Genomic DNA, 268407 nt, shown 5'->3' on the forward strand with positions numbered 1-268407 from the left:
TCAGCCTGGCCTCTAATGGACGTCTGAGGATTGAAGAGTGCGATGAACTGAAGGTTTTTGTCCCCCCAAACTCATAGGTTAAAATCCTAACCCCCAAGGTGAGGGTGTTAAGGAGTGCAGCCTTAGGGAGATGATTAGGTCACAAGGGTGGAGGCCCTGTGGGTGGGATTAGTGCCCTTATAAAAGGGACCCGCAGAGAATGAGCTCTCTCGTCCTCATTTTGCCAAGTGAGGACACAGGGAGAAAGTGGGCCCTCATCAGACACCGATGTGTTAGGACCTTAATCTTGGACTCCCCAGCCTCCAGAACTATGAGAAATAAATGTTTCTTTGTTTAAACCACCCAGGGTGTGACATGTTACAGCAGCTTGCACAGACTCAGACGAGGGGTCATCCCTCGACACTCACAGGCACTGCCCTCCACTCTGGGACCTGATGTTTAATCCTTATGATGAACTACAAGGATGACAAACATTTCGGAGGACATATATACGTGCCTGGCTCTGTACTGAGAACCTCATATAAATCATTTCAATCAATCTCACGGTGAAATTATGAGGCAGGTGTGATTATTAGCTCCTTGACAGAGGAGAAAAATTGAGTTCAGTCAGGTTAAGTAACTTGCTCTTAGTCACACAGCTGAGAACTAGAGGAGCCAGGGTTTGAACCTGTATTATCTACCACCAGAGCCCATAGGACTAGCCTTTATGCTTTAGCAGGGCATGTCAATCAAAGTGAAAGAGAAGCTACGGCTCACAGAAAGGCTTTTTGCTTTAAGTCAGGGGAGGAGGGATGTTTCTGCCACTCAGTTGCTGGGGAAGGTTTGGCAGAGGGGGAGGCAGAGTGAGGGATCAAGAAGGGAGGGGGAATCGAGGTGAGAGGCAGCCTTGGAGGAGACTCTGGAGGCAAAGAAGAGGGAGCTCATCCTGGATGTCCTCAAACTCTTCCACTATTGGAGGAGAAAAGCTATTTTCAGTGAAAGGAAAGGAATTTGGGGCCTGGGTGGAACGGAGGGGCACCATCTTCTTGCTGTAGGGACAGGCCTGGGGCATCTCTTGAGCTGAGGCACAGGCTTGCAGAATAAAATAGAAGGCCCAGTCAAGTTCTGTTGCCGCCCTCCATCTGCACACCTCAGTGCTATTAATGAGAACAGCTTTTGGAAAGAGCTTCATCTCTCTGTTGATTCCTATTTAGCCTCTGGCTGTCGGGTCACACACGGTTACACCAAAAGCATCCTGCAGGATGAATGGAGGCGGGAACCCATTTTCCTTCCTTCATCCCAGGAATGGGTGAAGCTCCACTGTTGAAGCTGCTTTGTCTTCCAGAGGGAAGGACCCACCACCCCCTCACCAATGGTAGCCCTTCGCCCCAGTACTGTGGCTGGCCCAGGGAAGGCTCCGCTCTTGGAGGATGGAATTTCTTGGAGGGCCATCCAGCTAGCCATCTCTAGGGGCACTCACCACTCCTTGCTGTATCTGGACAGTGAGTTATTGCAGCCCGTTATCTTCAGTAGCAGGTGCAGGCATTCTGGGATGCTCCTTCCTGCAGAGTGAGGCCAGGTAATATTTACTGGCTCAGATGAATAAGGTAACCAGCCCTGTCACAGCACAGAAGATGCGTCTCTCAGCCAAGATTTTTTTTTTCTCCTTCTTTCTTTCTTCATTATGTTTGTAATTTTGTTTTATTATTTCCCATTGGAAAGCTGTGAAATGAAAATGATGCAATCTACTGCTGTGAAATAATGTCGTGCTCAAGTCCTTTTCCAATAAGCCCTGAGGTTTGCACTGTGACGGCTTCATTAAATTAGTCGGCTCCATGGCAAATGGAAAAGTGCTCAGAGCTTTGGAGTCTGCTAATCCGAGTTGGGCTGCCAGAGTCCACAGACCACGAGGGAGCTCAGGTGGTTAGCTCTGGATGGTGCAGGAGAAGAGGCTTCTATCTGTCGCGTGGGGCATCGCAGAGGCCACATCTGCACAGCTGCTAGACTTTTCATATAACCCACAAACCTTCTCCATACCCTTGTGTGCCAGATGCTGTCCTGGGTACTAAGAGAATGGATGGATTAGGGCAGGATGATGGCTCAGCGTGTGGAGTCGGGGAAAACAGGGTACTTAACTCTACTATGGGTAAACTATGGTGGACCGCAGGTACAAGGTGGACCCCTCTTTGAAGGCCAGCCAGGACTTGGTTGCCAGATGTGAGTGAATCTGCCTGAGATTCATGCAGATGAAATACAGGGCTTCCCCTCAACCCTTCCATCACCATCCCCCAGAGTTTATAAGAACAAATTCTCTCTTTTTGGGCTCTACTGAAGTGTTAAAGACTTCCATTACTGATAGTTCTTTCCAGTTAGCATTTTCAGTATTAAACTCTGTCATTATGAAGTAAAATATGCATGATCCCTAAATCTATGTGTATTATAACAAGATTTTTATTGTTATAAATTTGTCTTCTCGGTCCTCTGTTTCTGCTTTTGCTGTCTTTTTAAAACTCTAACGTTTGATAACTGTAGCCAGGAGGTAATTAGAAAGTGGTACTAAAGAATCACAGGCTTATTCTCTCACTCATTCATAGAAATTTATTGAGTGTCTACAATAAGATATGGTCCCACAGTCAGTGGGAAAGACAGTGGTGACAGCTAATTACAGCACTAAGGGACTTTGGTCTGAGCTGGCGCGGGGAGCTCCCTTTCCCCCACATATGTAAATATTGGATAAAACAATTTGAAATCACAGCTGCATTTGAAAGGAAAAAGGGAGAAATTCCAGATTCTAAAAACAAATGGGAATTCAGAGTCAGTCATGAATGAGCACTGAAGGGGAACTGAAGCCAGGTGCATATCAACAGGGCTGGGGCTTTAACACCCAGGCAGGGGCAGATGTGAAAACCACAGCCTCTTGGGTGGCAGAGGCCAGAAATGGGGCCCTACTATTGTTGTATGCTTAGAGAGGCTAGACACACCCCACCCACCAGCTGGATGAGCGGTGATGGCATGGAGCAGGACTACGATTTTGGGTAGAAAAATGACAATCTGGGAAAGATCAAAATCCAAGCTTGTGCCAAGTAATAGAGGTGGGGTCCAAATTCTCATCACTCACAGTGTGGAAACCACCAACAGAGAAATCAATGTACAAGTCCATTTGGAGTCTATGAAACCCGGTAGGACCCCAGCAGAGGCCAAGGCAAACCTTCCCTGAGGCATGCCTCCACAAGTGGGGCACCTGGGATACCTAGAGGCAGAAACTCCTGCTGAAAATGAGCTCACAGGGAGGAATTACAAAGCACAGAAGAAAACTGTGAGTGAGTCTCAGATCACTCAAGAGAGTGAGTCTCAGATGCAATATGGCACCAGGCTCAGCCACCCATACTGAGCGCAGATTGACCTAAAAACTCCCATTTCTCCCCATTCACTCAACACCATCATGACTTCAACTCTAATCCAAATAGCAGAGCATGCCTGCTATGCCCATATGTGTACACACACACACACACGAAAACATATATATATGCCCACATGTGTATACACACACATACAACATATATATAATATATATTCATATATATGTATAAATTCCCTGTCCTTTAATATGTATAATATGTAATATATATTCAAATAATAAATATTTTATATATATATAAAAATTCAATTTCCTTTAATACACACATCACACCAATAAAATCCTCAGATGTCCATACTGTTTCCACTACCAGATACAACCTCGGGGGAAGGGGTTTCTGCCACACCTGGCCACTTCGTCACCTGGCAGTATGGTGAGACCGCTCTAAGGTGATGACTCTCCAAGCGTGGTTTGAGGTCTAAATCTTGTGAACGCTTAAGATCCTTTGAGTGTCGGTCTTTTTTATTGACACAGGCTGATATCATTTGACAAACTTTCACCTTCACTCACAGCTACTGGTGACCTACTAAGTGGGCTAGTCCCGGTTACTACATTTTGGCATTCAAACTCAATATTCGGAGTTGACTGAGGGCTCTCATTCAGCATCTACCAAAACACCAGCCAGCCAGGGAAAGCTTGGCCATGCACATTCTCTGCTGCACACTTGCAGGCAAAGGCATCCCTGGGACTGGAGAATGTTACTGTCCCATACAGTGATTGTCAGCTTTGCCTTGAATTGGTAGAGGTTCAGAATGGCTGCTTTGCTTGCCTTTAAATCCCCAACTCGTCTTGCTTTGGCTGCATCACCTTCAGGTTAGTGGCTGGAGAGCATTTGGATATCTCTGCACAGTTGTAGAGATTCCTATTTGCACCATCAGAGTTTTGAACCTCCGTTTTCCACTAAGGAGGCTTTTTAAGATGCAGGCATGGCAGCTCACGTGAGAGCCATCCTACCTCCTTTAGCAGATTACCCTCCACATCCTTTAAGGTGACTCTTCATTATCATCCCAAGGGCTTTGGCTGTAAGAGGGAGGCCAGGGAGCCAACTGAGCCACATCAAAATAGGCTGAGATAAGGTGCATTTGCCCCTCTGAGGCCGAGGCCTTTATTCCTCTGCCCCCATTCCTTTGGGTGTTTGAGAAACACCCGATGCCACCTGCATTCTGTGACTTTATAGGGGTAGTAAAACGTAAATAATGTCACTTGTCTCAGACAAGGAGTAGTTTTTCTTTTTTTTTTTTTTTTGTGAGACGGAGTCTCGCTCTGTCGCCCAGGCTGGAGTGCAGTGGCGCGATCTCGGCTCACTGCAAGCTCTGCCTCCCGGGTTCATGCCATTCTCCTGCCTCAGCCTCCCAAGTAGCTGGGACTACAGGCGCCCGCCACCTCGCCCGGCTAGTTTTTTGTTATTTTTAGTAGAGACGGGGTTTCACTGTGTTAGCCAGGATGGTCTCGATCTCCTGACCTTGTGATCCGCCCGTCTCGGCCTCCCAAAGTAGGAATAGTTTTTCGATCATCCATTTAGGAGAACACCCACTGAGAGGCTGAAGTGCCCAGCCCAGCGGCGGGGATAAAGAAGAGATAACTTTCTTGCCACCAGGGAGCTCAAAGACAGGCACATACACTGAGGGCAACAGAGGACAGATGAGGACAATCCTAGGCTCTCTTATATTTATTCCAGTGCAGTACCTGTTTCACTACATAGGGGAGAGGTTGCTGGTGAATGTGTCTGTTCTCATTCTTCTCTGCAGGCCTGGTTTCAACTATGTGGACACAGAGCTTAGGAGTCATCAGAATGTCTTCTATAGATAGCTGTATTTACCCATGACCTCTCTTCCTTTTCCCTGTGTGGAGCGAAACTGCTTCAACAAAAGAGCCACATCTTAACTACGGGAGGCCACCAGGGCATTGCAGAAACAAACAGATCCAACACCGAAGGAGCTTCTGGGGCTGCACACACTCGACTCTTTACTTTCCAAGTCTATAGCAGTCTGCAGTAATGGATTTTATAATGATGAGCTTGAACTAATTCCCATCACTGAAGGGCTTTCTGGATGAAGGGGAAACGGATACCTGCTTAGAATATAATAGTTCCTGTGGTTGGCAGATTCTAAAATGGCTCCCAGCAATCGCTGCCTCCTGACATTAATTCTTTCTTTTGAGTGCGGGCTACACCTGATACCTTGCTTCTCTAAAATAAAATATGCCAAAAGCAAGGGCAAGTAACTTCTAACTGAGATGAGTTTATAAAAGACCATCTTGGTGACACGCTTGCCATCCTGGCTTGCTTACCTGGGTGAAGCAAGCGGTGATGCTGGAGAGGCCCACATGGCAGAGGACTGAGGGCAGCCTCTGGCCGACAGCCTGTGAGGAACCAAATCCTGCCAACAACTGCTGAGTGAGCTTGGAACAGATCCAGCTCCATCCAGTTGAACCTTGAGATGACGGTGGCCCTGGCCAACACTTTAATGGCAGCCCTGTAAGACGCCCGGAAGCAGAGGATCTCACTAAGATACGCCTGTATCCTTGACCCACAAAAGCCATGTGAGAATAGATGTGTGTTGCTTTAGGCTGCTAAAGTTCGGGGTCATTTGTTATGCAGCAGTGGATAACAAAGTCAGTTACCAAACATCAGGTAGGAAACTCACCTGGGCAGAGAAGGGATGGGCGTATTTTGGGAACTTCATATGGATTGGTTCTTCTCTTAAACCCTAGTTAATAATAATGGACAACAACCATAACCCATTTCCAGGGCACACCAGTAAGCTGGGGATTTATTAGAGTAAGAAACTTCTATGCCAAAGGCCATAGGCCATAAAGCCCTAGCAGCCAGAGAGACCATCTAGGTAGGGTAGTGTTTTCAACCAAGGAGTGGTGTCAGAATCAGCTGAGATGTCTGGACCCTACCCCACACCTACTGAACCAGGATCTCCACAGGGGAGCCTAGAGCCTCCAAGTTAGACAATTCCCCAGAATGAGGCAGGTGTGTGTGCATCATCAATAGAAACCCCTGATCTGGTCCCACTCTCCCACTTTGACATAACAGGAAATGGTGGGCCAAAGAAGTTACATGTCATTTTAAGATCCCACAGCTAGTTGGTGGCAGCCCAGGATAAGGGCACAGGTCTCCTGTCTCCCTATCTTTGTCTACTCTGCCACAGGTGCTCCCCACCCCCTACCCCTATTCCGTGAAGAGCTCAGCTTAGCCCTGAGCCAACATAAGAAGAAAAGAGCAAGAGATGTCCAGAGACAACTTCTAAGGTTTTCTTTATTTGTTTTGAAAACAACCTCCATTCTTCATCTCTCAATGTAGTCCTGGCCTAGTGACAAAGAAGGCTTTTCTCTCTGGCCTCCAGAGAGTGCTTCCTTTGTAAGAAAAGGAACAACAAACACTTCCCATTAGGTTTCTGTCTCCAGATACCAATCAGGAAAAGACTGGCCAGGACTGGAACTTAACGGCCTTGAGAACATGTGGGATTTGTCTCTGAGCCCCATTGGCTTGTGGTATTTTCCTCTGTCCTCCCTGAGACAGTTACTCCTATCCTGGCGGGGCTCTGCCTCCACCTCCCAGTCCAGGATGTCCGAGGTGGTTGTGGGCTGCTTGCTGCCCAGTTTCCAGTCTGTTCTGGTCGAGGGAAGCACCACCCCGTGGCCCTTGCTGCTTCTGGCAGGGGTCCTCAAGAGCTCACCATGTCCCAGTGCTGGCTCATGAGTGAAGACTCACATGGGTTGACGACGACTTCCTTGCCGTTCTCGGTGCCATCACCAAACATATCTGTATCGAGGCAGAGGTGGGATGCTATGTGCTCGATGTGGGAACCAGTTCTGGTCCATTGCTGGTAAGATAGACAGGAGAGTGAATGAATGAGTTCTGGCATTATCAGAAAGGTAGGTACCTCATGTCTAGGGTCACTCAGAGACTTGATTTCATGGTTTCATAAGCACTAAAACTGTAACTAATTGCTCTGCCAGGTATTATTGTTGGTTTCTTTTTTTAAATTGGATTAAAAAAAGTTAAAAGCAAAATCAATATGTTTACTAGGAAAACTCATTAGGAGGCAGTAACTTTCCAAGCAGTAGCCCAGAAAATGTGAAGCGAGTTAGTCACAGGAGCAACCTAAGAAATGGTCTACATTCAGCATCTGCATGACGGCAGGGAAGTGGGGAAGAGCTGGGGTGGTAGGAGCAGCGAGTGTGATGGCAGGAGGGGCTGGGGGCTTCTTCAAAATGTGTCAGCACACGAGGGGCCAGAGCAGAGAGGCGGGTCTCATGCAGCAGGTTCTCACACTTGACCTCGCACGACAAAGGAGGGACTGGACACATCAGGGGAAGCACCCCGGAGCAGGCACTAAGCACATTACTGCCAAGAGACAGTCACAGCTGCCCTGCATAGTGGACCTCCTCAACCCCATTTCAGAGAGGAGGAAATGGACACCCAGAGAGGTCCAGTAACCTGCCATGGGTCACACAGCCAGTAAACCATAAAACAGGCATTTTAATCTTGTTCTCTCTAACACCAATACCCAGTTGGCAAGAAACTGAATGGAGACATCACTTTGCTGCTAGAGGAACTGGGCATTTGATGTGCCCAGAAACCTAGGAAGTTTGGGGGACACACTGCCAGAGCCCAGGGCCCTGAAGGCAAGGGTCAAGTCTTGCTCATCCTTGTGACCCTGAGATCCTTGTTTGGGATCCCAGGTGGGGAACAGAGCAATGACAGGAAAGTAGAAGATGAACGGGCATGGTGTGGTCAGTGGAAATCAATAGGCTTTCATGGGGCAGGCTGACCAGTGAGGGTGGATGTTGCCATTGCTGCTAGCAACACAGAAGGGGTCCTAGGTAGCACTTTTCCTCCCTCTCCTGACCTCTCTTATCAACTCTTCCTCTTCTAACAATTTCTCTCTTTTCCTGCTCACGATACTAAGCCCTAAACAGGCAGTCACATTACGGAGATGGCCACATCCCAGGGACCTGCTGAGCACTTACCTGTCTGTCATCTCCATTCTTGCAAAGGACAAGAACCACTGGGGCGCCAGGGAACAAGGTGATGACTGACAGGCACAGCTCCTCCTGGAGGATCTGCTGGGTGTATGTGAAGGCCCACACCTGGGGAGAAAGAGACCAGGAAGGTTTGTTCAGGATCTAGGAAGCCACCACTCAAGGGATACAACCACACCTATGGGTGTGATTAGCACAGGTTGATAAGAAGCACCAAGGGTCCCAGTAGGCAATGATCACCAAGGTTACATTGGAAAATGCTACTCAAGTGCCACAGACTCAGAGGTCATATCTCCATGGAAATCTCCCTCCCGTACCCCACGAAGGGGCCTGGGCCTGGGCCATTCAGGCTGCCTCTGGGAGTCCTGAACAATTCTGGCCTTTGGGCAGGAGCCTGAACAACAACCCCAGTTGAGCTGTGTGCTCCACAGTTTCTGTCTGGAGAAAACGTCTTGAGGGGGTATGTTCCTAGCACTTGGCATTTCAAGCAGCCACCTAGCAGGTCAACTCCCAACCCCTCCATACCAGATACCTTTAGGCTGTCCCCTGTTCTTTGAAAGGGAGTCTGAGTCAGTGTCTAGAGCACATGAGAGTTACGACAAGAGGCAGATGGAAGGACAAATGGAACAAGTGTTCCAAGGGAATGAATGAAGAAGGGTTGAGGGAATGAAGAATGTTATGAGGATTAAAATTGTTTCAGGAGAGTGCATGTGCCAGAATAATAGATCTTTTGGACCCTGAGCTCTTGCAGGGAGAAAAACTGAGAAATCGGATTGACAAGCAGAGTTCTGTTGGCATCAGGAAGAAGGGCATGCTGTGTCGTTCATTATGAGAAATGATTCCAACATTTTCCCTCCAAAGTCCAGAGATCACAGAGTAACTGTGGCTTATGAAGCCACAAGCACTTCCCAGTTCTTAAGTCAGTGGGGCAGAAAGTGCTGGTGGAAGCAGTTTTATTCCCAGGTTGTAAATAAGGATGACATTTACCCCTTGCCTCCATCTGGGGGCAAGGAAGATGATTCCTGAATTGGGTCCCCTGGGGAAACTGCAGAGGATCCTTTGAGGGCTGTATCTATTTTCACTACATCCCTGAAACACGTTGACCCTGAACCTCTGGACCAGGTTACTCATTGGCTACTTCCCCTTGGCCCAAGAATGAAAAAAGTCCACTTAGCAGGCCAGCCCCCTACTCTAGGACAAGGTGTCTCCCAGGCAGACGTGGTGGTCATCTGCCTCTTGTTCTGCACCTTCCCTCCTGGTCCCCGGTCCTCTCCTGACCTCCACAGGCTGCTGAAAGACTTTATTGTTTTCTGGGACCTGGGTGGTTCAGAGGAACCACTCCCATAGGCTCAGGACCTTCTGCTGTCCTGAATACGTCCACCTTGAGTCAACCTGACTTGCTGGACAATGACGCCTGGCTCTCTTGATCTGTGACTCACCAGCCTAGCGGGAGAATGGCTCCTGTGTAAGGATTCTTTTATCCCTTTTCAAACTGCTGGTGTTGGGAGAAGACCTAGATCAGAAAGTACTCGCTGGGGAGGGATGCAAATATAGATGAAACAAGACTGTCCATGAGTCTTGTTCTTACAGCAGGGCAAGGGGTGTCCATGTCTAGAAGGTGGGCCCCTGGGTGTGGGCCTAGAATATTCCTTGGCTTGTGGGGAGGAGAGAGAAGGGCGTTCTTTATACTATTATATAGTTCTTTATACTATTCGACTTCTGTATCTATAGATACTTGAAATTTTCTATAATAAAGTCATGAGATACATTCCTTGGGACATATCAAGAAGTTCTTCTCTGGCCCTGTGAACATCACATTCTACACATCCCATTTGCCTTTCTCCAAGATAAGCTGAAAGGGGAAGGAAGTCTGTCCACACAGAGGTGGTGCAATGACCAGGCTGCTGCTGCTGCTGCTAATAAGAGCTGACATTTATTGAGTGCTTGTGATGTGCCCAGTATTATCCTGACAACTTTACACAGATTGATTAATTTTCATAAGAATCCTATTAAGTAGGTATTACTATTATCCTCATTTTATAGATGATGAAACCAAGGTTCGGAGAGGCTATCCAACGTCATACACCAGCCAGTGGCCCCCACACCAACTTTCTCCAGCAGCTCTGCTCTTGCTGATGCTGGAGAGTCAGGGCTGGCTCTGAGCTCTTTGAGACAACTTAAACTGGGGAGAAGACACCTGCCCCTGAGATTCTTCTTCCAGGTTGTAAACATTAAAACCAAAGATCAGCTCCACCTTGACAGGGGAGAGTGGCAAGAGATTCTTCTTCTTGGCCAGTTTCCAGTGACAACCTTTATGAAAAGATGAACAAAGGTTGTACACCCTTGCCAAGGTCTGGGGTGGGGCAGGCCAGAGAATAGTACCCTCTCTAGTAGAGTAATTGGGCCATGAGTATGAATGGAGGCCCACACTCCTGATTCTACACCAGACCATAGGATACACACAGTGCTGGCTTCTAGCCTGAGTAGCCCCCCTTGTCTTCCCGCATCTTGGCTGCATATCCAAGCTGAGTCTTCCCCTCTAAATGGTCTCCCTTGGACCTGGGGATGTGTACTGAGACACAGTCCACCCTCAGAGACCCACGCAGGGCTTTGAATTAGGCTGGGGCCATTTGAGTGGGGGGATTCTGAAGTCCTAAATATCCAGAATGTGATCTAGAAGGTGGGCACCTGGGTGTGGGCCTAGAATATTCCTTGGCCTGTGGGGAGGAGAGAGAAGGGCCAAAAAGTCAAATGCAACAGTTGGACTACCAGGAAGCCATATGCCCTGAGGTCAGTACAACTGACCTCAGATTTAGACTTCTCACCATTCTCTGGAATGAGGCTAAAGAAACAGTCACTGACAGGGGAAGACGAAGGTTATTCCTTCTGACCCATTACCTGACTGTAGAGTCTGTAAGGAACCACAGATTAGTATTTCAAAAATAAATCCTGCCATTATCTTACAGTCACCATCATACAATGACATTGTGTTTTTTGTGTTAAAAGCATTAACTGATTAAATATAAAAGCCTCTTGTGAGAGCTCACTTTGCAGTTCTTCTTTTTTAATATCCTAGGGGTCTCAAAACTGGAAGTGCTGGATGGGTGGGCGGGTGGGCAGTTCTTTTGACATCCTCGACCCTTGTTGTCCACAGATGCCTTTCAGGAAGAAATGCATTTGGGCAGCTGGTGCATCTCCAGGCTAAGGCCTGATGAAAACATCTCAAAGACCCCCAAGGAGAATGTGTGAACATGCACAGATAATGAAGCCCTCATGTTAAGTGGACTTTCCATTAGCTGGTATTTCCTGGCATTTCAATAATTTAGCCTCTTCATGTCCCAGAGGAAGGCTGATGTCTGGCCACATCTGAAAGAGGAGAGGAGGGAGGAGAAGCAAGAGACAGGAGCACGCAGGCGGGAAGCAAGGAGAGCATTTTCAGATTTCCATTCTGCAGCCTGTCAGACTTCCCAGAAGGGCCGTGATGAATGGGTTTATTAAGAGAATCCTGCAGTCAGAAATGGACTCCAGGAAGGCAGCAGAGGTTGCTCAGCAGGTCTGGCCTGGATCGCTGAGTGCTGGGCCCTCTGCCGGTGGCTTCGTTTGGGGGCCTGGCAAAAGCCTAGCCCATGATGGAGGTCCTGTGGCAGGCCAGGTCTCCCTAACAGCTGAACAGGCAGGCCTCCACGACCACCGTTTCAGCTCTGAGTGGGCAGGTTAAATGTTAAAGGCTGATCAGGCCAGTGCCCTTACACAGGCTGGAATGTCACAAAAGCCCACCAAGAGTTTGTCTCGGCTTTTCCTGGGCCTTGAAGCTTGACAAGATAATGAAGGGATTCTTCACAGGACCCGTTTAGGATTAAACAAATTTTATTGGGGGTCTGAAGAAACTCCCCAGACCTCCACAAACAAGTTTTATTGGGGTCTGAAGGAACTCCCCAAACCTCCATGATTTAGCAGGAGACAAGATAATCACCCCTGGCATCGGGACCCATCTAGATTAAGTAAATTTACTGAGGCTCCAGGAGAAGGTCTTCAGGACTCAGGCCTTAGTTATATTAAAAGAAGTTAATCACTTATGTCTTTAGATGAATGTAAACTTACGCTTAGACAAATAGCTTAGAAGGCATATAAGCTCTGAAAAACTTTGTAATTTTGAGTTGGTCTGGCGATAATTTCCAGGTCTTCTCTCTGTACCCGGTTACAGAAATAAACTCTCTTCTTTCCCAGTTCATCTGCATCTCATTATTGGGCCATGAGAATAAGCAGCCCAACCCTCGGTTTGGTCCAGGAACTGTCCCTCTTATCCCAAAGCTGTAGCCATAGAAGGGCAACCCAGAGACTGTCCTGGGGGTTGGTGTGGGTGGCCCTGCCCCCTCTACTGGGATAGGCCAGCTGGGGGCTGAGGAGGAGGGGAGTCACCAGTGAATGAGGAGGGGATCGACTGGGCCAGACAGTCTTAAAACCTTCTGTGCTTGGAGGACATCTCTGGAGACAGCCACTGCTGGTGGGAGCAGGGACGGGATGGGCAGGGGGTCAGAAACCTTCTCTCTCTAGCAGACGCCAGTCTGGCCACAGCTGTGGAAGCTGGGATGCAGAGGGCCACAGCACCCAGCCTGGGGCTTGTGGTCTTGCACAAGATAGCGAAGCAGGGATGAAAGATTGTCTTAAGAGGTAACTAAAAGAGGGCTGGGTGCGGTGGCTCTTGTCTGTAATCCCAGCACTTTGGGAGGCTGAGGTGGGTAGATCATGAGGTCAGGAGTTCGAGACCAGCCTGGCTCACATGGTGAAACCCCATCTCTACTAAAGATACAAAAATTAGCCAGGTGTGGTGGCCTGTGCCTGTAATCCCAGCTACTCGGGAGGCTGAAGAAGAATTGCTGGAGCCCGGGAGACAGAGGTTGCAGTGAGCTGAGATCATACCATTGTACTCCAGCCTGGGCAAAAGAGCAAGACTCCTTCTCAAAAAAAAAAAAAAAAAAAAAAAAAAAAAAAAAAAAAAATGCAGGAGTGAGGACGAGGGGCCCCAGTAGAGCAGCTGGTCTTGGAATGGCCCAGGGTCCCCACCTCTGGTAGGCCAGAAGCAATCAGCCTGGAGCAGCAGCTCTCAACTCTCCCCACTCAGTGGACCTCTGGCAGTGCCTGCAGACATTTTTTGGTTCTATGGCTGGGTGAAGGGGTGTTACTAGCTGCCAGCGGGTGGGGTCAGGGATGCTGCTAAACATCCTATGCTGCACAGGACAGCCTCTCAACAAAGAAGGATCTGGCCCTAATACCAGTAGTGCTGAGGGTTAGAAGCCCTAGTGTCACCTTAAGGGCTTGGACTCTGCAGGTGGCAGGCCTGTATCTGAACCATGCCCTGGCATTACTCACATACCACCTGGGCAGTCTCTCCAAGCCTCCCTTAGCCCATCTGTCAATACTCTCTCCAGGAGGGTTGACACTACCAGGCATGCGCAGGGCAGCACTGCTGGTTTTGTTGTAGTTAGACAGCCAAAGTGACGCCTGCTTGTAAGAGACTCTTTCAAGGGCCAGGCCTGGTGCTAGGTGCTTCACATTCATTGTCTGTTTAATGCTCATAATCACAATGGTTCCCATTTTGTAGAAGGGGAGACTGAGGATCAAAGGGGCCAGTGGTTACTCTGGGCAAGGCCAGAAGCAGACCCCAGGGTTGATTCTGAACTTGGTCTCTCCTTAGTGAGGTAGGACCTGACCCACGTATCCAGGGCCTTGAACCTCTTAGTTCATACTGGGTACCTCCACGGTCCCTGAAACATAGCCTTGAAGCTCTCCCTTCAAACAAGGCATATAGAATGGATGAGCCTGCATTCAAATGAACTGACCTCACGATGCCTCTGGCTCTCTGAAGCATCAGCCGTAGTGACTGTACCAACTGTGACAACAGCACAAGTGTACCTATGGTCATGCTGGGGTCTGCCTCCGCCCCTCCCTGGTGGAGGCTTTCTCTCCAGAGGCAGCAGGATGACCTGGTGGGGTCCTAGACACACCTCCTTCCACTGGAAACTTTGATGGACCCACTTCTGGGGTCTTTATTTCCAGCCCATTCTGTCCTTTCCTCCCATGTGGCAAGATTACACTTATATGTGTGATTAAAGCCCACACTCAGTACATTTTTGTTGGGTCATGTTGTTGGACCCTGGGGTGATACCAGGGCTAGAATCCCCACAGAGCTGCCTATTAACCTGTGAGTTTGAGCGAGTTGCTCAACTCTGTACCACAGTTCCCTTGTATGTAAAATGAGGATGACATCAGTCTCTAAGAGGGTCACTGCAAGAAACAAATGGGTTAATACCTATCCCAGAGTGGTGCTTTCCATTAGCAAATGCTCAATTGCTGTCTGCTGTGTTGACGATGGTGACCAGGGGGAGCCAAGAGGAAGAGAGACGACCTTACAGGCCTTCCTTTGGAATCCTGCCCAGGAGCTATGCTGGAGGCAGGGATGGAGCCATTCCCAAGGCTGTGTTGAGAAAGCACAGGAAGGAAGGGTGGCATCAGGCAGGGGTGGTGGCATCGGGCAGGGAGGGTGGCATCTGGCAGGGAGGGTGGCATCAGGCAGGGAGGGTGGCATCGGGCAGGGAGGGTGGCATCGGGCAGGGAGGGTGGTGTGTGGGCAGGGAGGGTGGCATTGGGCAGGGAGGGTGGTATCGGGCAGGAAGGGTGGTATGCGGGCAGCCTGTCCCGCCAGCAGACTCAGGTTCACACACCTCAAGGCACCAGTGCCAGTCCAGGTTAGGAGGAGACTTTATCTTCACCTGCCCACCCAGGGTACCCACCTTGCATGCTCCACAACCAGTAGCCCACACACTGGGAGACAGGTAAAATGACGAGCTAAAAATATGTTTTATGTTTTTCCCCTTTTTTTAAATTGGGATGGAAACTAGATTCGTGCACCTATATTCTTTCTACCTTTCACAAATATTTTTCTGGATCCAATAAAGTTAAGAGGAAACTTGTTAACCTGGAGACTTCTCGGGCTTCACATGTTTACAAACGGATGATGTATTTCTCTCGCATTTCACCTAAGGCATCAGTTTTCCGACATCTTCAATACACACTCAGATTAAACATTTTGCTCCCAAGGTTGACAAGCCAGCCAAGAGAGGGAGGGAAGGCAGGGTGAGGAATGGATAGGGCTGGAGGTGGAGCAGCATCGGGAGCCAGTGTCAGAACCAGAGGACAAAACAGTCTCCTTTCAACAATAAGGATGCCCCAGAGCCTGGGGCTCACCGGCCTGCAGAGAGTGTGGGCAGCTAAAGCTGAACTCAGCCCTTGGTTCCCATTCTCTGGTGCTTTTACTCCACAATTGAGGACCCTGGAGTCTCCAGGCCAAAAGGACCAAGTCTTATTAAAAAAAACCTATGTAGATTTCATCCCTGGGTTCGTACATGGTCCTGTATCCCCAGCCAGTTACTTTATCTGGGACTTCGCTTCTTCACCTTTGACCTTGTCCTCTGAGGGTAGACTATATTCCTAGTACACACCCCTAGGCCCAAGGGGGACCATTTAGTGGGGAGTGACCCAGCTTGGATATGTAGCCAGGGTGTGAAGAAATGGGGGCAGGCAAGACAGGAAGCCAGCACGGTGTGTGTCCCACATTCTGGTGTGGAATCGGGAGTAGGAGCCTCCATTCATGCTCTTCCCAGTGCCCACAACATCAGGGAGGGGACTACTCTCTGGCATGGTCCTCCAGCCTACACTCTGACATGGGGGTACAACCTTCGTTCATCTTTTCATAAAGGTTGTCATTGGAAACTGGCCAAGAAGAAGAATCTCTTGCCACTCTCCCCTGTCAAGGTGGAGCTGATTTATGGTTTTAATGTTTACAACCTAGAAGAGGAATTTCAGGGGCAGGTGTCTTCTGCCCTGATTAAACCTGTCTAAAAGAGCTCAGAGCCAGCCCTGACTCTCCAGCATCAGCAAGAGCAGAGCTATGACATGTGGCCAGATTCTCCAAATCCACCTTCACCCTTATTGGTAGGATATGACTTTGGGTAACCTCTCCAAACCTTGGTTTCATCATTTTGACCTTGGCCCCTATCTGTACGATGGGATAATAGCAACATCTACTTAATAGGCTTTTATGTCACTTCCCTGATATGGCCTCTCAGAGACAAAAGAAGTGGGAGCAGAGAAGACTGAACAAACCATGTTTAGGGGTTTAAGGGGCAGATGTGACTCCCACTGGACAGGCCAGCAGGCAGGACAAGTAGGAGGACAGAGGTGGGAAGAGGTGATGGGGGCAAAGCAGCTGTAAGAGGAGAGAATGCAACAAAGTCCAGTGTTAGCAGAAGGGGTTGGGAAGCGGGAAGACAGGAATAGTAGTTTATATGGGAAGGAGGAGTGGACACTGAAAAGAAGAGAAAGGCCATATAAGTCAGTGTATACTACACACACATACACACAGGCACACATACTCAGGGAGATTATCTTAGCTGGCCTGGTCATGTGGATTTCTATCAGTCCCATGTGAGTTTAATACCTCCAGATTACTTGGAAATGTATCTGAGTCATGCTGTGAGCCCTGGAGGGCAGAGGCTGTGTCTCACCCAGCATCAGGCCACCTTGCATCTCAGCAGGAGTGGTCCCTGGACCGTGGTACACTCTGTGAAGTGGACTGAGCATTGTCCTGTCATGGAGTATTCCCCTAGCACCTCACATTCACACTGTGGTGACACCAACCCAGTTGTTCTCGCCAAGGCAGAGAGGAGGGGCAGCTCAATACCATCTTCCAGAGAAGATGCTTTGCTCACGCGTAGGCCATGCCCCGGATGAGTGTGAGTTGCCCAAAGATGACTGTTGTCCCTCCCCTTTTTCACATGACAGGAGGGTCATCTGGGATGGGCACTATTACCCTCTGGTCAAATAATGGCCTGACAACTCTCCTTGGGGCCAGGGCATTGCAGGGCCCCTCTCTGAGGCCCATAGAGACCTGGCTCCTTTCCTCCCACTTCCTTATGCAGCCAAAGGCGTCACGTACCAGAAAAACCCCCTATTCTGCTGGAAACAGACCAAGCATACTCCTGCCCCAGGGAAAGGAGGAAGACAACACTCTGGCTGCTGCCTACCAGCACTGCCCACACACAGATTCAGAAGAGAGGGATGTGTGTCACCTACTCACAACGTTTTGCAAAATGCCACTTGGGCAAATTATGTCATTCTCAGCCAAGCAGTCACGCCTAAAGCAAAATCAACACCTCAGTTTCCTTCCCCTTTTCCTGTCTGACTCAAGCAGCTCCCTCCCCTGCCCTACTGAAGCAGAGATATGGGTCCTGGAAAAGCCACCGCAAGTTGGAGCTGGGTTGAGATGCCTCAAGTACCAAGGCCAAGAGTCTGGCTTTTGTGGTAGACACTAGGAGCCATCGATGTCTGTGCTGAGACTGAAAACAATGGATTAGTGACCACATGCAACGTCAGGGTGGGGGCAGGGCTGCAGCCAGGGCAGGAGAAGCAAGTGGAGGCTGTTGCCATAATCTAACCCAGTGGCTCCCAACTGGGGTGGTTTTTCCCTCAGGGGGCATTGGGTCATGTCTGAGACACTTTTGATGGCCGTGACTTGTGTTGACTTGCATTGGGGGAGGTGCTGCTGGCAAGAGTGGGCAGAGGCTAGGGATGCTGCTAGACCACCCACAACACACAGGGCAGCCCCTACAACAAAGAAATGTCCAGCTCAAATGTCAGGAGTGCTGAGATTGAGCAATGCTGATCTAGCATAAAGAAGTGAACATGGGATCTAAGAGCAGCCCTTCTGAGAAACGAGACAATGAAGGGTGCAGGAGAAAGAAGAGTTGCAGGAGCTGGACCAGGCTGGAACTGGGGGTCCTGGGAGAAGGGGGTCACGTGGAGAGAGCTAGTGGGACAAAGGAGGCAGCCAGGGTGCCTGACAGGTGCTCATGGCCATCTGTTGACTTGAGTCACAAGTGAGTTCAGTGTGGCCGTGGACTCATTCAATCAGCCAGTGTTGAGAGAGAGTCCAGGTGGGAGATCTACACCTGCAGATCTGCAATTCCCAACCCTCTCCTGAGATCTCATAGCATCCTGTTCCCCAGCACAAAATGCAACCTCTTCAGCACCTGCAAATCTGCAATTCCCAACCCTCTCCTGAGATCTGATAGCATCCTGTTCCCCAGAACAAAACATAACCTCTTCAGCATGGGAAGAGAGACCAGGATTTGGCTCCTGCTTCCTCTCCAGCCACACCGTCTGCTGCTCCCTCCCCTCACATCCCATTCTCCAACCCTACTCTCCCACAGCCCTGCAAAGGCAGCATCCTCGCCAGCGTCCTTGCTCAGCTCCAGATCTTTCCTGGGCCACCCTTTCTTCCCTTCCCAACCTGGCCTATTTCTACTCATCTCTGAGAATACAACTCATTTCCAAGTCCGGTTGGAAACCTTCGCTGAGCCTCACACCTAACTTGGATGCCACCTCTTGCAACTTCTATGGTACCCCGGACAAAACTCCATCCAGGACAGAGATTACATCATAATGGCTACTTTCTAGCTTATTTTTACTTTAGGCCCTTTGAGGGGTCCTTCAGGCCTGCAACCTAGTCTTTCATCTCTGCATCTTCATAGTTAACAGGCAAGTAGCTGTTGAATAAATAAATGAATTCATGGATAGATAAAGATATGGAATTTGTGAATCAACAAACAGGAAACTGTCGAAGCTGGAAGCATGAAAAAAGTCTCCAAGAAATGGTTTGTAGAGAAAAGAAGAGTGAGCTGAGAATCTTGGTGAATACCCGCCAGAAGGGTATGAGAGTGGGGGTGAGGAGTTAGCAAGGAAAACAGATGAAAGGAACAGGAATGTAGGAGAAGGGGGATCGCACTGAGCCACAGAGCCAGGTGAGAAGCCATAGACAAATGCGCTTTTTTTTTTTTTGAGGAGTTTCACTATTGTTGCCTGGGCTGGAGTGCAATGGTGTGATCTCAGCTCACTGCAACCTCCGCCTCCAGGGTTCAAGCGATTCTACTGCCTCAGCCCCCCAAGTAGCTGGGATTACAGGTGCATGCCACCCTGCCCGGCTAATTTTTTGTATTTTTAGTAGAAACGGGGTTTCGTCATGTTGGCCAGGCTGGTTGTGAACTCCTGGCTTTAGGTGATCCACCTGCCTTGACCTCCCAAAGTGCTGGGATTACAGGTGTGTGCCACTGTGCTTTAATGCAGTCAACAGGCCGAGTGCTACAAGATAGGCTGTGAATTTGTCCGTGACCTTTAAAATAACAGTTCTAGCCTCAGATGGGAGAAGACTGTCCGGAAAAACATGGCAGGGAGGGGAAGGTACTCTGTCGATGAATCAAGTAAAGCACAGGAAACCTTTCAGAGAAGGGACCACAAATGGTCCTGCAGACTGAGGGGAGGCAGGAGATGCAAAGGTGAAGCTGGGGATGAAGAAGGATGCTGCCCAGAGACAGGGTGACGGACAGTGATGGTTTTACGAAATCTGATGTGATTACCTGCCAGTCAGAGCTAAATCAGCTGGGAGACTCACAGAGCAGGCATTCCGTCCTGTCCCAGGAGGCAGTGTCACCCAGCGGCAACCTTCTCCCCCTTTGCATTTCACACTTGCGAACTAGCTGTGCCATTGGCCTTGCCTGACCCTGCCCACGGTTGCTGCCAGCAGGTAGGACACCAACTACAACAAACTCATTAAGCTCCTGCTAACTTAATGGGCAATTTCCTGCAGGCAGGATGCTGCCTGTTAAGCTGTCTTTCAGAGGAACTCTATGCACTTGGAAAGCAAGCAGTGTAAGCACAGTGGCAGAGTCGGGGGACGACACCTCTCATGCTCCACTACTGATCTCTGGGAATAAATGGGCATCTGATGTCATGTAAGAGCAGGTGATGGAGGCAGAGTCATCTGGCCACCTCCCTCTACCGTGACACACGGTCCTGTATGCCCAGCCAGTTACTTTACCTGGGACTTTGCATCTTCGCCTTTGACCTTGGCACAGGGGCTCAACTTTAGGTTTGGGGTTTCTTGGTTGTTCTGCCTTTGAGATTCCAGGCACTTCTGTCTCTGTCGGATATTGCCCTTCTGGATGGAGGACTCCTTGGGGATGCTAGAGGAGAGTCACAGGGAGAGAGGAGAGTCCACTGCTCATTGGATTAGCAAGACTACCAGCTGGAGAGGGTGGGCAGCGTTCTGAGAATGGCAGGGCTGGGTTGTTACAAAAGATATGCACAGCTCAGAGAAGGGCAGGGTGCCACTAAGAATGAGGTGGCAAGGAAAGACCCAGGAGCCACAGATGGGGATGAGTGCCTGCAATGGAGCTAGTGTCAGTGAGTCCATAAGCCAGGGCTCAAACGCAAGCAGGTGAGAAATACTGCTACTGGCTAACAGCAACCCCTCATGCTACTGATTCAGTATAAGGTCCCTCCTGGTTTTAGGGGTGAAGGGAGCCAACTGGTCTTCTTAGACCTCTGATATACATAAAAACCCTCATCTAGTTGGTCACTGTCTGCCTCTTCTCCAGACCAAGCCAGCTGAGGGCCTCTCCTTTCAGCCAGCCAAAGCTCCACAGGTAGGACGGATACCTGAGTTCAGGGTAGACATTCTCCAGGTACCACTTGAAGCTCTGGCAGCGCAGATTCTTCCTCAGGTCCAATCTGCTCTCAACACTGGGGGCAACGGGGTTGTGGACACACACAAAGACAAAACACAGCTGTCAGAGGCAGGCGCCAGCAACGCCAGTCCAGACTGAGAGCACAAAGCGCAACTCATAGCCATGGTCTGTGCTCACATCTCTCTGGAGGGTGCTGGGGAAATTAAGCAAGAACAGATTTCTATAACTGCAGACAGAGCTATGGAAACACTTAGCAATATCTCACAATGGTGCGGTAATGACAGCGAGGACTGGTGCTTTTACTTGAAGATGGAATTTGGGGGTGTTTTTCCTTTTCATTCGAAACAAAGCTGCAAGAACATTCAGTGTGTTGTCAATAATTCACCGCTGGGGCTCTGGGCCTGCTTAGTCACAATTTCTCTTTGGATTCTGCAGCCAAAACACCACTCCCCGCTGCCCCAGCCTCAAAAAACCCTTTTATTTCACTGTTTCTGGGGCCTGGTCATGTGTTTGTTCATCAGATATTCATTGAGCACCTACTGTGTGTCAGGCATTATACCCAATGTGGGATACTATGGAAAGCTTTTGAACAATAGGCAAAGATAATGAAATAACCCATCACAGCCCAGGTGACATAGGATGAGCAGGAGGGATCTATGGGAACAACTCAGAGGGGGTCCCTTGCTTGTCGGGTCCATGGTGGTCAAGGTAGTAATGGTGATGCTGGTATCTGGAAGGAAAAGGGGACATTATCTAGACAAACCAGAGGTAGGGGCCCCTGCTAGAGGCAGTGGGGAGAGTGAGATGAGCACATGTGAAGACACGAAAGAAGCTCTGCGGGCAGGAAGAGTGCTGCAGGGTCTTAAAATAGATGTGTATGTGAATGTAGGGGTGGTGATTTGGAAGAGCAGAAATGGGTGAGTTGAAAGCAAAGACAGACCATAAAGGGTCCTGTGAGGCACTGCCAAGGAGTTTGGACTTGTTTAAAGGGCACTGGGATGAAACTGATGGGTTCTAAGCAGGGCAATAGGTAGGTTTGTACTTTGACAGCGTCTCACTGCTGGTCCACAAATAGGTCTGATTGGAAAAGCTGGGGCCAGGGAGGGTAGTGAGGAGGCAGCTGTGGAAACTCAGGTGCTGATCATGCTTTCAAATAGGGAAGTGGGGGGTGGGAATGAAGAACGACAGGCTGAGTGCCTCCACACCTCTCGGCACCCACCTAAGTTACATCCATGTCTTGTTCTTCCTGGGCAGACACATAGAGCTGGCCTTGCTTCTTGTCCAGCTCACTTCCTTCCACTCCCCACCTCAAGATTGCACTAGAACTTCTTCTCATAGAGCACCAACCACAGCTCATCACCAGACTCTAAGCTCCATCGGGATGGGAAGGATGTCAGGTTTTTAAAATGCTGAATATTGGGTGTTTAGCAAGGGCCTGTGTGCTCACTCTATGATGGTGCAGTGTTACCAAGACTTGGTGATCATTTGGATGGGAAAGAGAAGGAGAGGGATTCAAGGTTGACACCTAGATTTCTGACCTGGGCAACAGGTGCAAGGAAAACTCTTCACGGGGATGGGAAATATCGGATGAGGAGTAAGTTTAGGAGCAAACGTCATGAGTTCAGTTTAGGACTTGTTGCGTTGTAGGCACCAGGGAGATATCCTGGTGGAGGTGTCCAGTGGATAATTGGATAGAAGGGATTGGAGCTCAAAGGATAGGTTTAGCTGACAAATAGAGATGCAAATATTAGCAGCATAGATATAGTGCTTAATGCCAGGGAGAATATGTAGTCAGAAGAGGCTTTCTAATGGACCTTCCAGCAAGACCACCATACAAGGAGTAGGAAGAGGAAACAGCCTGCAAATGGGACCAAGCAAGCAGTGCCTAGCAGCAGAAGAAACGCCATGCCTGCAGAGTTCTGGAAGCCTAGGGACCGGGGGACACCAGAGGGGCCGGGGGAGGGAGAAGATTGATGCTGCTGGGGCAGCGTAAGAGGACAGTACAGGGTGCAAGGAAGTCACGAGGGAGCCAGGTGGGAGCAGTCTCAGGGCTTGTGGGCCAGGAGCGAGGAGGGGAGTAGAGAGAGGAAAGCAGACCACTGCTTCATGAAGCTGGGCACTGGAGGAGTGGAAAAGACAGAGCGTGGATGACGAGCAATGTTGGACTGAAGGAGGGTTTTTGTAGTTTGCTTTCTTTCCTTCCCCTCCTATTTTTTTTTTAAGATGTTAGACATTTAAGAAGTTTAAATGGTGACGGGCATAATACAGCAGAGGAGAGACCAGGGATCAGGGAGAGAGTGGAGGCACCCAGAGGGCAAAGCCCCCTAGGAGCATGGTTCCCAAACTTGTCCCCATGTTAGAATCACCTGGTGTGGGGTCTTTAGAAAAATTCTACATCCCAGGCCACACCCCAGAGCAAGTAAACCAACTCTCTGGAGGAGAGGCACAGACTGCAGTCAGTTTGAAACTCCCCAGGGGACTCCCATATGCAGACTAGTTTGGGAACCTCCTTGGTAGAACCTTGCTTCTCGAATTGTGGCACTCAGGCCGGGAGCATTGCATCACCCGCAGCTTATTAGAAATACAGACCTCCAAAGTCAGAATTTTCATTTTAACAAGATCCCCAGGAAATGTGCTTGCCCATTAATGTTTGAGAGGCCCTGTGCCAGGAGGCAAGAGGAGATGAATCCAGGCAGTGGGAACTCGATAAATGTTGATTTATGAATGAATGCAGCGATGAATGGTGCATCCGGAGTACAGGTGGAGGGATGGAGACCACAGCAGGAAGCACAGCCTGTCCTTTGAGACAAGAGACAGAGAAGGATGCTGCAGATGCAGTGAAGTTAATGGGTTGGTTTGTTTTGGGAAGTTGATGTCATCTATTTCATCTGTAAAACAGAAGGTGTCATCTGCTGCTAGCGAAAGAGGGGGGTGGACTAGGGGCTGGGAAGAGTGGAGATTTAATGAAGATCGAGGGAGAATGCTAGCTAGGAGAGGCAGCAGGGCCAGTGGGCAGACTGCAGGCCTTGCTGAGACTGACGACCATGGTGTATTATTAGTAGCACCAGCTGGCATTCCCAGTTCTGTTCAGCAGCCTGTGTGTACTGGAGGACAGGGTGCAAAGTCAGATTCATCCAAGGTTGAACCTGGAAGAACTGTGGGGATGGTGTTGCTGGATGGACAATAGCACAGAAGGTCTGAGGACAAGACCTTTTAGTTCAGTTTTTAAAAGAGTAGAATCCAAGCTAGAGAGGGAAGGCAGTGAGGGGGATGTGGTTGATATGGCCAACAGATTGGAAGTTCCGATGAGGACTGAAAATGAATGCCTTGGAGGTTTGGAGTGAGAGAACCTGAGGGGCGGCATGGATTTATGGTTTCAGAGGTGCAAACCATTTTGGTGGGTTCTGATTTAATCCTCCCACTCAGTGATGGGTTCAACCTATGAAGTTTAGGCTGCAAAAAAACCCATCTGCTCAACAGCCTTCATATGATGAGTGGGTGATGTTAGCATGACAAAAAGCCGTTGGTTGCCCCCAAAGAAACATAAATGATAGCATTAGTGAAGGTGCTATTTTTCTCTAATCAGCCCCGGGCTGGGGAATGCAAGGTCATTCCAAGTTTTGAAATCAGACAGGTGTGGTTTGAGCCACCATCCCCCTCTGCCATGGTGTCATCTAGGGCAAGAAGCTTAACCTGTAGAAGCCTCAGTCTCCTCATCTGTAAACCAGAAGTCATTATGCCCATTCCTCAGAGTTGGGAGGATTAATGAGATGCCTTATGTAATGGTATCTAGCTTTTATTTATTTATTTATTTTTAATTAATTAATTAATTTTTTTGAGATGGGGTCTCACTTTGTCGCCCAGGCTGGAGTGCAGTGGCATGATCTCAGCTCACTGCAACCTCCGTCTCCCAGGTTCAAGCGATTCTCCTGCCTCAGCCTCCCAAATAGTTGGGACTACAAGTACCCACCACCATGTCTGGCTAATTTTTGTATTTTTAGTAGAGACGGGGTTTCACCATATTGGCCAGGCTCATCTCGAACTCCTGACCTTGTGATTCACCCACCTCAGCCTCCCAAAGTGCTGGGATTACAGGCGTGAGCCATCGCGCCCAGCCTGGTATCTAGCTTTTAATAAACATTCCTTCCTCTGTCCTCTCCTCCCATGAAACTTGAGCACTGCTGTAGAGGACATCTGTACACACGCTGTTCCTCCAAAGAAGGAGAGAACTTAGGCTTGGATGATGTAGAACTTGGAGGGAGGAAGTCCCACCTAGAGGGACTAAGGCTGTCTAGTCCTGCCTCCTTCCTCTCTGCAAAAAGCAGGAAAAATTGGTTCATTGCACAAGGCACAGCTCAGCTCCCCTAGAGCTGGCAGTCCAGGTTGCCAGGAGTCATTCCACAAGAGCTGCCTAAAGCCCTGCACATCCAGAGCTGGGCAGAAGCTCTGAGGAACAGGAACGAAGCCACAGCCTTGGGCCCTGTGGGAGCACAGGGCAGCTAAGCTGACTGGCCTATCAGCACCCATTTACATCGGTTCTATGAGCTGGGCTCTTTTGCACCCTCTGCCCTCCTCAACCTGAAGGAACACTTACTTCCCGAAGGGCCTCTCCAGGGCGAATGGCCGGGCAGCGTAATAGTATTGCTTGTATTCATCCATCCACACTTCAGCTGTCCGCTTGGTGTTCCTGGGAAGACAAGGAGTGACAAGGAGTGTCAGTAAGGGGCTGTCTGAGAGGCCCTGTGAGTGTCAGTTAAAATACACATGTGTGGGCTGAGGTGGCAGCACCACCTAGGTTCCACCATGGTCAACCCACTATCATTCCTGTTCCCAGGGCACTGAGCCTAGCCAAGCCCCACCCAATCTCCAAAGGGGTCTTTACCCCAAGACACAAGATTTTAGTACAGGTTGAGTATCTTTTACAAGAAATGCTTGGAACCAGAAGTGTTTTGGATTCGGGTGTTTTTGTTTTGTTTTGTTTTGCTTTTGGAATATTTGCATACACATAATGAGATATCTTGGGGACGGGATTCACATCTAATCTAAACATGAAATTAATTCATGTTTCACATACACCTTATACACATAGCCTGAAGGTAATTATATTTTTCCCTTGGGGATGCTGAATAAACTGTGGGTTGTCTGCCTGCATTTTGACTGCCACCCATCACATGAGGTCAGGTGTGGAATTTTCCACCTGCTGCATCATGTGGGTGCTCAGAAAGTTTCAGATCTTTGAGCATTTTGGATTTTAGATTTTTGGATTAGGGATGCTCACCTTTAATAACAACAAACCTTTCCCCCAAAAGATACAGACCAGGGAAATCATGCCAGAAACTGAACTTCTGTGGCTCTCAAAGAAATCGGGAGAAAAGGCTCAGGAACCCGACACATCCCTTCACTGCCAGTAACCAAGAGTGCAAAGGCAAGGCCTGTGCGGGCATCTAGCCTCTGGCTGTCCTCAGGCTCTTGTCCCGGGTTCTGTCCTTTACCATAGTGGAAGTGCTCAGGTCCCAGCTCTCCAAGGGGAAAGTCGGCACACACAGGTCTTCCTGCAGGCTGTGCAGTTAGCCTGCTGCAGGTGTAAATAACTAAGTAATCAGGCTTCTCTTTCCAGACTTTTTGCTAGCACTCTAGTTTTTAAAATCAGGTTATCTGCCCTGACTCTGACCCCACAAATCACAGAAAAGGAGACAGAGAGACAGACACTAAGGATGACATCCCTCAGCCATCAGGGGCACTAGAAAGAGCCCCAGAAAAGAGAGAAAAGATGTCAGAAAACAGTCAGGTGGCTGGTGGCCTGGGCAGCAGTGGTATCTGCTGAGGTCAAGTAAGGGAACTTGGGGCCTAACTGAAAAGGGGGTGCTCTTTCAGATGCTAATTCTAGCGCACAAGCATTCAAGAGAAGAGGGTGGCAAGCCCTTCTAAGCTGGGACCTGCAATGACAGTTTATGCACACACAGCCTTGTCCATGGGGCACCAGAGGCAGTTAACAGCACCTCCCTGGCCCCTTCCACTGCCGAGCCATCAGCACATTGGAAGCTGCTTTTCAGACATCCGTGCCACAATCCTGTAGAAACTGAATGACCTACCAGTGGCATGCAGGATGTCCATTGGCCAGGACCCAGTCTCAAAGACAATGACTGTCTGGAGCCCCAGGCTCTGCCCCTCATTCCCAGGCCGGCCCCCCTCCAGGCAGCCACATGGCTCCTGCACAGCCACCACCTCCCTGTGCCAGACGTCCCCAGCTCACCTTTACTTTTTAAAACCTGAGAGCTGAGGCAACCCTGCCTTTGTTCCCCAGTGCTTCCTGGCCTGCTGATTTTCTCATTGCCCTACCCTTGCCCTTCACGTTTTTGCAAAAGGTGTGGCCAATTTTCCCATTGCTCAAACCCATGTCTCCTCCAGGACAGCTGTGTTGGGGTGGCTGTGTCAGGACGTAATGACACAGCTCCCCCTACCCCAATGGATCAAATGACAGAAAAAAAAGAAGAGGGGACCAAGTGGAGGAGTGAAGCTATCAGATGACAAGAGACAGAAGGTGGGGGAAAGAGAGAGAATCAAGAGGAAAAGAGGCAAAGATGGAACAAATTATTCTGAAAGGAGAAGAGAAAGATCGAAAGAGGAGAAATCGAGGAAAAAAGAGTGGATTAAGGGAGGAAGCAGGGAACAGCTAAGTGGGCACCCTTGGGTCTCTGAGTCCCGGTAAGAACCACCCCCTAGACAGGAGAAGAGAGTGTAACAGCAGACAGGAGCCCAGGGTCTCAGGCCCTGCTCCAGCCTGGACCCTTTGACTGTGCTGGCCAGGCCCTGGAGCAGGCACCTAAGCTACATCCCTTGGGCCTTCCCATTCCCCTGCATCTGCCCAAAGACCTCTCCCCTAGTGACCCAGCCTGAAGGTGGGGCAGCGGGTCTTCTAGAACTCCAAGGTAAAAAGGGCTGCCTTCTTCCATCCTACATAACCCCAAATATCGGGAGCCCATGCCCTGTAGAAGGGCACTGATGGGTGACTTGAAGCCCACGAGGCCTCATGTGGGGCCTTCCAAAGCCTCAGAAGTATTAGGGAAGTCTCTGGCCCTAATGCTGGATATGACAGGCCTGCCCTCCCTACCCAAGCAGAGTCTGGGTAGTACGAGGTGCAGCCCCAGCCAGTCCAAATCACATAGGCAGCCTAACAGAGCACCAGGGACGGCTGCAACCCTTACCAGCAGCCGCCCAGCCATGGCTGCCTGTGCTGCTGCCCACCCGCACTGAGCCCCTGGGCACTTACTTTATATACGTGTTGGCATTTCCATCAGGGAAAACATACGGGTGCTTCTTCCGGAAGACGTGCCCCACTCGGCTGCAGGGGACGATCTCTAGGCTGCCCCCGCACATCCACACTCGGAAGGAGATTTCTGCAAGACAGTCACGCCCCTCCTATGACCTCTTATTACTGCTGCTCCAGCTTTGAGGCCCCAGGTCTAATGAAACGGTGAGGGCCCCACAGAGGCCAAAGAACAGACTCTGCAGCCAGTCTGTAGGTTCTACTGGCTGAGAGACCTCAGTTTCTCCATCCATGAATGGGAATAATCCTACCACTTCGGAGGGTGGTATAAGTGAGCAGGGAAACAGTACCAACCAGCACGCTGGCCTCTGGAGCATATTCAGGGGCCAGCATGGCGGGGCAGGGGCTCTGCTGCAATGTCTTAGCCTGGAAAGGAGGAGCCTTGGGGCACCAAGAGAATTACCTTCTAACTTGCAAAAGAATTCACTGTGGAAGTCTGGTTAGATGCACTCCCTGTGATCCCAGAGGGTTAGAGTCAGGACCAAAGAGAAAGAAATTTCAGTCGAGAATACAGGAGAATTTTCTAACAATCAGGGACCAGGTGACCATTGTGAGAAGACTGGGGACAGGCTAGAAAACCATGGCAAGGATGCAACAGAGGGGACTGAGTCCCCAGAAGGCCTCAGGGCAAGGTGTCCACAAAAGTTCCTTCCACAGTGAATGCAATTCTACCACTGGGGAAGAGCCACCTGAATCATAACCCAGGAGGAGAAAGTCTGTGCAGTTAATTAGAGCTGAAAGCAGCTCTAGAAAATGCTGGAAGCCTCAAAGCTGTTGTTGCTGGTGTCCCCTAGGTTTGTACACACACCCGTTTCTTCCTGGTTGGCTGCTGCTATGGGCCCTCAGGGAGGTGGGTGGGATGGAGTTAGCAGAGGCAGTTGTGATGAGTGTATTTCTCCCTGGGACTACACCCGAGCTGGCTTGAAGTAGTGCTTCTGCCCTGAGAAGGAAGCAGTGGCATACCAAGGAGGGAGGGAGGGGATTTTATCACTGCCATTGGTTAAAATTGCCAGTGCATGGTGACATTCAAAAGCAGAATGACTGTTAGTGTTAATATTGCTCTTAAATTTTCTACAGATAATGTACCCCCTAACTGACCGCGGCGAGGGCAGCCTGCTTCCTGCATCCCACTGGGCCTGTCGCTGGTAGAAAAGGCAGCCCCTGATCTGTAGGTATTCTGGTCTGGCCAATGCTTCTGAAGTCAAGCCCAGGTGTGTGGCTGCCCATGTGAGGGGCTATGGGGAAGCAGGCTGGGTGTTTAGGGGCAGGAACAAGAAGGCAGGTATTCTGGGGCCTTCATATCACATGTGCGTCCTGCACCCTGCTCTCATTCACCTGTCCCCAGCCACTCTTACCTGTCATCTACCTGTCTCCTCCCACGTTTCCTTGGAAAGGCCCCTGGACTGAGGTAAGACTTCCTTCACTAGCCCTACTCTATCACCTTCTCTGCACCGGCCCCTCTGCCTACTGCTGTTCACTCCCGGGAAGCCTGGATTCTCCTAAGGGTGGGGACCATGTAGACTCAAGGAGGAAGAGAGGACTTCTCGTGACTGCTACTGAATCATGGCAATAACATGGGGGAAAGGAATAGGAAGAACTTAGCTTCACAGTCAGCAGGCCCAGGTCTGCAGTAACTGGCTAGCTGCAACCTTGGGTAACCTGCTTAAGCTCGCGGAGGCCTGATTTACTCTTACGTCAAACAAATGTCATAAAAACACTCCCCTGGACTGCCATCAGCATCAAATGAAACAGAATTTTGAGAACAACTGTGTAAACGCTAAGTGTGATTGAAAGATCAGCAGCAGTTATTATGAGACATCCCTCTGAAGCCAATCTCGTTAAAACATGGACATCACCCACCTGTGCCCCCTTTTAATTTCTTAGATGACTTACAGATGCTTCTTCCCATCTTCTGCCACACTGCACGAGATACCTGAAATGTCTGCACTTCACATTTGAGATTTCGACTCTCCATAAAGTCCCATGGTATAGCGGGAGTTGGCATTTGGCTGGGGCACTATTTGAATCGTTTTTCACATGAGTCATTGAGCAAAGAGTGAGCTCAGCCAACTGCCTGGCACCCACATCCCCATCTTGCAGTAGCACATAGAGGAACCTGGAGGTCGGTGCGTGGAGTTGTGTCAGCACGTGTGAATTTCAGTCTCATGTCTGTGCTCCAATCAACTCCTCTCCAGAGACTCAAAACAGGGCCTGCTCCAGTTCCCAAAATGGAAAACCCTCCAATTCCTCAACACTAGAGATGGAGTCCTTGCTCGCTAGATTTAACTTACACATCTTGTGCCAGCTTTCTTCTAAAGATATGTATGGGTTTCATCTACAGTCTCTTCCTTTCCTTGTATTCAAATGAGACATATGTCCCTTTGCCTTTGCAAAGTGAATCCCTCCAACCTGTGCCTCCACCCCATGCCCCACCCCCATTCCCCACTAGCTGTTTCTTTTCCTGTGATCCCTTGTCCCAGCTCTTTCTTTCTCTCTGAATCTACTGACCCCTCCCTTCTGCCACAGGCATGCACAGGTCCCCAGCTAGGCCAGCACCTGGCCCTGACCCTTCTCTACCTTCCTTCTGGTCTCCCTATGTTCTTCTCCTACATGCCCTCAACGCTCTGCCTCCAAGCATTTTCCTGACACTGCTGTTGCCTCTGCTCCCAGAGTTTGCCCTATGCTGAGGACTCACCTCCATCCTACCAGCCCCAACTCTGCCCCAGGCTCTGGCACCAACTTCCCATGATTGGCTGAGGCATCTATTGAGGTGCACGGGACATTATCACACCCAAGACATCTCCTATGCCCTCGGCATCTTCCCACAGCCCACTGCAGCCCTGCCTCCTCTAAAGACATTCCTCCTCCTTCTAATTTTCTTATGTCTGTTGCCTTAGTACAAAAATTGAGTATTGCAATTCTGCAAGCATTAGCCATGGGAGGAAAATGACCCCTTCATTTACTTCTGGGCCAGGCAGGCAGTAGCTGATTAGTCCTAACAACCCTGCTCCATTGTTATTAATGTTCCTATTTTGCGATGCAGAAGCAGCTCTGATAGGACAACTGAGAGCGAGGAGCTGGTGACATTCAAAAGCATGGAAGCACATCTCCCCAGCTCCAAAATCCATGCTCTTCCCCCAACACCACCCTGCCTCCATACTGAACATCTTCCACCAGCCAGTACAGCTGTGGATGCAAAGATACCGACTTCAAGGCACTCACAAATTAACAAGAGTGACAAATACATAGTTAGCTGTCACATGCCTACCCTGTCAACTCACTCATCCAGTCCTGAAGGATGTCCATCTCAGGTCTCCTTCGGGCCAGCTGCTGCCGCCCACAGGAACTTGCAGCCGAGATGAGTTAAGAGTGTCTCTACTCTGGAGTTCAGATTGTTATGCCTGGAATTATTGGAGGCACGTGTCTTGACATGGATCGCTGTGCTGCTGCCAGAGTCAAGAGGCAGTCTGAGGGATGCGGCTTGGAGTTTTCAGATTAGTGTGATGATTTATAGGGATGACAATGCGGGATGTTTAAAACCTAGGCTATACAGGTGCTCTACCCTTATGTACATCACTGACTTAAAGGAAATGATGTGTATCCTCTCAGGACTGCAGGCCAGGCCTGGTGGTTCACAGATATCTGCTGAGACCTTTGGGACAGTCTTGCAGTCCTGAGGTCTTGTGAAGGGGCTCGCACAAGTGCTATCAGAAATGCTGTAGATTCATGTGTGAGGCGGCGGACCTTCCAGGTACAGCTTAGGGCCTCTGATCTTTGAGGCTGCAGCACCTGCAGAGTCATCATTTCTGAAGTGAGGGAGAAGGGAACAAAAAAAAAATTTGTGTAGGGAGTTTGCAGGGGGGTTCTTGCTGAGTCAGCGCCCACATAATCTCCCTGGTGATGAATGCCGCCTCACGGAGATCCAAATCCACTTTGAATTCCAGGCATGGAGATGTGTAATTATTCCATCCTCATCGGGGGCACTGTTATAATCTTACTTTCTTTAAGCGTCAGGTAAATATTTGAGAGCAAATTGCCCTCCCGCCCTTCATTCCCCCCTCTTTCCTTCTGTCTCTCCATCAGCTGATCAGTAGTTCTTACCACTCCTCCCAGGGTCCTAGCCCTTCACCAGAACCAACTTCTACCTGGCAAGCCCATGAATGGTAGACAGGAATTCAGGGGAGAAGGGGCAGCTTTCTCTCCAGGAAGCAAACCACGACTATTCACATGCCACTGCTTGGCCATACTGGTCAAGGTTCTAATTTCGTTTTATAGCCTGGTTTCTAAACAAAGGCAAAGAGAATTATTACACGTGGGTACCACATTTTAAATGGAGCCTCATATAATGTATATGTGTGTGTATTGTATATACAATAGCATTGTCCATTCTACTTTTGGCCAAGTTTAAACTTCTGTCTGAGAAACAGACACTCACCTGGCTATTGTCATTCATAAGTCCACACATATTTATGTACAATGGGGAACCTTACCTTTCAGTAATTTTTAAGTTCCCAGCTTCTGCTGGGCTAGAAAGCAAGCTCTGTTATTACTCTTTAATGAACGAATGGACTTGAGTAGAGATAATCTTATTGGCCCACAAAACATCGCCTTGAATCTTTGAGCAAAATTGCATTTCATCCATGACTGGGACAATCAAGCCTCCATCCACACCTCTTACTCTAGACAAATATTGACCACAGGCATGCCACGATCTGCAATGGCCATACGATTGCAAATGCCAGGTGACACCTTTATCTTTCCATATTCTCTATTCAAACAGAGCAACCAGTGTCTGATGGGACTCAATTACACTTAGGGAAGTTGAGAAGCAGCAGGAAAGGACAGCTTCAAGGGGTCTCCCTTGGGCATGCGGCTTTAGCCAGTAGCCCAGACAAGGAACAGAGTGCTGGCTGCATTAGCTTTACTCTCCATCTGGGGGAAAAGCTGACTTTCTATCACACTTGGGTGCTCTTCTCAAATGAGACCATGCCCCTAATCTTGAGCCACCAATCATGGAAAGGGTGAGGCTGAAAGTCAAGGAATAAACTACTCCAGCAGGTCACACATAGTCCTCGTTTAACAAACCTTGCTCTCTGAAAGAGAAGGCAGCTCACCCTGGTGGAGCACAGGCACTTTCATTAACTAGTTAATCTTTGCAACAGCCCTGTGACGTGGGGCCTACTACCATTTTCCACTGCTGCAATAACAAATCCCCACAGACTTAGTGGGTGGGTTTGGTAGAGCCCTCTGCTTAGGGTCTCAGGCTGAGATCAAGGTGTCAACAGGATGGCTTCTTTCTGAAGGCTCTGAAGGCGAATCCACTTTCAAGCTCATTCAGGTTGTTTGCAGAACTCAGTTTTCCTTGGGGTTGCAGGACTGAGGTTCCCTTTTCCACGTGGCTGTCACCCTTGGGGCCTCTCTCGGCTACTTCCATGGTGCCCCCTCCAGCAGCTGTGGTTGGTCCCTCTTGGGCATCACATCTCTCTAGTTTCATCTGCTACTTCTCTTCTGCCTCCAGCCTGAGAAAGTTCTCTGCTTTGAAGGGCTCAAGTGTTTAAATTGGGTCCACTCAGAAACGCCAGGATAATCTCCTACCTTCAGGTCACTGATTAATGACCCCAAACACATCTGGGAAATCTCTTTGCTATGTAAGGTAACATCCTGACAGGTTCCAGGGATTAGGGTGTGGATATCTTTGGAGGCGGCTGTTGTCCCCATTATAGGGATCAATCTCCACTTTAAAGACTTAGAAACAGGCTCAGTGAGGTGAAGTAACTTTCCCAAGGATGCCTAGCAATGGTTACAGGATTTAAACTCAGGCCTACGAATGCTTAATGATGTTTATAGGATTTAAACTGAGGCCTACCTGGTTCTACAGCCCACATTCTTCCCATAACACTCACCCACCCACCCACTCCCCACCACACACATACTCACACACTCAGGAGAGCCGAGCCTGACATAGCCTGGTGTCCCTGACTACATTTTGGGACAGCAGGTGGTGGTAGTTCCTCTCTGGGCCCCAACTCACCCTCTCTTCTCAGCAGTCTTTTGTGCCTGCTGTGCTTTGGAAATCCCCCATTCTAAATTCAGGAATCCCATATTTGCCCTTCATACATGTGCCAAGGGCTCCTTTTTGGAAATATGTACCGCTTACATACCTACACACACACACCCCTACACACACACATACACACACCCCTACACACACACACACACAGACTTTACACTAGGGCAACAGATTCCTTGTACACACACACACACACACACACACACGCACACACGTACTCTCTCTCTAACAGATTCCTTTTATCTCTAAAGACCAAAAGCTAAAAGTAGGATGCAGCTCAAAGTAGATACATTACATGTACACTGTGTTATGTAAATTGCAGTTTAAGCATCCAATTTTAATGCAAATCAACTTCTGAAAAAAAAAAATCTAAAAGCCACATTTCCCTAACATCTGCTCATAGGCTGAAATGCACATGTAATGATCAAAACTATTCAGCTCACCTTAGAAATACTTTGGAAATGGTGGCACTGAGGTCAGGGCATGTTAGTGTGTGAGACACACGGCTTTCACATGGCCATGGCAGCCAATCCATCAGTGGCTGCTTGTAACTCATGAAAACCAAGATGGGGTAGGGCGGGGGCAACATGCTATTTAGTAGGTCACAGTCACTCTGGTCAGAGCCTGTCCCAATCATCTCATGCATCTTTGTGCTGTGAAATAAAGACAACACGACATATGCAAACATGTCTGGAACACACAGAAATTCTATTACTTAGAAAGGAAAGAGGTCTCTACCAGCTGCTATTGTGTTTAAAGGGAATCCTTAAACATGTCTCTGTAGGGTTCCATTTAATCCAGTGAAACTTATTTTAAAAGGAGCCTCATATATATTGCCCTTCCCATCTTGAAGCCCCTTCCCATTCAGTCTCTGGTTTTTTGCACCCACATTTAGTGAGCAGTTTCTACTATTGCTGGCTCCAGAATGAGAAGTTAGGTGGATGATCTTGCCTGTAAGGAGCCCCAGGTTTGGTAGAAGGCTGGGCGGCAGGCACAGACGAAGAAAGAGACAAACACATACAAGGGCTCTGTGCAGTGACGGAGAAGAGAACCCGGTGCTGAAGGGTGCACAGTGAGGGAGGGTGGGCTAGAGGTAGGGCAGGGAAAGCTTCCTGGTTCTAGAGGAGGTGGCCCCAGGGCTGAGTCCTGCAGAAGGTCAGCTTCTGCAGCAGAGTGAGTTTGGTAGAAAAGGGAAGCTAGGTCCTAATAGCGGGTTGGGCTCACTCTGGGAAGGGTGGGAGGTTCTGTTGGTACCTCTGGACCTAAGGCTGAGGCAGGAGCAGGCTGATGAGGCTGGAGAGGCAGGTGAGGTCATGGGAGGGAGGGATCCAGCTGAGGAGTGTGGGTGTCCCCTTAGCACAAGAGGGAGCCACTGAGAATGCCAGGCAGGAAGGGGCGGGGAGGTTTACATTTCAAAACAAGCACTTTGGCCGGGGTGTGAGAGCTCAGATTCCATAGTACAATAGAGATGGAGGACCACTGGGGAGAGTATTGGGGCAGATGGAGAGAAAGCAATGGATGTGAGTGATGCTGAGGTCAGCTGATCTGTAGGACTTGGTGACTTGGTGGGTAGGAGGCCCCTCCTGCCACACTCTGGAGCCGGGACTCCTTTCTTCACCCCTTAGTGCCACCTCCCCTTCGCAGCTGGAGTATCACTCGCACACCCCATCCAAATCCCTGATCTTCACGGAGACCCTCTTTCAAATTCCCCCTTCACGTACTCAGGTGCCTTGTTAACCCCACCTGCAGATGTAACACTGTCCACGTGATACAGCCACCACTGGAAAAGCACTGCATTTTCTGGCATATAAAATGCCAAAAACAAAATCCAGAAATGGCTTTCAAAGTGCTGTTAGCTGGCTATAACATAATGGAATGTTGGGGTGGGGAAAAATGAAGTGTTTCCTGTGATAGCTGTTGGCAGTGCTTTTTTTGTGGTTTAAAAATTTTGTGATGGATTGTAAATGTCTCTCCCACACCTCCCCGCACCCTTTCCAACTTCTCTATTCCAATCAGCCCTTGTTGATGCCAAAAGAGTCGGAAGCCAGCTAGATGAGATTGCTACTTGATTTGAGCAGATGTGTGTTAACATTGCTATAAGGAAAGGTATTGCTACCGATACCAAAATGGACCACACTGTGCCATCCTTGAAATTCATGCTGCCTGAATCCAAATAGAACTTCCATGTGGAAGAAGAATCATACTCACTTTGTGCAGTTCAAGAGGGCAGAGCAAGCCCCGACAGACAGAAGATGGCGCAGCTGGGCTTGACTTAGAAGAATTCTCTAATAGTTCAACAAAAAATTTATCTACAACAGAATATGCCAAACTGTGAAGTAGTGAATGCATCACTATAAGAAGCATTTCAGCAGAGATTGGATGGCTGCGGTCTATAAGAAATGCTGTAGAGAAGATTCATCTGATGGCTGAGAGAAAGGCTGGAACAAATCACTAACTATAAGAAATACCGAGGTCGTCAAGACATAAAAATGGGCTCCGCCCCATAAGAGAGAAATCCCTGCCCCACTGAGAACACCAAAGGTCCACCTGCTCCAAGTTCTCCTGGGCTGGTGCAGGCAGACCCAGCCTCGAACCCCACACCGACAGCACCCTATCACACTCCCGAAGGCCTTCGTGGGCTGGGTCCCAGGGAAGGGATTCGATTTTGTGCGGGTGTTGGGGAGTTTTTCTGTTTTGTTTGCTGGGCATCCAGTCTGGACCCTGTATGGCAGGAGACTGACTTTTCTGATGCATTTCACTACACTGCCCAGTTTGGGAGAACAGATGCTGTGGGTCAGGCCAGAAGCCATAAATTTCCAGGAAATAACTCTCAGTGACTGAGGGAGAAAGCCATAAAACACCCTGGAGGCAGAAACAGGAGAAAACAATGGCAGCGGACAATGCATGGATTACTGCTAAATGTTGGGATGTGCCCCATGGATCATTCTCTTGGCCTGCACCCCTGCTCAGAGAGCCCGTGCCAGACATGTGCCGCCGTGCCCAGACAGGGGACGGTCCCGATACTTTGGGATGCTTCCTTTTACTCTACCATGATGTGTTCATTCAACAAATAGTTACAGAGGGCCTCCTACCTGGCAGCCACTATGCTAAACACTGGAGACAGCCAGGAACAAAATGGACCCCAACCCCTGCCCTCCTGCAGCTTCTATCCTAGTGATCTCCTAGGTCTCACCTGCTGGAGGGAACTGACTGACATGTATTATGCCTGCATGGTGTCAAGATTTTACACACTTACTTCAAGGGTTTTTAACAACCCCAAGAAGTAGAGGTAGTATCCTGAAGTCACACCTTTAATACCAAGGGAAATGAGGTATTAAGTATCACTAGCTAGATGGAATGGGTCTTTCTGACTGTGCTGTTTCTCCTGTGGCTGCAAGCCTCAGCTCTATACCACCATGACCGGACTCAACCATCTGTTTGTACAGTTTTGGCTCCTGTAACCCAGCCCCCTTCCTCACCCCTTCCTCTCCTACTATAAGATAAGGGCGAAATATCCCCAGACCCTCCTCATTATCCAAAACTGAGTGCTGCAATCAAAGAAGCCAACAGACTTTAATGGATGTTAATGGATGTCACTGTTGTTCCTGTTCCTCATTCTTTCTCCTCAAGCTCCTCCTTCCAACTCCAAATTTTCAAGTGTATCACTCCTAGCTCAAGCCGGTACTTGACCCCTCACACTTGGTGTTCTTCCTTGGTCTTCCTGGCTGTTGCATCTCAGCTTTCCCCTAACAGTCTGTCAGAGCGTGTTTCCCGGTCCTCAACATCCATGCAGCCCCATGGAGAGATTCCCTTGTTATCAACGCCCTCCAACAACTATTCCTTTGGCACCCTACTGGCTTTACCCCAAAAGAGTAACTCACCATCTCCCAAGACCTCATCCCAAGCACGTGTGACTCTCTGACAGTTTGGTGCTGGATCCAAAACCACAGAGGTCCCCGCCCCAGCCCCCGGGGTGTATAGAACAGCATAGGTCAGGATGCAGAGGCAGGGACTCACCAAAGTTCTCCCCACCCCAGATGTCCATGTCCATATCATATTTCCCCAGGTAATCAAACCAAGCTTTGTCGATCACGAAGAGCCCTCCAGCTATGATAGGAGTCCTGTGCATTTGGGAGAAAAAGAGAGGGGATCAGTTCTAGTGGGGGGATCACTCTCAAACTCTTCGGCCCCTTGAGTCTGAAATACCCATTTCCCATTTGGGGAAAGAAAACCCCACTGAGGGAAGAAAACTCTCATTTCCTTCCCATTTCTGTTCCTCTCGAGAAGGGCCAGTACATTTTCCAGTTACCTAAAATGAGAACAAGCTCCAGGGTTTTTCCCTGTGATTATCAATCTCCTGACCTTGCAGATCGGCAAATTCACTCATTAGCATACCTCCCATGGGGACACAGGGCTCACTCCGGACCCCAGCTATTCCAATGACCCGGGGAGCTTCCCCCAGCCTCTTCCACAGGATCTGCACAGCAGGGCTCTCTTGGGACCTCTGTTACTGGGAGAAGGGACAGTGGGCTACCGACCATGCAGAGGAGAAGGGCTGAGGCAGCACTTGGTAGCAGCACATCTGCTTCCTGAAACTGGGCTATCTCTCCTTTTCTTTCCTCTTTATGCCTCTGTTATGGGTTGAATTCCTTCTTAAAAAGTTATGCTGGAGTCCTAACTCCCAGTATCTTAGAATGTGACTGTAATTGGAGACAAGGTCTTTACAGAGGTAATCAAGTTAAAATGAGGTGACGAGCCCAATATAACTGGTGTCCTTATATAAAGGGGAAATTTGGACTCAGAGACAGACACACAGAAGGAAGAGGATGTGAAGAGATACAGGGAAGACGCGGCCATCTATTGGCCAAGGAGAGAGGCTTAGAACAGCCCTTAGAAGGAAGCAACCCTGTGGACACCTGATCTCAGACCTCTCCTCCAGAACTGTGGGACGATACATTTCAGGTGTTTAAGGAGCCCCCTGTGTGGTATGCTGTTACAGTAGCCCTAGCAAACTCACACACCCTCATATTTTTTTTCCTTTTCTTGGCCCCAGTTCCCAACCTTCCCTGGAGAGATGCCAGAGAAATGCCTGAAAAGGGGCTACCAAGGAAGGCAGGAGGGGAACAGATTCCAAGCTAATAATCAGTGGCTGGGTAGGTGGGCAAGCCCTCAAAGACCTGGCCCCCGTTCAGTGGATCCAGAGGGTGAAGGGAGTTTTCTTCCATATCAAACAAGGAATTGATGGACAGCTGGTCAGAAGCCCAGGTCTCCTGATGCTGCCACATCCTGCTGTTCCTTGAGAACTGGCTTCATCCTGGGAAACAAGTGCCCTCTGATGAGCAGAGCTGTCCCACAAGAAGAGAACCTGTCCTGAGAACGACACCCCTGGGATAGAGGCAGGAAAACCCCATGGGAGCTGCACAGCATCACCTTGACCCTTTGCTCTTCCCACGCCCACACCATGCACTGCCCCTGGTGAGGAGCTGATATGAGCTGTGTGATGCTCAGCATAAGAAGAAGCTCCTCGTCCCTCTCCCTTTAGAAATGAAGGACTTTGTCCCGGGTGCCATCTGGCTCCAATCTCCCTCTTGGTATCTGTCCAAATAGAGAAGCCTGGAGGAGCAAGGAGGGGCCGTCACGTAGATGAGACCAAGGTCCTGCCCCACAGTAGAATTCTCAGAGTCCCCACCCCCATCTGGAAGGTCACCATTCATATTCTCACTTTTGGCTCTTGCTAGTCCCTTTGTCCTCAATTTGACTTAAGCCAATGCACCGAAACTGATTAAATATTTACTATGTGCCAACACCAGAGACACAGAGATGCCTTTGGTTAGTCCTGGGCATCCCTAATCTGGACTGAGAAATCCACTGGCCTCTGTTTCTATCCCTGCACTTCTTATTCTCCTGCTGCTCCGCCTGAGGCAGGTTTGTTTTAGCTTAAGTATTCCCAAGAGGCCTGGGACGGGTTTACTGTCCAGTAGGTAGGACACCAAGACCATCACTCTTGATGCTGAGACCACAGGCTCCCCTGTGTGGTGGCCACTTGCTGAGACCACAGGCTCCCCTGTGTAGTGGCCAATTGCTCTATTCTACCTCAAGCCCTCAGCTGGCCCCCGGGCCCCAGGCAAAGCCCTAGCCACCCTATGCTGTGGGTCACAGTGGGGCCTGGAAAAGAGAATGTGGGTCAGGACAAAGCCATCCACAGCCCAGCAAAGCTTCCAGAGTTCAAGCCACTGTCATGTTCCTGCAGAGAACAGGGCAGCTGTGCTTATGAACACGTCACAGTGGCCTTCATATTGCCCTCCACTTATAGCAGCGGCTGACTCAATCTTCCTAGGCTGAATCCTGACATCCAAGACCCTGGGACTTTGCTCTTGACCCTAAAGGACCATCTTTCCCCTCATTAGAGGCCCAATGGGACCATTCAACCAATGTTGGGCTCCGACATTAGCAGGAGGCACAAGGACATCACGGCATGTGTGAAAGTGGGCAGCACACCTCAGCACCGGCCTCTGGCAGCCCCCATCCCCTTAACGAGAAGTCCCCAAGAGGATAGAAACCTCCTAAAATAAAGGCAAAAGTGGAGATGGCCTGGCAAAGGGCTCCCTTTGTCTGCTTGATGCTTTGACATCTGATATTGAGCACCTCCCTACACTCGACAGGATTCAGTGGCGATGGTCCACCCACCCCCGCACAGACCCTTCCCACTTACCTGATGGGCTCTGTGGGGTCCAGGCGCCGAGCCTTCTGCTCTGGGGAGAGCTGCTCCCACTGGAAGTGGAGGCTCCAGTCAAACCCTACAACACAGCACCAACCCACTTGTTTTGGTCTCTCAAAAGCACTTGCTCATTCTGCACCTTCTCCAGAAGGTCATGAATGTACCCAGGCCCTGGAGAGGCAGGTCTCAAAGAGGCCAGTCCCTGGATTATAGGTTTCCTTAGGCTGACCAGCAGCATGGCTGTCAAAGCTCCGTTCACAGCTTCCTGCTCTTCCTTTACCCACTACTGCCTCTCTGAGCCTTCCCTGCTGTGTAGGGTTAGAAATAAAGGGCAGAGGATAAAGAGCTAGGGGTGGGGCCTGAGGATGACAGGATGGATAGTCATGGAATGTGGGCCTCGGCACTGAGTCTCAGGAAGGTGTGAGCAGGAGGTTGGCGAGAGGCTCCTAGCCTACCTGAGCCACCTAAAAGTCATTCTTGCAGTGGGGGCAACAGTGGGCCCTGTGTGGAGAGCTGGGGTGGGTCTCCCCAAACATGCTCCCCTCCCTAAGGTCCCTACTCCTGTTAACAGAATAATCACATGTCTCTAGGAGAGGGTGGTACTCGCTGCTGGCATCAGAACAATGCAGGCCGCATGTAGCTGGGAAATCCTTGCTCCCATCACGTTCTTGAGCCCTGAGGTGAGCCCAGTCTTAGAGCTGGAGCTCCGGGTGCTGGGAGCATCCTGCCCACTCCCTAGCCCTTCCATCCACAGTCCTGGTGGTAAGGGCCAAGCTAAGGTAATTATAGTGCAGGTTGCAGGCTGAGCTTTCTCGACAAGCCACTAAGCTTTTCCTTCACTCTCCCCACTTAAAAGCAGTGACTGGGAGGAAAAGAAAATCCTTACTGGGGAGGAGGTGTCAGCCCGACTCACCCCCTCTGAGCTCCGAGGCAGACTCGATGTAGGTGAAGGTGTCCAGGTTAATGATATCGATCACAGGGCACACCACCCGCGTGTAGTCCTGTAAGACAACAGACCCGCACTCAGCTTATAGAGAGGAGCCCAGCTGGGAGTCAGGGAGCTTGGGATGGCCTCGGGAGGGTAGTGCCAGAGATGAGTTTTGTGGCCTTCATAGAGTCCTTTCATCTCTGGATCTTAATTTTTCCATCTATAAAAGGGAGTACTGGGCACTGGGACCTCTTCAGTTCTGATGCCTAAAATGCTAAGACGTTTTCCTTGACCACTGGGACCTCCCTGCCACAGTGGCCATCTAAGAAAGGTGGACATGATGGAGGCTGGCTGGGGAGTATTGCACACCCAGAAAGGGGAAATCGAGCAGAAGGGGGTCCAGAAGGCCTTCACCATGAGTGGGGCTCTAGGAGGCAGAGGACATAGTCAGGTGGTGATACGGTTTGGATCTGCGTCCCCAGTCAAATCTCATGTTAAACTGCAGTCCCCAGTGTTGGACATGGGGCCTGGTGGGAGGTGACTGGATCATGGCGGTGGATTTCTCATCAATGGTTTAGCACCATCCTCTTGGTGCTGTTCTGGTGATAGAGAGTGTGTTCTTGTGAGATCTGGTTGTTTAGAAGTGTGTGGCACCTCCCCACTCATTTGCTCTGTTGCTCCTGCTCTGGCCATGTGACCAGCCTGCTCCCCCTTCACCTTCTGCCATGATTGTAAGTTTCCTGAGGTCTCCCCCAAAGCTGAACAGATGCCAGCATCATGCTTCCTGTATAGCTTATGGAACCATGAGCCAATTAAACCTCATTTCTTTTATAAATTACCCAGTCTCCGGTATTTCTTTATAGCAGTGTGAGAATGGACTAATACAGCTGGGAAGGTGACCCCAAGACTGCAGCCCCAAGAAGCAAAACCGTACACCCATGGTGCTTCATTCTAGGCCTGTGGTTCATGGATAAGTTGATGAACAGCATCTCCCAGAGTCCTAACTTTAATTGTCCCCTGCAGATGAATAGTCACAAATTTGTACCAGGCCCCGACTTTCCTCTTAGCTTCCAGACTCAGATACAATATGCCATTGGCCACCTCCATGTGAATTCCACCCACCCTTCAAAGGTTGGCTTCATTGTCTTCTCCCCAAACATGCTCCCTTCCTTAAGTTCCCCTATTTCTGTTAACAGAATCATCACCTGTCTCCCCTCCCCGCAGCACTAAATGAAGAAGCTTCACCCAACCCATCAACCAGACCAAATCCTGCTGGTTCTAACTCCAAAACTGCTCTTTGAGTTCAGCCTGCTTCTCCTCCATCCGCTCAAGCCTGGAGTACTACAGTGGACTCCTAAACCCAACCCCACTCTATCTCCTGCTCTTCCCCTTTTATTCCACATATGGCTGCCAAAGTTGTCTTTCTGATTTGCAAATCTGACTCTGCCACTCAGCTGCTAAAAACTTTAACTGCCTCTAAGATAAGTACAAACTCCTTAGCATAGCATCCCAGACCATCAAGAACAGGCCTGTCTCTAGCTTTCCAGCCTCATTACTTGCTATGTCCCTCAGGCCACCCCATCTATAGCATCAAAATCATATAGTGGGAAACATTTTCAAAATATGCAAGCCTAAGTCACCAGCTTCTTGGAGCCATCAAGCCACTGTATATGTATTTTTCAAAATTCTCACTTCTGGGTGAGTAGCCCTGTACCTGATGTGCAGTGAGGAAAACTCCCCACATTGCTCAGAGAGGTGTCAACGAGCTGTGAAAACCGAAACTTTTGGACAGCTAAATGGGAATCAGACAGCCCATCAAAACCAGCAGGTCCCCGGGAACCAGGCAGGACTGCTTTTCCAATCCTCCGCACCAACAACCCTTTGGCCAGCACAGGCAGGAACCTCTGTTTCTCCTTGAAGCCATTTAATTTCCTGGTTCAATTTTTCCCCCAAATGAGGTTGTCTTCTTATTTTAAACTCTAGATTCACTGAGTGCCTGATTTTAAGTTCACAGACTTAATCTGGCCCTCAGCCTCCCACATGTGACTCATTCTGACAGTAATAAGGTGCCTCTGAAAACCAATTGGCCCACATGGAAAGAAATGCTCATTTTCAATGCATTACTTCTACCTCTGGGATGTCACAGATGGTTCATTCACAGTCAGCACTGCACCTGCCCAGCTGCCACAGTTCCTCTGGGGCTCTTGGGCCACTGTCATTGTGTGTCTGTGGATACGTCCACAGGATCCATATGGATACACACTGCAGGCACACACACCACCATCCACACAAATACCTGTACATGCACACACAAATACACACACAATTGTTCCTTGAATTCTGAAATGACCTCAGAAGTTCAGAGATATCTTCTGTATGTCTGCCAAAGTCTTGATTTTGCCTTTGCTTTGAGCTTTGGGGCCTCTGCAGCTGTACTAGGTCCTTCTGTGACTCTTATGCAATAAAGAATTAATCATGCCCAAAGATATGTTTGGCCCTTACCCAGCTCCTGGGAGGTAACCTCTAACCCCTTGGAATGTCCTGCCTAGAAGAGTGTCTTTGTTTACTTGGGGCTGTGGGTTACACCAGATAATCTATGCTAATAATGTGGTTTATAGTGAAGACCTTGGGCCATCTGGTACCAAGTCAACTTGACCTCTGGAAAGGCATGGAGACCATGAGGTAGTCAGCCATGTCTATTTACTGACCCCCAATAAAAACCCTGGATATCAAGGCTTGGGGGAGCTTTCCCCTTTGGCAATACTCTGTGATGTTGCCTCACAACCTTGCTAGGAGAAGTAAGTGGTATCTGTACAACCTACTGGGAAAGGACAACTGGAAGCTTGTGCCTGGACTCTTCCTGTGCACCTTTACCCATTGCTGGTTTTAATCTGTATCCTTTCACTATAGTTAAGCCATAACCATGATTCTAACAGTTTTTCTGAGTCCTCAGTCCTTGTAGCAAATTATTAAACCTGAGGGTAGTCTTGGGGACCCCCAGATTGCAATCCTGTTTTGCTTTGACTTAAAAAAAAATCTTTCCCCAGTATTTAAAAACTGCAATGGAAAATAAAATGCTGGTTGCTTACTTTGGTCACAGACTTCCCCAGAAGCCATGCATGGGCTCTGCCTCCAGGGCTGCAACAGGCTCTGGTACACTCCTCCTATAAGCTCTGAGGGTTTCTGTCCTTCTATTATTCTTGTCATAGCTCAGTTGTGGCATCTGCTTGGCTGAGAGTCTTGGAGGCCAGATAGGTACTGAGGGATATTTGGGGCTAAGTACACATAAAGCTATGACCTTGAATAGGCCTGCAAGAGCCTTTTTAAATGAGTCACCAAAGCCAGGACACGACTTCTCTGAGTGCCCTGGGAGGTCAGTACCTGCTCTGCTTTTGTATCCCTCAGCCCCGGCCCAAAGCCTGGTGGGCAGCAGGTGTTCAATCTGTGCTGGCTAAAAGAGGGCATCTATTAGCTCCCTGTAAGGACACTGTGTCAGTGCTGCCAGCAAGCAGGTGGGTCAATTACAGCTGAACAAGATGGCTTCTCCTCCTGTAGGCTGGGTGATGGAGGGACTCTCAATTAAAGCACCAAGCACACTGAGCTCTCTGTGTGCATGCCCCAGCAGGATGTATCTTTAAAGCAAGGTCCATGTTTAGGCTCAAGCAGGCAGCTGGTGGAACCCTCGCAGAACCTGGACCACACTCCCTCCTCCCCCCCTCCTCCAAGCAAATTCAAGCCCCTACTCTCCACCCGACTCCTATCCAACCCTCACCAGGAGTGACTACAAGAGGCTGAATGCATCAGCCCATGGCCATCTATCACCCCTGCCATCAGGCCTCTCATTTCTCCACTGAGTCATGTAATTAAAACCATATTGTGAATGGGCAATCAAAAAGCTCCTAGAGACGTCCACTCTTGTGATCAACCAGCACTCCTGAGCACCTACTGTGGTTTAGGAATCGTGGCAGGTACAAGGATGAGTAAGACCTCACAGTCTAGGGAAGGTGAGGACAGGTGAGTAGATGGTTCTGATGTGGGTATAGACACACAGCCTGGGGGCCTCTAACCTGACCTGAAGGGAGAGGTGGGGAACACAGGGAGGAGTCCTGGGTTGACAGGACACTTGGGTTCCCATTCTGATTCTGCCATCTAGAATATGTGTGACCTTAAGTAAATCAGCCAGTTCTGGGGATTCTTTTTCTTCATCTATAAAAGAAAGACAAACTATTATTTGCAAAACCATCCTGCCTCTCTAACTGAGCTTTTGTGAGGAAACAAGAGAGAAAGGCATGTGAGAAGGCTTTGAAGAATATGTAAGCTATGATTTATATAAATTTACCAAATGCTTTGCAGAGATTGGAGTTTCTTAAAATCTTTTTTTCCTACTAAAGAACTATGTGGATAAGGAGAGTGAAAAAAAAATAAGCTTATGTTTAAAAAAAACCCCAACTTGGTACTTCTTTCAAGTATCATCATGTAATTGAAAGGAAAAGAAGGAAAATTGGGGAGGTTTTCAATGTGGAAAACACCAGCTGAGGACAGCGGATGACAGCTGAAGCCCAGCCTCTTTCTTATCTCTTTCTATTTTTGAAAATCCCAAACTCCAATTACAGCTTAAAATTTCCACTTCCACTCACAGGATCAAATCATGTCCTACTCTGAGACAAGACACATCCAAAGACACCAGGAAACACAGGCTGACGCATGCCCGCCCTCCCTGTCCCCAAAGGGCTGGCCCAGCGGAACTGTTCCAGGTCATTAAAAGAGTCAGAGTCTTAGCAAAAACCTCTGCAGTCCACAAGGCCTCTGCAGACCTGGGAGGGTGAGAGCTGGACCATGGCTCCTGGGTTTGTCTCTTCGCTAATCTCTTTGCTACAAAAGCTTTAGCTCAGATAGGGGTGAGGACCCCAGGAGCTTAGTTTAGGAGGAGAAGGAGCGTTGGCAGCAGGCAGACATCGCTCACATTTGGAAAGGAAGAGATGAAGGCTTGGCCTGACCAGCAGGTAAGGCTGGCCATGGATGTAGAAAGGATAGCACTTTTCGGAGAGGGTTTCTGAGATGAACTTGGGGCCACTGGGACGGAAAGGGCTTCACAGGTTCATTCACTGCCCGAGGAAAGCAAGGCTCCCTTAACACATTCCGCAGGGACAAAATCAGCCTGGGGATCCCTGCAGGTTAAGCATCAAATTACCATATGAGCCAGCAGCAATTCACATAGGCACCCCAAATAATTGAAAACAGGAACCCAAACGAAACCTTGTACACAAATATTTATAACAGCGCTATTCACAAAAGTGAAAAGGTGGAAACAACCCAGGTGTTCATCAATGGATGGACCGATAAACAAAATGTGGCATACACAGGCTATGGAATATTATTAGCCATGAAAATGAATGCCAATACATGCATTCATACTTGAAACAGTATGCCAATATCCATACAACACGGATAAAACCCAAAGATACGCTAAGTGAAAGGAACCAGGATCAAAAGGCCACATGTTGTGTGATTCCACTTATATGAAATGTGCACAACTGGCAAATCCATTGAGACAGAGAGTGGATTAGCAGTGACCAGGAGCAGGATGAAGAGGAGAATGAGGAGTAAGTGATTGCCAATGGGTATGAGGTTTCCTTTTGGAGTAATAAAAACTTTTCCTTTTGGGGTGATGAAAACGTTTAAAATTAAATAGTGGTGAATATTAAAATCATTGAATTGCCCACTTTCAAAAGGTTAAAATGGTAACTTTCATTATATGTATTTTACAACACAACACACAAAATGTGCACACATGTGCACATGCACACGTGCACACATAACACACATGCACATTCATATGAAATCAGTCTGGGGGCAGTGGCCATGGGGACTGAGTCCACTGCTGTGACGGCTGCACCCAGAGAGGCCTGGGCACAGCTCTGGGCAGAGAGCTCCTGGGTTCAGGTCTGAGTCTTTACCATGACCTCACCTAGCAGCCCGCAACATCCAAGGAGACCTGGGGTCCCAAGAACTTCAGTTCCAGCATGCATGGCCAGCAAACTGAGAGGGGAAGGGGTCTGGTCAGAGGCAGAGGTCCTGAGGGGTGAACAGCCTGAGGAGAGACAGAAGTGCCAAGTGTGCACTGCACCATGCCCTGGACCTCAGCCCCTCATTTCCTTCTCAGAGATGAACTTCTTGACTGCAAGTGTACACTACAACACATCTGCCATTCTCTCGGCAAGGAGCAAGCTGCCTTAGAAACGTTGCTCGGAAAATGCTTATGTATAACATTAAGGGAAAAAAGCAGAATACAAAAATCATATAAATACAGTATTATAATAACTATTTAAAAAGACACTTTCTGCAAAGGCAAAAAGATCCTGAATGGAAAGAAATGTTAACAGTGGAAGTCTTTGCATGATAGAGTTTTGGTTGATTTGTCTTCATTCTACGATTCCATATTTTCCAAAATGTCTGCAATGACCATGGGTTACTGTTGTAATGGAAAATGAGGGGTCGCAGCCTCCTCCATCCTCTGCCAAGGAGTTTTTCATTATACCGCAGTCCCTGAGTTTGAAATCCACTTTAAAAATATGACCTTAGTTTAAGTAAGGAATACCTTGTCTCTTTTGTGTAAAATCCCCTGTAAACAGAGACACTATCTCCAACTCCCACCAGTTTCTTCCCAGCTAAGCACTCCTAGACTTAGTTCTGATTCTGCAACCTTAACCTTTAGTTTTTGTTTACTATACTAAAGTTTCCTTTTAACTCCAGGCATGAAGGGCAGCAGGATGACATAGCTGGCCCTAGGGTAGTGTCAACAACTCACGGGCAGAAAGACTTTTTTGGGGAAGCAAAGGTTCCTTCTGGGGAGTAGAGTTCCTCTACTTCCATAAACAGGAGGTGCGCAAATGTTTTCCATATTTCTTCCTCACAAATAAATTCCTTCCTTTTTTTTTTTTTTTTTGAGACGGAGTCTTGCTCTGTCACCCAGGCTGGAGTGAAGTGGCACGATCTCGACTCACTGCAACGTCTGCCCCCCTGGTTCACTGATTCTCCTGCCTCAGCCTCCCGAGTAGCTGGGACTATAGGTGCCGCACCACCACGCCCAGCTAACTTTTTATATTTTCAGTAGAGACAGGGTTTCGCCACGTTGGCCAGGATGGTCTCGATCTCCTGACCTTGTGATCTGCCCGCCTCGGCCTCCCAAAGTGCTGGGATTACAGTCATGAGTCACCACACTGGCCGAATTTCCTTCTTTCTAGAGTTTTTGTGGTTGCTTCTACTTGCGGTCACTTAAACTGTGCTTCCCTTTACTGGAGGTCATTTGTGAACCAGTGTGGCACCAGTGCACAAGGAACCCAGCGGACCTTACTAAGCAGGGTATGGATTCCTTTACACAGCCCATTCCAACCCTTGGGACTCTGCTCAAAATAGGTGCTCAGGAAATGTCTGTTGATTCATTTATGGGTAGGAAGCAAGCTTGATTTTCTCCTCTTCCAACCATAACACCTCCCCATGGCATCTGGTTTTTTATTATCATTTCCGAACACTGAGCACCTACTCTATGACAGGCAGCATGGCCACAAGGAGGCATTGGTGCCCCCATTGGATTTGTAAGCTATTAGGGGAGGCAAAGGACTAACCCAGAAGAGGAAATGGTGGGTCAAGGGAGCAATGACTGCCAGGAATGACCCTAGCTGGCCACGAAGTCAGAAAAGACTGCCTAGAGGAAGGGAGCCATGGACAAGGCCCCACAGAGCAAGGGGGTTTGTGGAGAGGAGGGGAAAGGCATCCAGGGACAGGAAGGGCTTGGACAGAGCTGGAGCAATGGGAATGTCGGGGCATGTCCAGGGACAAGGGGCTGCAGAAGAGAGCATGGAGGGAGGGGTGCATTTGGAAGGGACTTCAGTGCCAGGAGAGGCCCTTCAACAGGTATCTGTTCATGGCCACATTTCCCAATCGAGACCTCTTTGCCTAGGAGACATCAAAAAAGAGTAGGAGAGGAGATTTTTCTTTTTCCTCTTTTTTGTTTTTGAGACAGAGTTTCACTCTTGTCGCCCAGGCTGGAGTGCAATGGTGCAATCTCAGCTCACTGCAACGTCTGCCTCCTGGGTTCAAGTGATTCTGGAGAGGAGATTTTTCTAAACAACACTAAGTGGACGACGAGCCATCCCAATCTCAGAGAAAATGGTTACTGATGGGCCTTAACATCTAGGCCCATGTGAGAGAACTTTGTAAACCCACTGAGGTTCTCTCTTTGGAATGAACAATGTTGGGAAGGATTTCCTTGTTTTCTTCTGAGCAGACGACATAGCTTATTCTTCAGTCCTCTTAACACTGTCATTATGCAGGTAGGAGTTTAGGAGCTACCATGAAGAGTGAGCAGGAAATAACCACAGCACAGGGAAGATGCTGTTGAGGCAACACCAGGGATCTGGTGCTGGTGGTACCAACCAGAAAACATCAGACCTAGTGATGTAATTGCCCTGTTTCCTCTTCAGTGAAGTGGGTATATTCAAAATACCTGACCTCCTACTTCACAGAATGGCTATAGGAGTCAATAACTCAGGAAGAGGAACGTACAGTACAAATGCTAGTCATTGAATTGATACTGCCATCTGCAATTGCCACACATTCTGTAGTCAGTAGGGAAGTGGATAGACTTCAGGGAATATAAAATAATAAGAAAAATTAAATTTCCTTTCACTTTTTGGGGAGTAACTGAGACACTGGAGGAATGAAGCATCCAGAATTGTAGAGTAATTTAAGGGCAAACAGGGGCAAGGAAGTCAGGTCTCTTAGCATCTAGCCTGCCTGCTTGGTGTAGCCTTTGGGTGAGGGTAGAAATAAGACAGAGGCCCCAGGAATTAGGGGATGAACCCTGGTTAGGTTTGCTGCCTCCTTTCTATAAAAGACGCCCATAAGGGTTCCCATTCTGGAACCTTCTGCTCTCCGGTAGAACCAGTTTTGGGCAGTTCATTCCTGCCCAAGAAACTGCATACGTTATGTCCCAGCTGTCCCAAGTGCAAGCCTGCTCTGGGTGACAGTCCCAGTCACAACACATCCCAGTCCTCGCTCCACCACTGATGCTGTGTGACCTCACACAGGCTGCTCTACCTTAGTTCCTTCATCCATAAAATCAGGACTGCGATCTGTTCTGCCCACCTCCCAGAAGAACTGGGGGTGCATATGTGAAGTAATGAGCTTGAGAGAGAGCCTGGAGAAAGCTGGGGCATGAGGCCCGGCCCTGCTCCTCAGCCTCACTCACCTCTTTGACCCTGTGCAACAGAGGCTGGAGCCAGTCCCTGTTCACCTCACAGTGGCTGTCGAGGAAAGTCAGAGTGGTGCCCTGGGCAATGTCAGCGCCCCGAATCCGGGACCGGACCAGACCTGCAGTCAGGAACAAATGACGAAGTGGGTGCCACTGTCACTCCATTGTCCAGCGAGACTAGGGAGAAGCCACCCAGCATTCCCCACTGACACCCCAACACACACACACCATCACACCTTCGACCCCCACACACTGACCCTGGAGGCTCCCGCACAGCAGCTCAGACCTACCTTGCCGTTCATTATTGCGCAAGCATTTCACCTTGGGCAACTTGATGAGCTGTTTACAGTCATCAGCTGCAAAGACAAAAGGTTAAGCCAATTGAGCGCCGGGGGATGGACCTACATGTTACAACTGTGTGCATTGCAGGTGAACCTGAAGGGTAGGTGAGGCAGCCCTGCCCACTGTCCCCTAACTGCAGAGCGCAGTTCTGACTGTGCTTCCAGGCTGTGAGGGGCTGACAAGTCACTGCTGTCATACAAGGTGGCCAGTCTAGGGCAAAGAGGCCTCAACTGGGCCACTTTGGAACAGGTCAGTACACAGTGGCACCTGTATACTTGCTTGAAAATGTTCCAGGTGGAAAATCCTGGCCTAGTCACCTGGGGACATTTCTCTTTTCTTTTTTGTGATTTTTCTCTTTAAACAATTTTTAATTTAATTTTTAAATCTTTAATTCTTATGGGCACATGGTACGTATATACACTTAAGGGGCTCAGGAAATGTTTTGAACCAGGCATGCAATGTGTAATAATCACGTCATGGAGAATGGGGTATCCATCCCCTCAAGCATTTATCCTTGTTATTAATACAAACAATCTCATTTCTCTTTTCTTTTTCTTTTCAGATGGAGTCTCGCTCTGTCACCCAGGTTGGAGTTCAGTGGCATGATCTTGGCTCACGGCAACTTCCACCTCCCGGGTTCAAGCGATTCTCCTGCCTCAGCCTCCCGAGTAGCTGGGACCACAGGCATGCACCACCACCACGCCTGGCTAATTTATGTATTTTTAGTAAAGACAAGGTTTCACCATGTTACCCAGGTTGGTCCTGAACTCCTGACCTCAGATGATCCTCCCGCCTTGGCCTCCCAAAGTGCTGGAATTACAGGCACGAGCCACTGTGCCCGTCCCCATTTTTCTTTTCTTATAGTCCATTCAAAGCAAAAGATTAGAGTCCTGGTCATTTTAGTAGGTCTGGTAAAAACTGCTGGAAGGCCAAGAATAGATAAGAGTTTCGACTTTCCTTTCAGCTCACAGACCTGCTTTTGGAAGGGTCCCACTCAGCATGCCTCCCATTACACAGAGCTGGTTCACCTCTCCACCATACAGGAAACCCCATCCTAGGCATCTGTCCCTGTCACTCCTTGGCCTGCCTGCTGCTCCTCACTCCTTTGGTTCACCAGCTCCCTGGCTCTGAACTCCGTATCTTGGTTTTGCTTTATTAGTTTATTGACCTTGGCCTCTCTGCTTGGCTCTGAACTACACAGGCTTCTGGGCTAGGTACTGTTCTAAACACTTCAAATGTGTTAACATATTTTTTTTCCTTACATAAACCATATACACTATGATTATCTCTGTTTTGTAACAAGGAAACTGACGCGCACGAGGTTGATTATTTGCCTAAGGCACATAGCTAGTGAGTGATTTACAGGTCTAGGATTTGAACCCAGGCAGTCTGGCTCCAGAGTCCATGCTGTATTCTGCTTGCAAGTGAATCCAGCAGCACTCTCTTCTCTTGCCTCAGTGCCGGGCTACCCCTCAGCAGGGCTGGTGTCTGCCCACCTCCAAGCTCTTCCTTGTTAGGGAAGGGAGAGCAGATCCTCACATTCCAGAACTCAGAATCTTGATCTCATTGCTCTGGGCCTCGTGTACAGCCCACTTCCACATCACCTCCAGAGGTTCCGAGGCTGCACCAATGGGTGTGGGTTTCCAGCCTTCATACAGCAGACCCCAGTGTGGGGGTGGCTCCCCATGCCCATCTTCCAGCCTCACAGCTGGTGTGGGTGGGCTCCACTCTGCTCGGACCCGGAGCTGTCCACAGTGGTCACTCCATTTCCCTCAGTTCATCACCAGGAAGAGGGTGTACTGCTTGGTTATGACTGACTGCACAGAACTGTACCCAGGCTCCTGGGAAGATGGCTTTCACAGGAGGTGTTGGCACTACCAGTACATTAATTCTGACAATGCTTCGACTATTATTGTACCTTTCAAATTTGATGCACAGTGTCTGGAAAGACACCCATGTTTTTCTTGGGGAGAGTGGATTTGCTGTGAATTTGAATGGGACCCAGGTTCTTTGATAGGATAACTGGAGGACACAAGGTAGGCAATGGTGATGAGCAAGTGTGCCGAAAGGTTGGAAGGCAGCCCTCACTGTGTCATGGCCAGGTGACAGGATGTCCCACGGCAGCAGGGGCAGTCACAAAGACAGGGCCCACCCAGACCTCCCAGGGAGTGATAGGAAGAGGGCCTTAGCTCAGACTGCAGATTATTGCAGAGAACCCAAGAAACTGTTTTTTTGGATATAAAGCTTCTCTCCTTCTGAGCCTAGCCATGGACACTCAAAGACTTCCATACCTATTACAAACCTGGGCTTTTCCGCATTCCCAGAAAACCAGTGGACTCACCTCTGCCTGTTACAGAGTGGCTGGGAACAGACATTGGTGTTTAAAGAGCAAGTGAGCGACAAGACTTACGGTCATTGCTGAAGTCATCCACTAATATGATTTCCCGGATCAGATGCATAGGGGTGCGGTTTAATACACTGCAAGATGGAAAGAGAAAAAAAATCATTGTGACTTCTAGTGGCAAAATATATGTCATTAATCTGAGTTTTAAATAAACACCATTGCATTTGAGGAATGAAAAATCAGAGCACCAAAGGGCTTGTCCAGTCATATTGCTTATCTGTGAGCCAGCAGGAATGTAATGCTGCCTTCACCATCTTAATGAATACCTCCACCACCCGCAAAGCCATCCAGACAGAAGCCCAGGAGTTAACCTCGGCAACCCTCCTACTCCCTGAAACCCCACAGCAAATCAGTAAAGACTGGCTGGTTTGACTGGAAAATGTCACTCAAATCACTTTCACTTCTTATAGCTCTACCCTGATTTAACCTATTCTGTCTGGTTTATAGCCTCAACTTGCTCCAGCCTCTCCCAGGCCATCTTGCTCGTGGTCTCCAGAGTGAACTTTCTGACATGGAGCTTTGATTGTGTGATTCTCCTCGCCAATGCAAATAAATAAACTGACAACCCCCCAGGGGCTCCTCACTATTGACATCCCAAATCCTCAGCACGTTCCTAAGGCCTTTGCCATCGGAAGCTGGCCCACCTTTTCCCACCTCCCATGCTCAGTGCTGCTGTCTGAAGCTATCCTGCTCATTCATAACTGAGAGCCTCTCTCCTGCTGCTGCCGCCACCGCCGCTGCTGGAAATGCCCCTGTGCTGCCCACAAGGACCAGTTTGAATGTCACTTCCTCCCTAACAGCTTTCCAAGCCACTTAGTGAGAATTAATTGCTTCCTCCTCTGAGATCTCCTAGCAGTTTGTATCTGATCCTACGGCTTTTTTCACTTCCCAGCCCTGAAGTTTGGTTTTGTACCTCGCCTGCCTGTGGTCCCCTCTGGGGGGAAATATCCCAGGGTAAGACCCTTGACCCATTGCTCTCTTTATTGCCAGAGTCCAGCACAGCACCTTGGTCCATAACTGTTCCCTTGAGGGATATTTACTGAACACCTACTATGTGCTCAGCACTGGGCATATGATGATTCTACCCTCCAGAAGCTTGTGGTGTAGCAGCTACTTACTGCAAGCTGTGTAATCTTGGGCAAGTTACTTTACTGCTCTGTATAGCAAAGGATCCCATCTAGAAAACAGGGATAATAATAGGAGAGTACTTATTTCACAGTGCAGTTGCGCAAATTAAAGGAGAAAGTGTATAAAAAGCATTTAGCATGATATTTGGCACTTAGTGATAACAAATGGTTGCAATTGTTTGTTATCACTTAATTTGGTGCATCATTAATGATTTTTGAATCTAACTGACTCACTTACCCCTCCTGTGCTATGGATCTCTACCCAGGGGCAAGGTTAACTCTGGGTCTTAGGCCTGACTGAGATGACTGGATCCTGTTTCTCCTGAACACCCCAAACTACGTGACTTCTCAGACACATGCGTGGGCCACACCAGCCACCACGGGATTCCCAGAGCCCCATGTATGTTGGAGAGAGGCTTCAGAATGGATGCAGGTGGAGGCGCTGTGTGCAGCCCTCCTCCCAGGAGGGCCCTTCTGAGCCCTGATTGGAGTGCACCACCCCTTCTATGCAGGATGCAGACTCTCCGGGAAGAGAACTTAGCCTGGAGCTCCCATATTTATGAAGCCTTGGTTCTCACCATGGCAACTAGTATCAGGTGGAGAGAGGAACCCCAACACAAAGTCCTGAGCCCACTGTCTCTGTCTTCGGGAGCTCGGGGTCAGGGAGGGGAAAGAAAGGCTGCAGCCTCTGCCAGAGGATGATGGAAGGGGACTGTTCACCATGATCGTCCCAAAGAAAACACATACAAACAACAACCAGCCCTCTAATCAGGGAGGGAGGCAGGAGACAGCGGAAAACTTGCTGGAAGAATAACTCCTAATGAGGTTTGATTACGGCTGTAGATTCTGCATTCGATTCTGCTAAATCCCTGCCAGCTCTTTGAAATTCAAGAGTTCTCTTCTGAGAACATCAAAAGGTAAATCGCGTGCGGCTCTGCACTGGTTGAACTGAGAGATGATTAGTGAATAAAAAATGTCCAGGGTTTAAAACAGAAAAGAAAAAAAAAAAGAAATAGTCAGCAATGAGTGCTAATTAGACCATTTCCTGGTAACACCAGGAAACACAAGCTTGTTTTTGCTTCTCTAATCGGAACAGTTGGAGCGACGGTGGAGTCCCCTTAAACATGGCCTGCGGCTGGGAGGGCCTGAGGTGGGCGTGTGCTCTGGGTGGTCAGAGGAGAAGGTCAAGTCCAGTCCAAGGGACCTGGCCTGGCCTAGGTGGTCCTCCAGGGCCCTCCCTCATGCACACCCATTCTCATTCCCTCCACCCAGGGAGGGAATGGTTGCTCAGGTCTCCCCCACTTGCTCTCACCACTGCCTCTACAGCAAAGCAAATTCATTCTTTCGTCCAGGCCCAGCACAGGATAGCTCTTCTCAGCCTCACTCCCACTCCAGCTGCCTTCCCCACACCCTTCTTTACTCTGCCTCAGCATGGGAATAAGTGCTCTCCTCACTCTGCCTGGAATTGTTCTAGAACAGTCTTCTACATGCAGCTCATCTCTCTGCCAGAGGGCAGGTACACAGGCGGCTTCTACACCTGCTGCGCCCTAACTATGGGCCCTCGAGGAGCGCCCAGAGGCCGCAGGGCAGCGTGGGCAGTGTGGGCTCAGAGGCCAGGTGGGCTGCACCACCCACTAACTGTGCAATCCTGAACCAGATAGATGCTGGTTCGCTCCCAGCCTTCATTTCCTCCTGTAATTACATTTTCCTTGTAAAAGCAGGCGATATTAATACTTGACCTACTTCACAGGCTTTTGTGCGTGTGAAATGAGGAAATGTATTTGAAATTGCTTTGTGAACTCCACGGTGCTCTATGCAGGCAGGTTTTATCAAACGCTCCATAAATACCAGTAGAATGAAGACCCAAGCCCGGCTGACAGTTGAGTTTAGTCATTCTGGAGTGCGACTAACTTGGGTTCAAGTACTGTTTCTTTGTATCCACCATTCACTAACAGGGAGAGCTTCAGTAAGTACTGAACCTTCAGCACTATAATTTCCTCAGCTGTGTGAAAAGAGCTCACCATGCCTGGCACACAGCAGCTGCTCTCTGAATGGGGGTATTGATATTAATAATATTGAAACTATTAATAGCAATATGCATAACTTTCCCAAGTGGGATCCTGGAGCCAGCAGCATCACTGTCACCTAGATACTTGTTAGAAATGCAAATTCTTGGGCCCCACTCTAGGCTTACTGGGTTAGACTTTTTTGTTTTTTTGAAATGAAGTTTCACTGTTGTTGCCAAGACTGGAGTGCAATGGCACAATCTCGGCTCACTGCAATCTCTGCTTCCCAGGTTCAAGTGATTCTCCTGCCTCAGCCTCCCGAGTAGCTTGGATGACAGGCGCCTGCCACCACGCCCAGCTAATGTTTTGTACTTTTTTAGTAGAGACGGGGTTTCACCATGTTGGCCAGGCTGGTCTTGACCTCCTGATGTCAGGTGATCTGCGCGCCTCGGCCTCCCAAAATGTTGGGATTACAGATGTGAGCCCCCGCGCCCAGCCTGGGTTAGACTTTCTATAGATGGGGTCCAAGAAACTGTGTTTTAATAAGCCCTCCAGGAGCTTCTGATGCCTGCTCAAGCTTGAGAGCCACTGCATTAGAACTTGGCTGTCTGCCAGGGCTGGAGGCTCACAATGTACACCTGTTGTCACCGCTCAGGCTCACTATATGCCAGGCACTGCTCCAAGTCCTTTCCCTATCTGAAATTATTTGACCTTCTCCACAATAATGTCAGGTAATTATTAGCAGTCTCTGTTTTGTAGAAAAGGAAACTGAGGCAGAAAGACTAACTTGCTTACTTATGGTCACATAGCTGTTAGGGGCAGAGCCATGAAAATCTGTCCCCAGAGTCCAAATTCTTAAACACCTTAGTCTGAGAAATGGCTCCCCTAGATCTAGGATATTATAAAAAAGCAACAGTGAGAAGATTCAACACATGCCTCGGAGCCCCGATGGGAGGGGTGGCGGTGAAGGATGCCCCAAGAGGAAGGGGACAGCGCTGGGTCTCCCATAAATATGAGGACTCACTGCAGCAGGAGTCAACATAAACCACTCTTCAGGGCTTGTTTCCTCTCTAAGTGAGAAGGTCCCCTAATGCATCAAGGTCATGCTTCTCTACCCCCACCCCGTCATCTGTGTACCCCATTGAGCCTCCACCTGCCTCTGAGTGCCCCACGTGAGCCTATCTAGTCCCCAGCTAACTCAAGAGCTTAGGGGGCCAGAGGGTCCGGGCAGGGAGTTGCAAAGAGCCTGACAACAAAGCCTATCCAGAATTCCAGAAAGTTAACAATGAAAAGTACCTTAGAGAAGATCCCTTTATTGAAGACCTCTGAGACAGGACATGCCCTTCAGTCAGTCCCCTCTCAGTGGCTAGTGATCCATTTGTGCAACAGGATAGGGAGTGAAAGGGAGGTATAGAATCTTAAGGCATGGAAGTTTCTAGAAGTAATCTTTCCTGCCTCCACCCCTAACATTCATTTCTGCCCTGCCTGCTTTTGATGTAAGCTCCTGGTTGTCTACACATGGCTCTCAGGTCCCCGATTTGCTGTTTGTGTGTGTCACGCTTGGGTCTGAGCTCGAGGCTGGCTGACATCTGAAGTTCCTAAGAGGCAGGAAATGGGCTCCCTCAGCTAACTCATCTGGCACGTCATGGGTGTCTTCTGAAAAGTACGGGGCTGATGGGCCCCGAGAACCCTCCCAGAGTGCAGGGTTCCAGGGCCTCGGGGCAGCCCTCCATCAGGTGGGCATACAGAGGAGCTGGGCTGTACCTCCGGGAAAGCCAGGAAACCTGAGGCCTGATGCCTCTGCTCTCACTATGTGTACCACCTGCCCCATAGGCTCAGGATGAGGCTCCAACTGGAGTGAGAGAAGGAAGGTGTTCTGCAGGCCACAAAGCTCAGGATACATTTAACATAGTAATCTTATTATTATTAAGTGTCATTCATACCATGTAGAGGTGGAGGAGTGGCAGGAAGAGGAGAAACATGTCTTAGAGTCTGAGCACAGCAGCTAAAGTACCCTCGAGGACATAAACACTGTTAGGGAGGCCTGGGGGGCCTAGAAGCCCCCATATTACATACACTGTAATGCCCCCAAATGTCTGAGACATTCCCAAGAGGAAAGTTTACTGTGAGAAATGTGATAGAATTAGAAACATGAAAGATATTTTTATCATCATTTTCTGCAGATGTAGTTAATAACATGCCCCAGGGTCACACGGCTAGACAGTGGTAGGGTTTGGATTTGACTCCAGGGCTTCTGACTCCAAGTGTGGCACCCTTTTAAGTCTCCCATAGCCTCTTCTCTTTGATCAAGCACTTCCTCCATACCAGGCACAGTTCTCAGTCCTTTAGCCGAATTAACCCGTAGCAACCCTATCAACCCTATGCACTAAGTAGGAATAGTATTCTCATTTCCTTGGTTAGGAAACTGAGCCACTGGGAGGTTAAGAGATGGATAAGATAAGCCCTTGCCCTAAAGGAGCTTACTGAAGGTTACAGGCCGGAAAAATGCAGCAAGTACTGCAGTAGTGATATGCAGAGAAGGGCCCAGAGGAAGCCCCTGATTGGTTGCATGTGTGTGACTGTGTCAGGGGATGGAGGCGCCCGGCATCAGAGAGCTTCTTGCAGGATGGGCAGGGAGAGGCCGGCCTGGAAAGCGAGGGGCCTCTCTCAGATGCTAACGCTGTTCTCATGGAAACATCTGGCAGGTATGCCCAGTCATGACCAGTGGGGCAGCCACCATAGCGGTGGGGAAGGCAGAGGTTGCAGTTGGCCTGCTCCATGAACCTGCCCTGGTGCCCCAGCAGATCGCAGCAGTGGGGCTGTGGTCTGGCACTTCAGAACCAGCCACCTCCACTTCCCCGTGTGTCCTCTCAGCCTAGATGCCCCAGATGCTCCTCCCCTCACCACAGGAGACCCAGGAGAATTGGGCCTCCTCCATCCCTGTTGTCCCCACACTTAACCAGCCAGGCACTTTGTTATTGTTTATCTACCCTGAGACTCCCGGTGACACCTGACAGTGACTTGGCACATTTTCTTGTCAAGAGCTGTTGCCTTGTTGGGAAATCAAGTTTGAATCAGGTGGCTCTTGGGGTGATTGCACAAGCCAGGATGGGCACGTGGCTGGAGGAAGAAGCCAGCCTGTCATTGCCGAGGATGTCTTAACAGCAGACAGGGCTGTCCCCTTGGATGGGTGGAAGCACTGGGCTAAAAACTGTGTGTCTGGGCAGGTCCTTCCCTATGTCTCTAAGGGATTTGGTGACCGTGTACTTGGACATTCATCATTCGTGACAGATGGAGCTGAAGATTTGGTGCCTTCCCGCAGGGTGACCCTACTGCAGGACTTACCTCCCAATCACCTAGAACTTCCCACTGCCCACAGCCATGCGGGGGTGGGAGAGACAGGAAAAGTGTGGCCTGCATGATGGAAACAGTAAGAGATTTTGCTGTTTGGTGCTCTCTGACCCATGTTTCATCATATTTCCTTCTTTGTGGCATCGGCACCAGCTGATGTGCTGCTCAGCAGGACAGGAAGGGTCTAATGAGCCGTGTGTCATGGGGACATGGAGGTACTGCGGGTTCTTGCTCAGCTGCGGGATGTGGCTGTGGCACTCCTGGCCCCGAAGGATGCTGAATGCCACCACTGGGGCTAGCCTCTCCCTGCTCAGGCTGCCAAGAAGGAGGACTCTGAGATCAGAGTGCAAGGCCTGGAATCCTGCCTCACTATCATTGGCTAGGTGACACGGGACCTTGATTTAGTATCTCCAATGTCAGTTTCCTCAGCTGTGAAGTGGGCGTGGCAGTGGCCTCCTCACCTCTGCAGCTGAGGTGCACAGAATATGTGTGCACAGGAGCTGGAGTGAGGGCGGCTGCTGTCATTGCCATCTGAGAGGTAGATGCTACTGGTGGCCTGAGGGAGGGAGAGGAGGACAGATGACTTCTGGAGAGGAGGGTGGGTATGGGGGAAGGAGGGTGAAACAGCCAGAGTCTTTGGAGAATTTGGGGGAGGAATTCCTGGGTAAGTCTTCTGGGTGCAGTTCTACGTTCTGAGGGGAGTTCTGCTAGGGCCTGGCACTGGGACTTGGGTATATCAAAAACCCACACAGGCCAGAGGCCATTTGTAGCAGGATATACCTATTAGAGCAAGAACATGACCCAGAGGATGAGTGGACTGAAGCCCGAGGGCAACAGGGATGGAACTGCAGGTAGATGGTCAGGAAGGCAAGCCTTAGTGATTGCTGCAGGCCGTTCTGATTTGCATGGCCCCTGGCAAGTGTGTGGGAGGGCAGAGAGTCAGGGTGCTGGATGCTGACCCCAGCCTGATGCTGGGGCTGGGGTGTGCACTCAGCCTCTCAGGGCCTCAGCCCGTTCCTCATTTGTGGAAGTCAGAGCCCATGCTCTAGGGGCAGCCTGGCAGAGTGGGGAGGCCGAGGGCTCTGAGGTTGCTTCTTCTACTTACTCTCTTTGACCTTCTGCACATTACCTAACACCACAGGCCTCTGTCTTTCTATAAAATGAGATAATAACCTCCCTTACAGGAATGTGAGGAGTGACTAAGTGGACGCATGTGACATATACAATAGTGCCTAGCATGTAGTTAGATGTGTCTGGTGTTCCTAGGACAGGGCCGGGCACCAGGGGAGTAGACACACTGTCACCAGTTGCTGGCCTGGAGCTGGCCAACAGATGAGCAAGGATGCCTCACCTGCGGATGGTCCTGAGCAGCGTGGAGCGGGCCTCATTGTGGAAGGTGATGATGATGCTAGTGGGTGGAAGGTCCGTGCAATACACCAGCAGCGTGCATCTAGGGAAGGAAAGGCACAGGACAAGTGAGACCTTCAGGGACAGAGCATATCTGCAGGGCTAGAACCGAAGGCATCTGGGTGGGCACCCCTATGCCAGATGCTTGATATCTAGAGGGGCTTCCCCAACTGCAAAGCGCTAGGTAAGACCCCATGGCTTCACCGGGCCCTAAGAGGGGCTGGGGAGCTCCAAGAATAACTAAATCTGAATTTTCTTCCACCTTGGGGGAACCTGGGCTTGGAGACAAGTTGAGTTGATATACGGAAAATAAGTGTGGTGTTTCTTGCATGCCTGAGCTAGCGTACGGTGGCTCCTGGTAGCTGCATGAACACAACCCCAAGTCTTGGGCTCTGCTCCCCACTCTGTGCCCTTTTGGCCCATCTGCCCACGCCACTGGCCAGTGGGTAGATTCCAGTCGGCAGAGGCTTCACTGTGTTCTGGGTTAACAGCTTCAGGCTACCATGTTGTGCTGATGCCTGGCCCCTGCAACACACACCTAAATCTGGCATGTAAGAGGCAGAGCCCCAAACCCTGGTATGAGTGATAAAACCCCATCTTGAAAAGGCATTCACTTCCATGTATCCAGGATTATTTCCTATGACAATTACATCTGGGGTAATTTCAATTTAATACCTCGCTGCAAGTGAAAATTGTAGCCTGCAGCTTGAAAATTACTGTAATAATGAAAATAAACCCGCCAAGTGAGGCTGGTGGCACCAGGGGCTATCACTGGGTAAATGCTTCCTCCTGTTTCTTGCTATTTCGGGGGATGTTCCATTATTGCAGGGGGCTGGGGGATATTAAAAGAGGAAGTAAATAACAGACTTTAGGGAGTCAAATATTTGCTTTTTTCATTTTCTATTTTTTTCCCTGGACCTGGGGCTTTTAATGTAGGGTTCAGAGACCCAGGGATAGACTTTGAGGGACATGTGAGCCTCTGAAATTGTTTGCAAACTGTGTGTACAAATATGCATTTTTTTTCCTGGAAAGATAGTTCATAGTTTTCACTAGTCTCAAGAAAGTCTGTGGCCTAAAACATTTAAGATACTTAGTCCTAGGCTAATGGTCCTGATGTCATGTTGGCCTCTCACATAACTCTGATCAGTTTTTTCTACAGGGGCATACACTGAAGGCTCATGGTGTTGATCCAGAGAACTTATTTAGAAAAAGCCAGGTAGCTCTGTTCAGGACTCAAGCATGGGCTGGGTGCGGGTCATCCGGGAGGAGCCAAAAGTTAGGGAAGGAAGACCCCAGGGGCAGAGATGGTGGAAAAAGTAAGTCTTGTCCTTCAAGCCTGTCCTCTCTGCCAGAGACAATTTCTCACCATGTCCTTTCTGCCCCACCTCCTGAATTCACCCCTCCTCTCATGCCCATGGTCTCTCAGACAGTCCTTTTTTCTCAGAGGAGCATTGCAGCAGCTTCCTGACCCGACTTTCTGTCTTCAGCCTCTGCCCCTGCCAGTCATGTCCTGTCCACCACATAGCTCTGCCAGAGCTTCCTCTGGTTTGACTCCCTCCAGCAGTTCCTGATGTATGAAGTCCAAACTCCCTATCACAGCCTTCTAGACCCTTCAAAATCACAGTCTTGTATGCTGCCATGACTCTCCGCCATGGCTCATGCTATTACCTCTGCATGGAGCCATATCCTTTCTCCTTCCTCTACCTGAGGACTCTTACTCAACCTTTAAGACCCAGAGCAAATGTCCCCTCTGCTGTGAAGGTGTTCCATACTCCCCCAAATAGGTAAGAACCTGTCCTTTGTGTTGCCATCATTCTGTACATAACTCTTTTGAAGCAGTTCTTGTGATGAGACTCTCCTCAATTTGACTGTGAGTTCCTCCAGGGAAGGCCCATGGCCTTGTCCATCTTTACATCACTAGAACAGGATTTAAGTAAACCAGTTGTCCATTGATGGAGAAAGGGAGAAAGTAAGTCAGGAAGTGTGTTCCTAGGTCAGCTGAAGACAGCCTTTTCCAGCTTTCTAAGGTGTGACAGCCAGCCCCCTGGATGGCTGCCACTGATCTTTACCAACTGGGTTTTATGTCCTTGTGTAGCCCCTGCCTCAGTGAAGCAGGGCAGCTCATATGACCTATAGAATATGGTAGAAGTGACAATGTGTGACTCCCAAGGTTAAATCACAAAAACATAGCAGGCTCTGCCTTGGCCACTTGGAGGGAAGCCAGCTGCCATGCTGTGGGGACACTCGAGCGCCCTGTCTATGGAGAGATGTCCAGGTGGAGAGGAACTGTTGCCACCTGCTGAAGGCTGGCACCAACTTGCCAGCTATATGAATGAGCCACCTTGGAAGTGGGTCTGCAGCTCCAATCAAGCCTTCAGATGACAGTGGCTACAGCAGACTTCCAACTGCAGTTCAATGAGGCTCCAAGCCAGAACCACCCAGCCAAGATGCTCTGAATTCCCGACCCACAGACACTGTGAAGATAATCAATGATTCTTGTTGTTTTACACCACGAAGTTTAATCAGGAGTGATTTGTTGTACATTAGATAACCAGTACAAAAAGGGAAGGAGAATGTGTTGAAACAGCTCCCAGTGAGAGGAGACCTTGGCCTTGCTTATCTTTGGACACAGACCTGACTCACTTAGGAGTGGAGGAGAGGGAGGGCATTGCTCGTAGGTGGTTGAGGCGGAACCAGGGTTGAGGGAGACCTGGAGGAAGTCTTAGTTGGCAGGTGGCAGGTCTGTGAGAGCATGGAGGGGCTTGGAGACGCCCAGGCAGAGGGGAGGGAGCCAGCATGGTAAGCCCCAATAGGAACAAGGCAGATGTCAGGGAGGAGGTCATATCTCTCTAACAGAAGAAAACAAGTCACAGAGCTCGGCAGAGCCTCCTGGTGTCTGCATAAAAGACAGCGGAGGAAAAAGAGCCCAAGCAGAGCGACTCAGTAGGCTGCCACCATCAGGACAGGGTGTGTCCAATGGCCAGGCCTGAAGCTGCTCCGGGCTGCTGTGGTCCCTGCCATGGGGGAAGATGCTCGGAAACCCCTCTTGGGGTTAGGACGAAGGCACTGCCTTGGGGATGCTTCCTCTTCCACATGCTGGGAGGCAGGGGGACCCCACACCCCAGCTTTTGCAGTGCAAGTTACTCAGGGGCAAGTTGGAGAGGGAGGGTGGTACTGAGAGTTATCTCCTTAGAGAGCTTTTGAGGACAGGGGCCATTTGTCCTGCCTGGGAGGACCGGCTGAGGAGGCAGGTATATTGACCACAGTGACACAGATGCATGCACACACACAGCTATGCAGAGGCATAACTCTGCCTGGGGTGGCAAAGATGGCTTCATGGAGGAGGAGGTGCTGGATCTCATGGGGGTGAAGTAGGGAGGGACAGACAGAAATGGGGCACAGAATCCCAGTTATGGGCACAGATCTAGACCTGCAGACCATGTGAGGCAGTTCCCAGAATCCTGGGTTGGGGGATCAGGCTACCACTGGCCAGCTGTGGGACCGTGAGCCAATCACCCACCTCTCCAGCTTTCCATCTGCTCCTCTGTAAGCCTTGGACCCAAGGCTCTCTTGCTAAACGCTCTCACAGCATCAGCTGTCAGAAGCTCTGACTGTAGCCAACATTCAATACGCATGTTTAATTTGAATGGAATGTCACAAATGCCATTTTGTAACTGAGGCTCAATTGTCAATGGGCATCCGATGATACTTTCCCAAGCCTCAGTTTCTTCATCTGGAAAATGGAGATAACAATTCTGGAAGATTTTTTCTCTCAGACTATTATTATGTTAGGTGATTACAGATGCTTGACAAATAGTAACTATTATTATTTTTAGCATCAGCCCAAATCTGCAGACGACTCTGCCTGCTGGGTGGAGCCAGATCTCACAGGGGCTGGAAAGGCATCTTTGGTGAGGGGTTCCATCATGTCCCTCAAGCAGGTAAGGGGCACTGAGAGGCAAGAGGAGGAGAGATCAAAGAATGCAGTGTCAATGTGAGTGAAAAGAACCTGGGCTCTGATGCCTGGATTTGAGTCTGGACATGTCAAGAACTGGTTGTGTGCCCTTGGACACGTCATTTACCCTCTCTGAGCTTCAAGATTGTTCCTTGTAAAATGAGGATAAATACACATTTTTGTTGTGAAGACTGCAGATGATGCATGTGAGCTCCTGGTGTTTAAAGGGTGCTGAGGAAATGGTAGCTAGAATTGCTATCATCACGCCCAGAGAGTGGCTGAGCTGGCCTGCATGCCAGGTTCAGTTCATTGACTAGAATCACAAGCTCATGGTTTAGAAAAGGAAAGGACCATGGAGACGACACAGGTTAACCTCCTAAACTGGGTCCACCTTACTGACACAGCAGGCATGGGTTGGAGCCTGAGCCATTGTCCTCCTGGTCTCTGAGACCCCGAGCCTCTGTCCCTGCAGAGTAAAGAACAGGGCTATACCCTACGAGCTCCTCCAGCACGCACAAGCCCAGGGAGAGCAGGTAGTGCGGTGCCATCCCATACCTCACAGGTTCGAAAAGCTTCACAGGACCCCCCTCCTGCGCCTGCTCACAGCTCAGGAGCCTGGACTCTCCCCTTGCCTCAGGTGACCCTCACAACTGCCCCCACTCCACAGATGAGCCGAACTAAGGCTCAGAATCTCGCTCAAGGTGGCACACCTGGTGAGTAACTGGGGTGAGGGAAATCCACGTCTTATGACTCCTAATCCGGTGCTCGTCCCTACAGTCTCCCTGTGAACTCGCCGGGGCTAAAGGCATCTGCCTTGGAGCCCTACATAGGAGTCGTCTGTGGTCCAAGGACCAAGGGATGAGCATGGGGATGGGCAGCAACAAGGTTGAGAGTCTGAGGAAAAAATCCAGAAAGCCGGACATGGTGGGGAGAGTTGGCCCAGAGAGCAGGGTTTCTGTGGGAGAGATCTAAAAGATTAATCAAACAGTGAGATCTATTAGGGGCATGAGGGAATGGAAAACCCTGCCAACACCGAGCTCTGGCGCCGGCAGACAGACGAGAAAGTATGTTGATAATTTATTAAAGACGCGGTGTTTTACTGGAAGAAGAGCCAGTGAGCAGGAAAGATTGGGGGTGGGGTGGGGGACACCGTAGAGTCTCCATGAGCCAGGAGGAGACTCCGGTCTCAGCTTTATCTCCTGGGGAAACAGACTCCCGGGGTCTCTAGACCCGATGGCCACAGCAGCACATGATGAAGGCATGCTTCTCTGAGCTGATCGCTGACATGCCGTTTCTTTCTCTTCTATTTTTAATGAATGACTCAGCGAAGACTCTCTATTTCCCCCAACTTAAACTGGGGCTCCAAGAGCTTCCTGGACTGCCAACCTCTGGAGCATTCAGTGCCACTTACTGTCCGAAAATGCTTCCAGGGAGGTGCTCTGAGATGTTAATCCCAGGGTCTAGGGAAGAGTGGCCCCTCTTGCCTCTGCACAGTCACTGCCTCCTGCTCACCCCACAACACCCTCCACCCTGCACCTGAATATGTGACAAGTTGGCATGTCAGAAACATGCTCAGTGATGGTCGCTGTCAGTCATCACAGTCATGTCATGATGCGTGCGATGCCTTTTATTTTATCCCACAAGCTCGTTACATCCTGGCAGCAGCCTATAACGGAGAGCATGACGATGATCATCGTCACACCCGTTTCATCGATGAGCAGTCAGGGCTCCCAGTGCTTCCGTGGCTTGCCTGCCGGGGCCAGGACCCAGGCCCTGGGACACACAGACACATGATCTTCCTCCTGTGGCACGCTGCCTTGATGGGAGAAAAGACTTGGTCATAAATTAGAAACATTCGGGATTTTATTCTCCAGCATGAAACCAGGAGGGAGTGATGGAGAGGCAGATCCACTAACTCTGAAGCAGCGTGGAGAGCATAATTATTATTACTGAAATGTCGGTGCCAAAGAGAAGCTGCTCTGGCTTCTCTGGAATTGACAGCAGCTCTGAATCTTAAAGGTGGGCTCTGGCATCCCAGACGGGAGTCTGAAGACAGTTAGAGAATGGGAAAAGGTCAGGCAACTACACAGCACAATGAAACAGAAATCAAACAGGCCTGGCGTGAGACACACTGGGACTGAACCTTCGCTGTTTGGAGTTCCCAGTTTACAGTGATGATGGTATCCACCTCCTGGAAAGCTGTTAAACTACTGCTCATTGAACCCTTCCCAACAGGTACCATACAGAGCACCTCACATCTTTACTGCTCACAGTAACTCTATGAGGCTGCTACTGGTTTACAGGTTCACTAATGAGGAAACTGAGGCACAGAAAGGCTAAGGAACTCACTCCGACTAGCGAAGGGAATTTGAATCAGGCCTGCTGGACCCAGCGTCCTTGTCACATGTTGTAATACCTCTGTACCAGGACTGTTCCAGCTGTGACCCAGGTCTATTCTGTGGCCTTGTACACTGTGTATACTCACGTACCCACTCCTGAATGACCACCCGAAGAGGCAGTTTCTACTGAGCTCTGGAAACCAGCAGGTGCAGCGACCTGTCCAGGAGGGAGGGACTGGCTGCTGCTCCTCGGTAACAGGAAGATGGGAAACCGCTGGCTGGGCTGCCACAGGCACATCCTAGTCAGGGGCTTCCACTGCAGTCTGACCAGGTGGGTGAAGATGTGACCTCAGCAAGGCCCTGGGTGAGGTGGTTCATGCGCAACTATTACTAAACAAAAAGCTATGTTGATCTAACTAGAAATGAGGATTTCCTCCCAAGTCCTGCACTTCCAGCACACATTGCAGAGGTCAGACCCAGACAGAGAAAATGAATGGGTCATTTTCATCATGTTCCATTTCCCTAATTTCCAGGGCCAGAAAGGCGAAGAGAGACACAAGCATAAGACATAAAGTGGGAATGGGACCAACTTCCTGGGAGAGAGCTCTCTGTCCCCAAGGAGGTGACAATCTATGGATCCCAGTTGCAGGTGGTGTGGGCACATCTTTCCCTCCCCCACATCCCTCTGTCACTCCATCACCAGTGCTAGCACAGATGGCTTCATGGACAATGGTTCATCCCTTCCTTTCCTCACCACCAGCCGCAACGCAGAGCCAATGTGTGTGAGGAAGAACGAATGAGAGGAGAAAAGCTCTTGGCCACATGACCTTTCCAGAATGTCAGTTCTCTCAGGACTCAGGGCAGTGATCTTGCTACCGGCTTTTAGAATCACAGATTTCATTTTTAGATCTGAGAACATCTAACACCTCCCCAGCTCAGATCTATGTAAGGAAGCCTGCTCTCAGCTATGAGGAAAAATATAAAATGCCGAATCTGTGGCTGGCCCCTTGGTTCAAACTGAACTCTTTAGAAGAGAAAAATGCAAGCAGTATAAAAAGTATGACAACTGTAAAATCAAAAATTCCTTTTAATCACATTTCATGGGCAACACTGATACACTGTAAGGCATGAAATTTTTATTTCATGTCAATTTTGCCGGGATTTCACATGCAGATTAATTTGTTCATTCACAGAAACATATACTGCTCTTACTTCTTGCCTCAATAGCCACCCTCACTCTGGTTACAGAAATCCTGTGTTTCAGAAAAGACACTTAACATAACAGTGAGATACGCTATTCCATTATATCACCACCTTTGAATTGCTGAACGTGTTATTAATTCCAGTGGTCTAGGAAGGGAATAAGTGGGTCAGAACAGAGAAGTGAACTGCTTAGGAACTTGGTTGGGTGCTCTGGTGGGCAGCTTTCAAAGAGTTCCCAGTGTCTACTTCCTTTAACCTCTAACCCTAACCCTGATGAGCATCTTCTCTTGACCCCATGAGATGACCTTGTCATCCCTCTGCTTCCCACACCTCAGCCAAGCCTGCTGACCCTCCTGAGTTCCACAGCTCACTATGCACTATGTGCCAAAACCAAGAGATATTCTCTAATCCTGCCTCTTTCTGCCCCAGACCCAATGTAATCAAATGTAGTCTTGGGCATTTGTCTTATTTATCTCTCCATCTGGCTGTTTCTCTCCATTTCCATTCTGTCTTTTCTAGATTACTGCAGCAACTTCCTCTCTGGCTGTATCCCTTTTCAATCTACCCTGCATGCTGCAGCTAGAATGATCTTTCCAGAACTGCATCTTTAACATCTTTCAGTGCTGCCTAACTGCTCACAAAATCAAATTGAGACTCTTAATTGTGGCTCACCATCCTTAGTGGCCTGGCACCACTTCTGATTCCTGCCCTCTGCACTCTCAAAGTTCTAGCCACGTTCCACTTCACTTGCTCTTTGTCACCTCTGGAACTTTGCAGGTGCTGTCTCTCTCCTATATATCTGAAATGCACTCTCCTCGCTTCCAAGGCCTGGCTATTTTTTCCTCTTCTAATCTTGGCTTGGAAGTTACTTCCCCTGGGAAGCATTTCAATCTCCCAAGGCTTTTCCAACGTGCCTCTCTAGGACCCTGTGTTCACCCCATTGCTGTAATTTATTACCAAGCACTGTGAAATTACTTTTCTGTCTCCTCTACTGACTGTTGCTACCGTGAAGGCAAGGACTTATTTGTAGTTGTAACCTCAGTACCCAGGATGGTGACTAAACATACTAGACATACGATAAATGTCTGAAGAATGAGTAGAGGGATAAGTGAAGGTGGGAGGCAGGTTAGGCTTACATAGGGTCAAAGCCGGAGAGGAAAATGTCCTTTGCCAAGCTATGGGTGACACCCTCACAAGGAGCTCCAGAGCAGTAAAAGCTAAGCAAAGGCCAAGGTGAGTGATACAGCAGAGAGACCAAATAAGTTGCCCAAACTGAAGAAGAGTCTGGAAGCTGAAGTACGGAGCCATGAGTTGGGGAGGGGGCTGGCGATAAGAAGCCTTGGGCTAAGGGTGTCCTGGGGAATATCAGGTGGCATCTGGTGTCTGTGGAGAGGTCTTAATTTTTGTCTATCATGCTGGATATACTCAACTGTGTTTAAAAGGCTGGGATGTCCTTGTTTACCAAAGTTCCAAGAATGATGAAAAATGCCAATGATGAAGCAAGAGGAGAAAGACTGAAGCCTTCAACAGAATGGCCCAGACACCCTCTTCTCCTAGACATGCATTATCCAGTAGGGCAGCCACGAGCCACACGCAGTTACTGAACACTGGAAATGTGTCTGGTGTGAATGGAGATATACTGTAAATGTAAAATATGCCCAAGATTTCAAGCACTTAGTATGAAAAAAAGTGAAATATTTTACTTATATTTTTTACACTGATCACATGTCAAAATGTTAGTATCTAGATACATTGGAGTAAATCAAATATATTACTAAAATTAATTTCACTTCTTTTACCTTTTTAAATGTGACTACTATAAAATTTTAAATAATATGTGGCTCACATCTATTTCTGTTGGACATCATTGTCCTAAGTTGTCCCTGAACTTTAATTGGTATATAATACAAATTAAAATTTCAACGTTAGTGCCAGATAATTGTTTCTAGGTCTTGGTTTTCTGGTATGAGTAAAGTAAAATAAAAACATTATAGAGACAATAATTAGGTTCATGACATTTTACTTTGTGGGAAAGTATATATTTTTAAAATCCCATCATTTACCATCACCATCATTTCAAAAAGAAACAGTACTTAAACACCAGAAAAGGCCACAATCTCAAAATAATTAATAGCTCTTTCAATTGTAAATGTAGCTTTAAGAAAATCTCTCTCCTGTCTCCTCTTTTCCCCAATTCCATAGATCACACCTGCATTCATTTACCAACTGGCATCTGAAAGAACTGTTTAAGGGTTTGTTCCACTGAATTATGACAAGCCTTTGACCACCCTCAGCAAAAAAACATAATTACTGAACACAGAAGGCTGGACATCTCCCACTCTTTGTTCTGGAACCAGCAGATCCATCTCAGTTCTCAGTGCTGCTCAGGGTAGCAAGCTGACAGGGTTTTTCAATCTCTGGCCCCAATCTACCTCATCAAGCAGTTCTGCTGCCTGTGCTGACTCATGCAATCCGGGCTCAGAAGGACCACCTGACTTAAAGAATGTAGACTCCTCTGGCTGCATTTAGAGACCTCCTAGAAATGACCGTTACTCCAATGAACCAAGATCCTTCTGTTTTTCCAAACAACTAATCTTGATCTTTTACATTGCCTAGCCCCTTCCAAGTGAGTGGAACCCTGAGGTTTGGTGGAAACCCTGAGGCAAGCGGCAGCGTCTGCTCTCCAGGAAGATCAGCAGATCTATGGAGGCTGCAAAGAGGTTTCTCTTGGAACACTGCCAGGACCTGTGTTAGCCGGTACCAAGTACCACCCAGAGAGCAGCTGTGTGTGCATGTGCATGTCTGTGTGTGTGTGTGCAAAAAAGAATCTTCTCAAAAGGCAAATGCAGAGCCTAGCTGGGACAGAAAGTGCGGAGTTGGGCCAAGACTTATTTTTGAAACGTTTCCTAAAAAAGATACCTTGGTGTCTGGGACCAGAGCTCCTTCATGTCTTATTTTAGCCCTGCTCAAATCACATCATACAACAGTAATAATAGATGACACAATTGAATCCTCACTCTGTCTCAGGTATTCTTTCCAGAGCTTTCAGCCTGCACAGTAACTCCCCGAGGTGGGTGCTGTAATTCTCCCTCTCATGGTGGTGGAGAGGGCAAGTCACAGTCAGTGAGTGGTGGGGCCTCAACACAAACCCAGATGGTCTGGCTCCCCAGTCGGTGCCCTCACGAGCTCTACGAGAATGCCCTGTGAAGATTATCCAGACTCACTGCCTCTGAAACCCTTTATTCCATATTGGCTTTTCTGTCTTTTTTCCATTTTTTTTCTTTTTTTTTGAGACAGGGTCTCACTCTGTTGCCCAGGCTGGAGTGCAGAGGCACCATCTCGGCTCACTGCAACCTCCGCCTCCCGTGTTCAAGCGATTCTCATGCCTCAGTCTCCAGAGTAGTTGGGACTACAGGCATGCGCCACTATGTCCAGCTAAGTTTTTTGTATTTTTAGTAGAGACAGCGTTTCACCATGTTGGCCAGGCTGGTCTCAAACTCCTGACCTCAGGTGATCTGCCCACCTCGGCCTCCCAGAGGGCTGCAGTTACAGGCGTGAGCCACCATACCCAGCCCTTCTGTCTTTTATCTTGAATGCTGCATGCTGGAAGATTCTGGAAAGATGGAAAATCATGGGTCTGGGTCATCCCTCGCTTGCTAAAGCATAGTATCTCCCCTTGATATTCCTAGAGCTATTTCTTGATATTTCTCAGACTTTCCACCTAAAAGATCAGAGAAGCATCATTCCCTCCTTTCACCTGAAAGGGGAATGTTCCTCCAATTGCAATAGCTGTAAAGAGCAAAGGTAAAGCCCACAGCCAAGGAACTCCAGGAATATGCCAGACTCAGCACCCTGAGCTCAGGAATGGTCTGTTTGAGGGCCAGCGGTCTATGCCTCTTCCCCAGGGCACTCACATCCGTGTGCCATTCTGGTCTGAAGCAGGGAGGGAAAAAGCAAAGGCTTCCCATACCTTCCTGCACCTTCCTACCGTCAATCCACCCCTGAGCCAATCCTGCAGTCAAATCTGCCTCCTTTTTATATCCTCAAGCCTGATCTACACCCCCTAGTTTGTCCTCCTGCAACAGCTGCCTGACTATTCTTCCCACCTGTGGAAGAATCACTTCCAACCACTCCTCCCACCCTCTCCACAGCCCTTCTCTGTTCCATCTTCCTAACACACTGCTCCTGTAGGAGCCTCCCCCAACCTTCAGAGCCACCTGGAGTTAAACCTTCACCAGCATCCCAAGGCCTCCACCCTTGTGTTAGCTCTTCAGCACCCTGCCCCCATGTTCCCTTGCAGGAGCCTCCTGGCCCTGCTAAACCAGCCCAGTCACTGCCCTTGACTGTACTTGAGTCACAACCTCCACAAATCTCCCTAGATTCTGTTACCTTCCCTCCTCCAGCTGCCCAAACTGTCACTGTTCTGCAGTTTCGCTGAAATCACTTCCTCCACCACACTCCACGTGGCCTCCTGGTATGACTGTTCCCCTGTCTAAATCACTGTACCATCTTCCTAGGTAACTGCTGCCTTCTTGCAGGCAGGGGCCACTTTTCCACTTCTTTAAATTCCTATGGACAAGTTATTCAAGCTACTGGAGTCAATTTCTTCATCTCTAAAACCAGGGTCATAGCAAAGTTGTGAGGCTGAACCGAGAGAACATATATATGGTGCCTCCCACACATCAGGGGAATGGTATGATCAATACGTGTTTGCCAATTGTGGCGCTGGATTTATGTGTGAACATGGAGAATTCTTTGCTGAGCGAGGATGGTTTTAAATTTCCTGTGGTTTGATTTTCTCCCTCTGTTCTGAGGATTCACTCGCTCACCTGCACCTGCACTCCCAATCCCTGATATTCTCAGTAGCTTGAGAAGGAATCACGAGGTGCTCTTCAGGCCCCATTCACTCAGCTGATACTGATGGACAGTGTGAGTGCCAGGCACCGTGCTAGGCTTGGGAGATGCAAAGATAAGTCAACATCCCTGCCCTAGCTACTCAGGGGCTTGGAAGGGAGATAGACAGTAAGCTGATGTCTGCAATGCACAGCAACGGGTGCTGCTCAGGGTGAGCATGGAGGACGGAGGGGCTGCCAAACTCAGTCCGAGGGGCAGGCGGTCTTCCCGAAGAGGAGACCCTCCACACAGACTCCCAAAACACAAAAGGGCATCCTGAACAGAGAAAGCAGCAATGATGAGGAGGCCTGAATCCTCACAACACAGTCGGCACAGGCCATGGCCTGATGGGGGTGGCCTTGGCTTCAGGGTGGGGGTGGAGACAGGCACCGTGTGCCCACAGCATGTGAAGAGTTTCAGGTGAGGAGTGATCCTTCTGCATTTAGAAAGCCAGAGCCAATGAGGAGGGCAGCTGGGGCCTATCGCAGTCACCCAGGTGAGAGGGGGCAGTGGCTGAGTTTGGCAGCAAGATATCTTACGGAGCAAGAGATATATCAGAGGAGACCACAAAATGAGGGTGGGGAGAGAGCAGGATGATGCTACAGATCACGGCTTGGGTGAAAGTCTGAAGGGTGGTGGCACTGGCCTGAGGTGAAGCAGACGGGAGCAAAGAGGGTGCTTGCTATCTTGAGAGGCAGGGCAGGCAGGTGTGGAACAAGGAGTACATGATGTGACCTTACGAGGAATCGAGGAGGAGAGACAGGGAGGAGCAGGGAGGCAGAAGACTCAACCACCAGGCCTGCTCTGGCCAGGCCACAGTTATCATGAGGGTCAGACAGGTCAGGAGGGGAGAGCAGTTTGGATAATACAATAAAGTTTCCATGAAGATCAGGGGTTTCTCTTGTTGCCTCAGGGACAGCAAAGATAAGCTCAAGGACATTTACTGATCTTGCCCCTCGCTAGCCCAGTGGGACCCTCACTGCTCTGTGATCCACAGGGTCCCCAGCTGGGTCCTACTTCCATCACATCCTACGGTCTCCGCTTACTTTGCCAGCTGCCTAGGGCCTCATGTGGCCCTCAGCACTCCATCCTGCATCTACCACCCTCGGCTCAGAGGTCTCCCTCCCACAGCAGGCCCCACCCAGCTGTCATCTCTCCTGCTCTTTTCATCTCTTGTCAAACTCATTTTGCAGTTGCTGACCCCTGGCTCTAAATCACTCCCTCTGCTGGCCTTGGCTTCCATCCCCAGTATCTTGCAAGCACAAATTTTACCAGATGTGACATTGCAGTCGCCTCCTTGCTAATTTTGCTTTCCAGTTTTTAAAGTAAGTCTGACATTCAGGCAAATGGGACGTTCAGCACCAGGAGCCAAGGCTGAGGCCCAGAGCTCTCCAAGGACTTCCCTGCCTACATGCCCTGCACCCAGGCCACCTTGTTCTCAGCTCCACTGTGATTCTACATGAGCCACAGCACCCCGACTCAGAGCTGGGGAGCAGGGTGCAGAGCCAGGACCTCTCCACATTCATCCATGTCACCCATTTCTCCACCCCTGGACCTGTTACCTATCTGCCCTGCCTTCCAGACCTGCTTTGGCTCACAGCTGCGAAGCAGTGGGAAAGATGATGAAGCCAGAACTATTGCTGGTCCTGATGACCCCTCTTGCCTGGGTGACTGTGGCAGGCCCCAGCTACCCTCCTGATGCCAGTACTAACTTGACTACTCAGGCCCACAGCTAGCAAACAGTCACCAAGTGCTTACTAGAGGTTAAAGATGAGGCTCGGCATTTGACATCAATCATTTCACCTCACCCTGAGGGCCATTATTATTCCCATTTTACAGATGAAGAAATGGAGTCTCTAAGAGTTTGAGTAACTCACCCATGGTCCAGGTAGCAAGTGGCAGAGATGTTGTATGTCAAAGTTCACAGCACTAGGAGACCTAGCCCAGCCACTTAGTCAACCAGTTATGTTGCCTGGGTCTCAGCTTCCTTCTCTGTGAAATGGCAATGACCTCTTCACCCAAAGGGCTATTGAGGACATGAGAAAGAGATGGGAAAGCACTTTGTGAAGTCCTATAGAAATACAAGGCATGGGCCGGGCACAGTGGCTCAAGCCTGTATTCCCAGCATTTTGGGAGGCCGAGGCGGGCGGATCACCTGAGGTCAGGAGTTCGAGACCAGGCTGGCCAACATGGTGACACCCCATCTCTACTAAAAATACAAAAATTAGCTGGGCTTGGTGACAGGTGTCTAAAATCCCAGCTACTCAGGAGGCTGAGGCAGGAAAACTGCTTGAACCTGGCGGGGTGGAGGTTGCAGTGAGCTGAGATCAGGCCACTTCACTCCAGGCTGGGAGAAAGAAATACAAGGCATGAAGAGTCTTACTCTAAGGGCTTCCTGCATGGTTCATCCTCTCCTGTAGGAATTGCCCCAGGACCTTGGTCCCAGCACAGAGCCTCCTTGAAATTTCCTCAGGCCAATCCTACCAGCCCTGCTTCTTCCCGGCAGTAGAGGCACATGTGTTATATCATAAGAGCCAGTGGTTCTTTGAAGCACTTGGGGGCAAATGGTAATGGAACTTGACAGTGATCCAGGTTTTAAAGAGAAGACATCTGTGTGTTCCAGCTCCTTATTCTAGACTGAAAAATGTGGGCAGGTCACCAATGTTTGCAGTCAAGCTGCCTTCTACATGATGTGCCAACTCCAGGAGCAAGCAGCTCTGCTATCGCTGTGTTTAATAGGTCTGGGGCTTTCAGATAAGTGAGAAGACATGTCAAACCAGCCTACATGTGCACCTCAGGCTGGGAGAGGTCTGGTGACCTGCACTGCGTGGAAGGCATGAGAGGGCGGAGAAGGCCCGCATGAAGAAATGGACAAGGTGGCAATAAAAAGGGCTCTGATGCTCTGCGGGGCCCTGGAGTCCTGTTAGGAAGGGAAGTATGTGAGTTGGAAAGAGTGATCCAGGGCAGGGGGAGGGGCGGCACTGCTGAGCAGGAGGGCTTCATGTTTCTGGAAATAGCGTCCAACTTACTTAGTTCCTAAGCCAGTTCCTGCATGCTCTTACCGGCAGAAGTCTTTTCAAACCAGCAGACAGAGCTGGAAATGACCTTAATAAGTGTCTCCGGCTTACTTCTCTCATCTTACATGGGAGGAAACAGACACCCAGGGAGCTGAAGGCATTGTTGGGCAGTATCTTAGAAAGGGTATGCATCCTCTCAGGCTCAGGCCAGTTATTTTTTCCCCTTACTTTATCATGCTGCCTCAAAATACTGGACAAAATGGCAAAAAATAACCAGAAGAAAGGCAGGTTACTGAGTGGGGACTGAGAACCAGGCCCTCTGTGCTTGCTTCTTGAGCAAAAGGCATAGACAGATGCAGAGAGAAGGGGCACAACGCTTGCTCGGGCATGCAAATGGTTCAGAAACAGGAAAATGTGTGCCACTTCATTGATCAGCAGAGAGAGGCAAATTTAAACCACAATAAGACACCACTACTCAGCCTCCCGGTAGGCAAAAATGAAAGAGACAGACGATAGCAAGTGATTGATAATGAGGACTTGGAGCAACAGGGACTCTGCTATAAGCACTTCATTAAATATTTAATGATATCTACAAAAGCTTCTAGGGGTACAGCCTACAGAAACGCAGATGCCCGTTCACCAAAAGACAAGTAGAAGCTTAATCATAGGAGCTCTAGTCATAAAAGCCAAGCTAGAAAAACCCCAAAGGAGCATTGATAGTTGAGTAGATATAGAAATTGTAATATATTCACATGAAGGAATACTACACAGCAGTGAGAATGAACAAACTGTGTCTTCCAAAATGTGGCTGAGTTTCATGCACAGAACTTTGAGGGAAGCCAGATACACAAGAGTACATACTGTGTAATCCCATTTACATAAAGTTCAAAACCAAGCAACATTAATCTACAGCTTTTGAGGACAAGGTAGCCACGAAGGATTCTGATGGGGCACGGGCAAAAGAGTGGCTCCTGGGAAACTGAGAATATTCTTTAACCTGATGTAGACACTTGATGCAGGAAATAGGTGTGTTCTCTTTGGAAAAATTCTTCCAGATGTGCCTGCAGGAGGTGTGTACTTTTCCATATGTATGTTATATTTCAATAAAAGATTTCCTTGAGAAAAGATGAAGAGAGTTTCTGGTGTTGGGGCAGATTTTGCTTGTGCTGGAAGATTTCAAAAGCCACTGAACTGGAACATGGAAAGCTCATGAAATAGACAAAAGCTGCAGCCAAACTCAACAGCGTTGTCTTTTCCACTCCTCCTGTGTTCCCCATAACATGGAGGAGAGCACCCCCGGAATGCAGAGTGCAAATCCAGGGAATCTTCTTCACCCTTCTTCCTCTGTACTTTAAAGATAGATAATTCAGCGGAGAGAGAACTGATACCACATTGCCCTTGGTGTTACTGAAACCCTGAGTTCATGGGCCAGGGCTTATTTTCAAGGCTAGCTTAAGGGGTCATGCCTCCTGTGGAAAGTGATCTGTAAGGTGGGGAGGTACTAGTGGCCTGGGGAGGGTAGTAAGGTAGCTCCCACTTGTCCACCTGGGGGATTTATTCACTGGGGGCATTCAAGTTCCATGAGGGCAAACTTTCAGTCTGGTTGTTGTTGTTGTTGTTTTTTGTTGTTGTTGTTTTTAACTGATCTATACCTAATAGTCTTAGACTCAATAACTTGTAGAATGAATTATCCCTCGCAAATATTCAATCCAAATCAGTTTTCCATCCTGGGCATTGAAAATATCTCTACATCTCTTTCCACATCTCTTTTCCCTGCCTCGTTCCCCAGGTAATGTGAAATGTAGGAGGCAAACTTAGGGAGGGAGAAGGTAAATCTGTCTCCAGAACAAAGACCACTTGGTACCTTTCAAAGCCACACAAGGTTCTTCTTGGGTTACCTGCCCACAGGCATTTGGCCCAGATAGCAGAACACCAGATGACACTATTTATTGAATTAGATGGCTGAAATGTATTAGTTTAGTACCTCCGGGCAAAGCTAAAATATAATAATCAAACTATCTTAATTAGGAAACCCAGAATCCTCATCTATCACCTCTTCTCTTTGCCCCAAATCACAAGTCAAACACACACACACACACACACTTTCTCTCTAACTCAGTGAACTTTAGACATAATAATAAGTTCTATGTTTGTGACAAAATAATATAAAATATATGGACCCACAATCTGAAAAATTGATTTTGCACTTCAGCCAAGCATGGACTAGCTGTGTGACCCTGGACAAGCCCCCTAACCTCTCTGAGCCTGGGTCCCCCAACCTAGGTGTGCAACGGTTAATCTGCTAGTCTTGCTGTTCTGCTCAAGTCTGTGCAGCCCACACTGGTGCTCATTCTGGAAACCTAGCAGTGAGTCTGGGGATGAAGGACAGACTCCTTTTCCAGACCCTACCAGCTCCTTCTCCCCTAAGACTAGCTCCTGCTTCTCACTGTTCCTGCCTTGCTTCAGAACGAACTCCCCAGTGGAAGATCCAATGCCCCCACTCTGAGGATGAAAATGCTTTCAGGCCAAGTTTCCATATCAGGCTCTAGCTCCCGGGCCAGCCGCCTGTTCAGCCTGCACTTTGTTTGGGACAGTTGTCCAGCCTTGGGGCGGGGGCACCACTCCTGCCTGATACTGCTTTGCTCCGTCACACTTTGGCTTCTTTCGTCCTGGCTGTGGTGCTGGCCAGGAATATGTTACTTAGGGCATCTCCCAGGGTTGCTGTGACAATGAGGCAGTGACAGTGTGAACATGGAAGCATTCCAGGGTTTACTGAATAAACTCTAATCTCCTTATCCTGAATTCAAGACTTTGCCACATGTCCCCAGGTTATCTTCCAGAATATTCTCCCCCATCTCTCCCCTCCATCATTCCACACCCTAAGTAACTGGGCTTACTCCTACAAAACACTGGATCTTCTATCTCCTTACATTTCCTTATGCTTTTCCCTCAACTTGAAATGCCTACTACCTGGTAAAATCCTACATGCCCCACTCACCAGCACACTAACTGCAGCCCACGCCATCTCCTTCCAAAAGCCTCTGCCTCCCAGCCACGTGTAAATTCCTTCTCCTTCACAGGCCAGCCTAATGCTATTTTGTCCTTTTCACAGGACAGCTCCTGTGCTGTGCTACATGGCCAAGATGGAAATAACTAAACCCAAACCAGGGACAGGGCAGGAGCTGGGTGCTTGAACACTGAGGGCAGGAAATTCATGTATTAATTCCAAGAGCAAGGTTATGGCCTTAACATAATCTGCATTTGAACATCAGGAATTGGTCCCATGTCCATTTCTCCCACTAGGCCATGAGCCCCTGGGGAGTGCACACTAGTTCCTAACACAGGACTTGGCACATGGCAATTGCTCAATAAATGTGTGGAGTAAAGGTATGAGCAAATGAGTGAGTGAATGAATGAATGAATGAATGAAATGTACAATGCAAGGTCAACATTAGCAGGAATTCACTAAGAAACAAGGTGCAAGAAAATAAATTAAGCTAAGGCAGTTTAGATAAATTCTCATCCGTGTTGTTGACTGGTCCCCTTTGAAGTCTGAGGAGTTACCCCTTTGGGAAATCTCCCAGAAACTCAAAAAAACAGGCACTCAAAGAACAGCAGGAGGGGCCTGCAGGCTCAGAATTCAAGGAAATCAAGGGACCAAGACTGGGGAGGAATCCTGACCCAGAGGCCCTTGCTAACTCCTGTGCTTTGCTATGTGGCCAAGACAAAACTAACTACACAGAAAACAGACATGGCAGGAGCCCCTGTGGTCGTTCCTCCCCTCTTACCCTGGCAAGATGGTACTGCAAACTGCCCCAGGCTGTGGACACAGTTCTGCTGCAGAGCCACTTCCGGGATGTCCTGCAACTCTTCCTGCTGTTCCCTTCCTCCCCCAGAGGAGGAGATGCTCTGGAGTGACTCAGAGATCAAACTCAGAGATGCTCTGGAGTGAAGGCACTTAGGCCCACTATCAACAGGCTCACATCCTGTATTGAAAAGTGGCGCACGGGGGGACCAAAATGTCACAGAGGGGCTAGCTTGTTTGCAAAAGCTAAGTATCTGTGATGGGCTCTCCCTCCCCTCCCCATGGCTGCATGGTGTGGAATCACTAACGCTGTGCTGAGCTAGTGGAATAGCCTCGACTCTGAGGCAATATGAACATTTTTTATGCTTTGCCATTCCAGCTGTAAAGATTTTTATCCTATTACTGCTAAGTGACGAGTACAAGGAGAGAAATGATGATCTTTGGCAGCCATTCCAACTGAGTAAATAGAAGCAGGGAGAAATGCTACGAGAGGCTGGGCCACTGCCCCCTCATTTCCCAGGAGGAAAAGGAGCCAAGGAAAAATGTCTTCCTGGTGGGATGTATCAAAGTGTGGAATTTTCCCTCCAGGCAAGTGATGGGCGCCCCACTGTCTGAGTCATTTAGCACCGCACTGGACAAAGGCTGGGAGGATATGCGGAAGAAAACACAGAGACCCAGCCAAGCCAGGCAGAGGTGACCCAATGAGGCTTCCCCAGCTAGAGCTTTTAGCCCATAGCTCACCAGCTCAGTCCACCCTGACGCCTGCTCTCTGCAATCAAAGCAACCCCATAATAGGCACTGCTAGTAAGAACACACATATGCTTTATCAAAATATTCCCTCCCTTCTGGAGGGGTGTGTCTCTATTTGTGGCTACTTGTCTGCCAGATGTTTTATGTACCACTTGGATAATGGCAAATCCAGCTGTCACCAGAATGGGTGATGGGATGGAAGAGGGACGACTGGAAAATGAGGACTACTTGTTGGACCGGTCAATGCTTTATGTATTGAAATGTAATTGTGGCTAATAGTTCTCTATCGTATTAAAATGCAACTGTGGTTTTTGCCACTAAAGGTAATGGCAAAAAACGCAATTACTTTTGCACCAACCGAATATATAACTAGCAGAACTCCTCTGGACAATCATCTCAGACTCACTTCAGCTAGAAGTTGTCTGTTCCTTACAGTGAATTCGATAGTTAAAGCACATCACCTACCTCTCACCCCCAGTACATGTAGCCCCATTTTATTCATCTTCATGATCTCACAGGACTTTAGCAGTGACCTGGCAATGAAGGCTCTCCTCTGTGTTAGCACAATTGTCGACCTCATGAGGGGAAGTTGGAGCTAGGATGTCCCCAGGCAAGCTCCATGTTTTGTTCAACTGAGGTGAGTGGGGGCCAGCGTATGTGTATATATCTGGAATGAAGAGACTATAAATGGAAGAATGCATTCATCTATAATGGTGTGGAGACTTGAGGAATGATGAAGCTTTGAGGTTAGCCAGTCCAACACCTTTATTTCACAGCTGAGAAACGAGGCTGAGAGGAGCAGGGATATGCTGAAAGCCACTGAGGGGTACCTTGTTCTAGCCTTGTCACCTAGCCTGAGACTAGGGGTGAGAGAGCCAGGCTGCAGCAGAGATGTGCATGTCTACAGGCTGATGCCAGAGGTTTCCATCTCAGCAGTGAAGATCACATCAAACGCGTGTAAGGGGTGTGGTGGGCATGGGAAGGCCGTTAACGCCAAGCACGAAGGAGCAGGGCATGCCTGCGAAGCTGTAGAACTTACCTTTTGAACCATACTGGATGTGGCGTCACTCAGTGCCCACCGCCAAGGACCCTGGAAATCCTGGGAAAGGCTCAAAGCCTGCCCCTGTCTTAGCTCCTTTTACTCCTGCTCTCTGCTATCTCACATTCCACATAGACTGGACTGTCTCTTGTAAAATATCATGGACTTCACGGGCGAAGAACTAAAAGACAAATGGCTACTCGCTTCCATTCCAGATATAGGGAAATTAAGCCCCCAGGCCTCTCTGGGCTTTTTTAAATCACATGGTGCCCTGCATGGCTTGCTTGTAAGGGGTCCACACCGCTGGTGCATCTGGGGATTCAATCAGCACAGCTGCCTGCTGGGCAAAACTTCTACAGCCTTCCTCCTTTCTCCCCCTCCTCACCCACCTGCTGCCTCCTCCATCATGCGGCATCTTCAGATTTCTGAGCTGCTCACCCCAACACCCGCCCTCCTGGCAGCACTTGCTCTAATGCTCAGCTAATAGTTCTCTGTTTCAGGCGCTGTCCAAACGCATCCTATAAATCAGAATCCAATTACTGTGGTAAGAAAATTGGAAGCAAATTTAATAAGCTCAGACCCCTCCCACATGCGGTTTCTTCACCCTTCTTTTTTCAGTAATGAGAACTCTTTAAGGGAAAAGCATTTTTCCTTTAACTCGGAGTCTGTTCTGATTCCTTCTACGAGGCCCCTGAGGATCGAAGGGTGATGAGAAGGGGCTTCCTTTAGCTCCTCTTTTCCTCGCTACACATAAAGCAGGTGGGAGAGAGTGGTCAATTGCCTTTCCAGTCTTATCCTCCCTTTCATTTGTTCAACATTTATTGAATTCCTATCACACACAAGGAAAGCACTGTAGGAGATGCTCAGCGTGTTACCCCTGAGGGCAACTGATATCAGTAGGACCTTAGCTGCAAGGCATGATGGGAACACAAAGGAGGCCCAGCAGGGGCAAAGACTGTATCAATGTGATTGGATGTCCTCAAGGAACCAGAAGTCCAGAGTGGGCCAATGGCGATGGGGCCAGGAGTGACCCCACTATAGGAGCTTCTCGGTAGAGGTGACGCCAATTGCTAGGAGGATGGCAGGACATGAAGCCTGTGAATGAAGGAACTGGGAAAGGAGGGAGAGGCAAGAAGGAACCAGAGAGGCCAACGTCTCTGCAGGGCCAGAGACAGAAGTCATGTCAGTGGAGAAATGGAGAGGGCTGTAGTGTGTGGGGAGGTGGTGGCCTTATTCCAGGGCCTCTACTCTCTACTCAGACCCTCAGCCTTTTGGCTTCACCACCTATGAACTTCACCTGGGTTACAAAAATAAGCCACAGGTACAAGCTGGTGCTCTGTGGTTTCTAAACTCGAGCCAGCATTAGAATCACCTGTAGCTCTTGCCGAGACGCAATCAGTTCAGATCGCTACACTCCACCCTCAGAGTTTCTGAACCCCTAGTTTTGGGTAAACCTAAGAGTTTGTGTTTCTAACAAGTTCCCAAGTGATGCTGATGCTGGTGGCCTGCTGGTTTGGGGAACCAGAATTTGAGAATGGTTGTTCTAAGTCCCTGCTATTCAAAGTGTGATTCATGGACCAGCGGGGTTGGTATGACCTGGGAGCTTGTTAGAAATGCGGACGCTCAGGCCCCATCTCAGATGTACTAAATCAGATTTTAACAAGATCCTCAGAGGGGTTCTTTGTTTGCCTATTTAAGTTTAAGAAGTGCTTACCTAGAGTAGTAGTTCTTAACCCTGGCTGGGGAGCTTAGAAAAGAGGTACTTCAGCTGGTTGGAGTCTGGGTATCAGCACTGAAAGAAAGCACCCCAGGTAATTCTCGTAAGAATCCTGGATTGAGAAATGCTATGACAGATGCTAAGGACCAGCACCCCACACTCACGGGGATTTGACACCACTCACTCCCATTTCTCTGGAATTGAACCTGACCTTGAAACCCACCTCTGTCCTCCTCTGCCACCCTCACCATCCATGACAACTTAGTGATCTTAATGCTCTTTCCTGGTACTCGGGGTATAGATGTGTGCTCACTTTGGGGGTTTAGTTGCGTCTCTTGCCTGATCATCTTGAGTTTTCTGGCAGAGACCTCTCCTTCCATTCCTGGCCCTTCAGTATCAGCCTGCCCACATACCCTGTAATAATAGCAACAACTAGAATTTGAAAAATATTTACTATTAGGTAGGTAAATACTTTATATATATTTTATTTGCTTTTTATAAAAACTGAATTAGGTAGGATCATTATTATGATTTTTACCCCTATTTTCCAAAAGAGGAAACTGAGGTACAGAGAAGCTAGCAACTTTAAGTTTACTCCTAGTCAGCAGCACAACCAGGACTGTAAACAGGGCAATCTGATCCCAGGATCAGTATCCTTAGCCTCTGGGCTGTTACTGCCTGCCTTCCATTCAACTCTGCTTTTACAAAGAAGGCTTGGCCTTGTCCTGTTGCTGGTGATGGGGTTGATAATACATGTTTACATTTCATTTTTGAGAACTTAGGTAAAAAGCAGGGCTGGATTTACAGCAGAGATCTTCACTGCAATTTCGTCCCCAAGGGGATGTCTATGGCAAAGTCTGGAGACATAGTTGGTTGTCACAACTTAGGGAGTGCGCTACTGGCATCTAGTAGGTAGAAACCAGGGATGCTGCTAAACAACCTACAATGCATAGGACACTCTGCGACAAAGTATTATCTACCCCCAAATGTCAGTAGTGCTGCAGAGAATCCCTGGTCCCCAGAACACAGGTCACCAGCAGCATCAGCTGGTCAGGTCTGAAGCAGACAGGGCCCAAAAGGCCAGGCAAACTCCAGGAATTGCATCAAGATGAAACTAGGACACAATGGGGAGACTGGAATCACAGAAGGATTAAGAGACATAGCTGATGACTCCAACCTACAGTCAAGGTTTCCCTGAGAACCAAGAGCTGAAAGTGGGAGATCCTGTAGACAGAAGGGCCCAGTTGAAAGAAGAAAACAGGGTTTTGCTGGCAGTCTTTGGAGCTCTCATCACTACAAGGGTGACACCAGTATGGTGACTAAACTTGGCTTGGAGATGGCTGATCCAACTGGTGGCCCCTCACAGTGCTAGCCTGGAGATTTGCACATAGTAGGTGATCTATACCCCTAGATGGCTGCTGGTCCCATGTGCTTGCCCTCATTCTCAATTGCCTGACCTTTCCTTTTCATGCACATTCAGAGTAAGCTCTTTAAGCCTGAAATTCTCTGAGTTACACAATCCCAGCTCCCACAGGGCAAGGCTGGTGCCCTAAGGCAGATATATGGCTGATATACTTTCCCTTTGTGTCTTCCCAAAGGGAGTCTAAATTCTGTCTAAATCCTCTCTTCCCTTCTTGCTGTAATCCCAGCAGATCACACGTTCTTAACAGATGGAACATACTGGGCTAGGTGCAAAGCCTGGAACTGGACATCGTGAGCTGGGCTCCTTGGAAACAGGCTCAGTTCTTCATCACCTACCACCACATATGCCCAGCTCTTGCAAAATGTTAGTTTCTGCCTCTAAATGGTAGAAGAAGGAAAGTGCAGAAACTAGTCCTGTTCAGAGTATCCCCAAGTACCTGCCTACTCAGTGAATTACTTGTTGCCTTCTCTCTGCAGGTGGGAGCAGTCACAGGTGTCTCTCAGGGGGCTGTCATCCAGATGCGCCAGCAACTTTCCTGGCTAGGAGACCTCCGTTTGTCCCTCAAGAAAGCCCTGGCCTCTGGACTCAGGACAAGGGTCCACCTGCCTAAGACCCAGTGGAGCTTCTCAGGCTCCTGTCTCCTGTCTGCTCCCTCTTCCCATCTCTCCTACATGCAGTTTCTGCTCGGGGAAATACAATAACCTAATATTTAAATAAAATTCTCTCAGATGCCAAGGAGTAGGACAAGTGCCCAGGAATTTAAACAGGAATAATACAAGACTCTGACTTTTAGACGCTTTCAGGCCAGCAGAAGGGAGTAAGCAGGTATAGCCCACACCCTGGGTCTCTGGCAGTAGGGGACTGCCAGGAACTGCTGCTAAGGCAGAGTCTGATGGGTCCCTCGAGGGGAGAGTTAAATTCACAGAAAGTCAGAGTTAGAAGAAGCTGTAATATCATCTAGTTCACCCCCCTTGCTATATTCATAGGGAAACCAAGACTTCAGCTGCTTTTGGCAATGATAGTGATTAACAAGGACTGGCTGAGTCACTCCAAAGCATACATGCTGTAGAAGACAAGGTTTCTGAGTAGTGCAACCTAGATGGGGACATGGAGTCCGCCAGCCTTCACAGGGTACCAACTTAAGAACTGCCAGAGGAATCAGCCTCATAAGTCATGAAAATTCTTGCTCTTCTGCTCATAAACCCATTTCCACAATGTGAGTACCCATGGACCCAGACAAATATAAGAGACTAAGAAGCTAACACCAGCACCACAGCCTCTCAGCATGCCAGTCTGCTATTTAAGGCTGATGCAAAGTCAAGTTCCTGCAGCAGACAAGAAAGGCCAACACAGGCCTTTGGCATTTCTGGGCCCCCAGTTTGGAGGCCAGAAGCCCGTGAGTGGAGGAGCTGGGATTGAGATTGAACCTGATTACCAGGTCTCACCAGGGTGCATAAGGGCTGCTATGACTCTAAAAAGGGTTGGTCGTGAGGCAGAAAGTCTTCACGAAGCCTCTTCTCGTTGGGAAACAAAGCTTTCTATGTAGCTCCAGGCCTGATCTCTGCAACCTACTGAAGGTATGGCCTGACTAAAGGCTGGCAGGATGGAGCTGTGTGAACGAGCCCCTCTGCAGGCAGACAGAAGAACCAATGGCAAGCTGGCTCCTCTTCTCACATGGCAAAATGTCCAAGGGCTGGCACAGGAAGGCTCTCTCCCAGTCACAGAAGACACCGCCCACCTACCTGCCCCAGGGTCCGATCATCCTGCCTTCCCCTACTTTGGAACCCAGGTCTGGGTGTGGGAATCTGCCAGGGAAAAACAGGCCTTGGCTGTAGTGTTTTTGGTGCTCTACGGGTTCGTGTCAGATGATCCCTAGGGTGAGGAGCAGGTTAAAGTGAAAGAGGCCACCCCTGCCCCCCAACCTCCTGGTGGGAATTGGAGGGTTTGGGATGGCTCTCAGCAGTAAGCAATAGGCAGCAAAGACAGGGTCAATCACCAAATCCAAATCCCTTTAGTGTCCAACCAGCAGCAGGTGGTCCAACCCAGTTCTTAGCACTGGGCGCTGCACACAGTAGGCCCCAAATCAAACCTGCTGTTGATCTCTTGACTGCAGGGGTAACAGAGTGGGAGAAGGAGGAGGTACCTCAGATGGCGAGTGTCCGGGATGGCCCGATTGCTGGAGATCCGCTCACTCTCCCGCTGGTTGAAAGCATACAGCTTATAGGGGTCGTCACCAACGCGCCACTTTTTGGCATTCAGATACCGCCGCTCATCAAACTGGTCCCACAGGTCATCCCAGTCAGCGTCTGAAGGCTGTGCAACACGAATGGGAAGTCTGTGAGAATGGCTCCCTGTCCTCCACTAGCCCCGGTCGGCTTATCAGTACCCAACCCCAGAGACCAGGATTATAGTGGCAAGGTCTGGCTCAAAGATGGGGTCAGAGGCAGAACAGCAACAAACCATCAGCAACAATAAAAACAGAACGATGACAACAATGGCTGCCACCATTTTCTGAGCACTTCTATATACTGGGTGCTGTTCCAGGATCTTGACTCACATTACTTCATGTAGTTCTCAGAGCAATTCTATGAGAGGGATACTGTGCATCCCCTTATTATACAGATGAGATAACAGCCTGGAGAGGTAAGGACCTTGCCCAAGATCCCACAGTTAGGAAATGGCAGAACTGGAACTTGAATTCTAGTATCGCAACCCCAGAGGACATCTCTCCAGGGCAATTTGAGAATACCTGGTATGAAAGTGCTGGCCCCACGGCTGGCACAATTTCATGAATGACTGTCATTCCTCCTTGGCTGTAGAAGAGGCAGTGATGGGAAGGAAGGAGGAGTTCCATCTACAGTGGTGTGCTACTCACCGCCACCCTATCTGTTCCTTTCTTCCTCCTACCCAGGAATCTGGTATTTTTAAGAAGCATCAATGGGGTAGTGAGTAATAACCCTCACTGTACGTGGAGAGCACCTTAGAATGTGTAAGGTGGCTTCTGTATTCATGATCTCGTTTCATCTTCACCAAAACCCTCTGAACTGAGTAGGGAAGATGAAGTTCCAAAAGGTTCACTGGCTTGTCTGAGGTCACACAGGTGGAAAGTGGCAGAGCTCAAAGCAGAGCTCAGTTTCTTGGGCCCCTCCAGCAGAGGAGGCAAGGGAATGCCTCCCAGCCACAGCCCAGGCTGCCTAGTGTGGGTCTGCCCTGCCCACACCAGCTCCACAGCCAACAGAGACTGTCCACATAGCCAGCAGGAGGTGTGGACTTCAAGGCCTTGAGAAGCTGGACACCTAAATTTGGTGGTCACTTCCCAATGCATGTTAGCACTCTCAGCCCTGGGGAGGAGCTGGTCTGTATCTAAAACAGCTGAGACCTTCCAAGTTCTTAAAACATAAGACTGTGTTTCCAGGAAGAATGTGCTGATCAGGTTCTGATCTGGAACATGAGGGTTGGTGTCCTGGGGCTGACACTGTCCCCGAGGGTGGGGTGCTCATTCATGTGTTACTGACCCCGGTGGCCGTGCAAGTGTCTCAAGCTGCCTGGGTACTAAGGGCACTGAGCTGAGAGCTGCCCATCCCATTACTGAGTAGAATGCACCTCCTGCACTTGGGAAACCTGAACAGGGTGGCCCAGGGCAGGATCCACAGACAGCAGTGCAGGGGCTTGGTCCATGTGGCAGGTAAGAGGGGCTGCTGGCCAGTGTCCATGTTCATCTGGGGCACCATGGTGAGCTTATCCAGTAATTGATCTCTCTCTCTCTCTGTTATCTCCTTTTAAAACAGCATTCTCCTGCTAATAGCATAAAATGAAGCTTTGGAGACCAGAGATTTTTATCCAATAATTGATTTTATTAATGTCCTGTGATACTGTGGCTACAGAACATTCCAGAGGAAATCGGTGGGGGTGTGAAACCCCCAGCCTGTGCTTGGCAATGTCACAGCCTGATAGCTATCGTCTCTGCTTGGAACATCACCCACGGTGACCTTGAAATCCCATCCTCATGGGAAGGGCCATAGAACTGTCTCCCACTGGCTTGCTTCCAATTTAATTCATCGCAATTTTCTAAATAAGTTGTGAGCCCTGACAGTGCTCCGAGCTGGGGAGGAGCGATGTGGAGCTGGAAGGCCTCTGCTCTCGAGGGGATTGCATTGCAGAGAGACACACATGGAGATGCCTGCAACACACCGCAAAGTGAGTTCAATTACATGAGCGCGATGACAAGGCTGTGAGAGCAGAGGAGTGAGGGGAACTGGGGACAGCTTCTTGAGTCAGGTGTCAAATGAGTTAGATCTTGAAGGATGAGTAGGGATCTTACTTTGCTTAAGGGAGGATAGAGAGGGGAAATAAGTATGTAGCAAAAAGCCAGATAAAAGGCAGTATATTAGTCAGGGTCCTCTAGACAAGCAGAACCAATGGTGTGTGTGTGTGTGTGTGTGCGCGCGCGCACGCACATGTGCATATGTATATAGCCACATACGCATAACAACCTTTCAGTCAATGACAGACAGCATATATGACAGTGGTCCCATACGATTATAATACTATATGTTCGCTATACCTTTTCTGTTTTGATATGTTTAGATACACACATAGTTACCATTGTGTTACAAATGTCTACAGTATTCAGTATAGGAACAGCTGTACAAATTTGTACGATAGCCTAGGAACAACAGGCTATACCTTACAGCCTAGGTGTGTGGTAGGCTCTACCATCTAGGTTTGTGTCAGTACATCCTATGACATTCACACACAAGGATGAAATTGCCTAATGTTTCTTTTTTTAGAGATGGGGTCTCACTCTGTCACCCAGGCTGGAGTACAGTGGCTCAACCATAGCTTACTGCAGCCTCAAACACCTGGGCTCCAGAGATCCTCCTACCTCAGCTGCCAAGTAGCTGGGACCACAAGTGTGCACCACCATGCCCAGCTCATTTTCTTTACGTTTTATTTTTTGTGGAGACGGTGTCTCACTATGTTGCCCTGGCCAGTCTCACGCTCCTAACTTCAAGCAATCCTTCCACCTTGGCCTCCCAAAATGTTGGGTTACAGGGACCGCCATACCTGGCTACTGCATATTTCTTTATGATGTTATATATATATATAGTTTAAGTTGACACAGAAAAAATTTTATTATAAATAGGAATTGGCTTATGTGATTATGGAGGCTGACAAGTCCCAGGATCTGTGGTGCTCATACTGGAGATCCAGAAAGTGCTGATGTTTCCAGTGGGGTCTGAACACAGGAAAAGCCATGTCGCAGCTCAAAGACATTGGCAGGAGGAATTCTCTCTTAGCCTTTTGTTCTATTCAGGCCTTCACTGAATTGGACGGGGCCACCAACACTGGGCAGGGCAATCTGCTTTCTTCAGTCTACTGATTCAAATGTTAATCTCATCCAGAAACACCCTCACAGACACACCCAGAATAACGTTTGACCAAATGCCTGGGCACCCTGTGGCCCAGTCAAATTGACAAATAAAATGAACCATCACAGGCAGGAAGGCCCAGAGAAAAAAAAATCTGTTCAGGGAATGGCTAGTTCAGGAATGGCGAGGCCAGAATGTGGAGGACATGAATGCAAAGAAAACTCCAGAATGCAAAGAGGACATGAGTGAAAGAAAACTCCAGAATGTGGCTGAGTCTGCCTGAAGCAGGTCATGGAGAAAACATCTCTGGCCACACATGGAGGACAAGGAGACCAGCTGGGAAGTGGCCTCAGCCGTGTAGCCAGGTGGGAAGGGACACTGGAACTGGGGCCTTGCTGGATACCCAGTGAGTCTGGGAACTGGTCTCAGCCGTGTAGCCAGGTGGGAAGGGACACTGGAACTGGGCCTTGCTGGATACCCAGGAGTTCGGGGAAGGGCCTCACGTGCAGCTTGGGTGGGAAGGGACACTGGAACTGGGCCTTGCTGGGATCTGTTACAGTGAGTCTGGGAAGTGGCCTCAGCCGTGTAGCCAGGTGGGAAGGGACACTGGAACTGGGGCCTTGCTGGATACCCAGTGAGTCTGGGAAGTGGCCTCAGCCGTGTAGCCAGGTGGGAAGGGACACTGGAACTGGGGCCTTGCTGGGTGCCTAGTGAGTCTGGGAAGTGGCCTCAGCCATGAAGCCAGGTGGGAAGGGACACTGGAACTGGGGCCTTGCTGGGTGCCTAGTGGGTCATTGCCTCCTTGTGCTGGAGAGGCAGGTGGAAGGGCAGGCACGCATGACAACACCAGGAAGGGTGGGTGCAACTGACCTCTTGGCCTCACCCCACCTCTACTCTCTATTCATACCAGATAGAGGCATGGGCCCAAGAGGGCCCGAGGTTGCTGGTTTCCCTACGGGGCAGCTGAACATCCCAGCATCCCTGGCTGCAGTGCCTTCTGGGAGCACCATGTGCTGTGAGCTCTCCAGAATTTTGGAACTCTGGAATTCTGGCCCCTAGCAAGCCAGAGCAGCAGCCAGGCTGGCATGAGAAATTGAAAGAAGTCATGGAAGGTGTCCTCGGAGGGGCCTATTCCCCTCAGATTGTCACGTGCACAAAGCGCAGTCATAGTTTGCTGCACTGAGACCCCCTGAGGGAGAACAGCCCATACTGGGAGCTGGGCTTTTCTACAACAATATTTGAATGTATTAAATAATGGTGAAGGTGTGTTTAAAATAATACCACTACATAAAAAATAAATAAAATAAAATATCACGATTTCAATAGCACTTTACATTTTATAAAGCAGCTTGCACGTGTATCATCACAGAATCCTCACCCAACCCCTATTTGTGCAGGGTGGGATCAGTTTAGAGAGGTTAGGTGGCTGATCCAAGGTCACCAGCTGTTAAGTGATGGAACCACTGATTTAAACCTCCCAACACCAAAGACAGAAACAAGAAGAAGCATCTCCTCTACTAAGGGTCCATGGGCAGAGAAAGACCCTGAGAGTTGGCTTCTAGGCTCTTCTATTCATGAGTCCCCACATCCAGCTTCCAAAGTGCCACAGGAGGGCACAGTGTGGGGTGTTCTGGCCGCACCATCCCAGGACACCAGCCTCCTCCCTGACTCTGCATGGGGCCTTTGCAGTACATTGTATCTATACTGTAAATTCCATTTCCTGGCTCATACGAATATCCGTGAAAGCTTCTGAACACACATGTTCACCTTCCCACACTTCCCTGGTGCAGGAAGTGATACGTCTCTGGAAAACAAGAACAAACACCCAGGAGCTCCCAAAGGGTTCCACTCAGAACTGGGTCCACTCCTGTGGGGCCCTCAACAGCACCCATGGAACCCAAGCAAGCCCCCGCTTCACTTCTGACCTGAATGTATTCAATCTAGAGGGAATGTGTTTCAAAAGTATGATGCCACAAACAGAAAACACAAACATTATCTTGTTTAAAGTTTTATTTTTAATTAACAAATAATACCTGTACATATTTATGGGGCACAATGTGATATTTTGTTACATGTAGACATTGTGGAATGATCGAATCCGGCTAACTAACATTTTTATTTCCTTAAATATGTATTTATGGTGAGAACACTTAAAAGTCTCTATTCTGGCTATTTTGAAATATGCAATATACTATTATTACTAACTATAGTTATTCCTCCTGTCTAACTGACTTTGTACTCTTTGACCAACATCTCCCCCAGCCTCTGGTAACCATCATTCTACTCTCTACTTCTCTGAGTTTGACTTTTTTTAGGCTTCACGTATAAGCGAGATCATTATTCAGCCTTAAAGGAGCAGGAAATTCTGTGATTTGTGACAACATGGATGTATATTATGCTAAGTGAAATAAACCAGGCACAGAAAGACTAAGACATAAGCTTTTCAATAGAAACTGTCTCATTAAGTCTGCCAAACCCCTGGCCAAGACCATTGCTTAAATAATCTGGCATCAAAAACTAAAGCTTGATGGCACATTTGTTAAGTTGCTTAATTTCTCTCCTCCCACCATGCTTCAAGGAGAAATCTTGAATTTCCTTTTCTCCTTCCTTCCCTGGGACTGTTTTTCTCCCTCTCACTTCAAGCAGATTATCTGGCTCTGAAATCCTGGTATCCCTCCCTTCTGTTAGGATTTAAAGCTGTTCTACATTCCCACTCATGCTTTTGTCTCTCTCCCTTCTTTCCTGAGCTTGGTACTAGTAGTTCTCTCTTACTGTCCCAGTTGTCTTCTTTTTCACCTTGAAAATGAGAAACTCTTTATCCCTTTGATACAGCTTCTATCCTACCATGACCTGTGTCTGATCCTGAAGAGAACGTCTCAAATTTACCCTGTAATAAATCAGCTAACACCCAGGAAGAGTACTTACTATGTGTCATAACCATTTATATTTAATATTCACAATAATAGGTTCCAATGTTACCTTTCCACAATTACGGGTATGTAGGCACAGAAATAACAGGTCCCAAGTCCTATGCCCGATATCACACAGCTTGTCAGTGCTGGAGCTGGGATTAGAACCCCGGCAGCCGGCTCCAGCCTGCATGCTCTTTGCTATTAGGCAGCACAGCCTTATCACAGCCTCACTGCCATTTTCTTGGACCATCTTCAAAGACTCACTATCTGTGCATTTCCTGTCATTTTCCTCAGCCGACTTCTTTCTTTGCTTCGGGCTATTCCTCCTTCAAAGGATGTCTGCACATCCTTCACCATCAGCCCCTCTACTCTTCACTCTCCTTGCTGAGAAACCCTCCTGCTCCCAGCAGTGAGCTTATTACTAACAGCCAGGGCCAAAAAAGGAGGTATTCTGCAGCTGGATTCCTGCAGGAAGGTGGGGATGTGCTGCTGGGTTAACGTAGAAGAAGGTCAGAGTAGAAAACAGTGATGTAACTCCTTATTTAAAGATGATATCATGCATCTATCCATCCAATGTTGGAAGCTTCAGCATAACATGCCACTGCCCCATGGACATCCCTCCTGGGTTCAGTCAGTGACACAGAGGTACCAAATAGCCTACTCCAACCTTGAAGAACTGTAACTTCTAGATATGTCCTTCTTATATTGATCAAGAATCTGTCTCCTGGTAATATCTCCCTTTTGGATCTGGTTATGCCCCCATGGCCATTTGGTACTAGTCTTATCTTTGTCTTTCATAGTCTTCAAATATTTAGTGGCAGCTATTATATTTCCCAGATCTTCCAACCCGTGGTACCATCACTGAGACTTGCACCTCAGAAAAATTAACACAGAGGAGTGTGAAACAGGTAACAAAGAGTCCTAGACCAACTGAAGTCAGATGGGTTCATCAAGGAATTCAAACATGGTGGAGACTCTCCCATATGTGTGCTACGAAAAGGGAGATATTGCCCAGCATAGAGGCTGCCTTTTATATCAATGTTTCATGGAGAGATGTTGTTCTGTGAAAATGCTGTGCCTATGGTAATGCCTGCCATTCAATGGGCACTTATTATGCACTAGGCTCTACACCATATTTTATCAGGAAGAGAACCCTTTTCTCCTCACCCACCCAGTCATATTTCCATGGAAGAGTTATCTCCCAAGAAAATAAAATATGGTGTGGAGCCTGGCACAGTCAGTGCAGGAGAACATGTAAAACCCTATCTAGGGCATTGCTGTGAGTATTGTAAACACTTCCAGTGTTTCTTTCCATCCTTTCGTGCTCCTCTCTAAGGGAGGCAAAACTAATCTCACCTGTTGGAGCCACACATGTTTTGCTGGTGGGCAGGACTCCTGTGTGGTACAGCCATGGCCTAGCCCTCTAGCATGCACTTCCACTGTCCAGGTAGAGCAGGTTGTCCTGTTCTATTTGTCCCTAGCTAGAAAGCACGCACTAGGCTTGCCTTCTAGAAGCAAGCCTTCTATCTCACCCAAGTGGCTGTTTGAATATGTAGATTTGGGGTCTGTGCCACCATCTCTCCCTAAACCCAGAGTGTTCTGGTCCCTCGGTTTAGAGTCGAAGTGGGGATATAGGAAGCTCCACTTCATCCTCAGGCAATTCCACATTGTCCATCTCAGCTTTTACCCAAAGCCTTTCCTTAGGGTTAGACGAGCTTGCTTGTCTCAGGTCATGAAATTAATAAAATTATTATTTGTTTCCCATTTGTTTGCCGATTCTTGTATGTGCCTCTGTATTGGTCAGGGTTCTACAGAAATTATCACCAATTGTGTGTGTGTGTGTGTGTGTGTGTGTGTGTTTACACGTAAATTGAGAGGACAGATTGATTGATTGGCTGATTGATTTCTATGAAATTGGCTCATGTGATAATGGAGGTACAAATCCAAAATCCTCAAAGTAGCCTGGAGACCCAGGGAACAGCTGCAGTCGAAGTCCTAAGGTGGTCTGCTGACAGAATTCCTTCTTGCTTGGGGAGGTCAGTTTTGTTCTTTTAAGACCTTCAACTGATTGGATGAGGCCTACCCACATTATGGAGGGTAGCCTGCTTTATGCAAAGTCTGCCAATGTAAATGTTAATCTCATCCAAAAGACACCTTCACAGAAACAGCCAGAATAATATTTGACCAAATATCTGGACATTGTAGTTTGGCCAAGTTGACATATAAAATTAACCATCACATCTCCCCTTATCAGAACCTCAGAGGGAAGTAGTGAGTGAGGGGTACCTCAAATGAATTCTAGCCCCCACAAACTTAATATATAGTAAGAAACTATATCCCCAATTTTCAAATGAGGAAACTGAGGCACAGGGAGGATAAATGATTTGCCCAAGTTCATACAACTGATGTCTGTCTCAAAGTGTACACTGTCTTCCCTCTTTTCAACAGACCCAGTTTGAAGCAGCTGTGGGGCCCTGGAGTTCTCATCTCCATGTAGCCACTCTACTTCCAGGACCACAGCCTCTGGCTACCTGATACCCCTCAGAGTGCCCTTGCTTTCCACTAGCTGGAAGCTTCTGTTATCCAGCACCACGGAAAACCAGATGCTCCCAGGGGACTCTTCATGCTAAACCATAACTAGATTCTACAAGGGTTCTGATGCACTTCTGGTCTTTCTAGAAGGAAAATCTTCAACATGAAAGGAGTAGTAAAGCCAGGAAAAAAATACAGGATGCTGAAACTAGAGGTAGGGTAGTTGAATGATAAGCAGAGGTAAGATGTGAGGCTGCCCTCAGGGTAAAAGTCACTGAGAAAATAAACCTTGGCTCCCAAAAGGTAAAAAAGCTGAACCTGAGTCTTCTGAAATTAAGCCCAAGAAGGGGACAAAGTGGTCCAGATCAGTTGTACCCTGGCTCCCAGAAGAAGCAAATGTAAGTCCTATGTGGAGGAAAACATCTCCAATTTAGGACCCCAGAATTCCCACAAAGCTCATCAAAAGACGAAATCACAATACAATAATACAATAATAATACAATAATAAATTACCAGACACACAAGGAAACAAGTCACTATAAGATAAGACAAGGCAAGTCTACTGTGTAAGAATCGGTAGAAACTATAAACAGATTTAGATACTCCAAGGACTTTGGATACAGGAATACTAGATACAGAATAAGCCATAATTGTAGATAAAATGTTTAAAATATGGTATAATGTAACAAAACTATACTTGTACTCCCCAAATTTATACAAATAAAAATAAGTAAAATAAAGTATGGAATAAAAATTAGTAAAGAACAAAAGACAAAAAATGGCTGGGTAGATTTGAAAAAGAACCAAACCAAACTTTCAGAAATAAAAGAATAATGATGGAAAGTCAATACCAAACAGGCCCAAGAAAATTGTTAATAATCTGCAAAGCATTTTCACTTGAATATCTCGTTTTTATTACCCCTATGAAGTAGCCAGGCTGGTTATACTGTTACCACTTCACAGATGAAAACACTGAGGCTCAAAGAAGCAAAGAGGCTTCTTCAAATCATATAAACAGTGAATTCAGGCCAGGCACGGTGGCTCACGCCTGTAATTCCAGCACTTTGGGAGGCTGAGGTTGGCAGATCACTTGAGGCCAGGAATTTCAGACCAGCCTGGCCAGCACGGTAAAACCCCATCTCTACTAAAAATACAAAAATTACCCAGGTGTAGTGGCGTGTGCCTGTGGTCCCAGCTACTTGGGAGGCTGAGGCACAAGAATTGCTTGAAGTGGGGAGGCGGAGGCTGAAGTGAGCCGAGGTCATGCCACTGTACTCCAACCTGTTTGACAGAGTAAGACTCCATTAAAAAAAAAAAAAAAAGAAGAAGTGAATTCACTACTGAGACTCTAATCCAAGACTTTTCATTTCAAAACTGTGTTCCTTCCATATCACCAGATGTTCCAGTCATCCATAAGACCCACTGTCAGCTAGTCATAAAATACTAAAGTATCTGCTTACCCCTATGCCTTTCTGTTGTCCAGCCAGTTAGGGAGTGATTTTATTTTTCCAAGGGCCAGCCAAGAGAGGGAGACGGTGCAACATAATCCCTAGTGAAATGCTAACATATCACCATATGCTCCCATCTCATACTGCTAATATAACTCCTACCTGCAGAGAATGGATGGTCTGGGAAGAGGAAGACTGTCAGTGGCAGACATTCCCCACAGCGTATAGAACAAGTTCCAGTGAGGAAGGAGGGGCACCCAGTCCTTCGCCTGCCTGGGCTCATGCAAAGGAAAGAGCTGGAAAATCCTTTTCCCTCACCGAGGGACTGCACATCAATTATGGATTATTAGATAAGATCTTCATTTTAATATTTCCTCCATGTATTATCACCTCTTCCTCTCACTGGAATTCTGTCTTGGGAGTTATTTAACTGATGTGCAGAAATCTAAATTTAATTTATTATGATCTAACTCACTTTAGAAGCCAAATTACCCTGCACTGGAGAAGGATCAAGTCAATATCCCACTTGGCTTTCTATTTATCTTCTGTGGGGGTTTCTCTCCTTCTCTTTAGTATTCATTTTTATCTCGGGTGCTGGTAATAAATTTAAATTTTCCTCAGAATTAAGCAATTGCTCCTTCAATGTTGTCATTTAATGGTTGGTATTAATTATATGAAAGGCACTCCTTAAATAGTTTGATAGATAGAATGGACATATAATAGAGGAAGAAAGGGCTATTTCTCACACCAAATGAGGTAGCACATAATTCAGCAGGGATGAGTTTACTTTTCTGTTCTACCTCCTCCTGTCCCTTTTCCCCACTTTCCTCCTCACCCTCCTCCCTCAACAGCCAGGTGCCTAGAAAATATGTCTGCTAAGAGTTGCTCTGCTGTGGCATCTCTGAGCCCCCGGAGGGTCTGCCAGCCAGGACACCAAGCCCGGATCCCTCTTTAGTGTGGGAGTCTTTTTCCATTTGATTTCTGTCTCATTTAGTCTCTGACAACAAAAGCAACCACTGCCCAGCTCTCTCCTCCCCACCACTTCGCCCGTAAACACTCTCACCACCCACATCTCAATTGCACTCCACATGCATTACAACTTTGGGAGAAGCTTCCAGCTTTCTGGAAGACGAAAAGTTCCAATAATTGTTATAATTGCCTAAAAATTCCAACAGTGAAACATAATATGATTAACTGAATGGACAGAAGCCCGGTTTTTGTTTCTGGAATAGAAAAGAAAAAAAAAAAAAAAAACAACTCACACATTTGGACCTTCTATGGAGATTAATTTACTTACAAATTAGCATGAGAAGGAGGTGCCAGGAAAGTCTAAGTCAGCATGACTGGGGAAGCGGGCCTGGCTCCCGGGCATGTGCCAGGAAGTGTGAGCTCTAATGCTGATGTATCTGCTTCCTTCCTATCAACACCCTGTAAATTCCACCACCAAAGACTTAACCCAAAACTCCCTTACGTTGACGGGCATCCTGGATTGCTAGTCACTTGTCTGGAGAATACATCCCAAATGCTGGGGGACATGAGGACTGAGAGAGCTGGTCCTACCCACACCCTTTATTTATTTTTTATTTATTTTTATTTTTTTTATTTTTATTTTTTCTTTAAGATAGAGTCTTGCTCTGTTGCAGAGGCTGGAGTGCAGTGGTGCGATCTCGGCTCACTGCAAGCTCCGCCTCCCAGGTTCACGTCATTCTCCTGCCTCAGCCTCCCGAGTAGCTGGGACTACAGGCGCCTACCACCACGCCTGTATTTTTTCAGTACAGATGGGGTGTCACCGTGTTAGCCAGGATGGTCTCCATCTCCTGACCTCGTGATCCGCCCACCTTGGCCTCCCAAAGTGCTGGGATTACAGGCGTAAGCCACTGTGCCCAGTCCCGCCACACCCTTTATTTCTGCATCTCCTTCTGTTTGTATTCAGAGACCAGAGCGGCAAGCTGGTCACTGGGGAGAAGACTCCGTATCCTCCAGCTCTGGTACCCAGGGAGCATGAGATCAAGGCGGGAGAGAGCCAAATATTCACAGGGGACTCAGGAAAAAAGGATTTGGTGGACTGGGTGGAAGCACAGGAGGGTGAATTTGCCTATAACCAGGAGGCCAACATTAGAAGAGAACAGGCACTGAGAACAGGAACCAGTACCCAGGAGAGTCCAAGGGGAGGGACTGGATATAGGTAGAGCAAAGCTGGAAGTGACTCAGAGAGGGTGGCTTCAGCTGGATGGAGCCGGGTGGAGCTGGATGCTGAAACACGCTGTCTCTGGTGTGCACAGTTGAGCCATCTTGGATGCAGGGTCACCTCATCAGATAGAGGGCAGGTCTGCAAGGGTTAGGCTGAAGCCATCTCAGAGACAGCAATAGGAGAGAAAGGAGGCCAAATCCTCCCAGGGTGGCCCCACAATGTGGCCGTAACAGCCTCCAACAGGACAGAGACAGGCCGAGTCAGATGCCCACCCCACTGAAAACTACTCAGAGGAAAATAACCCTAAAAATAAGTTTTGGATTTCTCAGGAGCAGAGCAGTTCTCCCTCCAAAGGTCAGGCTTCTCTCCCCTCCTTAGCTCACTGTAAAGGACTAGAAAATATCATAAGGCACCATCAGAAAGCTCTCTAGCCATAAGAAATAGCTACGGGGCCAAGCAATTTTCAAGAGGTCCTCTGAGCCAAGGTATCTAGCAGGGGTCATGAATGAGCAGACTTGGAGTCACTGAGAAATGTGAGCGAGAGTGGATGGCTTGTAGGTACCGCACAATACCTGCCTGGTTACACTGCTTTAAACCTGCTCTTGGGCAAAACAAAACATGCCCATGGGCTGACTTTGGACTGCCAGTCACCAAATTGTGACCCCTGGGACAGTAAGGGAATACAAGGAAAAGGGTAAAGAAAGCAAAAGGAGGGAAGAATCAAACAATGGAAAAGTGATCATAGTAAACATTATGCATTTGTGATTTTTCTCCTTCAAGGGATCCTTTTTTGTTTTCAACCCAGTTTTACCTGGACAGAAATGCAGCCCCAAGAGTGTCTGTGTGTGGAGGTGGGGATTGGAGATGGGCTAAAAAGGGAAGCACAGCCCCAGGGATGACCTCTCTAATTCCAGAAAGCTGGGTCTTGAGCTTGGCTCAGCTAAACATTTCCTTTCTGGTCAGTTTCAGGACCTCATGGTCAGTTTCCTCCTCCCCACAAGGACAATACTAATTTTCACCCTCACCCAGCTTCATAGCCCACATTAGGCTTCAGAAATGAGATGAGACATGAAAAATTGCTTGGTAAAACATAACGCATACATATTATTATTACAACATAGCTGTGGTTACAATTATTTCCTTTGGTGACTGAACGCTAATGGAGGGAAAAGGCAACTTACAGTCAGCCAATTTAAGTTGAGCTGCTTCTCCCTTCCCTGTAGCAGAAATGGGGTCTCTGACAGCATTCACGGATGACCAGGTGCCTCACCTCACTGTCCGTCTGTGAGAATTGGTCATTATCAATGCGAAAGCTTCCTGGGACTCAATATGTGTTTTCTACCCAAAGCTCCATCTCACACGAGTTTGAGCACAGTGCCATGCAAATGATAAGACAAGAAAACTATTTTAAGAAGCGTAATACATAAGGTTATTATCAGCTTAGAAGGCTAGAAATTGAGCTTTGTGCTAACTTGCTTTTTATGCACGTGGAGAGTGGGGGCTGGAGCCAGCACAGAAGCTGTGCAGGGTGATTCTGGAGAGAGACTTGGGTGAGATTAGAAGCCTAGACCTGCCTGAGACCCCATACCCCGAGGAATCTGGACTTCAGAGCTTCCTGCTTGACTTCTGGTCCCTTCTCCTTCTCTGAACTTAGCCCCGAAGGGACTTCTCCGTGCCTCCCAGGACTTTGGCTCCATGGGCTGGAATGGCCGGTCCAACAGCCACACTCATGAGTAATGTGTTTAGCATGGTTGGCAACTTCCTCAAATCTCCCTCTAGGTTCTTGCCAGGCAAAGATAACCTTGAGAGAAATCAAGATGGGAAGCTGTGGGAAGCCAGGCAAAAGAATTGGCTTTAAAAAGTGACTACTTCTCACACTGGACACAATCACCCAGAATAATGACAACAACTACTGCAACTAATAGTGGTGTAGCGTTTACTACACACCAGGCTCTATCCTAAAAATGTCCCTCGTTCTATACTCAGAACAAACCCAAGGCAGGTGCTCCTATTAATCCCATTTTACTGAAGAGGAAACTAGTTTCATGGTGCTAACAGGACTTGGCCAAGGTCACACAGCAAGTCAGTGGAGGTGCGGGGATGAAACCCAGGCAGGCAGACTTCGTGCACACCCTTGCAAAGTCCCTGCCATGACAGAGGATCATTCATAGAGTGAGGCTTCCAAAACTAGCGCCTGCCTGGAGACAGACCCAGGAAGGATGAAGGAGGAGGCATGGCAGGAAGCACAGTTGTACATTTTCTGCCAAGGTCATTCTGGAAACCCCTTCCCTAATCCACATGCCCAAAGATGTTAAACTGGAATATTGCTAGGAAGACAGTTTCAGAGTCAAGTGCCCCTAAGCCCTGCCACTCAATCGCCAAAGGTGACATTAGCAAGAAGCTTCCAGCTTTCAGTTGAGCAGAATTTGTTCCCTGATCTTCTGTGCCTACTAGGGGGAGGATAGATCTCCTCAGATAGTGTGTGCAGCAAGGGCCCAGAGCTTAGCGCATTTTCTGTCTTCTCGTAAATAAGGTGACATCCAGATACCCTCTAGCTCTCTCAAAACTAGGTCAGCTGCTGAATATGTAGGTGTGGGATGGGAGCGAATGACTTTGAAACGACTTTATCTTGTGGGACTCTATGGAGGCTGCTGGCTGGCTTTTAATAGAATGGGATCTTTTTATATCAAAAGCAGACCCCAAGTACCCAGACGCTATGCCTGCTGAATATGGATAGGGCAGGATACCTGCCTCAACCGAGGGTGATTTTAGTGCCACAGGAGACGCGGCAAGTGATCACGGCAGTGGGCTGAGAAGCTGCGAGAAATCCTACGTACCTGAACTCAACACTAGCCATCTCCAAAATGCAGCAGGAACCTTGCCCAGGGAATCATAGATGAATTATCAGAACGGGATTTATGATGCACTTGTTTATGTAAACAAGACCTACAGGGACATTTCCCTGACCTTGGGAAGCATAAGTAATTGCTCCCCAAGTGACATGCATGTCACCAATCATTCTTGTTCATTCATCAAAGCACTGGTGGCACGATCCTTTCTGCAGGTGCATCCTGAACTGTTGGAAGGACGTAAGGTATTGGAGTGACATTTCGAATGTCTCCCACACGAATTCAACTTCTTTACATCCATAGTGGCCTTCTTTTCGCTTTTTCAGAATTAGGTGTGCTCTTTAATCAAATCTGGTTACTGGATGGGAATCCAGATTTGCAATTCAGATGCACTGGGAACAGATTAATCACTTCACTAGAGCTGCTTTGGTTTACGTTTTACTTCATAAAAGTACTCACTGCAAGATTCCCTTAAGTTATCCATTTCCTTAGTGCATTAAGATCAGATTTTGGAGACAAAGGAAATTTAGTATCCAAACAACTTTTCCAGAGCCATATTCTGGAAATGAGATTAAAATTGCCAAAACCCCTGTCACCCCCTTGCCTCTGCCTTCCTATGCCCTTGCCCTCAACTCGCAGTGGCAGGGATCCAAAGTTCTCTGGCCCACAACCTCTGAGCAGGACATTTCCCTCCTGCAATTTTGTTATGCTGTGAGAGTGGCCAAGGTCTCAAAATAAATCTCTTCTTCCCAAGAAGAGGAAGTCAAAACCAATGGGATGAACCCAACCCTCAGATCTACTTATTTATTTATTTTTTCGGAGACAGGGTCTTGCTTTGTCATTCAGCTGGACTTCAGTAGTGCAATGATTGCTCGCTGCAGCCACAAACTCCTGGGGTCAAACAATCCTCCTGACTTAGCCTCCTGAGTAGGCTGGCTGGGACTACAGGCACGGGACACCATGCCTGGCTAATTTCTTTATTTTTTATGTTTCTGTAGAGATGAGGTCTCACTATGTTGCCCAGGTTGGTCTCAAATCCCTGGCCTCAAGCAATCCTCCCATCTTAGCTTCCCAAAGTGCTGGGAATACCGGCATGAACGACTGCGCCCTGCCAACCCTCAGATTTTTCAACACCATCAGCTCTCTTCAGTTTCCAAGGACCAGATTCTCTCTGAGGCCCCTTCCTTCAGAACCTTAGATCTGCATGGGTGCAACATCCTCGTCTCACTCACTAAATGCCTCCCCCTGGCCTTGCTGTCTCCAGCCCTGTCAAAGAGTCACTCTCAGCACATTAAACATTAAGGCTTTCCAGGCAGAAAAGATGACTGTACCTTCTCGCCTGCCTCCAAAATCAAGGCTGGAAGAGAGGCAGCCGGCACGGGTGGTGGGAGGGCGTGGTGCTTAGAGAAAGTAGGTCATTAGTGGAAAAGACTACAATTTTCAAGCGGTTGTTAATGCTCTGTTTATATGGATTTCTTCAAATGTGACATTTTAATGGCATCATAATTGTGTGATTACAGTGCAGTCGACACCTCTCCGGGAGGAAAGGCGACAGGGACTCTAGCTTCCTGCTGGGGGAGGCGGCTCCCTATATGGGTGGCCGGGGACCATGTGGCACTGCTCAGGCCAGGATGCCAGAAAAGCATGAGAAATGGCTCCCTGGAGGGCCCTCTGCTAGACAAGGGCCATAGGTTCCCAGGAAACTTGCATCTGGCTTAGCCCTTGAACAAAATCAATGACCCGGGCTACCGGAGGGGAGATAATGACAGAAGAACTTGCAATTCACTTCATTCATTCACTTCATGCATTCATTTATTTATTCATTATTTCTTGAGTTCTTACTGTAAGCTGAGGGAAAAGGCCAACAGACATGCAAAAAGAAAGAATGAAGAACAAATGAAGAAGGAGGTGGAGGACAAGGAAGAGGATCTCACATTTACTGGGCACCTACTGGATGCTCAGCAGTGAGCCACAATTTGGCACATTCATCTTCCTTGGTCCCTCAGCAACATCCTACCCCCTGGAAAAGCCCCGCTTCGAGTGCCCTTGTCTGTTTCAGAATCCCTTCTCCTGGGCTTCTCAGACTTTGGTGTCTTCTTCATCTCCTTCTCTGGCTCCTCCCTTCCCCTGGTTTCTCACTGTTGGAAGTGTGCATGGATTTAGCCCTGGTCCCTCCTCTCCGCTCATTACACTCTCCCTGCAGGTGACTTCCTCCATTCCTGTGCCTTGACAACCTTCTATAGGTGGAGAATTCCAATATACTTTTCCAGCCCAGATCTCTTTTCTGAGCTCCAGAACAATATCAAACAAATGTCTACTGGACATGCCCACTTAAGGTCTCACAAGCATCTCACCTTGCATGGATTTCAAATGGAACTCTTGATTTGCCCGTCGGAACTGGTGCCTCTTCCAGGCTTTCCCAAGTAAAGAAATGGCACCACCAGCCACATGGCTGCACAAGTCAGGAATCTGAGAGTCACCTTGACAATTCCTTCTTCCTCATTCTAAACCTCACTCTAATCGCTTGAACCCACACATACCTAACCCATCCCCATGTCCTGTTGGTTCTATCTGCAAAGCATGCCTCCATCCATCTACCCTCCTTTTCCTATCTCTACAACTATACCCAACTACCACCAACTGCATTCTGGAATACTGCATTTGGCCCCTCCAATTCATTTTCCAAAGTCGCCTTGTTTTGTTTTGTTTCGTTTTTAGATAGAGTCTTGCTGTGTCACCCAGGCTGCAGTGCAATGGCACAATCGCGGCTCATTGCAACTTCCGCCTCCTGAATTCAAGTGGTTCTCATGCCTCAGCCTCCTGAGTAGCTGGGATTACAGGCGTCCACCACCATGCCCGCCTAATTTTTGCATTTTTTTTAGTAGAGATGGGATTTCACCATGTTGGTCAGCCTGGTCTCAAACTCCTGACCTCAGGTGATCCACCCACTTTGGCCTCCCAAAGTGCTGGGATTACAGGTATGAACCACTGCACCTGGCCCAAAGTCACCTTCTTAAAAATGACACCTGTGGCTAGGCACGGTGGTTCATGCCTGTAATCCCAACACTTTGGGAGGCGGAGGCGGGTGGATCACGACGTCAGGAGATCAAGACCATCCTGGCTAACACGATGAAACCCTGTCTCTACTAAAAATAAATAAAAATAAAAAAAATAAAAATTAGCTGGGCGTGGTGGGGGGTGCCTATAGTACCAGCTACTTGTGCGGCTGAGGCAGGAAAATGGTATTGAGGCAGGAGAATGGTGTTAACCCAGGAGGCGGAGCTTGCAGTGAGTTGAGACTGTGCCACTGCACTCCAGCCTGGGCGACAGAGTGAGACTCCATCTCAAAATGACATTCATTCCCATCTCTCCCATTCTGGCTCAGAAGCCCTCCAGTGGCTCCCACTGCACTCAGAATGCTGTCCTCACTTCCTCCTGCAGCTCCCAAGGCCCTGCCTGATCAGAACCTGCAAACTCTGCACACTCAGCCCTCCCCATCCCTCTTAGCTCATTATGTTCCAGCCACACTGGCCTTTCTTCCCTTGCCCATCCATCTCATCCCATCTCGCAGGACTTTCTGCCTGGAGTACTCTTCATCTGATCAACGGTGGGCAGCAAGGAAGTGGCAAGATGGGAAACCAGAACCATTTGCCTACAAAAAACTTTCAATGGCCCTGGCTTTTCAGAAAAGAGAAGACCAGCAAGGGCTGGGGCCATCAAGGAGAGGTTCGGGGGGAGGCAAGCCTTGGCCTAGGCCTACAGGAATGAACCGGACTGAGACAGAAGCACAGGAAGGAGGGAAGGAAGGAACAGGCAGGGTGGACACCCACGAGAGCTGGGTCTGCAATCTCTCCTCCGGTTACTGTCTCTGTGACTTTGGGAATTGACCTAACCTCTCTCCCTCAACGGAGAGTTGGCTGTCTGGCTGTCTATTCTGCAAAACTATGATGCCATTTTATGGTTCTAATGGACTAAAATAAGTAAAGCACTAAGCTCTGTGCCAGGCATACTTTTAGCACTCAAAAAAAGAATAGCTACCACTTTGGTAGCAAGGTGAAGACGATGTTTTATGTCCATGGGGCAGTAAGAGGTGGCTTTTAGATCTGGCCTTCACGACCTTGAATCCTTGGGTAAACCATTTCTGCTCGCTGGGTCTCTGGTTACTTTTGCCACCTATAAAAATAGGGGTTAGATAGAACAGGCATTCTTAACTATTTGAGGAGACAGGGCCCTATTTTCAGGGTGATAGAAGCCATGGTCTTTTCTTCCCCAGAAATAGATGTAACATTCTGCTCACAGGATCTAGGATCCAGTACCACCCTGGGGCCACAGGAGGCACCTGGCTGTTAAGAGGAGAAGGCACCTCTCTGAAAAAATGAGCTCACACCAGCAGAACTGTCTGGCAGCAAAGAAATCTAAGCTCCTCTCCCTTCTCCCTCCCAGCTACCCCTGAGGGGGCCAAAGCTGGTTCCTCAGCTCTGCCAGCCGCTGCCCACCCCATGCCGAGCACAGTCAGGAGGCATGCTGTGCAGAGGGACTCCATAATTGGTCCCTGCTCTGTTTGTGCTTCAAACAACAACCTTGAGATGTGTTCTCTCGATGTGCCGCCTGGCCCTGGCTGCCATAATGCTCAGTCGGGAAACACATCTCCAGAGATCCACAGCGCTGGGGAAAACTGGGCATTCTTCAGCTGATGCCCAGGAGCTGAAGGTGTTTGAAACGGGCAGGGGCAAAGAAGGGTGGGGAATACCAGTCTGCTCAGGAAATTCTCTACTCCTTGGTGACAGTTTCCAGTAAAGAAGGTATTTCCTCATCCTATTTGCAGAGCTGACCAACAGATAAGCACTGGGGATTTATGTCTTAAAACCTGTATTTAATTTTTCATACTGCTGCTGGAATGGCTCTTCTGAGACACAGCTGGAGCCCACTCACAGAATAAAGGCCAAGTTCTTTGCCGTGGCCTGCAAGTGCTGCCCTGGACTTTCGGTCTGGCTTAACCCTGGTTCCCACACACTGGCATCCTTTCATTAAACTGCCACCATGATGACTTGAAGGAAGTCAAGCAAATCTGGTCCCTGAAACCTAATAGTGTCCCCTCTTCTTATGGCAGGGCCTACAGTTACCTGTTTATTGGGTCTTTTCCCCAAAACAGCACGTGTCCTGGAGGCAGGAGTGTGGCTTTTCTCTCGGAGAGGTTGGTAATAAAGACTGCTCAGAGCCTCAGGGCAGCTCTCCCTCCCCACCTCACTCCGCCAAGGCCCTCAGGCTATAGACAAGGGGACAGACACAGAACTCACAGCCCTCAAACTATGCCTTGTGGAGGAAATGAACAGGCTCAGACATGGTGAGAAAAGTGTTAAGAATGAACTCGCCCTGAATCAAGGTACATAGGTCAGGCAAGATGAAAAGGAACTGCATGGCAATGACGCAAACATGCCCCTGTGGGGGTGGGGCCCAAACCCAAACCAAACAAACCAACAAAATGGAACACAGCATGAAAAAGTCCAAAAACACCACCACCCCCACACACAGAACAAAAACCCCAGTCTAAATAAGAACAACTAAAGGAACGGAAGGAAATTACCCAAACGTGCTTCATGCTATGGAATAGCTTAAGAGCATGAATTTAATAAAATAAGAGCTAAAGGATTAGATGATTAAATAAAGCAATGGAAGAAAGAATGATAATACTGAGAACCACAAAACACTTTTGCAGAACCAATAAATACACATCGAAACTCCAAGAAGCAGTACAGGCACAGCAGGAAATCTAATTACTGAGACCAACTAAAGGGTTCCAGTTCTGGCTCTGCCACCCATGAGCAAAGGGACCTTGGGCAAGTCACTGGGACTCAGAGGAGAAAGATTTAAATTATTAAAGCAACTAGAGGAGAGAATAAAATGTAGAGAAAGAGCAAAGGTGATCCAACATCAGAAAACTGATGAACCTGAAGCAGAGAAACAGATGGAACACACAAAACGGTCTTCACCTTTTAAAATAAAAAGCTCCTGAGATGAATGAAGAACTGAGTCTGCACATCCAAATTGCGCACCACGTTCCATAAAAAATTGATACAAAGTGACTGACATGAAGACGTTTCCTGGTTTAGGTATTGAACTATGAAATGCAAGAAAGAAATTATCAAGCACCCAGGCAGAACCAACAAGTTACCTACAGAAGGGGAAATGTTCAGCTGACCTCAGACTTCCCTGCGGCAGCTTCCCATGTCAGCGGATAATGAAGCAACACCCACGGGGCTGAGTCCAAGTGTGACCAGGAGCATTTTAACCTGCTGGGGTGCTGTTCAAGTACGGACGGCAGGAGTGTGACGTTCCCACATCCAGGCTCAGGGATGACAGCACCTATGAGCCCGTTTTGAAGAATCCACTAGAATCCACTATGGCAGACTTCTAATTTGAACCCCAGTCTGTCTGGCCCATGCTCTTTCTATTAATGCCATTTCTGCTTTACATATGAATTTTGTTCCCACACGCAGTCAGTGAAGAGGTGATTCAAAATAAAAAAACCCAGGAAAGAGGAAAGGAGCAGAAGAACCAGTAGAACACTGAATCTGTGTAATTACAAAATTAAAAGTAAACAGCTATGGGAATGGTTGTGAAACACCACAAAAATGTTGTAGACTCTAACAATCAAAAAATAATGATTGTGCAGACAATGGCTTTAAGCTTCTATCCCTGTAAGATTTCATGAAAGCGGCACTTAAGAAATGAAAACAGATGAACCTAAATGTTCTCAAGACCTATGCTCTGACACTGGCTCTACTACTTACTATTTACGTGATTTGGAGGAAGCTACTTAACCTGTTTTAACCTCAGTTCCGTCACCTGTAAAACGGGGAGAATAATGCTTACTTCACAGGGTTTTAAGAATTAAATGAAAATACTATATGTAAAAAGCAGTGGCTTGCACACAGTAAATGTCCACTAAGAGTTGAAGCTGACCAAAGGTGACAATAAAAGTGAACATCTCCCTTCCCCCTTCCTCCCCAAAAAAGGCAAGGGGGAACCCATCAGCTCTGGATCTGGATAGCTAGTGAGACGCTGGGCTCTCCAGTAGGTTCCTGTATCAATTCCCAATGTTCCAACTCATTGCAGGGAGAAGCCCCTCCCACAGAGAGGCATTGGGCCCCCAGCTTCCAATCACACAGAGGGCAAACTCCTTTCCGCAGGACTGAGACAGAGAAACCGAAGACTGAAGGAAAAGCAAGACTTCTCACCTCCTGGCAGGGGCATGATGAGAAGCAGTGTGGATCCAGCTGCTTGCCAGTGGATGCCCCCTTCTGTAGCCTGGACGGGTCTCCGGATGACCAGCCCTGAGGAATGCAGCATGCTGGGACACACGGCACACATAGGTCAGCAAGCCAGATTCTAGACCCAATCTATCTGCCACCCGCTAGCAGTGTCACCTTGAGCAAACCACCTGAACTCTCCCTATTTCCTCATTGTAGAATAAGAGGGTTGGAGTCAGTGATCCTTAAAACACCCCTGGATTTACCATGTCTATAGAGTGCAAAGTTCTGTGTGAGTTGTACCCTCACACCAGTCTTTCCTGCCAAAATTAATTCAACAAGCACCCCAGAGAAAGGAAGAGGAAGGAGAAGGAAACATGAGACAGAAGTGTAAATTAGCAGGTGAGGGGATGCAAAAAGGAGGCAGGGAAGGGTTAAAGCTCTGTGGCCTCTGAAGAACCAACCACTGGCTAGCTTTAAAAGGCAGAAGCTTGGCCAGGCATGCTGGCTCATGTCTTTAATCCCAGCACTTTGGGAGGCCGAGGTGGGTGGATCACCTGAGGTCAGGAGTTCGAGACCAGCCTGACCAACTCGGTGAAACCTCATCTCTACTAAAAATACAAACAAATTAGCTGGGCATAGTGACGCACACCTGTAATCCTAGCTACTTGGGAGGCTGAGGCAGGAGAATCACTTGAACCTGGGAGGCAGAGATTGCAGTGAGCCGAGAGTCCGCCATTGCACTCCAGCCTGGGTGACAAGAGCTAACATCCATCTTAAAAAAAAAAAAAAAAAAAAAAGAGGTGGGAACTGGCTCCCTGCCAGTGAGAGTTAAGAGTTAGTACCTGCAGCCTCTGCAGGGCACCCCAAATCTACTCCTGACAGGAGAATTGCAGAAAGAAGGCAACTCCACCTTATAAAAAGGGTCCAGGAAAATCTGCCTCCATCTATCCTAAAATTGATGGGCTGACACTTGAGATGAATCAGAATGTCTGCAAAGTCTCAAAGTACATCCTCCAATGTACTAACGGCAAAAGGGAAAAAAGCGATTTTATGATGGAGACTGCTGGCCAGTACCACCTTACCCAAGCAATCAAGGTTAGCATCACCAGCAATAAGACATATCAATATCTCGTATCCTCTGCAAGGATGTATTGACAGGGGCTCCACACCACGTCTGTAGTATTTTTGCCAAAAACATGTACTTTAATCTAATCTGGAGAAAATATCAGACAAACTCAATGGAGAGACATTCTACAAAATAACTGACTAGAATTCTTCAGAGTGTCAAGGTCATGCAAGACAAGGAAAGACAGTCACAGATTGGAAGACACTATTACAATTAAATGCAAGGTGGATCCTGGCTTGGTAACCAGAGCCACTGGGATCATCCCACCAGACAAGCTGCCTAGACTAGACCTTGAAGCAGGCTGAGGGGGCAGGAAATCTAGAATGGGCAGAGGAGGAGGGAGATGGTGAGAGTCATAAACAATTGCAGCAACAGGCCTAGAGTTTGCTCTACTAGTCCTTCTGCATGGGTCTGCTTGGGCTGCCATCACAAAATACCATAGACCACGGGGCTTAAACAACGGAAATTTATTTTCTCACAGCTCTGGAGGCTATCAGTCCAAGATCAATGCACGAGCAGGGTTGTTTCTCCTGAGGCCTCTCCCCTTGGCCCACAGATGGCCGTCTTCTGGCTGAGTCCTCACGTGGTTTTTTTCTGTGTGTGCACATCCCCAATGTCTCTTTCTGGATTTCTAATCTTCCCTTCTTGTAAGGACACCAATCAGATTGTATTATGCCAACCTTGCTTACCTCCTTATAGGCCATCTCTCCAAATACAGTCACATGGGGGTTAGAGCTCCAACATATGAATGGTGGGGGATAGAGAAGGGACACAATTCAGGCGATCAAATCTTGCCTTACAGGACTTCCTAGAAATTGGGACTAACTAGAATCCCAGAGAAGCTGTACTAGGATAGAGGGGTGAACCACAGTGGGTGGCACTGTGCCCCATATGAACTCCTTCCACTGGGCCTGCACACCCATCCCTCAGCTACTAGGAGTGCTGGCTGCAAACTTCTACAGAGACCTGCCCCGCTGAACAAGACCTGCCTCTCTTGGGAGGTTATATCCCCAACTCCAGGGAGCAACTGGTACCAGTGGCTAAGCAATCTCTTCTCCAAGGCTCCCCTTGGAACCAGGCTGAAGTTAATCTCCTACTATGAGATACATCCTTGCGGAGCATCTTCCCCTGCCTGCCCTGTCTTGCTTCCCTCACTCCCCTCCCGCTGGGAGCGCTCTCATTAAATTTACAAGGCTCTGCTTTTGTGGAATCTGACTCAAGACACGAAGCACTATCCACAAAGCTTAGGATAGTGCCTGGCACACAAAAGGGATCATGAGGTGTTAGCCATCATCCTTACAACATGCTTAGGCTCTGTGCTGGGCGCACCATACACATTATTCACTGAATCCTCAAAAACCCTGCAAGACCAATAATGTGATGATCATTTTATGATTGAGCAAGGGTCCTAAAGCTAGTTATGGCAGACTTCTAATTTGGACCCCAGTCTGTCTGGCCCATGCTCTTTCTATTAATGCCATTTCTGCTTCATATATAAATTTTGTTCCCGCATTTTCAGAAAGGTTCCTAAGACTCTAATCTTCTTCCATGTCCATGGCCTTCAACAGATATGACTTGGCCCCTGGCCCCTTGCAAGCCAGGATGTCCCTCCTGTAAGCCATCAGGCCTGCTAGTAGCAACTGTGGCCACCCAGCATATGCCTGTCATCTCCTGTTCCCTTGCCCATAGTAGGCATTGCTGATGGGCTCTTGCAATATGAATTCTCCTAACTCTACTATGATCTTAATGACAGCTAAATTTACTGTAAATAATACATATAACAGAGTATCCATTTTTGTAAATATTTAAGTTTCCTACTGAGAAAACACAAGATTTTTACCTTTACCCGCAGGGGATCCAGGTTCTTGGATAGATTGGTGAAGCAAAGGGTTTAAAGACTGGGACCCTCTGAGTCAGGGGAGAGTTAGATGGGAGCAAAATCTGTCACCCCTTCACTACTCCCTGGGGGCCCACTTTGCAAGGAAATCCTCTTTAGCCTCTGCCCAAATCTTGCAGTCCACAGAGACCACCTGAGAAGGCCTAGAAAGCCCAGCATCTCTCACTTGGAGAGATGCCAGCACCACTGCACGGGGCACAATGGAATGGCTGAGAAAGAGGGCACTCGATGAAATTAAAAGGCAACCAATTTAAAAGAGATTAAGGAGGGAAAAGGGGATTTAATGATCAGCTTTTGCCACTGTGAACTAACTGAACCCACTGGCATGGAGACTAATAGTTTAATATGTTGTTCAACAAAGGTGAGATGTCTGTGTGAGTAATAAGGGCACCTGTAGTTATGGTGACAAGGGTAAAATTACCCTTGCCACAGGGCCTTGGCCTTGGGGGCCGTACTCCACTCATTTCCTGAGTAGGGTCAGGGCCAGCCACTCAGCGCTTCCTAGCCTCAGGAGAAACAATTTTCATGACAAGAAAGGGGCCTGGAGATGTGTAAGCAGAAGAAATCCTTGGAGAGCAAGCGGCAGGAAGGGTGCAACAGAGGCTCACAGATTTAACACAAACAGGGCAGCAGGGCCCTCCAGGTACCCCCAGCCCAGGCCAAGAAAGAGCCAGCTCCGAAAGGACTTGAGAGGAGTGACTACCATGTATTATTCACTCTTGCTAAAGAATTGCACTAATTTGTTTTCACACTGCTATAAAGACATACCTGAGACTGGGTAATTTATAAAGAAAAAGGTTTAATTGATTCACAGTTCTGCAGGGCTAGGGAGGCCTCAGGAAACTTACAATCATAGTGGAAAGGGAAGAGGCATGTCTTACATGGCAGCAGGTGAGAGAGAGTGGTGGGCAAACGAGGAAAAGCCCCTTATAAAACCACCAGATGTCATCAGAACTCACTATCACATGAACACTGCCCCCATGATCTAGTCACCTCCCATCAGGTCTCTCCCTTGACACAGGGGGATTAAAACTAGAGATGAGATTTGGGTGGGGACACAAAGCCAAACCATGTCAAGAGTCCAGAAGGGATGGGGGCTGCTTTTTTTATTTTATTATTTTTAAGGTAGTTTACAAATGACATCTAGAACAGTGAGGGCTTCTGGGGATAGAAGGATGGAAATAAGTTGGTGAGGAAATGTGTGCAGGTTCTTTGGGATGACAACAACCAAAAAGCACAACTAATTTTACTCAGCACACAGCCCTCACGACCTTTCATTGTGGCCTGCAGGCTCAGCAGCTGTGTGATGGGGCCTGTGACCTCTACCTAGTTCAGGCCCTGGAGGACACAGACAGGTTCTCAGTGAGTGGTCATTAGACAAAAGAATGAATGAGTGACCCCAGGCCCCCTCACAAATGACAGCATGAAGGGGGCTGGTGATGGGGACTCAGTTGTCTCCAGGTACTATGCTCAGTGCTTTATTGGGCATCATCTCACATCATCCTGAGAACAACTCCATGAGGCAGGAGAGATTAAGTATGTCCCCAGGGCCACAACCTGGTATAAGGCAGCCAGACTTCAACTCAGGGCTCCTAACCACCACTCCACATGCCTCACTGTCTCGAGGGTGGGGACAGAAGCCCCAGAGTAGGCACCTTTCAGAGAGGACACAGCTGTGATGCCTCCACTCAGCCCTTCTGCTAAAAGTCTATTTCAACTCGAAATATGTCGTCTTAATTTCAGTTCTAACTTGGGTTGATAATTTGTTGGTATCAAAGTTTATTTCGAGTGGGTTTCGCTTTAATTTTCATTTGAAAGGAAGCCTTCCTTCCAGAACTGCAGAGCCTAGTGCCTGGCACCTAACTCACCTGCCCCAGCCATGCTGTCGTTTTGAGGGGACTTGGGCTCATTCATTCTCTTGTCTAATGACCACTTTCTGAGAAGCTAACTGTGCTCTGCAGGGCCTAGGCTAAGCAGAAGAACACGGGTCCATCACACAGCCCCACAACACAGTCCTGCACTCAAGGAGCCTAAAGTCATGAGGATTATGACGGGATAGTCCCAGGGGAAACCAGGGTTTCTCAGGGAGGTTAAGTGGATATCACTGTCTTTCCAGAGGCGGGCACTCGGGATTCAACCTGGAGACTGGACCTTCCCAGGAGTGGCAGCTTGAGGCAGAGGAAAGAATGAATACTGGATTCTAGTCCCAGCTCTGCACTCACTCGCCGTGTGACCCCAGAAGACTTATTTGGAACCTCAGACTGTCTTTCTGTAAAATGGGCATCATGATTCCTGGCCTGCCTAGGTCACAGGGTCATTGCGGGAATTAAGTGAAAGGATACCTGTGAAAGTGCCTTAACAACCTAAGAGCTTTCTACAATAGAAAAGTTTACTCTTGGGTCAGAATTTAAGTATGAAATTGCACTAGAGTAAGGGGTGAGCGGCGGCTCAGTCTACTCTATGAATATATCTCTGTGAAAGCCGATTACATGCTTATTACTCCTCTCCAGGAATAAAACCCACTTTCCACATGGCCAGCCCCTTCCCCAGCACACCCTGGCTTATCTCAGCCATGCGGCCCCTTCTGCCAGCCACTGCTGTCAGAAATGAGCGAGTCAGTCAGGGACTTGGGAACACGCATGTTAGAGAAGTGTGTTTCGCAGCTATCACACAGGAAAAGTGTTGGATGATTATCCAGGATATTAAAATACACTCAATCCACAGAACTGTATTTTTTAACAGTGTTCATTAAAAGGGGATTGAACCAAAAATGAAGCTAAATGGAAAGCTGATTTTGCTAGAACTTTTCAAGCAAACAGCTATAGTTTATATAAGCTATAGTTTTTTTTATAAGCTGTAATATTTTTATAAGCCATAGTTTATGGTATTTTCACATGGGTAAACGACACACCCCAGGGAACAAACAGGTTTAGAAAGAAGCAAACTACCTCGAGCAGTCCCTGGTCCCCCTCAGGAAAGTCAGAGCGCCCTCTCTGGGTAGCACAAAGCTGGGGGGGGCCCACCTATGCCTAAAATTCAAGATGGCCTCCAAGATCACATAAGGATGGGCTTATCTATACACCCAAGACACCTGCGACCCCAGGGAAGCTATTTTTAATCTTCTACTCCTCAACTTTCATGCTCAGCCCGGGAATGGCCTCCCCAGGCTAAGTCTCCCTTTCCCCTCTGGGAGGGAAAGTGTGTTGCTGGTAGGATCAACCCACCTTCTGTCTTGCCCTAATCAGCCTCTTGGCTCCCACACATCATACGGCTTATGATCATTTAGGACACGTGCGTTTCCACCTGCTCATGAAGGATCCATCTAGCTCATCCTCTCTCTTGGTGAGCACGCTTTAGCTGCTCTGAAGGGAGTATGGTGTGCGGGAGAAATAGGCTTTCCAGCAGCAGGCACATTTCTATAATGCCAATTACATGCTTATTACACCTCTCCAGGAATGAAACCCACATCCCACGTGGCCAGCCCCTTCTCCAGCACACCCTGGCTTATCTCAGCCATGTGGCCCCTTCTGCCAGCCACTGCTCTCAGAAAAGTATAGGTGGGATCTTAATCACTTGCCAATGGGACTGGAGGGAAGGCGGGAGCACAAATGCCCATCTTGGAGCCAAGAGAGACTCACACAAGAGCTTGAATAGCCAGCAGGTGCTGCACAGATAGGCCATTTTAGAGATGTGGAAGGGATGTTTCCAAGGGCCATGTGGAGCTGTGGTCACCAAAGGGGAACAAGGTAGAAGGCAACTTTGGAGGCAGTCTAGGGTCTTCTCCCTCAGACCTGTGGGTTAAGTCTGGCCTGCCAGCTGCATTTTTATTTTTATTTATTTTTTTGAGACAGAGTTTTTCTCTTTTCGCCCAGGCTGGAGTGCAGTGGTGTGATCTCGGCTCACTGCAACCTCCGCCTCCTGGGTTCAAGTGATTCTCCTGCCTCAGCCTCCCAAGTAGCTGGGATTACAGGTGCCCACCACCACACCTGGCTAATTTTTTGTATGTTTAGTAGAGACAGGGTTTCACCATGTTGGTCAGGCTGGTCTTGAACTCCTCACCCCAGGTGATCCACCCGCCTCGGCCTCCCAAAGTGCTGGGATTACAGGAGTCAGCCACCGTGGCCGGCCAACTGCTTTTATAAATAGAAGTTTTATGAAAACATAGCCACGCCCATTTGCTTGCATACTCTCTAGGACCACTTTCTCACTACAACAGCAGAGCTGAGTAGTTGCAATCACTCTGCAGACCATCTGGCCCACGAAGCCCACAGTATTTACTATCCGGCCCTTTACGGAAAAGGTTTGTTGAGTCCTGGTGTAGCAGAAAGAGCACTGGCATGGGAGGCCGGAAGTCAGAGGACTTGAAGTTAAACATGCATTCTGTCCCATCCTGGCCATGTGACATGGATAGGTCCTTTCACTTCTCTAGAAATTAGTTTTTCTCATCTATAAAGTGGGGATGTAATAACTACCCTATAGGGATGTTGTCATAATCAATAAAAAGGTGGTAAGTTGTGTATGGAGTGACGGCCTTAAAGACAGACACACCAATACACAATTAGATAGACAGAAGAAAGATTCCGTCTTCCCTGTGGTTCTGAAATACTGCCTCCTGGTCTTCTATTCTTTGTAGGCTAGAATAGTGTCAGAGACCCTGCATGTGTTTTGCAAAGGTGTGTATGGATGGGAAGTGGGGGTCAGAAAGGGGAGGAAGGAAGGGAAGAACGAAGAGTTGGCACAGACTTGATTTTCTCAGAAGAAATAATGACAGGCAGATCAAAGCCTGCCTCCTTTTAAAACATAGACACTGTCACACCCCAAATATGGCTGTGTACCCCTCAGGGGGGTCCCCCTCAGTAGGGGATGGTGGGATGCTGGGCCCTATCTCAATAACTGGCTTGGGGGTCAGCCTTCCCTTAGGCTGAGTATTATGGACTTTGACCCATTAGGCAGGCCTACATTCTCCTTCTCCTCCCAGTTCTGGAATAAGGCCTTTTTTCTCCCCAACACTCTACCTTTCCCCAAGTCAGAATCCCATCTCACAAAGGGCCTCCAGTTGCCATGTAACACTGTCACAAAACAATGTCTTCCCACTTAGCACATGTATATTTGGAGCTAAGAGGGTGCTTCAGGGGGACCAAGACTGGTGGGATGAAATTCCTGCTCAAGAAGCGTAGAGCTTCCTAGGGAACTGGGGAGGGCAAACAAGGCCAGGTAAGGATCATTGGGGGCCTTAAGCACAAAAGAAATTATGGTGCTCCCTAATATGTAATTCTAAATAAAAACAATAGGCAACATTAAACACGACTTATGAGTATGCTGAAATGGACAGAGGTTCTCTGTAGATTTTCTAATGCCAAAATTCTGGGTAAGTTCACGGGAGCTTAATTCATTTACTCCCCGCCTATGGGGGCCCTGCCAGGCTACTGCTATCAGCATGTGCTCTGTCTGCTTATCCAGGAACTCAGCACTGACAGTCTGGAGACCCCAAGCAAAGGGCCCAGCAGCTCAGGAGGCACTGCTTCCAGCAGGGCTGTTGTGGGAATTCAGCATGGGGTGAGGAAGGGTGCATTTGAGAGAGGCCTTGAAGAAGGGGTAACATTTTGACAGACCGAGACATGGGAGAGTTTTCTAAGATAGCTAATGGACTGGTCCAATAAAGCTATAGTGGGGGAAAAACAAAACAACAACAACAACAAAAGGTATATTTGAAGGTTCAAACAAACACTGAGAATGGTGAATATCTCAATTTTCTCTGGAGTAAAGTTTCCAGTGGATGAAAAATAATCCTAGTAAGTTAGGTTAAGACCACATCATGGATGGCCTTCATCACCCATTGTGTGATTTGGGTCTCACCTCCTTTCACCTTTTCAAGGAACTCTTTCCTGTAACAGTGCCTCCTTCCTTACATCATCAAAGCTCCCCTCTCTGCTGGACCACTCCCATTAGCATGCACAAATTTCCCACCTTTAAAATACCCTCCCTCCCCTCAGCCCCAGAACCCTTTCCAGCAGTCATCTCCTTTCTCAGTTTCCCTTACAGAAAGGGAATCCTGTTTGCACTTTCTCCCCTTCCTTTCTTGAGCCCCAACCCCATTAGGCTTTTATCCCAGTTGAAATTGCCTTCCTGAGAATCATCATGACTTACACATGGTTAAATCCAATCGGCATTCCTGACTCTCATCCTGCTTGATCTAGCAGCATCCATGGTTGGCACAGTAGCCCCATCCCTCCCCTGGGACACTTCCGTCCTTTGCCTCCAGATGCCACTCACTCCTGCTTTCCCTCCCACCTCTCTGGCAGCCCCTCCTCACTCTCCTCCTCCAGCTAAATACTGAAGTGTTCCAGTTCTGCACCCAGCACCCTACCTGACCTCATTTAGTCCCAAGGATTTAGACTCCGAGGTGACTCCCAAATTTATATCTTTGCCTCCAACCCTCTCATATCCAACAACTTGCCCCCCACCTCCACTTTAAGGTCTAAAATATATCCTGAGTGTGTGGCCCCAACCCAGTCTTGGTTTCCCTCTGGACCTGCTCCTACTGAGCTTCCCCATCTTAGTAGAGGCAAATCCATGCTTCCCATTTCCCCAGCCTTGAACAAAGGCATCACCCTTGACTCCTCTATCTCAATCCCTACTGTCAGCAAACGCTGTGGACTTCTCCTTGAAATATACCCCATGCCATCTCCCAGCACCTGCACCACTGCCATCTGAGTCCATCGCTTACCTGAACTCTGATCTCCCTGGTTTCTCCCCTTTCCCCTTAGAGATTATTCCCCACACAGCAGCCAAGAAGAGTACAAGTCAGATCACGTCACATCTTGGCTCAAAACCTTCTCCTGGCTGCACAACTCACTCACAGACAAGTCTTCACGGTGGCCCAAAGGCCCCACATGCTTTGCCTCCTACTGCTTTCCCCTCACTCACTCTACTCTAGCCACACCAGGCTCCTCCCCAGGCCAGTCGAGCTGCCATCTCAGGGCCTTTGCACCTGCTGCTACTTCTACCTGAAATGCATTAGATTCTGCGTGGCTCACTCCCTCCTCAACCTCACCTCTTTCAAGACTTGTCGGGACCACTTTCCCCTTATTTGCCTGTTTTTTCTTCATAGCATTTGTCACCACCGTAGAGGTTATATATATCTCTTTGCTTTCTGTCTCCTCTAGCTAGAACGTTGGCCTCATGAGGACAGGAAATTCCACTGGGTATCCCTAACACCCAGTCCAGACCCTGGCATATGGTTCTACTCCATAAATATTTGCTGAACAAATACCAGGCCCAAAATATGAATTTTATTAGAGAAGTAATGGGGAACCACTGAAAAATTCTAAGTGTGACCCCACACAGCAGGGCTCTGGAACCATGAGCTGGCAGCGATGGCAGGCTAGTGGGATGGCATAGAAGGAGGCCTAGACCAAAAGTTGAAATACCTGGTATGTGACTCCACTCTACCATGGACTGCTGTGTGCAGCAGCCCAATCACTTCATCTCTTTGGGCCAACTTCCTAAATATTCTGTGACAGTAGTTATTAAGACAGTTAAGACTGATCTGAGTACTTGTATTGGGTTAAGTACTTCACATAGATCATCTCATTTCACCCTTGCCATAACTCTCTAAGATGTAGTTATCATTATTATTCCTATCTCAGAGGTGGGAAAACCGAGGCACAAAGGTTTATATTAACACTAGGAAATTCATAGGCCTCGATCCCATTGCAGAAGACCTGACCCCAGAGCCAGTGTCCCTCCCACCTTGTTGATCCAGACCCATAAGCAGGGTCTGGATCTCATGACCTGCAAGGCGCCCACCCATCACCAACACACTGTATTATAGAGAGAGAGATGGGTAGAGGCAGGCATAGGGAGATGGATGGGGAGAGAGCACAAGAGTGACGAGCTAAGGAGGCCATTGGAATTGTCTAGATGTGGGTTAAAAGAAACTGACTGGAGAATGACAAGACAGGGCTGGATGCAAGACAGGGAGCAGAGAAAACACTGGCAGCTTGTCAGCCAACCAGATAGAGGTGGAAGGAGGTGGAAAAGACCAGAGTCCAAGAGTTCTAAGCTGGGTAAGGACAAGGTTGAAGGCATCTGTAACATGAAAGAATGGTGGCAATGAGAGGGCGAGTGCATTTGAGTTCTCCGGAGAAACAGAACCAACAGAGTCTGTGTGTATAGGTACAAAAGAGAGATTTAAACAAAGTGGCTCATGCTATTGTGGGGTCTGGCAAGTCCAAAATCTGCAGGTTAGGCCAACTCCAACCAGAGTTGAGTGCAAAGGCTGGTAACTCAGGCAGGTTTTCTACGTTACAGTCTTGAGAACTGCAATTTCTTTCTTCTTCAGGAAAGCTCAGTCTTTGTTCTTAAGACCTTTGGTGGATTGGATGAGGCCCATCTACATTATGAAGAGCAATCTGCTTGACGCAAGTCTACTGATTTAAATGTTAAACACATCTTAAAAAATATCTTCATAGCACACTGGTGTTTGACCAGACCACAGCCTAACTGAGCTGCCACATAACATTGACCGTCACAGAGAGCTCGTCCTCAGACATGCCACGTCCGCCAGAGACCCCTGTTGAATATCAGGTACTTTCAGAAGGATATTTCTTCCAGTAAGGGGCTGGACCACTGGCTTTTTTTTTTTTTTACAGGAGATCTGCAAAGGTCAGAGTGTCCATGTTGATTTCCTTTTTCTTATATTACTTTGCCAAGTCTCTGAGGCCTTATAGAAGCCTTTACTCTTCCCACAATTATGGCTGTTGTTATTATCCTTCTTAACCTTAGCACGAGGATGCTCTGGCTGGATTCCAAGAAGAAGAATTACTTTCTGTCTCCCTTACACCCTCCTGTTGCTTTTAATTGGATGCAGAGTGTCTTGTTTTCTCTCCCCAGATAGACAAGGAGCATGGCCTGTGATAGTTTAAGTGGCTGCCCTGCCCTGCCCTGGCTCAGAGATGAGTTAGCCCTCGGTCGGGGTGACGCCAAGTCATTCTGGCAGCCACATGAAGACGTTTGCTTCTAAAGAGATTCCTGAGGCTCTTGTGCTTATCACTTATAGGGAGGAGATGCTGCACCAAGAATCACAATAGGGTCTAGTCCTGCCTCTGCCATTAATGTGCCGGGAGACTGTGGACCAGTCTTTTCCAATCTCTGGCCTTTAGTTTCCCCACTGACCTGGGTAATCTCCAAGGTTTCTTCCAGTCTGATGTTCTCCCATGCCATCACAGCAGGTCATTGATGTCCCACTCATATACAAAGAAAAAGGACTCTGCTCCAAGTCCACAGTCCTTTCTTCCTCAGTCTTCCCAGGGCTGCCCACTTTTTTGAGTGCAACCCAAGGTAAGAAATACATTTCATACTGCATCCAGTACACTACACAGCATGCACACCCTACAAGTGCAATGGAGACCAACATTTTATGAATGAAACTCCTTTTTCACTTGTAATGCTTTCCCCTTCTGTCTCATGCCTTTAAAAGGTATAATTCACTGATGCATCATCATCTATATTAAAACAAACAAATGCTGGTCCATCTGGCACTGTATCCAGGTATGGTGAGAAACCAGGAAACATAGGCCCTTGCATGAGCGTTAAAGACAGGCCCTGGCTAGGTGTGGTGGCTCACACCTGTAACCCCAACACTTTGGGAGGCCAAGGCGGGTGGATCACCTGAGGTTAGGAGTTTGCGACCAGCCTGACTAACATGGTGAAACCCCATATCTATTAAACACCAAAAAAATTAGCCAGGAAGGGTGGTGCATCCCTGTAATCCAAGCTACTTGGGAAGCTGAGACAGGAGAATCGCTTGCACCTGGGAGGCGGAGGTTGCAGTGAGCCGAGATTGCGCCATTGCACTCCAGCCTAGACAACAAGAGTGAAACTCCATCTCAAAACAAAACAAAACAAAACAAAGCAGAAACAAAAACAAAACAAAACAAAAAAAACAGTCCCCATGCTCAGCATTTTCTTAATCTGAGAAGCCAAAGCGCCTCTTCAGAGACCATACACCTTCAACCTCAAGGGTCTTAGCATAGTGCAAAAGATCCTGGACAAAAGGGGTCATGTCTGAGATCAGCCAACCTTGGCAACTTTAGGAAGAAACCTGGTACATGGAGGCCAGTGGAGTGATATTAACATGTTCCAAGAATTCCTTTCAGGATTAGTGTATAGTAATAGTTGCTCATTATTTGCATTTATGTTTATCATCACAATTTATGTCCCCACCCTATATGGTGAAATGGGAATGTAAATTAAATTCACATCCACTACAGTGTACTCATGTAGACTGCGCAACTCTATAAACAATAGTTTTTGCCTCTGGAAAGCTTTAAGCAACAATTACTGCCTGGGGGATATGATACTCTAAGAGGGCCAAGGTGTGTTCTGTGTGTGTGTGTGTGTGTGTGTGTGTGTGTGTGCACGCACACATGCATGTGCACGTGCTTGGGGTAGGGGAGCCTTCACCAGTGGCATCTTCATCAGGTAAGAGGCTGACTTAGTCCATAGCTAATGAGCGTATGTAGTGAGGTGTATAATGCAGGTAAGTGTGCTTGTAAAGCTTAACCCCATCTTTAATGCTAAATATCCCTGTTAATAATTCCCATTGTTCTCATTGCTACAGACATACACTCTTTCTCCTCTTCTGCCTGCTCCTCAGTGCAGGAAGTCGAGCTCCTCGCCCATGTGGTTGCTCAGGTGAGGTTGGTCGGCTGTTGTCCAGGTGTAAGAATGTCTGGCCTCTCTGAGGGACTCCACAAGTCTCCCAGCCATTTCCTTCCTCTGAGATGATGATGAGCCTCTCTCCCAGGACATGACAGGCAGGAGCTGCTACTCACCCCAGATCTCCCTCCTCCCACCACGGCGGAAAGCCAGATCAGGACTCTCAGTCCATCTAGGGTCAACTCTGTGCTGAACTAGAAAGAGACCCTAATTCAGCCTGGCTGGGATGAGGGCATCAAGATTCAGGGTTTCAGGGCAACTGCCATCCACCAGGTCCAATTAGTGGGGCCCCCTTCATCTCAGCTAGAGCCGCTGCTGCCTGCCCTTCCCCACGGGGTGCTCCCACACATAACGGTGTGTCAGAAACACTGCTGCTTTATTATCAATATGCAAAGCCTACGAGGCAGCAGGAGGCGGGGGGCAGTGAAACACCAGGGGTTATTTATGAGCCTCCGACTCCCATGCTGGGCTTTATTTGCTTAATGAATGGCTGGGGCCAGCCATCAGCCCAGGGATTTATTTGTCACTGGGAGCAGAAGACACTAGGACGTGGAGATGTAAAAATGACAAATTCTCCAACTCAGCCAAGGTGATATTTCATTGGCATGATATCTAGTGGGGAAGCGAAGGTGAGGAGAAGGGAAGGACGGCTCCCATGCTAAGCAGCAATGGCTGAGAGTAGCTTACAGTTGAGGGATTGGCCATGTTCAAAAACCAAAAAAGCTGCTTTCTAGAATGAAGAATGATGGCTAGGGATGAGAACATTTATTAGCAGTTTTTAGGTGTTCTTCCCTACCCTCAGTTCTCTGGGGGTTGCTCCCTGAGCCCGCATTTCTCAAACTGCCCCACCCAACAAGAACTCTAATGTGTGCAGAGGGAAGAGGACTGGCCCAGAAGACAAGAGGCTTGAGTTTGAGTTTCTGTTCTACAACTTATTAGTGGGGTGACCGTGAGCAAGTCATTCACGGGATCTATTTTGTCATTTGTAAAAGGAAGGGATGGACAAGCTCTATGACTCTTATTTAAAGTGGAGGAATATAAGGAACTAAAGTCAGGAACAGTCAGAGAGACTATTAAACAGACCCTGCCACCTCTACATTCCCTGTCACAGAGGCCATGTCATCACGTCTGCAACCAACATCGTCTCACTGCCTCCACCACCATCATCTTCACACACCTCATCATCTCCACCAGCATCTGACCATCTGGTCCTCCACAGAGCCAATCTCACATGAAGACTTACTTATTTTATTTGTAATACAATATAACATAGTTGTATTTCTCAGCCTGCCTTGCAACCAGATTGAACCACATAACTAATGGAAGGTTAGTGGAAGTTATATGTACAACACACCGGTCACAACCTTTAAAATGAAAACGAGCTGTCTTCCACCCCTCTCTTTCCCCTTCCCCTGGTCTAGGAAACGGATGTGATGCTGACGGCCAGTCTCAATCACGTGGACAAGAACAACACTCTACATCCCGGAGGAGCAGCAACCCCTAGTTTTCCACGTGACCTCCTGTTGCAGAGTGCTACTCACCCTGCACCACCTTCAAACTGTTTAGAGACAAAAGCAACAGCTTCTATCTTGGTTGACTACTCTAATTTTTTTGTATATTTGTTACAACAGATTAACCCATATCCCTACTAGCTATCATGCCAATGAAATACTACCTTGGCTGAGTTGGAGAATTTGAGTTGGAGAATAAGTTTTCCATCGTCCTTGGGAATGAGTGAGTCCTTCTCTGGTCTGCACAGGCACAGAACATCATTTCTATGACAGCATTGTGCACATTATACAGAACTATTTGGTTATTACTCTTGTGTCTTGTGGACTGTGAGCAGCTGGAGAACAGAACTTGTGCCTTCACCATTTGGATAAAGCTCCAGTAGCCTGACCATTTTGAGTTTTCAGAAAAGCACAAGAAGAAAACAGTGGGGCCTCCCTAAACTGACAGGTTAGGGATGAAGCCCAACAAGATCTGTGGGACTGATGCCATTCTTAATTGCCGGTGTAAGAAATGTCAGCAGTATCTGTCCACTCCTCTCATGGAAATCACACAAGTCCAGGGCTGGACAGAAAAGAAAAACCAAGGCATTTGATTTTGCTAAACATACCACTCTAGGTATGTTTGCTAAACATACCACTCTAGGTATGTTTGCTAAACATACCACTCTTGGTATGTTTAGCAAAAGGGACTTAATAGAGGCATTTAGAGGCTTATAAAATTGTTGAAAAAACTAAGGAAGCAAAAGTCAAGAAAGTTCACTGCTAGTGTTTAAGAAAAATACAGGAATTGCAGGAGACTGTCACAAATGGTCTCAGCTACATACAGCAAAGAAGTGGGTGGTGCTTCTATCACTATTCACAGGAGGATACCCAGAAGCACTGGCAAAACCTCAAACCCTCATGTCTGCCATCTGCTGAAGCCTGTGAGCCTTCCCACTGACCTGCTGGTGCAACAATGACTTCTGCTTCTCTCCTACCTTCCAAATCTCAGGCACAGACTTCTCCCTGGTGGATTCTTTATAGTGAGGAAGTCTGAGAAATGTTTGCAGGCTTCCAGCCCCTAGAATATAAGAGACAGCCAAGAAGGACAGAGACAGTACTGATCACCAACTGTCAGCATCTCTCACAGCCTAGATTTAGACACGGTTTAAGGCTCAGATCCATCAGCAACTCTTTTTCTTGGGATGCCTATTTATCTGTGTATTTTGCATTCACTGGGAGCTGAAGGATTTTGATAGCCCCAGTTGAAGGCCAGAAAGCCACTAATATTCAAGCATCATGAGAAAGTGCATGTGTGTAGTCACACACCCTCCTCAAACCAGCAAGCTCCAATTGTATGATTCTAATATGAGAATGGGGTTTCCTGTAATGGCGATCCTTCTGTGCTCAGGTAATTTAGTGTCATAACCTTTAAAAGGCCACAAGTTCTTTCTCAAAATGGTAGACATATCAAGTCCTATTTGGATGCCATGTGATCACTGAAGAGGCGAACCTCTGAATTGTCTTAGGAGTCCTGTCAGGTCACCCCAGAGAACGGGTAGCCCCAGAGGTTGGGCAGAAAGTCCAATAACTCTCTGTCCTAACTAAACCTTCAAGCAGGTGGCAGGGGAACTTTACAAAAGAAAGCGCATGACTTGGTCACATTTCAACTCTGAGGTTACTGGACCATCATTTCCAAACAATTACTATTAGATATGATTCTAACCTCACAGGTTATTAGTCATTAGTCATGAGGAAATGATATCTAGGCTCACTAAGATGATTAAAATCTTACTTTTGGTCCAGTCTATCTTTGCATGGCCCTGCAAATCCTTTGACAAGACTCCCTCTCATGCACCAATGCCACTGGTACTTCTGCTTACTTTGCTCACCACTTTCTCCCACCCCCAACTCACCAAGTTGAAGAAACCTAGTCCCCAAACTGTTACAGTTTATTGACACATTCACAACACTGATCCATCTAAACAAGATCAATATGGAGAAAAAAATAAAAGCCTTTAAGTACTCTGCTTAAGTCTTGAAAATAGCTACCATCCTTGGGATCCTAGAAGGAAATGTGACTTTGAGTGTAGGCTCTTGGCTATACATTCCAACTTCCATGGAGGGGCAGAGGCTCCCACTTCCCCTCCCACCTCCAAAGAGGGGCAAGAGCATGGCTGGACACAAAATGCTGGGGGTACAGTATTCTCTCTCTAGCAAGAGTCTTCCTGTTTTGAAGAGCTCTGTCTCTGGAATTACTGAGCTGTGCCTGCTCCCTCTCCTCTGGGAACTTCTCATGGCTGCCACATTCAGCTGCAGAGGACCTGCCTCCACTTGGAAGGAGGCATATTTGTCCTTATGGAAGGCCATGATGAACATGGTGGGGTTTTGAAAGGAACACCCAGGCAGCAGACTCTCATGGGTACAAAATGGGTCCTTGAGGCTATGGTAATGAGGCCAGCTCCCTGATGTAGGGGACCAGCCAGGGGCCGAGGGCAAAGACCTAACCTACAAAACAGTGATTTTTCTCCGGTGGTCCTCTGTGCCCGTGATCCGTGGGGAACTGGTGAGGGTGGCTGGTTGGGGATCCACTCACTCAAGATACCACCCAGCCACTGACATCCCAGCACTTCATCTCCACCTAAGCCCAAGGTTGGGAATGAGAAAGATGGGAGAGTTGTCGGGAGGGAGAACAAGAGTGGCCACAAGGGCTGCAGCACAGAGCTCCTGAATGTCACTGAACTGCAATGAAAGGCAGGGTATTTTTCGTTTCCAGGCTGCAAGAAACAGATGAAGTAGGCAGAGTAGCTGGGCTCAGTTGTTGCTGTTTTACTTTACTGGTGTTTTCTGAGGTCAAGCATGTTAAGAAGCATCCTGAGGCTGCGAAATGACTGAGCAGCGCAGAGGTCCATGTAAGCAAGTGCACAACTTGATTCTGCAGTCTTCCTTCCAGGGAAGCTGATGAGATTGTTTCCCAACCCCCACACACTCCCTCTTTCCCAGCACAGGAAGTCCCTCCTCAGCACAACTCCACAGCATTGCTGAGCGATCAAGGTCAACAGCGCAGCACTGCTAAGTGATCACAGTCTGCCGTGAAGAGCAGAAGGTATGATGTGCCACAGATGCCAGGAAGCTCTTGCTCTGCCTCAGGCTATACTTCGCTCAATGCTGGAGAAACACCTGGACTCTGTAGAAGAAGGAGCTGGGAAGGTTGCATGCCATGCCCTAAGGGGGCCCACTGGAACAGTCAGCTCCCAGAGCAGCCCTGAGTGGGAATCACACCCCAGCCAAGTTTAGCACCATACTGTCATCAGTGAATATCCTAAGGTCCTGAAACTGACTGGGCACACACACTCTGGCTGGTACCACAGGAGAGAGGGCAGATGCTGGAGAAGAATCAAGCCTCCAAAATGAGCTCTGTTGGCTTGAGTGGGCTGCTTCTTCCAACACTCAGGCTCAAGTCATTGAAAAGTGACTGACAGACACCCCAGGGTTTCTCTGATTTGCTGGGCATCTCTCTCCTGCTTCCATGGACAAGGGCTCCCACCTATCTATCACACGTGGTATAGCTCCCCCTTTGTAAAACTCAGAGCACCAGAGGCAGGCATAAGATGAGGTCCTTGTCTTCCTAGTGGCTTCCCTCACGGCCCTGGCACTTCTACTAACAGCAGAACCACACAAATAAAGAACTCTGAAATCTCAACACAAGACTCTGAAATTGTCCCAGTTCTCTCTTCTTCAAAGCCAATTGTTTAACATGTGGAGTCTACCCTGTTGGCTACCTTTCCTTCCTCGTGATCCTCCAGCTAAATTCTGATAGTGCTATTTTTGCTTCCTTCATTTCCTAAGGAAACTCCTGTGTGTAGTTGACATATACCTCTTCATACCGAGACCGGCTGTCTTCTCTCTTTCATGTCTCAGGTACTGGCGACCTGCGACACCGTGAAGCCTGTCCTGAGCCTTTGGCTCCTTCCCACCCTGGCCTGCCTATATCCCTAACCATTTTCATTTCTCCAGTGAGTGAGTATTTGTCCATCCTATCCCCAGCCCACTCCAGCCTCCTCTCCTTTCCCTGAGATAGGCAGGTGATGCCCACACGTTAGTTCTGGCACTAATTTCTCTCCAGAACACCCTCCCATGTTTTCAGCTGCCCATTCAAAATTTCCACTTCAATGTTCTCACTATTGAAAAAGCATGTCAAAAACTGAACTCATGATGACAACAGCAAACAAACCCTCACATTTATCAAGCGTCTGAAAGTTCACAACTGGCCATTATGCCTAGTTTATACACAATATTTCATTTAAACCATACAAAATCCTGTGTTGTAGACCAGGCAAGCATTGCTATTCTCATTTCATAGTTGAGGGGACACAAGGCTCAGAGAAATTGCCTAAGATCAAATGGCAGAAAATTATGGAGCCAGGACTTAACTCAGTTGTTCTCCTTTCTGACTTCTCAGACCAAAGGTCCAAATAGACATCAAATCCTGTGACATCGCTCTTCCTTCTTAATCTCCCTTGCACCGACCCTGACCCTCTATGCCACTATTCAACTCTAGGCTTCTGTCCCTAGCTGCCTGGATTATTAGATGGCCTCTTGCTTTACCTTACTAATTTTATTCTTTAGCTACTTATAGTGTATCTGGAACACTGCCACCAAAATAATCCTTTATAATACTTATTTTATTTTATTTCTCTTTCAGGAGAAAGTTTCAATGTCTCCTTCCAGCTCACCCTTCAAAACAGAATGCAGCCTAGCACCAGAGCCCTTCACAAAACAGCCTCACTCACTGTCCTTTGCAGCTTTACCTGACTAGACCCTCTGGCTCCTAGTGGCTATTCCAGTCACTGACTTTTGATCTTTTTCTAGTTGTTTGTTTTTTTGATTCTCTGTTTGATTTATGTCTGCTCTAATCTTAATTAATTTTCTCCTTCTGTTGTTTTAGGTTTAGTTTGTTCTTCTTTTTCTAATTTCTTAAGGTAGAAATTTAGGTTATTGATTTCAGATCTTTCTTCTTTCTAAAGCAAGGCATGTATAAGCTTACATTTCCTTTTAAGCAGTGCTTTACTTTAGCTGCATCTCATAAATTTGTATATGTTGTGTTTTTGTTTTTATTTGTCTCAGACTGTTTTCTAATTTCCCTTGTGATTTCTTCTTTAACCTGTTAATTATTTAGGAGTGTGTCACTTAATTTCCATTTATTTGTGAATTTCCCAAATATCCTTTTGTCATTGATTTCCAAGTTCACTCCATTGTGGTTGGAAAATCTACTTTGTATGATTTCAATACTTTTAAACATATTCAGGTTGTGTTAAGGTCTAACATATGGCCTATCCTAGAGAATGTTCCATGTACACTTCAGAAGATACAGTTTGCTCTTACTGTGTGGACTGTTCTATGGGTATCTATTAGGCCGAGTTAGTTTATGGTGTTGTTCAAGTAGTTTGTAGTATTACTATTTCCTTGTTCTTCTGTCTAGCCATTCTATCTATTATCAAAAGTGAGGTATTGAAGTTTCTACCTATAATTATTGAATGGTGTATTTTTTTTCCTTAAATTCAGTCAATTTTTGCTTCAGCATTTTGGGGCTCTGCCATTAGATGCATATATGTTCACATTTGTTATGTCTTCTTGATAGATTGACCCTTAATTATAAAGTGTTCTTGTTTCTAGTAAAAATTTTGTTTTAAAGTCTATTCTGTTCAATATTCATATGGTTCTCTTTTGTTTACTGTGTGGATGTTATATCTTCAACATTTATCCATTTATCCCAAGCTATTTGTGTTTTTGAATCTCAAGCATATCTCCCAATAGCAAAGACATGGAATCAATCAATTCCCATCAATGGTAGACTGGATAAAGAAAATATACATATATATACACACACACACATTATATATACACACGCACACACTATGGAATACTATGCAACCGTAAAAATAATAAGATCATGTCCTTTGCAGGAACACGGGTGGAGCCAGAGGCCATTATCCTTAGCAAACTAACACATGAACAGAAAACCAAATACTTTACGTTCTCACTTACAAGCGGGAGCTAAATGATGAGAACACATGGACATGTAGAGGGTAACAACAGACACTGGGGACTACTGTAGGGTAGATGGTAGAAGAGGGGACAGGATCAGGAAAAATAACTAATGGGTACTAGGCTTAATACCTGAGTGATGAAATAACCTGTTCAACAAACTCCTATGATACAACTTTACCTACATAATGAATCTGCACATGTAACCCTGAACTTAGATTTTTTTTTTTTTTTTTTTTTGAGAGGGAGTCTCGCTCTGTTGCCCAGGCTGGAGTGCTGTGGCCGGATCTCAGCTCACTGCAAGCTCCGCCTCCCGGGTTCCCGCCATTCTCCTGTCTCAGCCTCCCGAGTAGCTGGGACTACAGGCGCCCGCCACCTCGCCCGGCTAGTTTTTTTTTTTTGTATTTTTTAGTAGAGACGGGGTTTCACCGTGTTAGCCAGGGTGGTCTCGATCTCCTGACCTCGTGATCCGCCCATCTCGGCCTCCCAAAGTGCTGGGATTACAGGCTTGAGCCACCGCGCCCGGCCTTGAACTTAGAAGTTAAATTAAAAAACATAATAAAGTGTGTCTCTTACAGATAGCAAATAGTTAGATCTTATTTTTCAATCCATTTTGCCATGCTCTGTTTTTTGACTGAAGTGTTTATTTCATTTATATTCAATGTAATTAGCAAAAAGGTAGGATTTATATCTGCCATTTTGCTTTTGGTTTCTGTATGCCTTATGTCTTTGTTCCTCTATTTCTCCATTACTGCCTTATCTTATGTTAGGTGGATATCTTCTAGCATACTGTTTTTGTTCCCTCGTTGCTATTTTTTTTTACTTATTTTCTTAGTAGTTCCCTGGAGATTACAATTAACACCTTAATTTAAAACAGTATAGTTTGAATTAATGCCAACTTAATGTCAACAGTATACAAAAACTTTCCTCATACCTCTGTTCCCTTCTCCCCACTTTATGTAGAGAACTGTCATACAAATTATATCTTCATGCATTATAAGCCTATCAACACAGTTTTATAATTATTGCTTTATGTGGATGTCTTTTAAGTTAGACAGGAAAAGCGTTACAGACAAAAATACATTTATATTACCTTTTTCGTTTACTTCTGTAGTTACCTTTACTACTCGTCTTATTTCTTCATGTGAATTTGAGTTACTGCCTACTGTTCTTTCACTGCAACCTGAAAAATCTCTCTTCAGTAGTTCTTGTGGGGCAGTTCTAAAACAATTTCTCTCCATTTTTGTTTATTTGAGAATGTTTTAATTTCTCCTTCACTTCTGAGAAATAGTCTTCACTGAATATGAAATTCTTAGTTGACAGTCTTTTTCTTTCAGCATTTTGAAAATGTAAATAACACTGCTTTCTGGCCTCCAAGGTTTCCAATGAGAAGACAGCTGTTAATCTTATTGAGAATCACTTACAAATCTCTTTTCTCTTCCTGCTTTCAAGATTCTGTCTTTATCTTTGACTTTAGACATTTTTACTACGATGTGTCTAGGTGAAAATTTCTCTGAGTTTATCCTGTCTGGAGTCTGTTGAACTTCTTCTATATGTAGATTAATGTTTTTCATAAATTTGAGGAGTGTTTGGATATTATTTCTTCAAGCATGCTCTCTCTCCCCTTTCCTTCTGGTATGCCCATTATGCAAATATTGGCATGCTTTATGGTGTTCCTTAGATCTCTGATGTTCTGTCCATTTACATTCATTCTTTTTTCATCCCATTCCTCAGACTGGATAATCTCAGTTAACCTATTCACAAGTTTATTGACTCCTTCTTCTGTCAATTTAAATCTGCTGTCAAGTCCCTCTAGTGAACTTTTCATTTCAGTTATTGTAGTTTTCAACTCCAGAATGTCTATTTAGTTCTTTTAAAACAATAATTTTACCTATTTATTGGTATTCTTTAATTAATGAGACAATGTTCTCATACTCACTTTTGGTTTTCTACACATGACTTCCTTTAGTTATTTGAACATATGTTAAGTAGCAGATTTTAAAGTCTGTGTTTAGTAAGTCGAAAGTGTAAGCTTCTACATGGACAGTTTCTATTGACTGCGTTGTTCCCCTCTTTGTAGGAGTCATGCTTTCCCATACTTTTGTATGTCTCTTAATTCCATTTGTTTTTGTTTAAAATTAAACATTTCAATGGATATAATGTGGAAACTATGGAAGTCTTTCCCCAGGGTGTGTTTTTGCTACTATTTGTGGTTGCTGCTGCTGTTACTGCTGCTTGTGATTTAGTGACTCTCCTGAACTAATTCTATAAAGTCTATATTCTTCATCAGTACAGTCACTGAAGCCTTGATTGAACAGGGATTTCCATAAATGTTTTGAATCCATATGTCTCCCAGACTTCACTGAGAGGCTCTGTGTGTGTGTATTGGAGCACACCTTCAACACTAGCTGTTTACAACTCTGCCTCATTCTTCACTTCCTGTTTTCATAGCCTCAGAATCAGCCAAAGGTTAAATATTAGATCCTTCTTAGGGTTTTCCTGGGTATGTGCACCGTCCTACTTGTGCACATGGCATTCTAGATGCTTAGAAATTTTTCAAAGCTTTTAAAAGCCCCTGTGGCATCTCATTCTCCAGATTTTTCTTGTAATTATTTTGGTCAGTCCTTTATTTGCCATACACACACACACACACACACACACACACACACACATATATATATTTGAGATGGAGTCTCGCTCTCTGTCACCCAGGCTGGAGGGCAGTGGCATGATCTCAGCTTCCTGCAACCCCTGCCTCCCAGGTTCAAGCAATTCTCCTGCCTCAGCCTCCCAAGGAGCTGAGATTACAGGCACATGCCCCATGCCCAGCTAATTTTTGTATTTTTAGTAGAGACAGGGTTTTGCGATGTTGGCCAGGCTGGTCTCAACTGCCTGACCTCTAGTAATCCACCTGCCTCAGCCTCTCAAAGTGCTGGGCTTACAGGTGTGAGGCACTGCATCCAGCATTACCATTGATATTTTTGACAAATGCCATAGTGATAGGGCTGTATGAACTCAGTAAGCCTTGAGCCTGGTAAAATAAAGAGAAGCCCTAAGAATGGGGCATCTCCAGGGAGTTACCAGACAGGCCATAGAGTAATAACTTCCGGAGATGGAGTTTGGGGTTGGCGGCGGGGAGGGGGAGGGTGGGTGTTCCAACTCCATTCTGCCCCCTCTAGTGGCGCTAGCCTGCTGATTTTCACAGCTATTGTGGTTGTGAGGCTGTTGGTTTTTAAGACGACTGCAGAGCTGAGGAGAGGTGAATGGGAATAGGGCAAGTTTTAAAATCCCATGAAGCTCTTTATTCTTAGTGAGATTCAGCATTGTTTTTTTTTTTTTTTTTTTTGAGACAAAGTCTCACTGTGTTGCCCAGGCTGGAGTGCAGTGGGGCAATCTTGGCTCACTGCAACCTCTGCCTACTGGGTTCAAGAGATTCTCATGCCTCGGCCTCCCAAGTGGTTGGGACTACAGACGTGTGCCACTATGCCCCGCCAATTTTTTGTATTTTTTTGTAGAGATGGGGTTTTGTCATGTTGGCCAGGCTAGTCTCGAACTCCTGGCCTCAAGCAATCCACCCGCCTCAGCCTTCGAGTGCTGGGATTACAGGCATGAGCCACCATGCCCGGCCAATTCAGCCATCTTTCTTAAACAAATGCTCCCCAGATTGTTTCAAGTCTTTGGTTAATTTCTAAAAAAAAGAAAAGAAAAAAAATTGATTTTGACAATTTTTGCCAGTGTTCTTGTTGCTTTTATGGAGACATGGTTTTTTGGAGGTACCTACTCTGTCATTCTGGAAGTGTTTCAATCACTGACTTTTGAATATGTTTTGTTCATTCTTTGCCAAGATTCCTTTCATGCTGTTTTCCTGCCTGGAATGCTTAATTTTTACAACTACAACCAGTAACAACAATGATAATGAGAAGCATTTCCTTAGCAATTCTCAGTTTGCAGAGAACCTTTTTAGTGCACAAAAAAAAAAACCATTGAGGTAGATAATACTGTCCTAATTTTACAGATGAGGAAACTAATGACTTGTCCAAGTTCTCACAGTCAGTAAAGACTCACTCTAAGACTTGAATCAGGCCTGCTTACCAATCTCATATTCCTCTGTTTCCCACAATCGCATATTTTCCATACAGTGGCCAATCAGTTCTCACTGTCCTCACTGAGGGTCCAATACCCTCTTCCTCATATGTTCCCTCAACCACTGATAGAACCTCAGGCCTATTTTCCCAGTCCTGTCATCTATGAAGGGAGAAGAGTCCATATTAGATCTCTTTGTTTTTCTTTAGTTCTACATTATTCATGAAACATAGGAGGGTAACTTAAAAGAATGTGCAGGCCCACAGGCACACTTACCCTCCTAAGGTGTTATCAGAAGGCACAAGCCATAAGAAGCAGAGATCTTCATGCAATAGTCTAAGGATTTTGCAGAAGATGTTATGCTTCTGATCTACTTTATAAACCTCACATGAGAAATGTATTTAGAACCAAGTAATAAGAAAACTGTGCTTATTTTGAGAAATGGATTGTTTCTCCCTTTCTAATAAGAGAGTCATGAAACCACATCTCCCTTTTCACTTTGGCTACCAGGAAGCTTAGAGACAAATATAAAGCTTAACTACAGCAAGTATAGTTAATGGAATTTTGGGTTCTTTTCCAAACCCAAAACTATCCATACGTTTTCTTAGAACAAACTGTTTATTTCTATTGCTATACTGTCATAAATTTATGACAAATGTACTCAGTATAAATCACTTTATTGAGATATATGACAGAGAAACAATTCAGATAATGTTTTGGGGTTTTTTTGTTCTTGGGTTTTGTTTTTGTTTTACATTACTGAAAGAGGCTAAAAGGAACAAGAGGTATTTTCCTTCCCTTGTCTACAGAACTGTACATCTCTTAGTCTCAGAGGTTATTATCAGTTTGTCTGGCTAAAGGCAAAAGCTGCTGGATGCCAAAAGACAGCCTCATCCAGCCTCAAAGTGGGAAGAAACCAACTCAAGGAGGGAGTAGGTCTTGAGAAGGGTTCCTGAGACTGTGAAGGGGTAGGTACCGTGAGTGGTGGAGGCTGGGGCTCTTCTCACAGTGCTCTGGAACTCTGCGGGATTTCAGAAGGGACTAGATGCCCCCAGCCTCAGCTCTCAAGCTCTCTTAACATGGAAACAGAGGAAACCACTGGCTTGTAGACCACATGGGCTAGGAGATGACCAGTGTGATCCTCAACCCAAAGAACTCTTCCTCAACTCTTCAGAACTGATAAGAATCCCTGAGGCTTTTGTAAAATCCTAGGTGAATGGGAGGACTCTCAAAATACAGGCTGAATTTCCTGCCAGCCCTGCAGGTGGAAGCTTGGCACCGATTAATTTGATTTAGAGAAATAAAGAAATGTGACATTTCTTGCACCCTACTGTTGTGGCCTGAAATTCATGCCCACCACATGGGCTATAAATAAATGAATGAAACAACAAATAAACCCGAAGCCACAATGCCTGGGATGAATTCCCAATTTGCTGTGTATCCAACATCAGGGTCCTGTAACCTTGAACACACAAGGGCTACTGGAGAATTCAGCATTAGCACAATAGACACCATCTGTGGGGACTGTATGGGATGGGATGGAGGTAAGAAAGCCAAAGAGACAGCTCCAGACCTCACAAAGCCTACAATTCAGCGTAGCATGTGTCAATAATAAAACATCAATAAGAACAGGGACATTCATACAGCCATTGGCACATTTTTATTAAGTACTCACTGTAGATGCTAGAAGGCAAAAAGATAAAGGAGAGGATTAAGATAGCACCCAGGGGCAAGAAGAGTACAGATTGGTGAGGGAGATATGAGAAGGGGAATAATAATATGCCAGAAAAGGGATATGTGTTATAAAAATGATTTGCCTAAAGTACTATAGAAGGAGAGTTTATTTCTTCCTGAAGAAAGAGAAGGCTCCAAAGAAGATGAGGTGCTTGCATTGGTCTTAGAAAGACAGACAGAATTTGACCAGAATGAGGTGGTCTGAAGGGCACTACAGGCCAGGAAAGATGAAGATACAGGGCCCTATCTGTCACACTCAGGGCTGCAGGGGTAGAGTAAAAGTTTCATCATGGCTGTCCCTCATGGGGCATGAGGATGTACGAATAAGTAGTGATGATGATGTCAGAGAGGCGCATGCATTGGTCGCAGGCAGGGCTTGAGATCCCATGCTACGGCATTCAGATTGTGAACTATAGGCAAGATGATGGGAAGAAGGTGAGCGGGGAGGGGAATGATAAGAACCATGCTCTTGGGGGTTTCCTTGAATTGCTGAATGTGGGAATGTGCATTTGAAAAGATGGAAAAATAGTCATGGGAGAAAATTTAAGAAGCCCATTGCAATGTCCTGGGCACCTGAACTATAATAGAGGCAGAGGGTCTCAGGGCAAATACTGGAGATGTGAGAACATTCACAGATGTGAAGCAGAGCCAAGTTGAGGGGACAATGAAGAGGGCAAATATCAAGACAGAAACCTGATGTTTCAGGCCTGGGTAAAACAGAGAGCACAGGAAGAAGACGATTTAGGGAAAAAATGATGAGCTCAGGATAAAATGTCCTGAACCTAATGTCCTGAACTCTGATGAGATGCTTAGCAGATATCGTATACAGAGAGACATGTTATATAAGTGTGCACTCAGTTTTATACATTCTAACCTGATCTTTCAAAACTGATAAATTAGTGGAGATCCATAGTCACCCAGCAAAAGGATTCTTCACCTGAAAAAAGGATTAATAATAGGGTACTTTAAATAGTTAGCTCCCCTGGTGAATATAAAATAGGCTTTACTATTTTTTTTAAAGGTGACTTACACCTCTCTTTTCAAAAACTCATCTATTGTGTTAAGTAAAGCATATCTGTGTATGAATATGGAATGAACTGGGAGACCTGAGCCAGGTAAAGTTAATCGAGGTGGGTGCCATGAAGGAAGTGATGAATCACAAAGGGAATACTGACAGGATGATGTCTGAATTGGTGAAGAAAAAAGGAGGCTCAGACATAGTGTGGGGTCTGCAGTCTCTCTGGGATGGGAAGCCTCCCGTAGACTCCCTGCTCCTCTTTCATTCCTGGGATGAAACTATACCTGGATGGGAGGTGGGGAATCCAGCCCCACCCACAGCCTGGTCCATCTCCATTGATGGCAACTCCATCCATCCATCTGTTGGGATGAAAACCTTGGGGTAGTCTTCACTCCCTTCCTCCTCCTTACTTTCTGTATCCAATCCATCAGGAAATCGCACTGGTTCTTGTTTCAAAGCATATCCAGTATCTGACTCTTCTCGCCACCTCCACCGCTGCTACCACCTTGGTTCCAGCCTCCATCATCTCAGGATTGGATTATTTAATAGCCTCCTAATAGGTATCCCTCCTTCCTCCTGTGCTCTCCCAAAGTCTATTTGCAATACAACAGTTAGAATGGTCCTCTCTAAAACAACTCAGATCATGTCATTCTTTTCCTCAAAACCCTTGAATGGCTCTCCATTTCCTTCTGAACCTAAGCCAAAGTCCCTTTTACAGCTTACAAAGCCATGCTGGATATGGCCACGGTCACCTGTCTCACCTCACCTCCTACTTCTCCCCTTTCTCCTAATCCCAGCACACTCCACTCTGGCTATACCTGACCCTTGCTGTTCATCAGATGCTCCAAACACTCTTACCTTGGAGCCTCTGCTTTAGTTTTCTCTGCCTGGAGCATATATCTCCCAGATACCTGCAAGACTAAGTCCCTCACCTCCTTAAGTAAGTGCTCAAATCTCACTTTCTCACTCACCCCCTGTAATGCTGCAGCCTGCTCCTGCCTCAATATTCCCCCAGTCCATGCTCTTTTTCTTTCTTTCTTTTTTACATTTACCTTTTTCTGACTTACCTTATTAACTATGCTTATTTATTGGCTATCCTCCCTTACTAAAATAAAAATGAGTGGGGTTTTAAAATTTGTTTTACTTCGTATTATCCATAGTAGTTCCTCAATAAATAAGATAGGAATGAATTAATGAATAAGTGAAGAAGAAACAGTGTAGACCAACAAGAAGGGAAAATCCACAGCTCAAGGACTCCAGACAAAAACACTGTGCTTGAACATGGGAGGCAATGGATCTGGTCCCTGCAGGGGCCCCGGTCTGGCTGTGCGGCTCCAGACAAGATACTAAAACTCTCTAGGATCCTCCACATTACAAGGAAGGGATGGATCAGGTGATTTTTTTTAGTGCTTTTCCATAGATTATTCAATGCATTCAACAAGTATATATTGAAGGCCTGTTACCTACTAGGTCCTGTGCATATAAAGATGATTAAGATAGCACACCATACTGGTCCTTCCCACAGTCCAGACAGAACAATCTGTAAATAATGAAAATACAATATGACAGCAGGTATCTATACAAGGTACAGCGGAATCATAGATACAACAGTGATGGAATCAGTGGTGGGGTGGGCAAGAATAAAGGATGACCAGGGAGTGGCCGTGCAGTTACAGAGTGCTCCCTGCATCCCAGAAACCAGCACTGGAAGGCCCCACCCTCTGTGCTGTTGTCAAGTTTGCAGACTGCCAACTTCATGGACCGTACTGTCAAGGCACAGTGAAGGACTAGCAACATATTTTATTAGAAGACCCTTTAATCATCCAAAGATCAACTTTTTCATGTAATTGTTTCTTCATGTTCCCATTAGTAAGCCTTTAAAGCCACAGGTTGTTACAGAAAGACAGGGCTTTTGTCCTGACACATCAGAGTTCCCAGAAACATTTGGAAGGACATGCAGTAAAATAATACACCACTCATCTCACCCAGGCAGTCTCATTGTGTTTGCAAACTCAACACACTGCCCTCTTAAAATAAACACATAGGATACAGCTTTCTTTCCCTGAAAACCAGGGTTCACATTCAAAGCAAGTAATGTTTTCCTCTTGGATTCTCGATTATTATCATTTACTGACACCACCACCATCTTCACGGGGACATTGATTTATTAAGTGTCCTCTGTGCCTAGGATGTAATTCAGAGCAAGACAAACAGATGTGAAGTCTCTCCACTCTAGGAACTTGTACTTCAATACTCCCTATTAACAGAGCACAAAATAGAAAAGATTCTTCTAGAAATTACATACTGGCTACACTTGATTCCAAGTGCTTTTGGATAGACAGAAGTATAGGGTAGCAACTATACTACGGGTGCGGTGACTCATGCCTATAACCCCAGCACTTTGGGAGGCCGAAGTGGGTGGATGGCTTGCATCCAGGAGTTCAGAACTAGCCTGGGCAACATGGCGAAATTCCATCTCTACAAAAATATAAACATTAGTGGTACACACCTGTAGTCCCAGCTACTCAGGAGGCTGAGGTGGGAGGATCGCTTAGGCATGGGAGGTAGAGGTTGCAGCAAGCCAAGATTGCACCACTGCACTCCAGCCTGGGCAACAGAGTGAGACTCCATCTCAAAAAACAAAACAAAACAAAACAAAACAAATATATATTATATATATACAGGGTAGCAGATCCATCAGGTATTGGGAATTCAAACCAGCTACGTTCACAGGAAAGCACTGTCTGGGAACCCTTTAGAAAAGACTTCAAGAGGGGAGGTGGAGGCAGAGGTCAGATGTCAGGAGACACGTGGATGAGGGGTAGAGAAGAATGACCAGGCTGCTCAGGGAGGGTGTTAGGTATAAGGTGCAGGCAGGGATGAGACTACTGAAAGATGTGAGCAGCATCCATGATCTGGGGTGTTCAGGAAGACGAGAAAACTGGCCCAAACCTTGAACTTCAGAGGCCTAGCAATTTCTACGTGTCCCAGAATCAAGAGACCAGCTGAGGTTTAATAATTATGGTGCCACGCTGAGCTCAGACATGCCAAATGAGGAAACACTGGTCTCTAACATCCACACACTGAGGTATCCAGGTACACTCACTGCCCATTAATCAAGGATCAAAGTCTTTTTGACTTCTTTTCTCGGACAAAAGATAAGGATGGACCCAGGAGGAACTTCCATGACCCCTCCCCCATTTTCATATGCTGATTTTATTTTACTTTTATTTATTTATTTATTTATTTGAGAGAGAGTCTCGCTGTGTTGCCCACACTGGAGTTCAGTGGCGTGACCTTAGCTCGCTGCAACCTCCGCCTCCTGGGTTCAAGCAATTCTCCTGCTTCAGCCTCCCGAATAGCTGGGATTACAGGCATCTGCCACCACACCTGGCTAATTTTTGTATTTTTTTGTAGAGACAGGGTTTTGCCATGTTGGCCAGGCTGGTCTCAAACTCCTGACCTCAAGTGATCTGCACGCCTCAGCCTCTCAAAGTGCTGGGATTACAAGTGTGAGCCACCGCGCCTGGCCTTGATAAGCCGATTTTAACTGGCCATTTCTTCCTGTCTCCTGAGGTTATCAGGAAGCTTAAAGTAAAATGTAAAATTTTACAACAGGAACCACATGAAACCTCTGTGGTTATCTCCATCTGCTCTTAAGTTCCTACTCTTTTTTACCTGTATCTTTTATTCTAAACTATCATCCTGTTTCCACTGCTGCATAGGCCACTCCAATCCTTTGTGGAATAAAGTAGAGAAGAGTAACAACAAAAATAATAATATTAAACTTTCATTGAACAAATTAAGTTATGAGCAGCCATTGTGCTAATCACTTTTCTTGGATTATCTCATTCAGTCCTCACAGGATTCCAATGAGGTAGGTGCTGTTACTATCCATATTTTACACATAAGAAAGAAAAAAAGTGAGAATAGAAGTTTAAATGTGCCCAAGTATCAGAGATGGGGTTTGAACCTAAGTAGGTTTGACTCTGGAAAGCATATTCTTTTTTTTTTTTTTTTTTTTTTTTTTTTTTTGAGACGGAGTCTCACTCTGTCACCCAGGCTGGAGTGCAGTGGCGCAGTCTCTGCTCACTGCAACCTCCACCTCCTGGGTTCAAGCGATTATCCTGCCTCAGCCTCCCGAGTAGCTGGGACTACAGGTGCGTGCCACCATGCCCAGCTAATTTTTTTGTATTTTTAGTAGAGATGGGGTTTCACTGTGTTAACCAGAATGGTCTCGATCTCCTGAACTCATGATCCGCCTGCCTCGGCCTCCCAAAGTGCTGGGATTACAGGCGTAAGCCACCGCACCTGGCCTGGAACCCATATTCTTAAAGTACTGCACACATATATATATCCAGGCACAAAATACTATAATATAACACATTGCTATATTATAGCTGATGAACGTAGTATGGAAACTTATAACTACCTGGCTTTTGAACCATAGTTTGCAGTAGAGGTTAATGACCTACCAGCCAAATTTGGCCCATAGGTGTGAGTTATCAGGAACCTGCAGTATTTTTTTAAATCAAACCTAATTTTGTTTTCCAGGTCTCCCCAGTGCCCACCATTCTTCACTGCCTGGCTCACTCATTTATATCACTCAGTTCAAGTTCATGGACCTTGCTTTAGCATTTGCAAGATATTCTCGCATCTATCAGCTCATTCAGTCTTTGAAATGTTCCTACAACCGAGGCAACACAGAAATCAAAATCTCCTTTTACAGGTGGAGAAACTAAGGTTCCAGGCAGTTGAACTCCTCACGTGGGCTCAAATGCCAAGAAGTGACTTGGCTGGAAGTAGAACCTTCTTTGTGTGGGGTGCAATCTCACAGCATAGATCACCTTCCCCACAGAACCCTGAAGAACACAGGTTGCCTAACAGCAGTGATTAGTAGGGGAATGCATGCTCCTCTAGGAGAACACAGAGCAGGGCTTGACAGCAGGTGGTTGAGAACAGGGGGTCCAGGAAGCCTCACCTGTAGCCCTGCCCCCACTCCCAATCAGACCCAGCAAGGTATGGTGGGAAGGGAAGTAGGAAACCCCTGACATGATATCTGCGAGTGGCCTGTGTGCCAGGCTTTTCTGTGGTGTGGCATCATTCCCTGGAGAAGTGGGTTATCCTGCTGGAAGAATCCTAATTCATCCCAAGCCCCAGATGCTCTCATCATCCTCACGTGGCTGCCTACCTTACAACTTTACCAAAACACAGGGCAACCCAGGGCCACAGATTCCCATTTGGAGCTACTCTCTAGGCCCTGAACAGCTTCAGAATTGGTTCTTTCTGAGGACCCTGTACTCTGAGAGATGATGGACACTACAAGCAACATTTCTTAGGCCCCAAGGCATTCCCTAGTCTCCCTTTCAGACCCAAAGTCATGAGACCCTGAGCTAGTGAGCTTGAGGGGTTCCTTTCTAGAAAAGGAGGTATACTGGAACAAGGTTTCTCAAAGGTAGCTGCACATCGGGATGGCCCAGGAGAGTATTTTCAAGACGTGGATTCCTGACCCATACCCAGGATGTACTGAATCACAAACTCTGCAAGCAGGTCCTCGAATCTGCATTTTCACCAGCTCTGCAAATGAGTCCTGTGCCTAAAGGGACAGGTTGTGATGGAGTCTTCTTCCCAGCCACAACCACAAAGGGAATGGCACACACCAGGAGCTATGGGGTGGGCACCGAAGCTGGCCCACCTGCCTTTAACTCCAGCTCATTTCAATGCCAGTACCCAGCCTGCCCTGACCAGCATCGGCTTGCAGCCAAGCACCAACCCCCTGGGGCTCCAGCTTAGGGTCTATAAAATTTAGAACATTTTAATCCAAAGCTGCTGAGCGTGTGAGATGCCTCCAAACGCCCAAGAGCCAGCTCCCACCACTCTGAGTGAAAAGGGCCAGCCCCGAGGGCCATGAAACCATTTGCCCTGAGGCCAGAGGGGGACGTGCAGAATCAGGGATAACCTCATCACCCGCAAGGACCACCAGGTACATGTTTTGCCCATACCAGGATTGGGGGTATGGGGACAGGAAGCCCATATGGATCTTTTTGCTTACTTTCTGTTAGGAACTGAAGACTTGGGGCCCTGCTGGCTCTATGACTTTTGAATAGGGGACACAGAAATGCCTAAATGTGCACCAGCCACTTCTCCCCACGAGGAGCCTGATCAGGGAGTTCAGCAAAAGGAAGGCAGGGATCTACTTCTTTATTAGCAGAGAGCCCTAATGGTGGCGGGGTTGCAAGACCCAGCCTAGAAGCCTAAGGCTGGGAAAGACCTCTCCCTGGAAGCTAAAGCACTGAATGGATAGATTCTTAGGAGCAAAAATAACAGAGTGCTGGAGATAACTAGGCCTGGGACTGCCTCCCCACCCCTACTCCTGCCTCCCCTGCCTCCCTGCAGCAGCAATGTCAGCATCCTTCTGTGGAGTTCTGCCATCACCCCTCTGGGCTGAGCTGCCCATCAGAACCACGTCTCACCTCTCTCCCCTGCCCACATGATGTGCCAGGAGCTCTATGTGACCCCCCTAGATCTGTGTTGCTGACATTGCTCTCTTCACTGTAGGCCAGGTCAACTTCCTATCCCAAATCCCAGAGAAGTACCCCGCATCCTTGAGATCAGGGACTGAACTTGACTTCCCTACCACTCATCAGGATTCAAACCAGTGCCCTGTGCCTCACCTGCTCATTCCAACAGGGGCCCGTCACTGGCCAAATGCTCCCTCCAACCTTCAGTTCCACCTCTGTTCCTTCCCCCTTGCCCTGTCCAGTCAGCTTTCCCTTGTGAATGAGAAGGGAGAGAGCACGTTGCCTTCAGAAACCTCCCTTTCTTGCCTTGCAAGTCCCTCAAGTTCCCGTAACGTATATTTTATCTAGCGATTCTCTATAGCCTAACACCTTGACCCACTTGCATGCTTTCTTTGCAGTCCTCATCTGCTCTACTACAGATGTGGCTGTCTGTCTATCTTTGGTGTCATCTGTCTTGGACTCCCCTTCTCAGAGGGGGGCGCTCTATGTCTTCAGCTCATTCTATGCTATCCCATGCAAGTTCACACTTACTAAATGCCCAAAACAGGAATGATTTCTGCTCAACACTACCCAGAAAGATGACCCGAGGCTCCTCAGCCATCTCCAAAGTCCAGTCCAGTGTTCAGGGCTCCTGAACGCTCCCAGCCAGAGCTGAGCTGGCTCAGCTGCTTAGCACCCTGGTCACCAGGGGACACTAGCAGTCTCAGAGAAGGAGCAAGTGGCCAGTGTGCCTGCTGAGCCAGGGCATGGAACCATCCTGGAAGCTCACTTTCTGGCCCTCAGGTCATGGAGAATCCCAAGACTCATGATGTGTGTGGCAGGGGGTGAGAGTGGAGGTCAGAGGTTGGAGGAGATGTCAGGCTGAGAGGTGGGAGAAGCAGCCACAGGGAAAAGCAGGAAGGGCCAAGGCAGGCAGCTCTTCTCAGAGCAGCAGACAAGCAGCCCGGCTGGAAGGAGGGGACCCGACCACAAACTTGTGGTCTATAAAATCCATCTCCCCTTCATTGGGGATTCTGCTCAGCCCTCCCTCACTGATTCCCTTCTGAATTCACATTAAACTTTACTACAACGCACAGCTTGTAAACGGCATCAAAACAATTTATGGCAGCCTTTATGTGCCTTGGTTTAAATAATAAACATTTTTATTTCACTCTTCTGTGAAATGAAATTCTTGGGGGGCAAAGTATGGAAAAGTATGGGACCAGGAGGCAGGGGTGGGAGGGCCAAATGAGCAGAAAATAAATACAATGGGCAGCAATGGGGACACATGGGTTCCCAGACTCTCTTACCACGAAGAGCTTGGCTCCCATGTCCTGGCCTCTCGGGGCTTTGGTGGCCAGAGTCCTGCCCCAAGAAAAAGCAGAAGTGAACCACTTCTGGCATGTTCTAGCTGTGGGCCAGCATGACGACTCCTTACGCGGAAATCATTCAAGCTCCCAGGCCTCTCGATAAACCTGAAGCATCAGCAACAGTCAGCTTGTTACTTTCCTTAACTAATGTCTTTCTGTTTCCCGCAGAGCAAACAACTTGATTCCATTAGGTGTTGTAAAATGTTTACCAAGCGGCAGAGGCAGCTCCCTTCTTCCCAGCATGTAAGAAGGAAGAGGGCCTTGGGTTAGGCCTCTGAACACAGACGGACAGGCATGACCAGGAACTTCCGGTCAGTATCATGTAGATGGGGGAGGACTGGAAAGGGGCAGAGTGAGAAGGAGCAAGTGGCAGGCAGACAAAGCCTGCCTCGAAAGGGAAGGAGCACTAAATGCAACATGGGGACCTGGATCAGTCTCTGGGACAGAAAGGGGCATCGGGAGGAAAACTAGTAAAATCTGAATAAAGTCTGGAGTTCAGTTAACAGTGAGGCACCTGTGCTGGTGTTTTACTTGTGACCATGTGCTGCAGTAACCTAAGATGACAACTTCAGGGGCAACTGGGTGAGGGGTATGTGGAAACTCCCCAGTCTCTTTATAACATTTCTGTAACTCTAAAATTATTATAAAGTAAAAAGTTTATTTTTTTCAAATGGCGAATGTGCAGCCTTCTTGGAGGTGAGGGAGTCTCCATGACAGCTGTTGGCATTTGGGGATAGCCCAACACCCCACAGGGAACTTCCCTGCGTGGGACCTCACTGGAGAGACAGCCTACGAGTCACGACCAAATTATAATTAAAGAGGAAAGGGGCAAGAGACAAAGAGGGGTGCTCTTCCCACAGAGACGAAGTCAAGGAATCAGGCCAGGAGATGCTGCGTCACCTCAGAGAAACCACCTTCGGGGCAAGAAAGTCCACTGGATGGAGGCAATGAAATGAACAGGGTGGAAAACCTTCTGGCCGCTGCAATGCCCCCAGATTTCTGTCTCTGGGCACATGTGATTACACCCTTCCTTGGCCCTCTCCTCACTTAAGGCAATAGTCAGGGAGTAACGGATCCAGCGGATCAAGATGGTGCAGAGGGAAGAGGGAAGGCATGACGGTAGTGAATGTTATGCATCCACTGGGTTACGCTGCAGTGCCCAGTTGCTTGGTGAAGCACCAGTCTAGATGTTGCTGTGAAGGCATTGTTAGTTGTGATTAACATTCGTAATTAGCAGACTTGAGTCAAGCAGATTACCCTCCATAATATGGGTGGGCCTCACCCAATCAGTTAAAGACTTAAGAGCAAAGTCAGGTTTCCCAAAGAAGGAATTTTGCCTCAAGGCTGCAACACAGAACCCCTGTCTGAGTTTCCAGCTTGCTGGACCTGCCCTACAGATCTCAAGCTCAAGACTGCACCAACTCTCACCGGCCCTTCCAGCCTGCTGGCCGGACCTTCGGATTTCAGAGTTGCTAGTCCCCACAATTGCATGAGCTGATGCCTTAAAATCAGTCCAGCTCTCTCTCATACTGGCTCTGTTTCTTGGAAGAACCCTGACTAATACCACAGAAGCAGAGGGCCTGGTGATCGTGGGCAGGCGTCAGAGGCCCCTTCTCTGCTGCCCTGCTGCGACTGCCTCTGTGGGTTCAGGGACTGGGGCACCCTTTACTGGGGCTTCCACTGCTTCCTCTCTCAATCACTGAAATGAAGACTTCACATTGACTGTCTTAGAGGATGTCTTTCCGTGTACTCAGAAGTGACAGCAAATGACAAAGATTTCGGAAATAGCTTGGTGCACATTCCCCCTCCCCTCCGCGCACCCAACTCTCATTTTTAACTTAAAAACAACATGTTGCTCAACTTCCTGCCCCAGTTGTGTGACCCCTGGGCTGACAGCATTTCCTCCATGGTGACCCAAATGTTCCACCTGCCAAGGAGATACCCCACCAAGTGCTGAGCTACCCGACGGCGCTCCACGGGACCATCCTGCAGGAATAGGCTGATAATCCTGAGGCATCCCTTCACCTGTATGTCCTTGGCAGCAAAGTCAGAAGTAGCACCCAGGACACTGTCCCACCCTGTGGACTCTAAGCTGACCTAGGGGTCCAGAGATCTGAGCTGCAGCCTCAGCGCTCCACATGGCACCAAGTCCTTGTCTCCCTGTATTTCTGTGAGCCTTGGCGTTCCCGCTCTGCAAAGCACAGAACCTTTACCTGGCAGAAACACGTATGACTCTTACAACTGGGTGGATGACAGCTGAGATGTCACATCCTAGGGGTCACTAGAACATACCCTAGAGGTCAAAAAACAGAGTGGGAAGCTGGGTATTGTCCAGGGCTTATACCACCACACTCGGGACACTTTTTCAAAAAGCAGCGGCCTGCTCTCCACGGAAGCCTGGCCTCCCGCAGGATACCAGGGCATCCTTCCTCTGCTCGGCCAAGAGACCCCTTCCCACCGCAGCAGCCCAGCACTCCAGCTCCTGCCCTCAGCTCACCGCTGACCCAGGAGGCACATACCCTCAGGGAGGTGGGAGAGCAACTCCAGCCTCAATCAGCCCCCACTGCACAGGACGGCACTGGCGGCAGGCGCTTTAGAAATCCAGGGCCTCTTTGGGAGCTTCTTTTGCCTTCAAGTGAGGACGGCCAGATTTAGCAAATAAAAATAAGGACGCCCAATTAATTTGAATTTCAGATCAACCACAAAACATCTCATGCAATATTTGAGATATGTAATAAAAATTATTTGTTTCTCTGAAGCCGAAATAGAACTGGGTGTCCAATATCTCATCTGGCGTCCCTCCTCCTTCAAAAGGAGGACAGCGGTGAGGGCTACAGCATCAGTCCTTGCTTGTCACCAGCCTCTGAGTACCTAGTCCCAGTTCCTCACAGCTGGAGCCACTCACTGAGCCCGGCCTAACCCTAAGCTGAGGCAGAAAGGGTTTAACCAGCTCTGGCCCCACACGAAAGCAGAGCCCCAGGCTCCCAAAGAGCTCACTTACCCCCAAGCCCTAGTCTTGGGTGGCATCTTTTGGACCTATATGCCTGTGCCGGTGTTCCACTGGGCACTTCTTCAAGGCCCGGGACCTGCCTGATAATACTAGGTTCTTTGCCTGTCCTCACATCCACTGTCTGTACCCCATCATAATAGGTAGAGAACCCTGATTCCGGGGGGTAGTCAGTCACTTCATCTGGTAGATCCGAGACTAAAGACAATTATAATGCCTGAACTTAGAGGTGCCAACTCACCCACTAGCACCTGCAGCTGGGTGAACTCCCCACCCAAGTAAGTAGGATTCTTCTCAAATCCCAGTCTTTCCCCACCTGCCCTGTCATGCCCTCCTGTCCTGCCCAGCTCCAACCCTGATAGCCGTGGTTCAGATCTTAGCTAAGTCTGGTTTTTGATCAAAACCACTCTTCAAAATAAGGCCAAGAAAAATGCAACCAGGGACCATGCCACACCAGAAATCCCAGCACTTCCCCTGAGGCATCTGCTCCATTTTTTAGCCTGAATCCCAGGACAGTCCCGCCACCACTAAAAAGCAGTTTCCTGCTTCCATTACTAGATTCCCCTATTGCTGCTTCCCAGGAGCTCAAAGCCCACAAATACTTAGCTTCTGATTACATGGGCTTCTTCACTACCTCGGCATCCATGCTTTCTAACCAGAGACATAGCAGGGCATTGGTATTTTACTGAGGACTAAATGTTTTCTTCTCATGCTGGTCTTTAGATCATAGCATTTAAGTCTGATGAAGGCTGGTAAGACCCTTCTGGGCTTCTCTTACCAGATCTTACACACCCTTGAGCCCCTGCCATTGTTTGGTAAGAATCCCACTATAGTGCAGTTATGCAAAACCCAAGGAAAGTGAAAATCCATATGGTTCATTGATTAAGTCATTCATTCAGGCATGCCTCCTCTGTGCCAGGCACTGCATTAGGCTCTGTGGCTATCAGAGAGAGCAAGTCAGCATCCCTGCCTGCAAGGAGATCACACGTTACTTATGGAGACAGTAAAAGTAAACAGGCCACTTCGAGGAAGTTCAGTGCCTGGTTTGATCCCCTGGGGTGAGCTGTCTGCTTAATGGCTGCACTGATTTTTTTCAACAGTGGTTTGCGATAAGACTGAAATCACATTTACATATGTGTGAGCTTACTCTGGCCATTCTGTCAATGCCATCAAGGATGATCTTAGCGTGGCTGACTGCTACCTGTCATTCCAGTCTCATCATAAATGTCCCTTCCTCTGAGACTCTTTCCCCAACTGCCTGATCTAAAGTGGCCTGTCCCTCCGTCCTCACATCCTGTTTTACTGTTACTATGGCATTTGTCCATGCCTGGTCTTTTCTTGCTTATTCATCTGTCCTCCACGGACAGCAGATTCTTGTCCGTCCCATTCAACTCCAGCACCCAGCATAGCGTCTACCCCATTCAAGTTTGCTGCACAAATGAATAAACAAGTGAATGAACAGAAAGAACACTAACCCTGTAGTTCCCAACTTCTAGGGGCCCTTGAATGTCATAACAGGTCACTGCAAGCTATTTTCCATATACTCCAAAGCCTAACAGGCTTCATTTGTTTGCTTACCCTTGATAAAGTCCCACAGGAGAAACAAAATGTCACATTTCTTTGCCTTTGACTGGAATGATATCAACTCAGCATTACCGGTCCCCATGCTAATCAGAAACTCTAATTAGAAAATACATTTTCATTATTAAAAGTGGAAAAACAAAAGCATCGTAACATCAGAGCCATTTATTTAGTGGGTAACATCTTTCAACACAGGAGACCATGCAGCAAAATATCTAAAGAACTAAAGAGTTCTCATGGGAGAGAAGAGACTGGGAATAGCCTCCTATTTTCTGGGTGGCTAGGCTGAGTCTTGAGGTCATACAGAGGAAACCTGGGCCAGAGTTCAGCCCACTAAACCATCTGAGCAAAGGAGGATGAGACTAGGCCATAAAAATATTGCTCATAAAAGAAATCATGCTCTAGAGAAGGAGCAATTTAGACCAAAGCCGGAATTATTATTCGCAGCACAGATACTGTGTATCTGCAGGCTCGCTGCTCTCAAATGGATCATCCATATAACGCTGGCAATCTTCAGAAGCACTAATGAAGATCTGGAAAGCGTAAACCCATCAGTGGGGCGCCAGTATACTGCTTTTTCATTTATCCTAATATTTTAAAGAACATAAATGGCATGGGCACTTATCCCTTTGGAAGTTCTGACCTTTGAATAGCACTTTAAACGCTTGAATTAAAGGCGCTATATAAAACCACAGCCTCGTCATTTCACTTGATCAAATGACTGGCCTTGGAATGCAAAACTTCAGGGGAAAAATAGAACAGTCCAGGTCAACTGAGACTCCAGTTACCAGAGGCCAAAGGGGCTGTTATGCTATTATCTAATTTCTGAGCTCTGGTCTGCCCCTGCTACCGAGTGTCTGTGCCACTGATCCAGCTAGGGTACTGGGTCCTGGCAGGAGCCCCCTGTTATAAGGAGAGGGCTTTGAGCAGGCTCACTGAAAGGAGAGAGGATCCCCACTGGCCAGTCCTTGGCAACGGATCCCTAGAGTAACAACTTGAAAAGGACTGAACAGTGGAAACGTTACTTCTCCTGCCTTCCAGGGCAGTGGGAGAAAGACCCTGCTAGTATGGTGACTAGCTGTTTTATTTCTCTTATGAAAAGTAGCCCAGCCAGAGAGGACAGCAGCCACAGCTCAGCCTGACAATAGGACCTCTAGTTATGCTGGGCAGGAGCAAGAAGAGACCTAGACAGTGCTAAAAGCAACGATTCTCCACACTTGCATTCTTTCAATCCAACCAGTGTGCAACTTGGTTTAGAAAGTTAGGTATATTGTTTAAAATTCAATTAAAACTTTGGACTTCGAGTCAAATTAAAAGTCCCAGGGGCACAGGGAATCTATAGCAGTAGTTCTAGTTCTCAAACATCAGTGTGCCCCAAATCACCCAAGAGGTTCATGAAATGCAGATCCCCAGGCCCTGCTCCCAAAATGCTGACTCAGCAGGACGGAGGGTGACACTGTGGGAGCCTACATTCTAAGAAGCTTCCCAAGTGATAACGAAGTAGGCAGGTGATGAGTGGATCCCACTTTGAGAAAATGCCAAGTTGAAGCTGATCATCTTCTGATTTACCATTGTCCGTTTGGTAGGTTTGGGTTCATCTGTCCCCACTCTCCTTTCTCAGGACACTTGCCTCAGAAGTGTGGTCATGAGAAAGGATCAGTGTTTAGATCAGTGAATCCAGATGCAGAAAGAGCCAAAAAAACATTGCAGGTATACTCCTGAAGGTTGGTCCAAGACCCTTGGCCTCCGGGCATGGGGAGCCCCTGGCCAGACATTCTGACCCAGATCACTGAGCCATCACTCACCACAATCTAGTACCTATGATTCAGGTCAATGTACCAGTCATCCAGCCCAGGGGTTCTGAGTCTTGTGTGTGCCTGCCATGGGGAGGCCTAGGCATCCCTTCTCAGAATAGCACTTATAAATGCAAAAAATAAAATGCATAGTGTTACAAAGGAAACAAATCATATTGAAATCGGGTATTTCAACATATTTTTTAAACTTGTGATATAGTAATACAAGTGTTTCTTCACTGATGCATTAAACAAGATCTAGCAGCAGGTCCAATAACTGCTGCAGGTTCAAGGTAGTGATGATAAAAACAACATTTCAAAATACTTGCAACACTACACACAGTAGCAAACACATGGAATCAACTTAGGTGCCCATCAACAATAGACTGGATAAAGAAAATGTGGTACACATATACTATGGAATACTATGCAGCCATAAAAAAGAATGAAATCATGTCCTTTGCAGCCACATGGATGCAGCTGGAGGCCATTAACCTCAGTGAATTAACACAGGAACAGAAAACCAAATCTGCATGTTCTCACTTATAAGTGAGAGCTAAACATTGGGTACTCACAGATACAAAGATGGCAACAATAGACACTGGGGACTACTAGACAGAAGGGGGAGGGAGAGGGAGAAGGGTTGAAAAACTAACTATTCAGTACTATGCTCACTACCTGGGTGATGGGATCATTTGTATCCCAAACCTCACTATCACACAATACACTCCATGCAGCAAACCTGCACATGTGCCCCATGAATCTAAAAAGTTGAAATTATATATATATACTTGCAACAGCCACAGTGTGTAAATGTAAAGCTAGGCCAAGCCTGGGAGACCCAGCTTAGCAGCTGAGGCACCAGGCCTAGTTCCAGGACCACATGAGAGGCAATGGCCCTTCTCACAGTCACCAGGGGGAACAATCATCAGGTGCTTTTCTGTTTTTATTCATCCAGCCTGAAATCACTACGTGGCAACTACACTCTATCTGAAAGTGGATAACGCTAACTCAGCTTAGTGAGATGGCAATGGGCCCGATGTCTGCTGTCAGGCTTAGGTCTACATGATGGCTATGCTCCCTTGACCCCTTCCCCCATAGGTTGTCTCTGACTTTTTCCACCCCTCCCTGAGCCTGGGAAGCTGAGCACTATTAACCCATCCCCTGGGCTCTCAGCCCTCTCTCTGGCTTAGGGTTGGGTTGAGCCTCAGCTGGTTGGAGGCACCTGCAGGAGACCTTCAGGAGGGAGGAAAGAAAGACTAGGCATTTACTCCTCACCTCCTTCTTCTCAGCACCACACCCTAGTAGTTACAGCTCCTGTCCGGGCCCTCTGCCAGGGCTCCAGGATGGCTCCCTCCACCAGTAACACCATTCCCTGCCCTGATCCCCAGCCCTAGGTGGTAACTGCTTCCTGCTGGTGTTAGTACCTGAGCATATTCCCTTATCTCCGTCACAGAGCTTTTCAAATTCCCTTCCATAGACTTTCACACCCACTGCCTGCACCAGCTGTTTCCTGCCAGGGCTCCCACTGGCACAACCCTTCACTAGCTATATGACATTGAGCAAGTCATTTCACCTCTCTGAGCCTCAGCTCCTGATCCATGGAAAGCGAGCCACGGCACCCACCTCCCAGCAGGCTGGACTGGAAGGATTATCTGGGACAGTGTGCATCAAGCGGGGAGCAGGGTGCCTGGCGAGGGCGTTCTTGGTGAGTCTGTTTTCATTGCAGGCTGATACTGGGCTCTGAGGGCAGGCTGCTCTGCAGTTTATTCTTAGTAAACACATCTAGGGCATTCTTTGACCAGCAGGGTCAGAATCATCTAGGGAAGGCCTTTGAGTGGACTAAGGGCTCCAAGACCTCTGCCTACAGAAGTACTCAGCAGTCAGTGGGCCACTCCCTAGAAGGAGAAAGGAAGATGTCAGATTGGCCTTGGGAGAGAGAGACAAGCCATGTGGGCTCAGGGCACTAGATAGTACTGCTAGATTTCCTCCTCCTTTACCTCCTTTTCCACTCTGGCTAAGAATCTCCACATCTGGCACATGCACAGAGCTCTCATATACAATGTCCCATGAGATCTCTACAACATTATAATGTGGGCCTTATTATACTACTTATTTTTTTTTTTGGATGAGACAAAATTCAGAGATATTAAGAGACTTGTTCAAAGTCAATTATCTGCCAAATACCAGAACCAGGCTGAGTTCTCAAGTTTTCTAAGCAATATCTCAAATTCTTTTTCAATAGAAGATGTAAGATAGCAGATACAAATGGCTCAACCAAAACCCTGCCCTTCAGTAGTTTTGGGCTAGAAAGGCCCTTCCACTGAGAAACAGAAAAGTAACTGAAGAGATACGGTCATCTGCCTACCAGCCATTGAGTGTCTGTGGTCTTAATGTGTAATTTAGTGAAAATAATTTCAGTAAAAAGTACACAAATAAAAGAAACATCTGTTTAAGTACAAGTTGGAGGATTGAAAATCTGAACCTCCTGATTTCCCCAGGGACAATATTTCTTAAGCCTTGGTTTTATAGGGGAAAGTAAGCCAGCCTTGTGGCTCCACCCTCCTTGCCCATTTGTCATTAATGAAAAAACAGTATTAGTTCTCCTTTAATTGAGAACAGAAATCACAGCCCATTTCTATTTTGAATAGAAACAGTCTAATGCTTTATGTGTCTGCCCTAAACTATTACTTATCCGGAATAAATACTCTCAGGAATTCAATTTGATATCAAATTTATGAATAATGGACACTATGATCTGAACATCTGTGTCCCCCTAAAATTCATATATAGAAATCCTAACCCCCAAAGTGATGGTATGAGGAGGTGGGGCCTTAGGTCATGGGGGAGGAACATTACGAATGAGATTAGTGCCCTTATAAGAGAGGCCCAAGAGAGCTGGGCATGGTGGCACATGACTTGAGTCCAGCTACTTGAGAGGCTGAGCGGGAGGATTGCTTGAGCCCAGGAGCTTGAGGCTACAGTGAGCCATGATTGTGCCACTGCACTCCAGCTGGGCAACACAGCAAGACACTGTATTTAAAAAGTAAAAAATAAAAATGATAAAGAGACCCAAGAGAGGTCCCTCACCCCTTCTGCCATGTGAAGACACAGCAAGAAGGCTCTGTGTACGAGCCAGAAAGCAGGTCCTCACCAGACACTGACTGCTTGATCTCGGACTTCCCAGCCTTCATAACTGTGAGCAATACTTCTGCTGCTTAGAACCCACCTAGTTTATACATTTTGTTATAGCAGCCCAAGCAGACTAAAACAATGCCAAATTATATTTCTCCTACTCTTTCAATGGGAATTCCCAACTCTCCTTGAAGGTTTGGTATTTAACCATCCCAATCCCTTTCCGCTCCCTGCACTAGATATGTTTCACAGTCATTAATTCCTACAATCAGCTGAGAGGAAGAAATATGTTATTAGCTGTACTTGACAGGTGATGAGACCAAAGGCAGGAAGGTTACATGGCCTGCCCAGGGTGAAGAGGAAACCAGTACGCCAGCCAGGAGCAGAACCAAGGAGGTCCCAGGTCAGGGTTCTCTCTGCCAGGCTGAGCAGAATTTATTATAACCATTCAGCTTTTCCAGACTGTCTATCTCCACCCAAAAGAAACAAGTCACTCTGGTCTCCACTTTGCCAAAAATCCACACAAGATCCCTGGACACACACGAGCCCACCACCAAGGACTTTTCTTCAGAACAAGCCCTATTTAACTTAAACAGGGCCAATGTCCCACTCCTGCCACAGGGAAAATCCTTCAGCGGAGGGGAAGAATTGATTATACACTCCTAAGCTTAATAGGGGAAGGCAATTCCATTCTGAATAGACCGAATCAGCCTTCACAGAGCATGGGGAACCTGTTCATAAAACATTTGCTAACCATTAACTACAGTCCTGCTATTAAATGCTGTAATAGCAGCTCCTCAGAATGGTGCCTCACCAGTCTAGCTGCACCTTTAATCGGCTAGCGGCTGTCAACATGACACCAGGGGCCCAGCCACGGCACAGCTGGGGTGATGTGTTTAAGTTAAACAGGTCTCTCAATTAGTTCCGGTGCTTGGGGCCCAGCAGGTCACCTCTCGCCAAGGGAAGCCAGTGAGGGGCCCGAAGACAGCCAATTCCGCAGAACCACCTGGCTCTCTTTTGCATTGTCCTTCATCTCGCCAGTGCTCCACCCAGCCAGGACTTTTCTAAGGAAGCCCCAGGACACAGCAGTGTGATGGGCTTCTATGGCCACAGGACTGACGGAGGCTGCTTTCTGATTGGCAGACTTTCTTCCTAGGAGGCTTTGAAGAGAAGGCAGGACTTCCTCCAGTTCTTCCTTCTGCATTCCTGATCTTCCCTTCTCTTTCCTTTTTAATTGTTGGTGTTTCTCTTCTGCCATTCAAGTGACCCCTGGATTGTCCAGCCACAGCCAGGCAGTCAGCTACCACCCATGAACCTGGCCTTCTTCCTGAGCTCAACTCCTTATCAGACATCCCATTTGGATGACCTACAGATGCCTCAAACTCAACTCATCTACAGCCTCATCTCCACCTTCCATAACCAAGATGCTCTTTCTCCACCCAACTCCAATTTCAAGAGCAAGTTTCTGTCTCCATTCAGTTTCTCAAACCAGAAATGTGGCCTCTTCCTTAATTTCTCTTTCACAACCATCAAATCCGTTATAGGTTTATTAATTTTACTTCCAAAACCTCTGGCATCTGCCCTCTTCCTCTCTCTCATTTAAAATAAAATCATGCCACCTCAATCTGGCTTCCCATGATCATTCCCAAAGACACCTGAGCCCCCTTTTTCCTCACTCCAACATGCACTCTCTAAAATACCATCAGAGTGATCTTCCTAAAACTGAACAATGACCATAAATTTCGTGGAAACAAACTCATCATCCTGTAGCTCATATGGCCTTTCCCACTTGGTTTCCAAACTCTCTGGCCACTATCACCTCCAGGTACTTTCCCTAAGAAACCTGATACTCCAAGTATCCCAGACCACGGTGCAACCTCAAGAAAAAAGGCAGGCGCAGCAATGCCTGCAAGTGTTGGCTCATGCTATTTCCCCTGCCTAGTATGTTCTTTCCTTTATTCCTTATCCTTTAAACTTAGTTCCTTGCCCTTTTCAGAATAAAGTCCTTGCAGCCTATTCTCCACCTGCTGAGAACGCATTAGCACATCTTCTAACCCTCTCATCCTCCCCCAGGTACCTACTGCTGCCATGAGCACTGAACAACCCTTGAAGACAGGATCACAGTTTACATGTATTCATACCCCGGCATTTAATATAGTGCCTAAAACTGATAGTTTCAATAAATTCTTGTTGTTGTTGTTGTTATCAAATCATACTAATTTTTTTTAAATTTTACTTTCAGTTCTGGGATACATGTACAGAGCATGCAGGTTTGTTACATAGGTATACATGTGCCATGGTGGTTTGCTGCACCTATCAACCCATCATCTAGGTTTTAAGCCCCGCATGCATTAGGTATTTGTCCCAATGCTCTCCCTCTCTTTGCCCCACGCCTCCCGAAAGGCCCCAACGTGTGAGGTTCCCCTCCCTGTGTCCATGTGTTCTCATTGTTCAACTCCCACTTATGACTCAGAACATGTGGTGTTTGGTTTTCTGTTCCTGTGTTAGTTTGCTGAGAATTATGGTTTCCAGCTTCATCAATGTTCTTGCAAAGGACATGAACTGATTCATTTTATGGCTTAATAGTATTCTGTGGTGTATATGTGCCACATTTTCTTTATCCAGTCTATCATTGATGGGCATTTGGGTTGGTTCCAAGTCTTTGCTATTGTAAACTGTGCTGCAATAAACATACATGTGCATGTGTCTTTATAGTAGAATGATTTATAATCCTTTGGGTATATACCCAGTAATGGGATTGCTGGGTCAAATGGTATTTCTAGTTCTAGATCCTTGAGGAATCGTCACACTGTCTTCCACAATGGTTGAACTAATTTACACTCCCACCAACAGTGTAAAGTGTTCCTATTTCTCCACATCCTCTCCAGCATCTGTTGTTTCATGACTTTTTAATGATTGCCATTCTAACTGGAATGAGATGCTATCTCATGGTGGTTTTGATTTGCATTTCTCTAATGACCAGTGATGATGAGCTTTTTTTCACGTGTCTGTTGGCCACATAAATGTCTTCTTTTGAGAAGTGTCTGTTCATGTCCTTCACCCACTTTTTGATGGGGTTGTTTGGTTTCACTCTTGTAAATTTGCTTACGTTCCTTATAGATTCTCGATATTAGACCTTTGTCAGATGGATAGATTGAAAAAATTTTCTCCCATTCTGTAGGATGCCTGTTCACTCTGATGATAGTTTCTTTTGCTGTGCAGAAGCTCTTTAGTTCGATTAGATCCCATTTGTTAATTTTGGCTTTTGTTGCAATTGCTTTTGGTGTTTTAGTCATGAAGTCTTTGCCCATGCCTATGTCCTGAATGGTATTGCCTAGATTTTCTTCTAGGGTTTTTATGGTTTTGGGTTTTATGTTTAAGTCTTTAATCCATCTTGAGTTAATTTTTGTATAAGGTGTAAGGAAAGGATCCAGTTTCTGTTTTCTATATTTGGCTAGCCAGTTTTCCCAGCACCATTTATCAAATAGGGAATCCTTTCCCCATTGCTTGTTTTTGTCAGGTTTGTCAAAGATCAGATGGTTGTGGATGTCTGGTGTTATTTATGTGGCCTCTATTCTGTTCCATTGGTCTATATATTGTTTTGGTACCAGTACCATGCTATTTTGGTTACTGTAACCTTGTAGTATAGTTTGAAGTCAGGTAGTGTGATACCTCTAGCTTTGTTCTTTTTGCTTAGGATTGATTTGGCTATATGGGCTCTTTTTTGGTTCCGTATGAAATTTAAAGTAGTTTTTTCTAATTCTGTGAAGAAAATCAATAATAGCTTGATGGGAATTGCATTGAATCTATAAATTACTTTGGGCAGTATCGCCATTTTCACAATATTGATTCTTCCTATCCATGAGCATGGAAAGTTTTTCCATTTGTTTGTGTCCTCTTATTTCCTTGAGCAGTGGTTTGTAGTTCTCCTAGAAGAGGTCCTTAATGTCCCTTGTAAGTTGTATTCTGAGGTATTTTATTCTCTTTGTAACAATTCTGAATGGGAGTTCACTCATGATTTGGCTCTCTGCTTGTCTATTATTCGTGTAAGTTTCAATAAATTCTTGAAAATTAATTGCATTTCTTCCTGGTAGTACGGAGGTATAATTTTGCCTGGATGGAAAAGATTTGAGAAGACAGCACTACAGAGGGGACTTCCAATTGAGGATTTCATTTTGATTTCATCCTGTTGGGCAAAGAGTTTGCTTTTACAGATGGCAAAGAAGGAGAGACAGCAAGGCTCATGGCCGGCTCCATGAGCATGCAGAGTAGACATCACATCTAGACTGGTGGCTATTGGCTCTCTCTCCCAGACAAACTGCTGCAAACGCTTGATTTGAGTAGGGATAGAGACTGAAATTCAACTGGGTATAAATTTGCTGTTGTGTTCCTCCTGTGTGCAGGGACACAACTTAAATGTAAAAGAATGTCTCTGCCCACGCAGCTGTCACTGGCTCCCAGGAAAGTCCAGTCACAGGCACAAAACAGAGGAGAATAATATAAGATGGTAAATTTTTAAAACATTAGATCTAGAAACTGACTTCCAGTCAACTACCCCAGTGCTTTCCAGACCTCCCTCAGAGGCCTGGAGTCTATGGTTGTGTTGTCCCAAACCCTGTCCCCAAAAACCAAAGGAACTCCACTTTTACCCAGTTCATATCTGGGGACTAAATTTAACTCAAGGGATTCCACTGGAGGAAACATTTGAAAATGAACATCTATTGTAATTCTCTTAGATTATTCAATTTATGGAATACCCAAGACTGGATGTTCACAGGCCAAAATATATGACACAAATATATCACTGATTTTCGGCTGGGCTGGCAGAAGTGAGATCATCCTATTGGATCTCACCAGACACAAGTGCACCTGGAGATAGACACCAGCAGTCATAGCTCACCATCCGAACACTACTACGTGATGTCGCTTCTCAGAAATGGCTCTGCTCTCAATAAATGCAATAGGGGAAGGTGAGGGAGACTGGGGAAGAAGAAATAAGTATATTTTAAAACTACATAGCCAGGTCTTCTCCTGGGAATAACTTTCCCATTGTCTGTATTGATCTCCAGAATAAACAAAGATAAGAAGGGAAAGAGTAGCAAAAAAACTCTTCACACATTTAAAGTGATTTGTCTCCTCCCTCCTTGCCGGCAGATGAAGCACTCACACTTTCAGGCTGGCTGAGCTTCTCCTCGGGTGATGAAAAGTGGGGGAGATGGAGGAGTGGCTGGAAGCAGGCCCGAAACTGGTCTCTCCTCTCCAGATCAGCCCAGAAGACCTCCCAGCTCTGTTCACCCACATAATATACAGCCCAGATATCCATCTTGGTCCTGTATTGTCTACTCTCTGGTTTTATTATTTTAAACATTATGTGGATGCTTGAGGTCTCCAGAGCCCTGAGGGCAGAGGTGATGTCTGATGTTTCACACTCTTGCTTCAAGCCTCCCACTTCCTCACTCCTGCTCTACTGAGGGCTGAGATGACGGTGAGAAAAGCACTCCTGTGGGTCTGTCCCAGTCCCTCCACTGATGGAACAGTGATGTGAACTTGGACAAGTCAGTAGCGCTCTCAGAGATCCATTTTCTGCATCAGAAAAATGAGGAGAATACTTTTCAGGAAAGTGGTAAGAATTAAGGCAACTTAAATGCTACAGGTACAGATTGCAGCTTGGTGCCTGGTAAAGATGAGCAGACAAGATGATGAGCAGATGGCATCGTGCTGAGGAAGGGAGTCAGGGCCAGCAAGAGGCCAAAAGGAGGGCCTTGGAATGGGCGGATGCTGCTGCATACCTTCCTGCCCGGTCAACTTGATGACGGTACGGCAGGGCCTCAGATTTGCAGACGGTACTGAAAAAGTTATGTGTGACTTGAAGCACTATGGAAAGCATCACATTCAAATCGTGCTGGGGAGCCTCTGACCTTGAGGCAGACCATAACCAACCCTCCTACAAATCCCTCCTGCTGGGTGTTCGAGGAGAATGAAGAGCCCGGCAGAAGTCAAGAGGCACACCTGGGTTTGAGTTCCAGCTCGGAATATACTCATGCCTTGTGACTTACCTAAGTATCCCCCAGAGACCATCCAAAAACTTAATCCATGGGAGGACAGTAGGGCACAGTAACAAGAGTACAAGCCTTCAAGTCAGGATTCCACTCCCTGCCCCACCCTCTTCCTAGCTGTGTGACCTAGAGCAAGTGACTCAACTTCTCTGATTCTTACTTGATTCTTACCTTTCCTTGCCTGCAGGGTTGGTATATGGGAGAGATGAGATCACAGTTGTAGGTGCCTAGAGGAGGAGGCACACACGGCAGGGCCCTTTTTCATGGCTCTGTTGCCCCTTTCCATCCCATGGAGGTTCCATTCTGCATGTGTCTGCTGTTCTATGCTTTGCATTGGCTCCTCAACTGAGCTGGTTTTAGGCGCCCCCAGGGGCCAGGGCATTTCCCTTAAGGGAGACCGTTGAAGAATTCCTAGCAGCCTCCCAGTTGTAGAGCACCCAGGTGCCTGTCAGAAGCCAGAGGAGCAAGGCTGGGCCTCGACAGGGCCGTTACTCATCAGCTCTGCTGGAGACTCCAGCAGCTGTGAAAGGGCATGGGGGGGGGGGGGGGGGCGGTGGTATCCAGCTATCTTTAAGGGTCTGGGTTTGCTCGTGAAAAAGAAACAAGGGGCTTATTTATGTCACTCAGGCCGAGCGAGCAGGGAAGACTTTAATGAGCACTCTTCCCTCAGAAATGCTGACAGGAGTTGGACATGAAGTACATCTCGGCCAGAACATCATCATCCCTGGGATCCCAGTGGAAAGATAAACCCAGCTGCAAATATTGGTTTCTGTGAAGAGCCGGAGCACAGAGCAGGCAGCCCCCAGGGCTCAGCTGCAAGTGCACAGAGATGCCTGCCCGGGCCACCACTACCACCACTAGGCGCCCCCCACCCCCAACCAAGGCCAGCCTGCCCCCACAGTGCCACACAAGGCCAGCCTCCTGAGCTGGGCTGCCCTCCAGAAATAGAAAGGAGAAATCTAGTCACATGGAAAGCTGCCCAGGCTGTGGAAAATGCAATTTCCAGACCCAGCCAAGCTGGGACAGGGGCAGGCTGCTGCACACCCACCTACCTCACCCCAACATGGCCCAGGGGCCTGGACATCAGCCTTTCCCTACCCTCTGTAACACCAGTGACACAGTGGGACCAGGACAGCCTTCCTTAGCCAAAAGTCTCCTTTTCCTTCCCCTAGCAGTCTTGGCACCATCATCCCTCGGTGACTATCGTATCTGCCCTGCCATTACCTCCCACCAGCCCCGGGCCCTCTCACCCCATCACCCAGCCTCCCTGGCCTTAGTCCCCTTATTTGTCACATAGGCAAGGGCAGGGGGCCTAACAGGAGATTGCCATAGTCAGTCTCAGTGCTCCGTGCTGCAGAGAGGAACGGCAGTAGGCACCTCTGAACTTCCAGCCATGCAGTGAGCCCAGGAGCAAGGGATCCATGTCCTTACGGGGCCAAAGAGAAGATGAGAGCCCCTAGAAAAGCCCTGAGAGTGTGGGAATGCCGTGCTGAGTGCAGAGGCACAGGGGTCACCGAGACACTCAGGCTGTCTTCACGACATCCCCAGACTTTGCAGACTTTGAGCATCCTCTTCTGAGCCGGTTTTGTGCGGGCAGAGGTGCACCCGCTCAGAAAAGCACGGTCTGCTTAGGGCATCAGGTCTGCTGTAAAACAGGGTCCCTGGCTCTGCCCATGGTAGCTCTGTGACTGAGGTGGCTTTCCATGCCTCAGTTTACCCAGTTTCAAAGACAGGAGAGCCTACCCCTCTAGCAGAGGGAGGACTTAAGAGTTGGAGCCAACTTGCACAGCAAAAAGTAAACCTTTGTCACTTCCATACAGTGCTCTGCTTTGACCACTATCAGCTCACTTAATTTTCATTACAATGTTATAAAATGGGCATGTCTCACCCCATTTTCCAGACAAGGATTAAGGCTCAGAAGTGCTCAGGGACTTATGTCACTCAGTGGCTAAGGTGAGTCAGGTAGTCTGGGCATGCACACTGTTACTCTTCCTGTGACCTACAATCTCGGGGAGGAGCAGGCAGAAAGGCTGCGGACACAGGCCCCTGATTCTGGAACCTGCTTTTCCTTCCTGTGGGCCTTGACTCTCCTTCTCTGTACCTGAAACAAAGTTCAGGAGCCTCCCCTTCCTCCTGCCTCAAGACTGATTCTTTTCCTTTCCCCAAGCTCTGCCCAGAAAGGGATTCCAAGTCCACTCCCCAAACTGGAAACTGGTCAGAACCCTGGAGCCTAGACCAGCAGGCCCCCATGTTCCAGTTGCTTCTGAGAGAAGGCAAAGGCTGTACACTAAAAAAAAAAAAAAAGGCCATAATTGGCCAGGCGTGATGGCTCACGCCTGTAATCCCAGCACTTTAGGAGGCCAAGGCAGGTGGATCACTTAGGGCCAGGAGTTTGAGACCAGCCTGGCCAACATGGTGGAATCCCGTCTCTACTAAAAATACAAAAATTAGCCGTGTGGGGTGGTACATGCCTGTAATCCCAGCTACTTGGGAGGCTGAGGCACCAGAATAGCTTGAACCCAGCAGGCGAAGGTTGCAATGAGCCCAGATTGCACCGCTGCACTCCAGAGATCATGCCACTCTACTGTAGCCTGGGTGACAAAGCAAGACTCCGTCTCAAAAAAAAAAAAAAAAAAGAAAGAAAGAAAGGTCCATAACTAATAGCAAATGCACTTTGCATACTGCAGAGCTACTCCTGTTCTACCTCCCCCTGCAAAGAAGCCACACTAGAGACAGTTCTGGGACAACGTTTCTGAACTCAGCGGCTTACCACTGCCCCCAGCAGACAGGGCAACAATGGGGCCCCTAGGTTAAGGTGAGGCTAGAGGACGAATAATAAAGCAGAAACAAAACAAACGTCCCTCAGCTGATGCATGGGTAAACAAAGGCAGCATATCCATACAATGGAATATTGTTTGCTAATAAAAAGGAACAAAGTACTGGCACATGCTACGGCATAGACCAACCTTGAGAACATCATGGTAAATGAAAGAGGCCAGCCAAGAGGCCATGTATTGTATGATTCTATTTATATGAAATGTCCAGAATAGGCAAATGTGTGGAGACAGAAAGCAGATTAGTGGTCACCTGGAGCTGAGTGGGGCATGGGAATTGAATGCTAATGGTATAGGGTTTCTTTTGGAGGTCAAAGATGTTCTAAAATTAGATTATGGTGCTGTTGTATAACCCTGAGAATACACTAAAACCATTGATCTTTACTTGTCATATGGGTAGATGGTATGGTATGTAGATTACATCTCAAAAAAGCTATTCTAAAAAATAAAAAGATGGGATTGCCACCTTTATCTTCCTTCTATAGAGAGGGACGGGGAGGAGGCCAAGATCTCAGAAACAGCATTAAACATTCTTGTTATTTACCACAAGGCCACTTAAGGAAGGTGACATTCTGTGTTTGTGAGAGTGTACTTGTCTACACAAAGGTTAGACAGTCTGAATCTGCCCTCTAATCACCGTATTTATCATTTATTGCATCCCTGTTATGTAGTAAGCACTTTGCTTATATTCCCTCAGTTCTTCTTCACAATAGCCCTATGAAGGAAACACTGTTATAATTCCCATTTTACAAATGAAGAAATGGAGTCTCTGTGAGGTTGAATGTGATACCTTACCCTGGGACGGGCAGACCCTGAGTGCCGGCGCTGGGATTTAAGCACACACAGTGTGCTTAAATGAAGGCCCCAGGAGCCTTCATTTATGGCAACCCAGGATCACAACCTCCCTGGAGCAGCAGGGCCTGAGCTTCCTGGAGGCTTGACACCCAAAAGTAAAAGCTGAACTCGCAACAGGAAGATGTCTTTTTCTTCCCGAGAGGCCTTGGGCAACAATGAGATGGATTTCCTTTTAAACGACTGTCCACTGTTGTGTGTGATAGCTCTTTGGTTTTATCTAATCCTGCTCAGTTCACGTTACTGCTGTCATTTGTCTCCTCCATCCCGATGGGGTGATGAACTGTCAGGCTCAGTGAGAAGCAGGCACTGAGACAGGAAGGAAAGAAATGCATCAAAGCTGGCCTGGACCAAGAGAAGAGGAGGAGGATGGCTTAATCAACCAGGGGCAAAGTTGCAATCCTTCCTGCGTCCGCTTACCCCACCCTCCGAGTCCCACAAAGCATCTTCCAAGTACCTCTGGGAGAAAAGAGAAGATGCCCGAAGCCACCACTGGAGTGATGTCCCAGGAAGCTCACTACCCCATGGCAGGGCATACAGTAGGATCCCTTAACCAAGGACTTCTTCCCAGGTTGACCACGGGCTATTCTGCCATCCACTCGTTCACAAAGTACCTTCCTAAATTCAATCAGGACCTGGCACTCACCTAGCTTCCCAAAAGGAGCCCATAAGCATAAGGGATCAGTTTTGGTGTTAGAAAGGGGACCACTTAGGTCCCATTGTTCCTCTGGAAGAAACCTAGATATTGCCTCACTATCTGGGTCTTGCCCAGGCTGTCTTGTCCTCAGGAACAGAGATGCTGAGAGACCGCTGGGTGTGCCCCTCACCTGAACGCCACCTCCCTCTGAAACCTGCCCATTTTACAAGCTTGCAGTTAGGCTCCCCAAACCCTGTGACTCATCCATTTTCTACCAGCCTGAAAAGTGCTCGGCAGCAATTTATCAGCATGCCCAAGGGGAGGCAGCTGACAGCCAGGAGCCAGCGCAGCTGAAACAAACAAGGGCAATGCTGTGAACCGCATTTCCAATTTTAATGCAAAATCTTGCCTCCTGAAGTCTGAATTTTTTTTCAGGTTCATCCAAATTCCAGCGTGTAGTCAGTCACATGCCCAAATCATTGCGTTGGTGGGATGATCCAAAATCCTTTGTCCAATTGCAAAATGGAAAATTTGGAAGTTTGAGTAATATGATGTTTAAAGGATGCAGAGAGACTGGCCCTACCCAGGGACAGGCACTGTGCTTGCAGGAGCAGTAAGTGCTGTTTGGTCTCTATTAGCAAACAGGGACCAGGGCCTCCTCAGGCTTGGAGAAAATGAAAGTAGAACCAGGGTCATGGAATTGTAGATTACATGGGATCATTCTAAGTGAAGTAATTCAGGAATGGAAAACCAAATATCATATGTTCTCACTCATAAATGGGAGCTAAGCTATGAGGATGCAAAGGCAGAAGAATGACACAATGGACTTTGGGGACTCGGGGAAAGACCGGGAAGAGGGGAAGGGATAAAAGACTACAAATTGGGTTCAGTGTATACTGCTTGGGTGATGGGTGCACCAACAACTCACAAGTCACCACTAAAGAACTTATTCATGTAACCAGATACCACCAGTTCCCCCAAAACTTATGGAAATAAAAAAATTTTTTTAAAAAAGAAAGTAGAACTAGGGTCAACCAAGAACGTGCCCAATATGAGTCTGAGTTCCTCCTGGACTTGACCTTTTCCAGCTCTTTTTTGAACAAAGTCCAGAGGACATCAGAGCATCCAGAGGATAATGGAGAGCCAGTGACTTTGAGGAGAGCAATTAGGAGCTGAAATCAACGGTGGACGGAAAAGCTTCATTCAGAAACTGGTGTCAAGTAACATCAGCTCCAACTGTCCCAGCCCCTTTCCCTGCCCACCTAGACAGAGAGGGCTCCACACAGCCAGACCCAAAGTGGTGGAGGCACTGTGAGTTCTGTCACTGCGTGTCCTGGGCCTACCTCTCCTGCCTTGCCTGATGGCCTGGCTCACCTGGTCCCAGGAATCTGCTCCCCTATCTCTAAGTTGCTCTGCGGCTCCTCCTTCTCATCTGAGCCTCCCTTCCTCTGACCACCCCCTGCCTTTGGATTCTGACAGCTCTCTGTTCCTTCAGACCCAACAGTGGGTTTCTGGGCTCTGGGGCGGGATGGACTGCAGAGTTTATAAGGCTGAGTGCAAAATGAAAATGCAGGCTTCTTGCTCAAAAGTCATTAAGAATTTCAAGACAGCAACAACAGAGCATGAAACCAAGAGCAGGCCCCCATGCAAATGAGCAGACACACACCCAGAAAGCAGCCTGGAGATGCTGACTTAGCAACCACCAGTGGAGATGGTGTCCAGGAGACAGTGAGGCTGCAGGGTGGGGGCCGCTCACATGTGGGAGAAAGGAGAAGAGGGGATGGGGAGGAGTCAGAAAGGGAGATGTGCTAGAGACACGTGGAAGAACATGGAGAACCCAGAGCAAAAAGGAGCATTTCAAGATGGAAGGGCTGGAGGCATGATCTTCCCTCTGCTGTGGGGTACAGAGGTGGAGGACAAGGGCAGAAGGAGCTTGGTTGTCTTCCTGGCGTCCAGTCAACTTCCTCCACTGTGTGTATGTCCCCTCTATCTCTCTCTCTCTCTCTCTCTCACACACACACACACATGCACACATGCAGAGATACACAGGTCAAAATTTTTCTCCCTCTTACTCTCTTTTTTTGCTTTTGTTCCCTCATTGCTTTCTTCCTCTCTTTCATTCGCACCTTCGCCTGACCTCTCCTCTCTTTCATCCTCTTTCTGCCCTATGTCTTTCCTTCTCTCATTTCCTTTCCGTTTCACAGCCCCTTACTGCGTTTTGCTTGGAAAATTCTGCGTTTCTTTGCCTTTCTCTTACTGGACTTACTGCCTTACAATCTGGAACTCCTGGAGCTGAAGGAGCCCTAGAGGATGACTAAGTCCAATTCCAAATGTGACATAGGCATCTCTCCTACAGGATCCCTCATTTCAGTGGACAGGGACAAAGTGACTTCCCTCGAAGCCTTCTAGACAGGAGGTAAGAGACGAGAGCTGTGCAGACTAGGCCACCAAGCAGAGATGTGCCAGATAAGGGTGGCTCAGTCCAAAAGGACTCCTACCTCAGTGCTCCTTCTGTGACATGTGGTGTCTCTGCCTTGCTCTGGGCTTGCTGATAGTCTACTTGGGCCTTCTTTGAGCCCTATATTTTTTACACATGATAATAAATTGGTTTTTGCTCTTAAACAGTTGAGTGTTAGATGCACGGAAGATGTCAACAGGCAAAGAACCGAAGTTCAGGGGGAAATACTAGGAGCTTCAGGGCACAGGCAATCTTTACAGGGAGAATTCCTCCCCGGACTGCTTGAGTAATGGCAGCAATTGGTCACCTGGAATAGTATGTAAAGGCTTCCAATCTGGAATCAAACCACCCCCAGCTCCAACACTAACCAGCTGCATGATCTTGAGCAAGATATGCAGGGTCAGTGCTCCAGGGTCCTCGTCTACAAAATGGGAATATGATGAATAGGGACTCACTCTATGGGATTTTTGTGAGGTTTGGATAATAGAAACAACTTTGCCCTATGCCTGGCATATGATATGCACTCAAAACATGTTACTTATAAACATGGGACTTAAATATAAATATTTGTTGCATGTTGACTATATGCAGATATTGTTCTAGACATGGGAAATAGAGTAGTCAAAAAAACAAAGATTTTGCCCTTGTGGAGCTTGCATTCTAGTGGAAGAGAAGGACATATCAGTCAATAAATTATCTCTACTATGATGAAAAATCAATTTGGGGAATAAAGAGGAAGGGGGAGCAGCATTTGGGGAAGGATGCAAGGGAAGGCTCCTCTAAATAGGGTAATCATGCAGCTTCCCAGAGGGAAAACAACTGCAAAGGCCCGAGACATGCTGTGTAAAGTTTAAGGACCAGCTAGGGGCCGGCGGGACTGGGGCAGGAAAGTGAAAGAGAGAAGAAAGGAGATGAAGTCGGGGTGGCAGGGAAGGAGGTGCCAGCTCATATGTGGCTTTGGAGTCCTTGATGAGGACTGTACATTTTATTCTAAGTGTGGCAAACAGCCACTAGAGGGTTGTGACTTGGGGTTTGACTTGGATTCACATTTTCAAATACCATTAGCCTGTGTGGGCAAAAGACTAAAAGGACACCGTTACAGACTGCTGGATGGTCTAGGTGAGAGAAGATGGTGGCAGCTGTGCTAAGGGGAGGAGCAGAAGCCTCTCCTTCCATTATCACACAGGACCTCTGCCTTAGACCATGCTGGCTACTTGTCTACCTGCATATTTATTTGGGCCCTGAGTTCTCTGTGCATAGTAATAATTAAATGGGGTTTTACAACAGCTGCCTGTGAGTTGAGGACCTAGAAGAGGTAAATGTGGATGAGAAATGGCCCCACGGTGCAGAGGAAGTAGGAAATAGAGGACTACAGCTCACTGCCCAGGAGAGGACACAGAGTGACGGGAGACGGCGCCAAGCAGGCAGTGCCAAGCAAAGCACACAGCCTACAGATCCAGCCCTGATGGGTCCAACTCTGAGCTGCCTGACCTTGGAGAAGTCGCTTGACATCCCAAGCTTTGGCTTCCTCATCTGTGAAATGGAGCTAACAAGGGGCAGCTGCTGTGAGTGCCCGTGACAGTCCATATGCAGAGCTGGGCACACAACAGGGGTTCGACAGCCCCTGTGCATCTTTGGGTTTTGTTTTTTTTTTTTGGCTTAAAACCACCACTGTTTTTTATTTCTCACATCTCTGGGTAAGCTTGGGATTCTGCTGACCTGGGCTGGGCGGGTTGATCCAGGCTGGGCTCACTCATGCTGTCTATGGGCAGCTTACAGGTCTGCCTGGGGCTAACTGGTTCAGGATGGTCTCAGCTGGGAAGTCTAGGCCCTGCTACACACGATCCTTCATCCTGCAGTAGCGGCTACTATACTTGTTCTTAGGCAGTGGTAGAGGTCTAAGAGGGAGACAGAGAGAAAAAAGAGAGAAGGAGGGGGAGAGAGAACACGCATGCAAGCCCTCTTGGAGCCCAGACTCAGAATTTTCTTATTATCACTTCTACAATATTCTATTGGCCGAAGTAAATCACAGCCAGCCCAGACTCAAGAGGTAGAGACACTGACTCTCTTGACTCAGACTGTGAAGGCTGTGGATACTGAGAAGAATAGGAAAACTGGGGCCATGCTGTCCTCAACCTATGGCAACAGGATCTAGGATGTAACTGTGGTTTTGCCCATGTATCTTAATATGGTTGGGATATTTGTCCCCTCCAAATCTCATGTTGAAATGTAATCCCCAGGGTTGGAGGTGGGGCCTGGTGGGAGGTGTTTAGGTCGTGGGAGCGGATCCCTCATGAATGGCTTGGTGCTGTCCCTGTGATAATGAGAGTGAGTTCTCGCTCTGAGTTCACATAAGATCTGGTTGTTTAAAAGCGTGTGGCACACCCTTCCTTCTCTTGCTCCTGCTCTGGCCATGTGAGATGCCTGCTTCCCCTTTGCCTTCTGCCATGATTGGAAGTTTCCTGAGGTCCTTGCCTGAAGTAGATACCAGCACCACGCTTCCTGTACAGCCTGCAGAACCTTGAGCCAATTAAACCTCTTTCCTTTATAAAGTGCCCAGTCTCAGGTATTCCTTCAGAGCAAAGCAAAAGCAAACTAGCACACATCTTTTATATGCAAATGTGTCTCATGCATCTTTGAGCCTCCACCCACCTAGAAGCTGCTCCTAAAACGTTTGTTGATTGATCTGGAAGCAATCAGAAACAATCTCTGCGTCCGGGAGATCGGCTTGAAAAGTGTTTCTTGAATGATGCAGAATGTGTGTCACAGCTGGATATGGCAGCATTTCCGAGAAATAGAGAGGCACGGCAGGGAGAGGCTCAGCTGGCCCGTGCCCAGCCCTGAGAGTGACAGCGTGTTTACAAGAGCTATTAGGGGCTGCTGCTCCTCTGTGCTCACAGGATGATTTACTCCACCAGGACTGCCCGGCTGCTGCTTTTCCTTTCACTGCTGAATTGATGACTGAATCACACATATTCAATTTCAATAACATGATTTCACTTCGAGGCAGGCAGGAAGTTCAAAGCCCACTGTCAGAAGACTCTTCCCCCACACTGGGTTCTGCAACTCTGGCAAGTTCTACAGACACATTTGTGAGTGAGGGAAAGAAATCTCTCTAAAGCACCCCACAAACAACTCTGACAGCCCCAAGTCCCATAAGAGCAGGGGCTGCATCTGGTTGTCTGGCAGAGAATTCCCTGAGCACAGTGCCTGACACCTACTTTAATGAATACTTCTAGACTGAATGATTCGACCTATCCATCTACCTGGTCAGAAGCTGTCTTAACTCGAGCAGACACAGATCACCAGCAGACTTGGAAACCACTGTGTATAGATAACAGCTAGAAGAACTGGAGAAAAGAGTTGAGTAGGAAGGAGACCAGGACATGATGCTGCCCACAAATATTCAGTGAGTAGTCCTACTCAAGTCTCCTCCCATTTATTGAGTACCCACCATGCACCACACAATACAATCCTTCTAACAAGTCTTCAAAGTCTATTCTATGACTCATATTCTCTGCACGAAGAAACTAAGGCTCCGAGAAGTTCAGTGACTGGCCCAAGAGGACGTAGCCCTAAGTGCCAGGCAAGGATGCTACCCAATGTCTCATCCACAGCGCCATACTTCAGAACCCACTCTGCTCCTGTCTCCACTCCCACTCTGAGACCACCATCCTCTAGAGATCCCTTTTCTGTAAAAAGCCTATATCAATCAGCATACAGTGGCACGGCACAGGTCCTACAGAAATGGCCACTGGAGGATGAGGTCACCAACATTTCCATGGGGTAAGTCCCGTTTAATCCCTGTTGCAAATGCAAAAGAAGCACTAGATAGGGGTGTGTATACATACATATATTTTTACATGTACATATACATTTAGTGGCCTCAAGAAACTCAATCCATTTGAAAAAATTGGAAACTATGAATAATGCAATAATACTGTCTTATTGATTTAGACAGTAAATATCAAAGGTAGGAAATGATATGATTTGTCACCCAAACTGGAACACTTTTAAGAATAAAGAAAGGCACTGCTCTTGGACAACAGGTGTAAATTCATACTAGCCAAGATGAACCAGGACTTAAGATCACCATAGCTAGATGATCATAAGTCCCAAAGTGAGGGACGCTCAGCTTTCCAGTGCCTTATACAAGTGCTGAATTTTGCACAATACCACTCCATCCCTCATGACAACAGCACTGATTGTAGATGTTGTCGAGAAAGAGTAATGATTATTGTTGCTATTTATATTAGTATAGTAACAATCCTTGTAATAATTGCAGCTTCTGTTTATTACACTCTGCAGAAAATGTGCTATGCTATTACAAACATCACCTCATTTGTTTCTCACAGTGATAAGCAGTGGGCACTTTTAGACTCACTTTACAGACAACTAAAACAGGTACAAAGAGGTTAGGATAAATGACAACCCCAAGGTCACAGAAGTGAGTATTCCAGTGCAGGACAGTCTGATTTTAAAGGATCTCATCTTAATTACAAGCTACAGGTCTTCCCATTATTTCTTTCTACCTACATTCCTCAAGAAACTTATGAAATCTAATATACGCACCCATCTTTTACCATTCACAACTCAACTTCTATCATATCCAGCAGTTTCCTTCTCTCCATTTTAACATCTGTCTCCCTCTTTAACTTCTGTCCTTTTCCCTTCAGTTACCTCAGGAAATATTTTATCCTCCCTCTAAATATTTCTTTCCCCATCTTCATTGCTGCTGCAAACCTCCAAAGATATTAGTCTTGTCTGATAAGTCTATGAGTCTCTTTATCAGGGCAAATGAAAGCTTAGGTTGCAAAATGAAATTTTAAATGATAAACAGCTTTATCATTCAATAATGACATTGAAAGTACCCAGAAGTCCCCTTTCAGAATCCCCAGAAATCTTCATTTACCTCCTTATCTTTCTTTAATTAAACCAACTTTTCCGTGACGACCAGGAAAATACACACATTTCTCACTCAATTCTATCACCTTTGGGTGTCATTCCTTAATTAGCAAGACAGCCACATCACTTCCCAGTTTCCATTGCGTGTGCATAGCTTTTCAGTTACAGTCTAGGTTAAAAGGCTATTCTGGGTTGGCTGAGGCACCTGATCAAGATTTATCATGTTGTGTCCACAGAGGAATGTATAGTAGGTTACAAAATGGAGTTGTGGAGCCTAGCTTAATGAAAGAGTGAGACCAGGCCAGGCCAAGAGGCTGGAGCAAGTTGGAAGAAAACAGCTCAAGTCAGAAGTTGAGGACATTGCTATGTGCCAGAGGTGAAAATGCAGGACAAAATGGAAAGAGGCAAAGGTGAACTTGAGAAGAGACTGGCTCCAGTGGAGACAGTGCTGGTTCTAAAAGGAGCAGGTTGGAAAATAGCCCAGGACCGATTATGTTCATTAGTCAATAGGGACAACAGCTGAAAAGTATCAGGCGTAAGCTACGGCAGGGAAAGTTCAGGCTCATTAGGAGGAGAAAACTTGAATGGTAATGATCCTTCTGGCCAACTTTCAAGTTTTAGCAAGGCTGTGAAAATGTTAATGAGGTTGGATAACATTAGACGATCATAAGTTCACCTGGTCAGGCCCCCGACCCCGTCTTAATGGGCCTCCCCCTTATCAAAGGAACACAGATTGATAAGAAAACCCTATTATTGTTTTAAAGGCTACCAGAAAATTGTCCTCAGAGTTAAAGCCAACTAAGTGGCTTATAGAATAAAGGATCTAAGCCTGAATTTTTCATCAAAGCAATCCTAGGTAGATTTGGCCTTCTAAAGGTTTCTCTTCCCACTCCCTGGAGCCAGATCAAATCAATCCCATTCACCCTGCGCTATGCCTGGCTGATATGAGCTGTCTTGAGGCTAGCCCTACAGAAGTACCAGAACCAGGGGGCTCTCAGGCCCTGGGGCCACACCGCATGCTCAGGACAGTGCAAGGCAAACATTCAGAAGCTGGATTGCATGGTGAGACTACAGGCTGAAAAGCAGGCAACCAGGCAAGCAGGCAGCATCCGAGAACAGCACAGGCACACAAGATGAAGGCAAGGGGCGAGATACAGGCCTGGGAGAACCCAGGCACAGGAGAGCAGAGCAAAGCAGGGTTTGGGGACCAGGAAAGCAAAGGACTACAACTTCAGTTCTGACTCACTGGACATGCCTCATCTTGGGCCATGGCTGTTCCATGCCTGGGAGGGAGAGCAGGGGAGCTACATTGGGGTGCTGAAATTGCATTCAGAATGAAATGGGTAGGCTCAGGGGTCAGCTGCAAAGTATTTTCAATTCTAGAAAACATAAATATACGAAAATGCATATTACAATATTTGGCACAGGTGACCACACCTTCGGGCCACCAGCTTATTTGAACGCAGTGCCATTGCCCAGGCTCCACATCAGTGTGGAAGTTGGATGGACAGGAAGGATTCTCTCCCAATTAGGAAGCCACACTTCTAGGGATGATGGCTTCTGGGTGAGGCTTCCATTCACTGGTTATATGGCAGAGGCACCTGACAGCATCAGGACATACCCTGAGAATGACCCTGTTTGGAAGATGCACCTGAATGTGTGTTCACAGTTCTGAGCTAAGAAATCTGGGGGTGACCAACCTGGAGAGTCATTCCTTACCTAAGAGGAAGAGCTGAGCCCTCGGACTGTCTTGAGGAACTCGGGCCATACACGTGACCAAGGCCCTGTGTTTGGGGTTAAATGAAGGCTGCCAGGTGGAGGTTGTTAAGGGAAGGGTGCTAAGTCAAAACGGTAGATGAACAGCATGCTTTTGGTAAGTGGTTGTGATTCTCCTGCCCAGCCTGCTGCCACCAGACCTCCCTGTAAGTTACCCCCCTGTTAATAAAACCGTACGTCTTATGTGTTGGCTCTAGGTCTCTTCTTCAGCCTCTTGGACATGGTGTCACCCCTGTTGAGGTTAAAAGGGGTCTGGCACAACACTAACAAAGTGGCGGTATTAGATAAGAGCACCCCACGGGCTTCCTTAGTGAGGTACAGTCCCGCAACACAACGCTGGTCCCCCATTCTGGGCAGAGAGGAGGCTCATGTAGCTCAGCCCCTACTGCAGCTACTCCCTCTGGTGGTCACTTCCCAGGCACTGGGCCCTCCTGCTGCTCCCAGGGAAGGCAAGAGCTGGACATTCAGGGAACTGCTCTGGCTTCCAGCAGTCCTGCATTTGGCCAGTTCCCTGCAACCTGGTCCCAAATAGGTTGGTTTAGGCAGGCATGAGCCCTGCAGGCATCAGGATGCCCACTCAAAGGGATGCAGTGAAACACATCAATGAAAACAGTGCATGGAGCAAAATCAGAGCTGACCAAAAAGAGTTTAAATGAAACAGGTCAAAGAAAAGCAGAATATGCAGTGAAAACATTAACTCAAGTGGGTCTGGCCACCTGAAAATTGGACTGTGATACTCAGCACCTTAGGTAAGGATGAAAAACCAAACCAAACACATTATGCTGAATAATGGGGAGAATAAGGTTATCAGATAAACTATAGGACATTGGTTAAGTTTCTATTTTAGATATACGATGAATAATTTTTTAGTGTGTCCCAAATACCACAAGTCATACTAAACTTATTTGTTGTTTGGTTGAAATTTCAATTCAACTGGGTGTACTCTATTTTTATTTGCTAAATCTAACATACCTGCTAGAACTAAGTGGTATCCATTCCATTCTCAGACTCTTAAGTGCAGCCCTGTACAAGTCCAGCAAAGGTCAGCTGTAAATGAGTAATAGTTAGATGTTTGTATATAGAGAACTGTTTTCTTTAAAAACAAATCACTGCTTTGCAGAGAGGAAGATGAAGAGAAGAAATTGTCTAAATTCAGGAATGACTTATTAAAGAAAACCCCCTGTCCTGGGAGTCTCAGATGACATGGTTTCTCATCCCAGGCTTTGTGACCTGTGCAAGTCACTTCATTTTTACATGAAAGAGTTAGTTTGAGGATAGAACTAGGAAACCACTGGGTTCTATTAAACCCTAATGTTATGATTCTATCCAATTAGAACTATGTGAATGGGGGAAATGTATTTATGTTCTAGATCCTAGGAAAACAAAATTGGAAGACACCTGTTTCAGCTTGAAAGATGCAGATACTTAATTTTCTGGCAGATACAGAATATATGTGGCCACGTTCTAAGAAATGATGTCATGGGGCTAAGCCAGAAACATGCTCAGAAAGGATGGAGATAAAACCATAAACTCAAGATTGTTATTTGGCCTCAAGATGTAAGGGGTTCCTCCCAAATATTCTGAGGCTAATACGATGGAAGAGAAGCATGCCCCTCCCTAACACAGCCCTATCTAAGACGATATCTCATTCCAAACGCGTTGTTGCTGTGAGAATACTTTCCGAAAATAAAACCCAGTGGATCCTAGTGAAGAGAATCTTTTCAGATATGGTAAAGCTCAGTTAATCATGAATGATACTGATAAGGCCTTGTGAAGGTCACTCCAATAGCCGGCAGAAGTCAAGTATATGGATTCGTGGCAATAATGAAGACAAATATCAAGTTTGTCATTACAGCTATTTCTTCTCTACACATAACAAGAATGTTTTCCAAAGGAGACTGATTCAGTCTAAACTTGAAAATCATTTGGGAACTACAAAAGTTGAAAAGCTTACCTTTCTTTTCTAACATAAAAATAAGCAGGAAGGAAAGGGTAAAGACTGAGTTAACTCCAAAATATAATATTACAAGTGTTTTGGGTTGGACCTGCCTCAAACAGTCCAATTTATCTCAGCAAAAAACACATTTTTACACTTATAGCAAAAAATAGTTAAACATTCCAAAGTGCACATGCTTATTTTGTTGGGAAAATTATACACATTTGTTTGATTAGCTTTGGTAAATAAAATAACCAAGTCATCACTCAAGACTCAGACGTGGCTGCAAAATTGATTCAATGAAATGTCAAAATAAATCATAGCTTAAAAATGCATGGTATGTAACTTCTAAAAATGAAAACCACATCTATCTCTGTCAGAGTTGTGAAGACTGTGCCTTAAAATTATATCAAAAATGAATGCAGTTTTGAAGGAAAAATATTGATTTAATCGACTCTTCCTGACTAGTGATTCAAATCATGATTTGAATCAATTTGATTTTAATCGAGCCCACCCTATCCAAAAGTCATTTATACGTGCCTTTGGAGTGCAAGATGTTATTTTCAGCAGCCTATTTATCTTCCTAGTTATAGGATACTCAGACTGATATAAAAAGAGTGGTACTGTCTATGTCACATCAACAGGGCAGGGAGCAGAGGCTCCTACAAACTTACCTAGTTGCAAATAATCCCAGTAAGGTCAACCACGCACCAACTATACGTAATAAGGGACTGACCAACAGTCTCAAGGATGCCAGGACCTGAAATCAGGCAGAGTCCTGGGACAGTCAGTGGACTGCAGACAGTCCCAGCAACAGGGAAGAAGAATGCTTCCTGACCTACAGATAACACACAAAAAGCAGGGCACTTGGCCTCAGGCAGGGGCCAAGGCAGCCTCAGGATCCAGAAAGCAGACAGAAAGGCCAAGTCTCTACAAACAGTTCAAGGGCAACTCTTGTCTCTTGCAGAACTCTGAGATGCGGGAGGTGAGGAACAAGGCTGGCCTCAATCACCGAGGCTATAACAGTCAGCAGGTCTCAGTCACAGATGGAGCTGAAAGCCAGAGATCAGGACAAGGCAGATGCTCGGAGAAAGCCAGCTTCTAGAACCAAAGGACTAGGGGGCTGACCCGAAACTGAAAACATGAATTAGGTACTCAGGGCAATCATGCAAGGGTTGATCGGGTGAACTAACTGTAACCTCTGCTTCTGCTGCCTGAGGGTATTATCTACCTCATAAAAAATTGTAAGTGTGTGGCATAAGTCTTGGCATATGGAAAGTGTTCAATGTTAGTTACTGATGATAATGATGATGATAAAAAGGAAGAAATAATAATAAAAAAGCAATCGACTGGGCACGGTGGCTCACACCTATAATCCCAGCACCTTGGGAGGCCAAGGCGGGTGGATCATGAGGTCAAGATCCACTGAGACCATCCTGGCCAACACGGTGAAACCTTGTCTCTACTAAAAAGACAAAAATTAGCTGGGCGTGGTGGCACATGCCTGTAGTTCCAGCTACTTGGGAGACTGAGGCAGGAGAATCACTTGAACCTGGGAGGCGGAGGTTGCAGTGAGCCGAGATCACGCCACTGCACTCCAGCCTGGTGACAGAGCATGACTCCATCTCAGAAAAAAGAAAAAGAAAAAGAAAAAAAAAGAAATCTACTACTATTAATAATAATAATAATAATGTAGTCTGCTAGGGTATCCAGTGGTCCAGTTTGCCCAGGATTGGAGGGCTTCCCAGGATATGGGACATCCAGTGCTATCACTAGAAAGAGCCAGGCAAACTGGAATGCTTGACAATTCTGTACCTGCCATGCACCCAGCCTGATCGACAGGGCATGGGTTGGGTCAGAACCTGCAGATGACCTTAAGTGCCTTTAGCTGTGGGGATCAGAGAAGGGTGGAAGCAGGGAGCCAAGCACCACACCTTCTTGGAGGTATAACTGAGTTTGTTGTATGAGGATCATGGTCTGGCTTTTCCCTTCAAGGCACCTGGTGAAAGGAATGTAGTGAATCGATAATCATTAACGAGCTGTCTGGTCTAATCATTTTCTCCCATTAGTTCCAGTTAATAAGAAAACAGAACAAGGAGGGAGGAGGAGGAGGGTGAGGAAGCAGGATCTGGCCATGTCTGGGTTCACTGAGTTTCAGCTGATCTCAAAGGTTCCATCCTTCACCCAGTTTTAACCTCCAGCCTATGCCCCACTGCATGAGTCTGGCACAAGGCAAGCACTCAATCTATATGCACAGTATCCGAGAAAGCTGAGCGGTGGGGTTGGGATCAGATCTGCAGCCTCCTTTGACGTCTCTTTGTGGAAAGGTGTAGGTGCCCGGCTAGGAATCACTGTGACAAAGCCATGGTTCAGTGGGCAGGCACTGCTGCCCTGTGCTAGGCAGCCCAAGGTCCAAGTCCTTCCCTATGTGTGATCTGAGGACAGGGCAGTTACACAACCTTGCACCTGCTCCTGCTCAGGCTGCTGCTGCTGAGTCCTAAAACAGCAAAAGCAAGAAGCCGGAGAAGTGCTGGTGAAAGGCTGGGTGGTTGGTGAGCTGCCAGGGATCCCGCAGTTTCCTCAGGGATTTGGGGGTGGATTTAGGAATATGATATCTAGAGGTTGCTTGTATATAGCCCAGTAGGGGAGAAAGAGCACTGGATTCAAAGTCAGAACCTGGATGTTTATCTCAGCTCAGCCACCCCACAAATGCAGCTCAGCTAACACATACTGAACAAGCATCAGGACTGGCCACTGTGTGGGATACTTCCTTCAATTTTATCCTTTTATCTTCAACACAATGCATTATTATCCCCCATTTTATTGATAAGGAAACGGTCTCAAAGAGGTGGAAACTGAGGCTAAGAGAGGTAAGCCGGTCAAGACAACATACTACATATACATGGTTCAGTGTGTTGGCTGAAGCTCGAAGAGGTGATGCTGGAATCTTGAAGACATGGGGCAGGACAGGGACTGGGAACATGTACTGAAGTGATGATGGCTGATTCAGGAAACAAAGGATCTCAAGGTCAGAAGAAAGCCTTTTTTGGACCAGGCAGTCAGCATGGCATGTAAAGCACTGCAGTTCATGTGTCTAGCTCCAGATGTTTATAAAGCACTTCAGTGCCCTGAGCTGATACTCAGCTTGCCTGGGTCATGGAGTGGGGCTATATTCTTGGAAACACTGCTAATGGGAAGCATGGGTGCAAACATCTCAAACAAGACGAATAATAGGTTTCTCTGCTCCTTGGTAGCTGAGCAGCCTAATGCAAGTCATTTAACCTCCCTGAACCTCAGTCTCTTCATCTAACCTGGCTCACCCATAGCTGGTGTGAGAATTAAAGGTAATGTGTGTGGCCGAGTGCAGTGGCTTCATGCCTGTAATCCCAGCACTTTGGGAGGCTGAGGCAGGTGGATTGCCTGAGGTCAGGAGTTCAAGACCAGCCTGGCCAACATGGTGAAACCCCATCTCTACTAAAAATACAAAAATTAGCCAGGCGTGGTGGCATGCACCTGTAATCCCAGCTACTCAGGAGGCTAAGGCAGGAGAATTGCTTGAACCTGGGAGGCAGAGGCTGCAGTGAGTGCCGAAATCGCACCATTGTACTCCAGCCAGGGTGACAGAGTGAGACTCCATCTTAAAAAAAAAAAAAAAAAAAAAAAGTAACGGGTGTGGCATGCTTTGTACTGCATGGGATACAGTGTAGTACTCCATGCAGGGGAACATCATTCAAGCACATTTGCTAAGCTGCCAGGTAAAGCCAAATGAAAGCTATCTGACTCTTCCATTAGTGGCATTTAACCATGCCAGACTAATTTGTCTAACTAGAAATCTGACCCGAAATCTCCATGCCCCACTCCCTCATCTTCCAGGCATTCAGAAAGGCAGGCTTGGATCTCCTTGGCACATTTACTACCAGGGACATCAGGGCACCCCAGAGCTATCAGGATAATGAGAAGGGCCTCCAGAGAGAGGGAGGAGCTGGTACTAAAGCATGACCTTCAGGGCCTCAAAAAGATGCTCCCAAGAATGGCTGCAGAAGAGTTCAACTCCAAGTCAATGACAACAAGGGAAGGTTAATCACAGGAAGGCACAGGGCCACAGGGCAGAAGGCACATGGGGTAGGCAGGGAAGTCAGCTTCTGCTGCACCCTGGCCTGGGCACTGATGTGTTCCATGCCACAGCACCTGGGAAAACTCAGTCCCCTGACTTCCACCACCTCTATCACCCAGTCCCCTCTATCATCCCTGACTTCCACCACCTCTGTCTCCTCCGGTATCTCCCTCCACCCTTGCGGGCTCATGAGAAGTCTCTTCATTTCCTTTTGGTGCACTGCAGGGACCCCTCAGCTCCTCTGTGCTGTCTTGAACTGATGCCCAGTTATTTTCCACATGTGACACGTGCTCTGCCACCATCACCTCCTGTATGAGTCCATTTTCATACTGCTATGAAGAAATACCTGACACTGGGTAATTTATAAAGAAAAGGGTTTGCTGGACTCACAGTTCCACATGGCTGGGGAGGCCTCACAATCATGGCAGAAGGCAAGGAGGAGCAAGGACAGGACTTATATGATGGCAGGCGAGAGAGTGTGTGCAGGGGAACTGCCCCTTATCATACCATCAGATCTCATGAGACTTATTCACTATCACAAGAACAGCACCGGAAAACCCGACCCCGTGATTCAATCACCTCCCACCAGGTCCCTCCTATGACATGTGGGGATTATGGGAGCTACAATTCAAGATGAGATTTGGGTGGGGACAAAGTCAAGCCACATCATTTCCCCACCCCAGCCATTAGGTCTTCACTACCTCCTAGGATCTCTGGACTTGGACCACACACTACTCTGGACTAAACCTTGGTTTTCAGGCACATAGAGCTGCTAGCACTCAACTCGCGGTTACCCTCTAAGAAGTCACTACCTTTAATTACACAAGTCAGCACAGGCACCCAGCCTTGGGACCGTCCTGCTGAGCAGGTCCCTGCAGTGCCTGGTCTCAGCCATGCTCCTCATCACCAGGCTGTATAGCTTATAGCTCCCTGGGCCCCTGACCTTTTCCTTTCCCTCCCGCTCCAGGCATTTCTACTGCAGAAGAATGTGACCTTGAGCAAGTAACTTCATCCCTGGATCTCGGTTTTCACAACCATAAAGATAGAAGTCATATGAATTATGTTAGCAGTTTTTCAACTTTTCAGTGTGAAAAAACCCCATGAAAGGGTATACTTTTACATACATTAACTAAGAAAATGCATGAAGATAAAGAGGACCTGTGAACTTAGTAATATCTTCAAATAAATCTATATTTTATTTATTACAACCCCATCATTTGAAAAGTAGTACACATATGAGTGAGATTTATTATTTAGTCCTCCTGTACCTAAGGAATGATTGGTGCACTATGGACTCTTGGACCCGGGGTAATAATTCCACCACTCCCCCATGGGTTCATAGCCTGCAGATTGGCAAACAGCAGACTAGACAACCTCCAAGGGGTCATAAATTCAACAAAGACTTTCAAGGTCATAAATTCAACAAAGACTTACAAAGCACTTGCTAGGATGGATACATTCTAATTAGGGAGACAGATAAAATCCAAGAGAACAAATTTTAAAGTAACCACTTAATTATGGTAACTGGTAAAAACCCAAGACCAATCTAAAAAATGAGGCACCATGGGGGAATGTGGCCTTTTAGACAGAATGGTAGAAGGCTTCTCTGGTTAGTAACATTTGACCATATGACCCAGAAGATGAAAAGGCATCAGCCATAAGAAAGGGACGGGTGGGGAGAAGAAGGCAAAAAGCATTCCAGGCAGAAGACACAACTTCACAAATGCTCTGAGAAGGGTGCCAGTGTGGGCTGTTGAAGGACATTTATGGGTGCGGATGAAGACATAGGGAGCAAATTATAGAAGGAAAAATAGCAATTCTGTCTGGAAGTATTAAGTTTAGGAGTATACATGACCTCCAAGTGGGAATGTTGACACAACTGAATATAAGAGGAGGTTAAAATTCAGAGATAACTGTGCTAGAAATACACATTTAGGAGTCAACAGAGAGAAGATATTCCAAATTCTGAAAAGTAAGGGGATCTACTGAGGGGAGGGCAGGGGACAGGAGGAGACAAAAGAGGAGAGGGGAAGGGAGGGGAGGAAAGGGGAGAGGAGAGGAGAGGAGGGGAAGGGAGGGGACGGGAGGGGAGGGGAGCAGAGGAGAGGAAGACTTCTAAACCAAGTCCTTAGAAACACCACCACTGAGCAGGGGAGAGAAGGAAAGAGACTGGGAGAAGCCAGAGAAGAAAGAGAAAAACCAAGACCTGGTGAAGTAATAAAATCCAAGAGAAAATAATTCAAGAAGGAGGGAGCAGCCAACTGTGTGGAATGCTATTGAGAGACAGAGAAGGTAAGATTCGGATGAAAACACATCCATTGGATTTGGCAATACAGATGATGCTATAGACTGAATGTTTGTGTCCCCTCCAAATCCGTATTTTGAAACCTAAACCCCAATGTGACGGCATTTGAAGGCACAGTTCGGGGAGGTGATAAGGTCCTGATGGTCGACCCCTTATGGACTGATTAGTGCCTGTATAAAAGAGACTCCAGAGAGCACCCTCGCCCCTTTTCTGCAATGTGAGGACATTGCACAATGATAGCGGTCTATGAACCAGAGAGTGGACCTTTGACCAGATACAGAATCCACTGGCGCTTTGATCTAGGACTTCCCAGCCTCTAGAACTGTGAGAAATACATTTCTGTTGTTGATAATCCACCCAGTCTATGGTATTCTGTTATAGCAGCCCAAACAAACTCAGAGAAAAAAGAGGGGCACGGGTGTAGCGACTGCGGCAGAGGCCACTGAAGTGGGATGAAGAGATATTGAAGGGTAAGGAACATGATGGGGACATGATGTGTTGGCAACTGCTTCTAGAAGTCTGGCTATCAAGAGAAACAGAAAAAAATGGACACAAGATGGAAGAACAGGTTAGATTATTATTCAGCAAGTACTCCGTCTCCCTCAATCTCCATGGGAGGAGTGTATGTCTCATCTCACTGATGTTAAGCTTAGCCAATGGGATATGCAGATATGCCCTGAGCAGGACTTTGAAGTGTGCTTGCCTGATGGGCCTTGGCGTCTTGTGGTCCTTCTTTTCTTTGTGAGAACATGTCTTGGGTAGCCTCTGGATAAAGGAGAAGGAACGATGTGTGGCACAGGCTTGGGACACAACCCACAACTTGCAGCCCAGCTTAGATCTGTGGAACTCTAGCCAACCCACACACCTGTAAGCAAAAACATATGCTAGTTGTATGTCACTAAGATGCTGTGGTTACTGGTTGTGTCGCATTATTGTGGATAAAGCTGACTAATACAAGGGAAAATATGCAGTTAGATGGGGTTATGTTTAGGATGGGTGATGCTAGAGTATGTGTGTATATTAATGGGAATGATGTACTGAGATGAAAGAGGATTTTGCTGCCTGAAAGGGATGAGATAGTTTTGGCAGGGCAATGCCCATGAGAAGAACAAGAGGGGATAAGATCCTGAGGATGAGGGGAGGGACTGGCTTTAGATAAGAGGAGGGCTGCATCCTCCATTGTAACAAGAGGGGAAATAGCAGATGCAGATACAAGAAGGTTTAAAGGTTTGGTAAGGAAAGATGAGCAGCTTAGATTGGATGACTAATTTCTCAGTGAATGATGAAGCATGACCATCAATGGAGAATGTCTTTAGCCTGGGGAGGAGGTGTCTTGTTGTCTGCTGTTTGACTTTCCTTAAATGCCTTTCTAATTTTCTCTGCAGATCTAAACAGTAAACCCCTCCTTCTCCTTGAAATCCTAGCCTACCGTGACCCTTCTCCTTCCTATAGCATTTGCAATCTCAACTTGAGTGGGACATCTGATTAGCTCATCTCACTGTTTGAAGCAGGACTTAGACATCCTTTCCCTTCTGCTGAACTTGAGCTTGATGAAACATTTGGATCATGCTGTTTGCTTCTTTTGAGGCCCCCTCAATACCAATGACATAGTGATGGTCATGCTGAGGAGGCTTAATAATTACTTGTTAACTGGCTCAAGAAGAAAAAGTATGTGATTGTCACTGTTTCCTCTTATAGACTAGCTGACTTGGGCCAAAGAAAATCAGGTAAGACCAGCTGTTAAGGGGTTAGCCAGCAGAACTATTGTTTCTGGAGACAGACACTTTTTCGGGTTTGGATTTATTTTTTTTCTCACTTCTTATGCCAACTCCCTTAAGCTTGGCCCGTTTTCTTCACTGCTTCAAGAATTCTTTCATCAATCCCGCCGTGGACATACTGACATCTTTCCTGAGAAAGCAGAGGGTTATTTTCTAGAGGTTCTTTAACGCCATTGGTTAGAAGGGTTTCTGTTTTATTTTTAATGAAACAAAAAGCACCAGATCTGACAGGTGATGCTAGGGAGCCCGTATTTCATGCAAGGGATCCCAGAAATACCAAGCAGCTGGTGTGCTCACTCCAAAGCTACCATGCAGACTTTGTTTACACCTGAAAGATAGCAGAGGGAGCTTGGTCTCAAAGGCCTCCGCAGCCTCAGTCAAACTGGCTGAATGGACCTTAGAGTCTCAGTCTGACAGTTTCACAAGGTTCTGTGTGCCACCTTCAACACTCATTCAAGTTACACGCAGAGGAAACAGAGCTGATCCAGAGAACTCTGTTGCCTGGCAACTGGGCCACCATGGACTAACTTGTAAGGCAAGGGTGGGTATCCACTCCTCCATCCCCTCAAGGGCTCCGATCCACCCTCCCAAGTTCCCATCATTTCCAGACACCAAAAGTATCAGGCCAACCCACCCCTCCTCCACTGATGAAGCAGAGTGTCCCTGAAGAAGGCCCCCAAGTCACAACCAGATTGGGTGAGGGCCCCCTCTTCTGAGATCCCCAGACCACCCTACTCCCACCTAGCCAAGCTCTGACGATAACACTAGGTACTTCCCCCACTGCCCTCAGAGCTCCCTGGGACTGGAGCTGTATCTGATTCACCTGTATTTTTCTTCTCTAGCCAGGCACACGTGGATGGCCAATGAATGGCTTGTTAGATTCTAACAGCATAGGTAGGCAGCGCATCTGACCCACCTGGAGAAACTTCCAGCTCTGCTTGCACTGCCTAAGGCAGTCCCTTCATCTTTTTTTTTTTTTTTTTTTTTGGACAGAGTTTCACTCTTGTTGCCCAGGCTGGAGTGCAATGGCATGGTCTCAGCTCACTGCAGCCTCTGCCTCCTGGGTTCAAGTCATTCTCCTGCCTCAGCCTCCCGAGTAGCTGGGATTACTGGCACACACCCAGCTAATTTTTGTATTTTTAGTAGAGACGGGATTTCACCATGTTGGCCAGGCTGGTCTCGAACCCCTGACCTCAGGTGATCCACCCGCCTCGGCTTCCCAAAACAGGCATGAGCCACCACATCCCTAAAGATGAAGGGAAGGCAGTCCCTTCATCTTTAAGGGACTTTTTCCTCATCTGTGAAGAGAACATCAAAAATATCTACTTCACTGTTACCGTGAGAAGAGAAGTAAGTAATGCACGTTTTACAAACTGGCGAGTGTTTTACAAAGTGAGTACTAATTCACACTTAAGTTTTAGAGGCTGTATTATCTCCCTCAAAAATATTTTCACTTTTAAACAGACCCTCTGATGTGTCCTTTTCTTCTTTTATGAAGGACAATGCCTTCCTCCTTCAGCAGTGAAGGTATTTCAGGCATGAGTGAAAGAAACTGGGTTTGCTTTGACTGGGGGAGGTAATCAGGACCTTTAACGACAGCATGTGGACCAGAAATCAGCAAACTATGGCCTGAGGCCCAAATCCCACCCACCCTCCATTTCTGCAGGACAGGTGAGCTAGAAGGGCTTTTGCATTTTTAAATGGTTGGAAAAAAAGTCAAAAGGATAATATTTTGTGATACATAAAAATTATATGAAATTCAATTTACAGTATATATAAATAAAGTTTTATTGGAACACAGCCATCCTCATTTGTTTACATATCATCTGTGGATACTTTTGTGCCATACCAGGAGAGCTGAGTAGTTGTGACAGAGACCACATGGCCTGTAAAGCTACAAATATTTACTAATTAGTTTTTTTTTTTTTTTTTTTTTTTTTTTTTTTTTTTTTTTGAGACGGAGTCTTGCTCTGTCACCCAGGCTGGAGTGCAGTGGCCGGATCTCAGCTCACTGCAAGCTCCGCCTCCCGGGTTTACGCCATTCTCCTGCCTCAGCCTCCCGAGTAGCTGGGACTACAGGCGCCCGCCACCTCGCCTGGCTAGTTTTTTGTATTTTTTATTAGAGACGGGGTTTCACCATGTTAGCCAGGATGGTCTCGATCTCCTGACCTCGTGATCCGCCCGTCTCGGCCTCCCAAAGTGCTGGGATTACAGGCTTGAGCCACCACGCCCGGCCACTAATTAGTTTTTTAACAGAATAGTTTGCCAACTCCTGACAGAGATCATCTCTGTACTTGCCCCAAGGCCACTCCTGTCAAAGGATCCAGAATGAGTCAAGATATTATTCTGGGAATTCCACTTTAGTCCATCCAGGCTGCTATAATAAAATACTATAAACTAGGTGCCTACAAATAACAAATTTATTCTCACAGTTCTGGAACCTGAAAAGTCCTAGATCAAAGCACCAGCACATTCAGTGTGTGGTGAGGGTCTGCTCTCTCTGGTTCATGGACAGCCATCTTCTCGCTGTTGCCTAATGCGGTGGAAGGGATAAGAGAGCCCTCTGGGGTCTTGTGATGGTTAATACTTAGTGTCAGTCAACTTCATTAGATTGAAGGATCCAAAGTATTGTTCCTGGGTGTGTCTGTGAGGGTGTTGCCAATGACATTAACATTTGAGTCAATGCACTGGGTGAGGCAGACCCACCTTCAAGGTGGGTGGGCACCCTCCAATCAGCTGCCAGTGCGGCTAGAATAAACTAGGCAGAAGAAGGTGGGAGGAGCTGACTTCCTGAGTCTTCCACCCTTCATCTTTCTGCCGTGCTGGATGCCTCCTGCCCTCAAACATCAGACTCTAAGTTCTTCAGCTTTTGGACTCTTGGACTTACACCAGCGGTTTGCCTGGAGCTCTCAGGCCTTTGGCCACAGACTGAAGGCTGCACCATTGGCTTCCCTACTTTTGAGGTTTTGAGACTCAGACTGGCTTCCTTGTTCCTCAGCTTGCAGACAGCCTATTGTGGGACCTCACCTTGTGATCATGTAAGCCAATTTTCCTTAATAAACTCTCCTTCATATATACATATATCCTATTAGTTCTGTCCCTTTAGAGAACCCTGACTAATGGCCGGGCGCGGTGGCTCACGCCTGTAATCCCAGCACTTTGGGAAGCCGAGGCGGGCGGATCACAAGGTCAGGAGATCGAGACCACGGTGAAACCCCGTCTCTACTAAAAATACAAAAAATTAGCCGGGCGCGGTGGGCGCCTGTAGTCCCAGCTACTCAGGAGGCTGAGGCAGGAGAATGGCGTGAACCCGGGAGGGGGAGCTTGCAGTGAGCCGAGATCGCGCCACTGCACTCCAGCCTGGGCGACAGAGCGAGACTCCGTCTCAAAAAAAAAAAAAAAAGAGAACCCTGACTAATACAGATATCTTGTATAAAATCACTAATCTATTCATGAGGGTTCCACCCTCATGACTTATCACCTACCAGAGGCCCTACCTCCTAAATCATCACAGCTGGGGTTAGCTTCAGTATAACAATTTTGTGAAGATACAAACACTCAATCTCCAGCAGAAGGATATAGACAAAACAGATCATATTCTGAAGAACAACCAGGAACATGCTGGGACTTAGACATGTGTCACGGGAAGAATGGGTCAATAATTCCAGGGTGTCTTCAATTATCCAAAGATCTCTCATGATGAAAGGAGATAAGGCTCCTTCTCTATGGCTTCGAAAAGTTGACCTGGGATGGGAAACCCATTTCAGTCAATATAAAGAAGCATCCTCAGCTGTCTGAGCTGTTTCAGGGGATGAGTTCCTGGTCATTACATGTAGTCATAAAAATACAAATGTACAGTGTAGTGAATAGACAATGTAGTGATCAATGACGAGATGACCATTGGGTCAGTGACATGGGTACCTTTTATTAGGTCGGTGCAAAAGTAATTGTGGTTTGGGCCATTACTTTTAATGCCAAAAATTGCAATTACTTTTGCACCAACCTAATCGATTGCTCATTTTGCAAAGATCTCCTTAACTACACCATGAAAATCCACAAGGGTAGGCTCCTGGATGCTATGTTTGTACAATATGATTCTAACACAGTTTACTGAACCAGAAGTGGCTCCTGTCTGAGGTTGGTCCAATCAGGGTCTTTTACCTAAGAACTTGAGAGCAGGTCAGGGTGCTCTGTGTATGACTGAAAGTGTAATATCTCTGCCCACCATGTAGGCTCAGGAGCAGGGAAACCTGGCTTGCAAGGAAAGAAGCATGAAGCAGATTTATGGAGAGAAGGAGACAGATGGGATGGAGAAAGAGTTAGTCCTGGGCTCCCAACAGCCTTCTATTCCCTGGCTCCAAACTCTTCATGAGGTCTTGTTTCCATGATCACACTTCTGGGTTGCTACACATTAGTCTCATTTTGCAGAAGCTAGCTTGAGATGGATTCTCTTACAGCTCAAAGAGCTTGAAGTAATGTCATTATGGAGGAACAAGCCTCAGATCTTGACAACCTGGTCAGTGTCCTCATTCTCTTCCAGCCTTGGGAATCTAAGGTTCTATTAGCTATCTAGAGGACAGGCCATGCCCCCTTGAGAAGCAGGGTCTGAGGAGCCTGGGACTGCACATCCACAGAACAGACCACAGGCATGGCATGTCAAGTTGCACACATCGCACTTGCTTCTCTCCTCTTTAGGAAGATAACGTGAATCTATCATGCCACTCTGTTGTGAAGAATAATGAATAGCACCGTTAACAAATGACAAGTGTTACATTTCTTATTATTATCTATCATGTATACATCACTTTATTTCTGTAGCATCCAGCAGGTGTTGAATGCAAATGGACTGAAAGCACTTTTGCAGACTTGCAGTCTTCCATTAAGAAAAACATTTGTGAGCATGGAACAGTAGAGCTGCCATACTCTTCCAAGTCCTGCACTGAAGTACCCCAAGCAGGACCCGAGAGGCCCTTCTCAATCATGCTGATTCACTGGAAAGCCATTATATCCAGGTGATTCATATTCATTTTAGTGCAATAAGATCTACCCTAGCTCCAAGCTTTGACCCTGTCAGGCCTCTGAGCCCAAGCTAAGCCATTATAACCCCTGTGACCTGTACGTATACATCCAGATGGCCTGAAGCAACTGAAGATCCACAAAAGAAGTGAAAATAGCCTTAACTGATGACATTTCACCATTGTGATTTGTTTCTGCCCCACCCTAACTGATCAATATACTTTGGAAATCTCCCCCACCCTTAAGAAGGTTCTTTGTGATTCTTCCCACCCTTCAGAATGTACTTTGTGAGATCCACCCCCGGCCAGAAAAACATTGCTCCTAACTCCACCGCCTATCCCAAACCTATAAGAACTAATGATAATCCCACCATCCTTTGCTGACTCTCTTTTCGGACTCAGCCCACCTGTACCCAGGTGATTAAACAGCTTTACTGCTCACACAAAGCCTGTTTGGTGGTCTCTTCACATGGACACGCATGACAGACCCAGCCCCATTTGGAGGCCATAACTGTTTGTGTGATCAGAGAACCACAGGAAACAGACATGGGCAATATATAGCCAGAGGCTCTTGATCACTCTTTTTGCTTCAGCAATAGGATAGTCTTGGGCCTCCTTTGATCCAGTTTATTCCACATGCCGGACTTCACCACTCGCCAAGTGTTGCTCAGCTTCTTCTCTACTCTCCCCATTTTGCACATGGAGAATGGAAATACACTATTAAGTAATTTTCACAAAGAACATGAGGCTGGTCTTCAGATTGGAAGGCATAGGCTGTTTCTGACCCATACAGACACTTACTGTAAGGGGAATGCCAGATGAGGGGCAAGGAATAGAGTAGGAGAAACTGAGCTCTGGACCCATTGCTGCCCCAATGATATTGGGATCCAGGCAAGTCATCTCCCTTCCCTGGCCACAGTAACTCCTCTATCCAATGAACAGATTGGACCAGGAGCCAGGTCACAGCCACAAGATAGAAATATCAAGATCAAAATCAGGAAGAGGCTAGGAGTTGACACCCAAGAATAACCACAAAAATGTCAAGTCTGGAGTGGAGTCAATGAACATATTCTAGCGGAGCACTAAGAGTACCAGTGATGAGCTGAGTTAAAGAGGTACCAGAAGCAGAGTCAAGTCATGGAAACAACAGTGGGAGTGGAAAAAGTAAACCAGGTGGCAAGAACCCAGAGAAGACAACACAGAGGTGAATTAGTCTTGATAGAGATTTGTTGTTGGATATCTTAATGTCACTAACACAAAGACAACATGGGGTGACCAGCAGGATCCCACCCAGCTCTCACAGTCTACAAACTTCAACCTTGCTCCAGTTGTGCTACCAAATGTGCATCAGCCCTAACAAAGGAGCAATTGCAAGCTAAGTATCTGACATAGCGTGGGTTCTGTATTAAGCCACTTTTTTCCCACTCAGTAATAATTGGACATGGAAGAAATCATCCCCCAAAGGGGCATATGCCAGTCTCCAACTCCATTTAATAAAAGCAATCCCTGTCTTGACTTTCTACTTTTTACTTGCCCCTAAGATGTTCTTGGTCCTATAAAAAGTCACTTCCTACTCATCAGGACACTAGATCACTGAAAAAGAAATTTTGAAGCTTTTGACCCTCCCTGAGGGTACTGCAGGCTGGCTACAAAGAGAGGAAATTTTATTTCCAAGGCCAGCTATTTGATGTCATAATCTTTCCCAGGCTATTCCCATAGAACGGTTATTGAATATACTGTATTCAACAAATCAATTACTTTCCCTAGAAAAAGTTCTCAAAGTAGCTATGACATATGACAAGAAAAGTCTCTCTACCTTTTTGTGCCTAGTTTTCTCATGTGTAAAATCTGAGAAATGGTACCTGTATTAGTTTTCCATCATTGCTATAGCAAATCACAAATTTATTATCCTGCCTAGATTAGAAGTCCAACATGGGCCTCCCCGAGCTAAAATCAAGGTGTCAGCAAGGATGTGTTCCTTCTAGAGGCTTTTAGGAGAGATTCTGTTTCCTTCTCTTTTCCAGCTTCTAGGTCACCCACATTCCTTGACTCATGGCCTCTTTCCTTCATCTCCATCTTCAAAGCCAGCAACAATGGGTCGAGTTATTCTAACATGGAATCACTGACTTCCTCTTCTGCCGCCTTCTTCCACTTTTAAGGACTCTTGTGATTACATGAGACTCACTTGGGTAGTCCAGGATACTCTCATTTTAAGATCAGCTAACTAGCAACTTAATTCCACCTGCAACCTTAGCTTCCTCTTGTCATGTAACCTAACATATTCAGTTTCTGGGAATTAGGATGTGCACAACTTTGGGGGCATATTATTCTGCCTATTACAGTATATGTCTTCTCACAGTGGCTAGGAAAAGTTTTCCTCTACTAGCTAAGTATATGGCCCTGGCTAAGTCTCTTGTCACTTCAGTTTCCTCCTATGAAGCTGAGGGCTTTAATCTAAGACAGTCTTTAAGATGTATAAGTTTATGAGGATAAAACAGAGTCATTAAAAGATTAGCCTCTGTCTTGTGCATTACAGTCTTCAAAGCACTTGTCCATGTCTTGTCTCATTTGATCCCTGCACCAATCCTGAGAAATATATAGGGAAGATGCTGCCATTATCTTCTAATGTTTTTGATATACATTATCAAATGATATGTATTTGATATACGTTGTTATACATACATATAGATGTAAGTAGAAATGCGGTTGACCCTTGAGCAATGTGGGGGTTAAGGGCACCAATCCCCTGCCCAGTTGAAAATCTGCACATAACTTTTGATTTCCCCAAAACTTAACTACCGACAGCCTATTGTTCACCAGAAGCCTTGCCAATAACCAATAACCAGACATGACAGTCCTGGTTTAATATTGGAGTCTTCTGATAATACGTGCCCTACGTGAAAACCTTTTCTGAATACCTTGGAAATGTACACATGAGGAAGATGGTAACCACCAACATACTACCACCAGCACCACCACCACCATCCAGCCATATCACAACTCATCTAAATGAAGAGGCACAGCAATGGCAGATGCTGATCCCTGAAGATAACTCAGGAATCTAGGTCCCCACTTTCTTTGGATTCCCATCCTCTAATTGTGTCCCATTAAAAGTGCCTTCCTACAACCATATTCCTCCTTCCTTGCTTTGAGACCACACATGATCAGCATAGTCCTGGTTCTAAATCAAGTCCTGGTTCTAAATCTAAGTCATGAGCCTCTAGCTGTGGAAGAGGGAGAAGGTCTCTGTACAGTGGCAGGTGGTCCCAAGGTGCTCCTGCTTGTGTGAGATAGGATAACTAGATACAGTGATGGAAGCTTCTTCCCATCCTCCTGAGTTAAGTTCAGTATAAAAGAAAATACAAAAACAGTGAAGACATTTTCTGGGAAACAGGAAGGAGAAAAGAGCTAAAGGAGATTACCTGAAAGTCTTTGAGGTGCAGTGGACATTTGTTATCTTTTGGTTCTTAGCACCCACTGTTACATCTCAATGCCTTTTGGGAAACAATCACTCTCCCCACTCTCAGACCATGTGCTTGCTCCATCCTCCACTCTCCACTCCAAGGGCAGAGAATTAACTCTTTCCACAAGTATTTATTGAGCACCTAAGATGTGCTCTAGGCATGGGAGATATGAAGGCAAGGCAGACAAGTCCCCTGAAGTCATGGAGCTACCAAATAAACAAACAAGCAAAAAAAAAAAAATTGAATGAAATACTTTTGAGAGTGCTATGGCCTATAAGAAAATAAAATAGGGTTTTTGTTACAGAGAAGGACCAGGAGTATTATTATCTGGACTTTTCAGTTATGTTCACTAATTCTTATTTTGTTTAAGCCTATTTGGGTCACACTTCCTGTTGTTCACACCCAACAGACTTCCTAACACAGGTGGCCTTTGCTCTGCTGATGCTGAAGCTCCCTGTCCTGTTTGTAGAGCAAGACTGTACTGACTGGCCAAGACCTTTGTGTCATGGGAAATGGACAGATGGGAAATAGCCCAGAACTGGTACTCAGAACCTCAACTTCTAGTTCAAGCTCAGCACTAACTAGCTGAGTACCTTCTACCCAGGCTGGAGTATTTACTAACTGCTGAAATGGGGATATTTGCCTAGTTAATCTCCATGATCTGTTCCACCTCCACCATTTTGTGCCCTATGCTCTACGTGATCAGAGCTTCTCAAACTTACATTATAATTGGGAACTGAGTAATCTAAAGCTGGCCTCAATCACATTCTACATCTCAAAAAGCTGCAGAACAAGCATTTAACACTTGATCCAGATCCATACATATTATCAGGGGAGATCCAAACTGCATATTCAGCAAATGCACTACATTCCGCAAACAAACACTCCAGTGCCTAATAAAGGTTAGTGATTCAAGATAATGCTGATTTTACCTGCCAAACTCACTATGGGCTCTAACGAGTTCTGCCTCTATCCTTCATGGCTTATTAGAGGGGGAAGACCTTTGGGCAATTTCACTGGGTTGAAATAGAAGCATTTACATACTTTTCTGTATGTGGAGGACAAGGGGATGTGCATTGTTTTCTGACATGAATACCTCAGTGACTATGTCAGAATCCTATTAATTTAATAATCCCTTTAAAGAATACATTCATGTGGTTCAAAATTAAAAAGGCATACAATGAAACGTTTCCTTTCTACCCTTGCCCATCCCCAGTTCATGCCACAACCCTTAAGGAAAACCATTGTGAGTTTGTTTTATTATCTTTCTAGAATTTCTGATACATATAGATGTAAGTATAAATGCGGTTGACCCTTGGGCAATGTGGGGGTTAGGGGCATCAATTCCCTGCCCAGTTGAAAATCTGCACATAACTTTTGATTTCCCCGAAACTTAACTACTGATAGCCTATTGTTTACCAGAAGCCTTACCAATAACATAAACAGCTGATTAACAATTATTTTGTAATCATATGTACGTTTTGTATGTTATATGTATTATATACTGTATTCTTTTTGTTGTTGTTGTTGTTGTTATTGTTGTTGTTGTTGAGACAGAGTCTCGCTTTGTCGCCCAGGCTGGAGTGCAGTGGCCGGATCTCAGCTCACTGCAAGCTCCGCCTCCCAGGTTCACGCCATTCTCCTGCCTCAGCCTCCCGAGTAGCTGGGACTACAGGCGCCCGCCACCTCGCCCGGCTAGTTTTTTGTATTTTTTAGTAGAGACGGGGTTTCACCGTGTTAGCCAGGATGGTCTCGATCTCCTGACCTCATGATCCGCCCGTCTCGGCCTCCCAAAGTGCTGGGATTACAGGCTTGAGCCACCGCGCCCGGCCATATACTGTATTCTTATAATTAGTAAGCTAGAGAAGAGAAAATGCTACTAAGAAAATCATAAGGAAGATAAAATGCATTTACTATTTAGTAAGTGGAACAGGATCATCATCAAGGTCTTCATCCTCATCATCACATAGAGTAGGCTGAGGTGGAGGAGGAAGAGGAGGGGTTGGTCTTGCTGTCTCAGGGGTGGCAGACGCAGAAGCAAATCTGTACATAAGTGAATCTGCATAGTTCAAACCCATGTTTTTCTGAATTTATTCTAATTCTACAATGACTCCACTTTTTATATAGAAGTTAGTATAGAATACACACTGTTGTGCAGCCTGCCCTTTTTTTTTCATTTTGCAATCAAATAGATAAAATATGCTATTCCTATATAACTGAGTTTTGATGAAGTAAGGTTAAGTACATCTTTTAACAAATTTAGGGCTATTCATATTTCTTTTCCTGTGCATTGCCTGTTTATACCCTTTGCCTATTATTTTCTATTGGATTGGAATTCATTTTTATTGACCTTTTGGAACTCTTTATTTAAGTTGATTAGGCCTTTGTCATGTGTCTTTTCAGTTTACTTATGCAGATTCTTTTTGCTACTTAGAAGATTTTTTTCTCCAATTTTTATTTAGTCAGATATATCAGATTTTTATTTTATGGTTTCAAGATTTAAGTCTTCATTAGAAAGACACCTTGTGTGTTTTCTTCTGGTACTCTTATAATCTTGCTTTTACCTTTACATTTCATTTTCATTTTGAATCTTATCTTGGTGTATATATGGTATGAGGTATAGATGCAATTTTATTTTCCCCCACAGGGCTACCAGATATCCCAGTGGAACATATTTAATCTTTTCCTCCAATGATTTAAGATGCTACCTTTATCAAATACTAAATGATCATATGCATTTGGGTCTATTCCTGGACTAACCACTTGGTTCCTTTTAACTATATGTGCATGTCTCTGTAGCACACAGTTTCAATAAATGACACACTATAATAAATTTAATATCTAGTAAGACTAGTCCCCCCATATGATTTTTTTCAGAATTTTTCTCACTATTTTTATTTACCTTTTTATTTGAATTTTAAAACAAACAACTAGTTTTTAAAAAATGATCTATTGGTACTTTTATTTAGATTGTGTTTGATTTATAAATTAACTTAAATAGAATGATGTCTATTGTTTTTCCATCCGAGAACAATCTTTCCATTTGTTTCAGGATCCTTTTATATCCTTCAGTAGGGTTTTTAAATCTTCATATAGATCCCGAATATTTTTTGTTTAAATTTATTATTAGCTCTTTTACATTTCTTGTCATTGTAAGTGGTGGCTCTTCCTCTGACAATATACAGTAAGTCCTTACTTAACATCATTGACAGGTTCTTGGAAACTGTGACTTTAAGCAAAATGATTTAAAATAGGTCCTTGAATAACATTTCCTTCAACATCTTTTTGTTATAACTTTGAAGAGAAAAAAACTGGTTTCGTTACATGTCATTTTGCTTAAAGTTGCAGTTTCCAAGAACCTATCCTCAATGTTGAGGACTTACTGTATTCTGTTTGGTGTCTGTATATATGAAAAGTATTAATTTATGTTTACTAGTTATTGCACATTGTTAGTTTATGGAATTCTTTTATTGTTTGAAACAGTTTTTCAGTGAATAATCTTTTGTTTTCCAGCCATGCAACCATAGCATCTGCATATAGCAACCACTGCCTCCTCCCTATCCCTCTTTTTTATTGTTTTTGCTTGTCTAATTGCATTGGTAAGTATCACCAGTGCAATGATGAGTAACAGTACTAATAGCATAAATCCTTGTTCTTTAGTGAGAATTCCGTTAGTGTTTCCTCAATAAGCATAATGCTGGCTTATAGCCTGAGATGATGTGTTTTAGCATGTTTACAAAAAGTACCTTAACTACACAGATGCTCCTAGACTTATGGTAGAGTTATGTCCTGATAAACCCATCATAAGTTGAAAATATCATAGGCCAAAAATACATTTAATGCACCTAACCTACTGAACATCATAACTTAGCCAAGCCTACCTTAAGTGAGCTGAGGACACTTACATTAGCCTATGATTAGGCAAAATCACCTAACACAAAACCTATTTTATAATGGAGTGTTAAATATCTCTGATAATTTATTAACTACTGTACTGAAAGTGAAAAACAGAGTGGTTGCATGGGTACTCAAAGTATGGTTTCTATAGAATGTATATTATTTTTTTCACCATAATAAGTCAAAAGATTGTATCAAAGCATCATGAGTCAGGGACCACCAGTATAACCTTAGCCAGTCAAGCTTTCTTGGGTGTATTTTTTAATTTAAAAATGACCACTGAAGTTTCTCAAAGGTCTTTTCAGCATCTATGAAGATAATATCTTTTTTTCTCCTAATGTTCACTGATATAAAACCATATATGCATTCCAAGAATAAAACCATCTTGATTATGATGGATTAGTCTTCAAACATACTGCTGAAATTATTTTGCTACTTTTTAAATGATCTTTGAATTGATATCCTTAAGTGGGATTAGTCTTTGGATTTCTATGTGTGCCTACTTTGTCAAGTTTTGGTAAAAGTTATGCTTGTTTCTCTTCTTTTTCTATGCTCTAGCATATACTGGAATGTTTATTCCTTAGAAGTTTGGTAGAATTTCCTCTGTAAAACCATCTGGACTAGTGCATTTTTCTTTGAAGAGTGTATACCTGTTTAAATTTTTTAAAAAATTTCTGACTTAGAAATTTTGGATTCCTTTCTGGGCCCATTTGAGTAATTTTTATTTTCTTGAAAAAAATCCACTTTTCAAATCTATTTGCATAGAGCTGAACAAAGTAGTCACCTGGTTCCTTTAGTTTCCTGTTTATGTCACTGTTCTTCACATATCATTCCTTATTTTATGCATCTGCACTTGCTCCCACATTTTCTTGATTGGATTAACTAGTAGTTTATTTTATTGTTGTTTTTTTCCCCCATGATATGGTTTGGCTGTGTTCCTACCCAAATTTCATCTTGAATTGTAGTTCCCATAATCCCCACACGTTGTGGGAGGGACCAGGTGGAGATAATTGAGTCATGGGGGTGGTTTCCCCCATGCTGCTGTTCTTGTGGCAGTGAGTTAGTTCTCATGAGATCTGATGGTTTTATAAGGGGCTTCCCCTTTCGCAGGGCACTCATACTTCTCCTTGCTGCTGTCATGTGAAGGACATGTTTGCTTCCCCTTCCCCCAAGATTGTAAGTTTCCTGAGGCCTCCCCAGCCATGCTGAACTGTGAGTCAATTAAACCTCTTTCCTTTATAAATTAGTCTCGAGTATGTCTTTATTAGCAGCATGAAAATGGATGAATACACCCCCAAACCAGCTTTGAAATTTATTTTAACTGCTTTGTTTTCTAACTCATTACTCTCTACTTTTATATATTTCTTCCTTCTGCTTTCCTTCTGCAATATTTCATTTTATTCTGATACAGCTTCTTGACTTAGATGATTAATTCATGTTTGATCATTCTTTTGTGTAAATATTTAAGGCCATCAGTTTTCCTCTGAGTACTGCTTTAGCTATATAACCTTTGTTCTGTTATTTAGTGATTTCATTAATTGTTGTTTTCCAGAAAATCTGCAGTTTCAGTTTTTCTTTTCCTCTTTCAGCCATGCATTGAGTGTTTTTTATTTTGTCTGGATTTTACTTCCAGTTAAACGGCCTTTTGCTTTTCTGATTTAGTATTAATTTCTAGTTAAATTGCATTGTAATCAGAGAATATTGTCTGTATTTTTTCTACCTTTTGGGATTTATTGAGGTTATCTATGTTCCCTAATAGATGGTCAATATTTGTGAATGTTTCATAGACCCTTGAAAGATATATTCTCTTCATTTAATCTACAGGGTTTGCTATTTATCAACCAGATCTACTTTATTACTTATTTAATTAGAGCTTCCATATTGATTTTTAATCTTTGTCCAGGTATCTGGAGACTGAGACATGTAAATTAAAGTGATCTGTTACTAGCATGTTTTTGTCTATTTCTCCTTGTATCTCCTAAAATTTCTGTGTTTTCAATACTGCTGTTAAGTTTTTTTCATTGTGAGATGTACCTTTTATCATTACACAGTTCCTTTCTTTATCTTATTTAATGCATTTTAATCTGAATTCCACTTTGTCTAATGCAAGTTCTAACTACTACTTTTTATATCTCTATTTTAAATTAACATTTAAAGCATTTGCCTGGTGTTCCTTTACTCATCCTTTTATTTTCAACCTTCCTGTATCACTTTGCTCTAGGGGCATCTCTATAAACAACTTAGAATTGGGTTGTGGTTTGTGATCCTTTCTGAAACTCTTCTTAAAAGGTAAGTTAAATTCATTTATATTTAGTGATATGGCAAATAGGCTTATTCCTAGATCTCATTTTATATTATGTCTTCTGGGTTTCTTGGCATTATTTTTCATCTTTCTGTGATTGTTCTTCTGGTGTGATTCTTCCAGGAAGGTTTGTGTTTTTATTCTAGTGGTAACATTCATAACTACAACATTAACCTATGTCTTTAGACAAGACTTATTAACTCTACATTACAAGCAAAGATAAAGTTGGTATATTCCCTTTCACTGTTCTTCCCACAGAAGCATAGCAAAGGCATGATTGGGGTGGAGAGAGAAAGAGACGTACATCCTGACAGCCAGTTGTGAAAGTGCACAGAGATGTTAATGCAATGGCAGCTGCGTATAGAGAAGAAAACACACACACACATATTACATAGCCCCTAGGCACAATTTTCTCCGGCAATGCTGTTGTCTCAGTCCCACCACCTGATTTTAGTCAATAATACCCTCTTTCTAAATGTCTACCATTTATTAAGTATAATTATGCTTATATTACTTCATTTGTCAGTTCTCAATTATATCTTTTGACTCCCTGCTATTACAGAACAAGGCATTCAGAGAACTTCCTTTTCCCCCTTTGCCTTTCAGTATTTGTTGGTTGTGTCATTTCTATATCACCAGGGCACAGAACATTTATATTCTCCTCTGTTCTCCTAATCCTCATATTTGTCTTACTCAGTTTTAGTTTAGTTTTACAGTTAAAATTATTCAGTGCTCACCCTCCATCTTCACTTTGTTGGCTGAAGTTCACCCTCTACTAGTTTGTTCAGGAAGGGTTCATGGGAACAATATTCCCAGAGTTATTGCATGTCCAAAAACTGTCTTTATACTTAAAAGATGGCTAGAATGGATATACATCATTCGCTCACACTTTCTGTCTCTGCTTATCTCATAGATGTTGTTTCGCTGTCTTCTGGGAATTTGGAAGTTGCTGCAGAAAAAACTGGGGCCAACCTGATATTTTTCTCCTCATAAGTGACTTGATCTCTTTGCCTGGATTCCCAATGGAGTCTTTCTTTCTGTCTTTCTTTTTATTTATTGTTTACTTCACCATTCTTTATTAATTTTGAAGTCATTTCAAACCTAAAGAAAAGTTGCAAGAACAGTACAAATTCTTACACCTCCTCCACACAAATCCTCTAGATGGTGACATTTTATATTTTGCTACATTTTCCCCATTTTTGCAGAGACAGAAGATAGAAACAGATATAGATTTTTTTCACATGTTCCCATCATCTCTAAATACTCCAGTGCATGCCTCCCAAAGACTAGGACCCTTCTCCTATATCATCACCATATAGCACTCCTTGTCAAAAACTCAACAATGATATAGCACAGACCCAGTCCACAGATCCTATTGCAAATTTCCCAAATATCCCAACAATGTCTCTTTTTCACTTCCAGGTCCAGAATCCTATCTACCAACACATGTTGCATTTAGTTGTCATGTCTCATCAGTCTCATCCGGTCTGGAGGAATTCCTCAGTCTTTCTCTGTTTCTGAAATCTTTGAAAGTCTGAAACAGTACAGGCCTTTCCTTCTGTACAGGCTATGTCCATCTGATGTTTCCTCACAACCAAACACAAGCTATGCATTCTTGGCACAGTGGAAATGACAGTATGTTCTTCTCAGCCCATCACATCCAGGATCACACTAGCTCAACCTGTCCTACCGCTAGTGATGTTAACCGTCATCATCTGGCCAAGTTGGTGTCTGCCAAATTTTGCCACTGATATTTCACCATGTTTCCATGTTATTTGATTACACTTTTGTGGGAAGCTTTACTAATATTGTGCCAATGTGCTATTTCTTATGAAACCTCCACCCACAAGACAGCATCCATCAGCAACTACCAATCTCTGCCAATTACCACAGTTATGGTGACCAAGTGGTGAATATGTACCTCCATCATTCTCTCTACATTTTTCAGTCGTCATCCTTTTGTAGGGAAGAGTCTCTTCTCCTGCACTTATTTATTTACTGTCTATGTATCTATTCATTCACTTATTTTTAACAGTATGGATTTACAGATTCCTATTTTATTCAATAGGTTGTAATCTAATACTCTGATTATTTGATATTTACTTTGATGCTCATATTGTTTTCAATTGGTCAGTGGAAAGTCCTTGAAGCCGGCTTCTGTGTCCTTTTGACACATCTCCATCTTTTCTTGAGCATTTCCTGACTTTCTGGAAAGACAAGGTCTTTCAGGTTCATTTTATACTTTTTCTGCCCTATCCCTTAAGTTAACCACTTCTCTGAGGTGCCCTGGTAACTTGCAGTGTAGGGCACTATTTAGAAACCAAGATCTCTGTAATCCCAGCACTTTGGGAGGCCAAGGCAGGCAGATCACTTGAGGTCAGGAGTTCGAGACCAGCCTGGCCAACATGGCAAAACCCCATCTCTACTAAAAACACAAAAATTGGCCAGGTATGGTGGCCCATGCCTGTAATCCCACCTACTCAGGAGGCTGAGGCAAAAGAATTCCTTGAACCCAGAGTCAGAGGTTACAGTGAGCCAAGATCATACCACTGCACTCCAGTCTGAATGACAGAGCAAGACCCTGTCTCAAAAAAGAAAAAAAGAAACCAAGATCTGAGTACTCAGCATGCACTCATTGCTACTGGAGTTCCATTGCTTTCAGACGAAGGAGCTAAGAAAAATATGTATGTATATATGTACATACTGACACTTCTAATTCCAATCCAGCATGCTAGGTTTTTTCTAGGCTTCCTTCTTTCCATGTTTAGAAATCCCCTTTCAAACAGTAAAAAACACAGTTCCTATTATCCTCTTTATATTTATTTACTTGCTCAATAAATTATTCTTTCTCTTAACCAATCGTCCAACCATTCTAGCCATGTCCCCTGCCCACCACCTCCACACCCACTTTTCTATCCTACTTTCACAGAAGGAAAGGGAGGCAAGGGGAAGGGAGGGGTTATTCCCTATCTTTCTTGTCTAAAACTTCCCAAGGCTATAATCTTGTTGTGAACTATTCTGGGTAATTTTGCCCAACACCTAAATTTGTGCTCTTTCAACATTTAGATTTAAGTCTTCTTTTATATCATGAAAGCCTGCCTAATATTTTAAATATTTGTTCTATTGTTTGTGTTTTCTGTGTGTCTATTTTTTTAATCTGTTATTTTTTGTTTTCTTTCAAAAACTAAAATTATGCTTATATTGGCTCTCCACTGCCTGTCTTCTATGTCAATCATTTTCTCTCTAATCTTTATTAATGCTTCCCTGAGTTATGTTTCATTTATTTGCCTTTCATCTATGTTCCACACTGCATTTTCCACAGTGTCTATTTTCCCTTGAGATTCTTCCAACTTCATCTTCATTTCTGAGACAAATTTGCCTTTTTTCTTTTATTTCCTCCTTGAGTTCTGCCAGCTCACATTTCACCACCTCTTGCCATTTTGTCATCCTTTCCTGAACATTTATCTCTGCTTGGTGGGTCCTTCTTCATAGAAATGATTGCTTTGTTGAGTTATTTAAATTCACTGTGAAATCCGTGATTAGAATTTTCATCTGCTCCTAAAATTATTTTTCTGGGAATGTTCCTTATTTGGGGGTAATTTTCATGGCTCTTGCTGACATTCTTCCCTCTAATAACATTGCTTCTAATCTACCAATGACCCTAATTACTTTTTTATTACTTATTGTTGTATGAGATAGGCTTTCTCGGACCATTTCTTTGCAGGAAGTTCTGAGGATGGAAGGAGGGCCCAGAGTAGACTTTCATTACTAAAGTAAGCTTTCTTTGTGGGGTAGGGCTAATGACTAGAAAGAGGCACATGGAGATTTCTGGGCTGCTGAAAAGATTCTGTACCTTGATCTAAATGGTGGTTACACAAAATTTTATCAAACTGAAAAATATTTGTATCTCAAACATGTTAAGGAAGGAAAGAAGGAAGGCTCTTTTATTTGCTGCCAGAAACATTGTCTCTTGCAGATAGGTGTCTTCTGGATGGTCCTTTGTATAAATGCACCACCTCTGCTTCTCCGAATCAAAGCAGGCCCAGGAGGTACGTTTCTTCAGTTCTGCTCACCCTAGTCCTTACTTGCATTGATTACAAATAAGAGATGTTGCTGTGGCTCTTCAGGATGCCCCTCATATCCAGGATGTGTATTTTTCTGTCACTCTTTGCCACCTGCTATTCCTGAGCCCACCAGCTACTCTCCTAAACCTCTACTTCCCCCTCATGGCCTCTCCCAAACCCTCCTGCTCAGGACAGCCCCTGCACACATTGCACATTCCACAGATGTTATCTATCCTCTAATTCCACTGAAAATAGCATTTTGGAGTTTTCTATTGTTCTCTTTGCTGTTGTGTCCAGCAACAAGGAGACTGTAATGGTGTCCAGGAAGAATAGCCAGAAGAAGTTGTCTGGTGCAGCAGCCACATTATACAGGAAGTCCTATTTGCCTGTTCCACTGACTCACCACTACATCTCAGACGAGTCACCCCTTGAGACTCGATCTCTCTATTAGCAGAATGGGAAGGGAAAAAAAAATGCTGTCCTTCTCATTAGCTCCTTCTGTTATCAAAGAATAGTAGGGAAGGCACAGAGGTGAGGCCAAGTCTCTGCCATTAGGAAGGGTTTCCTAAACTTCAAGCAACAGGGTGCTTTCCATGGTGCTGATCATTTCACCTCAGTCCTGTTGCTCCTTTAACTTTCCTCTAAAGCTTGAAGCCTGCTCTCCCATAGACCATTAGCCAAAAAACAGCTGATTCTTTAGGACTAGGATCTTACCCCACACCTCAGACTCTCACCACTTCCCCAACAACCCACACACTCACGCTGAAACACACAGCAGATTCTTCAAAATACCAATTAGCTAGCTGTCCTGTCTCATATCTCTGGCTGGCTGCAAAAGTAGCAGTAGGAACACGCCACTACTTGGCACCATCTGCCTGGCTGTGAGCAAACATAGGCTCCCCAGCCAGGCAGTGTGATTCAGGAAATACCAAGGCCAGACTCCTGCCTCTGACCCCACATGAACCCTGAAGTTTCAGGCTACAGATGGACAACATCAAATCACCAGGGCCCCAGGACTCCATCATCACTACATCAGTCACAAATACTGCCCTTACTAATAGAAGTGGCAGATGGGGACATAAATTCTTCAAAAGCAATTTGCTTGCCAAGGACTAAGGAACGTATGAATGAAGTGTGAACAGTAAGTTTTTTCCAAGTTAGGGAGGCTGGACACGTCACCCGCTCAACTACACAGGCAGGCTCTAGAAGACCTAATCCAGTTTAGTTTTCCATCAGGCTGCAAACATCTCTAGCTGACTTAAAGGCAAACATAGGGTTTGTTCTCTCTTCCCTATGCTACTCCTTCAAGGAAGGCCCAGATCTCCAAGAGCAAAACGCAAGAAAGGCAACACCGGTTGGAGCATTGGGCATTCGGTTTTTCCAAAAGAATGAGGATAAAAACAATCCTTTGATAAAATAATCCTTTGAAATCATATGCCCTTTTTCAGAAGCCTCTACAGCACACAAATAGTGTCCTTGGGGAATGAGGACTATATAAGCATTAATCATATGCATGCTCTGTGATAGTTGTCATGGCTGGAGGGTCTAGCAGGTACCCAACATTCCTGTCGGCAGCTCCCTGCTCCCTACTGAGCTTTGGATTTTACAGAGGCAAGCACAGCACAGCTTGGAACAGGCAGACTGAAAAGAGCTTGGACTAGGGGCATCAAGGCCAGGTTCTAGGTAAGTTCTGCCATTAACCAGCTGATACTCCTGAGAAAGTAACTTCCTCTCCCTAGTCTCAACATCAACTACGGAGAGGCCAAGTAGACCTGATCAACTCAAAGGCTTCTAACCTCAACATGTGAGGATTCTGGTTAAACCCCCCGCTCAGCCCAGCTGTTATCTCATTCCCAGATTCCAACCCCTAACACCATAAAGGGAGGCCTTGTGCTTGGTGAATCAGCTGCCACTTCACACAGGCCTGGAATGCAGCTGTTAGTTACTGTGGCCAAATGCAGCCATTACTTCAAAACCAACAGCAATGGCAAATGGCAGAGAAAATAAAATTCAGCAAACTCTCACTGCAAAACCAAGCCAGCAGATGAAAGAGTGGAGGAAGTGACTGCCTATGTAACATTTCTCTGAATTGCCCACCTTTTACTTCTCCACGAGAAACAGATAACAGAAGGAAGCCACCCATTGAGTCGGAAAATGCATCATTCCTTGTTCCCAGATGAATTCAGGCTGCTAATAGCACTGATACTTTTAGAAAACTAAAGACAAGGAGTGTCTGGCTTAAAAGGAGCCTGTCAGAATGTGAAATGATTCTCCCTTTCCTTCCTTGAGAGTATAAACTGGCTTGGCTCGAGTTATATCTAATTAGGATGCAGTGAAAATGAAATATACATAAACACACAGACACAGAGACACTCACACAGGAACTGGCCCCTCCGTCCTGCGGCAGTGCGGACAGATTGTAATGGACGCAATGTGGTACAATCATTAAACATCTCTCCAGCTTATTTGCGTGCAGTGTGTCTCAATAATGTGTTATGAGGTGTGTTTGTAATTGGCTACTGCTGATAGTGGTCCTTGAAAGGGAAATGGAGTGTGTCTAAATGCAGACAAAGCTACTTAGCGCGCCAGGACAAGATGAGATGCTCCTCACAAGGTCCAAATGGGAAACTCAGGGCTTCTTCCACCCATAGCTTGGGAGAGAGAAAAAGGAATAATCTGTCTCAATTTTCTCAGCTCCAGAAACAATATTTATAAAATAGAAGGTGATTTCAGAGCTCATTTGTTTTCCTGGTTCACAGTCTCCACTCTCTGCTGACATCATTTTCTAACCAATTTTATTTCCAACAATCGCAGGAACAGCCTCAATTCTACTTGAAATCGTTAAAAACAAATCCATTCTTTCCTTGTATTTGAGCCTCATCTTTCAAAAACTTGTTTAATTTCTGTACTGCCTTTCTTTGAAAAAATATTCCAGGCCTCCGAATAGCCACAGCAGATCCTTCCTTCTCCCTTTCTTACCTCCTAAATCCCTAAATGCAGAGAGCACACAGCTTCCTCCTGACCCTTGTTTCTAGGCACTCTGTTCACTGTTCTCTGGCTAAGCATATCAGTGGTTGTCCCACCTGTAGACAGTGAGTGATTCCAAAGGCCATGCCTTCCAAACACTAGGCAACTTAGAAACTGAATATGCCAAAGATTTTAAAAGTCACAGAAAGAAAAGAACCACCTTTTTTACCCAGAAGGCAACTTCCAGTGAGAAAAATCAGAGCCTAACAAGAAATACCAAGCATGATGCTGGCTTGCAATGAAGACTGTGGCCATATCCTGGCACAGCAGCCACTTAGATCACTAGGGAAAGAGAATGGCAGCATATGGGCAAGATGTCAGCCTTCCTATATCCTTTCCTGACCTCCGAGGGAAACAACCACAGGAAAGAAGAACCAAGGTTCACACGGCATGCTTGGTTCTTGGGCAAGCCATACTTGCCCTGTAGCAATCACCACATTTTTTTTTTCTAAGTGCTCAGAAAACCATCTGTTCTAAAATTGGGGGGAATTAATGTAAAGCTGATTGGTCTTTTTCTCTGAGTGGGAGAAAATGACCCTGTGACATGTATTATCAACTCTCACATAGGCACGAGATTCATGCAAAACCATTCTTAAAAGTCAGATTTCTTTTTTAAAGATATGACTCATCCTGACTCAGATGGGCTGAGAAAAATGGTGGGAACTTGAACTCTAACTCCAAATCCCTGAATGACTTGGGAGTCAAGTACTTCGGTCTTCCCTCATTCAGGTACCCCATTTGTAAGACAGAGTTAGACACACTGTCTCCTACCCCTATGGTTGTTCAGCAGAGCTAGAGGATTTAAAACAACAGGCACTCTGGCCTCTCAAAGACAGCAGCTGGATTGAGGCAGAGAACACAATTCTCCTCCCCGCTGCAGCTGTGAAGCTCCAGCGGACTGCCCGGGATGCAGATGGGGACTGCCACCTTGTTGAGCTGCCCAGCCTGCAGGGCACAAGCCTGCAGGGATCAAGGACAAAGACCCAGGGATTCTTCATCAGCAGGTTCCAAGGACACCAGGACAGGGACCTTCCAGGGTGGCTAGCCTGCAGGACTTCGCAAGTCTCCAGGGAAAAGGGCCAGGGCTTAGGCTTCGATGCCATAATGCTGAGCACAGCACTGGACACACAGTAGATGTTGGCTAAACATTTGTGAAATTTAATTTGTTCACTGAATCAACAACAGGAAAGCCAAAAGGCAGAGGCAGGGAGGACTAACTGCTTATTTACCAGGCTGGTTTGACTAGGGATACTTTCCTATAAGCCCTCTGTGTGGCTTTTACCCATTGCTTTAAACTACAACCCATTAAGCAGAAAATAAACTATAACAAACCACCACAAATTGCAAAAAAAGCTCAGCCCTGAACCCACCCCTATTGGGAGTCCTGGCTTCATTGCTGTGACAGTCTGACATGCATCATCCCTTTTCAGCCTTTTAAAGCTTTTTACCTTTTAAAATAAAGTGAGATGCTGCAGGTAAACAGACATTTGCTTAAAACATTTTTTTTTTCAGACAAAGGTCCTTATCCGGCGTTAGTCATACTTTTCTATGCAAGATGAATTTCAATTTGATACTTTCCTTCTTTTACTACATCTTGTTTTCTTCTTTTTCATATGTTATTTATTTTTTGATGTCTTAAATAGGCTGTCAGAAGCATGGTCACCAACAGCACAGTCCTACAGACAGCTGTTGCCTCTAGTGATGGGGCTGGATGCCTTCTCCCACTAAAACTGTGTATTTGCTTTTTTTTTCCTTTGTATCCCTCCTTGTTCCATTGAGGACCCTCCAAAGTCTGGGAACTGAGCTCCCATTTCAATTGCCAATGCCATAGAAAACTGTCCTCTGGGAAAGACTGGTGGTCACACCTGTCTTCCTGCTACTGCCCGTGCAGCAGAAGTGTCTTCCAAAATGCCCCTCCCAAAGTGCAATGAGCCCAGCTCCAGGCACAGGAGAGCAAACAGCCAGTGGCTGCTTTCTCAGCCTAAGCACTGTGTGAACCAGTGCTGGACAAAAACCTGTGCTTTCCGACAACACTGGCACATCGGAGCCAACCTCCTGATCAGCTTGTGAGATGTCCCATAGCATTTACTGACCTGTGACCTCGTATTCACAGATCCTTAGCTTCTCAGAGGCTCGTTCCTCATGGTAAACTGTGAAAACGCTACCTAACAAAGAGTCTTGGCTAAGATTACAGGAGATGTATGGGACAGCACCAGGCACATTGTTTGGTATGAAACACATGCTAAAAAATGAGGATTTCTCGAATCCCTCTTCATGACCTAATTATTGTTAGATGTCACGATCGTCAAAGAAAAAGACCAACATCCATGACCTAGGTCACATTCCAGGTCTTCTCATTGGAAAGGATATTTGATGATAATATATTGGTCAACTGATTTCCCAGTGAATCAGGATCCACTTTGTCCCCTATCCCCTGAATGACAAAGATCCACTATCATTGTCGTGGGCCCACAGTCCCCCGCAGCCTGCCCTGACGTCACTTCAAACCTCCTTGCCATCTCCAGATTCTCACTTTGATCCTCATGCTTCACCAAGTCCTCCATTCTCTGGTTATGGAATCTCATCCCCATGTGATTCTGGTACTCTTACTTTGTGATGGATTAAACCTAGAAGTCCCCAAGTGATCCTAGTAAGGAAGTAATTCCAGTCCAGATGAATTAGGCCTCTGCAGCAGTGGTGTTGTATGCAGCTACTAACAAAATTCTAGGAACACTTCCCAATGAATAAAAATCCTTTCAAACTAACACTGAAATCCCTCTCTTAGACTGTGGCAGGATAGAGAAGTAAATGCAGGGTAGAAACCTTCTCATTTTCCTTAGATTTCAAAGAAATCTAAATTTTAGAAGAATATTTGCTTGGAAGTTTCTATCATTTGCTGTTGAAATTTCAGAAATCGATGAAGCAATTCTGGATAATGGTGGCTTGAATGTGCCCCTGCTGATAGATAGTGGTGTCTCTCTCAGCACCAATTCAACTGCAGGGAGCCACTGAGGGCAGCACACAGGTGTGGAGTCTAAGTGAGACCTCAGGATCTGCAGGGCTGGGTGGAAAAGGGTTGAGAGAGAGCCTAGAGAATGACATCTAAGAACAGACACAGGAGCAAGATCAGATGTCCCTGAATCCTGGGGAAAGCTTGGCCCAGAGTGGGAGAGGCCCCTGGGAGGAAGGCAACTCCAGCTGTCAAGAATGTTCTGAGAGGACCTCCTGTCTCTGTGGCCCAGAGGAAGGGATGGGAAGCTGAACAGGCCTACTGAGTCCTCTGTAGCCTGGAGCTAGGGTAGCTCAGGGGATTCCTTTTGGTGCTGCAAGGAACCGACAGCCTGCCTGGTGGTACCGCTCCTACAAGGTAATAGGAGCTGAGACTGCAACACACTGACAGAGCAGGAGCATCATCATCTTGGACAAACACCACCACTTTCAGTTCCAGCTCCTTTTCTAGCCTCATGCATTTCAAGGAAATCACTTCTCTTCTAACTACAAGCAGCCGAAAAGAGCAGACAGTAAAACACAAGTAAGACAGTCCGGGCACAGAGGGAGGTCGGGGGAAAGTCTCTTGGGTAACTGCCAAACTTCACCCTCATACAATGGGCCCCAGTACAACAGCGGGCCTTAATAATCACATTCCTTTCCCTTCAGGTGCACTAAGATAGGGAAGCTAAAAGCAGCGGGGGTATGCCTGCAGCTGCAGAACAATGTATGGGAACAGACACACAACTCTCCCTCCCAGATAAGCACAGCAAAGAGACACAGAAGCAGTCCAAGCCTCTAATAAACTCCCCCACCCTGAATCCTTAAAAACTCTTAGTCTGTAAAAGAGTATGCCTCTGACCTAACTGGGCCAGAAGCTCTTATCAGGTTTGTTTTAGAGAAAACAAACCTGTCTTGACTGGTGAGCCACCTTTCGTGTTTCTTTCCTCTTTCTTTAATTCTTTCACACACCACCATTCTCTGTCGACTTTGCCTGAAGGCAGCTGGTCCTAAGCTGAAAAAAGTGGACCAAAAAAAAAAAAAAAAAAGCCACCCACAAAGAGGACCAGAAGCTGGAGACATGAGCAAACAAAACACTTAGAAGGGGAAGCTGTTGATGAAACAGAGCTGCTAAAAGAGACAAAGGGCAACTCAAACAAAAAATAACAACAGCACTTAATGGTATTCAATTACAGCACATGAACAAGAAAGACTTTCTGGGAATAAAAATCATGATTTTTCAAACTATAAAGCTCAGCAGAGTAGTTGATGAAAAGGATAGTTGCTGTAGAGACCTAAATTAGAGGCTTAGAAGATAAGTAGAAACACACACACACACACAAGAGCAAAACTACAAAGAAATAAAAATCAGGGGCAAAAAGATATTTGGAGAACAGACTCTAAAGACCCACCTTATGAATAACAATAATCCCAGAAGGGGGAAAAAGGAACAAATACAGAAGAGACAAGAATTAAACAAATGGAAGTAAAGAATTTACCTGACTTGAAGAAAGACCTGAGTCTGCAAATGGAACTGAGCTTCTTGCAAGAGACATGGGAAAGGACATACACCAAGGTGTCCTCCTAAGTCCCAAAGATAAGGAGAAAATGTCACAAGCTCCAAACAGAGAGAACAGGTAACTAACAAAGAAAAAATAATGTGACTTCAATCATATGCCATCTGCAAAACTGGAATCCAGAAGACAATGGAAAACCATCCAGGCCAGGTACGGTGGCTCATGCCTATAATCCCAATACTTTAGGAGGCCGAGGCAGGAGGACCACTTGAGCCCAGGAGTTCAAGACCAGCCTGGGCAACCTAGCAAGACCCCATCTCTACTAAATAATAAAATAATAATAAAATTAGCCAGGTGCAGTGCCACATGCCTGTAGTCCTAACTACTTGGGAGGCTGAGGCAGGAAAGATCACTTGAGCCCAGGAGGTTGAGGTTGCAACGAGCTGTCAGCATGCCATTACACTCCAGACTGGGTGACAGAGCAAGACCCTGTTTCAAAAAAATTACAAAAAAAAAAAAAAAAACCCAAACAAACCACAAAACCATCCATACATTGCCAAGTGTCCAATGCAGATGTTATTCACCTGTCTAATTTGTAGAATATTTACGGATGCAAGAGTTTATAGAAAACATAACCCACATACCCTATCTCAAGAAGATATTCTGATCAAAAAATAAATGAACTCAAACAGAAATCTCAAGATGGGTGAGATAAAAAGAAGAGAAAACAGTGGTATGATGAACCTTGCAATTCGTACAGTTAAATCTAATTAGGTAGTATTAAAGTGACTGGAAACAAGTAATGGAAGTGACAAATAAGAATACTTGAAAAAGAGGAGGGATTCTGCAAAGAAAAATTTAACATTTCGTTTTAGAAGTGTTTAATTATCTCAGCAAAGCCCAGTAATTAGGGGTAGTGGAAGGTAGGGTGAATAAAAGTCTTCTAAAAGCCTATCTGCCTACAGTGTATGCAAGTGTAAGGAAGTAAAAGTACTCATAAAAGGCTCAATTTACTAGGCTGCTGCCAGGCACAGTAGCTCATGCCTGTAATGCCAGCCACTCAGGAGGCTGAGGCAGGAGGATCACTCTAGGTGAGCCTGGGCAACATAGCAAGACCCTATTTCTAAAATAAAAAATAATAATAATTAGCTGAGCATGGTGGTGCACAGCTTAGTTCTAGGTACTTGAGAAACTGAAGCGAGAGGATCTTTTGAACCCAGGAGTTTGAAGCTGCAGTGAGCTATGACTGCACCACTGCACTCTAACCTGGGTGACAGAGAGAGAGACCCTGTCTCCAAAATATATTTATTAGGATGATAATGAATGGGTGAGTAAAACATCCTGGCAGAAGGAGGGGGGTGTAAAATCATCACTGATATCTTGATTGCATAGAAATATGCCTTTGGATGTCCTAGAAATAAAGATAACAGTCAGCATAGATGGTATATAGTAAGATGTCCAAATTAAAAAGGGAAAGAGAAATTGAAGTAGTAATTGGCCAAACTGGCAAAAGTAATAAAATGGAGAAAGATAAAAATAAAATAAATAGTATATATTTAATCATATCTATTGTTTCACTAATTTTTATAAGCTGAACATTCTTATTAAAATACAAATATCATCAGATTGGATTGAAAAATAAAAATATGTATTCAGGTCAACAGAGAGCTATACGTAATTTATAAGAAACATTTTATGCCGTAAAGAAAGATTAAAAATAGATGGTCAAATGCAAAATGAAAACAAACCAGAACAGACGATATTAACATCAGATAAGGTGAATGTTAAGGCACAATTTATTAAAATACAAATCACTAAGAACAAAACAAAATAGCACTAAATATCATAAAGCCAAAACTCTTGATAGAAGATTTTGATAAAAATAAAATTATAATGTATGATTTCAGAATTGAACAGAAATAGCAGACCAAAAAATGATATAAACCAAGAAAGAATGATACGTTGGATCAAGAATATTTATCTAGTACGTATGTAGAGACAGAACTATGTAACCATCAAATAAAGAATATTTGGCCAGGCGCGATAGCTCACGCCTATAATTCCAGCACTTTGGGAGGCTGAGTTTGGCAGATCACCTGAGCTCAGGAGTTTGAGACCAGCCTCACCAACATGGAGAAACCTTATCTCTACTAAAAATACAAAATTAGCCAGGTGTGGGGCACATGCCTGTAATCCCAGCTACTTGGGAGGCTGAGGCAGAAGAATCACTTGAACCCAGGAGGCGGAGGTTACAGTGAGCCGAGATCACGCCATTGCACTCCAGCCTGGGCAAAAAAAAAAAAAAAAGAATATTCAGGGGCTTTCTTTCCTATGTCCAAAAGACACTTTAAATATTGATTATGTAATTGGTCATTAATTAAAACTTAAAAATTTTGAAAAGTAAAGATTTGATAGGCCACATTCTCATCTCATAATTCGATGCAATCCAAAATTAAAAGTATCAAAAATCCTAAGGATTTTGAAATTGAGAAACATGCTCCTACCTGAGTAGCTCTTCAGACAAATAGAAAATCAAAATTAAAAATATAAATCATCTAGTAAGAACTGAAGAGGAAGACAGTCAAAATGTATGGGACACAGCAAAGGCTGCACGCAAAAGAAATGTACAACCTTACATGCCCTAATTATTTCTAAAACAGGAATATTCAAAAATAGAGAAAACTACTAGCAAGAAAAGTTAAAATTAATGAATAAAAATGAAATGTAATAGGAAGATACATAAATGTAAAAACTGGCTCTTTGAAAACATCTTATAAGATAGAGTAGGTTTAAGAAAGGGTAAAATATATATGATTGGAAACGTGAATGGAGATTTGACCATAGGTGTAGAATAGAGAATTAGAAGAGAATACTATGTGCAACTCTGGTAAAATTTTAAAACCTAAAAGACATGGGTGAATTTACTAACAAAATGGATACTACCCAAACTGACCAAGGAAGAAGTAGAAAATGTGAAAAGACCAGCTACCATATGCAATAGTGGAAGATAGGCTATGCTAACAAGTAGAAGTTCTTGCTTACACAGTAGTCTTGGGTAGGTGTTCTGGACAACAGGGGAGTTTTCTCCCATTCAGTTATTCAGAGACCAAAGCATCTTACATCATGTGGCCCTACATTATCTGGCAGAAGGAGAAGAATATGGTAGAGCGTGCATGGGAGGTTTTATAGTGTGGCCTATAAATAGAACCCATCATTTCTACTCCATTTTATTGGACCCAAGTTAGTTACATGCTAGTTAAAGCAAGGGAGAATGTGAAATGCAATCTTGCTGTGTGCCCAAACAACGAGACACCAGAATTTGGTGAGCAATTAGAGGTATCGTGGCAGAGACAAAGAAGGTGACTAAAGGGTTACCATTGAAGAAGTCAACAGAACTAGATAATTTCACAGCTGAGTTCTATATGATCATTAAAGAATAAATCAGTGAAAGTTATTTAAACTATTCTCATCTGCTAAAAAATTCCCTAATTCATTTTATCAAAGCAATATACACTTAAATCTAAAACCAAAATACCAAAAAAAAACTATAAACAAATCCAACTCATGAAAATAGATGTTAAAATTCCAAATGAATTGCACAACCCAGTAGTATAAATAAAAATAAACTGTAACCAAATATGGTTTATTCCAGGAATTCAAGGATGATTCAAAACAAGAAAATCAAAATAAATCACTGCTTCAATAAAAGAGAAATATGATTCAATCAAAAGATAAAAATAAAAAAAAACTAATAAAAACTCAAAGTAAATCAAAAGGCAAGTTAAAATGTGATACAGAATATCTAATAAAGGTGAGCAGTAAATAATGAACACTAAAGCCATTTGCATCAAAATCAAGAGAGTCCTATACTGCCATGACATTTAATTTTGAAAGTTCTCATGAATGCAATAAAATAAGACAATAAAATAGTCAAGATAATCTCAAAAAGGAGATTACAAAGCAATCTTAAAATACACATAATATAAAAATTACAGACCACTTTTGATTCAGAATTCCCACTTCTCAAAAGTTATACTTTAGAAGCAAAAGCTCTAACATGTAAGAATACGTGTACATAGATTATTTCAGCTCTGTCTGTAGCAACAAGAGACGAGAGATAAGGTGTATACCCATCAAATGGAAATAAGTTATATCCACACTGCAGAATATTATGCAGTCATTAAAAATAATGAGCTAGCTGACCAGTAGGATTTCTAGAACATACACTTAAGTGGAGAAGATGCAACGTATATATAATGTGATCCATCTCTCACTCTCCTTTTTAATAACAACCAAAACAGATCTGTAAATGTTTATACATGTTTACAAACTAGTTACACAATGCAGAGAGAAAGCTACTGAAGTTCACATATCCAGATTCTTATGTTGCTTATCTCAAAGGGGGTGAAGGAGAGGGTGGTGAGTAAAAGGAGAAGATAGATAAATAAATTGCAGTGAGAAATATCACATAGACAATAGCCCATTTATGTAAATCATCCATTTTTATTTTCTCTCGACAACTTTTTTCAATGTATATATCTTGTTTTAAACAAATTAGTATCCTACCATGAACACAAGATTTTTTTTTTTTTTTAGACAGAGTCTCACTCTGTTGCCCAGGCTGGAGTGCAGTGCTATGATCTTGGCTCACTGCAACCTCTGCCTCCTGGGTTCAAGTGATTCTCCTGCCTCAGCCTCCCAAGTAGCTGGGACCACAGATGTGTGCCACCATGCCCGGCTAATTTTCGTATTTTTAGTAGAGACAGGGTTTTACTCCTGACCTCAGGTGATCCACCTGCCTCAGCTTCCAAAGTGTTGGGATTACAGGCATGAGCCACCACGCCCGGCCATGGACACAATTTTGAATCCTCTTTTTTTTTATACTTGGTACATGATGAGTATATTTCCATGTCCACTGTGTTAGGACCCTTCCTGCTTCAGCTTCCTAAGAGAGCAATTTGGAAAGAGGTGCAGTGGATCAGCACACATCTCAAATAACCTCTGCGGATCTGCCAGCCTCTTTGTTTGGTATACACAAGAAACAATTCTTCCAGGACCTGGTCACACCAGCAGGGATGTCTTCACGGTTCGCTTTCTCCAACCAATGTGCATGGACTCAGACCTTCTGAACTTGGGATGCCCAGCATGCCCGTCCAAGGGCATTCTAAGTGACTTTGGCCATGGCCCTGCCAAGGCTTCATCTGTAAGGAATCTAGACAGGCAAGATGACTTCCCCACAGGTAATTTCTCTAACAGCAGCTACACAAATTAAAATTGAAAACAGGTGGTCAAGAAAAGCCAGACTCAAGCCTGGTGAGAAATACAGAACATACACAGCTACTCTCATTAGGCCAGAAGGGTAAGAGAAAGGGAATGCCAAGTTCAAATTTCACTGAATTGCCTCTTTAAGAGCAATGAACATACTATAGACAATTAAAATCCTTAAACCCAAAACATTTACTGAAAAAGTCCCCAGTGAGTGGAGTATAATATTCCCAACTGGGGAAATCCTACACCCTCTGGTCTTAGAACAAAAATAAGCAAATGGCTTTATTTTTGAACTTTTCCTCAATCTGGCCCACTCCTGGTTTCCATTCATCTCTAGTCACTCATGCTGAGTCCTGCCACCTTAGGAAGACACCTCCCTGTCCACTGCCGCCCAATAATCTCTCTTTCTCTAAGCTCCCACAGAACCTGTCTCCTGTTCTACAGGAAGATATCCCAGATTCAGTACTGTCCTAGATGGTGTTAGTTGTGTCCCCTCAACTGCATCATAACATGGTGTAGAGGTGCTAGGATAATAGGATATTTGTTTGCACTTGTTCTCACTTCCATCTACCTCCCACTCCCGCCTCGGCCCTGCCCCAACCCCTGACCTCAGCAGATAACCAAGATCCAAATGCTCCCTGGCTTCCAGGAAGATCGTATTCCTAAGCCCAAAGCAGAGATACCAGGAAATAGGCCATCTTCTATCATTTACAAAAGCCAGTGTTATTTGAAAGAATGAATAGCCCAGGGGGTGGGAAAAAAAAAAAGGGCAGTGCCTTTGAGGACTAGAGAGAGAGAGAATTCCTCCAGCTTGGAAGGAGAATGGAACACGGCCAGTCCTGAGAGTCGTAGGTATCCCAGAAGGTAGCAGAGCCCAATTAAAATGGCTGTGTGATGCTCCTAGGAAGGCCGGCTGCTGGACACAGGGGGCTCCGGGTACCACAGGGAAGCCACTAGCCCGGGATCAGCAGAACGTGAAGAGCACAGTCAATGACGAAACAGTCATGATGGTAATAGCTGGAAGACTACAACCTCTTCCCACATTACCTGGAGTGGAGGAAGCTTCCGGAATCGCTGTGAAGCCGTGAGTAGAAGAGGAATCCCCATCCCCACATGGGGGAATGGGAGCTTGGAATCGCATGTAACTCCAAGAAAATAAGGACAAGTGGCACCAAATGCAGAGCTGGTCTTGTGGAGTACGATTCACACAGGCTTTTCACGAGCAAGCACATCATCTAATGCAGGCTTCTCAAACTTTAATTGCACACACATCACCTGGGGATCTTACTAAATGCAGACTTGGAATCAGTAGGTCTGAAATGGAGTGAGATTCTGCATTTCTAATGAATTATAAGGGACACTAACCCTTCTGGCCCATGAGCCACACTGAGAAACAAAAGGTCAGGGGTGTGCAAACATTTTCTACAAATTTTTGTTTTCTATAAAAAATACGCAAAATATTTTCTATTTCCATTGTAAAGATCTAAGTTTTGTGGGCCACACAGTCTCCATCACAACTATTCAACTTGGCCACTGTGGCATAAAAGCAACCATAGACAATTCGTGAAGGAATGAGTGTTACTGTGCTCCAATAAAACTTTATTGATGAACCATGGAGTCTGAATTTCACGTATTAATAATTTTCATGTGTCATGAAATATTATTTTTCTTTGGAGTTTTTCTCTGACCATTTAAAAATATAAAAACCATTCTTAGCTCAGAGGCCATACAAAAACAGTGGAGAAAGTGGGGGTTGCATTTGACCCATGGGCTACCTGGTCTATGGTGCCCAAAACAGCATAGAACCCACGACAGGCATCCTATACTGACTAAATAAAAGTGGGTTGCTCAGTTAGCCTATCTCCTACCCTGACGCTGGCTTTCCCTTCCTGTTATGCTTCCACTAGTGTTATGCTCCTAAAACAACAGATGCTTTGGGGACGAGTGGATTCCGGCAAATGCTTCTTTCAAAAAAATCACTAAAATGACTTTAAAAGACCTCCCTAAATCCTTCTTCTTCTAATAAGCAGCCCTGTGGAATAACAGGTTCCTATTTTAGTGAAACAGCTTTAAGGATGAGATTAAACTGTGGCTGAACACAGTTTTCTGAGCTAAAGCAATTGTCTCAAACTTTTATCCCCATGTACCCCGGTAAAGATTCTCTTCTTCCCCTTGGCCTCACATTCCACTTTGACTCAAAAGAGAGAAAAGACAGCTATCCATCTTGCAGTTCCTTCCATTAAACAGCCTCCCCAGAGACACAGTTGTATCTTTCCGGTAATACAGCGATACATCTAAGAGGAACACAGTGTTCGGGAATCAGAAGTGGTGAGGGAGGGGCCAGCAGAGAGCCGCTGCTAAACACTCCACACTCCACACTCCCTCAGGATTCACCCCTGCTTCCTACACAGGGCTTCCCACACAGCAACGCCCTATATGGGTTTGCAGGATGTTCAGATGAACTTGATCCAGTGGCCTAGGACAGGTGATTTTGCCCACTCTGTCTCCCCACGCTTGATAGGCACTCAAAGGAGGAAACCTTCATGGAGTTCACCCATCTTTCTCGCTTGCCAACTGCCCCAGTGGTACTCCCACCAGAGCTCTAGCATCCTATGTCCTGTCTTAGTTCCACCACTTATTCATGATGGGAGGAACTGCAAAATGGATAGCTGTGTTTTCTCTTTTGAGTCAAAGTGGAAAGTGAGGCTGAGGGGAAGAAGAGAATCTTTGCAGGGATATATGGGGATAAACGTTTGACAATTGCATTTATATTTACCAGGCGTTGTTCTGTAAGGTTGGATTTCCTCCCCAAATCATGTCACCCTTGTTGTGTTGGGCAATATATTGGACCTTTAGGAAGCTCAAGTCCCTCACTGGTAAAAATAAAGGTAATCAATACACCATCTAGAGATAATATTGAAAAAAGAAAATGTTAACAATTAGCGTGGTTCAGGCACTGTTTTTTTGTTTTTGTTTGTTTGTTTGTTTTTGAGACAGAGTCTCCCTCTATTGCCCAGGATGGAGTGCAGTGGCACAATCTCGGCTCACTGCAACCTCCCAGGCACTGTTTAATGAGAAAGGCGAGTATGACTGTACTGGTAGCAGTAGCTGAATCTTAGCCTGCCCACCTTGTGGGGTGCTTGTGAGGAATAAATAACTGATGCAGATAAAGCCCCCAGCATTTCTCCTAAAAGGCACTCACACTCACCTCTCCCCTAGAAGCCTCTTCTTTCTACATGGACTCCTGGCGAATAACGGAGGTCACAAACCAGGTCTTCTGCTAGCACTGAATGCAGGACACTTGACGGTCACTTGTGCCACTTATTGAGAGCACAGCCAGAGCCTCCTGCTGCATGCAACTTCTCTCTCCAGACATCCTGTTGTGTGCCCAGGAGCTCTGGCAGATCATCCTACCCACAGAACTGAGGGCCTGCTTGGGCAGAAAAGCAGCTGGCACCTCACACTGCTGGGGACACACAGTCAACCTACTTATAGGAAGAGGCCCTCTTTGGTAGTGAGGAGTGGGGGATACAGGCACCTGAGGCTCCCAAGGACTCATCCCAGCCACCTTGAAAAACAAGGACCAAACCTCAAAGTGCCACAAGAAGGAAGAGCAACATGGTCATTTCTTTGGCAATTAACTGCAGCAGTGATTTCACAGAGATCTTACCCCTCACAAAGACTCTGTGCCCGTAGGAAAGACCTGGATCCAGCCTTGAAAGAGCCCTTATTTCTTCCCTGAGAAAACAGACTACACTTCACCGAGGACCTTACACGTGACGCTCGATGCATGTCAGTTTTCTCCACCCCATTCTCCAGGAGAGTGGAAGGAAAAAAGAACACTTTAATTGTGGCTCAATGTTTATTGACCCACAAATACGCTCAGTATGACTGGGGAAAATGGGAAGCCTTGGCACAGAAAGAAAAGAAATGCACATTATAAAAAGGAGTAAGCGTAAAACATAGAAAATATCATAAGTGCAGCTTATTTATGGTTAATAGCAGGTATTTGTTTTTGCAGCTAATAATCTAATTAGCAGTCAATCCAATACATCCTTTATTATCAGCTGATCCATAATTGCTGATCCATAATTACTGCTCCATGCTGAGTATTTTCCCGGCACATGATAGCTTTCAACTCCTCAGCATAAACAACCAAATAATTGGTGGCGTTATGCTAAACACAGGACGAGTCCTCTCTGAGGGGTGATGCTACAGTTTTTAGCTATCCACAATGGCCTTTGTATTTTCAGCATCTGTTGGTTAATTCCTCACTGTCCTCTCTTTAATCCGTCTTGAGGTATTCCTTAAGCACCTTCACACTCTCAAAAATGTGATACTTTGGAGACTTCCTTTTTTAAAGTTTAACCCTAGGACCAGACACATTCCCAGTCATCTGTGGCAGGACAGCATTCATAAGAGGATGTCAGATAGCAGTGAAAGCACAACATATTTCTCTGAAAATACTGTAAAGTTTTCTCTTTAAACATTGTTTTAAAATGACTCATCCCGAAAGAGATAGCTTCTGATGTAAGACTATTTCATTCAACAATTTCTGATCTAAACTGTTCACTCTGGCAAGCACAGTGAACCCAGCTCTAAAGGCAAGTTGCAAAGGAAAAAATATATTCAAGTTCTGCCTTTTACAGACTCAACGTGGCTGTGAGGGGAGGGAAGGAAGCTTGGGGTGAGCATATGGAAGTGGAAAGAGGCTGGGTGCTCTGGAGGCAGACAGACCTGGTATGGAATCTAGATCCCTGGTTTGCTTATAAACAGCATGATCTTGGATATGTCACAAAACTTCCCTAAGCCTTGGTGTTCGTCACATGACAAACCAAGCTAAGAATGCCGGCCATGCAGGGTTGTTAAAAAGAATAGATGACTAACTCAGAAAGCACCCAACACTACAGGCTCAGTTTGTCAGTTCTCTGCCTGTTCTTCTGGATGCAGAAACAAGAAGCTAGTTTTCTACAAGCCAGTAGCTCACATCACATAATTCTATTCTCTGCAATCACACCTTCACCTCTTACCTATAACTCTAGGTAGATTTCATCCCAGATGTACCATGCAGCTACTATACCAGCCAAAGTCCTACTCACAGTTCCCATTGTCCTGAATGCCTTCCCACTTTAGGACCCATCATCTTCCTGTGATCCAGCACATACTTTGGTTAGCTAGTGCCTGCGCCATAGCAGTTGTTAAATGTCTCTCTGTCTATAAAAGGGAATAAGATGTGGGTAACTTTCAAACCAAGACCTTTTCCAAAGACTTATTTGGGAAACAGAAGCCAATGGCTATAGAAAGAATGGAAACTGCTAGGCTCCGACCCTAAATGAGGTGCTAAAACCTGGAGTCAGGAACCACACACTCAGTTCAGATCTTTCTTTTTGAACTTTTTACTGAAGTAGAATGCACAAAGAGAAAATAACATGTACTCAAGGAATTTCACAAGGTGAATGCACCTGTGTAACCAGTCCCGCAATCAAGAAACTGAACAGTGCCAGTGCCCCAAAATGTCCTGTCCCCATCCAGTCAGTACCCCCAACCAAGGTAACCATGAACTGACTTACAATGCCAGAGATGAGTTTCGCCTGTTCTTGTACTTTATATATATGGAATCACACAGGCTGTGGGTCAAATCTGGCCTGCCACCTGTCCTAGTACATCCTACAAACTAAGAATGGATTTTATATTTATAAATCTTTCAAAATAATACCAAAAGAAGAATACTTCATGAGATGTGAAAAATATATGAAATTCAAATATCTGCTTCCATAAATAAAGTTTTATTGGAACACAGTGACACTAATTCATTTACATATTGTATTTCAAACTACAACTGCAGAGTTGAATAGTCACATCAGAGACCATATAACCTAAAAAACAAAACAAAACAAAAATACTTACTGGCCCTTGACAGAAAAACTTCACCTACTCTAATTCAAGTGCATGACATTCCCTAAAATACACAGCATTTCTGTTGGGTTTATATGTAGGAGTTGAATTGCAGGGTCATAGATGTACACATATGTTTAGCTTTAGTAGACACTGCCAAGAAGTTTACCAAAATATACACTCAATTTTAGGAGAAAAGCTAAAATCTGGAGCAGAAATCATAATTTCAGTTTTAAGACAGGCAGGGAGAATTATAGAGAGTTGATCTGAGCAAATGATTAGAAAACCATCAGGGCTTCCAAGTGGAGAGGGAAAATATCAGGGTCATCTAGGTTTACATTTCTTTTCATTCTTATTCCACACAGTTTTTAAAAATGCAGTGTCCTTTAACGTTGCCATGCTTGGGGAAAAAGGACAAGAGTAAAAAAGTCATGTTTCTGCTTGGGATCTTAGAGCAGAGCACCAACTTTATTGTTTAGGCCATGCACAAAAACACCACCATGGGCCCAGGAGCTTACTGGAACGGCAGACAAAATATCCAGGAAGACATCGGCAGCCTCCTGATCTTATGCTTTCCTAAGTTTAAACATATACGTGGGCAGCAACGACATAACTCAAACCCAACCTCCAAATCCTCCACAAAGAGTCTGGTCCCTGTACTGGGTGGAACCAGCAGGCCACCAACCAGACAGAACTGAGGAGTCGTCCATCAATTTTCAAGGCTAACCAGCAAGACATGGCAGGGTGCCCCCCACATTAGAGGCGTGGGCAGGACACCCCGGCATTAGAGATGCAGGCAGGATACCCTATATTAAGGTGACATTGGGTATCTTCTAAAGTCACTTCCTGGAGTCATTTCCCCAGGCACTTGTCTTACATTTCATATAGGATGTGTTAGGTTCTTTCAAATTACATTTTTCCTCTTGGAAGGGAATTGCTTCCGATGGTTTAAGGACCACATTCATTAAGAAAGGGACTCAAACAGTTTGCGTCTTAACTCCACAACCCTGCTGATTTCTAACTTGGAGCAGCCTAGGAAAGAACAGCACAGCCTCCTGTCCTGCCAGCAAACCCTGAGGGCCCAGGAGGGAGGTGGTAGCAGGGCAGCGTGGGCTCCTGGGTAAGGCCAGAGTCAGTACCTGATAGTGGGACTTGTGGGGAGGGGGAAGAGTGGAGAGCCTCTCTCCACTTCTCGCACCACCGAGTCTGCTGTTACAGTCCCAGCTCTTCCCACTCCAGAAAGCAGTGATCCTGTGGACTGGCCCTGACTGGCCCAAGCATGGGTTAAACTTGGCCTTTCCTAGAAGAAAACCCAAAGTCCTCCAGACCCTCTGTTGGCCTTCCAGAGACAAGCTCTCTATCTCCCTTAATCCCTTTTCCAGTTCCCTTCTGTAAGTTAAAAAATAAAACTGAAAAAAAGAAAAAAAAAAAAAAGCAATGCTGGTATTTTCACAGAGGGAGGGCATCTTTTCTCAGCAAGTGCACTAGTTTTTTGTCCATATGAAAACAAACATATAACATACACGTATATATTTCATTTTCCCTGGCAAAGAAATCTCACCTGAAGTTGAGCATGGCTCTAACAGAAATAGCATATGCATGACAGTCAAAAGAGCAAGTTGAAGCCCACTTCCTGGCTAGGCTAGCTTGCCCAAGTCCCCACCCTGCTATACCCTCAGATTCATCACACTTCAGAAAACGAGAATAATAGTAACACTCACCTCACAAGGTCACAGTAAGGATCAAATGAGGCATTTGTGAATATAAATGCTTTGTAAGCTGTAAAACATCACACCAAGTGGTGGGGAAAGAACCTACCTCTTATCTTCTTTTCCTGATTCACCCTTTAATTAGTCGAGTCTTTCAGCTAGTTCCTCTTCTGATAAAGACCACCTGCCCACCATAAGGACATTAGTCAATTCAGCACCCAGCTGGCAGCCATCAATTGGCCATCTATTAATAGCCAATTATCTGGGTGCCTTAATTAATCCACAGACCACGTGGCCTGATCTCCCTGAGATCCTGGGAAACAATGAGCCTGAAATACAGGCACCAGTTAATTTTTCAATGGCCATCAAGGAATCTGGCATCTATTATGCCTGCATGTTGCAGCTGCGAGAGATGGGCACATAAATATTGATTGGACCAGTCTCTATGGCTGGGAGGTGGGGGGTGGGAGGGACATGAATGATTACTGTTCTCTGAGGAATAAGAGATGCTACATAAATCTTCAGCCCAGACAACTAAGGAAGAAAATCCTTATTTCCAAACCATAGTGCAAACAGAGAAAAGAGACAGCTAACCTCTTTGGAGAGAGCTTGTCAAGAGAGTGGTCCTACTAGTTCTATAGATGTTTCAGGCTCTCTCCTGGCCTAGCATGCATGCAGATCGGGTTGCAATCACAGGATCATTAGGAAGAAGGCAGCCAGGGTGGTTGTTCTCTTCATCTGGGCATTCAAATCCCAGGGCAGGGACATGGTGAGTGTGCCCTGCTCTCCTGCATTTCCTTGAAAGATCTCTGTAGTGCTTACAGTTAAGAAGACAAGTGACATGAGGCGAATTTAATTATTTTTTAAGAGCCTCATCTTGTCTCCAGGAAATGGTATGCAGAAGAGGCTCTGTACTTGAAACCAGCATTGTCCGGGATGCAGGGGATCACATGGCTCTGTATTCCCAGCGATAAGGGCTCCTGCTGATAGAAGGGCCAGAGTGGCAACCTCCTTCCTTCAGGAAATAACTAGCTTTGTGTCCAGAACAGTGCTCTCAGAGGAGGCTGCTCCTGACCTTGGGGCCTGCAGGGAAGTGTTGGGCTCCTACAGAACAGAGGGCAGAGGGCAGAGGGCCGGCCACCACTGGAGCCCCTGTCCCAGGACCCTGGGGCTGTATAGCCAGGCTGGCTTTTCAGGGGACAGAGGAAGAATGTGAAGGGGAGGATGGAGCATGGACAGAACAGCAGGAGGAAAGAGGATGCGCTGGGTGGCACACACTTCCCACACCACAGAGATGTCCCTTTTTCTGTCCCTCTGTCAGCCTCTAGTGCTCATTAGGCCCTGGGATGACAGCAGCCACTGCCAAATGCAAAGACTGTCACCCCAGAAGGTCACATCAGGCCATTTATTCTGAAATACCAAAATACCAGAGCCAGCACATTGCAGGAGCTCCTGCAGAATTCCCCAGAGTACCTCTGTGTGTGTGTGCCTGTGGGTGTATATGTGTGTGTTCATGTTCTTCAGTATCCCAAAGGGGTTCTTTCTTAATCAGCTCAACATCTGAGGACTGAGACTGATTTATTTTTTGGTTAATCTAGCATTTCTGGTAAAATAATTAAAAGATAAGTAATAGGCACAGAGTATCCGCGGTATAATTATTTATAGCCGTAAGCTCTCACTTCAGAGTTATTCACAACTAACCTGAAAAGACTCAGACTGCTGGCAAGGAAGTGGGGGTCAGACAGTTCTAGAGTGGGCTGCTCCCATCTCACAGTCAAGGAGACTGAGCCAGGAAGAGAGGAATCTCAGTCATCCCTGGCGCTGCCACTGGCCGCACCAGCTGCCATGTCTATCAGAAAACTCAGAGAGTAAAACACACTTGATCTTGACAAGATGGGAGCTACCAAGAGAAGGTGGGACTCTATCTCCTGCCGCTTGCGTGCAGCATGAGTCTCTGAGGACCCTGCGAGGAAAAAGGCTCACACCCAGCCCAGGATAAACGCAGGCAAGTGGCAGGGGTCTGCAGCCAGTGGTAGAGGGCACGGGCACGTCCAGACTCCCTTCCCCAAACAGATGGCGAGTCTACGATTCTGGGTCTCTGGGGTAGAATGTTCAAAAGCCATGGCAGGGTTCACAGACTCCCCCAGGAGAGGAGCTGGGGATCTGGCCCTGCTTTCCAATTCAGATTATTTTCCAAAAAATGCATTGGGGACTTTGGGATGCTATAGAAGAGTGACAATACTGCAAACATTAGAAATGAAACAAGGGCTCAAGCAATGAAGGTCTTCAAAAATTGGTTCCTGGGTCTCAAGGCCACTTTAGAAAGTTGGGATGGGGAGGCATGGTGAAGGATGTAGGCGCAGGAGGCAAAATCAGAGGGCATGAAAACCGGGCTGTGCAGGAATACTGGGCTTCAGGCATCAGCCCACGGCAGCCTTATTCTGTCCCTGTTTAGTTTATAAATGACCTTTGATGAGTGGAAATTAGCGCTTTTAAATGATACATCCAGATGGGCAGCCCTGAAAAAGGTTAGTCTCTGGACAGATTGGGGAGGCTTGTGACAGGGCCGTTAATGGATCTTCCCTTCCTGCTTCACCCCTCTGTCTTCTCTGATTTGAGTAGATATCATTCTGTACCTCTGGGGAAGTTTGAGACAGGAATTCCTGGTATTTCTTTCCAAAAACATCAGGTCACTTTGGGAAACAAAGGTTAGGGAGACATAGAGCTCCCCAGTCTGACTAAAAGAGATTACCCTAGAACAGACATCTGTGGGTCCCTGGGATAGGGCCTCCTGCAGGGACCTGGGGGAGAGAGTGGGCTAGGAGAGTGAAAGGGAGCTGGGACATGGCACAGCCACCACTGACTCAGTGCTGACAACCAGAGGCCTGGACTCTGCACAAGCCCCCGGGCCTTGGGACAACCCAGAATAAGGCCAAAAATGACCCAGGGTGAATTTCACACCAGACCCATGGGATAGAGGCTCAGTGTTTTTGTTTTTGTTTTAGAAAAAGCTTCTTGACATCTAGAAAGTGACCACATACAATTTCTTGACAACCTGGGATTCCAACCTGCTATCTCCATGTTTCTCAGTCACTCACAAGAGCCTCTGCAGGAGCCAGCTGTGTAACACCACCCAGACGCCTGCTCCAGCGAACTGCCTTAGAATGGAAGAAAGCACAGCGCCTTGTACAGGCACCTGCACAGCAGCTGAAAGGATGAGCATGCATCTAATCACAGGCTACTTCTGGTCATGCCAGAGTCACACCAAAACTGCCTTTGCAAAAATTATAACAATGAGAAAATTAGGACAGCGAAAGAGAGCTGACCTAACCGACTCCATCTTGCTTCTAACTTCCAAGCTGTCTTTGTTCAATCCTGGTTGTAGGCTGCACTAACTTTGGGAAGAACACTGAAACAAAAATGAAAACAGCCCTTTGCCAAAATAAACCCCCATCCTGCCTGGGGGCCAGACTGCCTTTGCAGGACTAACAAATTAGCCACAAGATTAGAAATGATGGTTTAGGAGTCATGCAGCTGGAGGCCACAAAATTCTAAACCTCCCCAGTTGCTCCTAGGGATAACATCACTATTGCGAAACCTAAGATTGGTGCTTGAGATATTTTTCAGATCCTATACTGGGTGGATCAAGCTAGCGCCACCCTGGCCCATCTGGTCTTGTGGCCCCCACCCAGGAACTGACTCAGAAGAAGAGGACGGCTTCGATTCCCTATGATTTCATCTCCAACCCTACCAATCAATACTTCCCACTCTCTGGCCCCAAATTATCCTTAAAAAAAAAAAAAAAAGTCTCTGAATTTTCGGGGAGACTGATTTGAGTAATAATAAAACTCCAGTCTTCCATTCAGCCGCTCTGCATGAATTAAACTCTTTATTGCAATTCCCCTGTCTTGATACATCGGCTCTGTCTAGGAAGTGGGCAACAAGAACCCGTTGGATGGTTACAAAATTCCCTGGACAGAGTCCAATATGCACATACCGAGCATCAGTAGATTAATAAGGTCTCTCTCTAAAATTCATGACTTTTTTTAACGGGAGAAATTATCTACTAAATGAGGAATAAAATAACAGTGTCATATACTTAAGGCATTGGTGGGATGCAAATGTTACAGAAAGACAAGCTGTTTTTTAATGGTGTTTGTTATATTTCTAGTACAGCACCAATACACTTACATGGGCCAGAGGCATTTTATTCAAAGCCTTTACATTTCCAATACCTTCCTCGAAAATTACCCTCAGGCCTACAATTCTTTTGCTTTTACTAAGCCCTAAGCACCTGGACTATATTTAGTTTCTTGGAAATAAGAGACAAATTTGCTGATATTTTTAAAATTTTAGTCAGTTATTGTATGATTCTCCAAATGGCAAATGAATGATGGGGGAGAAGAAATTAAAACATTTTTCAGCTACTTTTAAGTGGCATACTATTTACCATTCAAATACAGTCTGAATTAAAACACTGAATTTGTTACATGATTTTTCAGTTAGAAATTAGAGCTTTGCTGGATAATTGGGGGGGGGAGGCAGTAAAAGAATGAAATTAACATTAAAAAGTCAAATTTAAAGAACTCTTTACTTGAGCTATTAATAGAAAGAACGAGCCCTTCTTGAAACTAAGAAAAAAATCTAATAAATTTCCTTAAACCAGGAGTGTAGCATGCCTTCTTCACTTCCCCTGCACTGGGGCCCAGCAACTAGAGATTTCATTTCATCCTGCCCACTTTGGAGATCCTGTCATTAGGTGAATGGAGACATTTCCTAAGACCATGAGAAAAAGAGAACAATGGCCTGATGGCCCAGAACCAGAACCTGCTTCTCTGAAGGCAATCTGCTCCACAGAATCTAAGGGTCGGGTGGTCCCCAGGCCAGGAGCCCTTAATACAGCTCTCTCCCATCTCTACACCTTTCCAGACTTCTCTGAGTATATTCAAGGGAAGGGAGCCCACTCCTCTTGCTTTGGAAGAAAAGCTGACTCCCTCACCCACGCTGGGAAGATGCCTAGAGGCCTGAGCAGGAAGAAAACCTCTCCAAGGCTTCAGCATGTCCAAGGCAAAGACCTGTCCCCATGATTACACGCTAGGAAAACCTAGAGCACGGAACTCACTCAAAAACCATTTTTTTCCCCTATGATGGATAGAAGTCCCATCCGAATTCCTACTGTTGAAGAAACAATCTCTGCACTGGCAAATGCCTCCTAAACCTACGCCTCTGCAACCCCCCATCACAGGGACTCTCCTCATCAGGGTGTGCTCCCTCCAGTGAGGGGAGCTTCCTGTGCCCCACATGGTGCCTTCCAAGGGCAGGGGTGATGTCCCTCTGCAGTAACTCCTGCCTTAGAACCTTCCTTACACAACCCTGTTGGAGCTCTCTAAGGGTGAGGATCTAGGGATGAGCCATGGGAGCTCTGGGAAGTGGGTGGGGGAGTTCCTGCTGTCAATTCAGGCAGTCTCTGGGTTTACCGGCATGGAAAAAGCAAGCAGTGGGCAGTTTCAGGAGGGATCCCATTCCATTCTTGTCCTGATGCTGCCACTTGGACAGCCTGGTTAGCTTGGGCCAAATTTTTCACCTCCTTAATGTCATCTGCATAAAAGTACTCTCTTGTCTCCCTTGTGTAGTTGTTGTGAGTATTAAATGAATTAATATATGTAAATGGAGTCCGTGACTTTGTAAAGAGAAATGCTCAGGGCTGTTATTTAATATGCGCACATAGGCTCACATGGGTTAGGTTCATGAGCACACTCAAGAAGAAAATCATTTGACTATATTTACATGGAGCCAACCAACCACAGTCAACAGACTTGGTATTCTTCATCTAGCTTCCAAATGCCAACCATCAATAGGCTGCTTCAGAATCACATGCAGCCCTGGTAAAAACAGTAATTCTAGAACCTTCTCCCAAACTCAGACAGTCATAATCTCTGTAGTAAGCCCAAAAATATGCATGTTAATGGAGCTCTCCAGGTGATTCTGACATGCAGTCGGATTTTGGTACCACTGTGCTCCTTTGGACATGTCATACACATTTCCTGTCTACATCAGTCACAGGAAATAAAACTGTTCTGGCGTTACCTAAGGAGTCTCTGTCTTTCTTCCTGTCTTCTCAGGTACATACACACTATAAGATACAGAGTGACGTTCATCCACCAGACACAAAATACATCCACAAATACGCACAATACGTATATGTAGACACACAAAGCCACACATACAGGGGGAAAACAGGAAAGAGAAAAACACTAACAACAACAACAAAAAGAAGACACCTGATAGTAAAAGGCGTCAAGATTTTCTAAGTCTATAAAAATTTATGGTTATAGAAGGATACAGAAAATAAGGAAAAGAAGGAATAAGATGTTAAGAAAAAGGGCAACTGGTTCAAAACTAGAGAACCTCCTCTTTTGTGACTGCACAGTATGATGTCCTGAATCCTGCTACTAAACCACTCTCCACCTCAAATTACCACTCATGTGTTTGTAATTCTGCCTCGTCCAGGAACTTAAGTGGCCCCCTACCTCCACGTCAAAGGACAGGGACACAGCATGCTCAGCATAGCAGCCCCCAAACCCAGCACAGAGCCTGGCATACAGCTGCCTGTGATAAATGTGTGCTGAGCACACGCCAGGATAAGAAGAGGCAGGAGAGGAGGAGGGACAAAGAGTGCACAAAGAAGGAAACAGATCTGTCATCCCAGATCCCTGGTGTAAACTAAGAATAAGCAAGCTTAAGGTAATGAGGGTCAAAGCAAAACAGAGAAAGTTCATGTCTCTGCAGGCATCATTAACTACATCACAGGGAGCAGAACCACCTAGGGAAAAAGAAGAAAAGCTCTCCAGATCTATGGTCAGGGGCTGCGTGAGAAAAGTGATCTGGTGCTATAAAGGCAGTTTGAAGTCATCGATCTGGCCTCGCCACCTCACTGCCTGACCCTCTCCAGGGGTCCTCACACCCACAAGATCCTACCCCACCCAGCCCCTACACACCTCTCTAGACTTTATCCCTCCAACCTCCACACACTTGGTGCTCAAATTATGCCACACTCATACAACGTGCTGTGTCATTCCTCTGAGCCTGTTTCGTGCAGTTAACCTCTACCTGGAATGCCCTTTCTATCTACTGACAAACCTGTTTATCCTTCTCAACTCAGCTCTGCTATGTCCTCCTCCTCCAAGGAGCCCTCAGGCTCCCATGACACCCAGTGCACTGAACCATCTTAGCCCTGTGCACACCTCTCATCCTGGTGCAATGAACTCCTCTCCCCCTGGAGAATAAATTCTCTCTCTCTCTACCCATAGCACCTAACACACTGCCTGAGCACACAATAGGTGCTAAATAAATTCTTGTTGAAATCGACTGAGCATTGGCAAGATTCCAGAACATAAGTGCTAAAAGACTTTGTTAAAAAGGGGAAACCGAGAGGCAACTTGATATACTGGAAACCCTGAGCGTGGAGGTCAGCGTTCAAACCAGTAGAACGACTTAAGGTAAGTGACTTAAAGACCCTGAACCTGTTTTCCTGATCTATGAAACAAGCATATTACCACCCAACTCCTACAACTACTTACGAGGAAGGCACCTACTATGCACCTGGCACACAGTAGGTGCTCTGTACTGTACTTAACTAGTGAGACTCCACCTCCCGCCCACATCTTCCTGTTTTTCAGTCTCCCATTTCCGACCGTAAGCTCCTCCAAGGCTTTTGCCCAGACCCCTAGATGACTGTACTGGACCCAGTTTATAAAGATTGCCTGGCTGGCCAGGAAATCCCCCTTCGGTGTCCCCAGGCCAAATCTGTGAAGAGAAAACTGAAGGCTCCCATGTCACGAAAAACTATGATCAAATAAATTACTATGCCTTTCCGCCTATTGATCTGCCTTTTGTCAACTGATTTCCAGTGAATCTTCAGAGAGCCGTGGGGAAGTTTTTCTTCTGCCCCTACAGGGCTCTGAATCCGAAGGTAAGAGTGAACCTATAGGGGGAACCTTCTGGCTCCCTCACAGGAACTGACTGGGCAGGAGTTGGAAAACCCATTTGGATTGCCATTTCCTCAACTCCCCGCCAATACTAAGGCGTCTGTTTTTACAGGCTCTTTCGTGGTGCTCTGGGCACATTCAACTTCCACTGCCGCTGAGACGGTCGAAACAGTTAGAGAACAGGGGTGGCAGCCGCCCGGGAGGCTGCAAGGCGCTCGCCCGCAACGCAGAGGCGCGCGCGGCGCACCCGGCCTCCGGCCTCCCCAGGTTGGGCCTGGCAGCTGCGGGAAGGAGGTCAGCGCAGCCGCCACACTTCGCCCGGGCGCTAGCACCGGCCGGCCGTGCCGCCTGACCCAACCGCCGGCGACTCTCTGGCAGCGCCCAGAGACCGCCAGCCCCTGGGCCGCCAGTCGGCAGCGCCTTCTCCGCCCCGGGACCCTCGCGCGCAGCTCAAGTTGGGAGCTCCGCTCCGCAGGCGAGCGCGCGCCCACCACCCACACCCCACTGCCACTTACGCACACCGCGGGTCCGGAGATGCCCCCGAGCGTTTTAAAATCCAGAGACATCACATGGTAGTCACATCCGGCGGCTGTTACCTGCTCTCAGCACCCAGACCCTCGCCCTGGTTTCCCGGGAGCCCGGAAACCCTGCACGCGGGCTCCGCGCCAGAGAGCCGCCAAGCCGCCTACCTTGGGGGTCTGCACTTCAGGTCCCGTCGGCACCTCCAACTTCCTCTTGGTTACCCAGAAGAACAGCAGCACCGTGATCCAGAGCACCCCGAAGACTGGCAGAACCAGGCGACGAGTCAGGCGCCGCATGGTCCCCTTTGCCGCTTCCTCTCCGCGGCGCTACGTCCCTGGGGCACCCCCCGGCGGTCAGGGTTGGCGGGGCAGGAGTCCTGGGGAGCGCCTCGCTCTGGGGAGCGCCAGACCTAGGATCCGGGTGGAGGGGCGGCGGGATCCTGCAAGGCGCCCTTCCCACTTTGAAGAGAAGCTAGCCTGGGTGGGGGACGCGGGGCGACCCGAAACGTGGCAAGGAAGGACCGAGGGCAGCCAAGCTGGACACCCGCTCCAGCGCGAGAAGCGCGGTGGCTGCCGAGATGTTCCCCACGCCGCCACCGCGGCTGCTGCCGCCGCCGCCGCCGATAGGGAAACTGACTCCAGCAGCGAGAGGGAGGAATCCGAGGCTGTGCCAAGCACCCCGGGAGGAGCACGAGGGCGGAGGGAGTGAGCCGGGAGGGCGGGCCCGACAGACAGGCCGACTCGGAGCGAGCCCAGGTGGGAGTGAGCCGGGCTCTGAGAGGGGGCGCTACTGCCGCCCCGCGACCGAAGCGCTCGGTGCTGTTGCGGGACCGCCCGCGCCGAGCCCTGGGTGCAGCTCCCAGACCATCGTGGGTTGGGGCAAGGCGTGGGGGGAGTGGTGCACTTGGGATGCCCGCCACCCCCAGCTGCCAGCTGGGACCCAAGAGCCGGCTCGCGCCAGGCGGCGCTGTGCCTGAGAGGACTTTCCCGCTCATCGTGGGGGCTGCACGTGGCGCTCAAGCCGAGGTCCCACCCTCAAGGTACTTATCCTACCACAGCCAGCGCTGGGATCCCAGGGTGCCGTCAGTGCTGCTGCCCCAACCCCGCGGTTCATCTGCCTGGCCACTGAGGGCCAAGGCCGCGTTCAGCCAACCCTGCAGGGTGTTTCTATGCCTGCCTGCAGGTGCCTGGTAACTTTTACTGCTTAATGGAAGGAAAGCTGAGCTGGTCTAAATTTAACTTTAAAGATATCCTTTAAAAAATTAAGGCGCAATTATCTCCCATGAAGGTTTTCTCTCCCTATAAGCATCAGGGCTTTGTGCTTTCAAAAAAAGAGATCCAAAGTTGGAGCAACCACTTGGGATTCTTGGAAAGTGACCCTGGGCAGGGGGATACTGGGTGCACAGGGTGATCTTTCAAAAGCCCCTTTTCCCAAGGTCCTTTGGGAAGTGCATCCCCCTCCCACTTGCAGATTAAAACCGCTTGGATCTAGAAGCAAAGCAAATTCTGACTCCAGTTCCCATGTAGGCTCAAGTAGGCTGGAATCATGGCCAGATCATTGACCAGAGAGTACTGACCTAGCTGTCACACTCACTGTGTGAGTCTTGGGTGAGTCATTTACCTTCCCCCAGCCTTCGATTCCTCATCTGTAAAATGGAGAGAAAATACCTCCTCTGACAAGCAAATGAGTAGTGATGAAAGCTGAATGCAAAGTGCTGGTGTTATCTGAGCACTCAAAGGGAGAAAACCTTGCTCTGTCTAGGGAGCAGAGGCAGCAGGAACCATGCCATTTTTGTTGGAGGGTTGCTTGCTTCATCCAGTTTCTTGGGGAGGTGAAAATGATACACCCACTGTGGCAGCCATCATCCTCCCTGCCCCTCTCTCCCCACAGAGCTCAGTGTAGAGGAAGCTCCCATACCTCTGTGCAGGTGAGACAGCTGTAAATCAGGGCTCCGGAATTCCTTCTCCAATAAGATGTCTCCCCAAAGACATGTACTGAGAAATGGAGGCATCTACTCAAAGCCTCCTGTTTTGGGTACCTTATCTTTCAGCCACAGGGAAGTCCTGCCTCACAACCCCAGAGAGTTCTTGACTGAGCTGTAGATAAGAAGTTTGGGGTTGAGAACTGCAGTTGAAATTAAACAGCCCAGAAAAGGTGAGCACTGTTGCCAGCCCTTTCAAGATTTACCTGCGCTCTAAGACCATCACACAGAACCCCGGGGTTGATCTAGCGTTTGCCTTTATCAGAACTCTGCACACTGAAAGATGGGAGCAGGCTCCCCAGCCAACGCTTTGGCCCAGTAAAGGGCCCAGGTAAATGACCATCATGGGAGGAGTAGGGGGAGCAGCAAGAGAACTCACCTCTGCAGCATCCCAAGCACCTTGGACCTCTTTCAGGAGCCTCACCCTGGAGCTGCAGGTTCGGGCCTACAAAGCATTTTGCTGCAGGCTCTGCAGGGGACCCCCCAGGCAAGCTGCTGAGCTGCTGTTGGCTCTAGACAGAAGCTGCAGCACAGGAGTCCATTGCTCAGTGCTTTGTAATACCACTTCTGAGTAACAGATGGCAGACAGTTACACAAGAACACCGCCAAGCTTTTGAGATGGTGCAGCACCACCACACTGCTGAGATGCTGAGGTGCCTCATTCTGACTGTTTGGCATATGGGGAAACTGAGGCCATGGGGTGAAGGCAGCTCCATGCAGGGCCTGCAATGTCTCAGAGAGTGGAAATTTCCTTCCAACAATGACTTTCTTCTCAAATCGTTATTTTGTCCTCTACTCAAGTGAGGAAGACTTCCTGGGCCTATGGAAGCTGTCAAGGGAATCTAGTTTTGCTAGGTGTCATTAGCTGATCCAGCCTGAGATCGTATCAGTTTAGGTTGTCAAACCAGTAAATGTCATTAGGACTGAAGTAGATTTCAAGTGGGACTTCAAACATCTGGAAGTGAAGTGAGTGTCCATGTGCGGGGCCCAGTTCTGTAGGTCTCTCCAGGCACCCAGTCTATCCAGGGGTCCCCTATGCTCAGGAATAGATTTGAAACTCTTTAATAACCAGCTTTAAGCCTGGGCAACATAGCGAGACCTTGCCTCTAAAAACAACAACAACAAATAGCCGGGCGAAGTGGCATGTGTCTGTAGTCTCAGCCACTTGGGAGGCTAAGACAGGAGGATTACTTGAGCCCAGGATTTTGAGGCTGCAGTGAGCTATGATCTCACCACTGCACTCCAGCCTGGGTGATGGAGCGAGACCCTGTCTCAAAAAATGAATAAATAAAATAACAAGCTCAAGTAATGCAGAGTATGGCTGATCCCAGCGGGGGATTAGCTATCATTGGCGATTAATCCAAGTTACTTTTTTCTTATCACTGCCAATATGGGGAAGAAAAGCTCCTAGCAAAAGATTTAACATGGCAGGAAATGAAAAAAATAAATACACTCTGAACTAGGACTCTCCTGGTGCCCTAAAACAGATCTGCCTCCTCAGTCTTGATATTGTGGAACCAAGCTCCACATTTCTCTGGGTCTGTGGTTTCCCATCTGCAATGTCATGTTCTCTCAAAGACCCTCCCAGCTGACGCATTTAGGGTTCTGACCTTTCTTGTCTTGGATCAGGACCTTCTTTATCACTCCTGTTGTTGGCGAGTTCTGTGTAAGCTGTTCTCTCCTCACAGCCGAAGACATTAGAGAGCAAATTGGGTGCTGGAGCAGATGTGAGTCATTCATGTTAGTATAAAAACTATGGAATGAAACCCATTACGGGCCGGAAAGCAGTGTAAAGCAGCATATGGAGCAAATGCAAGCTGGAAGCAGGAGGAAGCTGTGAAGTCCGATGCATATGCTCTGCGGCGGCTTTTGCTGTGGATTCTCACACTTTGCTTCTCATTTCCTGTAGCCGTCTCCCCGTCATTCTCACTCAGCCCGCTGCAGAGGTTGCAGCCTTTGTTCCTTTTGCATCAGATTCTCCAAGTCCCTCCTCTCTGCCCACTGAGTGACTTCAGGGAGGCTGTGTGTGCGCTAGTGACTGTGTGTTTGCGTCTTGCCATCTGCACACTTATTAGACCTGTCACAACCAGCGAGACACCCTCTGTGCCAACCTAATGAAATTTCGCCCACAGAGGCCCAGACAGCTTTCTGTTGAGGTCTTTACCTCTTCTGGGCCATAGGGAAAGGTAAGCGGTAGCAGGGCAGATTGCAGCACAATGAGAAGATGAGCCGCACACATGCTGGCCCAGCCCTGGCAGGGTTCCCCAGCAGCAAAAAGAGCAGCAGTGAAAATTCAAAGATCTGTCTGTCTTTATTCCACAGTTATACAGATACAGGTCTTTGGGCTGACTCCTGCAGTTGACTCTGTTCAAGTTCTCCACTGTAAATAATACGTCAACCCCCCTTTCCTCTGTGTTCCTCTCCATTTTCCTTGCCACTGTAGATCCTGTCAAAACCGCATGTCCCGGGTCTCCTGCAAGGCTTTCTTATAGAGTGAGTGATGGAATAGTTTAAACCACGTGGTCAATGAGGATGCGCTATTACCAACCCCTTACCTCATCTTTCTGCCACGTCGGTGCATCTTTGTCAAAAAAATAAAGCCAGCTGGATTTTCCTCTCATCTTTGACAGGTAGATGGGTGGCTTTATCTAAGGGATCTGACAGTCACCTTTCTGGATCTTTCTCTTTCCGTTAAACAACTCCTTTCACCAGCCCACTACCCTCAACTCCTCTCCCTCCTTTTATTCTTATATTCGATTCCTTGAAAGGGATCTGTATCTTTGCATTTCAAAAGCCTGCTTCTTTTACTGTTTGAAATGCCCCAAACTTTCTTTGTTCCTCACCCAAATGCCAAGTGTAAAACTTAATACTGCTACAATGATATGTCTTTGCTGGTTGTGTAAAGTGGTTTGATCTTCAGTGATGGTGCCCTGTGGCGATCTGAGAAATTTCCCCCACATCCCCCCACCCCCATAGAATATGCAAAGTTCTAGCATGAAGGTATGACCAAGTTTGCCTAAAGAAAAGTAAAAGAGACCTGCGCGGTGGCTCACACCTGTAATCCCAGCACTTTGGGAGGCCGAGGCAGGCGAATCACCTGAGGTCAAGAGTTTGAGACCAGCCTGGCCAACATGGTGAAACCCTGTCTCTTCTAAAAAATACAAAAATTAGCTGGGCATGGTGTCAGGCACCTGTAATCCCAGTTACTAGCTACTCAGGAGGCTGTGGCAGGAGGATGGCTTGAATCTGGGAGGCGGAGGTTGCAGTGAGCTGAAATCGCGCCATTGCACTCCAGCCTGGGCAACAAGAGTGAAGTTCCATCTCAAAAAAGAAAAGAAACGAAAAGAAAAAAAGAAAAATAAAGAAAGGAAAAGAAAAAGGAAATTATTTCCCTTGAATTATCTAGAGGAGACTCTGAAAGAGGGCAGCACAGGCGAAGAAATAGAAGGATCTAAGGACAGATGTCACTCCCCAGGTCCCCAATTTCAGACAGCCAAATCTGAGAGCCACCTGCATTATCTCTGACAAAGACAGTCTTTCCTGTTAAGCTTAAGCTGAGAGGCATGAGTGAAAGGTAGAAGTGGGCAGGAGAGCTCAGATCCAAGAAGGAATAGGAAACTGTGATGGGGCCTTTCCAGTCTGGATAGGACTTCAACAGCAAGAGGAGCCAAGCATACCCCAGGAGTGGATGTGGGACAATCCAGTATAACCTCCAGTGACCGATGGCAGATTTTGTCGTCAAGTCACTACTAGATACTGCACACTGAGCAGGGTGGCTTTATGCCCCAGTTTGCTTGGGAAAATCCTGGTTTATTCTGATTTTTCTGGCATAATTATTAATACTGGATCATTTTACTTTCAAGAAATTTCTATTTTAGACAATAAATTAGAGCCCACTGTAATGAACAGAAGGACTTCTGGTGATGGTTCTAGAAGGAAATTTGCTTAGATGAGTAAAAATGTAGGTTTGCTATTTAAGTTCTTTTGCGTGTGTGCTGAACTTGGGATACTCTAAATGTTCATGTGGGGCATTATTCTAAATAAACAATAGGCAAGATGATTATCCAAAGAACAGACAATTTGGACAAATGAAGCCAGCTTTAAGTAACTAAGGAAGTAATTAGGTTGCACATATTAGTCAATGACAGTCTTATCCTATCTACCCAGCTGAAGATGTTTTACCCACATTGCAGCTCACGAAAGCAGTCAGTAGCAGCACACTGTCTCTCTGAAGGGCAAGGGATTCCTGACACCAGACTCCAATCATTCTTCCAACAACCTCTTCCTCTCACTCATATACCTCCATGGGCCATGAAAGTAACATGAATGAGTGAAATGGGATAGGGTCAGGGGAAAAACAACATAAACACAATGACAACAACTGCTATTATTGAAACCGCTATTCAACCTTCATGTCGAGGACACAGTAGGGAGTAGTGGGGTCCACACTGGACTAGCAAGGAATCAGCTCCAACTCATCATTGCCAGTGCAAGTAAAGTGTTGCCAGAGTTTTCCAACCTTTCAGCAAAAGCCTAAGTCCAGATAACGATGTGAAACCTCCTGGATTTTAACTGTAATCAACCAATTCAATCACCCCCACCACCAGCCCACCAAAACATTGGACAAGCTAAATAAACAGGTCTGCAGTCTGAATCCAGCCTGCTGCTTGCCAGTTTGCAACCTCTACTCCAACCACCAGTGTTTCCATAAGTACTGAAGTTTTCCTGGTTTCCATTTTCTAATGTGGGAACAGATCTACCCAGCCAGGACGAACGGGAAAGAGTGCACCAGATTAAATTAGGAGGGGCCTTGGACTCTAATGTAGTTCAATCCTCCTCATTTGGTAAATGAGACAAGTGGCGCCCAGAGAAATTGCATGAACTGCCAACAGCAGAATGAGTTCATTGGTAAACTGTGGGCTATAACATATCTGCATTACCCAACACTGCTCCCAAGTGACATCCCTCACTAAGTTTCACAGGACAAGTGAATCAGGGAGCTGAGGCATTTCCACAGTGGGGTGGGGAGGCTGCTAAGCCCAGAAGTTTCTAGGTAATGAGCAAAACAATGAACAAAGACACTGTGACCAAGACTCTGGGCAATTTGCTGTGAGGAATACAAATAAATAAGGCCTATTCCAGCTCTTCCGTAAGCTGGTGATTTGAACAAAGGCTTGAGTGTTAAAAGATCTGGTCCTTCCTCTTGGGTTTCTGTTGAGTAATGTTGAGTCTTAGATAGAGGCGCTTCAGTCCACCTGAGAAATAGCTACATTGCAACAGGAAAGTCATTTTTGCAGCTATGCACTGCACCTGTCTTCAGTTTCCCTCTCTAAGTGCTGTGCAAATGTTAATTAAACATAGATTATTTGAGAAGTGCTTTCAGCGTTTAAACTCAACTGGGCTGCATCAGATGATGATATTAATATCATTCCCCTGTTGGCAGAATGCTGTTTTTTAAAAAGAAAACTCTTTTCTTTTTACAGTTTTTGCCATACAGACAATTTATTTTGCCCATCCTCTGGCTATTTCACCTTTTGTGTCATCATTTTCATGAGACAAGTGAAAATAATATTTCTCTTATGCTCCAAAGAGCCAAATCCCTTTTTCTAGCTTGATCCGAAGAAGGCCAGTTGGAGCAGTAATGTGAAAACTCCTGATGTACAGTTCAAGTGCAAATCCTCAGGGAGAAATAATGCATCTCTTTGGGGAAAAAAATAGCTTATACTTATGAGGTAGGAGATTTTCAATTTATAAAGGTTTCCTATTTCTTTCAATTGCCAGGATAACTGCATTCCAAAAAGATTGGGCTTCTCCTGTATAAGACAGAACTGCTCTCTTAGATCTGGGATGTAGATTTAAAAATGATGAGTGACAAGCATCCTTCTCCATGCCCTGGACCACTGCCCTGGGGGTTTTAAAGCAGTGCAGATCATAGGGTTAAAATCCATTACCCAGAGAGATGGAAAAGTTCCTCTCAGTGATTTCTTCCCCCATCACTGCTCTCAGGCCTGAATTCCAAATTGATTTCCTTAATAACTATTAAAGATCTTTTTAATTAAACCAGGCATCCTCTTCCTTGGCAAACTTTTCTTGATGACATCTCTGGTTAATTAAAGGTTTAAGCTGCAAAGACGTATTACATAAGAACAAGGGAAACTGCTTTATGGTGTGCCGGTGAAGGATCCTGCTGATTCCTACTGCAGAAACGAAGGCTATGCCAGAGAGCTGCTCTTGTTTTCCTTTACAGCATTTCCTTTCTTTTAGAGGCCCCAGAAAGTGTTAATTCATAATAATAAAAATGGTTGGGTGAGTAGGGGTTAATTTTTCTGTTTCCTGAGGTTCAGTTTCTCCTTTCATGCTTGCCTGGTAAGTGTTCATTGAGTGTTCTTCATTAAAAAACATCACTCATTTTTATCACGATTCACTGATGCTGACAAAACATTTTTACCTTTTCATCCAAAATTCCTGAGGTAGTTGATACATTTAGTAATCAAAGAACAACGAATAAAAATCTCTTTTCACCCATCAATAACATGCAGCCACCTCTATAACAGAATGTACCAGGTTCTAACAAGAAGGAAAAATCATATTATATATATAGGTATCTATATATAATATGATTTTGCACATATATATATATATATATTTGTTGTTGTCATTGTTGTAAATTGCCCTAATTCATTTACCTTTTTCTTTTTCCTGGTTCAGTTTTTTTCTACCAGGACCCCTATTTTAAAATGGTAGAACAGAGTATGGTGTATAGATTGTAACTATGGAATAGAACTTTTCCTTATGAAAAGCTAAATATCTCTTAAATCGGGAACCAAATCCATGACCTTGACTTTGTTGTCATCATAGTTTAAAACACTGGGTCTCAAACCTAGATATACATTAGAATTATCTCTTGTTATTGCTAAAAGTCACATGCCACTGCCTCACCCTAAGCCTGCTGAAATTTTATAGATGATGTCTCTAGGCACCCAAGTTTGGGAACCACTGATCTAATCAATACCTTCAAGTCCAATCAGTTCCACCTGTAGGCCTTCCTGGAAATGGGAAAGATGGCGTACTATTTCAATATTTCAGACTAACGGACAAATCAGACTGTCAAAACAAAGCAAGGGAAAATAGAACCTCACCACTATTTCAGAGGAAAAGTGGTTCCAATTCTGATGAGACACCAAGGAGGAAATTTGAAAGATTTTCTTTTGTTTTCTTCTTAATCTGGAACCAGGAGCATAGACAATCCCATGTCATAATCAGTCACGTGGAGAGACCACTCACAGACTGTCATTGGTCACATGTTCTATAGCTCTACATCAGTGGTTTTCAAAACATTAGAGAGAACCAGAGTCATTGGAAGAATTTATTTTATAGGCCACTTTACTATAAAAATTTTCAAATATATGGAAAAATAGAACAATAGTATATTCGACACCCACACATGTAATATACCTAGATTCAAAAAATGTTAATGTTTTGCCATATATGTATGTGCCCACATATGCGTGGGTTTATAATTGCTGAACCATTGAAAGGTAAATTACAGATGTCATAATATATAACACTTAAATAATAACCCTAAACAACCCAGAAGTACTTCAGCATGCATTCCTCAAATTAATAACATCTGTCAACATAACCACAGCACCATTATCACACCCAAATGAATTTAAAATAATGTCCTATGATCACATAACACCAATTTTTAAGAAACTTTAAAAGGCAAAACAAAATAAAATAGCAAAGCTTCCAGGGTCAGATTCCTAAAATCTTTGATCCAGTTAGGTGATGCTTCGCAAAACACTACTGTACATGACTAACTAATGAAGAATGTGTCTTTCCAGTAACTGAAAAGAAGTTCATTTTTTTGTGTGTGCTTGAAAATTGCTTGGCTATTTGCATGGTACTTAACAGTCACAATTTTATTGGATGCTTTTAGCGATGCTACCCTAAGGGAGATAGAGTGATGATAAAACTGGGGCCCAGGGTTATTGAGACCAGCCCAGGTTTTCTAGGTAGCTAACAGTGGTGGCTGGATTCCAACGTTGGCGTAATGGAAGAAACACCAGGCTGGGAGTCTGAAACGAGAATTCTGGTTTTCTCTGTGCTCCCAACTCCGCCTATGTAACTTGGGGTATTGGACCAAACCTCTCTGGACTTTCATGTCTTCTTCTAAAAAGTGAAGAACTAAATCAGTAGTCTCCAAGAGACTTTCTATCTGGATCTTTCTTTCATTCAATACATTTCTGACTTCTTTACTAAAACTCTTCATTCATCTCCACTTGGCCCCATAGCAAATTTGTACAGGGGCTTATCAAGTCATGAAGGAAATACTCAATATTAGAATATTGGTGAGAAACACATGAATTTGACAAAAATCTTACCACTTGCTATGGGCAAGTACAGCAGAAGGCTGAGAGTCTGCCTGTGATGCTTGCTGCCTTCAGGTAGCCCATTAGAGAAAAGAGTGAGTCAGTACAGAGATACAGGAGCCCAGGCCTCCTCTTCCTCACTCCCTTAAAAGAAAACTGCAAAAATCGAAGAGCACATCCCTGGCAAAGTCAGCAACTCCTAAACATAAAGGATAAGTTCCATTAACTACTCCCATTTCATTTCACAGGTGATCCTTGCTTCCCTAGCCTTCCCTGTATTACAAGAGCTCAGTGTTTCCCTAAACCTTTACCAGGTCCACTGACATCTCCCAGCACTGGCCCACCACAGACCAGGGGGCTGGTGGGTGAGGACCAGAGCTGTTTAAAATTATTCCCTTGGGGAGACTTTCATTTCAGATGTATTGTGTGAATTTTTTACAACCAGAACATAGTCATGCATTGCTTGTGTGATTAAAAATAAATAATTAAAACCCTTGACGGCTGATGGGTTTTTCTTTGGACTCTCAAACACAAAGTAATCTCCAGGGTGCAGCAAATGACCCTGCAGTTTTCACTAGTGTGTGGGGTGTGTGTGTAACAGAGAGAGAGACAGACACACACACACATACACAGAGAGAGAGAGAGAGAGAGAGAGGGGAGGGGGGAATTCGGGGCAGAGAGGTGGTATGAGATCCCATTTATAGAAACTGAATGGAAATGGCCCATTGATGCTAATACAGCAACGATAATAATGTGTAAGCCCTTAGATATAGATCATGTTTACATTAAGAGGCAATATGAAAACTAAGGTTAGAAAATCATGGTAGAAACTGGGACAGTAGTTCAAGGTGTGAAAGAAAGATGTGGAGTAAAGAACCAACTGTCCTACTTCATATTATCTCTCTCTCTCCTTTCTCTATGTATCTCTCCTTTCTCCTGGCCTCTCATGACCTCTTTTATATCGTCTCTCCCTACCAGACATGGAACCCCCTCATAACTTCACTCATGACACGCCCCTGCCACAGGTTCTCTGAGACAATAACAGTGCTCATTGAACAGGTTTCTTCTTCAAAAGTCCTCTTTTCTCACTAGGAAGTTCACCATCACCAGCTGACTGTCTTTGTCCTTTAGGGACAGAACTTGCCAACAGTCAAGATGATCACCTGAGACAAAGCTCGGCAGTCTCGTAGAGGGGAGTTAAGATCCAGAGCTTTTTCTCCACAAAGGAGTCATGCTCCTCAGGGAGGAACCCTCATCATGGAGAGCAGATCAGGCTGTGACCTTACAGATCACCTGGCTGATGCCCTGATTCTCCAGCCTGCCCTCAGGAGGTCTCTGGGTGGTCTGGCTTCAGTAACATCTCCCCACTCCTGGGCAGGATCAGCTGAGATGGTCACTGTCCCTCAAAACAATGGAGCTGGAAAGGACATGTTTGAAAACCTCAGGACTGAATAAAAGGCATTCAGAACAATGAAGGTAAAGAGGGGCCAGGCAATGCCAGACAAGGCGGTGCTGAACACAGTGTGGAGTCAGCTCAGCTCATAAGGACTAGAGTCAGAGGCTAGCGTTCTGATCCCAACTCTGCTATCAACTGACAGCAGACTTTTGCCAAACGACTGAATCTTTCTGGCCCCAGTTTCCCCAGTTTGCAGTTGGCCAGAGAGACCTCATTTTCTTCCCTGGGATTTGCTACTTATTAATTGTGTGACTTGAACACATTATGTAACCTTTCTAGTCTCAGTTTCATCATCTGGCATTAAGAGTATCTTTTTGCAGGGTTGTTGTCAGGCTTTAGAGATAATGTATACAAAGCACCTGGTACCGAAGGTAATCAATAAACTAGTCATCCATTACTGTTGCTCAGGACTATGTGATGAAGATGAAGCTATCACTTGCAGGGCAACCATCACATCATGTCTTTTGCATCTTTATACTCTCACATCTTAGTTACAATGTTGGGCATATTGAAAATGCTCAACACTATGGTTTTTCAACAACATCTTAAAAAGTGAGCATTGCCTTCCACTTTGGGACCCCTGCAAGAGGAAATACGAAGTGGGCTCTGGAAATAGAGCACCAAACCCACCCCTCACTGACTATGTCACTGCTGCAGCTCTGGTGGGCATGTGACTTTTGTTTGGCTGCCTCCATCTGAGCCACTTTCTATCTTGGGGGAATTTCCCCACTTTCATGAGAGACTGAAACAGCCTTTGCCAACAGAGTTGAAAAATACCAGCTACTTCCTTTCCTAGCCTTCCTTGCGGCTAAAGCCCAGATTTACACTCTGCCAATCAAGCCTTGGCACCAAACTTTTTACCTTAGAGCTTGTGAGACAAAAGAGAAGTGGGACTAGTGACAGAGTAAAGGTCTAATTCCTGGTGCAAAAGAAGCACACTGTCTGCGGCAAGAGCAGAAGCAGCCCAGTGGAGTTCCAGAATGGAAGTGGCAGTGGTGCAGATACTGGCATGCAGTTCTCTATGAGAGTAGCCGTGGTTCCCTCATCACACCAGTTCAGCTGTCTGGTGTTAGGATCCCCTCTGGAAGCTTAGCCCTGGTTCTCTGTGAGCACCCCAAAATCTTTTTAATATTATGTTCCTGCTTTACCAGCCAGACGCATCTTCAATTGTTTGCAAATCAACATTTTTTTTTTCAAGACAGAGTCTAGCTCTGTCACCCAGACTGAGGTGCAGTGGGGTGATCTCGGCTCACTGCAACCTCCACCTCCCAGGTTCAAGCAATTCTCCTGCCTCAGCCTTCTGAGTAGCTGGGATTACAAGCACCTGCCACCACGCCTGGCTAATTTTTGTATTTTTAGTAGAGACAGGGTTTCACCATGTTGACCATGCTGGTCTCAAACTCCTGACCTCATGATCTGCCCACCTCAGCCTCCCAAAGTGCTGGGATTACAGGCGTAAGCCACCACGCCCAGCTGCAAATCAGCATTTTTTTTTTTTTTTTTAATTCATCAAGATACCGAATCTCTCTGAAGCTCAGTTTCCTCATCTTTAGAAAGGGGTAAATTCTTTGGGTATAGGAGATAATGTATGTCAAGTGTCTGGCACCAGGGTACTCAATACATATTATTTCCCTTGAACACAAGCGCAGCAGCAGTTGTAACCCCCAATTACACTGCTGCATATATTCCTTGCTGACATTTGAGTACATGTGTGCCTCAAGGACCCATGTAATTCTAGAGAGTTCCCATTTTATTGGTTGGTTTTTCAGTTATAGTGAGATCAGAAGGCCAGAAATAGATCAGACCCCAGGTTTACATGTAGAATCATTCAGAAACATCAAAGAGTAATCTGTATAAACTGAATCCAAGAGGGGGACCAGCTCTGGCCCTCAATTCAAAAAATCACAGCTCACCTCTCCACATTTGCCTGAACCCTCCAGCCGAAACAGAATGACCCTGGCACAAATAAATGCTCTTTTAATGCTTTCAAGAATATAATTCTTTCCAGTTTTGAGATTTGCTAACACTGGAATAAGAAACAGCTGCAGAGTTATTATCTCTTGGCATCTCTTTGGCTCCCAGACTGGATTTTGCCCTTGTGAAGGCCCCTGTGCTGCAAGGATATTGCCATCGGGTGGTGGTGAAGAGTCACACTCTCTGACTAGGGAGCCTCGGCCGGAATTCTAGGTAGCTCATAGCTAACTGCTGTAGACTCACCTTCTGGATTTAGAAATGGAATCTGTTAGCTGCAAAAAAGGAAAAACCCTCAAACTGGCTTATGCTAAAAGGGACAATTCATTAGATGCATGACAGAGTATCTTACAGTACCCAAGGGCAGTAGGATGGCCAGATCTTGAGATTTCCTGTCTCCATTTCTCTAGGACTACGTGCAGCTTGTCCCTAATCCTCTCAGCCACCCACTTCACCCTTTCCCCTGGATGTCCACATGGATTACTGTCCTCTTTCACCTTCCTGCTCTCTTTATCTGAAGTAGCAGCCTCTCAATCCCATCAATCTCTATTGCCTTAGCAGCTTTATTTTCCTTCGTAGCACTTATTATTGCCTGAGCATATAATATGTTTATTTATTTCTTGTCTCTCCTTTGCCTCACTAGCATGTAAATTCCATGAGGAAATGAACTTTGTTCTATTCACTATTGTATCATCTGTGCCCAGAAGAGGGTATGGCTTATAGAAGGGATTCAGTAAAACTTTTGAATAAGGAATGAATGAATGAATGAATGAATGAATGAATGAATGAATTCTCCTTATTTCTAGTCTTGTTCTCTGTTTCTGGGTTCTCATGAGAAAAAAAAAAAAAAAAAAAAAGGCTGCCTAATACCAAGTCTCTGTGACTTCCTTTCTCACCTTATCCAAGCTTTCGGTACTAACTAATTTACTTTTTTAGTGTAAAATCTTGAAGACAGAAAGTATCTGATTGGCTTAGTGCAGCCTACAAAAGAGTTCCTTTGGAGTCCACTAGAAAACTTATGGTTCAAGAATAAGGCTCAAAGCACTTTTTGTGCTTTGACAGCCAGGACTATGGGAAAAATAATTTGCCTCCTTAAGTAAAAAACCATTATGTAGTTTATTTTTTGTATAAAATAAACTTAATAAACCATCAATAATCTTTGAAGAACCTGGACAATCACAAATTATTTTTGTTATAACACACATATACACACAATTAAGCAAAAAAAAAATTACACAAAACATACATGTCTGTGTCTTTCTTCCTGAATTCCCAACTGTTTCCATCAAAGCCCTTCTAAGTGGATCTTTTCAGGATCCCCGATTAGAAGGCTAGCCTCTACAAGGGGTCTGAACCCTAACTCTGCACTTGAGCCTTACCTGTGATTGACTCTTGATGCTGTGATTTCCTTTTTTCTGAAGGCAGCATTCCAGTATTTAGCTGCTGGTCTTCTGGTTGATTATAAGATGAACTATTTTCATCCATCACTGCCTCCACACCCATTATACGTGTTTTTTTCCAGTTAGCTTTAAAATGGGACAAAGCTTCTACTTTGCTGTAAAACTCTGCGTTTCTCTTTGACCCATTCCTCACCAAGAAGCAAATTATTCTAATCAGTTTTCTCTTCTGTTAAGCTAAGGTTGGGTGCAATCACTGTTGCATTAATTAATTAACAGACTATTGGTCTGGTTGCCCTGGCAATACCCACCAAAGCAGCAGAACCTTTCCAACAGGAGAGCACATCAAGCAGTCAATTAACTGTTTTCTTCACATGAAGAAGTCAAGTGCACAGAGCACCTGCTACAGAAATGGGCTCCCAGGGGATGCTTAAGAAACACTTGCTGACTGGCTGACAACATGTAGGCCGACGAAGTGGGTGCTGAGTCTGCAGCCTTGAACATCTGAAGGCGTTTAGAGCTGGTGACTGAGACACTGTCCAAGGGGAATAGCAGCCAGTGTGATTTTACAAGAGCCTCAGTGTGGTACCAATCCCTAACAAATAATCTAGAAAAGCATGGAAAGAGGGCCTACAAACCCTTAGGCAAGGCCAAGCTGCCATGGGGAGGAAAACCAAACGAATTCATTTCCTGGTCACTTCCACTACCACCTCCCAAGTCCACAAAGAAGAGTCTCCACTTGGGACCTTGGTGTTGGGGGCTCCACCATAGCATTGTTCCTCCGTTGCAGGGCATTAACCTGACTCACACTAGGTCAGATGTCCAATCAGGAGAATCTCCCCAAGTCAAGTGTGAATAATAGAGAATGCCACTGTATACATACACACAAGAACTAGCTTTCAGCTTGCTTACAGATGAGCATGATATTTCCAGTTCATTTCTTCCAAGGCTGTGTTCTTGGTTCCTTTGGGAAAGTTGGGTCTTCTCAGGCACATCCCCAGTTCAGGATGAAATGGTTTGCCCCATTGCATGTTCAATCACCAACTGCTTCTCAAATTTCTTTTGAATATAGAGAACAGAGCGAGAGATACATTTAAGCTAAGCTAGCCCACTTAAACAAGAGTTTATTGAACAGATACAGAATTCACAGTTATTTGACCCAGTCAGGCAGGCCTCTTGGAAACAGAATCCAAGAAAATGGCAGGTACAGGGCCCAAGCCACTGTTCTCCCTGATGCAAACAGTCCTGCATTTCTGCCTCTCTCTGTCCTGGGCTATCTTCTCTCTGCAGATCTGCTTCCTCACCCCTCATTTCTACTCCCATAACTTCAGCTTGGGCTTGCCTTAGAGCCAATTCTGGCCCCATTTCTATATATGCCTTAGGCTCAGATTCTGATAAATAACTCTCCTAATCCCTCACTATTCCAATTTCAGATTTTAAGAGAAGAATCTGGATGGATTACTTCTGCTCAGGAGACTGCTCTAGACCAGGCAATCATATGAGAAATAAGGCACAAGAGCACATTGCAGTTATGACTGCCTTGGACAATCTCCTTAATTGGGGCTGCTGGCTATTACCTGGGAAGGAAGCTTGGTTGCGGGTTCAGGAAACCCCGCCTATGTCAATGGCAGCTTCTGGGATTAGAATCTCTTGCCCTTTTCTCCCTTCCTTCCTTTGTTTCTTTCTTCCTTCTTTCCTTCTTTCCTTCCTTCCTTCCTTCTTTCCTTCCTGTGTTTTTTTTTTTTTTTTTTTTGAGATGGAGTTTCACTCTTGCCCAGGCTAGAGTGCAATGGTGCGATCTCAGCTCACTGCAACCTCCGCCTCCCAGGTTCAAGCGAATCTCATGCCTCAGCCTCCCGACTAGCTGGGATTACAGGCATGCACCACCGCGCCTGGCTAATTTTTGTATTATTAGTAGAGACAGGGTTTCTCCATGTTGGTCAGGCTGGTCTCGAACTCCTGACCTCTGGTGATCCGCCCACCTCGGCCTCCCAAAGTGCCAGGATTACAGGTGTGAGCCACTGTGCCCAGTCATTCTCTTGACCCTTTTTATTTCCTGTAGGCTCTGGGTACTGCTGCCCTTCATTCAATCCTTCTTTTTCCGTGTTTTTTTCACCTTTTGAACATCCTTTTCTGGAATGTGTTCTTTATTTTCCCATCACCTCCCCACTCCAAGCCATATCTACTCTTACATTCTACTGTTAGGTTTCAGTGTTGGATGGAGGGTATGTGATCTCAATCGAGAAACTCTACATCTCTCACCCCATCCGTTCCTCCACATTCCATTTACCTAATCACAGCAGTCACCGTCTCGCTCTCTGAAACACTGTGTCTTCAAAATTCTCATCGACATAGTACTCTAGAGCCATCTGTCTCCTGAAGTCTGTTCCAGACTTTACAAAATTTACTTTCTTAGAATATTTTGAGGACCTAAATTTACTGAAGATAGTCGTATTGCAACTAATCAGTATAGTTCCTGAGTCCAAGTTAAGCCATGAATTAATGTTCCCAAAATTTTCAATTCTGACTTATTAACTAGAGACCAGTTGCCTAATTCTGATTCCCAGGATGTAATGAAACCAGATGCTTTCTCAGTGGGTCCAAAATGAGAGCCCCAACTCAAAGTAAAAACTGCACATTCTTTATCCACCATTACTCCTTTATTCATTCACCAAATGTATACTGAGCACCTGGTATGTGTTAAGTCTTACCAGCTAAGGTGAAGAAGACAGCGCAAACAAAACAGACAAAGGCTTGCTCTTGTGGAGATAAACATTAATGAAATATCTGTATTACTGATCTCAATCCAGAGACCCTATACCTCTCACCCCAACCATCCCTTCACACTCCACTTACCTAGTCACAGCACTCAACTTCTTGCTCACTGGAGAATATTTGTCTCCAAACCTCACAGTGACATAGTACTTTACACCATCTGTCTACTGAGCTCAAGAGGAGACTTTCCCGAGTAAGTGTACTCAGTGCTGAAAACAAAGTTAGCTAGTCTAGCAGCTGGGATGGGAAGAGAATTCTAGGCATATGCAAAGGCCCAGTGGCCAGAGGAGGCATGTTGCATTCAAGAAACTGCAAGGAGACCTGAGTGAGAGGCCATAACGCAAGATGAGACTGGAGGAGGGGAGGCAGCCAGACCCAACAGAGCTCTGAAGGTCATGTTAGGAGCTCTAGGCTTTACTCTAATAGCACAGAGATGCAGTGCCGTTGAAGGGTTTTAAGTGGGAGTGCAGGCGAGTAAGGAGGCATGATGTTATCACACTCCTGTGTTCAAAAGCCCCCTTTGGCTGCAAAAAAGAGCAATTTTCTAGAAGGAGCTAGAATGGTGTAGACAGGCCAACAAGAGACTAGCTTTTTGGTTAATAAAAGCAAGATAATGGAGCCGGGCCTGGAACAATTGTGGCTGAGATGGGAGAAGGGGATGGATTTGTGAGATATTACAGGTAAAACCATCAAAACTGCTGAGAGAGCAAAGGCAAATAGAAAAGAAATGATAGAATTAATCCATTTTAAATGACATAGAGAAACTGGTTGGAGCAGAGGGCAGTGTTAGCTTCAACTGGGGAAGGCTTCATAGAGAATATGGCATTCGAACTGAAAGACAGTTAGATTTGGACATGCTGGAATGCGGGGAGTTTCTAACTTCCCTTAGGAATATGTTTGAAGGCTCAGATGATAGACTGTTGCAGTCGTGTACTTTATACATAGCCCTCTAATTGCCATGAGCAGTAAAACTTGAAAAAAATAAATCAGGTAATACTGAAAGAGTACAGAGGTACTCATTTGATATCAGTGTGTGTTGGTTACCTCTTTTGCCACAGGCATTGTGAGTAAACACAAGTTGACACCACAGAGGCCATGCCCTAAAAATGCTTATGGTCCAAGCTTATTGATTTGCAGCCCATGAAACAGTCTCTAAAAGCAGAATTTGAAAACCACCAGCATCAACAACACCTGGGAAACTTGCTCAAAGTACAGATTCCCCGACTTCTCCCAAGACCAACTGAACCTGGCTCTGTAGACCAAAAGCCCAGAGTCTTCCTTTAAAGAAAACTCGGCCGGGCGCGGTGGCTCAAGCCTGTAGTCCCGGCACTTTGGGAGGCCGAGACGGGCGGATCATGAGGTCAGGAGATCGAGACCATCCTGGCTAACACGGTGAAACCCCGTCTCTACTTAAAAAAATACAAAAACTAGCCGGGCGAGGTGGCGGGTGCCTGTAGTCCCAGCTACTCGGGAGGCTGAGGCAGGAGAATGGCGTAAACCCGTGAGGCGGAGCTTGCAGTGAGCTGAGATCCGGCCACTGCACTCCAGCCTGGGCGACAGAGTGAGACTCCGTCTCAAAAAAAAAAAAAAAAAAAAGAAAACTCATAGAGGGTGCACATGCCTCCTCAAGCTTGAAAACGAGAGTGAGAGATAGGGAAAGAAACAAGTATTCTAAGAACAACCATGTTCAATATGTACATTTACATATTATTTTAATTCTCCCAATGACATACTATGTTTATAATATTATTATTATTATTGTTATTGTTATTATTATTGTTGTTGTTATTATTATTATTATTTTGAGACAGGGTCTCAATCTGTTGTCCAGGCTGAAGCTCAATAATACAATCATGGGTCACTGCAGCCTCCATCTTCTGGGCTCAAGCCATCCTACTGCCTCAGCCACTCAAGTAGCTGAGACTACAGCCACATGCCACCATGCCTGGCTAAGTTTTTTTATTTTTAGTAGAGACAGGGTCTTGCTATGTTGCCCAGGATGGTCTCAAACTGCTGAACTCAAATGATTCTTCCGCTTGGGCCTCCCAAAGTGCTAGGATTACAGGTGTGAGGCACCATGCCCTGCCTAATGATTATATTATTATTTTTATTTGATAGATAAGGAAACCTTGATACAGAGAAGTTAAGGGGTTTACCTAATGATATAGCTCAAATATTACAAAGTAGAGATTTTTAAGGTGAGATCTCCTCTCTCACAAAATAAATTTTTAAAAAAGTATATGGTCTAGCACTCAAAAACTGAGAGCAGACTGCTATCCTTTAGTTCACCAAGAGAACAACATTGGTCCACATGATGAAAATGTCCCCAGGAAGATCTATTTGGATTTCCCCAACACAAATAATTAGGTATAGTTTCTATGATTGTCTCTAGAACAAGGGAAAAGGAAAGGAGAGATGGAGCAGAAAGAAGAGGCGGAACTGATTTCCAGATTGGGCAACTGAGCCAGGTGGAACTGAACGTCACCAGAAGAGTCACACAGGAAATTTACATGGACTCACGTGGCAAAGTCATTGATGTGCATGGGGAACCACCCCTCTATCTCAGAGACTCAGCTGGAATTCAGTGGGCTTGAATCACGGACCCAACAAAGCCACTTGTAACAGGGAGAAACAGCAAGCAAAAACATCAACACCCTTTCTTCCTCCTCCACTGCCATTTAAATATAAACTTCTAGGTCAGGCGCTCCCTGGTTTTTCCTGGATTGCAGACCATACCCAGCAAAGCAGACGCAAACCCAGAGAACCAAATCTGCAATTAAGCCATTGGGAGTTTTGTGGAGAGGATTGGCAGGTAGAATAAACAGGCCCCAGGACTGGAACAGAAGAGAGTGGAGGTTTAATTCCGTTGTGCTGGGGAAGATTGGCAAGCAAGTCCCAGCTGAAGCAGATCATTGCAGTGGAGATAAAATATTTCATAGGATATTTTCAGAGGGAAATGCATGTGGAGGAAACCATTCCAATTTTTTTTTAAACAATCTTTGCATTAACAAACTACGTAGGAGCATGTGGGTAATTGATGCATATGCATGAGAGCATAATTAAGAACTATAAGACCTGGAAGATTTTCAAGCTCTATGGCAATTATAAATCATGAAAAAATATCCTTCCTTGGGGTTTAGGGCTATTATTCAAGCATCTCCTCTCATTATGGTAGCTGGAACTTACATAGTACTGTGCAGAAATGGAATAAACAAAAGGAGAGCTGTCATAAACTAATAATGATTCCTGGCTTTGTGCTTTTCTAAGAGTCTTCTCACACGTTATCTTATTTGATCTCTATATGTATCAGTTTCCTTTTGCTCTACAACAAATTACTACATATTTAGAGGCTTAAAATAATATAATATTTTTCTCTTATAGTTCTAGAAGTCAGAAGTCCCAAATGAGTCTTACACGCCAAAATCAAAATGTCAGCAAGAGTGGTTCCTTCTGAAGGCTCCAAGGAAGAACCTATTTTTTGCCTCATCCAACTTGCAGTCCTTTACTTTTGGCCTCTTCCTCCATCTTCAAGGCCAACAATATAACATCTTCAAGTCTCTCTGTTTCTGTTATCACCTCACCTTCTGCCCCTCTAATCTGCCTCCCTCTTATAAGGACTCCTGTGATAACATCAGACCCACCTGAGTAATCCAGGAGAATCTTCCCATCTCAACATCCTTACCTTAATCACATCTGCGAAGACATAGCCACAAGTTCCAGGGATTAGAACATAATCATCACTGGGGGCCATTGTTCAGCCTACAACACTACAGAAATCCTATGAAGTAGATGAATAAATCCAGTTTTTCAGATGAAGAAACTAAGATTCAGAGGGCTTCTTAACTTGTGTCAAGAACGCTTGTGGCCTGTGTTGGGGTAATTTTATGTGTGTGCCCCTTTAATATTTATGGAGCGCTCCCTCTGCGGTAGACACTGCACTACACAGAGTAAAGTCTACCTTGAGGAGCTTCTATACTAGTGAAAAAAGTAAACAGTTATTTACAAATTCACTTAGATATACACATACTTGTGTTGTAATGGAAAGGAATGGGGTATGAGGAAAGAAAAATAAGAGAGGTCATTTTGTAAATTTAAGGGTAGGGAGGTCAGGGAAAGCCTCCTTGAAAAGGTGGTGTTTATGCCAAGACCTGGAGAAGCATAGGAGTGGACTGTCAAAAGGAGATGGAACAGCATTGGATTCTGAGGGAACAGCAAGGGCAGATACCCTTGAGTGGGGAGGAATGTGCAACTTCAAGAAGAGCAGCATGGCTGGAGTATGGTGAGTAAATGTCATCTCCTCCTGAAAGCCTTCCTGGCCCAGGGTTGTGAGCTTTCCTTGGGTTTGCATGACTCCTGACATTCACCCCTTATCTGATCACTGCACTAATTCTAACTCCCTGGATATTTGGGGCTCCTTGAGGCTCCTTGACTAGACTGGGAACCACAGAGAGCCAGGACGGGGTCTATTCATCCCTAAATGCCAGTCTTGCACAGTTCCTGGCATAGAGTAGGTGCTCAATAAATACTCATTGACTAAATGTGTGAATGAACAATATGCAGATGCCTCCTTCCATAAAACTCCCTGTGCTCAAGTGTAATCAGGCCACAAAGTGACTGATACTTACAAGTCTGCTGTGCAGAAAAAGCATTACTCCTTATTTTTCTCAACAACTGATCTGATCTCCCTCCAAGCCTCCCCTCCTCTTCTCAATCCTGCCCTCCATCTGTTAGACAGTGTGCAGGGAAAGAAAATATTTAGTGAATCCAATTCAAATTTTAGTTTATCTATTAGCAGCCTCTTTACATAACTTCACACTCTTTCAGTGTGAAGTTTACTCAGTCTTTCCGATTTCTGACCCTTTCTCACCCAGGTGGAAGCCAGGAAAACGAAGAGGGCTCTTCAGCTTGTGCTGCAGCATCCCCCAAAGCCCCTGCCCAATACAAACTTTGAATTCTTCCATCTTTGAATGAAAGCTGTTTGGAGACAAGAACTGTGTCCTATCAGGTACTATGGATAGTAAAGAAAGTATGGAATGAATCTCCCTTGTTTATTTCCTATGTTATCAACATTATTATTAATTATCAGTAACAGAACATATCCCAAGAGAGTTGGCACCTTGGGACTAACTAGTAAAAAAGATAAAAAATGGCTGGCAAAACAATTTTTCTTAATCTCGTTCCCCTTACCTGTAAAACAGGAGAGTAAATACTGTCCTGTCCTACTGGGGAATATTCTAACTGGGTTCAGTTTACAAAATCATTGTGAAAAAAACATGTTGAGGAGGGAAGATTTAAAAATACAGAAAAGTAAGCACGACCACCCAGCCCCCTACCCCACTGCACCCCAATATGATTTATGCTCCCAACATTGTAATTTTGCTATAGATCAAGAGCCATCAGAGTCATATCCCAGTGATTCCCCCCAGATTTCTAGAACTTTCATGTCTTCTGATCATGCCTCCATCTCCAACATTGACTCTCAATCTTCCTGGTTTTGTTACCTTAAGCAATATACTTTAATTTTCCCTGCCTCAGCTTCCCTACCTCTGTCACTATTGTTAGCAGATAACTAAGTGAACCTGCCATGACACAGGTCAGAGGGTAGTTATTCAATGCACGTCAGTTGTTTCCAGGTTGGAAAACCTACCTCCTCTGCACTCAGGCCATGTTCCATGAATTCCTTCCTCCAGCCTCTGCTCTGGGCCTGGAAGGCCTTGCCATCTGAGACTTCTCCAGGAATCCTTCCCCTCTTCATAAGCCCAGAGCAAGTTTCTCTCCAGAAGCCGTGTCAGTATTAATTCTTCAGCCCGCACTAATATCTTCCTTGCTAAACGCTCACTGCATCCATTCTAAGCAGAACCACACATTTCAGGGCTTAATTCTCTTCCATTAGTTCCACATGCCTTGTTTCCTCAACTCGCTATAAAACTCGTGAGGACTATGTCCTGGACATCTTATTGCAGAGAAGCCTGGGGGAGCCTAATCCCCACTCGTTGACTGGCAGTATTGTGGATCCTTCTGTCCTGAGACCCACAAACTCAAACAACAGGCTCACAACATCAGAGTCCATCAGCCTTCAATCACATGGGCTCCGAAAGCAGTTGGAGGCCTCTCTTGAATGGAGAAGGTGGTGAGAAAGCTGATTTGCCCGTAAGTAAATAGCTGTTGTAATTATGGAAGATTATTCTCAACAGACCAGCAGACGGAAACCAATTTGCATAACAGACGCGGTTATTCATGGAAATGTTTGTGATTTGTCTACCAAAGCAGATGAAGACCCTAAATTAATGTGTGTATGCCAACGCCAGTAAACCAAACACTCGCTTCTTTATCCTCTTCTCTACAACATACACACATTGCCCTTAGGTTGAATTCAGCATCTTCAGATCCACTTTCAGGATTGAGGGAACCCCTAAAGAAAGCCTAGGTTCCAGGGAGCAGGGCAGGAGGAAGCACACAGACTCATACAAACTACTCGGCATTTTCCATTGTGCTGGAAGCTCGAGGTTGCCACTGCCTTTCGGATGGAAATCTCGTAAGAGTCTGGTGTGTCCTGGAAACCTAAGACACATCTTACAGCAGGATGGAACAAACCAGAACTGACAGAATTTGTCTGGTAAGCTCTGAAACACTAGTTTTCACATACTTCAGAATCACCAAAAGAGCTTTTTGTGAAAACATGGATTTTCGTTATCTTGGCCCCAGAATTTCAGATTTAGTGCTGAATTAAGGTGCTTCCCTGCATGCCCAGGGGACAAGCTATTCTAAAATGCAACCAACACAAAGTTATCTGTAAACCTGAGAAATATGACATGACACGAAAGTGCAATGTGTTCAAATGAAGCCAGGGATCTATGGATCCTGGAAGCTGATTGGACACAAAAAGGTGTCCAGGCATCTTACAACATGTAAATTTACCCAAAGGCATTGAGTCAACTCTTTTAAACCAAGTACTCAATTAAGTTAAGAGCCTGGTTTTTAAGCAAACTGGCTCCTTTGTAGACCACTTTCCTTAGGAATGGGCTTTAGTAGTGAGAGCTCTTACAAACAATTAAGAGACCAAGCTACAATGAACAAATAGATAATCTCCAAATGAAACTTCTTTTTTTTTTTTTTTTTGAGACGGAGTCTCGTGCTGTGTCACCCAGGCTGGAGTGCAGTGGCTGGATCTCAGCTCACTGCAAGCTCCGCCTCCCAGGTTCACGCCATTCTCCTGCCTCAGCCTCCGAGTAGCTGGGACTACAGGCGCCCGCCACCACGCCCGGCTAGTTTTTTGTATTTTTAGTAGAGATGGGGTTTCACCATGTTAGCCAGGATGGCCTCGATCTCCTGACCTCGTGATCCACCCGCCTCGGCCTCCCAAAGTGCTGGGATTACAGGCTTGAGCCACCGCGCCCGGCCGAAACTTCTTAAATATGGGGTTTTAAGGGGGAATTCACACTTGAACAGAAAGACCTAGGGTTATCTTTAAGGCTTTGTTTCTTCTAAAGATTAGCTCTTAAATGCCTATTAACAACATTTAATTGTTTGCTTACTTAAAAAAAAAAAAAAAAAAAAAGTCTTTCTAAGGAGATGGGGGAAAGGTTTCAGTTTCAAAATCCCAAACTCTTAAACTCAAAGGATGGCTCTGCTTAAGCCCCATACATACTTTCTATTGTTTCTGGCTTAAAGTATATTTACATAAGCCCCCATGGGCTCCTGGCAACATTAAAGGCAGCAGCTATTAGTTAAATAAACCAACACATGTGGTGCTTTAAGGGCAGGGCAGTCTTCTGGAAGCACTTAGATCAGGCCTAATGGGAATCCACACTCCTGATAGGGATTAACTGTCTAAAAGGAAATCTTCCCAGGAGTAAATTCTGCTGTGGGAGTGGCTGGGAGTGAGCCACTCGGAAGCAACCATTCGAGAAATGCAATCAACATAAAATGATATTTAAACCCGGACAGGGTGGACTGCCATGAAAGGGAGATGTGTTGAAATGAAGAAGGTGATGTCATGACAAGCACAAGCAGATGGATGAAAGGAGCTGACAGCTGGTCACTATGGAGTCTTCGAAAGCAGAGCCCATTGAGCTTGTGGAGGGCTGGCCAGGGGAGGAAGGCTGTGCACATCTGGCAGCACAGATATATCATCACTGTTCTGCAGGGGATCAGGCTTGTCTCACTCCTGGGTCCTTAACACTGTTTAGCCATCTAACAATGTGATTGCTTTTCCAGGTACCCAGGAATGGCCCTTCTCGGAGGGCAGACATAAACATCTGGTCATTTTAAAGGGGCATCCTTCATTGAGGATTGATTGATACATTACAAGGACATGAACAGGACCAGTGGGGACCTAGTTTTCCAGAGGCTGGTCACTTCTGGGTGCCCTGATCTGGACATTTGTGAGCACCTGCGCCTTGAGCTCTGAAGTCCCCATCACAATATGGCCCCTCAGAGGCTCAGTGGGATACTAGACTGCTTCTCTTCCTCACCTCCCTACTGTCTCTTAATAAGGGTGGGGTTATTTCTATACTCCCAATATGCTTTGTCTAAAAAAGCATTTGAGTGCATTTAACCTATTTTGTAGAAAGTTGCAAAGGCAAGAGAAGAAATGCTGAGCACATCCAAGAAATGACCGGAAATTGGCTACTGAGACCATTTGGCTGGGCAGGATGAGGATACAAACGTGAGATGAAGGGAAAAAATTTCAAATATGAAACGTGAGTGCAGTAAGCATCTGAGAATCCTATTCTATGGCTGAGTTTTCTCCCCTGTATTATGAAGGTGGAGAGACTTAACTGATTTAGGAATAGCTGGCCAGGACTAGTTCTGCCTTCCTATCTCCCAGGAGTGAGCAGCCACAGAGAGCACTATTCTGCTCTGCCTCTCTGGAGGTGTGCTCCTCCCACTGTCCCAGGGCCTCTTTCCAGGCTGGGCTGCATGGCTGACAGGGTTTGGAATCATCAAGCCCACATGCCCACTTGGTTAACAGACCTAATGCAATATCACTTACTTGGTTCTATCAGTAATAAAAACAGCATTTGGACTTTAGTTTTATTTCTCAACTTATTATGTGTTCTTTACCACCACACACTCTCAGGAAGAGATATGTGATTTCTTGAGGAGCCCAACAGGTTTTGTGCAAAGATCTCAGGGTTTGAAGCTAGGAGTCCCATGTTTGAATTCTGACTCCATCACTTCCTAGTCTAGGAGCTTGGGCAAGTCATTTAGCTCAGCAGTTCTCCATGGGTGGTTTTTGGACCTGGTATTCCAGGATCCTTTTGGGGGCCTGTGAGGTCAAAACCGTTTTAGTAATAGTACTAAGCTGTTATTTTCCTTTCTTGTTTGTTGGCATTTATGCTGATGGTGTGCAAATTGAGGCAGTGGAACCACACCATACTAGTCATTTTGTTCTCTACCACCACTCACTTGCAGGAGAAAAAAAAAAAAGCCAATTTCATTTCAGAATGTCTTCAATGATGCAGTAAAAATGATTAATTTTATTAAATCTCAACCCCTGAATACACGTCTTTTCAATATTTTCTGTGAGGAAATTACACATAAAGTGAGCAATTTTGTAACAGAGTGCCTCTGTTGAGAGCCCTCAGGAACAGCTATCCTCACCACCTAGGGGACAGATTTCCAGCAAGTTCTGCAGCATGGCACCACAGTGGCTTCCCTGCCATTCCATGAACCACACCTCTGCCATCTGCAGTCAAGTCTGGATCAGCTCTAAGTAAAGGGCAGGGACCTTTCCTTGTCACTCTATCTCAGCTGTAGGATAGTGGATGCCCCTATATCTGCTATTATATTGTTTAGTATCCCCCTTACATTTTACTACCTGATCCCTCATTACTCCAATGCTCTGTGTAACTTTAAAGTCTTTATACTAAACTTCCTTGTTCAACTTCCTGTGTGGTTTCTCTCTCTTGATTGGACCAGGTTGATAAGATGGTTTCCTCTACAAGGAGATCTACCATCTACCAATAAGGTGGTTTCCTCTACAAGGAGCCTCCAGGACATCCCTGTCCTGTGTCCAGCAGTGCCCTGAATGTTCATTAAGATTCTGTGGTAGCAAAAAAGGGATTTTTAAAGCACCTGCCCAAGGGCCTGGTCTTGCATAGTGTGAACCTGGGTGGAGAACACCTTGTCTCATTCATCGAAGGCCCCATTTGCTTCTTGGGCCGTATCTCTTGTGCCCATTTCTTCTCACAAGATTGATGGAACAAAAATGCCTTCCCAGCTGCGTGGGAAAAAACCAAACCTGGATAGTAGCTCTGAAATTGGCTAAGCTTCTTCTTTCTTCCCCTACCTCTCTCAGGTCCTTCCTGATGATGAATAGCTGGAGTGAGATAGCTTGGCTGACTTCGACACTACAAGCTGCCCCTCTTCCCTTCACATTCTCTACCTGGGCTTCATCTGGGTCTCTGATGGCATAAGGTGTTGCAGCCATGAGGATGGGTATTGATGGCAGACTTGATTGGAAAGACACCTCCCAGGGCCTTCTGGGATTCTGAGAAACCAGAGAAAGCCCAGGCAGAGTAGGTCATGAGGGCCTGTCACTGCACCTAGAGTAGGTCACTTATTAATACATTCTCTGAACTTCTTCCTATTTCTACTTGTGCCAACATTTCTTCTGCTAAACTACCAGCTCGACTTCTCCAAAATGCCCTATGTCCTATTACAACCACTTGTCTTACAACCACCTATCACTCTCCTGATGAGTTCTAGTGTAACGCTCTGTCCCTTTCCCACGCTGCTCCTCCTCCCTAGAGCATCCTCCTTTCCCTGGATACAGCTAAGCCTTCAGGTCCAGCACCACATCCTCTGGGAACTCTTCCAGGACTCTGAGGCTGATCTGAGCACCCCAGGTGTATTCCTCATACCATGAACTGGGCACCCAGACTGCCATCTCCTTAAAGACAGGAAATGAACTTTCATCTCTATGCTAGGATCTAGCTCAGTGCCTCTGTGACTATATTTTTTAAAGGAAAAAGTACATAAATAAAAATAAAATAAAATAAAAAATAAAGGACTACTTGTCTTATCTGTGCTTGAAGTTGTTCAATGCATGGCTTCTGTTAATGGAGGTTGGCTAAATGTCATTAATACTAATGAAGAAACCAAGGCACAAAATGTTTAGGTGACCTGCTTAAGTCACACAGCCAATAAGTGATTGAGGCTGGACTCTAACAGGTGGTTTCTCATGGATAACATTTGGAGGAGCTACAGGAGGGTGATGTTCTTGGAATATAGATTAGGCTGGCCAGGAGGGCATGAGAGTCTGTCAGGTGGTTGCTAAAATTACTTCACTGTCTGTCCTTTTAGGACTAGGGAGGGAAAGCCAGGGTCACTGGGAAACTGTCCTTGGCATGTGGTCGTAGGCATTGCTCAGTGTTCTCTTTGGAGGGTGGTCCATTGTGATGAGGGCTGGTGGGAAGGGGGACTAATGGGCCTTATCAGAGGAACCAGCAGGGACCCCTTCCCCCTACACCCTCACACACCTGTAGACACAACACTCACATCTCAGAAGCCAAGGCAGACAATTGGAAGCAAACAGCTCTACTGCCCTGAGCTCCAGCTCCCAGGTTCTGGCCCCAAGTGTCATGAGGGGAAATGACCTTGCTGTAATGGTATCCTCCAAATCTACTACCAATGAGCTGTTCTGGTCACCAAACAGATGGGCTCAGAGACCAAAGGAGCTGAGATCACATGGGTGATAGGTCAATTTAAAACCATAGCAAGAAGCAAGGGGAGAGGGACAGGGTAAGACAACACACTTAGAACATTGTACTAGAGGACAGAAGGAAAACATATGTCACCTGAGTCATGCCGTGCTCACATGTCCTGAACTCCACCAGCACTTTCTGCTCATGGTGTAATTATAAGAGCCAGAGCTGAAGTCTGAGCAAGGGGCCCAAAAGACGGACAGTGCCTGGGGCCCAATCCCATCAGAGAGACATGGGACAATTACGACTGGCCACAGATGTAACTTATCAATTCATCTGCTGAAAGCCATGGGTGTTTATCTGTATTTCTAGGGGTTCATGGCGTTGCCAATGGGTGGCTCACTGAATACTGAGTGCCTCATGGGTCTCGCATGTGGTTGATGTATCCTGAACACTTGGTGCTTCGCGTGCCTCATGTATATTTAGTGTATGTCATGAATATTCAGTGCCCACTCAGCTCCTTCATCTCTTCCTATCTGTGCATACACACACGCGCGTCACATCCTTTATCTATGCCTAACATGGCCCACAAGCCATTTGCTTCTACTCTTAGTTTCAACTATCCTCTTGATTTTCTTTTTATTTACCAGAGCAGAATCCAACATTCTAAGTCCAGCCAATGCACATTACACCAGGTCTGTCTACTAGAATAATAACCCCCAATTCTGAACTCCACATTGCAATCTGCAAAGGTCTTTCACACTCACAATCTTGTTTCATCTTTGCCACCGTCCCATGAGGTAGGAGTTAACATCCCAATTCAGAAGATGAGCACACTAAAACTCAGAGGTTAAATAACTTTCCTCAGGCCACAAGCACACATCCATTTGGTGGCAGAGAGGACATGAGCCCCAGTCCTCTGGCCCCTGGTCAAGCATGTTTCCAGTTTTACCAACCCACACCTGGGTCATTTTCACTCCCTTAAGGACCCCCAACTCTTGTAGCAGAACTTGCAGAATTCTTTTGCTTCTGGCTGCTGAGCCTGGTAGAGTCCAATCTGAAGAAGCTTCACTTCTGGTATCCTGGGTATCACACACACACACACACACACACACACGCACACATGCACACACACACACACATATCACAGATAAAGGAGCTGCAGCAATGAGCAGGCCTGAGCAGCAATCTCACAGGCCTATTCCAGTCAATGCCTGCAGACCTCATTGCATAGTCATTATTCCACAAAGGGAGTCCCCAGGAGGCTTCCCTGCAGCCCAGTCCCTCTGGAAGCTTATCTGCTTAGGCAGAAGGGCAGCAGTTTGAACAGAAGAGCATCTGCACCCTGAGAACACCATAGTCCTCTCAGCATTAAACCCCAGGCCAAGGGCACTCTAACAATCCCTGAGTCCTCCCTGGTCAAGGAAGCCAAGGACCAGAGAAAGAATGTTCTGTATGAGTCAACCAGCAAAGCTGCACCCAGGGAACCCAAAGCCACTTGAAACAGCAGTAAGTGTTTGTGCATGAGGCAGCCTTCTGCAGGGACTGACACAGGCCCACTTCTCCAAGGGTGTGCAATACTAAGGGTGAAGGAGTGTAGGGGACTGACCTGGGGTCCTGCAGCCTGGGTCACCAGGGCTGCTTGTGCGTGTGCTGCTGCAGCTGGCTGCACAGCCTCTGCAGAGCTGCCTCTTGCTGTTGCTGCCGATGACCCAAGGGGTCTCGATAGCTGGATGAGAGGAATATCACACTTGGTGAGGCTCCTCCTCAAGTGAGACTTGATGTGAGGCTAGCGGAAGTCAAACTAAAAACAAGGATCACTTTAATTATTTCATTTGGCCAAAAGATCCCTTCTGGGAAATGATTCCTTTGTGCAAAAGGCCTCAAATAGATGTTTCCAAGCAGAACTGAAGCTTGGATTTCAGGCACCAGAGGATGGTAGCCTCCGGTTTTCTCTGGTTCAGAAACCACTTGGCTTCTCCCCTGTTGAAGAAAGGTCCTCCCAGACCATTGCAGCGTGGAGGTGGGACTCTCCTATGGAGTTCACATGGCTGTGAAGGGTAACACTGAACCACACATTGAGGCCCGGCATGATGCCAATCAGCTTATGTGTGTGATGGCACAAGATCCTCACGGGGGCCTCTGGACCATAGAGTCAAACACTGGTGACTCGCCAAAGGTAACTGACACAGTTGGACTTAAGTGGGCACCTTTGTAAAGGCCAGCCTGTGCTCTTGGCAAATTTGCTATCTCTGGCCAGATGCAGATTTAGAAGTTATACAGTCCAACCCCCTCTAATACCACACATTGATTTTTAAAATAGATGAATTCAGAAGTTAGGGAACTTGTTGAAGCCTCCATGGACAGCTTTTAAGAACCACAAACACCCAGACCCCTCGTCAAGGTGAGGCCTGCCCTTTCCATCACCCCACCCTACCTGTCTTGAGCTATGCAGTTTCTGGCATAATTTTCTTCTGCAAGCAGGAGAAACTATGGAAGCCCAGGCTTAAGGTGAAGATGAAGACAGGAGTCAGCATGGGGCTTAATAACCAGGGGCCTGGGTCTGGCCCAGGACCACCCACCTCCCACCACTCACTCTGTGTTTTGCGACCTGAAAGCAAAAGGTTCAGGAACTTGACCCAGTGGTTGATCTTCCCAGGAGAAGGAATTCTGAATGGGTAAGAGAAAGTGATGCCCTAGTATTTTGAATTTGAGGATACGAAGAACATGTTCAGACAGCATCTGTGATGATTTGAACTACCATTTGGCATCAGAATGACTCTAAACTTCAGGCCACCAGAGACGGACCCTTTAGTGAGAAGTCACATGTCTCTTTAGGCAAACCTTATATACTGATATTTTCAGTTAGCAATTTGAGTAGAGACTGACTTTTTAAATGACAGGATTCACCTGAATTACTTTAAAGTCATTCATTCATTAAATTGGTAAATATTAAACATGAGTTATGTACTAAACCAGGCGCTGTGATGCCAGGATGTATGGGCTGGGTGCTGCTATATCCCTCAAGGAGATGCACTTAAGCTGAGTGCTTACATAAATGAAATAAATTTCAGAAACAAATGCAATGTATAAAATAGAGTACGGTACATACATTAAACACTGGTCAGAAGAGGCAAGGAGAGACAAGTGAATCCATGTGAGGCTGAAGCTGGCCTTCTGTGGTACTGCGTCTGGAAGATGCCCTGGTGTGGGGATCGTGCACCACCTAGCGTTGGCATAAGCCACTACACGTACCACAAAAGTGGGAAGGAAGGTGCCCTCCCCACAAAGAAATTTGTGGAGCTCACCGTTTTTAAGTGCACTGCCAAATGCCATAAATGCTCACATATGTTATCTCATCTAGCCTGCATTACAGCCTATGAGGTCGATATTGTCATCACCATGTGACTGATGAAGCTGCAGAGATTCAAAAAGGTTTAGCTATTTGATCAAGTTCCCCCGAACTAAGGGCCAATGCAGGGAATTGAACCTCCCTCCCCCGTACTCTGTTAACCTCCTAGCCTTTCTGGTGTAGAGGAAAGGATTGGATGTCTCATGACCAGGCTTAGAATTCTTGGATGATGGTTCAGCTTCTCAAGATGGGACCCGGACACCATGGCAGATCCTGCAGGGATCAACCCTTGCCTGCCTGAGCGGCCTTGGTTCTCTTACAACAGAGATAAACTCCGGCTTCTCTGAACCTCTTGCTGTGTTCCGAGCACTCCACTTCATCCCTTGCTTTAGTGTCTTTTTTTTTTTTCCATGTGGAGCGCCCTCCATCTGGAACATCACTGTCCCTTTATTTTCCTATCTAGCGCCTCTTTCCCTTAAGATGGTTAAAGGGAAACCTACCAGGACGCCTCCCCTGGCCCTCTCAGGTTGTGCTACATGCCTCTCCTCTGTGTTTCCACAGCACTGTGTGCGTTCCCAGGTCGCACTGCACCACAGACCACGCGTCAGTCATTTCCCACCCCCCAGGAGACTGTGAGCTCTGTGTCCCCAGCGCCTAGCAGATGCCTGACCCATTGCAGGAACTTGAGAAATGTCTTCAGGCAAATGAATGTTTGAATGGCTGGATGGAGGGGCAGAAGGATGAGACGAAAGCTTGCTGCCCAATTGGCCCCAGCATTCCAGGGTCTCATCAAGTGCCACGTGCTGGCCAGCCAAGTTCATCAGCAGAGCCAATCAGGATAGAACCCCAGTGGGACAGGATTCACCTAAATTACTTACAAGTCTAGTGGAGAAAGGTTGCGTTCTAGACTGCATTCTTACCCTGCCTTCTCACTGTTAGTGTCAGTTCACTTCTAGATCACAACCTAATTCCCAGCAGTTTCTGGAACAACTGCTGGTCAGTACTCAGTCTCTCAGGGTTGCTTGGTCAATGGTCCTGAAAACCCCTAGCTGGCAACCTGGAGCTCTGTTGAATCAACGGGCTGCTTCTGAGGTGACAGGGAAGCAGAGGACAGAGCTTTAATAATGAGATGGCCACTTTCTCAGAGGTCCCTGCCTCTGAGTCCCTGCATTGGAGACTGGAGTGGCCCTCCTGGTGCCCCACTTCAAGGAAGTGGTTTGATACATTCAGAAAGAGGATGTGGAAGAAGAAGAGGAAAAGAGAAATAGAGTATAAACCCGTGGGTGTTTCACTATGTCTTCTAAAAACCAAAATAAACATAAGTAATAGTAGCTGTAGAAATTATTCGTTCTATCTAAGGGGAAAAATTGGAGCTTCATTCATTGGGTTGAAGCTCCAACAACCTGCTGGCATTATCTAATCTTCACAATGACCCAGGGATGAAGGCATTTGGGGCTCCATTTTACAAATGGATAAACTGAGGTCCAATGTCACACAGCTAGACTGTGTCTTCCCACCTCTCCTCTCTTTCATTTCTGTTGGATTTTGTAGACTCTCTGTCCTCAGGACACTGGAGAAAAGATGGTAACCCAGGACCTGAGACCAGTAACCCCAAAGGGCCATCTTTGCAGAGATCCCGAGAGCTCGACACACAGCCTGCTCCTCCACGATACCCACTTTTACCTACTCATCACTCACAACACTCATTTCCTCCTTTCCTTCATTATAAATCTAAATACATATACTTCATTGGGGAAACATCAGGTTGAAAATCCTGGAAGCCAAAATCATTTCTCTTACTCAATACAGCAACAGCAGGAAAGCAGTGCTATTTACAGTCAGTCATGGACTGCCTTGCTTCAGGCCCCATCTGCAATCTAAAAGGTTCTCTTTGGATAACTGAAGTTTTATACAAAACATGAAAGAAGAAACAAAACCAGGGATAAATAAATGGTAGTTATTTTCATCCCCTCTTGTCCAGGTAGAGTCCTGTTTTCCTGAGATTGTGACAGCCTGGAACAGGCCTCACTTTGA

The 268407-nt window shown here is 46.3% G+C and overlaps 1 protein-coding gene across 4 annotated transcripts; it reads right to left on the reverse strand.

The window, feature by feature from the left end:
• Positions 1-6636: 6636 nt before the first annotated feature.
• GALNT14 (polypeptide N-acetylgalactosaminyltransferase 14) lies at positions 6637-234323 on the reverse strand. 4 transcript variants are annotated; one of them, XM_021924716.1, is made up of 15 exons: positions 233583-234323; positions 88191-88360; positions 61851-61949; positions 54022-54089; positions 51560-51625; positions 51267-51388; positions 42002-42089; positions 41083-41167; positions 38388-38491; positions 28244-28370; positions 25568-25660; positions 20945-21028; positions 20325-20469; positions 8381-8500; positions 6637-7230 (listed from the first exon to the last, which is right to left on the reverse strand). In XM_021924716.1, the coding sequence occupies exons 1-15, from the start codon at positions 233709-233711 to the stop codon at positions 7072-7074; spliced, it is 1659 nt and encodes a 552-aa protein (XP_021780408.1). In that variant the 5' UTR covers positions 233712-234323; the 3' UTR covers positions 6637-7071. The 4 variants fall into 4 exon arrangements, with proteins under 4 accessions (XP_021780408.1, XP_021780407.1, XP_021780410.1 ...); XM_021924715.2 differs by lacking the exon at positions 233583-234323 and adding an exon at positions 161276-162631; XM_021924718.2 differs by lacking the exons at positions 20325-20469; positions 20945-21028 and having other exon boundaries at positions 233583-234303.
• Between the last annotated feature and the right edge of the window lie 34084 nt (positions 234324-268407).

This window comes from Papio anubis, chromosome 14, assembly GCF_008728515.1.
Source record: "Papio anubis isolate 15944 chromosome 14, Panubis1.0, whole genome shotgun sequence".
NCBI classification, from domain to species: Eukaryota; Metazoa; Chordata; class Mammalia; order Primates; family Cercopithecidae; genus Papio; species Papio anubis.

What these genes read in the sequence shown, in the direction of transcription:
- GALNT14 (XM_021924715.2), bottom strand. Translation starts at nt 161,476, where the DNA reads ATGTTTAAAATAATAAAACCAGAGAGTAGACAATACAGGACCAAGATG. An exon ending in CTGGGGTGGGGAGAACTTTG is followed by an intron (nt 28,371 to 38,387) that starts GTGAGTCCCTGC and finishes ACTGTCTTGCAG; the next exon opens with AAATCTCCTTCCGAGTGTGG. An exon ending in AATGCCAACACGTATATAAA is followed by an intron (nt 25,661 to 28,243) that starts GTAAGTGCCCAG and finishes TTGTCTTCCCAG; the next exon opens with GAACACCAAGCGGACAGCTG.